Source organism: Saccopteryx leptura, chromosome 3, assembly GCF_036850995.1.
Source record: "Saccopteryx leptura isolate mSacLep1 chromosome 3, mSacLep1_pri_phased_curated, whole genome shotgun sequence".
NCBI lineage: Eukaryota > Metazoa > Chordata > Mammalia > Chiroptera > Emballonuridae > Saccopteryx > Saccopteryx leptura.
This window is the reverse complement of record NC_089505.1, coordinates 179,797,565-180,085,922: the sequence shown is the minus strand read 5'-3', so window position 1 is coordinate 180,085,922 and position 288,358 is coordinate 179,797,565. Positions and strand designations below refer to the sequence as shown.

Genomic DNA, 288,358 nt, shown 5'->3' with positions numbered 1-288,358 from the left:
TCATTTGTTGTAATTGGTTTGTTTAGGTTTTCTGATTCTTCCAGATTGATTTTTGGAAGATTCTATGATTCAAGAAATTTGTCCATTTCATCTAGGTTGTTTTTGGCGTACAGTTCTTCATAGTATTTTCTTACAATATTTTGTATTTCTGTTTTGTCAGTTGTTATCTCTCCACTCTCGTTTCTAATTTTATTTATTTGAGTCCTCTCTCTTTTTTTCTTGGTGAGTCTCGTTAAAGGTTCATCGATCTTGTTTACCTTTTCAAAGAACCAGCTCCTGGTTTCATTGATCCTCTGTGTTGTTTCTTTAGCCTCTATGTCATTTATTTCTGCTCTGATCTTTATTATTTCCTTCCTTCTACTAGCTCTGGGCTTTACTTGTTGTTCTTTTTCTAGTTCTTTTAGATGCAGGGTAAAGTTGTTTATTTGAGCTTTTTCTAGCTTCTTGATGTATGCCTGTAATGTTATAAACTTCCCTCTCAGGATGCTTTTGCTGTGTCCCATAAATTTTGAGTTGATATATGCTCATTATCATTTGTTTCTAGGAATTTTTTAATTTCTTCTTTGATCTCAATGTTAACCCATTCGTTATTTAATAACATGCTATTTAGTTTCCAAGTGTTTGAATGTTTTTCTTTTTCTATTGTGGTTGATTTCTATTAATAGTTTAATGCCACTGTGATCAGAGAAAGTGCTCGATATGATTTCAATCTTCTTAAATTTGTTGAGACCGCTCTTGTGCCCTAACATGTGGTCTATTCTAGAGAATGTACCATGAGCGCTTGAAAAGAATGTATATTCTGCTGTTTTAGGGTGAAAGGTTCTGAAGATATCTATTAAATCGAGTTGATCTAATATTTCCTTTAAGTCTGCTGTTTCTTTATTAATTTTCTTTCTTGAGGATCTATCTAATGATGTTAATGGGGTATTGAAATCCCCTACTATTATAGTATTGCTGTTGATCTTGCCCTTTAAGTCCATCAAAGTCTACTTTATATATTTAGGTGCTCCTATATTAGGTGCGTAGATATTTATAATGGTTATATCTTCCTTTTGGATTGCTCCCTTTGTCATTATGTGGTGACCTTTTTTATCTCTAACTATGGTCTTTGTTTTAAAGTCCATTTTGTCTGATATAAGTATTGCTACCCCAGCTTTTTTTTCATTTCCATTTGTGTGAAATATTTTTTTCCACCCTTTAATCTTCAGTCTGTGTGCATCTTTTGATTTAAGGTGTGTCTCTTGTAGACAGAATATGTATGGGTCCTGTTTTCTTATCCACGCAGCTACCCTATATCTCTTGATTGGATCATTTAATCCATTAACATTTAAGGTTATTACTGATATGTAATTGTTTATTGCCATTTTCTTTCTTTAAAACTGTATTTCTCTTTTGCTATATTTTTTTTTTCCTTTGATCTGTTTACAACAGGTCCCTTAGCATTTCTTGCAGCCTTGGTTTGGTTGCAGTGAATTCCTTGAGGTTTTTTTTGTCTGTAAAGCTTTTTATTTCTCCTTCAACTTTAAATGATAGTGTTGCTGGATAAAGTAGTCTTGGTTGTAGGTTTCTGTTCTGCATTACTTTGAATAGTTCTTGCCATTCCCATCTGGCCTCAAGTGTTTCTGTTGAGAAGTCAGAAGTCATCCTTATGGGGGCTCTTTGTAGATGATAGTCTTTTTTTCTCTAGCAGCTTTTAATATTTTCTCTTTATCATTTAGCTTTGGTATTTTAATTATGATGTGTCTTGGTGTTGGTTTTTTTGGGTTTCTCCTTAATGGAGTTCTCTGTGCTTCCTGAACATGTGAAATGTTTTCCTGCCTTAATTGGGGGAAATTTTCCACTATAATATGTTTGAACAAAGTTTCTATCCCTTGTTCTTTCTCTTCTTCTTCAGGAACCCCTATGATGCGGATGTTATTTCTCTTCATGTTGTCACAGAGCTCTCTTAGAGTTTCCTCAGACTTTTTGAGTCTCTTTTCTTTTTTCTGCTCTGCTTCCATGCCTTTATTTATCGTGTCCTCTAACTCACTGATTCGATTCTCTGCTTCATCTATCCTGCTTTTAATTCCTTCCATTGTATTCTTTATTTCAGATATTGTATTTGTCATTTCTGACTGATTCTTTTTTATTATTTCAATATACTTTTTTATATTTGTTATCACTTTATTTAGGTTTTTGTAATGGCCATCTATGGTTGTTCTAATATCTTTGAGCATCCTAACAATCATTATTTTAAACTCTGATTCTGGTAATTTGGTTATATCTGCTTCACTTAGGTCCTTTTCTGGGGATTTCTTTTGGTTTATTTGTGTTGTATTTCTCTGCCTCCGCATTTTCTCTTCACGGGAGTGGCTGTGATCACGCACTCAGGTGCACAAGCGTTGGTGGCCTTGGCCTTTGCCCTGTCCCCGTGTGTGACGTTATGCTCTGTCCTGAGGGCACTGGCAAGACCTTTGCTCAGCTGCGGGTCTCCGCCTGTTTCCAGGCTTTTGCCCTGCCCTTGCAGGAGGAGCCCACTTGAGGAACGGCTGCTAGCCTTGGCTCTACCGCCGGGCAGGACTGCGTACCTAAGCTCAGCTCAGTAGCGGAACTCAGCCTCTTCTGGGCTTTTGGCTCCACCCCCGCGGGAGGAACCGGCTACCAAGTCAGACCACAAGCCTGGGTTGCATGGGCGGGGCAAGGCTGTGCTCCTCTGCCCTTGCTCAGGGGCTGGTCTCCACCCTTTCCGGGGTTCCTGCCCTTCTCCCGCAGGCTGGATTACAGGCTGCCGGCAGCTGAGCTTGACCACTTTTGCATGCCCCCTTCTCCCCAGCTGGGCAAGATTGAGCTCACACCTGAGCCCAGTGGTGGCCAGCTGGCTTCCACCCCTGCCAGCAGAACCGTGCTTTTGTCTCCTGCTGCCGCCCTCCGGCACGCCCTCAGCCGCGTGGGTGGGGGCGTTATAGCTCGGACCCTAAGACTCACTACTGTAGACCCAAAAGCTCCCTCCTTTTATGGGACTCTGCTCTGAGTGCCACAGGGGTGCTTGTTTGGCTGCTCTCCTGCTTCCCTTTGCTGGTATTGCTGTTTCCGGGGGAAATATTCACTTCAGCTTTGGGGAGTAACTCATCCCAGGGGTTAGGGTGGCTATCTCCCAAAATGTTTCTCCCTGCGCCTTCTAGATTACACTCTCTTCCTGTTACTCTGGTCCTCTCCTCTCTCCCCCCATCCCCAGGAGCCCCAGGTGAGTGGTTGTGAGAGAGATGTTCTGCACGGCCCCTTTAAGAAGGATCCTGGGTCTGAGAAATCAGACTCTTTCTCACAAACAGTATCCTGAATTGTTTCCAGCTAAATACTGTCCTTACGCCTCTTCTGGGCTCTGGGGCTGCAGGCTGGGGCTTTGTTCCTGGGGCTCAGGACCCTTTCCCCTCTGCTAAACTCACTTCCCGCCACGCGTGTCTCTCCCTGCCACCGTTCACTCCGGGGAGCTGGGCAGCCCTCTCCGCGTTGCCACTTTTCCTACCAGTCTCGGTGTGGCTTCTTCAGTGTTCCTTGGTTGAAGAGTCCTCTTAGGTTAGTCCAAAGTTGGTTTTTCCAGATGATAGTTCATAAAATTAGTTTGTAATCCACTTTGGTTCTGGGAGGTAGATCTTGGTACATCCGCCTACTCCAGCGCCATCTTGTCTCTCTGTGTGTGTATTTTTTTAAATGGCAAAATGTGATTGGATGGGGTCAGATCATTCAATGGCAGATAATTAATAGTTGTTGAAGTTGCCATTTTGTTATTTTGTATCTGCTTAAATTTTTCTGTAATAAAAAGGTTTTATAAAAAGATAAAATTGATCAATAGTGTTAGCCATTAAGACATTAGCTACCTGTGTGGAAGAAGGAGGGAGAAGGTGTTTGTTGGGTCTTGAGCAAAGCAGGTTCTAGCCATTGGTTATACAAACTCTTCACTCTGTGATAATTCATTAAATTTACATGAATGATTTCTGCATATATTTCATCACACACATTTTACATCAATACATACTGAAATATTAGTATCTGCACAAAAATCTTAACTCAATATCTCAGAATAACAACAGCGTGTTTTGTTTTAAAGTGGCATCATTATAACTTTGGATTTTAATATTCCAAAGTATTTATTAATGGCCTAACCCTAGGGTGATCCCTAGGGTCTTTCAATTTTTGCCTCAGTTTGGTATAAGAATGGTTTTGATTTCTAATGATGCTATTTTTTTTCCAGAAAAGTCCTCCTCCCCCCCCCACACACAGATGCTCACCAAAGCCATAAGATCTAGCACAGTGCCTTTAGTAGTGTACTCAGTCCTGTGAAACTGGGTTGAGTCAGGACCAAAACAGGTAGTAGAGGTTTGTTTGTGCAAAAGCTAGTAGGGAATGCAGGTAAGACAGAAAGGCTACAACTCAGCAGTAAATGTCTTTACATTGACTTGACCATTTGCAACTAGTTCACCAAACGATGTTGGTTGAAAGCAATGGTTCTCAGTCTCACCACACACAAGAGCTATAAAGACACTGTTGCTTTTCTCCCTCTCCAGAGATTTGGATTTAATTGGTCTGTTGCAACTTGGCTTTGAGGAATTTAAACTGCCCTCACCCCAGGTGATTCTAAGGTGCAGCCAGTAGTAAAAACCACGGATTCAGGGCCAAGAGGTTCATTAGCTGCAAGTGATGTCCATGTGTGCTCTATGTGGGGGAGTGGGAGGGGTCGGTCTTAGAAAACTGCTCTGCTCTGTTAAAATCAAAGGACTACTTCAAGATCACTTAGAATTTGGCTAAATTGCAGCAAGAGAAAATGTCTTCCAGCTGATCTATCTATATGTTATTTGCTTTCAGACTAAGAAGTTTTTTCAGGCACAATAGTTTGATTTAGCCTGTGTTGAAAATCATAAATAGCCAACAAATAACAAAAAAAAAGGGGGATGAAAAGAATTTGCAACCTTGTTGAGTGCATTATTCATGTTTTCAAATTTCTCCTGTGATTAGAAATAAAAATTATATTGCTGGGGTCTTGATTTCTGAGACTCATCCCTCAGCTTTTTCCTAAATTATTCCAAGTCTTTCCAAGACACTCCAGCAGTCTTCTCGAGGAGATTATTCCCAATGATGAAGGGTACTAGATGGACTGAAATCTCAAAGGAATTCTGTTTTTATTTCAGAAGCATCTCCCCCCAGAACCTCACATGACCAAGGAAACTGCAGGAGGAGAGTGGGGGTGGGGGTGGGAGGCTTGAACCCAGGGGAAGTTGACACAGAGTCCCACCCCAACCACGTTGTAGCTGTGGGGCTTTGGGTAAGTTTCTTGGCTTACAACAGTAAACCTTGTCTGCAAGAAAAGGTGTCATGATTGCAGAGATAAGTCATTCTTCCCTGTATTCATACCCTTTGCAGCATGATGTTACAGCCACTCCCAATGAGAGGCAGAGCCTGTCCCTACACTCCTTGTGTCAGGGCTGGCCTCATTTGCTTTGGCCAAATAGAATGCAGGGAGTATGACATGTGTCAGTATTGGATTAACTAGGCTTACAATGTCTTAATTGTTTTGGGGGGGTTTTAGTGAAAGGAAGGGAGGCAGAGAGAACAACTCCCGCATGTACCCAGACTGGGATCCACCCAGCAAGCCCACTAGGGGGCGATGCTCTGCCCATCTGCCCTTGCTCCATTGCAACTAGAGCCATTTTTAGCACCTGAGGTGGAGGCCATGGAGTGGTCCTCAGAGCCCAGGGTCAACTTGCTCTAATTGAGCCATGGCTGCAGAAGGGAAGGAGAAGAGAAAGAGAGAGCAAGAGAGAAAGAGAAGTGAGAGGAGGAGAAGTGGAGAAGCAGATGGGCACTTCTCCTGTGTGTCCTGACCAAGAATCTACCCTGGGACATCCACATGCCCAGGGAACACTCTACCACTGAGATAACCAGCCAGGCCCTTGTCTTAATTGCTTTTGATGCTCTAGCTCTCTCTCCCTCTTCTTTTTTTTTTTTTTTCAGAACCCAGCCATCTCCATGAGAACAAGCTGAAGTCAGCCTGCTAGAGGATGAGATACCACAGGGAATAGAACCATGGTGCCTGGTCAACAGCCAGCTCAGCCCCAGAAGCAAAGGCCCCTCCCTAGTCATCCAGCAGCTAAACACATGCATGAAGGAGCCCAGCTGAGAACAGAAGAATGGCCCAGCTGAGCCAGCTAAAACTGTTCACCAGTTCAGTCATGAGCTAGATGAATACTGGGGTGGTTTGTTATGCAGCAATAGCTCATACATACACCCGCTGCAGACAGGATGCCAGGTTTCAATGATAATAATAAGTGGTTTGGCAAAGAGTAGGCCCTTTATAGATGCTGATTTTATTTTTTCCTCATTTAAAGTTGAATCTTTTGAGTTATACAGAAATACACACAGACATGTATGCATGTGATTGGTGCTTAAACTCACACAGGGGGAACAGACAATCTTTGGGACTTAAACTCAGATTGCAGGATAAGAAGTTCGTCTTTAATCTATTCCCTTCAAATCTGAGCTCTGGAGGTCAAGATTGTGGACAGATCTGAAGACACAGAGTTCTCTCCTTTTGGGGCCTCATCCTCCTTCCACTGCTGTCTGATCTCTGGAAAGGGGAGTGAATCCACTCCAGGAAGCAGTGGTCTACCTTTAGAAACTCCCCACATGCACTACTCTGTTCTCTCTCAGGGCACTGTCTCTCCCAACCTTGGGTCAGAGGAGAGATGTTGGGGTGTTTCTTAGCCCCCGGCAGAGAAAGGGGGGTAGGTAATTCACCTCCTTGAAGTCGGAGCCCTTAGACCTGCACTCACAGCTACTTTCCACGTGTTGGTACTGAGCATTTAAAATATGGCTGATCTGAATTATGAGGTACTAGAATTATAAAACAGAGTGAATTTCAGAATTTTCTATACACACACAAAAAAATACAAAATATCTTATTAATAATTTTATATTATGGCCCTGGCCGGTTGGCTCAGCGGTAGAGCGTCGGCCTGGCATGCGGGGGACCCGGGTTTGATTCCCGGCCAGGGCACATAGGAGAAGCGCCCATTTGCTTCTCCACCCCCACCCCCTCCTTCCTCTCTGTCTCTCTCTTCCCCTCCCACAGCCAAGGCTCCATTGGAGCAAAGATGGCCCGGACGCTGGGGATGGCTCCTTGGCCTCTGAGCCTACAGTCCTGAAAGGACATTTTAAAGGGGATCTTAAAAGTGATACTAAAGGCGTCTGTAAGGCCAGTAGCTGCGGCCATCATCACAGCCCACTGGCCCATGCAGGTTGGCATTTGAATCGGACAGACAGTAATGATACAACGGAGCCAAAAACTGGTGGGCCATTACCTTTAATCCTAGCTTGCACCGGTGGGCAAGTAAAAACACAGACTAGGCTCCAAAACCCACTCATTCAGTGTTCACAAAGCTACTGACTTATCTGAGTTTTCTAGAATCAAAGGTTTCTAGCTCACTAGTCTTATTCACCTCTGTTCCCCATCTCCTTCTCTCTGCACAAACTCTGCACAAACTGGCTTTTCCCTCAGCATTCTGCCATCTTGGCTGCTTCTCCTCTCCTCCACATGGCCTTTATCTGCTCTCCTCTCTGCTCTCTCCTCTAATGCTAATCTTGGGAACCGAGAGAGAGCAAGCTCCCGGTCTTCCCCACTTTATAGTGTAGAAATCCAAACCTTTAATCCAATATACAAACAAGGAAGTCTCTGATACAAAGTCATTTATCTGAGGCATAATGGGATTGCTCATGAGAGTGCACCACCCCACATCAAAAGGGGTGGGAAAGGCTTAGTCCTAAAACCAAGCCCCAGGCTACCAGGATCCTGCCTGCCCATGGCCCACCCCCAACACATATTAATATATAACCATGCCCATCCCAAGCAAGGGCAACTAATATCACCTGGGCGGCTTCCACATGGTCAGCACCATCTTTAACAAAGTGAGCATAATATATTTTATCTGCTCAACAGAGGGCATGGCCAGAAAAGTGGCTTTAAAAAGGCAAGTTCCTAATAGGTTCCCAGGTATTTAAGTTTTAGGCACCGAATTTAAGGTGTCTGGTATGCATTAATAAGCTTCTGCCCCGCCTCCTAGGTGGGCCTGCCCTGCTAGCCCCACCCCCAGATGGGAGGTGCCTCCACGAGGGAGGCGGGGCGGGCCGAGGCTGCGCCGAGGGGCGGCGGAGGCGGCAAGCTCAGGGAGTTCTGCGTGAGGGTGAGTATGGCCACCCTACGCGGGCTACGAGAGGTACCCCGGCATTTGCTAGTCTGCGAGAAATCCAACTTCGGCCACGACAAGTCACGCCACAGACATCTTGTGGAGACGCACTATCATAATTACAGGGTGAGTCGGGCCGCCTGGGCTCGCGGGCCGTTGAGACCCACGCTCTGGCGTTGCGGGGGGCGGGGGGTCCCTCGCCGGGTATCCTCGCCGGGTATGTTGGAAGATGTAGTCTCCTAAGCGCTGGGAACTGCAGGACTACAACTCCCAGGATGCGCCGGGCGCGGGTCGGGGTGCCCGGGCCTGTCCTAAAGCTGCTAGCCGGTGACTACAGTCCTATCCCCGGCCCAGGTTTAGTGCACTCTGAGGAGGGACTCTCGGGGGACAAGGCCGGGACTGGGGACTTAAGAGAGCATGGCAGCTGCGTAAGGCAGCCGCCGGCTGGCCTCGTACAACTCGCGACTGCCCCAAATCGAAGCCAGACTGCTTGCCGCCTCCTCCCCAGCACCTAATTCCTTCTCCCGTCCGCGTGTGGGTCTGCGGAGCACCGTGCCGAGTGCAGGCCCGGGGCACTGCTGGCTTCTCTACACTGCTATGGGAACTTTCTGCTGGGCGTGCTGCCCTCTGTGTCCTCCGGACACAGCGCGCTTCCAACTTGGAGAAATCCGCTGCGGCGGCGCTGCTAGCAAAGCAAGGCCATAGCGGGTTGGTAATTTTGTTGCTTCTTGAAAATGTCACCTCGTGGAATGACTTCGCAGTTGTGAAAAGTCGAGGCCTCGATGAGATTAATTATTGGTTTATCCAGGATTTCCTGAAAGGAGGGAAGAACAACCTAAATTCCCGGTCCCGTTGAATAAGGCCGTTTTAACCAACCCATTGAAGTGGCTCAGCCTCCAAAAAAATAATGGCTTAAGCCTTTAGCACTTTAGGTTGATCAAACTAATCTTGACTCAGGCCTGACTGGACGATTTCTCAACAAGTGGTGACCCCGATCCTCGGGAACAGACTGGGGTTCAAGCTTTGGGAGAGCGATTTTCAAGGTATGGAGTACTTGGGCAACACGTGAAACCGTTAGGTTTGACATCTCCACTTCTGATGGCAAGCTCACTGCTGACAGCAGGCGGGCATGTGTACCTTAACTCGCCAGGTCCACGCAGGATTTTCCTGTCCATGAAATAGAGATCTAGGACACTTCTGCTTCCACGTGACCAATTGCTAAATTGATTCTGAAAGGGTACGTTCCTTATGAGCTTGGTACAAGGATAAACAAATATAGAAATATTCAATTGACCTATATTCCCATAAAATGTAATTGGAGTAGTAAATGAAACAGGACATAAAACATATTTCTTATTTACAAAAGTTAAGATATTAACAAGACCTTTCCATTAAAGTGTTTTTTTCTTTTTGCTCATTCTCTCTGTGGTACTGTATGCTTGAATACAAAAATGAAAATTTTGAATTGTCAGATTTTTCTTTTTCTGGATTGGTAAGTTAGTTTATATAAGAATTTTGTAGAGCCTGACCAGGCGGTGACGCAGTGGATAAAGCGTCGGAATAAAGTGTCGGACTGGGATGCGGAAGACACAGGTTCGAGACCTCGAGGTCGCCGGCTTGAGTGTGGGCTCATCTGGTTTGAGCAAAAAGCTCACCAGCTTGGACCCAAGGTCGCTGGCTCAGGCAGGGGGTTGCTCGGTTTGCTGAAGGCCCACAGTCAAGGCAGTTATGAGAGAGCAATCAATGAATAACTAAGGTGTCGCAACCAAAAACTGATGATTGATGCTTCTCATCTCTCTCTGCCCCTCTCTCTGATTCTCTCTCTATCCCTGTAAAAAAAAAAAAAAGAATTTTGTAGAAATCTATGGAGAAATAGCAGCCTTCGTGATAATGTATCATTCCTAAAAACCTGAGTGTTGATCTACATGAAAATAAGACCTGTTCACATTACACATTCCAATAGGTTTCATTTCTGATTCCTGAATGTGGGATACTATCAAAAGAACTGAAAAACCTGGTCATGGAAACTGGACCCTATTACTTTGTGAAGAATTTACCTGTTTATGAGTTAATTACACACAAATTCATCAATACCTTTGTGAAGAAAGGTAAGGAAAACTATGTAGTGGCTATGAATGTGGCAAGACAAGAAGTGTGGTCAGATCACATCAGAATGCAAGGGTTTTCGTTTTACAGAGGGCCTGTGGAGACAGTCTGTTATCAAAGGCTGGCGACCCTCTTCCCTCTCAGAATTCTCATCCAGTTTCTCCTGCTCTCCTAAGGTGGTGGTTTTGGATGACACTTGTTCACAAGTGTTGGGTGGGGAATGTTGTAACAAAAGGGTATTCCTTGTAACAACGGTTAATGAAGAGGCAAGTCTTTTGGTCCATGTATTTAGACACAGTGCTGTTGGGTCTGTGGCTGCAAGAGCGCTGTGCTCCCAGTTTCCCCACAACAGCTGTCTCAGAAGATTGCTTTCCAGAGGCCCACACAGCAGCTGGCCACTGAGCCCTGTTCTCGCTGTGGTTTCATGCCTTCTGCTCAGATTTTATGACCCTTGCCTTCTTCTGCTCATTCCTGTTCATATCAAATGGGTTGATTGGTTTATTCCAATTGTTTCCTAGAAGCCACTTGTTTGAAACTATTTCAGAAAGTTTTTAGGGATCCCACCCTCACTATGTAAATAAGTTACTATACTCATAAGTAAGCCACTTACTTATCTTATTGTAGGACCCTTGTCCGTCCTCTCCAGTGGAGCTCTAAAGAATCCTAGTTACTTGGAGCTCCTCTCATTCTGCTGTTGCTGGGCTGCTTATGAAGCTGGATGTCTTGTCTTTGGTCTCATTTACATTATTCCTTTCATCTGTTTTGAAGCTTTGAATAGTGTGGACCCAAGCCATACTAGGCATTGTTACATATCTCATCCAATTTAAACCCTTGAAACAAATCTATGAAATGGGCCTATGATCCCCATTTTACAGGTGAGGAAATTGAGTCTGGGAGAGATTAGCAGCTTTATTAACATTATACAAGTTCCTGGTACATTTTGAATCTCAGCCTGGAACTCTGCCTTTCAGGTGTGTACACTTACCTAATATTCTACTTTGTGCCTCAATGCCAGCATCCGCTAAGACACACGTCCCATCTTTAGTCCTTTTTCTGCTTGATGGTAGTCACCTTGCACAAACAGGTCTCGGGCAGGGGATTAAACTAACTGTGCTTGGCCTTTCCTGTACTTCAGATTAGCATTGGCAGGTTTTAGGTTTACTGAGTGAGCTGGAGCAGTAATCTCAAAGATTTATTGTCATGTAAAAATAACCCACTAACTTTTTGCAGGTGTGATTTTTTTTCATAATGTCTCCTTTGGGCTCCCAATACAGGTTTGTGCTCTGCACTATCTTACAATACAAATATTGATGAAGATAATACTGCTGCTCTGCTGCCAAATGGTAAGAACACTACTTTTTTATTCTTTCTTTAATTAAAAAATAAATGCATACTGTTAAAAAAAATGTCTAATCATACAAATGTAGATGGGGTGAAGGCTCCCCTTTCATCCTCCTTCTTCCAAACTTACTTTACTTCTTAGAAGGAACTGTTGTTCAGGTTGTGTTCATTCTCCTACACATTTTCTGTGGGTTTATAAACACATGTAGAGGTGCCTTTTTTTTTTAACATAAATTGCATTCTGTTACAATGTTTCTCAATTTGTTTTTTCCCAAGCTGTATATCGTAGACATCTTTCCATATCAGTGCATGTAATTCTAACATACTATTTTTAATGTCTTGATGATTTTTCAGAGAAGAGGGATATAATAACCTGTTTATTCCTTCTTCGGTAGAAATTTAGATAATTTTCTAGTTTCACTATTATAAACAATATCCTTGTATGTGTAATGTATAAACAATGCCTTTGTATTATAAATAACATGTGTGTATGTCTAATATCCTTGTATTATAAATAAAATCCTTGTATGCAATTTATTGCACTGATACCTAACTGCTCAATTTGCCTTGCTTTCTTTTAGTCATAGAACATAAGTCATATTTTGACATCTCTTTTATGGAAATTATTTTATTTATAGGGAAATTAATTTTATCACTGGATAAAGACACTTATGAAGAGACTGGACTTCAAGGTCGTCCATCTCATTATTCTGGCAGAAGAGTAATGAAATTTGGTAAATATTGTGCTTGTCCGTCAGATTCTAACAAGGTAGTCATCTTCTCATGGCGGTTTAAATTTAAATGTTTGAATTGCCTCTGTTCTCTTTGTTCAGAAGAAATATGGGGTTGTCTTGTCCTTAAAGTTTCTGGCTCAAAGGGCTCTCAATTGGACCTCAGGGAGGATAAGATGATGCTGTTTGTCCTCAGCTGTAGGCCGCATCCTATAAAGATCTTGGAACTGCGATGGTCCATTAGGTATTATGTTTTGGGTCAAAAATTCAAATTACAGCCCTGGCCGGTTGGCTCAGTGGTAGAGCGTCGGCCTGGCATGCAGGAGTCCCGGGTTCAATTCCCAGCCAGGGCACACAGGAGAAGCACCCATCTGCTTCTCCACCCCTCCCCCTTTCCTCTCTGTCTCTCCCTTCCCCTCCCGCAGCCAAGGCTCCATTGGAGCAAAGTTGGCCTGGGCACTGAGGATGGCTCTGTGGCCTCTGCCTCAGGCGCTAGAATGGCTCTGATTGCGGCAGAGCGACACCCCAAGATGGGCAGAGCATCGCCCCCTGGTGGGCATGCCGGGTAGATCCCGGTCGGGCACATGCGGGAGTCTGTCTGACTGCCTCCCCGTTTCCAACTTCAGAAAAATACAAAAAAAAAAAAAGAAAAAAAATTCAAATTAATGAACCTAAGGTAAGAGTCGACAACTTCTTAATAATGAGCTTCCTTTGGGCTGCCTGCCTAGGTGGTGACAAGCAGAAATGCACTCACGAGTGAGGAGGTGTTGTTCTGCCAGCACTGTCTGGCGTGAGCAGCAGTAGCGAAGTTTGCCACATCCAAAGGTTGATTGGAGTTGACTCTGCCCTTGGTCTTTGACCTGGGAAATATATGAATTTTAAAACATCTGTTATTAGTTCCCAATGCTAGAAATGCCCATTAAAGGCAGAATTTTGATTGGTAAAATAAAGAGTGTAAGAAGAATAAAATAATTTTTACTATCCATAAAATTTCTAAAATTTGTGGGTTTTTTCATCTAATACTTTTCCCACCCAAGCTCTTTATATATGAATGAAATATTTATTCCTGTTTCCATTTTTTTAAAGTTATTTCCATTGATTTGATGGACTTATCCTGTAAGCCGCATTCTAAGAAGTATGAAAGAATATCTTGGTCCTTCAAAGAAAAGAAGCAATTGAAGTTTGATTTTCTTTTGGCTTGGCACCATCCAGGTAGAAAGAATAAATTATGAAATAATACTGTGATTTTTAAAATCTAATTGTTAATTAAAGTAATGGAGGATTGAGTGGTGATTCATCCCCTTGGTCAGGGATCTTCTGTACACGTACATGGAGACATTATTAAGGAAGCTGCTTTGGCGCCTCTCACATCCCAAAGAACCGTAGTCTGTGGTGCAGCCCCTGCCCCCCTTCTCCTGGGGTTGTGTGTAGATCCAGAGACCCTGAGAGTGGCCCCTGAGCAGCTAACCTTTCTATTCTCTTCTTCCCTCCTTCAGCTTATCTCAAATAGCCTTGGCTGTAGTGTTTTCAAATAATACCAGTTATAGTCATATAATACCAGTTATAGTTATATACATATATAATGCTTATTCATTATTGCATGATGATACTCAGGCATGCCATTAGAGATTAGATTAAATTTGTTGCACTTTTTAATTGATTAGAACAATCAATTTTATTCAGAATTTGAGGTCATTAAACATGTTAATCTACTGAGAATTGCCATGTGCCTTGCTCCTTTTAGAGGTGTATTTTTGGCCCATCACAGGATTATAATGAGTCAGAACATCACAGTTCTGATGTGTAGGACTCTGTTTTGGAAAACAGGAAAGCACATGGGTCCAGTTTAGAAACATGCCCATGTCTCTGGCCCTTGTGGGCAGTTTCGGGTTGCTGAGTGCCCCAGGTTGCTCATGTGAGCCTTAGGTCTGCTTCTCCTTCTACTTATGGTAGAGATACAAGAGGGCAGAGAGATGGACTGACATTTCAGCCACCTAAAGTCTTCGTTGAGGACCATCTATGCATTGGGTCCTGGAGAGTTCCCTGTTCCCAAGTTCCCAGTTATTTCAAGGAATTGTCAGGGACTATAGATAGTCTGTGATTTTGCCCTATTTGCAAGCTAAGAAGGTAGCCTGCACTGTCTCATGGATGCTGGCAGAAGACATGAGTCAGACACAAAGGACTCAGTTACTCACTGCAGTATCAGTGACCAGAGTATCAACATTTACACCAGTCCACCAAGTCCCACTTCCTACAGGGCAATACACAGTCAGCTAAGTCCCACTTCCTACAGGGCAATACACAGTCAGCTAAGTCCCACTTCCTACAGGGCAATACACAGTCAGCTAAGTCCCACTTCCTACAGGGCAATACACAGTCAGCTAAGTCCCACTTCCTACAGGGAGGTACACAGCAGGCCCAGTGGTGCTGGCACACCCATGTTGCAGGAAAGGAAACTGGAGCTTAAGGAATTCAAGTCTCTTACCCTAAGCAGTAAGCCTGCTGACCTGTGCCCTGGAGGGAGGGAGGAAGACATTGTTTCCATTAGACTGAGCAATATACAAGTCTGCCATTAGCTCTAGAGGGGCCACTATTCCTGTCATCAAGGCTGTTGGAAAATCCTGAGGATATTCTAGCTTATTGGGTTCAAAGACAAGCTTTAATTTGATTCTGTCATCATTTGGTTCCTCTTTTCTTTCTTTTATACAGATTGTGTAATCAAAAGAAAAATGTATGAACAGCTCAGCCGTAGAGCATCAGCCTGGCATGTAAAAGTCCCGGGTTCGATTCCCAGTCAGGATATACAGGAGAAGCAACCATCTGCTTCTCCACCCTTCCCCCTTCTCTTGCTCTCTCTCTTCTCCTGTAGCCATGTCTCGAAGGGTTCGAGCAAGTTGGCCCTGGGCACTGAGGATGGCTTCATGGCCTTCCCTCAGTCACTAAAGTAGCTCAGTTGCTGAGCAACAGAGCAGTGGCCCCAGATGGGCAGAGCATCTCCCTGTAAGAGTCTGACAGGTGGATCCCAGTCAGGGTGCATGCGGGAGTTTGTCGCCTCCCTGCCTCTCACTTAATTAAAAAAAAAAAAAAATGAGAGATTGTGCAAATATGTTCCTTTTTCTGTAGAATTCACTAATTTTATTTGTGCATAAGTAATGCTTTTGGTCTTATTTAAGTTGAAATTTTCTTATTACAGCAAATGATGAAACTCATTGGGGGTGAATCAAGATATGCTTTTCTGGGGAAAGTTTGAAAGAAGATGAATGTTTACAGAACTTTGGCACAAGGAACTGAATACAACATAAATGATTTTAATTTGAATACAGCTTTGCCCATCTTCCTTCCATCTTACTTAATCCCACCTGCTCTGTAACTCTCAGATGGGATGGGCAGTTTTAGGGATTCACAGAACTTATGCACAATATTCAAATGGCCTTATATGGTTTGTTTTAAGGTGTAGAAGAATCAGTGATGATGTCACACTTTTCCAGTTACGGAATCCAGGAGCATCAGCCAAAAATAGCAACGAGCACTGTGTCAGACCTGCAGTGCCCTGTGCTGCAGAGCAATGAGCTCAGGGGCCGGCCAGAGGCATCCTGCAGCGCCAGCGAGCTCCTCGACTGGCTGGGCGCCATCTTCAGTCCTGCTGAGCTGTGCGTGAACAGTGCCTGGGGCTTGGAGGGCTCCGGCCCGTGGTTTTAATAGGGGCTGAATACTTTGAAAGTGATCATGCAGTGGATATAAATGTGTTTTCTTTTTTTTTTGTGACAGAAATAATGAGCCTAATAATTTCATATCAACTTATTGCTGTCCTCAGCCAAGCACAGTGTTGGCGAAAGCTTATTTGTGTACAATCACCGGTTTCATACTTCCAGAGAAGATATGCCTCCTGTTGGAGCAGCTGTGGTATGGGCACGTATTGCCTTTTTCATCTTGCTTGTTTGTGCCAGCGTGACATTTTAGGAGCAGTGCTACTGTTTCAAATGTCAGCATCCTGTCACATACATTTCCCTTTTTCTCCCTTGCTTGGGCCCACAGTATAGTAACATCATCTTAAACAACATAATTATACTCCGTGATAGGAAACTCTTATCTCCACATACTTGTCCTTATGGAAGGACAGATATCAGAGCTTAACTGTGCTTCTTGAAAACAGCTGCTTGTTTTTCTTGTTCTGCTCCCAGCTCCCCACCCCTACCCCTGATCATTTGATGCAGTTGAAGTTATAATGTCACTTAGGAAAATAGCAATACTGTACGAAAGACGTCTGTTTTAAATATTAGAGTTCTGCAAAATGTCTTTCTTTTGAATGGGGTGTGCAAAACAGGAGTTAACCATCTCTGAGTCCAATTCATGTCTAAGATCAGTTCCAGCTCTAACATCCTGTGAGTCACGGCATTCGTAATATGCCAAGGATTGTATAAAGTAACATTAGTTTTTTCACTTTGAGAGATACTGTATAAATGAGTACTACATTATATCTAATGTTAAGAAACTCAATCCCACACAGAAAGGTCTACAAAGTAAGCAAAATGTGTTCTTGGTCTTCACTTTGAAAATGTCTTGAGATTGAAGTTTTGAGAGATTTGTTATTTAAACCAAGCATTCTTTTTACATTTATTAGTTTAGTACTTGATTTTCTTCAATAATAAGACTTAATTTTTATAATCTAATAAATTATCCTGTGGTGTCTCATTTAACAGAGACTGGAAACAGAACTGTTAAGACAGGGAGACTTTCCTTAGACATTTTGGGAGGGATTTTTATTCTTTGAATCTCCCATGATCTTCCACAATGGAGGCAGGAAAAGATGAAGTTTGTTTTGTGCATTTTATTTTGGTTAACCTTTACTGATTTTGTAATACACTGTCAGGCATTTAATTTGCATCTCCTAATTTTTATAAATAAAAATAAAGGTTAAGCTTCATTGGAACCTCAGAAATATCACTTAACCTAGATAAGTTAAAAAAAAAAAGTGAACATTTCTAATTCTTTCTGTTTGTTAAGAGTTATCTTTCTCTTTCAGTCACTATTTTGATGAACCAAAGTTAGCTCCTTGGGTCACGTTGACTGTTCAAGGCTTCTCAGACAGCCCTGTTTCATGGAGAGAAAATGAACACGGTTTTCACAAAGGAGGAGAACATTTATACAACTTTGTGATTTTTAATAATCAAGACTATTGGCTTCAGATGGCTGTTGGAGCAAATGATGACTGTCCACCATAAAAATACAAAATTTATAATCATGTTTGTCTATGTTTATGCTTCTGAGATTTTTTAATGGTGAAAGGACTGTGTGTTCATTCAGGCTTATGTGATGGGATGTTCTCAGATAAGCATCCATCAGCAATCTGCTCTGATGGATTGCTGGGGCCTGTCACCAGTGGCTAGATCACAGCTGATTTCTCCCTGTTGACATAAGCACAGCAGTATGAGTTACTCCATGGTAGAGTGAGCCACGACGAGGGGTTAAGGGAGCATCGGGTAAGGTGTGTACTCTAACTCAGGGACATTGTAAGGCTGGTGGTTGAGACCAGGCAGGTTCTCACTGAATTCAGGAAGACAATAGAGGAACTGCAGAGCTGGAAAGCATCAGGCCATTGCTGTTTATTGGAGGCTCATAAAGACAGGCGACCAAATAAACAATAAAAGGAAAGGAGCTGATAAACGAAAGAAAGTATGCTAGTCACAGTAAGGGCAAAGGAGCAAAGAAAACTACCCCTCCCAGTGGCAGGAGAGCGATCTGGGAGAATCACTGCCCAGGGAAGCACCCACAGCCTTACACAGACCACACACACTGGGCGCTGCTATGCACCCACACACCAATCAGGCAAAGAGCTTGCAGCCGGTAAACCCATGGGCAAGCCTAACACAGCTGTTTTCCCCACATCCCACCCCTTTGGGGTTGCTTCCCTCACAATCTACGTAACAGGTTTCTTCCACGATGGTCCCTGTGCAGGGAGTGAGGTACATTACATGAACAGAAACAGTACAGACTACAGAATTACAAAAACAAGCTGTGGGCGAAATGAGAGTGGTCCTCAGCACCAAGAGAGGCAAATCTTTCCCTTCTGGCAGAATCCAGGCCAGAGTTCTGTCTCACAGTAGCAGGTACCAGAGGCTGCCCCAGATGGGCATTCCAAACCTTATTGTCCTGCTCACCAGGATCTGCTGGTTCTGTGTGCAGCAGAATGGGAGAACTCATTATGGGCCATAGAGAAATTACAAAGAGCCCTTCATAATGCTGTCTCCCTAAGCACTCAAGGGATAATACACTTCTGCCTTAGATGGCCAGGTGCTGGTTGTCCGGTGAGTTAACTGAAGGTCCTCCTCTAGCCCCCTACCCCACAGTGCCAACAAGGCCACCCTAGTAGGTGGGGTTCCTGTACAGTCCAGGGCCATGTCCATTGAAGCTGTTGGCCTTTAAGGAGGACTGTTGGGGCAGGCAGGAGCACATAGCCCTGCTGTCTAAAGCCCAGCTTGAGCAAAGCGCCCTTGGTGCGTATCTGCAACTGGATGGGAGCAGTGCCCAATGCAGGAGGGCCTCCATTGGAGCTGCCTGCCCCCAATAAAGGTCTCTCATTCAAAGTCTGGAGTACTGTCCACAAGTGGCGTGTCCATCCAGTAAGGGAGCTAGAGCCCCCTTCCTGTCGCAGTCCCTGCTTTAAGAGTCCATTATACCGCTCGAGGATACCAACAGCCTGTGGGTGGTAGGGGACATGGTAATTCTAGTCTAACCCTAGGTCTTGAGCCCACTGCCTCATCACAGAAACTGTGAAATGGGTACCATTGTCACTTTCAAGAACCAGGAGCAGCCCATACTCAGCACTCAGGTGGTCCAGAACCTGTATGACCGCCCTTTGGTCTGGGTTACGGGCGGGGTAAGCAGCAAGCAGACTGGTGGCAGTATCTACACATGTGACTGCATACTGGTACCTGTCTGACTTTGGTAAGGGTCCATTGATGTCTATCTGCCATCGTGTCAGTGGAACATGACCCCTCTGGATCTGTCCAGGTGACACCAGTGGTCTCCGTGGGTGCTCCTTGGAACACACTGCACATTGATCACAAACTCCAGGGAGAAGTTTTCTCTGAGACAGGTAATCTTCCTTGTTGACCTGAAGGACAGCGAGGGGTGGGGGTGGCAGGAAGGTTTATTCATGGTTCATTCTTACTATAAATCTATCCTTTTGGGGTCTGAGAGCCCCTATTAGCACACCCACCTTGGTCAGGCCTCAGCTTTGCCTGCTATTCTATTGTCTCTGCCGAATCACAGGCTGTGAGAAGCAAAGGTCAGTTTGATATCTGGCAAATGTCATAAGAATGAAACATGGCATCAGTACCCTACTTCCATCTCTGGGTTTCTATTTCCTTTAAATGTTTAAAATGTACTTGGTCTTTGAGGACTGCTGCTCATTGATACATTGATATGCACTCCAGAAGTTGTAGTTGTTTTCTGCCACACAGCTGAAAAAAATATTCTTTCAATTTGTTCTTTAACAATATACAGTATTCAAATTTCTATCCTGACCCAGAAGCAGAAGAGTGAAGACACACAGTTAGGAAGCAGTAGGCACGAGATCAAGTCACAGGTCCACAAGCAGTGTGACCTCAGGAACTTGTTTATACCCTGCACCTGTGTCTTCACAGGACTGATGTGAGCACTAGAGGTAACACATGAAGCAGGGTTTCGGTCTGGTATGATATGAGGATATTTCTTACTGTTATGTGAAAAAGTTACAATCATGTCTATGGGGAAAACAGCTGTGTTAAGCTTGCTGGCAGGTTTGCCAGCTGCAAGCACTATGCCTGCCTGATGGGTGCATGGGTGCATAGCAGCGCCACATGTGTGTGGTCTATGTAAGGCTGTAGGTGCTTTCCCTGTGCACCAGTTCTCCCAGATCGCTCTCCCACCACTGTGAGGTGCAGTTTTCCTTGCTCCCTTGACCTTACTGTGAAAAGCAGATTTTTATTTGTTTACTAGCTTTTTTCTTTTTGTTGTTTATTTGCTCGCTTGTCTTTGTGGACCTCCAATAAACAGGTATGGCCCAACACTTTCTGGCTCCACAGTTTCTCTACTGCCTGCCTGAATTGAGTGAGAACCTGCCTGGCCTCAACCACCACCATTACATCTGGAATAGTGGGCAGGATTTGGAGCAGATCAGTATGGAGCTGCTGACACCCTTGAAGGGTGGGATAGAGGAGTGGTCACTATTCTCCAGTATATGGCTCCCTGTGACTGTCCTTTTGGGGGTAGTGGGCTGGGTGTTTCTTACAGCCTTGTGAGAGGAAACCAATAGCTCTGTGTGAGAGGCTGCCTGAGGTTGAGAGCTCCAGGTGAGCTGCAGACTGAGTAACAACAATACCATGAGCTTGAATGGTCACTGGAGAAAGAATTGCAGATATGAGAACTGCAGATCAGGCTGCAGGGTGAGGAGAGCTACAGTATGAGATGCAGGCTGAGCACCAACAGTGCCTGGAACTGGAACAATCTCTGATGAAGAAATTATGGGTTCATGAGTTGCAGCTTGCCTGGCAGCAACAGCTATTGGAGAAACAACTGCAAATTCAAGAGTTCGAGCCTCAGCTTCTGGCTGAGAGCCGGCAGCCACAAGAGCCAAAGTGAGCACAGAAGATGGAGCTGCATTTATGCCAGTGGAGTGGCTCTGTGTTGGTGGGAGCAGGTGTTTCCAACTTCTCCTTTTCTGAGGGGGATGCTTGTGCTGCAACTGCTGTCTGCAGACTCAGAGCCCAGCCAGTGGTCACCAAGAAGGTAAAAATAGGTAGCCAAGAGTCCCTCAGGGACAGGCACAACCTCCTCCCCAGACAGTGGAGCACTCTGTGATCCAGCCCTACACCCAGGCAGAGCTGATAGGTTTGGGGGTGCAATTCAGGAAAAAACCCACTGAGCCCCCGGCAGCCTGGTTACTGAGGTTGTGGGACATAAGGGCTGATAGCATCATGCTCTCCAGATCAGAGATGGAGAAATGGCCACCATTACCATACATGGTGCCATTCACAATCAGAAAAATGTAAACAAAAATAAAGATGCAGTATTAAATCATAACTGTGAAAATCAACCTGAGTGCATACTGTGCTGCTGGCATAATTTTATAGCCTCCTCCTTCTGCTGTCACAGTGAGCTCTAATGTGAGCATCCATTTAAGATGCTGTGAGATGCTAATCATCTCCAAGTGAACAGTTCATCTCTCCAGGAAATTTTGTATTGCAGTAAAGGGATCTATCATGGTTCCTGCATGTTTTTCACTGTGTTCAATGCAATGCCGTAAACCTTGAATAACAAACACCATGGGACCCATGGGACCCATACGAGTGCCACGAGTGATGCTGGAAGTGCTTGCAAGAAGCAGAGAAAAGTCATAACATTATAAGAAAGAATTGAATGACTTGATATGTACTGTAGGTTGAGGTCTGCAGCTGCAGTTGCTCGCCATTTCAAGGTAAATAAATCCAGCATAGGGATCACTGTTAAAAGAGAAAAGGAAAATCATGAAGCTGTTGTCTCAGCTATACTGGCAGGTGTGAAAACCTTGCACTTTCTGTGAAAAATTTTTTAATCTCGTATTGAAAATGCGGCTGCTATGTGGGTGCAGGATTGCTATGAGAAAGGCATACCTACAGGCTCTTGTATGATTCAAGAAAAAGTGAAGTCATTATATGACAACTTGAAGTGACAGGAAGATGAATGATCTAAAGCCAGAGAATTTAATGCCAGCAAAGAATGGTTTGACAATTCCAGCAGGTTTGACTTAAAAATATGACGATAACAGGAGAAGCAGCTTCTGCCAACTAAGAGGCAGGAGATAAATTCCTAAATGCTGTTAAGAAAATCAATGGACAGAAAGGTATCTACCTGAACATGTTTTTAATGCAGACAAAATATTTTGGGAAAAAAATATTACGAAAGTTATTTATCAGTAAGAGAAAGAAGCAAGCACCAGTATTTAAGGCAGGAAGAAACAGGCAAAGTCTACTGTTTGGTGCAAATGCAGTCAGGACCACCCTTACCTGTGTTGTAAAGCACTGGTCCCCCACCCCTGGGCCGCGGACCAGTACCAGTCTGTGGGCCATTTGGTACTGGTCCACAGAGAAAGAATAAATAACTTACATTATTTCCGTTTTATTTATATTTAAGTCTGAACAATGTTTTATTTTTTAAAAATGACCAGATTCCTTCTGTTACATTCGTCTAAGACTCACTCTTGATGCTTGTCTCGGTCACATGATACATTTATCCATCCCACCCTAAAGGCCAGTCCGTGAAAATATTTTCTGACATTAAACTGGTCCATGGCCCAAAAAAGGTTGGGGACTACTGTTGTAAAGTAACTGAATCCACAAATCTGCGGGTGTTCGTAGAGGCACGTAGTCCAAATAAGTTTTTGAAAAGTTTTATTTAAGGAGGAAATTTATTAAATATGCCAGCCACATATGGCTGACACGGCAACGGACCCAAATTGTGCAGCCCCCAAAACAGTTCAGGGGCTGTTTATATACTCCTAATTATACATGGGAAGGGAGAAAACCTGACATCCCAGCATAAGTTTATACCTTTTGTTTAGAGATACATACATTAACTGCATGCTTTCAGGAGGGGAGGGGTAGTTTCCATGGGAACAAATGCCTGTAAATCGTTCATCAGTATAAGAAAAGATTTTAATTTAATCTTTTTCTTCCTGGACCTGGCTAGCTACTCACCCCTCCTCCCATAGGTATGGGGGAAGGTCGGAGAATCCAAGTCTCCTTCCTCTTCTGCATTTACAACACAATGTCAGTGGACATCTTAGTTTTGATGCTAATCACACAAGCATAGAAATCACACTTACAAAATCTTTCTGCATGCCTAGCCCAAATTAATAAAATGTTCTTTAAACTTCCTAAAATATCAATATTAATTCTGTAGCTTTTGGCACTTTACAACACCTGTAAAGCTCCCAGCCCCTGAGCTGTGGACGGGAAAGGCAAACACCAGCTGCCAGTCTCAGTTGTACAACAAGAAGACCTTAATGAGAGCCCTTTTTCTGGACTGATTCCATTGATGCTTTGTCCCTGAAGTCAGGAAGTACCTTGCCTTTGAAAATTCTCTTGATATTGGACAATGCCCCTGACCACCCAGAACCCCATGAGTTCAACACTGATGGTGTCAAAGTGGTCTCCTTGCCCCAACCCCCGCCTGACATCTCTAACTCAGCCCTTAGACCAGGGGTCAAAAGGACCTTTAAGACTTACAGTTCTCTGTGGAAACAATTGTCCGTGCTATGAAAGAGAATACCAATAGAGAGAATACATGGAAATCCAGAAGGATTACACCAATGAAGATGCCATTATTATTACAGAAAAATTCGTTTAAGCCATCAAGCCTGAAACAATAAATTCCTGCTGGGGAAAACTGTTCAGATGTTGTACATGCCCTCACAGGATTTACAATTGAGCCAATCAAGAAAACTATGAAATATATTGTGGATATGACCAAAAACATTGGGGAGGGGTGAAGAATTTCAAGAGATGGATCTTGCAGAAATTCAAGAGCTAATAGACACTACAACTGAGGAATTAACAGAAGAAGACTTGATGGAGAAGAGTTCTTCCAAACCAGTGCTAGACAATGGGTAGAAGACGTAGGAGAAGCAGAGCCAGAAAACAGATTAATATTAGACCCTCTCTGCCTCAGCACCCCTGAAATAGCAAGCCAACTTCTTCTCTGCAGCCTGTGCTCTGTAATGACAGCAAGGATGAAGACCCTTGTGATGATACACTTCCACTGAATGAATAGTAAATACTCATCCTGCTTTACAGTTAATAAACATCTGTTGTGTGTGAGTGACTTCAGGTGAGAACCTAATAAGTGTACAGCAAGAACTATATGAGACATTTTTGTGTCATCATTATTATCACCTAAGTATTTATTGCATACTCGTGATATAGAATATTCATCATGTAGAACATTGTGCTCTTTTATAGAAGACTTTTATAGAAGTGGATAGCCTATCCTTATGTAGGCTTAAGTTGAGTGACACTCGGTGTAATAATGAGTCAGTTTTCTTACTGTTTTAAAACTTTGCATTCAAAGAATTATATTACCATACATAATGCTTCTCTCCCTCTCTCTTGCTCTCTCTTTTTGCCTCATAATTGGAGATACTGAATATCAACATATCATCACAGGTAAGCATTTTTTTTTAAAAAAAAGTAACAGTGTTTTCAATATGTATTATAAATACTGTATGCCATAAAAATTTTTATAATGACTTATTCATTAGTATATAGGCTAGATTAGTGGTCCCCAACCCCCGGGCCACGGACTGGTACCGGTCTGTGGGCCATTTGGTACCAGTCCACAGAGAAAGAATATATAACTTACATTATTTCCGTTTTATTTATATTTAAGTCTGAATGATGTTTTATTTTTTTAAAATGACCAGATTCCTTCTGTTACATCCGTCTAAGACTCATTCTTGATGCTTGTCTCAGTCACGTGATACATTTATCCGTCCCACTCTAAAGGCCGGTTCATGAAAATATTTTTTGACATTAAACCAGTCCGTGGCCCAAAAAAGGTTGGGGACCACTGGGTTAGACTACGTGAAAGTAACTTGTTGATTCTCATTATTAGTGTATAAATTGTTATACCTACAATAAACATGCATTTCTCTTTTACGTTGTCCTTTCATGTTTGATGTCTGCCGTGTTTTGTATCATGTAAGGTGATATTGATATAGGTACTGACACACAGGACTCACCTTGTACACAGATCCTATAATTTACGGTATCTATAAATACAGTACAGTTCTATAAATGTATTTTCTGTTATAGTTTTCTTAATATTTTCTTTAGCTTACTTTATTAAAAGGATACAATATGTAATACATATAACATACAAACTATGTCTTAATCAGATATTTATGTTATAAATAAGGCTTCCAGTGAACAATGGGTGATTAGTAGTTAAGTTTTGAGGGAGTCAAAAGTTACATATGATTTCTAGTTGCACAGGCGTTGGCATCTCTAACCCCCTTGTATTGTTGAGGGGTCCAGTGTACTTTCTAGAAATAATAATTTCCTTTTTTCTTTTCTTTTTTGGTAAATGCACTGTTTTTCTTTTTTTTTTAATTTTTTTATTATTATTAATTTTAATGCAGTGACATTGATAAATCAGGGTACATATGTTCAGAGAAAACATCTCCAGATTATTTTAACATTTGATTATTTGCATACCCCTCACCCAAAGTCAAATTGTCTTCCATCATCTTCAGTCTGGTTTTCTTTGTGCCCCTCCCTTCTCCCAACCCCATCTCTCTCCTTCCTCGCCCCCTACCCCCACCCCCCGTTACCATCACATTCTTGTCCATGTCTCTGAGTCTCATTTTTATGTCCCATCTATATATGGATTCATATAGTTCTTAGTTTTTTCTGATTTACTTATTTCACTCCGTATAATGTGATCAAGGTCCATCCATGTTATTGTAAATGATCCAATGTCATTATTTCTTATGGCTGAGTAGTATTCCATAGTATATATGTACCAAAGTTTTTTAATCCACTCATCCACTGACAGACACTTGGGCTATTTCCAGATCTTCGCTATTGTGAACAATGCTGCCATAAACATGGAGGTGCATTTCTCCTTTTGAAACAGTTCTATGGTGTTCTTGGAATATATTCCTAAAAGTGGGATAGCTGGGTCAAAAGGCAGTTCAATTTTTAATTGTTTGAGGAATCTCCATACTGTTTTCCACAGTGGCTGCACCAGTCTGCATTCCCACCAGCAGTGCAGGAGGGTTCCCTTTTCTCCACATCCTCGCCAGCACTTATTCTGTGTTGTTTTGTTGATGAGCGCCATTCTGACTGGTGTGAGGTGATATCTCATTGTGGTTTTAATTTGCGTTTCTCTAATGATTAGTGATGTTGAGCATTTTTTCATATGCCTATTGGCCATCTGTATGTCCTCTTTGGAGAAGTATCTATTCATTTCCTTTGCCCATTTTTGGATTGAATTGTTTGTCTTCCTGGTGTTGAGATTTACAAGTTCTTTATAAATTTTGGTTATTAACCCCTTATCAGATGTATTGTCAAATATGTTCTCCCACTGTGTAGTTTGTCTTTTTATTCTGTTCTTATTGTCTTTAGCTGTGCAAAAGCTTTTCAGTTTGATATAGTCCCATTTGTTAATCCTGTCTTTTATTTCACTTGCCTGTGGAGATAAATCAGCAAATATATTGCTGCGAGAGATGTTGGAGAGCTTACTGCCTATGTTTTCTTCTAAGATGCTTATGGTTTCATGGCTTACATTTAAGTCTTTTATCCATTTTGAGTTTATTTTTGTGAATGGTGTAAGTTGGTGGTCTAGTTTCATTTTTTGGCAGGTAGAAGTCCAATTTTCCCAATACCATTTATTAAAGAGGCTGTCTTTACACCACTGTATGCCCTTACCTCCTTTGTCAAATATCAGTTGTCCATAGAGTTGTGGGTTTATTTCTGGGTTCTCTGTTCTGTTCCATTGATCTATATGCCTGTTCTTATGCCAGTACCAGGCTGTTTTGAGTACAATGGCCGTGTAGTATAACTTCATATCTGGAAGTGTGATACCTCCCACTTTATTCTTCTTTTTTAAGATTGCTGAGAATATTCATGTTCTTTTTTGGCTCCATATAAATTTTTGGAATATGTGATCTATATCTTTAAAGTATGTCATTGATATTTTAATTGGTATTGCATTGAATTTATAAATTGCTTTGGGTAATATAGACATTTTAATGATGTTTATTCTTCCTAACCATGAACACAATATATGCTTCCACTTGTTTGTATCTTCCTTGATTTCTTTTATCAATGTTTTATAATTTTCTGAGTTACAGGTCTTTAGTCTCCTTGGTTAAATTTACTCCTAGGTACTTTATTTTTTTGGTTGTAATAATGAAGGGGATAGTTTTCTTAATTTCTCTTTCTGACTGTTCATTGTTGGTATATAAAAATGCCTCTGATTTTTGAGTATTAATTTTATATCCTGCCACTTTGCTGAATTCATTTATCAGGTCCAGTAGTTTTTTGACTGAGACTTTAGGGTTTTCTATATACAATATCATATCATCTGCAAATAATGATAGTTTTACTTCTTCTTTTCCAACTTGAATGCCTTTTATTTCTTCTTGTATTATTGCTATGGCTAGGACTTCCAGAACTATGTTGAATAAGAGTGGTGAAAGGGGTACCCCTGCCTTGTTCCTGATCTTAAGGGGATTGCTTTTATTTTTTGCCCATTGAGTATGATGTTGGCTGTGGGTTTCTCATAGATGGCTTTTATCATGTTGAGGTATGTTCCCTGTATTCCCATTTTGCTGAGAGTTTTGATCATGAATGGGTGCTGGATTTTATCAAATGCTTTTTCTGCATCTGTTGAAATTATTATGTGTTTTTTGTTCTCTCCTTTTTTTTTTTTTTTTTTTTTTTTTTACTAAGGAATAAAAATCTTTATTTAAACCAGATCTTATTGATTTTTTCTTTTTTTTCTTTTTTTTCTTTTTTATAATAATTTTATTTTTTTAATGGGGTGACATCAATAAATCAGGATACATATATTCAAAGATAACAAGTCCAGGTTATCTTGTCGTTCAATTATGTTGCATACCCACCACCCAAAGTCAGATTGTCCTCCGTCACCATCTATCTTGTTTTCTTTGTGCCCCTCCCCACCCCCTTTCCCTCTCCCATTCCCCCCTCCCCCCCGTAACCACCACACTCTTATCAATGTCTCTTAGTTTCACTATTATGTCCCACCTACGTATGGAATAATACAGTTCCTGGTTTTTTCTGATTTACTTATTTCGCTTCGTATCATGTTATCAAGATCCCACCATTTTGCTGTAAATGTTCCGATGTCATCATTTCTTATGGCTGAGTAGTATTCCATAGTGTATATGTGCCACATCTTCTTTATCCAGTCATCTATTGATGGGCTTTTTGGTTGTTTCCATGTCCTGGCCACTGTGAACAATGCTGCAATAAACATGGGGCTGCATGTGTCTTTATGTATCAATGTTTCTGAGTTTTTGGGATATATACACAGTAGAGGGATTGCTGGGTCATAAGGTAGTTCTATTTTCAGTTTTTTGAGGAACCACCATACTTTCTTCCATAATGGTTGTACTACTTTACATTCCCACCAACAGTGTATGAGGGTTTCTTTTTCTCCACAGTCTCTCCAACATTTGCTATTACCTGTCTTGCTAATAACAGCTAATCGAACAGGTGTGAGGTGGTATCTCATTGCCGTTTTGATTTGCATTTCTCTAATAGCTAAAGAAGATGAGCATCTTTTCATATATCTGTTGGCCATTTGTATTTCTTCCTGGGAGAAGTGTCTATTCATAGCCTCTTCCCATTTTTTTATTGGATTGTTTGTTTGTTTGTTGTTGAGTTTTATGAGTTCTTTGTATATTTTGGATATTAGGCCCTTATCTGAGCTGTTGTTTGAAACAAATATCAGTTCCCATTTAGTTGGCTTTCTGTTTATTTTGTTATCAGTTTCTCTTGCTGAGCAAAAACTTCTTAGTCTGATGTAGTCCCATTCATTAATTTTTGCCTTCACTTCTCTTGCCTGTGGAGTCAAATTCATAAAATGCTCTTTAAAACCCAGGTCCATGAGTTGAGTACCTATGTCTTCTTCTATGTACCTAATTGTTTCAGGTCTTATGTTTAGATCTTTGATCCATTTTGAGTTAATTTTTATACAGGGGGAGAGACTGTAGTCCAGTTTCATTCTTTTGCATGTGGCTTTCCAGTTTTCCCAGCACCATTTATTGAAGAGGCTTTCTTTTCTCCATTGTGTGTTGTTGGCCCCTTTATCAAAAATTATTTGACTATATATATGTGGTTTTATTTCTGGACTTTCTATTCTGTTCCATTGGTCTGATTGTCTATTTTTCTGCCAATACCATGCTGTTTTGATTGTCGTGGCCCTATAATATAGTTTGAAGTCAGGTATTGTAATGCCCCCAGCTTCATTCTTTTTCTTTAGGATTGCTTTGGCTATTCGGGGTTTTTTATAGTTCCATATAAATCTGATGATTTTTTGCTCTATTTCTTTAAAAAACGCCATTGGAAGTTTGATGGGAATTGCATTAAATTTGTATATTGCTTTGGGTAATATAGCCATCTTGATTATATTTATTCTTCCTAGCCAAGAACAAGGTATATTCTTCCATCTCATTATATCTTTTTCGATTTCCCTTAACAATGTTTTATAGTTTTCATTATATAAGTCCTTTACATTCTTTGTTATGTTTATTCCTAAGTATTTTATTTTTTTTGTTGCAATCGTGAAGGGGATTATTCTTTTGAGTTCCTTTTCAGTTGTTTCATTGTTGGCATATAGAAAGGCTATTGACTTCTGTATGTTAATTTTGTATCCTGCGACCTTACTGTATTGGCTTATTGTTTCTAGTAGTCTTTTTGTGGATTCTTTGGGGTTTTCGATGTATAGGATCATATCATCTGCAAAAAGTGATACCTTTACTTCTTCTTTTCCGATATGGATGCCTTTTATTTCTTTGTCTTGTCTGATTGCTCTGGCTAGAACCTCTAGTACCACATTAAACAAGAGTGGAGAGAGTGGACAACCCTGTCTTGTTCCTGATTTAAGGGGGAAAGCCTTCAGTTTAGTGCCATTTAATATGATGTTAGCTGATGGTTTATCATATATGGCCTTTATCATGTTGAGATATTTTCCTTCTATACCCATTTTGTTGAGAGTCTTAAACATAAAATTGTGTTCTATTTTATCGAAAGCCTTTTCTGCGTCTATTGATAAGATCATGTGGTTTTTGTTCTTTGTTTTGTTGATATGGTGTATTACGTTAACCGTTTTACGTATGTTGAACCATCCTTGAGATTCTGGGATGAATCCCACTTGATCATGATGTATTATTTTTTTAATATGTTGTTGTATTCGATTTGCTACTATTTTGTTTAGTATTTTAGCATCTGTATTCATTAGAGATATTGGTCTGTAGTTTTCTTTTTTTGTGCCATCCTTGCCTGGTTTTGGTATGAGGGTTATGTTGGCCTCATAAAATGTGTTTGGAAGTATTGCTTCTTCTTCAATTTTTTGGAAGACTTTGAGTAGAATAGGAACCAAGTCTTCTTTGAATGTTTGATAAAATTCGCTGGTATAGCCGTCAGGGCCTGGACTTTTATTTTTGGGGAGGTTTTTAATGGTTTTTTCTATTTCTTTTCTACTGATAGGTCTGTTTAGGCTTTCTTCTTCTTCTTGACTCAGTCTAGGAAGGTTGTATTGTTCTAGGAATTTTTCCATTTCTTCTAGGTTGTTGAATTTAGTGGCATAAAGTTTTTCATAGTATTCTACAATAATTCTTTGTATATCTACGGTGTCCGTGGTGATTTCTCCTCTTTCATTTTGGATTTTGTTTATATGAGTTCTTTCTCTTTTTCCTTGGTAAGTCTTGCCAAGGGTTTGTCAATTTTGTTGATCTTTTCAAAGAACCAGCTCCTTGTTCTTTTAATTTTTTCTACAGTTTTTCTGTTCTCTATTTCATTTATTTCTGCTCTGATTTTTATTATCTCCTTTCTTCGGCTGCTTTTGGGTTGTCTTTGTTCTTCTTTTTCTAGTTCTTTAAGGTGTGAAGTTAAGTGGTTCACTTGGGCTCTCTCTTGTTTGTTCATATAGGCCTGAAGTGATATGAACTTCCCTCTTATTACTGCTTTTGCTGCATCCCATAGATTCTGATATGTCTTATTGTCATTTTCATTTGTCTGTATATATCTTTTGATCTCTGCGCTTATTTCTTCTTTGACCCATTCATTTTTTAAAAGTATGTTGTTTAGCCTGACCAGGTGGTGGCGCAGTGGATAGAGCCTTGGACTGGGATGCAGAAGGACCCAGGTTCGAGACCCCAAGGTTGCCAGCTTGAGCGCGGGCTCATCTGGTTTGAGCAGAAGCCCACCAGCTTGAACCCAAGGTCACTGGTTCCAGCAAGGGGTTACTTAGTTTGCTGAAGACCCGCAGTCAAGGCACATATGAGAAAGCTATCAATGAACAACTAAGGTGTTGCAACGTGCAACGAAAAACTAATTGATGCTTCTCATCTCTCTCCGTTCCTGTCTGTCTGTCCCTGTCTATCACTCTCTCTGAAAAAAAAAAAAAAAAAAGTATGTTGTTTAGTTTCCACATTTTTTGTGGGATTTTTTTCCTCTTTTTTGCAGTTGAATTCTAGTTTCAAGGCTTTATGATCAGAAAATATGCTTGGTACAACTTCGATTTTTCTGAATTTGCTGATGTTGTTTTTGTGGCCCAACATATGGTCAATTCTTGAGAATGATCCATGTACACTAGAGAAAAATGTATACTCAGTCACTTTGGGATGAAATGTCCTGTAGATGTCTATCATATCCAGGTCCTCTAGTGTTCTGTATAAGGCCACTGTATCTTTGTTGATTCTCTGTTTGGATGACCGATCTAGAACCGTCAGCGGTGTATTGAGGTCTCCAAGTATGATTGTATTTTTGTCAGTTTTTGTTTTAAGGTCAATAAGTAGCTGTCTTATATATTTTGGTGCTCCTTGGTTTGGTGCATATATATTAAGAATTGTTATGTCTTCTTGATTCAGTGTCCCCTTAGCCATTATGAAATGGCCATTTTTGTCTCTGAGTACTTTTGCTGTCTTGTAGTCAGCTTTATCAGATATGAGTATTGCTCCGCCTGCTTTTTTTTGGATGTTATTTGCTTGGAGTATTGTTTTCCAGCCTTTCACTTTGAATTTGTTTTTATCCTTGTTACTTAGATGAGTTTCCTGTAGGCAGCATACAGTTGGATTTTCTTTTTTAATCCATTCTGCTACTCTGTGCCTTTTTATTGGTGAGTTTAATCCATTTACATTTAGTGTAATTATTGATACTTGTGAGTTCCCTATTGCCATTTTATATCTTGATTTCTGTTAGTTTTGTGTCTTGTTTGATCCTTCTCTTTCGTTTTTCTATCTTTTGTTTTTATTTGGTTGTATTCCATACATCTTTCCTCTGTTGCTATCTTTTTTATCTCATGTGCTTCTGTGGTGGTTTTTTCAATGGTGGTTACCTTTAAATAATAAAAAGGGTTCCTACCCTGTTCATTGTAGTGCACTATTTTGTGAGTACTTTTGCACTCCATTGTCCTTTGCTACTGTTAATCTCCATCCTCTCCACCTCTTTTTTGTTGTTGTTGTCACAGTTTAAATTTGGTTTTATTGTGTTCTTCTTGGAGCTTTGTGGCTTTGTTTTTTTTTTCTTCTTTGTATCTGATTGAAGAACCCCCTTTAGTAATTCCTGGAGTGGGGGTTTTCTGATGATAAATTCCCTCATCTTTTCTGTATCTGTGAATGTTTTCATTTCTCCTTCATATTTGAAGGATAGCTTCGATGGGTATAGTATTCGTGGCTGAAAGTTCCTCTCTTTCAGGACTTTAAATATTGGGGTCCACTCTCTTCTAGCTTGTAGAGGTTCTGCTGAGAAATATGATGATAATCTAATGGGCCTTCTTTTATATGTTGTATTCTTCTTTTCCCTGGCTGCCTTGAGAATTTTTTCTTTGCCATTGGTTTGTGCCAGTTTCATTATGATGTGCCTTGGAGTGGGTTTGTTGGGGTTAAGAAAACTCGGAGTTCTGTTTGCTTCATGAATTTGAGGCTTTAGTTCTTTCCACAGGCTTGGGAAGTTCTCATCTATTATTTGTTTGAGTATGTTCTCAATTCCATTTTCTCTCTCTTCTCCCTCTGATATACCTATTATTCTTATGTTATTCTTTTTGATGGAGTCAGATAATTCTTGTAGGGCTATCTCATTTTTTTTTAATTTTTGAGTCTCTTTCTTCTTCTCTCTGTTGTGCCTCAAGTTGCTTGTCTTCTATTTCACTAATCCTCTCTTCTATCTGGCCTGTTCTATTAGCTAAGCTTGTTACTTCGTTTTTCAGCTTGTGAATTGAGTTTTTCATCTCTGTTTGATTTGTTTTTATAGTTTCAATTTCCTTGGAAATATATTCTTTGTGTTCATTGAGTTGTTTTCTGAGCTCCCTAAATTGCCTTTCTGTGTTTTCTTGTATATCTCGGAGGATTTTTAGGATTTCTATCTTGAATTCTCTGTCATTTAGCTCCAAGGTTTCCAATATATTAAATTTTTTCTCCATAGATTTTTCCTCCTCTAGCTGTGTTACCTCTCTTTCTTTTGTATCCATGATATTCGATTTTCTCTTCCTTAATGGCATCTGAGGGTGGTTTTGTTGATAGTATTAATGAGATTTAATAAAGAATAAAAAGTTTTAAAAAATCGATAAAAGTTGTTTTTAAAAAAAATTAATAATGAAATAAAGAAAAATAAAATAAAATAAAAATTTAAAAAAAAGGAAATTATTCCCCCCCTCCTTTTTTCCTCTGCTCTCCTCTCCCCTCTTTCTTGAGAAAATCTTGTGGTGAACTCTGAATTACATTGTATTAAATAGAACAAACAATGCCTGTAATGGAGGGCCTGAATTGGGGAAAGGTAATAAAGGGGCAAAAAAAGAAAGAAAATTTAAAAAAAGTGTGTATGGACCCACAAAAAGGAAATAAGGAAAAAATTTGGGTCAAGATTAAAATGATTTGCTTTTAGGTGTTGGTTGACTAAGAGTTATGATGAGAGGAATAAGAGGGAAACAGGAAAATGGGGGGACAAATTAAAAAATTACTATTGTATTTAGTGGAACAAGAACTAGATAAAATGAAGAGCCAGGGATGGGAGCATTGCTAGTGAGTTAAAAAGGTGAAGTAAAACCCCCCCAAAATGCCACAAACATAAGTTTGAGGCCCAGATAAGATAATTTGTTCATTATTGAGGTTTGAATGAGAGGAGACGTAAAGGAGAAAGGAAGAAACTAATATAGAGGGAGAAAAGAAAGAGAGAGAGAGAGAGAAAAAAAAGAGGGAAGCACTAAAAGAAGAAAAAAGAAAAAAGAGGAGAGAGAGAGAGAGAGAGAGTTAAGGGTTTTGGAGTGTAACCCTCATAGAGAGAAAGGAAGAGGAAAGAAAAGATAAAGGGAGATATAACACTTATGGGTAGTGTAGTTCAAGGAGAGGAGAGAGTAAGACCGGCAGAGAGTTAAACGACCAAATTGGAGGAGGAAAAAAAAGATCAAGAATGAAGATAAGAGAAACAAACAAACAAATATAATAAAATGGGATAGGTTATAAAGTCTGCGATTATTATTGATTTTGAGAGGTTATCTTCTTGCTTTTTCTTTTCTCTCCCTCTTCCTGGTCGGTGACTCTACCCCGGGTTCTGCCCCTTTGGCACGCTCAGGTAGAGGTTTGCAGTTGATAAGTCTCTATGGCGATGTCATGTATTGTGCTTTAGTCTCGCTGGCAGTCGAGGCTCATTAGCTTTTATAGGCTCCGACAGTGAGAGAGTCCGTGTTCCTGGAGCCTTTCTCCTAGTCTTTCCTTCCTCAATTAGTAGCCTGATAATCCAGCTATGGGGTTGCTGCTGCCTCTGCCTGGATAGTAAGAGGCTCAAAGAGCTGGCAACTCCCCACTCTATTCCCACTCAGCACAGGGCTCTGGGTAAGGCTCAGTCAGCCAGAGCTGCTAGCAAAATCAGGCAGGGCTTCCACCCACTCAAAGACCTCTGGCTCTACCACTCTGTCCGGTAACACAGGCGGGCGCCCACTCCCGGGGCGCTTGGAGGAAACTCTCTCTCACTATCTGCTTGCGCAGACCAGGATATCAGGCCGGCAGTCTCACACTCTGAGTGAAACCTCCACCCGCACGGAAAAGTTCCAGCGTTGGAATTGGCTCTCGCTCTGTCCCCATACGCGGCTTTTTCTAGGCGCTGGGGCGGCCCGAGATTCCGCTTTTGGCCCACACAAAGGCCCCTGACTCTGCCCCTCTGTGGGATAACATGAGCGCACGCTGCCGAGGCACTCGGAGGAATCTCTCGCTCACTATCTGTGCACACAGACCAGGATATCTGGCCAGCTGCCTCACCCTCTGAGTGAAACCCCCACCCGCACAGAAAAGTTCCAGCATTGGAATTAGTTCTTGCTCCCTCCCCGTGCGTGGCTTTCCCAGGGCGCTGGGGCAGCCCGGAGATTCCGCTTTCGGACCACACAAAGGCCTCTCGTTCTGCCTCTCTATGGGATAACACAGGCGCCCACTCCCAGGGCTTTGGAAAGAATCTCTCGCCCACTATCTGTGCGCGCCGACCAGTAGATCAGGAAAAATGGCTGCCCCACTTGTCTTTCTTTGTGTGGGTTTGGCGCGAGTATTAGCTTGTATTGCCCGGGTTGCCACAGAAACAGTTTTTCCTCGGCTTGGATCTCCATGCCACAGCCTGGCTCGGCTGTTTGTGCCACGGCCTGGATCTATTCACCCCCTTTGCCTGCCTTAGTTTCTATATTCTCAGTTCTCATTGAAAGCCGCCCTGTTTAAGTTAGTGAGGAAGGTGGAGCATTTCTTACTCCCTATTTCCTTCGGGGTTTGGTTATATATATTTAGCCAATTTTTCGCTCGACCATACCTTCAGGTGTATTGCAAAACATCTGGAGGCTCCAAGGATAGGTTTTTCTGTTTCTGGTTGAAGATCTTGTTGAGTTTTGGGGGAGATTTATCGGTATCGCTTCCTACCCCGCCATTACTGTGACGTCATCTCTCCTGCTCTTTTATTCTTTAAAGCTGTATTCTTCTTTTGCTATATTCTTTTCCCACTTTGATCTGTTTACAATAGGCCCTTTAACATTTCCTGCAGCGTTGGATTGGTTGTAATGAATTCCTTGAGGTTTTTTTTGTCTGGGAAGCTTTTTATTTCTCCTTCAATTTTAAATGATAGCCTTGCCAGATAAAGTAGTCTTGGTTGTAGGTTCTTGTTCTGCATTACTTTGAATATTTCTTGCCATTTCCATCTGGCCTCAAGTGTTTCTGTTGAGAAGTCTGATGTCATCCTTATGAGAACTCCATTGTAGGTGATAGCCTTTTTTTCTCTGGCAGCTTTTAATATTTTCTCTTTATCGCTTAGCTTTGGTATTTTAATTATGATGTGTCTTGATGTAGGTTTCTTTGGGTTTCTCTTTAAAGGAGTTCTCTGTGCTTCTTGAACTTGTGAGAGTTTCTCCTGCATTAATTCAGGGAAGTTTTCAGCTATGATATGATTGAACAAAGTCTCTATCTCTTGTTCTTTCTCTTCTTCTTCAGGAACTTCATGATGCGGATGTTATTTCTCTTCATGTTGTCACAGAGCTCTCTAAGAGTTTCCTCAGACTTTTTGAGTCTCTTTCTTTTTTCTTTTCTGCTTTCATGCCTTCATTCAACTTGTCCTCCAACCTGCTGATTCGATCCTCAGCTCCATCCATCCTGTTTTTAATTTCTTCCATTGTGATCTTCATTTCTGATATTGTATTTGTCATCTCCAACTGATTCTTTTTTAATATTTTAATATTCTTTTTTATACTTGCTATTTCTTTATTTAGTGTTTGTAATGACCATCCATTGTTTTTCTAAGATCACTAAGCATCCTTACAATCATTATTTTGAACTCCTCATCCAGAAGTTTGGTAATTTTCATATCACTCAGTTTATTTCCTGGAGGTTTCTCTTGTGATTTCATTTGGATTGCACTTCTCTGTCTTCTCATTTTATGTCTGTGTTTGCATGTTATGTTTGTATAGCTGGTTGAGTCTAGGCTTGGTGTTGTCTGCCTCCAGTTTTCAATTGTGTTATTTCTAGGTCTTCTTGGGTTGGCATCAGCTATTATTTTTAATCCATTTTTGGATTTGTCTGCTTTGAAGTCTTGATTTTTTTGTTTTCTTAACAGGTGATAGTCTTGTTTACTGATCTCAGCAGGGAGCTTATTTGAAACTGTATCCAGGAAAGCGGTGGGTGTAACCTGAGACTCTGAAGGCCTCTTCTGCCAGTTTCTCTTCTGGGGGCAGGGTATTTTCTCAGCTTCAGTAGGGGGAGGTATATCTCAGATCTCCATGGAGACCTGAGTTACTGCCCCTCCTCTCCACTTCTTGTTTTCAGCTGTGTCTTGTCGTGCTGATTGGAGCTGGAGAGATGTCTGGAGATCTTTGACCTGGAAGCACTTTGTCTTTTGTTTTGTGGAAGGATCATCTCCTCCCCCAGCTATGACTGCCTCCAGCACTGGATGAGTCAGCTTCTCAGGTCGTCCCCTGCATTCCTCTGCCCTTCATCTTCTATCTCTCTCTCTCCCCCTTTTCCTTTTGGAAGACAAGCTGGCCCTTTCAACACATCTTGTTCCCTGGTCACCAGGCAAGTGACTGAGCAGTATTTTCTGCTCTTTTCCCTGGAGTGAGAGCCCCTTTGGGCTCTCAGCCTCACCCCCCCCCCCATTCCTGTAAGCAGGGGAGATTCAGGCACTCCCTGCCAGGTTTGTTGTGGCTTCTTTGCTCCTTGGTTTTTGAGAGCTGTTCTTATAGTCCAGAGTTGGTTTTACATGCTGATTGTTCCTAAATTAGTTTGTAATCCAGTTCGGTGGTATGAGCTGGGAGTCTGTGCGTCTGCCTACTCTGCTGCCATCTTCAGGTGGCAGTGATTATGGACAGGGAGTCTCGGCAGAAAGAACTGGGGGGAGGCTGGAGGCAGGGGACTTACCGCACCATGTGCCGAAGTGGGTGGAAAGTCGGAGATCCTGGTTCTTCCTCGAAAGGGAAGGGGAGAGGAGCAGCCCCAGTGGGCTTGAACTCCTCCCGGGTTTCAGCATCAAAAGTAAGGTATTTTTTCCCACCTAGGAAGAAGGAAGGGCATAGCCACGAAGTGTGAAATAGCAAAAGCTTTATTTAGTACAGTGCATCCTTCCCAATGAGATTCTCTGGTCTGGGGGAAACAGCATGAGGGAAATTTAAAGGGTCATTTAGGGTAGTCGAGGTAATATGATGTGGCAAAATTTCATTGACTGGCAGACAGTCGCTCTTTTCCAAAGGACTCTTGGGAAGTTTCTTTTGGTGTGCATGGTTTCAGCCAAAATTCCTGGGTCTGGTTCCTCACATGACCTTCCCCTATTGCCCACCAACCTTACAATATATATACACAATGAAATATTATTCATCCACAAAAAGGGAATCCTGCCATTTGTGACAACATTGATGGTCCTTGACAATATTATACTGAGATAAGGGAGAAAACAATGATTTCTCTTGTATGGGGAATCTTAAAAAAAATACAACAAAAACTCATAGGAACAAAGAACAGATTGTAGCTACCAGAGGAGGTGGTGTGAAGGGTGAGATAAATAGATAAATGTGGTCAAAAAGTACAAACTTCCAGTTATAAAGCTGAAACTTACTTACATTCTGGGGATGTAAGGTACAGCATGTGATTATATTAACAATACTATATTGTATATTTGAATGTCTCTAAGACAGTAGATCTTAAAAGTTCTCATCACAAGAAAAAAATAATCTGCGACTATGTAAGGTGATAGATGTTAACAAAACTTACTGTGGTAGTCATTTTGCAATATACAATGTGTCCGTAAAGTCATAGTGCACTTTTGACCGGTCACAGGAAAGCAACAAAAGATGATAGAAATGTGAAATCTGCACCAAATAAAAGGAAAACCGTCCCAGTTTCTGTAGGATGATGTGGCAGCATGTGCACATGCGCAGATAATGACATAACACCATGTATACAGCAGAGCAGCCCACGTCCATGCCAGTCGAGATGTGGATGGTACAGAGGAAAGTTCAGTGTGTTCTGTGGCTCACTAAATTTGAATCCATGACCAAAGTGCAATGTGAATAATGGCGCATTTATAACGAAGCACCATCACATAGGAATAACATTACTCGGTGGGATAAGCAGTTGAAGGAAACCGGCAGTTTGGTGGAGAAACCCCGTTCTGATAGGCCATCAGTCAGTGATGAGTCTGTAGAGGCTATACGGGATAGCTACCTAAGGAGCCCTAAAAAGTCTGTGCATAAGCCCACATCGAACTGCACTGAATAGGTATGAAACTGGGAGAGTTTTCCTTTTATTTGGTGCAGATTTCACATTCCTATCATCCTTTGTTGCTTTCCTGTGACCGGTTAAAAGTGTACCATGACTTTACGGACACACTGTATATATCATGTCAAATCATTATGTTGTACACCTTGAATTTATTAATGTTATATGTCAATTATAATTTATAAAACTGGGGGAAAAAAGAAATTCTTAATTTTATTATTATCCCATATATTGATCTTCCTTTTGGATGAGTTTTTTTTGTGTGTGTCCTGTTGAAGAAATCTTTACCTGTCACCTTAGGATCTGTTAAAATCTATACGTGCCTATTAAGTTCTACTTTTGTGACTTCTATTTTGTGCCAGAAATGAACTAAGTACTTTCACAGATGTTATTACCTATATTGTGCAAAAACGCTATCTTTATCATCATTTGCCCAAACTAGGACTTGATATGCTGGACAATTTCCATGGCTACCCAACATCTGAACATCTTCCTGAATTAAAAGAGTATGGGCTTGTGCCTGATCATGTGATGGTGCAGTGGATAGAACATCAGCTTTGGATGCTGAGGACCCAAGTTCGAAACCTTGAGATCCCCAGCACAAGCTCACCAACTTGAGCGCAGGGTTGCTTGCTTGAGTATGGGATCATAGACATGGTCACTGGCTTGAGCCCAAAGGTCACTGGCTTGAGCAAGGGGTCACTGACTCAGCTTGAGCCATTCAGTCAAGGCATGTATAAGAAACAATCAATGAATAACTAAAGTGCTGCAAAAAAGAATTCCTGTCTGTCTGTCCCAGTCTGTTCGTCTGTCTTTTTCTCTCGCTTAAAAAAAAAGCCTGGATGCAGCACTGAGGTTCCAGGTGGCCACCCAACCACCCCACCTGCCTCCCATAGGTGCAGGGTTCCCGTGAAGAAGATGTGATGTTCTCGGGGCAGACCCGAGTCAGGGACATAATTCTGCAGGCAGACTGCAGACAGGGAAGCATTCATTTACAGTATCATGGGCTCTGGTGGCTGCATGGGCTGGGAATGGAGCCAGTGGGGAGAGACCCAGAAAGAGATCCAGTCACTCCAAGCTTCCATCTCCATACCCCTCAGACAAAATCCAGAGAGCCCAAGCTTCCTTCCTCCCTGTAGTTCAGCAGAAAACAACAACAACAACAAAAACCCAGTCACTCCAGGTTTGCCTCCTCTCCTCTCCAAAGCCCACCGTGAATGCATTTTATCTTCTGTTCCCTTTTCACCCTGTCCCACCTTTAGTTCATTCAGTGTGTGGATCTTTTGGGTGTGCCTGCGAGCCCAGCTGGGATTCCTCTACTACATTATAGTTGTTCAATTTGTCAACATTTCAAAGGGAGAGATCAGGAGTATTTCTCACGCTGACATTACTCTGACAGAGCTTTTGTTTTCTATTGGGGATGTGGTGGCTGGAGGTTCTGTCCCATCTCTCAATGTAGATGTTGTGACAAAATATTGAGAGCTGGCTGCTTAATTCATGGATATTTTCTGTGTTCCTGGCCCTGGTGCTAAGTGCTCTTCTGGTATTATCTTACTTACCCTGTGTTTATTATTCATATTATTTTGTTCTTTTCTTGCTTATTTTGAATCAACTAAATATTTTTCCATTTTTCCCCTGTTAGTTTGGAGCAGTGATAGGCAAATTCATTGGTCAACAGAGCCAAATATCAACAGTACAATGATTGAAATTTCTTTTGAGAGCCAAATTTTTAAAACTTAAACTATATAGGTAGGTACATTCATTCTTTATTGGGGTAATGACTGGATGTGGTATTTTGTGAAAGAGCCACACTCAAGGGGCCAAAAAGCTGCATGTGGCTCATGAGCCAAAGTTTGCTGACTAGGGATTTAGAGAATATATATTCTTTTTAAAAAATCAAGATATAATTCAAATACAATAAAATTAAGTATTTTAAAGGATAATATTTAATGGTTTTTAATACATTCACAAGGTTGTGCAAAAATCCACTAATTCCAGAATTTTTATCAACCCAAACTCTGTGCTTGTTAGCAGTCACTCATCCCTCAACTCTCAGTACCTGGCAACTACTAATCTACTTCCTATGGATATATTCTGAACATTTCATACAAATGAAATCATACAATATGTGGCCTTTTTGTGTGTGTCTGGCTTTTCCACTTAGCATAATGTTTTCAAGGTTTAACCACATGGATCATAGTGTGTATCAATACTTCATTGCTTTCTTATTGACAAATAATATTCCATTATTTGGATATACTAAATTTTGTTTACCAATTTATCAGTTTGATGGACATTTTGGTTTTGTTCCCATCTTTTAACTATTATGAATAATAATGCTATGGCCCTGGTTGGTTGGTCAGTGGTAGAGCGTCGGCCTGGCATGCAGGAGTCCCAGGTTCGATTCCCAGCTAGGGCACACAGGAGAAGTGCCTATCTGCTTCTCCATCCCTCCCCCTCTTCTTCCTCTCTGTCTTTCTCTTCCTCTCCCGCAGCAAAGTTTGCCCGGGCGCTGAGGGTGGCTCCGTGGCCTCTGCCTCAGGTGCTAGAATGGCTCTGGTTGCAACAGAGCAATGTCTCAGATGGGCAGAGCATCGCCCCCTGGTGGGTGTGCTGAGTGGATCCCGGTCGGGCGCATGCGAGAGTCTGTCTGACTTCCTCCCCGTTTCCAACTTCAAAAAAATAATGCTATGAATATTTGTGTATAAGTATTTTTTTGAATATTTATTTTCCATTTTCTTGGGTATATAACTAGGAGTAGAATTTCTTGGATATTTGTTTAAGTTTTTTGGAATTACCAATCTGTTTTTCACAATGGCTGCACCAATTAACATTCTTATGTAAGAATGTAGGAAGATTTTGATTTTTCCATATGTTTGCCAACATTTGTTGTTTTCTGTATTTTCCATTATAATCATCCTGATGTTGTGAGTGGCATCTTGCTGTGGTTTTGATTTGCATTTTCCTAATGATTAATGATATTGAGCATCTTCTATGTGTTTTGTGTGTGTGTGTGTGTGTGTGTGTGTGTGTGTGTGTGAGAGAGAGAGAGAGAGAGAGAGAGAGAGAGAGAGAGAGAGAGACGAGGAGACAGAAAGGGAAATAGGAAGGGAGAGAGATGAGAAGCATCAGCTTGTTGCAGCCCCTAGTTGTTCATTGACTGCTTTCTCATATGTGCCTTGACCAAGGGGCTCAAGCTGAGCCAGTGACCCCTGGTTCAAGCCAACGACCTTGGGATTCAAGCCAGTGACCTTTGGGCTCAAGCCAGCGACCATGGGGTCATGTCTATAATCCCACACTCAAGCTCATGACCCCATGCTCAAGCTGGTGAGCCCACATTCAAGCCAGATGAGCTTGTGCTCAAGCCAGTGATCTCAGTGTTTCAAACCTGGGTCCTCAGCATCCTAGGCAGATACTCTTTCCACTGCACCACCTCCTGGCAGGCAACTTTTCTTTTTCTTTTTAATTGAGGAATAATTGATATATAACATATTAGTTTCAGGTTTACAAGATAATGATTCTATACAAATGCTCCTCCACTTATGATGGGGTTATGTTACTATTAATCCCTCTTAAAATGAACATATTAGAAGTAAAAAATTCATTTAATACTAGAGCTGATCATTAACAGTATGGTTTTGAATTGCATGGGTCCACTTGTATGTGGATTTTTTTTTTAAGTGAGAGGAGGAGAGATAGACAGACTCCCACATGTGCCCTGACTGGGATCCACCCAGCAAACCCCACCTAGGGCTGACACTGGAATCAACTGAGCTGTCCTCAGTGCTTGAGGCTGACCCTTGGACCAATTGAGCCACTGATTGTGGGAGTGGAACAGTTAGCGAAGAGGAAATGAGTGGGGAAGAGAAGCAGATGGTTGCTTTTCTTGTGTGCTCTGTCCGGGGATCGAACCTGGGATGTTCATATGCTGGGCCAATGCTTTATCCACTGAGTCAACAAGCCAGGGCCCAGATTTTTTCAATCAACATCTGAAAAAGCTTGCAGATGAACCATGTAGCCTAAAACAGACAACATAAACTTATAGTATCAATAAATATAGTACAGTATTGTAAATATATTTTCTCTTCCTTATAATTTTAACATTTATTTTATTGTAGGAGTACAATATATAATACATACACACAATATATGTGTTAATTGACTGTGTCAGGCTCCTCTGACACAGAGGAGTAGTAAAGTTTTGGAGTAGTAAAAAGTTATATGAAGATTAAATTTCATGTTGTTCAAGGGTCAACTGTACTCTACAGAGCATGAGTTTTTACCCCGGTGACTGTGTGGCTGACCAAACCTGCAGTTCTCTGCCACTGCCCAGCGTCACGAGAGCATACCATACACATATTGCTAGCTGTGGAAAAGATCAAAATTCAGAATTTAAGGTTCAAGTTCTACTGAATGCATTTTACTTTCACACCATCATAAAGTAAAAGAATTATAAGTCATACCATCATCGTAAGTCAGGGACTGTCTGTATTTGTATATATAGTGTGTCCATAAAGTCATGGTGCACTTTTGACCGGTCACAGGAAAGCAACAAAAGATGATAGAAATGTGAAATCTGCACCAAATAAACGAAAAACTTTCCCAGTTTCATACCTATTCAGTGCAGTTTGATGTGGGCTCATGCACAGATTTTTTAGGGCTCCTTAGGTAGCTATCCCATATAGCCTCTACAGACTTGTCACTGACTGATGGCCTACCAGAATGGGGTTTCTCTACCAAACTGCCGGTTTCCTTCAACTCCTTATCCCACCAAGTAATGTTATTCCTACGTGGTGGTGCTTCATTATAAACACGCCGATATTCACATTGCACTTTGGTCACGGATTCGAATTTAGTGAGCCACAGAACACACTGAACTTTCCTTTCCTCTGTACCATCCACATCTCGACTGGCATGGCTGTAGGCTGCTCCACAGTATACACGGTATTACGTCATCATCTGCGCATGCGCACATGCTGCCACATCATCCTACAGAAACTAGGAGGGTTTTCCTTTTATTTGGTGCAGATTTCACATTTCTATCATCTTTTGTTGCTTTCCTGTGACCAGTCAAGAGTGCACCATGACTTTACGGACACACTGTAGTATTGTGAAATGATCACACAATAAGTCTAATTAGAATCCATCACTACACAGTTACAATTTTTTTCTTGTGATGAGAACTTTTAAGATCTACTCTCAGCAACTTTCAAATATACAATATAGTATTACTTACTAACTCTAGTCACCATGCTGTACATTCCATTCCTATGATTTATTTTATAACTGGAAGTTTGTCTTCTTCCTGCCACCCCACCCCTCCCACCCACCCCCATTCTGCCCCTGACAACTACCAATTTATTCTCTGTATCTATGACCTTGGTGTTTTGTTTTTTTTGTATTTTTCCAAAGCTGGAAACGGGGCGAGACAGTCAGACAGACTCCCGCATGCGCCGGACCAGAATCCACCCAGCACGCCCACCAGGGGCGATGTTCTGCCCACCAGGGGGCGATGCTCTGCCCCTCCGGGGCGTCGCTCTGCTGCAACTAGAGCCACTCTAGCGCCTGGGGCAGCAGCCAAGGAGCCATCCCCAGCGCCCGGGCCATCTTTGCTCCAATGGAGCCTTGGCTGCGGGAGGAGAAGAGAGAGACAGGGGGGGGGGGTGGAGAAGCAGATGGGCGCTTCTCTTATGTGCCCTGGCGGCGAATCGAACCCAGGTCCCCCGCACACCAGGCCGACGCTCTACCGCTGAGCCAACTGGTCAGGGCCGTGTTTTGTTTTTTAATTCCACATACAAGTGAGACAAAATTTAGGTACAATTTACCTTCCTCCTCGGACTTAACTTGGCGTAATGCCCTCAAGGTTCATCCATGGGGCAAGTGGCAAGATTTTATTGTTTTCTTATGGCTGAATAATATCCCATTGTTTATATTGTTTTCTTTTCCAATTGCCCTGGCTATATAACCTCCAATACAATGTTGAATAGAGTGGCAAGAACAAACATCTTTGTCTTGTTTTTGATTTTAGGGAGAAAGCTTTCAATCATATCATTAAGTATGATGGTAGCTGTGGGTTTTTCATAGATGTCCTTTATCAAGCTGAGGAAATGCCTTTCTATTCCTAGTTTCTTAAGTGTGTGGATGCTGGATTTTCAAATGCAATTTTTTTCCCTGCACTTTATTGAGATAAACATGTGGTTTTATCCTTTATCAATATGGTGTATGTATTACATCGATTTTTGTATGTTGAACCAGATTTTCATTCCTGGGATAAACCCCACTTGGTTGTGGTAAGTTTTATTTTATTTTATTATTATTTTTGTGTGTGTGTATTTTTCTGAAGCTGGAAACAGGGAGAGACAGTCAGACAGACTCCTGCATGCGCCCGACAGGGGATCCACCCGGCACGCCCACCAGGGGCGACGCTCTGCCTACCAGGGGGCGATGCTCTGCCCCTCCGGGGCATTGCTCTGCCGCGACCAGAGCCACTCTAGCACCTGGGGCAGAGGCCAAGGAGCCATCCCCAGTGCCCGGGCCACCTTTTCTCCAATGGAGCCTTGGCTGCGGGAGGGGAAGAGAGAGACAGAGAGGAAGGAGGGGGGGGGGTGGAGAAGCAAATGGGCGCTTCTCCTATGTGCTCTGGCCAGGAATCGAACCCGGGTCCCCCACATGCCAGGCTGACGCTCTACCACTGAGCCAACTGGCCAGGGCCTATTTTATTTTAATTTTTTATTTATTCATTTTAGAGAGGAGAGGGAGAGACAGAGGGAGAGAGAGAGAGGAGAGACAGAGAGAGAGAAGGGGGGAGGAGCTGGAAACATCAACTCCCATATGTGCCTTGACCAGGCAAGCCCAGGGTTTCGAACCGGCGACCTCAGCATTTCCAGGTCTACGCTTTATCCACTGCGCCACCACAGGTCAGGCCAATGGTGTGTAAGTTTTAGATGGTGCCAAATTATTTTGTTGAGGATTTCTCTATTTATATTAATAAGGGGTATTGATTTACAGTTTTCTTGTAATGTCTTTGTGTGATTTTGGTAATAGGGTAATACTGGCCTTGTAGAACAGGTTAAAGTGTTACTTCTTTTTTGGGAAGCATTTGTGAAGGATTGGTGTTGATTTCTTTCTAAGCATTTGATAGAATTCATGTGTGAAGCAATCTGGTCCTGAACTTTTCTTTGTGGTAAGTTGATTACTGATTCAATTTCTTTACTTGTAGGTACATTCAGGGTTTCTACTTCTTCTTGAGTCAGTTTCAGTAGTTTGTGTCTGTCAAGGAATTATTTCATCTCATGTATTTTATCTAGTTGGCATACAATTGCTCATAATATTCTAATTCTTTTTATTTCTGTAGGGTTAGTAGTTAGTAGTAGTCTTCTCTCCTTTTACTCTATTTTAGTAATTTGAGTATCCTTTTTCCCCTGGTCAGTCTAGCAAATCTTTTCAAAGAACTTTTGATTTACTTGGTTTATTTCTGGTCTAATCTTTTCTTTCTTCCTTCTGCTTGCTGTGGGTTTAGTTTGCTCTCCTTTTTCTAGTTTCTTAAGCTAAAAGGCTAGCTTATTGACTTTTTTTTTTTACTTTTCTCCTTTTTAAAGATAGTTGTATTATTTTTTTCATTTTCATTCATTTCTAAATATTTTCTAATATCTTCTAAAGGTTTTCTCTTTACTGTTTAGGAATGTTTAATTTCTACATATTTTAAAGTTATCATTAATTTCTTTCCCTTACAGTTGAAGGACATATTTTGCATTTCAATCCTTTTGAATTCATTTAAACTTGTACTGCCTAACATATGGTCTATATTGGGAAATGTTCATGTGCACTTGAGAAGAGAGTATATTCTGCTATTGGGTGGAGGGTTCTATAGCTGTGTATTAGGTCTTCAGGTTTTATAATGTTCAAGTGTTCTATTTCCTTGTTGTCTAATGGTTTTCCCCAGAATGTTCCATACAGATGATATTTATTTCTCTGTTTTAGAATACAATGTATAATATAGGAAAATAGAATTGTTATTATTCATTAGCCTTTAGCTTTTATTCCTTACAAATGCCTCTATTAAGCAATTCACTAGTCACCAGGGACAATATAGCTCTAAAATAAAGTTAGTTTTGAAATACTGATTTTTTTTACCCCACTGAAAAAGTAACTTTTAAACCAATGTTCAAATTATCCAATGCTATTTTCACCAAAGCAGACGTTTGTGTCTTCAGAGACACTCAGAATATTTCCCATAGAACAGAAGAGTTTCTTGGAATATTGTTAGCCCTTCCCCTGGGCCAGTGAGGGTGTTTATTTCTAAAGAGTGGACTAGTCTGGCTCCTATAGATGCAGAAATAGTTGTAGACCATCAAAATCCTGTTAGGTCCAACCTCCACTTGAAAGAAGTCCTAAATCTTGAACTGACAAGCAGGCTTAAACCACTGACTTTGCCCAACTGCTGGACTTCCGCCCACAGAACCACAGGCCCATGGGAGACCAGAATAGACTGGACTTCCATGCCACCTTCCTGCCCATTCCCAGCCTTGGACACAGACAAGTCAAGCTACTTGCCCTGGCCAAATATCCTGGATACTTGTATCTCAGCATAGTTGTGATTTCATTGGTATCGTGTGCAGTCCCAAGCATTTTTCAAAGCAGTCCAGGTGACTAACGTTCAAGGTTTGACAACCATTGCTCTACACTTCCCAGTTTTTGCCTCAGTCTGATTTTGGTTAAGTGAAGCCATTGAGGAAGGCAGGCACACATAGCATGAAGCTGTATGATGGGGAAGTCACCTGGGGCCCTTCTGGTTGTTCCCTCATGTATAAACAGGTGTAATGTCACAGATCCTCTCCCACTCATCTGGGCTTTCCTACAGGGCCTCCGGTCCCTCAGGACTGTTTTCACCTACCCCAAGTTTCTCCTTTTGTAGAAGGGAGGGCTCCCCCAGCATAGTCTGGAAGACATTAGTGTGCCCTGTAGGACAGGAGTGGTATGGGCTGGGGAATGCTGGTTACAATATAGAAAGGTCAGTGAAGTCACCTGATAGGCTAGCTGGCCCAAGATTTGGGGGAAGCAGATGAGACTGAGCTCCCCAAGGGCTGTGACAGACAGTTGACAGTTGTGTCCTGGGCTGTCCCTCTTGTGTGTCACTATTTGGTAAGTACCAATTCAACTGCAACATGTTTTCCTTCCTCTGGAGAAGGTTTAACAGTTTGTTTATACTAGTGAACAGGTCATGTACAGATGGGTTGAAGCCTATGATGTGGCCAAAGGAGAGCTGGCCAAAGAGGGCTGGCCCTGGACCCTCTCGGCCCCTTTACCTGGAGACTCGGGGTAAATAAACCCAGGGTGAACCCTTCCTCACTTTTGACCAAGTAACAGGGGCCAAGAGGAACCACATGAGCAGCCCCAAGCCAGGTGCTCTTGCACTCTCTTTACATTGTGGGTATGGAGTTCTCTCAAATATCTACAAAGTTTGGGTTCCTTTGATTTCTTTTGTCTTCAGTAGTCTTCTTGCCAGGAATGTCAGAAACTAAGGCAGACTACCAAAAGACTTGACAGCTCTCATTTTGTAGAGTGATTATATATTAAACAAAATATATAGCACACATCAATAAATATTCTCTGAAAATTGAGTATCCTCAAAAAAATAAATCACACGAGTGAACAGTCTAGAATAGCACCTGGCGGTAACTGGTGTGTGACTGCTAGCCGCTGTTGCTATCACAGCTGAGGAATCAAGGCCAAGGTGATGGCCTGGCTGAAGCCCTCGTTGGGCAACTCCGAGGGCTGAGCAGTGTTTCAACCCAGGGGCTGGGAAGCACTAAGGGAGGGGACTTGATAAACAAAACTCAAGTTTTTTTGTACATATCCTTGTAACCTTTTAAAAGCAGACAATGGATGTTTTTGACATACTGTTCCATAACATGCCTCTCTTTCACCCAAGGTTTTAGAAATATTTCATTCCTTTTCCACAGCAGTGTGGTTGTGGTATAATTATTTAACACCAACCCTGTTGGTGAACATGTATGCTATTTCCAACTTTTCACTATTATGAACAATCCTGGGATGAATTGGTCCCTGGGCCCAGTGTTTCATACTTCAGGCTCTTATCTATAAAACATGAATGAAAACATCTCTGTTGTAGGTTTGGGTAGAGAAAGCACAGTAAGTTACAACTCTGTTCACAGATTAAAAACGCTCTTAAATTCTCTTGATACTGATTCAAAGATATATTGGGTTGGGGAATAAGTTCGTAGCGTTTTTATATTTTCTTTTATTTTACGATTTGTTTGCTGTTTGGCAAAGGGTAAGTATTCATTCGATAAAACTCTTTCTGCTCTACAAAACTATGTTAATTGTATTTTTGAGTTATTTAATTTTTTATTAGTTTTGAGGCTTAGAAATGGAATACCCAGGAGGCAAAAATCAACATTTTCGACACCTGCTCTTCTTTGCTTTTCATCGAGGTCAAAAAGCTGCCGAAGCAGCCCGGGATATTTGCGAAGTGTATGGAGAAGGTGTCATAGGCAAGTCTACAGCACGGAAATGGTTTGCAAAGTTCAAAAATGGCGACTTTGACGTCAATGACACGTGCTGCAGCGGAAGGCCTTCTGAATTCGATGAAGAACTGGGAAATGCTCGAAAAGAATGCCACGGTCAAGAAGGAGCTCTACATTGCCCAGCTACACCGTGTGAACGCAGCTATTCGACTGAAAAGACCTGATCGACATGGTCAAACCATACTCCTTCACGACAACGCCAGGCCCCATGTTGCACAAGTCGTCAAAGCCGCACTCCAAGAGCTCGAATGGGAGGTCCTTCAGCATCCGCCGTATTCTCCGGACCTTGCACTGACCGATTACCATCTTTTCCGCTCCCTGTCAAACCATATGAAAGGCGTTACCTTCGATAACAAAGAGGTCCTTAAAAACTGGCTCAACAACTTCTTTGACACCAGACCAGGCGATTTTTGGCGGAATGGCATCAACAAATTGGTCGAGAGGTGGGAAGAGGTTGTAAACAGCAATGGCGAATATATAATTGATTAACTTATTGATATAATTATTGTTTTTTGTTTAAATAAAAGTCTTCGGTAAAAACGCTACGAACTTATTCCCCAACCCAATAAATCACAGCAAGCTTGTATGTGATACTATATAATTCAAAATAGGCAGAACTGGGTAATATATATTAGAAATATGCTTCTTTGAGAGAGAAGCAACAGGACAAGTGACACAAAACTCAGAAAATGAAATCAGTAACCTGGAAAGGGTGGGAGACAGACTTGGGAGGACATTGGTCATAGGCTAGCTCCTCCCTAGGTGTAGTTTACACAGTGGTTCATTATTCTTTGTACTGTACCAGTGTTTTATGTCCACATGAGAATTTCACATAAAAAATTATACATTCCATAAAAACTTCACAAGTGAAGATCAGAAACATTTCAAATGTGTTAAGAAATATTAGTTTTATTTAACCAGTTTTCACAGCTGAATATTTATTCTATAAAAACTTTACAGATTGTACAGTTTATATATATTTCAAACTACTGAACGAAATAGGTCCCACAGATGCAAAAATATTGCACCAACCAATCCAAGGGAAAGGCAGGTTTACACACTGCACAGCTCTCCACACAGCCAGGAGGTGGTCGGTTCTAAGTATAAACTTCAAAACTGTACAAAAATAAGGTTTTGATTTTATTTCACTCTTCATACATTCAATATGATTGCAAGCTCAGAAGCCTAACTAATAATAGGCATCTGTAATCAAGAATCAGTCCCCACTCCTGAAAGGAATGCAAATGTCTATGTACACAGGTCACCCTCGGACACCAAGTTGTTCTCAGCATATTGTATAGACTTGAAAGCAGAGACCAAGAACATTACACATCGAATATAAGGTAGTTCTTTTTTTAAAAGGAGTTTCTGCATTTAATAGTGTGCCAAAAGAATTTTAACTTATTAAATAAAATATATTCTAAGTGAACCTAAAAAATATACTTTATAAACATAAAAATACTTTTTTTGGTGTAATATAGCAATCATATCTGCAAATAGAAAACCAAAATTGTGTATAAAGTAGTATTTCTCACCCAGCAACAAGAAGCATTGTAGTTATTTTTTCAAAGGATTGAAGAAACTATTTAAATCCTACTAAGACTAACTTATAACTTCGATATTCATACTTAAGCTATTCAGTGATTCACTGATACTGCAGAACAAACTTTCTTCTAGAGACTGGTTTCTTCATGTTAACTGGGTAAGAGCAGACACATAAAAAAGGAAAAACCAACTGATTTTTTTTCAGCATAAATCCTAAGTGTACTTATTTGGGGACATGCTCATCTGTGGATCTGTCATCAGAAATATCCTAAAAGATAAGTCTTGCTTTTAATTTAGATTTTCATCTGAGGTGTCTGTACCTTCTTGGAGACAAAAGCACATCTCAGATCTTTCTGTATCTCTATTTGGGGAGGGCTGGTGAGGCCTTCTAGTTACTTCTTTAAAATCTGTTCTATAAAGAAAAGAAACATTCCAAACTTTTCTGTCACCCTAAGCCAGCAGAACACACTTTTCTTCTTTTTTATACAGTACAAGCCAAAGATAACAAAAAGATCTTCAAAAAGTAGCCTAGAGGCTCCCCATACAGAAGTACTTTCATACTTCTGTGTATATTAAGTATAAAATAATGTTTGGACAAAGGAGTTTTGTAGTTATTTATTTTAAAGTTACAGTACTTAAAAACTCCTTGATAATAAATAGCCTGGATGTTTCAAGTCCTGCTTCCAAGTGTGAGCTGTGAGGATGGATTAGGGCACCTTGGAGCCCCACAGATGTCCTGCTCTACAATTCCAGTGTCATCAGCAGGCAGCCTGCCAATCAAAACTCATCTATCTTCCTCTGCAGGTATTTCAACATGGAGTCCATCCCTTGGGCGGAGCCCCAGATTTTCTTCAGCACCTCGCACTCCCTCTCGTTGGCCTGCTCCAGCTCTGTCTTCATGTTGCAGCGTACCAGGGTTTTGGACTCCTCGAGCACCTGGACCAAACGACATGTGAGCAGTCAGCAGGGTGTGTGCTTGGAAGCTCTGGCTCCCATTCATCCCCACGTTACCAAAGGCCATTATCAAACTTGAGTAATGACCTATTAAAAAAACTACCTGGCCCTGGCTGGTTGGCTCAGCGGTAGAGCATCGGCCTGGCGTGCAGGAGTCCCGGGTTCGATTCCCGGCCAGGGCACACAGGAGAAGCGCCTATCTGCTTCTCCACCCCTCCCCTTCTCCTTCCTCTCTGTCTCTCTCTTCCTCTCCCGCAGCCAAGACTCCATTGGAGCAAAGTTGGCCCGGGCGCTGAGGATGGCTCTGTGGCCTCTGCCTCAGGCACTAGAATGGCTCTGGTTGCAACAGAGCAACACCCCCTGGTGGGCATGATGGGTGGATCCTGGTCGGGTGCATGCGGGAGTCTGTGAGTCTGTCTGCCTTCCTGTTTCCAACTTCAGAAAAATACAAAAAAACCCAAACAGACAAAAACAAACAAACAAATAAAACTACCCGACATTTTCAACATCAGGTCTAATATATGTATAAAGTGTATTTAACACTAGATATCAAATTCTTAACTTCAAAATGGTTGTAAAACTATCTGGAAAAAGTGCTGCACTATCTACACGGTGACCCTTCCCCAACATCAAGACTGGCGTGGCCCCACGCTGCTGTGCTGCTCAATGAACTCTGAGAATGCCTACTGAGGGGGTTTTCTAACCAAAATTCAAGTTTTTAAAAAAGATTAAGGTTACTTTATCTTTAAACTTATTTATTGCTTTTAGAGGGGAGAAAAGGAGAGACAGAAACATCAGTTTGTTCCCGCATGTGCTCTGACCGGGGATCGTACCCACAACCTTGGTGTATTGGGTTGATGCCCTAAACAACTGAGCTATGTGGCCAGGGCCAGTATTTAATTTTAATAATGAGGGTTGCTCATATGTTTGGGATAGCTTAAAGCAGCAATTTTCAACTTTTTTTTCTTAAATCTCATAGCACACATAAACTACTAAAATTCTGTGGCACACTAAAAAATGTATCTTTTGTCAATTTGACAAAAAAGAAATAGCTATAATTTTGATTCTGTCATACTGAATGGCTATTGTACTGGCTGTTGTCATTTTTTTTATTTGATAATCAAATGGAAAAGAGGTCAGCTCCCCAGACTAAATAGGTATTTCGTATTTTTAAAATTCTTGTAGCACACCTGTTGAAATTTGCTGCTTTAGAGGGGAGTTTGGTCAGTTAATATATCAAATAACATTTAATCTTATAATTTGTCAAGAGCAACTTCATTAAATATTATTCAGCACATTTATTAAACAAAACTTAGGTCCACCACAGGGGAAAAAACCACAATTATCTGAAAGGGCTTTGAGAACAACTTGCATAAATGTTTTCTGCAGACTTTTATAGGGTCGTTTTTAAGTTACTAAACTTTCTTAAGCTTGCAGAGGGAGGCCAATGCATACAGATCTGAAGTAGCTCCATCCATTCTCTTCCCACCAGTGTTTCCCAGGAAGGCGCTGTGCGGGGGCAAATGTGGAGGACTCGGGAAACACTGTGAAATGTGTAGGCTCTCAGCAGAAAAAGGTCATGGGAAATAAAAACAAAGAGAAATAATTGACATACAACTGGATTGCACGAGGCCAGCTCCTTAATGCGGACCATGACTTCTTGGGTGAAGGTCCCAGGCCAGAACACCTGCGAGACCAGGCCCTTGCCGCACGCCTCCTGTGCTGTCAGCTTCCGGCCACTGAGCAACATTTCATTTGCCTGAAAGAAAGAAGGGGTGATACCCATGTAAAATTTAAAGAGGAGGTGCCCAGAGAAGACCCAACCCAAAATTCATCCCTTTAAATTCAAACCAAAGATAAGCGTTGGAATGTGTCAGTCTGTGGGGACTCCCAGCACAAGCCCCAGGGCTGCACCCACAGCGCACCATTCTAGCTGAGAATGGACCCGGCAACACACAATCAACTACATGAACGAATGATAGTAACATACCTACCAGTAACTACAGAAAGAATGTAAAAGGCTTGTTTCATGATGTAATATAAGATGAGACTAACTTAACCAAGAAATCTAAATTAGAGAAGACCTACTTGTTAATTTGAAATTATACTGGCATGTCCCTCTCCACCTGCCTCCTCCTCCCAATATGTAAACTCATTTAATTCATAAAACAGTTTCCTGGCAAACGGAAGCAGAAGCAAAGCTAGAAAACTTCTAGAAAACTTCCAATTTTAGGGACCTGAACCAGTCACAGAACGAGTACACAGTGTAAATGTAGAAACAACATTCTAAGGGCGGTGCTGCCTTGCTGGAGTAGAATTTAGGAGGCCACGTTTGATTGCCCTGGACAAAGGTCTCCACACAGTGTGCATGGATTCTCTATCAATCTAATGATAGGTTCACACATGCTGAAATAAAGGAAAAGGGGGAGAACATCGATCTGACAAAGAAACCTCACACTCTTCTAATGTGACAATTTTCTGTCTTCCATAGGTAACCCTTCTGATGTTTTCTGGTGGTCATGAAGAAGCTCTGAACTCAGTAAAACACACTTTTGGTCGGTGACTTTCTTTTCCAAAAGCAAAAATCATTGTTATAAAGAGGCCTTGATGTATTAAGTATATCTCTCAGTTGACAGTACGTGTACTTTCTGCAAATGCATCTAGACAGCTGCACATGAAATGCACGGCTTAGCCCACGCACAAGGGCTCGCAAAGCAAACGTCTAGCTGACTCACCACCCTTTCAACACAGACATGACAGAAAACGGCTGAAGAACAGGGTCTTCAGAAGGTCTCCAAGTTCTCAACACTTACAACTCACTTTAATTCCAAAGTGGAGCCTGATATTTGAGTAAGTCTTAGACAAAGCCATGAGTGTCAGAAGAGTTTGGAGATGTTCTACAACACCCTGAACAGCCACTTCTCAGTAAAAAGGTCTAAATAAACAATGGATTTAAAAATTTGATTTAACCTTTTTAAATTAGCTGTTAAGACAGTTCTTTTTAATAAAGGGACAGAGAGAGGGATAGATAGGGATGGAGAGAGATGAGAAGCATCAATCATCAGTTTTTCGTTGTGACACCTTAGTTGTTCATTGATTGCTTTCTCATGTGCCTTGACCAGGGGCCTTCAGCAGACTGAGCAACCCCTTGCTCGAGCCAGCGACCTTGGGCCCAAGCTGGCGAGCTTTCTGCTCAAACCAGATGAGCCCGCGCTCAAGCTGGTGACCTCGGGGTCTCGAAACTGGGTCTTTCGCATTCCATTCCAACGCTCTATCCACTGCACCACCGCCTGGTCAGGCTTTTTTTTTTTTTTTTTTTACTATTTTTTAAAATTTATTTTTAATTTATTGGAATGACATGGTTGGACAGGTTTCAAGTATACAACTCAAAATAACACCATTTATGCATGCATCGTACATGCCACCACGGTCTGTGCCAAGCAGAGTCTCTTTCAACCCCCATTCCCCAACTTGCCCTGCCCTCCCCCTACCCCAAATGGCCCCTTTCCTTGGGCTATTGCAACCCCCTGTATATGATTTTTGGCTAACCACTTTACCTTCTTTTATACAGTCCCCTCTCATCTGCCCTCCCTTCTGACAGCTATCCATCTGTTCCATGTGTCCATGCCTGTTTTGCTCATCAGCTGACTGTGTTCATTAGATTCCATATATAAGTGAAATCAGTGTATTTGTCTTTCTCTGCCTGGCTTACTTCACTTAGCACAATAGTCTCCTGGAGATTATGCTAAGACAGTTCTTCTAAAGGCAGATCCAAATGCAATGGGAAAGGGTAACAGGAGTTCCTGATAGAAATTTGGTGGGCAGGGCGCTATGGACAGAATTTTCACTTCCTTGTTCACTTTCTTTTACTCTCAATATACAGTAAAGACAACACTACAACTAAATCAAATCATTTAGATTAAGTGTGAAGTATGTTCTCAAGATCAGCCTTAACTTAGCTTGGGTAGTGAATATGAGTCCGCCGCCCCAAGTGCACGTCGGGAGCGGGGAGTGAAGAACAAGCCTCCCTCAGGTTTCCTCTCCTGCACCTCCATGGGCCTCTCTGCTCTCCCAGTCACTTCTTCCAATGTTATCTTTTTGCCATCTGGAGGTCAGCCTGACCACTACTCTATTCTCTCCTGTCTTTCACTTCCTTTTCTTGATTCTCCCAGGCCTGGTGCCAGTCAACTGCGCCGACAGCAAGTCAGGACAATCCTCTCCTCCAGTCAGCGAGCTGTCCTTGCCACCCATCTGCCTTTCAGAACTGGACTGACTCCATATTGGCTGCCACTGGAGATTCTTCTCTGCTCAGTTTTCTATTTCCAAGCTGGTTAGATGTGTAGGACATTCTGAATTTACCCAAAAGTATGAACGATGGGACTAACTCAATGTTGTTAAAGCTTTCTCATGGTTTAAAATACAGTTATCAGGTAAAACCATTAGGAAAAATTCCCTTGCTAGTAAGATCAGTAGGATTAAATATACTCAAGTTGAATGGGTATGTTCTCATACACTCAATTTCCAGCAGTTTTAAAATGAGAAGTTTCTAACTTCTACTCAAATAACAGATTTGCAAAGATAAGGTCATTGGGAAATTTATTAGATTTCCTTTTCTTTCAAGATGGCCAACTGAACAAGAAACTAAAGGGACCACCCACAAAAATACCCAATGCGGTCAAAACTGTCCAACTGTTTTATAAAAGTTATAGTATAACTATGCAGGGTGGAGGAGGGTATAGGGGGGAGATAAATGGTGATGAAAAGACTTGACATGGGGTGGTGAACACACAATAAGGTGTACAGAGATGTGGAGTAGAATTGTGTAGCTGGTCTGGAATCTATAATTTTGTTAAGTGTCACCCCAATACATTTAAAAAAGAAAATTATAAATGACCAAAAACGGTACCAGAAGATAAAAATATCAAATTTTAGAAGTTAAAATTTGATCAACCAATGATCTTATAAAAAGAAAAACTACAAAGATAAATGATAAATGCAGAAGGGGTGTTCAGTCAAAAAGATCACAGTAGGAGTGTGGTGAAGCATCTAACTAGCCTTGGGGGAGGGGTGGGGAAGCTTCAAATCTCAAGGCGGCAGCTAGCTGCTCTCCACTTACTCCCGCTGACTTGTCTCTAAGCTCCCCAGAGGACAGCTCTCCACTGTGAACTCAGGACAAGGATGTCAGGAGCGAGGGCTTACAAACCGGAGTCTGTGTTTGTCAGCTTTGTGCTCCCCTCAATGGAGGCTCCTTCAGCCATCAGTCACAGTGTCTAACACTTCCCTGAGTGCAAAGGCTCAGAGTCAGTCTTTGAGACAGGACTGCAACTTTGCAGGGTCTGCCTCTGAGCAGACAGACATGCTGCATGTTCACTAGGCTCAAGGAGAACTCACCTGTAGAAGATTATCCTCCTAAACTAACGTATAGCTTGACTACAGCTTGGCTCCAAGATCTCAGTCCCTGCAGTAGACACAAGAAAAAGATAGCTTTCCCAGCTTGTTTGACCTGCTTGCTATTTTTATCCTGATAACACGATCACTTTAGCTTATCGCCCTGCAGAGTTTTGCTCATAGCAAGTGGGGAAAACCAAACTTGTTTTAGTCTTGCATTAGGCTACGGAAACTCATACTAAATGCTTATGAAAGGAATTTCATCATTTGGGCAGTCACTTTCAACAAGAGTTGTCACAATACAACTCACCTCAATGTTTTTATTCATGTTTCATATAGAGGCTTCAGTCAGATACTCTAACCAAAAAGTGCAGAATTTACATTTAGGCTCTTTGTTCCAGCTTTAGAGCAGACTTCCTCAAGAGGGACATTACAGACAGTCCGGCCCGATAAAGGCACGTCAGTGTGGATGATGTCTTGTGAGTTGTAGGATGTTAGCAGCACCCTGGCATCTCTCACTAGCATCGCCTCTGCTGGGACACTGAGTCTCTAGACATTGCCACATGCCCCCTGGGGTGGAGGATGGGGCAAATCTCCCTGGTTAAGAATTACTGCTCAAATGGCACCAGGATTTCACAAGAAACAAAAAGTGATGATTTTTCAAGACTTGTCCACTGGGCTCAGAGATGAGTGAAGAGTAGGCACTCATTTTGTATTATCTTTAAGCTACTTATGGATCTTCTGAGCACAGCGAACTCTAGGACCACCACCCTTTGGTAGTGTTTGGCCCAAAGGCTCCACTTCCAAACTGCCTTTGCCCAAATGTGTTTAAATGTTGAGACTGTTTAATCCTTCCCCCATCTGCCCTTCTTGAATATACGCATCAAGATCACAAATCTACTAGATCATCCAGTGAGCGGACAGGATCCATTATGTCAATCTCTTTACAGCAATTCAAAATGAGCGGGAAATGATTTTACTGATGATCATGAGTAAAATTACTTAGAGAATAGGTAGTAACTGTTAGTAAACAACCTATTTTACAGTAATAACTTAAACTTAAAGTAATTTTCCTGACAATGACTCTTTACTACCAGACTCAGGTACTGTTAGGTGGATGCCGTGCAGTAGAAATGACAAGACAGATAACCTGGACATGTCCACACTTCACCTGAAATAAATGGAGACACAGGTGACATGAACAGACATGTCACCCAGACCCCAGCCCAAGTCATACTTGCTGCCCAGCCTCCAGGCAGCCTCACTCACAAGGCAGGCAGGCCCTTCTGGGCACTGCTGCACCCAGTGGCTGAGTGTGGGCCAGGCACGGAAAACATGTGCTGCCACAGATGCTCCAGAGCCCCCTTCCTCACCCTCCACAGCTCAGCTAAACCTTCGTCAGCACTGTGCCACAGCTCGCCCTCGCCCTCGCCCAGTCCTGCTTCCTCTTGGCCCCACCACAGTGTATGATACCTAATCCATGTCCTGTTTGTCATATTCCCCCAGACCTTTGCTTCTCTAGACATCACTTGTGCCAAGCGGGAGTGGAAGCAGTGGTGAAAGGCTTTACTGAGCACTAGCTCGCTGGCAGAGACCTTCCTGGACTTGGAGGAACACCCACAGAACCCGCACAGGTGAGGGTCCAAGAGCTACAATTATCACAGGTGATGGGATAGTAACTGGCTAGATAAGTGTGGACGACACAAGCAGGACTCCCAGGTAGCAAGATGGCAGAGGAAGATGAGACCTGCACCCAGGCCTAGGACTTATTAGGCAGATAGATGGTCAAACTCTGGACAAGACTGACCACTCACACAGAAGCTCTGTTTGGCTGTGAGGGAAGGGGGGGGAACTTGGTATGGGGACTTCTGGGTGGATGCCCCCAAACTCTGAACCCCAGATTCCTCTGATCCTTCATAAATGGCCCACTTATCCCAATTAAGGACAAGTGTTGCCCCAACAGCTTGAAGACAATGCAGAAATCTCTCCACAAGACAGCATCACTTCCCTAACACCCTGCCCATCTCCTCTCTTGGCTATTAAGCCTTCCCCAAAAGAGCGGCCTGACACAGCTGGAAAGTGCTGGTGGAGCTGGGAGAAGACAAGGGACTGAATTCTAAGGGCTCTTGACTAGGTGGCAAACCAGGGTTGGACAGGTCAGTTCACTAATCTGGATGTGCTCCTGAACTACAAGACTTAACATGCTGGCAAGTGCCCTCCTCCCCCGATATGCTGTGGTCTTGCTACTGAAATGGCATCAGGAAGCATGGAGACTGTGATGATGGTCCAGGCTGAATGAATCTGTAATGCCAGAACTGCTGTGTCAACAGGGCAGAAGGTGGGACAAGATGCCACGAAGAGCTTATGTCAGAGAGAGGATTAGGTCAGGTCCCTGGAGCTCTGGAGCAAGGCTGTGCCTTCTAGCAGATAAGTGCATGCCTTTTTAAGACATAATTCTGATGTGCTCACTGGGCCCTGGGAGACAGAACACCTGGCTGTGTGACACCAAGTGAAATGTCCATCACAAGCTGCATTCTATCAGGCCCATCATAAGGGTCAGACAGGGCCAGCGGCAGAAGCACAGCTGGGATCAAGCACAAACACCAGAGAGCACAGGTGAGATGCCTAAGCAGGTGGCCCAGACCCACAAGTCACCCACACTGCTGCCCAGGGCTCTGCCTCAGTTAACAGCTATGGCTGAATGGGAAACTTTCTATGAACCAGCTTGGTTTATGGGAGGCTGGCTCAAAAGCACATGGGAGGGAAATGCTCTGAAATGGGACTGTGCCTGGTCATCTACCTGGTGTAGGAGATGTTGATCAGGGTTAGACTCCAGAGTGACCAGGGCAGTACAATGGTCTGGCTAAGTTGGTCAGGGGCTTGGAAAATTGGGGACACAGGGATCTGGGGAATAGGCATATGGATGCATGGCTAAGAAAGTGTGTAGACTGCTGTGTCATGTCGATGTCCCCCAAAGAGGACCTGCCACAAAACAACAACAACAACAACAACAAAAAACCCCCCACTAAATATGAAAGGCAACCCGGGCCAGTATTGGCTGCTGGCCAACCCAGTGCTGGAGCTGCACATGAAGCCTCGCAGCAGTGGACACCAGTGCCAAGCCACCCGCCTGTCGAGCACAGGCTGACTGTCTTCACAGGAGCAGACACTAAATACGCTGGGTTTGGGTTTGCTTTCCTGCCGCCAGTCCTCAGGCAGCCTCACCCTGAGGCTCATGGGAGTGTCTGGACCACTGACATGGGATGCCACAGGGCACAGTTCCAGACTAGAATGGCACTGGCAGAACGGGACTGGGTCTACGACTGCGGGTCCTCTGGAAAGTCCCCTTCAATCTACAGGAGCTGTGAGCCTGACAGATCACTGTCTTCCTGTTCATAATACACAGCGTGCAAAGGCCCTGACACTATTCCATGTCTGCAACATGAAGGTCACCCAGGCCTGGGAGAGAAGTGGTGGAAGCAGGCGTGGCCAAACCTATGACCCCTCCCAATGATCTATGGAGTGATCTGTGCTTCTTCTCCTTACATCTCTGGCTCTGCTGGTCCCAGAGGGGGCACACTTTGCCAGCAGACACAATAAGGTCCTAGCGAACTTGAAGTTATGATCACTGCCTGAGCACTTGCTGTCTGAGCCCAGGGCTAGCAGGCAAGGGGGGGAGGTGTAAGGAACCCTAGGACCCACTAGGAATCTCTCAGTCCTCTCCTGCCAACGGGCTGAGCAGGGCACAATGACCAAACCTCAGGGCTCCTAGGGACCAGGATCCTACCTACCACTAGGCCAGTCACTGGGGCCAGCACAGTTGGTGAGGGGGGTGGTCTAAAACAGGAAGGGAGATCTGAAGGTGAGGGAGGGCTGAGACACTCTCTTCTTTTACATTTATTTTAAACTTTCTGTTCTGGGAGTAATTTTAGTTACTAAAGATTACAAAAGCAGTACAAACAGTTCCTGTCAACCCATCACCGAGCTCTCCCTGAACATGAACATCTTACATGACATTTTAGTCATCAAAACCATGAAATTTCCATTGATATAATATTCTTGACGAAACTATAAACTCTGCACAGATGCTGCAATCTTCCCACTGCTGTCCTTTCTCTGACCCAGGGTCCCCGGAAGCCCCCTGCATTGAGCTTTCGGGTCCCCCAGTCTTTGGCGAGTTCTCTGACCATGGCACTGTATAAGGACCATGCACAGTCTGTAGACTGTGCCTCACCCCGGGCCTGTGTGGTACTCCCAGATGGAGGTGCTGCACATCTTGCAGGACTCCAGCAGAGACACTGTGTCATTCAAAAGGGCAGCACATGAGGCAGACCATGAGGTGTTATTTCTGGTGAATTTTAATTGCTCAGTAAAGGGGTGCCTGCCAAGCTTCTCCAGTTGAAAATTACTATTTTTTCCACCATAAGTAATGACAGGATGCAAATATCCTTTTTCTCATTGTACTTTCATCCACAAATTTTAACATCCAGGTGGTTCTTGCCTGCAACAGTTACCACCGTCTAATCCTCCTCCTCAAAGTCTTTCCCAGGAAGGGAGGCCTTTGGAACCTGGAGGAGCTGCCCCTGAACTGTAAGAAGATGCAGATCCAAAGAGATGATAAGGGGTGGACCGTTGTGCACACAGGAATGTGCTATTCAGATCCATCACCAGGGAGCTCTTGCTGCCCGGCTGCTGGCAGTGCCACCAGCAGAAAGCACCCATGCATGGGCAAAGTGCTCTTCCCAACAGCCCATGCTCAGGGGTAATGGACAGAAAGGGTTCAGCCGTTTCGGTCTATTGTCGACAGCTACAGCCAGGCCACGTATGCCCCAGAGCTCCCATGGGGTGGCCAAAGCTTTGCTGAGCCTGCCTCACAGCTCGACTTCTACCCCTGTCCAGCTCTATTTCCTCCCTGACCCTTCAAACTGGTATTGGCTACCTAAGTTTTCCTACATGCCAAACGCCATTTCAGTACCTGCTTTTGGAGACACTACAGAAATACCTCAGAGTTGTTGTTGGTTTGGTTCCAGACCACAGCAATAAAGTGAATATTGCAATAAAGCGATTCCTATGAATTTTTTGGTTTCCCAGTGCACATAAGTTATGTTTACACTATACTGTAGTCTGTTATGTGTGCAATACCATCTATCTAACAAAAATATATACATACCCTAATTTAAAAATACTTTATTACTAAAAAAAAAAAAGCTACCATCTGAGCCTTCAGCAAGTCACTTTTTGCTGGTCGAGGGTCTTGCCTCAGTGTTGACGGCTGCTGACTGAGCAGGGCAGAGACTGATTAAGGCTGGGTGGTGGTGGCGGCAATGTCTTAAAATATGACAAGAATGACATTTGCCACACTGACTCTTCTTTTCATGGACAAATCCATTTCTCTAGAGCATGCAATGTTATCTGATAGCATTTTACCTATAGTAGATCCTCTTTCAAAACTGAAGTCAGTGCTCTCAAATCCTGCCAAGTGATTTATCAACCAAGTTCCTGTGATATTCTAAATCCTTTGTTGTCATTTCAACAATCTTCACAGCATCTTCACCAGCACTGGATTTCATCTCAAGAAACCACTTCCTTTGCTCATCTATGAGAAGCAACTCCTTGTCTGTTAGTTTCATCCTGAGATTGCAGCAAGTCAGTCATGTCTGCAGGTTCCACTTCTAATTGTGTGGCTACTGCCACAACTGCAGTCCCTTCTTCCACTAAAGTCTTGAGCCCTTCAAAGTCATCCATGAGGGTCGGAATCAACTCCTGATAACGTTGATATTTTCACCCCTTCCCGTGAATCATGACTGATCATACTGGCATCTAGAATAATGAATCCTTTTCAGAAGGCTTTCAATTTAATTTTGTATGGCAGCTACAGCCTTACAGAATGTATTTCTTAAACAGTAAGACTTGAAAACAAAAATTATACCTTGGTCCATGGCTGCAGAGGGATTGTTGTGTTAGCAGGTAAAACAACATTAATCTCATGGTACATCTTCATCAGAGCTCTTGGCTGACTAGGTACACTGTCAATGAGCAGTAATATTTTGAAAGTAATCTTATTTTTCTGATCAGTATGTCTCAACACTGGGCTTGAAAATTGAGCACTGGCTTCAACTTAAAGTAACCAACTACATTAGCACTAACATGAGAGTAAGCCTGTTCTTTGAAGCCAGGCATTGACTTGTCTCTAGCAGGAGAGCCCTAGATGGCATCTTCCTCTGATATCAGGCTGCTTCATCTACAGTGCAATCTGTGGTGTAGTGTAGCCAACTACTTAGTTAACTTAACCAGCTCGTAATAACTTGCTGTAGCTTCTACATCAATACTTGATGCTTCACCTTGTACTAACTTATATGTTGTGGAGACAGCTTCTTTCCTTAGACCTTGCGAACCAACCTCTTTAAACTTGTTTTTCTGCAGCTTTCTCACCTCTCTCAGCCTCCGCACACTGAGAAGAGTTAGGGCCTTGCTCTGGATTAGGCTTAGGCTTAAAGAATGTTATGGCTGGTTTGATCTTTTATCCAGACTACTCTATATTGCTTATTTATCAGCAATAAGGCTGTTTTGCTTTTTTTTATTATTCATATATTCACTGGAGTACACTTGTAGTTTCTTCCTAGAACTGTTCCTTTGCATTTACAACTTGGCTAACTGGTACAAGAGGCCTAGCTTTTGGCCCGTCTCATCATTCAACACGCCTTCCTTGTTAAGCTTAATCATTTCTAGCTTCTGACTTAAAGTGAGACCCGTGTGAGTGTGACTCTTCCTTTCTCTTAGAAGTGTAGCTTTAAGGTTATTAGGTAAAAAAGATATTCCGACTGCCATCTCGATTGTATGCGTTACAAACTGGGTATTTACTAATAATGAATATCAGTTAATTATGCAGAGATATATAGATTCCTCACTGAATGAGGTCCTTCTCCAGGAAGTGATATAAAACAGTGTCAATAAATGTTCTATGAACCAATATGAAAATCTTCTATGATTTCATTAATTAATACAAGTTAATGAACAAGAACTGAATTATAAATGTGTCTGGTGAAAAGTCCCCACAGAATGACACCCTGTATATATTTAGGAAACCAACAATGAAACTAGATTTCTTCATGAAGTTTTCTAGAATTATTTTTTAAAAAGAGGTACTCACAGATGCTCCTCCCATAATCTTGGGAAACATAACGGTGGAACAGCCATCTGGACTCTGTCCGAAGGTAGTATAGGGTGTTTGAAACCAAGCTTTTTCATTGGCCCAAACCACATCACAAAGAGGCAATATGGATGCTCCTAATCCAATGGCAGGGCCATTTACTGCTACAATAATAGGCTTCTTAAACTGAATGAAAGTATTCACGAAGTTTCTAAAATGAAAAGTAAATGGGGAATTACTCAAAATATCACGTATTTGAGCAACAAAAAAATCCACTATTATAGACTTCCATTTGCCAAGATGTAAACTGTGGAAATGATTATGAGTTGAGATTTGTTCAAAGCTTTCTCTCTGAAGTTGTAAACCATGGATATTTATTGTGTGTTATCAGGCTTAATGATACCCTGGTTGCCACACTAGAAGCGGCTGTTGCTACAGGACTTAGGTGAAGATTACAGGAAGTATACAGCCATAGGTTGTTCTTATATTTGCAATGGCTCATGGGCTCTATGACCAGTATGTCTTTTCCCTCAGCCTTCCTTCCCTTTAACACATAAAGGAGCCCAATAAACATCATGAACTTTAGATCAGTAGTCCCCCACCCCTGGGCTGCAGACTGGTTGGTACCAGTCCGTGGGCCATTTGGTACTGGTCCACAGAGAAAGAATAAGTAACTTATATTATTTCCGTTTTACTTATATTTAAGTCTGAACAATGTTTTATTTTTAAAAAATGACCAGATTCCCTCTGTTACATCCGTCTAAGACTCACTCTTGACGCTTGTCTTGGTCACGTGATACATTTATCCGTCCCACCCTAAAGGCCGGTCCATGAAAATATTTTCTGACATTAAACTGGTCCATGGCCCAAAAAAGGTTGGAGACCACTGCCTGAGATGACCAACTTAGAAGCTCTCTGAGAGAAAACCTGGCATAGGGCACACTATTAACATTGCCCTGTGTTAAGTAAAGACTAGAGGACTGAGGTCAGGGACCACAGGGTCGGGATCCAGACTTGGTATGAGATTTCAGACACCTTACTGATTATTTGGAAATAAAAGATATTTCCTGAATCTATAAAAAAGTAGAATAAATGCCTTGAGGGATATAGAGACAAGAAGTTTACAGGCTGGTTTAAAATATAAGTTCCAAACAAGAAAAACAAAAAGAGCAGACACTGTGTGCTGTAGAATATAATTGCAGGAGGATTTCAGAGAGACTGGGTCAGGGCAGCCTTCACAATGGATGTGGATTTTTACAAAACCTTGCCAAGGCTATTTTTAGATTTGATTTAGGATCAGGCTGGAAGTGTAGGCTGTTTTTCAATTCAGGGTAGGCTGGCCTGACACCATGCTGGGAATGTGCGTCTTCTATCCACCGCTAGACTCTCATTTTATGCTCAGAGATTGCTTGTTATCCTCTAACACAGTGAAGAAAAGGAGAAAATACACACCAAAATAAATACCAGATAATTCCTTTAATGCAGCCTGAGTTCTAGGTCAGATCACAGAACTCTAAATTCTAAATCTGACCTCTGTATCTTTGGTACTAAAAATAACAACCTGGGTGTTCTCTAACATTCAGCAATTTAAAAGCTAGAGCAACCTGTTCAGATTATCTCTAAAAATCATGACTGGGCATCTTAGATAGTGCCTACCCACCAACTGCCATATATATTTTGGAGGACGGCAGGTTGGAAGAGGTGTGTGTGTGTGTGTGTGTGTGTGTGTGTGTGTGTGTGTGTGTAAGTAACAGGGGAAAGGAGGTAATGCAGAACTTAGAAGCCTGCAAGCCTGACTCCAGGAACAATCCTCAAAGGTGCCCCAGTCACAGTCCTCAGCCTGGCCCTCAAGGTCCCCCCCAAGGTTTTCTAAATCTGTACACTGAGTGAAAATAAACTCATTGGAATGAAAGAGTTGCACTAAGAGCCTGAGGCACTGGTAGAAAGATCACAATGAGTTTTAATGCTATGAAAAGAGCCAGACAACTTTTAAATAGGTCCTTGAAATAACTTTTAAATAGGTCCTTGTCTATACAAGCTACACAAGGATACTTCAGTTATACCAGCTTTGGAGGATTTGGTGTAAGTACACATGATGGAAATATATTGTCTATGCTTAGTTACAAGGTAATTGATGAATTTATCTCTGATACAAGGCAGACATTTTCAAAATATGTCTCTCCACTTTCATGTACTTCTTATGAACAACTGGAAACTATGGATGGGATGGCAGATTAACACAATAAAAAGAAAATGATCAAAATGGTGTAATGATAAATTCTATACAGTAATGGTAAAAGGAATGAGTTACTCCATGAACTGTATATGAATTAGCCAGCACCCTCTGGAGCTAAGACTGTCTTCCCTTTCAGAGAACACAACCTGGCCATGCTGCAGTGTGAGCTCTAAGAGCCAGGGGTAGCACGGTCCACGAGAAACTGGCTTTGTTTTAAAACAAACACACACAAAACTTTATAAAAATGCTTCTCTGTCTAGTATACACCCCCCAGAGTCACAAATGCTCAGTTAGTGGTGCTGCATATCAAGCTGCCCCACTCCCAGATGGGGAGGTGGTGGCTACCTTCAGGCCTGGGGATGAAGCTCACAGAGCTTAGCATTCAAGGAGAACATGTCCTCCCCCTGCTTTTGCAAGTTATTTTAAAAGTTAAGATCAAAACATATGTATGTTCAAATGTGCTCAATGCATACTAAATTTAAAATTCAGTTTCCTTTGAATTATCTTAAAATTCAGGCTGCTGTGCCAGGTATAGCAGGGAAGGAAAGAGATTATATCTGCCACAAATAAAGTTTTAAAAGACTTATAATTAAACAAAATCAAAATTCTGACTATTTGTTTGAAGAACATTTACTACCTTCACAGACATCACCAAAAGTTAGAAAATCATATTAAAGCAATACCCTACCAATTGTTTGAGACAAATGAGGCAACTAGAATCTGAAGTTTTAATAGCTCACTGTCCTGTCTCAGCTGAGCTCTCCCTTCATTTTGATCTTTCAGACTAGGACTGAGTGAGGAGAGGAGAGGTGAGGGTCTAGGGGCATGTTTACTTGCTAGCCTTGCTCTTTCTCAGCTCCCCTTCTGTCTTACTCCATGGCGTTAGAAAACGCTTCCCTTCTAGGGAGAGAAGGCTCCTAGTCTTTCAGTTCCCCAAGACTTCAAAAGCATAACATTATATAAACTGATTCATAATAATTTTGTCATTAATGTGCTGAATATTTTTATTACAATTTATTTGCAAACTGGTTATCACCAACAATTCTGATAACAGAATTAGTGGCAAAAGATTCCCAACAAAGCTTATGTTTAAATCTAATCTAATTTCTTTCTTTTGTAAGCTTGAAACAATGACATTCTTTGCCCCAGTTTAAAAAAAATCAAGACAAGATACTACAGAAACAAAAAAATATACACAGCAATAGCTTTGTCAATCTTACACATATGAAACAATTTAAATGCAAATGAGCAAGAGTGAAAAGTAAATCTGATGTAACTAATTATTTTTAGGATTCTGCCAGAGTACATTAACAAAAATATATTCATTTAAAGAAGAACCAAGTGTTGCTAAAGCAGGATTTGGTTTTTTCTTAGAATACTAATTCAGTTTTTGTGGAGAGTGAGGAAAGTTAGGAGAAAATAATGGGAGTGGGCAGCTGATAAAAATAGACATTTAAAATTACCTGGAAGTTCAACAAATAAGATCTCCATCTATCTTTCCTCTGCTCTAATTCCAACAATACAAGCCGTAGTCATTGTTGAGGGCAACTCAACACTGGAGGACAGGACTAGCGCGAGGCACCGAGATTTAGTGCCGCTCTGGGAAACACCTGCAGGGTGAAGTGCGCCAGGGCTGAAAAGGCACTGACTGCCAAAGTCCACTTTCTCATCAGTACTGTGTCAAGTTCTCTTCAAATCAATCAGTACTGTGTAAAGTCAGTGAGCTCTTACAGAAAATACACAGCAGCCATCTGAAGCAAAATGTTTTGTACCAGACAAATAAAAACTATATTTACGTAGCTCATCCTGAAAAAATGGAATGGACTTAATAATTAGGAATATCTACAAGTTGTCTCAGAGGTACCAACAATCTGTCAAGGTTCATGTGCATGGTCAAGCAGTTTAATTTCAAACTGAACAAGATGGTCTCATCAAGCATTCTACAAGTTTGAAATTATTTTGGAGACTAGAAATAATACTTAAAACAGGGGTCCCCAAACTTTTTACACAGGGGGCCAGTTCACTGTCCCTCAGACCGTTGGAGGGCCGGACTATAAAAAAAACTATGAACAAATCTCTGTGCACACTGCACATATCTTATTTTAAAGTAAAAAAACAAAACGGGAACAAATACAATATTTAAAATAAAGAACAAGTAAATTTAAATCAACAAACTGACTAGTATTTCAATGGGAACTATGGGCCTGCTTTTGGCTAATGAGATGGTCAATGTGCTCCTCTCACTGACCACCAATGAAAGAGGTGCTCCTTCTGGAAGTGCGGCGGGGGCGGATAAATGGCTTCAGGGGGCTGCAGTTTGGGGACCTCTGACTAAAAATGAAATTATAAAATTTCCAACTATTATTGGGAAAAAAACCCCAAAACAAAACTACTGTATGATTGACAATACATGTTTACATAGTATGAGAAAACATTATTTTTGAAAATTAGAAATGTTATAAAAGACCAAAGCAATGACCAAGGTGTGGAGATCTGTCAGATGCTACTACCCCCAAGTCCAGACCCACCAAAACAGAAAAAAGCACCTCCACCAATCCTGACTGGCATGTCTGAACAGTTTAGGGGACCACCAGGCTGTGTCCCCAGGGTTATTTCCTTAGGGTTTCAGCTACCTGGAGTCCAAATAATTACCAAAGAGGCTCAACTTCAACTCTCCAAATACCTAGGGATTTTGGATAAGATCTAACAAACTTTATTGCCATTTTGCAAAGCCTGTGACTAAAAGTTTTCATCTTTCTATAAACTACAGAGGGTCCTTAAGGGCCACTTATAAATATCTTAGGAAGGTGTATAGGGAAGCACAATGGTCTTTCTGGTTGGTGACTGGGTTCACTCATTTTAAATAAAACTAATCTCTGAAAAATTAGATGCTTTATGTTATATATATAGTGATTAGCATGAGAAGTGAGGGATATAAACAAATATGTATTTGGAAAGGCTCATAGTAGAATTAAGTGGTTCTAAGAAGAGCTTTTTCAACTGTTAAGATAAAAACCCCAAAACAAAGAAAATGGAAAGGAGTCATATGGTTAAATAAAGAAAAGTGAGTTGCAAAACAACATGGTATAATTCCATTTATTTAACAGAACTAAAAATAAAGCTTTATTATTTTTGTGTGTGCATGAAATACATTTTTTTTTTTTAGAGACAGAGAGAGAGATCCGGATAGACAGGGACAGACTGGAGCGCAAAGAGATGAGAGGCATCAATCATTAGTTTTTCGTTGTGACACCTTAGTCCAGGGGTCAGAAAACCATGGCTCACGAGCCAGATGTGGCTTTTTTGATGGCTGCACCTGGCTCGCAGACAAATCTTTAATTAAAAAAATAATGTTAAAAATATAAAACATTTTCATGTATTACAATCCATTCATTTCCTATCACTCATGCTCATGATTGCGGGTGGCTGAAGCCAAATAACAGCTGTCCTCCGGGACAATACCAAATTTTTATTGGATAATGCGTATCATACATGGGTCGTTGTATGGCTCTCATGGAATTACATTTTAAAATATGTGGTGCTCATGGCTCTCTCAGCCAAAAAGGTTCTCGACCCCTGCCTTAGTTGTTCATTGATTGCTTTCTCATATGTGGTTTGACCGTGGGGCTACAGCAGACCGAGTAACCCCTTGCTCGAGCCAGCGACCTTGGGTCCAAGCTGGTGAACTTTGCTCAAACCAGATGAGCCCGCGCTCAGGCTGGTGACCTTGAGGTCTTGAACCTGGGTCCTCCACATCCCAGTCTGACGCTCTATCCACTGCGCCACTGCCTGGTCAGGCTGGAATACACATTTGAAAATGTTTAGAAAAAGGTTGGGGAAGACATATCAATGAACTGTGGTAGGGGGTAAAAAGAGGGAATTAATTTTATTCTATGTTATATAGTTGCATCTCAAGTTGAAACTCATGATGAATTTAAACAAGAATGTGTACTGCTTATACTAAAAAAGTCTTTTCATGTGATGTTATGAAACTGACTCATCATAATTCCTAGCCAATTTATTTTACAGTCAGGCAAATCGTAAATTATGCGAAAGAGAATACATCTTTATTTAAGGGGTGAAGACAGAACACATTCATACTACAAATGATGTGGCTGATAAGCTAATGTATACTCTAATCATTAAACTTTCCCTGAGCACTTCACTGGGTTGGACTCAGCCTTGAAATCAGTTCTTTGCTCAAAGCAAGTAGTAATTCATGCCAGGCTCACAGGAAAGACAGATGAGTTAATTAATTTTACTACTTGTGTTTCTCAAGGGAAGGAGATGTACATTTCATTCATAAGGCATGATAAAGCCTGTTCCATCAGCCACTGGTGCACTAAAAGCAAAATACTCAAACCAATGTTTTAAAAATGCCATTTGTGCATACCTGATAGCTTCTGCCATTTTAGTGCTTTCTCTTTTTCTGTCATCTGTTAAGCGCCGTATAAAATAAATGAAGTCGAGACCGCAGCAGAAGACGCTGCCCACTGCGCTGAGCAGCACGAGTTTGCTGTCGTCGGCAGCAGCCGTGCTCAGGGCGCTCTGGACTTCTTTCATCACCTGAAAGTCACCAAAGTTAAAGTGGCAAAGAGTATTTTTGATACAGAATCCTAACAGCATTTCATTATGGAATAATCTGAATCTGCAGAAAGTGCATTTACAGCCTAGTACTGTTACCTATATCTACCCACAATTTAAAATAATTCACAAATTTCTTATTTCTGTAACCAGAGAATGGAAATGCTGAGAAGAGTATAATTATTAATTATGAATAGTGTATAATTAGAAAGATGTGTGAATCTAAGTTACCTTAATATTCTAGTTATTGTGGCTCTCAGTAGACAGTTACTCATCTATCCACGTGGTTTTACTATACTTTGGACAGCAGGTGGCACATTCAACCAGTTGAAAGAAACTAGTTCAGTTCCCTGGGGTTTTGTTGTTATTGAATACCACCAGCCTGTCCCAGTTGAGACAGAAATTCTACCCGTTTGATGCATAAGTGCATATGTGCAAGTATATGAACATGGGGAGCACAAAACCATCTGAAATTATCTCTCTCTGAAGCATTTACACATAAACAATGAAGGGGCTTGTGTAGTCTAAAAATGGACTGGGAACTAGCCCCAAACTGGTTTGTCAGTGACCATGGCCAATATACAAACTTGATGTAGTTTGGTTCTCTTGTTAGGGTAAAAAAATTGACCTAGCTGCTTGGAAGTGGAAAACAATCAGACTAGAACTTAAAATTTTAAGTAAGGTACAATGCAGGTTCAAATACTATTGATTTTAGATGAATCAAGGAATTAGTTTTTGAACCTTTGCAAGCACTAGTTTCCCTTGATCCTTGAATGCTAACTTGACCATGTACCACTACTAGTGATGAACAAGTGTTGAAATTACTGTAGCTGTTAAGTTCCACTATTACGCTGAAGACTGACTGGGAATGATGGTAAAATATTCTGAAGGGGCTGGGATCTAGGGTATATTAATCTTGTTCAAACAAAGAGCCTTCTGAGAATCTGATGATAGCTGAAGAAAAGCTTGTGCACACACACACATTCTGCATGTTGACTTCAGGGAGGCCAGAATCCCCTGGAGGCCCTATGTGCCCCCAGGTTAAGAGCTCACCACCTGAAGGCACAATCACCATCTCCTCCATTCAGGAGGAACTCTGATTCCTGTCACAGTCCAAACCCCTGAGAATGAAGACAGACACTACACTCACACTCTGTCCCAACTTCACTTCAGTCATAAGCATTATGAGGACCAAGACTGCCACACTTCACCTCTACTTCCTACCTCCCAGTGGTTACTGTGAAGCGGACCGGAAGGAGAGTTAGAAAAAGCACAAAGAGCACCAATTTGGCAGAACAGGCCTGGAAAACACCGCTGGGAGAAACAGGATGCACGCATCGGTCCAGGGAACATTTCTCACCTCTGGATTTAGTGAGTTATTTTCTGATGATTTTGTTGATAACAAGATGTGGGTGAAGCCATCCTGCTTTCTGACGACAATATCTCTGTATCTGTAGGCACTTTCTGTTTGCCTCACACTGAAACGCAACCGCTTGTCAAAAGGCTGGTCTCTTCTGTCGTCAAGAAATTTCCTTTTCCCAGCTGTCACTCCTGTAACAGATGTCTGTATGCTGGTTGTTCCATTGGCTGTTAATGCGTCCATAAATGGAGATGTACCTGCCAAGAGTTTGAAATCACAGCGGTCTGTGATGTCTTGCTACCAATTTTACTCCCCAGTGTCCTTTGAATTAGGTAAAAAATGTTCCCTACAAATCAGGAATTAATGTTCTAAAGCAAGAACATCAAAAATCAGAAAACTTATTTTACTTTTAAAGGCATTTGTTTTCCATTAAAGTCTGACAAGGAAATAACCCGCTTGCTTATTCTGCCTAAAAACTAAAGATGGAAAGGTAAAAGGTACTTGCTGAAAAGAAGCTACAAAACTTGAGAATTTTGAAGAATGGAATTACAAGAAAATGAGTCTTATGAAGAGTACGTATTCTAGTCCTGAGAAGTTGAAAGAAAAAAGAAAATATCTATTAAAGCTGAGGTTATCTGCCATTTCCTGTTCTGAATGCAAGACCAACTAGTCCAGACACATGATGCAACCATACATTTCTGAGGGGGCAACCCTACCAAGTGGTGCCATGCCCACCACTGCAGACCATCAGCCCCTAGAGGGGTATTTGGAATACTCAGGAGTTTCTTCTTCTGATGCCCTGGGATGTGATGACTTACGATGTCTGTCCACAGGTCTACCATGATGTCTGTACATTTTCAAATGACTTTTAAATAGCTAAAAACAGCTCTTTCCTGCCACAAAAAAATGTCCTGCTAATGTTTCCTCCTGTGTCAGCTCAACATCAAACCTGGTTGCTGTTTTTCAATCTGTCTTAAAGATATGGTCTCCTGAATTTAATACTTATTATGATAAAGTTAAGAGTGTGTTTTTTTTGTACTTTTCCAAAGTTAGATCCACCCCGGCATGCCCACCAGGGGGCGATGCTCTGCCCATGTGGGGTGTTCCTCTGTGTCTGCTGGAGCCATTCTAGCGCCTGAGGCAGAGGCCATGGAGCCATCCTCAGCACCCGGGCCAACTTTGCTCCAATGGAGCCTTGGCTGTGGGAGGGGAAGAGAGAGATAGAGAGAAAGGAGAAGAGGAAGGGTGGAGAAGCAGATGAGAGCTTCTCCTGTGTGCCTGACTGGGAATCGAACCTGAGACTTCCACATGCTGGACCGACGCTCTACTGCTGAGCCAACCAGCCAGGGCAAGAGTTTTATTTAATACTTTCCTAGGGTTACTAACAAATGTCAGGGTTAAGAACTCGAGTATTAGGTTAAATAATTATCCTCCTATTTATATGAATGGTCTACATATTATCTAACCTGGTAACAAGTATACAGAGCAGAGGAAGAAAAGGAAAGAAACATAAGAAAACCCGATCAAGTTTATTAATAAAATTAGCAATGTAGTTCTCTGAGTGGAAGACCACAATAAAATATAAGCTGGAAACATTTCCTCCAAAGTGAAAGAAAATAAGCCAAGACCACCAGAGAAGACTCACAAAGGGACATTTAGAGAAGTCAAATAATCTTACTTTCATTCAATTGACAGAAATTCTTTGGAGTTTTTAAAAACCAACTCAATTATTTTGAAAAATTGGAAGAGATTATAATACATGTATATGGTTCGAGAATCTAAAAATATAGAAAAGTATTTGTTGAAAGGCCTCCCAACCTCTTCCCTCTCCCAGAGGGCGCCATCTGTCCAGGACCCTCTACCTTCTAGTTAGCCACTGTATCTGGTTTCCTGGTAGGCTTCGAGTGTATTCGTGTATTGTGGACCCCAAGAAAAAAAGATTAATTTGATGTGAACCATGAGAAGGAATTTATCTGCTGTGATGGACTCCCCATGGTCAACTGAGGATCCAAGTTTTATAAATAATGAATCTAGCAGCCATTTGCTAACAGGGGCTCCTCATGTACCTACCCTGTATATACTGGGACGATCTTCAGCCTGAACTGTCAGCTTCCACACTACACCCTGCTTGTATAGGCTATCTGAGTCAACCACTGCAGGGAAGCCCTGGATTCTCCATTCTACTCAACAGACTGAGATCTTCCTTGTCCAATGAGAACTGAAGAGTAAATCTGCATTTACATTTATAACTACCAATCAGAACTATATGAATTTGGGAACATAGTTTACTTAAAATTGGACCAATTGGGAACCTGGGTGGGAACTTTCTAGATAAAAGGCGGCCTCCTGTCTCTCTCAGCGGAGTGAACTTTTAGTTTGTGCTGGCTGTATTTCCCATTTGCCCTTGTTTCACCTGAAAAAAGGTCTCCCTTTTTCTAAACCTCTTAGGGAATTTTGGTTTTCAGTGTATATAAACAAATAAGAATATAAATATTTTTTACCCCCCATTTATTAATTTTTTATTATTTTAATTTTTCTGAAGTGAGAAGCAGGGTGGCAGAGAGACGGACTCCTGCATGCGCCCAACAGGGATCCATCTACCTGGCAAGCCCACCAGGGGGTGATGCTCTGCCCATCTGGGCCGTTGCTCCATTGCAACCGGATCCATTCTAGCGCCTGAGGTGGAGGCTATGGAGCCATTCTCAGCATCCAGGCCAACTCTGCTCCAATGGAGCCTTAGCTGCAGGAGGGACGAGAAAGATAAAGAAGGGGGAGGAAGGGTGGAGAAGCAGATGGGCGCTTCTCTTATGTGCCCTGTCCAGGAACTGAACCTGGGACTTAGACACATCGGCCGATGCTCTACCATTGAGCCAACCAGCAAAGGCCTCACCCCCTCCCTTTAAAAAACACAAATGCAGTGTTCCAGACACAGTATTTTGTTATATCTAGATTTTATTCATTTCATGTATCTTGGAAGTTGCTATTAGGTCCTAGTTTCCTTATCCTTTTCTAAAGCTGCACAGCAAGCAGTCCACTGAATAAATGTTTTAGAATTCAACTGATGAATCCACATGACAATAAGCACTAATATTCAATAATTTTTTGATATTAAACAATGCTGTGATACATAACCTTGGCTTATGTCATTCCCATGCTGGCAAATCTATAGTATGTGTTTCTAGTTTCGGATTACCTCCCTTACCCCGCCTGCAATCTGCCCTTCTTCTCAGCACTACCCTCAACTCTCATGTCCATCACAGCCTGACCTGGACTATACTACTTGCTGTCTCTGCTTTCCCCTCTGTCCATCTTTCCTCAACCTTCTCCAATTTGGAGCTAGACTTGACAGGACCAAATGACTTCTTGAGTACAGAGAAATGGATCATGGATGATTATAAACCATTGAGCTTAGGTGCCCAGGACACAGATGATGCCCATAGAAGAGTCTGGTGTAACTGGGGAAGGATGACAGGGAGAGAAACTTGATTTTTACCCATGGTTATTATTCAGGTGAAGATGCTACTAGGCCCAAAAGAGGGGGTCATGAGAAGTCTGAGTTGAAGATAGGTACTTGGGAATTGGTGCTCAGAAATGATGGTTGAACTGAGAGTAGGAACAGCAAAGAGAAAAGTGAGGAAGAAGAGTGCTGGGGAGAGCTATGTGTAGGGCTAGCAGGCAACAGAGAAGCAGGAAGACAACAGCAGGCTTCCTAAAAGGAAGGAGACAATGCCATGGCAACTGGATGTGTCAACAGTAGCATGTACCACAGAGAAGTAAAGGAGAATGGGAGAAGAGGTAACTGGAGTAGGAAGTACAGAGGGAAGAGGGGAAATTAGAACTCATTAATAAACTCGGGCAAGCTGTTTCACTACACTGCTAGGGATAAAAGCCAGACTATAGGATTTAAGAAAGACACACAACAGTTGTTAAATAAAAACATAAATGTTGCCTGACCAGGCGGTGGTGCAGTGGGTAGAGCATTGGACTGGGATGCAGAGGACCCAGGTTCAAGACCCCGAGGTCACCAGCTTGAGCACAGGCTCATCTGGTTTGAGCAAAAGCTCACCAGCTTGGACCCAAGGTCGCTGGCTCAAGCAAGGGTTTACTCTGTTTGCTGAAGGCCCGCAGTCAAGGCAAATATGAGAGCAATCAATGAACAACTAAGGTGTTGCAACGAAAAACTGATGATTGATGCTTCTCATCTCTCTCCGTTCCTGTCTGTCTATCCCTATCTATCCCTCTCTCTGTCCCTGTTTTTTTTTTTAAAAAAAAAGTCTTAAAAAAAACCCATAAATGTTCAAGTCAAAGATTTGTTAAAATGTTATTTTAAGGAACAGAGAAATGCAATTGCAGGTAAGTGGATACTGATTTTTAGGTGATGGCTGACAATAATAATTTCCCTGATTAAAAGGGATCACATCAGGAATAATCTTGCGCAGATGCAAGCTGGTAGGCCTTATGACTTAGGGGTGAAGGATAATGTGACAAAGGTGAAATGAGTGGACAGAGGCTGGAGGCTCTGGCCTTCTTGCGAAGAGGGGATTTTTGCAGACTACACATGCCAGTGAGCAACTGCATGTTGTTCGGGTCATTTAGAGTTACTAACCAGAACTGTATCAAAGCGCAAAAGAATGATCCCAGCAACACAGGGGCAGGGTTGCCTTTTACCATGACAAAGCCCACTAGCTTTGGATAAGCCCCTTCCACCTCCAAACTGTTGGTGTTTCTCAGTGTCATTTCTTTTCCTATTTAACCCTTTGAGTAGTGAAATTTTTTCATGCTCACTGACCCTTGGGAGTTTTTTTTCCTTAAAAAAAAAAAAAAATTAGTTCCAGTTCCAGTTTTACTAACTTTAAAATCATGTTTGTTTGATAACCAATTATGGAAACAAGGACATACAATTTGCCTTTTTTTAATGTTGCCTTATACATTTTAAAAATGAACATTTTTGTATGATTGTACTCTGGAACAGGGGTCCCCAAACTTTTTACACAGAGGGCCATTTCACTGTCCCTCAGACCATTGGAGGGCCACCACATACAGCGCTCCTCTCACTGACCACCAATGAAAGAGGTGGCCCTTCCGGAAGTGCGGTGGGGGGGGCCGGATAAATGGCCTCAGGGGGCCTCATGCGGCCCGCGGGCCATAGTTTGGGGATGCCTGCTCTGGAGGGTCAGGAAGCACGAGGATGTACATGAACATTCGTACTATTCAAATGGTTAAAAAAACACACACATTCCTTAACTCTTCAATAAGTTTTCCTGGTGGCTTCCTTCCATGAAAGCAGGATTTCTAGGCTACCAGGTCTATGTAACCTTTATATGCGAGTCAGAAACAGCCCAACATTTTCTTTGAGGCACTAGATCCTATGGTGCTATCCATGGTTCTGCAAATTTATAATTGGATTCGTGCCAGCTCTGACTGTTGAACCTGGCCTTCGTCTCCTTGTTAAAACTATAATGGAACCCTGTGCCATTATCGGTCCCCACTGATTTCAGATGCAGTGATCTTGTCACACCCCTCAAAAAATGAGTCTTAGAATCTTCTGTTGTCCACATATAGGGCCATGTAATATCTAGCTGTGGTCTACCTTAATAGAGAAGTGGTCACTGCAGGACTGAGTCTTGGAATCAGACTGCCAACATTGAGCTAGGTCCTGATCCCTACCCCTTACCTACACCATTTATGCCCTTTGACCTCACTCATGACAATCCAGCCATGGTGTCCTACTATTCAGCTTTGTGCTCACCTTAGGGCCTTTGTTGCTCTCCCCTCCACCTAAAATGTCCTTGCTCTAGAGTACCAAATAGCTGGTTGATCCTGCTCATCTGGATGGCAGGTCCAATGTCAACTCAGGGAAGCTTTCTTGAACCACCTCATCTAATGTGGGCCCTTCTCCAACACCCTTTCACATTGCCTGTGTGTTTTCTGTAGCACTCCTCACCAAAGTTATTTTTCTTTTTTTTGGTATTTTTCTGAAGCTGGAAACGGGGAGAGACAGTCAGACTCCCGCATGCGCCGGACCGGAATCCACCCGGCACGCCCACCAGGGGCGACGCTCTGCCCACCAGGGGGCGATGCTCTGCCCCTCTGGGGCGTCGCTCTGCTGCGACCAGAGCCACTCTAGCGCCTGGGGCAGAGGCCAAGGAGCCATCCCCAGCGCCCGGGCCATCTTTGCTCCAATGGAGCCTTGGCTGCGGGAGGGGAAGAGAGAGACAGAGAGGAAGGGGGGGGGGTGGAGAAGCAAATGGGCGCTTCTCCTATGTGCCCTGGCTGGGAATTGAACCCAGGTCCCCCGCACGCCAGGCCGACGCTCTACCGCTGAGCCAACTGGCCAGGGCCCCAAAGTTATTTTTCTCAATTGGTTTTTATTTACAGTATACACTGTCATACTCCACACAGCTCCATGAAACTTGAATCCCTGTCTGTCTCATTCACTAATGTATCCCTAGTACCTAGAACATGCAGCATTTACTGAACGAAAGGGACCATAAAGTCCCTTTAGTCCAGCTCCCTCCACTTAGAGATGAGAAGGTAAGTGTCCTGATGAACATCACACAGCTGATTACTTCATGCCAATCTGGGGACAGTAAGTGCTGCATGATGGAGAGAATCAGGGGGAAATGTCCTCCACAATTTAAACTATGAGAATTTAGTGTGACCCACCAGACCAACAGCTCCAATGAAAACATAGAAGTAAAGGTCTCAGTGAACTGACAGTTCCTTCAGGATTTGAATTCAGACTACTATGGCTTCCTAGGATTTACTGGCATAAAACTCAGCTAGACGAAAAAAGAGAACAAAAAAACCCAAACCATTTTGGTGTTTCTCCTAATAAATGGTTTTCTTTTAACATGCTTGAGAGCAAGAAAAGACACCCTCAAATGTATTGTTGTTAACCTGTTAAAATTCACTGCTTTAAAAGTATGTCTCTCTAAAAATGAAACATACCTTCTGCTTCCAACCACATTAGGGAAACAGTATCTGACCTCCTAATTTGTCAGTGAGAATTAAAAAACTGAACAACACCCACAAACAACCATTTCAGATACTGGGTAACAGTCAGTGCAGGACCGTGCTCCCACAGTGAAGGGGAAAAAAGTGAACCCAACAATCCACTGGCTTTCTGCCTAGAGGCCATTTCCACACTGCAGGTATAAGAAGGGGAACCCAGGAACAGCCAGCAAAAATGCAGAACTGAAAACACAGACTAGAAGTGAGAAGGCCTAAGAGGTTACAATATGTGGGACAGAATATTAAAAAGAAGGGAGCTACACTGAAAGTTGCAGAAGTTCCAAAGGATCTACTTGGGTTGAACATCAATCTGAGCTCAGGGATAAAATTCTTAAGGCTCGGCAGAAAAGAATTACCTATAAACTGAATAACTGCTAGAGTTCACAAAGCCTGGGAGCCCTCACCAATCAAGGTGTAAAGACTTCATTGAATTCCCAGGCCACTGGATAGAGACCCAGAACAGGTACTAGCTAGATTATAAAGGACACTCTAGCCTGACCAGTAATTGCTCAGTGGATAGAGCATCGATCTAGGATGCTGAGGACACAGGTTCAAAACCCTGAGGATGCTGGCTTGAGCAAGTAGTCACTGGCTCACCTGAAGCCCCTCATGTCAAGGCAGCACATATGAGAAGCAATCAATACAAAACTGAAGTGCCACAGCTATGACTTAATGCTTCTCACCTCTCTCCCTTCCTGTATGTCTCTCTCTCAAAAAATAAAATAAAATACCCCCCCACAAAAATACAAAGACAAAACCCTAAAAATAAGATGAAAGATTTACAGAAAATTATATTTCCACAACTGACTATAAATGACCTTAATGTGCTCAAGGATTTAAAGGACAACATGAACATATCAAGAATTGAAGATTAGCCTGACCATGTGGTGGCACAGTGGATAGAGCGTCAAACTGGGATGCAGAGGACCCAGGTTCGAGACCCCAAGGTCGCCAGCTTGAGCGTGGGCTCATCTGGCTTGAGCAAAGAGCTCACCAGCTTGGACCCAAGGTCGCTAGCTTGAGCAAGGGGTTACTCGGTCTGCTGAAGGCCCATAGTCAAGGCACATATGAGAAAGCAATCAACGAACAACTAACGAGTCGCAACGAAAAACTAATGATTGATACTTCTCATCTCTCTCCATTCCTGTCTGTCTGTCCCTATCTATCCCTCTCTCTGACTCTCTCTCTGTCTCAAAAAAAAAAAAAAAAAATCAATCAAGAATTGAAGATTAGAAATGAATACTGAGAGGCATGGTAACATGAGAGATTTCCTTGGGTCTCTGTCCTTGAAATTTCAACAATTTGAATAGCTGTAACTCAAGGAACCCCAGCTTGGTGCATAGGCATGTCTAAGACATCTATGCATTGAAGCAACTAAAGGTGGACAATCCTACAAGAGTGAACAACAGGAGTACTGGATGAGTGCAGGGACCTAGGCAGGGGATACAGCACTGGGACACTGCCACGGTTGTCCCACTGTCAGCATTCCTGACAGGCAGTCCCCCAATCTTCCAGAACTTGCCTCCCTTCACCCTTGGAAGTGGACTGCAGAGTGTATCAGCCACATACCTGAGAACTGACACCACAGAAACAGTTTCCCCTGAGTAATGGGGGTATTCTGGGTCTGGTCCCCTACTGGAGTGCAGGGGAGACCACATGGAAACCAAAGGTGCCATTACTGGGAGGAAAAACAAAGCCAGATTCCCTAAGCCCACCCCACACCCAGCATCACAGCAGGTCAACATGTGGATTTCAGAGCTAAAACTTGTGATTCAGCACCACCTACTGGAAAATATTAGAAACACCTCTTGGTAGTAATCTGCTAGAAAAAAGTCACTCATACAGATGACCTAGACAGTGGTAGTCAACCTGGTCCCTACCACCCACTAGTGGGCTTTCCAGCTTTCATGGTGGGCGGTAGCAGAGCAACCAAAATATAAATAAAAAAGATAGATTAAGTGTGTGTGTGTGTGTGTGTGTGTGTGTGTGTGTATATATATATGTAAAGTTGTTTTATATTTATTCTGCCAAACTTAGCAAAAATCCGACATAACTTGGTAAGTAATTATTATTATGTGCTTTAACTTGGTGTAACTGCTTTATAAATTTTATAAAGTAAAGTTACTTCCCTACTTTACAAATCACCATTACTGTGGAACCTGTGGGCAGTTAGAAAATTTTACTACTAACAGAGATACAAAAGTGGGCAGTAGGTATAAAAAGGTTGACTACCCCTGACCTAGACAGCGAAGGAGTCCATCAAATTACCATGAATAATGAAGGGAGAGACAGTTCAGAAAGAAAATAAAAAATTTCCAGAAAGCAAATTTAAACACATGAAAAATTAAACACTTGACAGAGAATTCAAGATTGCAGTTCTGAAAATACTCAACAAGATGGAAAAAAACACAGACAGGCAATTTAATGCAATCAGAAAACAAATTAAAGAACAAAACAAGTATTTAACACAGAGAGTGAAATTTTAAAAAGAACCAAACAAATCAAAAGAGATCAAGAATGAACTAGTGGCCTGAGCAGGCGGTGGTGCAGTTGGACTGCAACGCGGAGGACCCAGGTTCGAAACCCAAGGTTGCTGGCTTGAGCAAGGGGTCACTCACTATGCTGTAGCCCCCTAGTCAAGCCATACATGAGAAAGCAATCAATGAACAACTGAGGTGCCACAACAAAGAATCGATGCTTCGCATCTCTCTGACTACAAGACAGAAGAGATTGGAACCAACTATTCAAATTACTGAAAGAGAGAAATTACCATCTGAGAATATATCCAGCAAAGCTTATCCATTAAGTACGAAGGAGAAATAAAGACTTTCCCAGACCTACAGAAGGAATTTATCACCAGAAGACCCACATTGCAGGAAATAATGCCATGAAGTTACTTCACCTGAAACAAAGAAGGTCACAAACCTCCAAGTAAGATCTCCAACAAATTTACAGCATAAACCAGAATAATTTGTGACAACATAAAAGGGGAGGAGAATTAGCAAAGGAGAATGGAGAGCAAAAGACAAAGGACTACTGTATATACAAAACTTTCTCAATAACCTAATGTTAACTATCTGCAAAAAACAAAAATGAGAAAATAGCTTAAAAAATGAGGAAAGTATGGAATATCACCAAACAAAAACAACACTCAGAAACACAAAGAAAAACAACCAAAGGAAGCACAGAGCTATCAGAAAACAAAAGATAAAAATGGCTCTAGGAAATCCTCATGCATCAATTATCCTAAATGGCCTGACTAGGTGGTGGCGCAGTGGATAGAGCGTCAGACTGGGATGCGGATGACCCAGGTCGGTGACCCCACGGTCGCCAGCTTGAATGCAGGCTCATCTGGTTTGAGCAAGGCTCACCAGCTTGAGCTCAAGGTCGCTGGCTCGAGCAAGGGGTCACTCAGTCTGCTGTAGTCCCCTGCTCAAGGCACATATGAGAAAGCAATCAATGAACAACTAAGGTGTTACAATGAAGAATTAATTGATGCTTCTCATCTCTCTTCCTTCCTGTTTGTCCTTATCTATCCTGTCTCCAAAAAAAAAAAAAAAATTATCATAAATGTAAATGGACTGAATCACCAATAAAGAGGCACAGTGTATACCTACTCAAAGAACAAAAACCCAACCTCATATTGCCTCCTTAAGACACACTGAAGCTGCACAGACAAATTTAAGACTAAAAGTAAAAGGGTGGAAAAGAATCTGTAAGCAAATAACATCCACAGAAAAGTAGGTATAGCCATACTTATATCGGACAAAACAGATTTCAAACAGAGGTAACAAGAGACATAGATGGACATTTTATGATAGAGAGGAAACAACATCAAGAAAAGAAAACACTTTCTTAATACATATGCACCCAGATTACAAAATGGCGATGGAGTAGGCAGATGTTCCAACTACCACCTCCCAGGACCAAATTGGAGTTACAACTAAGTTTAAGAACAATCACCTTGAAAAACCAACTCTGAACTAAATGAAGAGTAGTCCATAACCAAGGAGTCACAGAAGAAACCACACAGATTGCTAGGAAGGGCCGAGATGTGAAAAGGGCTGGTCCACACCCAGGAGAGAGCAGCAGCTGAGGGTTCAGAGGGACTCTCAAAGCGGGGAAATTCACTCTGAGAGGTGAGGGTCCTAAGCCCCAGGCCAGGTGCCCCAGCTTAAAGCCCCATGGCCTAGCAGAGGTGCCCACATAGCATTTGCTGGTGAAAAGAACCTAGGTTTCTGTCTGCAAGAAAGAGATGGGAACTCTCAGAGACGCAGGTTGCATCTTCAAGGACCCATGCAGAAAATCTCATTCATAGCCACTCACTGGGGGCTCCAGAGGGAGGGCTGAGAGGACTAGAGTCATGTGAGGAGAGTACAAAGCTGGTGGCCCAGGGAGAGACACCATGGAAAAAGCCACTAGAACCCCTGTGCTGAGTCATTCTACAATACCTCAGTCACCATCTTTCTAGGTGGAGCAGCCCCTCTGTGCAGCATCAACTTGGGGGAAAGCAACTGCCCCTACCTCAGGACTCTGTCCTGGCCCACCCTATGGAGACAGGGCTGTTCTGAGAAGTAAGACAGGAAATGGGTGTGTCAGTGACTAGGTTTTCTGGTGTTGAGGCTGGAATTTTACCCCACACTCTCCCAAGAATATGACTGGTGCTCTATCTCATGGGAGATTCAGTAGAAACTGTCTGGACCACGAGCATACCACATTTTTGGGTTTCAGAGGCCATAACCCACTGAGGTCTGTGAAAAGAGTCAGAACAGACCGACAACTGGAGCCATGGGGTGGGAGCCACAACCACCACCCTTTCTAATCCCTGATACCCCAGGCCCTAGATTCTACCAGAGGTTTTTTTCATCGGCTGAGCCCAACAATGAATCAGCAGACAGAGGCTGAAGGAGGCCACCTCAGGGGACGTTGGGCCTTTAGCTGACCTTCCCTCACATCCAGTGTGGGTAAAGGCCAGCCTAGGAATGCAACTTGGTATCTCCATATGAACCTGGGCCCAGCAGAGGCAGCCACAAACACTGGTTTGCTTGTACTTCCAAGAAGGTTGCTGAGGGCCAGTCACAGGCAGTGTCTCCCACTGAGCTGCGCCAGGTTTCTGCCAGGGAGGACCAGGGCTGGCATATCCAGTGGCCAGTTGCAGAGAGGTCCAGGACTGAAAGAAGGTCTTGTCAGACACCCGCCCAGCTAAGGCCAGTTCTGCTTTCCGTGGTCAGCACCTGCACAGTGGCTCGAATGCACACTGGACTGGGTGGAGTTTAAAAGTCAGTCAGCCACGTCCCGCTGCGCTAGGTTCCTTCCACTGTGGGAAGGGAGAGAGTCTTGGAGCATGAACATTCAAGGTGTTGGTTCCCTGGAGCCTATTGTTGGGAATGGTTGGGGGGCTTAGCCGCTTTCTGAGGGGGCACAGTCAACCCCAGGGGAGGACTCTCTTTGGTCTTCACCCTGAAACCAGGGGCTCCTCAGCTGGAAGAACTTCTGCAGAGGGGAGTGTTGACACCACCCAATCTGATCTTGCTGCTCACTTTGCTGGGGGGAATAGATCAGGCATATCCAGCAGTGTCTGAGGGATCAGGCTCTGGTGTAGGGGCCACTTTCCCTGGACTTAGCTCCTGACCAACAGACCCTTGAAGTAGGGGGTCCCACTAATGTCATCTCAACCTCAGCTGTCCTACCCCACCAAGTCTGCAACCTGTAGAGGGGTTGGTCGGGTGCTAGTTTGAGCCCACACAGCTGTAAAAAGAGACAAATCTTACAGAGCTTGGGCCCTTTTATGGAGCTGCTGTCATCTCTAAGCAGGAGGAAGCTGATCCTCATAAACAGGTTGGCCCCTCCCACACTACCCAGGCACAGAAAATGCAGATACAAACAGCAAACAGAGCCGGAGCTTCAGACAGGTAGTCCACAGTGGGTTATAAACAAGAGCTGGTGCCAAGTCATACCCAAACCCAGGCCAAGAGGACCCAGAACCAACACAACCAGTAGTGCGTGGGAGACCACACAAATACTAGACACAGCTAGCTGCATAAGTGACATGCTCAAAGAAAGAGCCCAGCAGGGACCACATACTGTGGAGAATAAATACGGTCAATAGGACAAACACTACATAGTGTCTAATACACATGATTAAGCTTGATTCTTAAGAGTCAGCTGGCCTGAAGGGATAATACCACCCACAAATGGGCCAACAGCACTCAAGACTCATATGCAACAATAGGGTAAAAATAACCCTCAAGAAGCATTCCCAGATCAAGGAACCCAGGCAGCCTGGAGGTGAGTATCACTGAGCCCATCATCCTCATCTAGAAACCACAACAAATTTGAAAGAGAGAGCTTCCTAATATATAGACAAAACAGGCAAAGAAATATGACCCAAATGAATCAAAAAGAAAAATCCCCAAAGAAAGAACTAAATAAAATGGAAGTAACCAAATTACCAGATGCAGTTTAAAATAATGAATGCTCAGGGATCTTAGAGTAAGAATGAATGATCACAACAAGAACTTAAACAACATTAAAAAGGACATTGAAATCATAAAAAAGAACCAGTCAGAAATGATAAATACAACACCTGAAATGAAGACTGCACTAGAAGGAATCAAAAGCAGGCTAGATGAAGCAGAGAATCGAATCAGCAATTTAGAGGACAAGATAAATGTAAGTGGACCAGTGAATAAAAAAGCTGTGGTACATATACACAATGGAATACTATGTGGCTGTGAAAAAGAAAAGGAAATCTTACCTTTTGCGACAGCATGGATGGACCTGGAGATTATCATGCTAAGTAAAATAAGCCAAGTAGAGAAAGACAAATGTCATATGATCTCACTATTATGTGGAATCTAATGAACACAAACTGAGGAACAGAACAGAAACAGAGGCAGGGTCACAAGAAACAGATGTACAGCTGTCAGCAGGAAGGGAAATGAGGGGACGGGATCAAAGAAGGAGAAAGATTAGCCACATTATTGATATGTAACACACAGATACAGATAACAGGGTAGTAAGTCCCAAAGGGAAAGGGTGGATGGTGGTGGCAGGAGAGGACGCAAAGGGGGTACAGTGGGAATAGAAAGAGACTTTGCATAGAGGGGTATGATGCAGGGAGTTGGATGTGTAATATTGAGTGGAACACTTGAAACCATTTTGCATGATAAATTAAAAGTAAATAAATAAATAAAATACATATGCATCCAATCAGGAAGCACCAAAAAATACATAAAACTATGAACAGAACTAAAGAGAGAGAGAACCATTGACAAAAACACATAGTTGGGCACCTTAATACTCCATTGAAAACTCTAGAGAGAGCATCAAAACAGAAAGTCAATAAAGAAATAGCCTTAAATGACACATTAGACCAAATGGGCATAATTGACATATACAAAGCCTTTCATCCCAGAACATCAGATTATACATTCTTCTTCAGTACACACGGAACATTCTCAAGAATAGACCATATGCTGGGCCACAAAACTAACTTCAACAAATTCAAGATTGAAATTATACCAAGCATATTCTCTGACCATTATGCTTTAAAGTTAGAAATAAACTGAAAAATGGAAGTTAAGAAACTCACAAAAATGTGGAAATTAAAAACACATTTCTAAAAATTGACTTGGTCAAAGAAGAAATAAAAGCAGAGGTGATAAGATATACAGAGCCTGACAAAGTGGTGGCACAGTGGATCAATCTGGGATGCTAAACCCAAGTTTGAAGTCCCAAGGTAGCCAGCTTGAGCATGGGCTCATCCCGCTTGAGTGTGGGATCACAGACATGACCCCATGGTGGCTGGTGTGAGCCCAAGGGTCACTGGTATATCTGGAGCCCCACGATCAAGGCACATATGAGAAAGCAACCAATGAACAACTAAAGTGCCGCAACTATGAGTTAAAGCTTCTCACCTCTCTTCCTTTCCTTCCTGTGTTTGTCTTTCACCAAAAAAAAAAAAAAAAAAAGTACACACACACACACACACACACACACACACACAAGTGAGTATGACAATAGAACATATCAAAACTTCTGCAATGTAGCAAAAGCAGTACTAAAAGGGAAGTTTGTATCATTACAGGCCTATCTCAAGAAACAAGAGAAATCTCAATTAAACAACCTAACATTATATCTTCAAGAACTAAAAAAAAAAGAACAAAAGCAACCAAAGTCAGCAGCAAAAAGAGTAATAAAAATTAAAGGAGAATTAAATAAAATAGAGAACAAAAAAGACTATACAAAAAAAAATTAATGCAATAAAGAGCTGGTTCTTGAAAAAGATTAATGAAATTGACAAACCCCTGGCTAGACTCAATAAGGCCACGATGGTGAACCTATGACACGCGTAGCCATTTTTGATGACACGTGACCGCATGTGGCTGCATACCAGAGAAATATGGGGCTGCATGTCGAGAAGGACATTTCATCCTTGGCTCCTGCATGGCCAGGTGCAGTAGCCGAGGATAAAACATTTGCTGTAGTGTAGACACTCTGTGCCGGAGGTCTGTAGGCCAAAACAACAAAACTCTGGCACAGAGCGTCTAGTTCTGGGACTTGTTAGGCTGTAAGGCAGCGGTTCTCAACCTGTGGGTCGCGAACCCGGCAGGGTCGCCTAAAGCCATCAGAAAATACATAATGCATATCAGGTATTTACATTCCGAATCATAACTGTAGCAAAATTACAGTTATGAAGTAGCCACCAAAATTATTTTTTGGTTTGGGGTCACCGCAACATGAGGAACTATATTGCGGGGTCACGGCATTAGAAAGGTTGAGAACCACTGCTGTAAGGGGATCTTTGACCTCACTTCTGGCAGGTGGAGCAGGGAGCAGTGGAATGCCGCGGGGGGATGCATCTCTGGGGGCCCTGAACCATCAAAACTCTCTCAAAAAAATAAATAAAAGTATAGGACCAGAGAGCTTTATTAGTGAATTCTACCAACCAAAGCAGAATTCATACCAATCCTTCTAACTCTCCCAAAAAACTGAAGAAGAGGCGATACTTACTAAAACATTTTATATGACCAACATTAACTGCAATACCAAAACCTGGGAAGGATAATGCAAAAAAAGAAAACTGTAGATCAATATCACCGATAACACTGATGTAAAAATCATAAACAAAATATTAGCAAATTGAATACAATAATTAAAAAAATACACAAGGATGGTTCAACACACACAAATTGTTCCTTGTAATACAGCACATCAACAAAACAAAATACAGCCTTACCTGTGATGGTGCAGTGGATAAAGCGTAGACATGGAATGCTGAGTTCATTGGTTAGAAACCCTGGGCTTGCCTGATCAAGGCACATATGAGAAGCAAGTATGAGTGTATGCTTCCTGCTCCTCCCCTGCTTCTCTCTCTCACTCTCTCTCAAATCAATAAAATCTTTTTTAAAAGCCCCCAAAACAAAAAAACCCCAAAGGCCAAAAATCATACAACCCTATCAGCAGATGCACAGAAGGCATTTGATAAAACACAATATCTATCTATGATTAAAACACTTAAAATAGGTAGACAGAAAGTACCTCATCATAATAAAGGCCATATATGAAGAATACCCTCAGCCAATATCATGCTCAATGGTGAAAAACTGAAAGCTTTCCTTCTAAAATCAAGAAGACAAGGATGCCCACCCTTCTCCACTCTTATTCAACAAAATTCTTGAAGTCCTAGTTAAAGCAATCAGACAAGAGAAACAAATAAGTGGAAAAGTAGAAGTGTCACTTTTTACAGAAAACATGTTTTTTATGTAAGAAACCCCAAAGACTCCACTGAAAAACTATTAGAAACAATAAACAAATACAGTTAAGTGGCAGGATATAAAATTAATATACAAAAATTCTGCTTTCCTATATAGTAAAATCAAAACTTCAGAAAAAGAAATGAAAATTCCTTTTACAATTGCAACGAAAAGAATACAATACCTAGGAATAAACTTAACAGAGGAAGTAAAGGACTTAAGATACTGAAAACTACAAAGCATTATTAAAAGAGATCGAAAAGACACAATGAAATGAAAAGATATTCCGTGGTCATGGGCTGTAAGAATCAACAGTTAAAATGACCATATTATGAAAAGCAATATACAGATTTAACAACACAATCCCTATCAAAATCCCAATGTCATTAAAAAAAAAAAAAGCCTTAGCTAGTGGCACAGTGGGTAGAATGTCGTCCTGGAGCCACTGCCTTGACCCTGAGGTAGATGGTTTGAGTCCCAGTCAGGGCATGTATGAGAAGCAATCAATGGCGTACACAATTAAGAGAAACAATGAATTGACGCTTCTCCCCACCTCCCCATTGTACACCTTCCTCTCTCTCTCTATAAAAAAAAAAAAATCAGATTTGTACAAAACACCAAAAGACCCCAAATAGCAAAAGCAGTCCTGAGAAAAAAGAACAAAGCCAGATGTATCACACTATATGATTTTAAATTACATTACAATAAGTAAGAGTATGGTATTGTTAGATAAACGGACACAAAACTAATGAAACAGAACTGAGAACCCAGTAATAAAATTACATGTATATGGGCAAATACACTGCTCATAAAAGGGGATATTTCAAAATGAATATGAAGCATTGAAATATCCCCTAATTTTTGTGAGCAGTATAATTTTTGATGAAGGAGCCAAAAACATACAATGGAGAAAAGAAAGACTCTTCAATAAATGGTGCTGGGAAAACTGAAATGCCACACATAAAAGAATGAAACTAGACTAGTTTATCCCCATGTATAAAAATTAATTCAAAATGAATTGAAGACCTAAAATTAAGACCTGAAACAAGTTATACAGAAGAAAACATAGGCACTAAACTTACGCACCTTAGTCACGGAGAACATTTTATAAATTTGACCCAAAGGCAAGGGAAGTAAATGCAAAAATAAATGAATGGGACTATATCAAACTAAAAAGTTTCTGCACAGCAAACAAAACAAAACATAAAGAAACCTGACAAAAAACCGAAAAGGTAACCAACTTAATGGGAGAAGATATTTGTAAACAACGGTTCCAACAAGGGGTTAATATCCAAAATGCTATATAACGAACTCATACATCACCAAACAATCCAATTAAAAATGGGCAGAAGACCTGAACAGATATCTTTCCCAAGACATACAAATGGCCAACAGATACAGAAAAAAGAGGTTTCATTTCACTATCTAGTAGGGACATGCAAATTAAAACAACAATAAGATACGACCTCACACCTGTTAGATTGAAAGGTAATAAAAGTGTTGGAGAGCTTGTGGAGATAAAGGAAATCCCATTTACTGCTTCTGAAAATGTAAACTGATACAGCTACTGTGGAAAACAGTAAGGTGGTTTCTCAAAAAATTAAGAATAGTTATTACAATTAGACTCAGAAATTCCTCTACCAGGTATCTACTCAAAAAAACTGATTTCTTTGCAGAGAGATGATGTACTCCTTTGTTCACTGCTGAATTACTCATGTTGGCCAAGAAATGGAGACAAGTGTCCCTTGATAGAGGATTAGATAAAGATGTGGTACCGCCTGACCAGGTGGTGGCGCAGTGGATAGAGCGTTGGACCGGGACACAGAGAAACCAAGTTCGAAACCCCAAGGTCACTGGCTTGAGCACAGGCTCATCTGGTTTAAGCACAGCTCACCAGCTTGAACCCAAGGTTGCTGGCTTGAGCAAGGGGTTAGTCTGCTGTAGCCCCCAGTCAAGGCACATATATGAGCAAGCAATCAATGAACAACAAACGTGCCACCAACACTAAGTTGATGTTTCTCATCTCTCTTCCTTCTTGTCTGTCCCTCTGTCTCTGTCACAGAAGGAAAAAAAAGATGTGGTACATATATTGCATGCAATACACTGCTCACAAAAATTAGGAGATATTTTATTGCTTCATATTAATTTTGAAGTATCCCCTAAATTTTGTGAGCAGTATACTGCTCAGCCATAAGAAAAGATGAGCCTGACCAGGCAGTGGCGCAGTGGATAGAGCACTGGACTGGGGTGTGGAAGACCCAGGTTCGAGACCCCAAGGTTGCCAGCTTGAGTGCGGGCTCATCTGGTTTGAGCAAAAAAGCTCACCAGCTTGGACCCAAGGTTGCTGGCTTGAGCAAGGGGTTACTTGGTCTGCTGTAGCCCCATGTCAATGCACATATGAGAAAACAATCAATGAACAACTAAAGTGCCACAACAAAGAATTGACGCTTCTCATCTCTCTCTGTTCCTGTCTGTCTGTCCTTACCTATCACTCTCTGTCAAAAAATAAATAAAAGATGAAATTCTGTTATTTGTGGCAACATGGATAGACCTTTAGAATATTATGCTAATCGAAATAAATCAGAGAAAGCTAAGAACGGTATGATTTTGGTCATATGTGGGATATAAAACTGAAACTCATAGACATACACAATAGTATGGTGGTTACCAGAGGGAAGAGGGTATGGGAGTGGTGAGGGATAAAGGGGGCCAAATATAGTCACAGAAGTTGGTTTGACTTTGGGTGATGGGCACAAAATACAATATACAAATCATGTATCATAGAAATGTACACTTGAAACCTATATGATCGCATTAACCAGTATCACCTCAATAAATTTAATTAAAAAAATAAAAATTTCATTGGCTATGCTTAACAGGTTGAATATGACAGAAGAAAAGATCAAAGAACTTGAAGACATCTATAGACTCTATCCCAAATGAAGCACAGGGTGAAAAAAGGAAAACAGAACATACAATGAGTGAAGTCCAAGTGCTCTGTGGGATAATACCATGCAGTCTAGCATATGTCTCATTTGAGTCTGAGAAAAGGTGTGAGTTTCTGTGTAAAAAATATCTGTAGAACTTAATGCCTGAAAGTTTTCCATATTTGTTGAAAACTAGAAGCCCACATACCCATGAAGCTTAGCAAATACCAATCAGAACAAACACACACACAAAAAAGAAAATACGGCACATCGCAATCTGTTGACAGCTAGTGATTAAAAGAAAATCTTCAAAGAAAAGAGAAAAAAAAGACATAAAGATACAACATAAGAACTGTACAAGGCCTTGGCAGGTTGGCTCAGTGGTAGAGCATCGGCCTGGCGTGCAGAAGTCCCGGGTTCGATTCCCGGCCAGGGCACACAGGAGAAGCGCCCATCTGCTTCTCCACCCCTCCCCCTCTCCTTCCTCTCTGTCTCTCTCTTCCCCTCCCACAGCCGAGGCTCCATTGGAGCAAAGATGGCCCGGGCGCTGGGGATGGCTCCTTGGCCTCTGCCCCAGGCGCTAGAGTGGCTCTGGTCACAACAGAGCAATGCCACGGAGGGGCAGAGCATCGCCCCCTGGTGGGCGTGCTGGGTGGATCCCGGTCGGGCGCATGCGGGAGTCTGTCTGACTGTCTCTCCCCATTTCCAGCTTCAGAAAAATACAAAAAAAAAAAAAAAGAACTATACAAGTTATCTTCGAAAGTATATATATAACAGAAGAAAAAGGGCACCTTTAAAGAGCATGAAGGAAGTCAACTTAGACATATAGTCTAAATTAATATCCTTCAAAAACAAAGAAGTAAAACGTTTCCAGACAGAAGCTGAGAAAATTTGTAGCCTGCAGATCTATACTACAGAAATGTTAAAGGAAGTTCTTCAGGCAAAATGATATCAGACAAAAGCTTGGATATATATTTAACAGAATAAAGTGTACCAGAATTGGTAACTAGGGGTAAAAATGAACTTGCACAGACTGCACATGAAGCTTAATTAAAAGTGGAAAGTAGTAACTGATGGGCATAATATCTCTCTCTCTCACACACACACACACACTTTCCTCTGCTTTCATACCAACCTAACAAAAATGAATAAAACCTATTTTGTATACTCTATGCAAATACCTTAGAATATCTTCAAGAAATTGACTACTTTTTGGAAAATCATGAATTTTTAAGACTGATCTCTGACACAGCAGAAACAAGAGAAAAATTAGTATGGGAAGATAAAATGAGTTATGAAAGAATTACCTCTGCAACCACTTTGGGAGTAGGCAAGGTAAGGAAAAGCTGATGATGAAATCACCATCTGCACTGAAGAAAGAAGGACACTACCAAATTCTTTTATACTCTGATGTCAGAAGTTGACATCAAAACAAATCCACACATTTCTACTTATTATCCATGCCATCACAATCATATTTTATTAACACCAAATATTGTGAAGTTACCTTTCTAAAATTTAATTCTAATTCACTTTCTAATCACCCTCTCAGTGGTTAAGATTTGGTTGGAAGACAAGCTAAGAAATTTCTTCCATCATAAAACTATTAGAAACAATAAACCAACACAGTCAAGTCACAGGATACAAAATCAATATACCAAAGTCCATTGCTTTTCTATATGCCAACGATGAAATTTCAATAACTGAACTAAAAAACCCCCAAAACCAAACCAATTTGTTTTACAATTGCAACAACAACAAAATAAATAAAATACCTGGGAATAAACTTAAAAGGATATGAAGGACCTATATACTGAAAACTATAAAACATTAGGGAAAGAAATTGAAAAAGACAATGAAATGAAAAAATATTCCATGTTCATGAACTAGAATAATCAACACAGTTAAAATGGTCACATTACCCAAAGCAATATACAAATTTAATGCAATTCCCACCAAAATCCCAGTCATTTTCTAAAGAAATAGAACAAAAAATTACCAGGTTTGTATGGAAACATAAAAAACTCCAACTAGCCAAAGCAATCCTAAGGAAAAAGAATGAAGCCAGAGGTTATCACACTACCTGACTTCAAACTATGCTATCGAGTCACAATAAAACAGCATAGTATTGTCAGAAAAACAGACACATAGACCAACGGAACAGAATTGAGAGCTCAGAAATAAAACCACATACATATGGACTGATCATCTTCAACTAGGGAGCCAAAACCACACAATGGAAAAAAGAAAGCCTCTTAAAAAATGGTGCTGGAAAAATTGGAAAGCCACATGCAAAAGAATGAAACTTGACTATAGTTTGTCTCCTTGCACAAAAATTAATTGAAAATGGATCAAAGAACTAAATACAAGATCTGAAACTATAAATTATATAGAAGAAAACATAGGTACTAAACTCATGGACCTTGGCTGTAGAGAACAATTTATGAACTTGACCCCAACAGCATGGAAAGTAAAGGCAAAAATAAATGAATGGGACTGTATCAAATTAAAAAGCTTCTGCACAGCAAAGAAACTGACAACAAAACAAACAAGCAGCCAACTAAATGGGAGATAATATTTGCAAACAAGAGCTCCGATAAGGGGTTAAAACTGTATCTAAAATATACAAAGAACTCACAAACCTCAGCAACAAACAAGCAAACAATCCAATTACAGACACTTCTCCCAAGACATAGAGATGGCCAACATATATATGAAAAGATGCTCATCTTCACTAGCTATTCAAGAAATGCAAATCAAAACTACAATGAGATAACACCTCACACCTGTAAGATTGGCTATAATCAACAAGACAGGTAATAACAAGTGTAGAGGAGGCTGTTGAGAAAAAAGAACCCTCCCTCACTGCTGGTGGGAAGCAAATTAGTACAACAACCATTATTGAAGAAAGTATGGTGGTTTCTCAAAAAATTAAGAATAGAACTACCATATGACCCAGCAATCCTTCTGCTGGGTATCTACCCCCAAAACTAAAAAATATTGGCATGTAAAGATAGATGCAGCCCCATGTTCATCGCAGCATTATTCACAGTGGCCAAGACATGGAAACAACCAAAGTGTCCCTTGATAAAAGATTGGATAAAGAAGCTGTGGTACATATATACAGTGGAATACTACTCAGCCATAAGGAATGATGACATAGTGACAATTATGACAATATGGATGGCCCTTGAGAACATTATACTGAGTGAAATAAGTAAATCAGAAAAAGCTAAGAACTGTATGATTTCACACATAGGTGGGATATAAAACAGACTCATGGACACAGATAAAAGTGAAGTGGTTACAAGGGGAAAGGGGACTGGGGAGAGGTAGGGGGAAGGGTATAAAGAGGGACATATATAAGGTGACAGAAAATGATTTGATGTTGGGTGATGGGTAGACAATGTAATCAACAGTACAAATGCTATAGAAATGTTTACCTGAAACCTATGAATTTTTTTTAATTTTTAAAAATTTATTCATTTTAGAGAGGAGAGAGAGAGAGAGAGAGAGAGAGAGAAAGGGGGAGGAGCAGGGAGCATCAACTCCCATATGTGCCTTGACATACAAGTGCAGGGTTTCAAGCCGTTGACCTCAGCGCTCCAGGTCAACGCTTTATCCACTGTGCCACCACATCAGGCCGAAACCTATGTTTTCTTATTGATCAATGTCACCCTGTTAAATTTAATTTCCTAAATAAAAAAATTTTTTGAAAAGAATAATAAGTGAAATACACCTTACTAGCCCCTCCCCCCCACTAGTTATATAGTATTATACAGCTACATTAAGGGCACGGTTCTGGTACAAGGAAAATGACCAACTAGACTAAAAATACAGTTCCTACAATGACAATATATGCTTTACAAAGCAACAGAAGTCAGTATGGACCAATCATTCAGTAAGTGTAATGAACACTTGGTACTTAATTTTCTTTAAAAAAAAAAAAAAAAGTCTATTGAAGTGTTTACTTAATACCTCATATAAAACACAGTGACAAACACACAAAGGATGTGCACAAAAAAACCCATACTATGAAATTAACACCGAAAGAGGAAAAACTAATCTCAAGTAAAAATGAAACAATGCTTTCTACCTTTAGATTAGGAAAACTTTAAATATGGCAATTAGGCAATTAAGTCTGGGCTGGTAAAGAACATATAAAGTGGTATATTTCTAGAGAGCAATTTTGTAAGATGTGTCAACTTCTGCCACTTTCAAAATTCTACAAAAGGAAATCATGTGAGGACATTTTCACATACAAAAGGTATTAAAATTAACTTATTAAAATGGGAAAATTGTAAAAAGCCCTAAATTTAATAAGGAAATGGTAAAGAACTTATGATGTATATCCAACACATGCATATTAAGCTGCCATTATTGTGATGTTTATGAAGATTTTAAAAATACAGGTCAGCAATTGCAGTATACAGCTGCCATTTACACCCTATGTCACAGAGACCAAGCTCCCCACACAGCACATCTGAAACGTGGGCAGTATAAATCTTATTCCCAAACTTGTGTTTCCTGGGAAATATTTTTAAACAAGATTTATCGGTATTTCTCTGAGTATGTTTCAGCTTAGGATTGTTTAATCAAAAGTTGGTAAATTTAGTAAGCAGTATGAGTCTCAACTTCAAAAAAAGTTCAAAACTGGTTAACCATTTTGGATATTCATGGCCATTACTTTCTTCAGCTTAAAGTCAGGGAGCAACCACTGTAGTTTCTACAGAATTATTAAACGTCCTTTATAAAGTTTGACATTCTAAAATATTGCTATCCACATCTGTTGAATCTAATCCCATTTAACTATACAAAGTCCACCATTTTATTTAGATTATATAATCCGCAAATTGAATGCATGAAAAATTTTCAAACGAACAAGTAAAAGTGGGCTTTGAACATCAGTATCCCATTTCCACAACATGTTAAATGAAGTCTTTATAAACAATTATTAGTCTCTTTGCTCCAACTCCTTCAATTAGTTTCCTGTCCATAGGGATTTCTGAGTTCAAGGTCATGTATGTTCATTCTTAGCTGTCTTCAAAGATATTAAAATATTGTCAGCGCAGCTACAACGTTTTGTTTCAACAGGTTTGATATATTAGGAACAATGTGAGCACACTGCAAATTTCATCTGTGTTTATTCCTGACTTTGGAGAAGCCGGTGAGAACCACTATTAGATGGATCTAGCTGGGCAAGAATACACAAAACCCTCACCTCCAACAGCTGCCCCATCCACATCAAGTGCAAAGCTTTCCATCTGATTTCCGGTTCCACTTCCATCACACTTTGCAATAACCCAAGAGCAGACCTTCCAACATCCACTTTCTCCAGCAAACTGCAGGAGTTCTTCAAGATAAAGTGCCACATTTATTATAGTTTTTTTTATGTTTTTCTTAGTCATTTAACATGCCACATTGTGCTACCATTTTTACTAGGGTCCTATCTTATTTTTATTTTATTTTATTTTATTTTTTCATTTTAGAAAGGAGAGAGAGAGAGAGAAGGGGAGAGAAGCAGGAAGCATCAACTCCCATACTGTCTTATTTTTAAATGTGCCAATAACAAAATTTTTTAATGCTGGGCCCCTACTCCATTTCCCTCATAAGCTCTGTTGGTTTTTAGAGCACGATTTTGCATTGTGTGATGATTTTTAGGAATGTGTGTGCTGCACTGTAGCAGAACTGGCTGTAAGTTTTCTTTGCGTTGCTCAAGTCATTCTTTCTCCAATTCAAGAACGATTTATTCAGTCACATTTTAGACCTGGCCCTAAAAATAAAACCATCTAAATACATATACCAGCCAGCAACTACTCAATGGGAAATTATGGAAATGTTACAAGCAAGCTCCACATCCTCAAAGCACTTTATTTTTAATCAGCCAAATCCTTCCAGTAGGAACTTCTCATGTCACCCAAACCGCACTGAAAAATGCCTGAACACTGCTGTCCCACCTCAAACTGTGGAGATAAGGAACCAGGAATAGAGTGGGTTTCCAAAGCAAAGAACCCCAAGGCTTCTTGAAACTGAATGAAGATTCTTCAAAAGGAAAAGAGCCAAGCAAATATGTTTGTGCTTCAAGGCGCTTAAGTGGGTTCTCTTTTCTTGTTTCGACAGCCATAACAGTTGTCCAATGTCAGTCTAGATTAGGTCTTTTTTCTTCTAGTCATTTTGATATGGCTACCCTACACCTAGTATAATCATCAACTCTTTGTCTAGAGGTAGGTGGGTGAGTGCTGTGTTATTTCTCTCTATTCTACACATGCGTATTTTTCAAGCTCTGGGATACAAAAATCAATTTGGAGAATACCAATCATTATTAAAAGAGAACAGGAGAAACCAGACACCATCGCATATCAGCATCCTTGTCCATCAGATAAAATGAATCTCTTACTGTCGGTTGCATTGGAGAAGTCTGAAAACAGCTTTGGGCCACTGAATACCTGTACATGCAGTGCCCATCGTGTCAAGCTTGAGCTTTGCTTCTGGGTATGACCTACAGATGGGGCTTCCCTGGTAGCTCCAACCTGGACTCAGTATTCCCCTGTTGAACCCTCTAAGCATTCACCACACTGAGCTGTAAAGAGCTGACTCCCCCGAGGAGGGCACCTGTGTGCCTGGATCCCAGCACAGCGTCTTGGTCACAGTCCTCTGGGAATCATATCTTCCCCTCACAGCAACAGTGAGAACAGATGCATTAGGTGCATTATCACTGCCAGGCAGACATATCCGACTGACCCTACCTTAGCCCTGTTTTTGCACTGTTCTAGCAATTTGCCTGATTTTCTCAGTCACTTTTCTACATCTTGACTGCTTAATCATCCACAGTTTCTCTAGTTCTAGTTTTGCAACTGCACACTGACCATGGCCACCTCTATGGCCACAATAGCTTTCCTCACACCTTTTATTCAAGTACTTTAACCTATAAAACTAGAACCCCCAAACCCAACTTAAGCCAAAACTTATCAGGTTAATAGTTAAGATTTTCCCCACACTGGGTCTCTTTTGTGTTTGAGACCATCTCCTAAGAATTAACTAGGCACTCTGCTTCAGGTTACAGCCATGACCATTTGCATCCCAGCTACCTAACATGAGCTAGAGCCACACCAAGTCTGGGTGTGGGGCTCTTGACACAGTATTAGCACTCAGAAAAAAATACTCCAACTACTCACTCTTTAAAGAGAAAAAAGGACACCAAGGAATGGAGGCTGCATAAAAGCTATTTTGTCCATGAAGCATACAAATAGTACATTGAAACAACTAAGTAACTGATGAATGCTAGAAAATACTAAAGGCAGATGAATAGAAAATTATGAAATGAGTTAGATAAAAATGTGAGAGCACACAGAATTAAAAAGCATTTTGCAAAACAGTAAAAAAAGAACATAAATTGTGGTTTATTCAATTAAAATTATTCTAATAATTAATTTTTCAGAGAACCAATGTAAAAATATTAAGTAGAAAAGAGCAATAGTATTTCATTTTTTTTAAACTTTAGGTTAAAAGAGAAGGTAATGAGACTATGTAACTTTAAATAAACTTTAAATTATAATTTCCTAAATTATATGTAAGACCAACTTTAACCAGAGACTTATAAACCAAGAGCTACACAGTAATGTAATGTTTGATATGTGAAGTATAACGTTCAGTGGCTAAGTGCTATCTATGGCAGGGGTTCTCAACTTGACTGCACAATAAAATCATTAGGCAGCTTTGTACAAAATGCTTCTTGGGCCACATCCCCAGCTACCTGGGAATTCTGGAACTGTAGCACAAGCACCTTTCCCATGATTCTGATGTACATTAAAAGCTGAAAACTACTGCTCTAGGGTAAACAGGTTTGGTATCTTTCACTGATGCAGCATACTTGTTTTAAACAGGATATTCAGAGTAATTCAAAGAAAAAAAGCTTAAGTCAGAAAACTGAGATTAGATTAGCAGTAACATTTCCTCCACATCAGAGGGTCATTTTAGTTCAAGTATATAATTAAAACAGCTAAATAAGTCTGATCTGTCGTGGTGCAGTGAATAAATCCTCAGCCTGGAATGCTGAGGTTGCCAGTCTGGAACCCTTGGCTGGCCTCGTAGAGGCATATACAGGAAGCAACTATGAGCTGATGCTTCCTGCTCTCCTCCCCTTTTTTCTCTCTCCTCTCTCTAAAATGAATAAATAAAATCTTTAAAAAAAATTTTAAACAGCTAAATAAGGCAATGAAAAAAGAAAAATGATACTTATACAGAGAACACTGGAAAAAACACAGGGAGATTCTAAATCAGATGAAGAAGATTAGAAATATAGAGAAACTTGAAATATCAGATATTCTACATAGTTGCTTTTCTTAAATAACAAATTTAGAAGTGAATCAAAGGAGACAGGGAAACTCAGGACTTGGGAACCAGCAATGGGTGTTAGTCATACTACTTTTTTCTTTATAAAACAGCACTCAAAATGTTGCCTGACCAGGTGGTGGCGCAGTGGATAGTGTTGATCTGGTATGTGTGGTCCCAGGTTCAAATCCCTAAGGTTGCCAGCTTGAGTGCGGGATTATAGACATGACCCCATAATCGCGGGCTTGAGCAGGGGGTTACAATTTTTCAGTTAATACCATTCAGGACAGTAAAAATTTCCACATTCTTTTTTTTTTATAAATAAATTTTTATTTTAATGGGGTGACATCAATAAATCAGGGTACATACATTCAAAGAAAACATTTCCAGGTTATCCTGTCATTTAGTTCTGTTGCATACCCATCACCCAAAGAGAGATCGTCCTCCGTCACCTTCCATCCAGTTTTCTTTGTACCCCTCCCCTTCCCCCTCTCCCTTCTCCCCTCCCCCAAGTCCCCCGTAACCACCCCAGTAACCACCCCACGCCTGTCCATGTCTCTTAGTCTCATTTTTATGTCCCACCAATGTATGGATTCCTGCAGTTCTTGTTTTTTTTTCTGATTCACTTCACTCCGCATAACGTTATCAAGATTCCACCATTCTGCTGTTAAGTGATCCGATGTCATCATTTCTTCTAGCTGAATAGTATACCATGGTGTATATATGCCCCATCTTTATCCAGTCTTCTATTTTTTTTTACAGTGATTAAAAGCCTTTAAGCAAACTCTTGGACAATACAGCAAGAATCCATAAAAGAGTAGTGTCCTTAACATGTTCAACCAAGTCCAAGTTGGCCCCATCACCATGCCAAATTCCTGAAAAATGCAACCCAATCACAGTTCAGTCTGTTAGGAGCTGTCACAGAGAGCAGGAGTCCAGGAAAAGTCCACATCCAGGGAAAGTCCTCATGGCACTGGAATTGTCACCATTCTATACTTTGCAGCTCATGTCCAAGTCCCAATGACTGCTGCTTCTAGCTGGTAATGATTCAGATAGACTGGAAAAGCCATTTGCAGCATGTGTGGGCATGGAGCTTCTGTTCTCTGCCTGGAGAGATGAGACCAGGTTGGCTTTTCCCTGGAGCTCTGTGACTGTGGCGTGGTAAAGAGAACCTTGGGATACACTAAGCTGCGTGGCAAAGGTAGATGCATAATAGAAGTTGGCAAAAGGGGGAAAGAGAGCTCTAAATTAGGAGTAGGTCCCAGTCTGAAATATGAGTGAGGCATTGAGGTAGGAGGGATAAAGGAAACACTACATATTAAGCAAAGCAGCAGAAAATAGGACTATCAACACCCACAACAGAGATCTTTGAGGGAAGAATAAAAAACCTGACTATTCAGGCAAAACATAGTTAAGTGGCCCTTGTGCAAATGAGATCAGTTTACCTGCTTCTTGGAAGAAATACCCTAGGCTCGTCCACAGTGTCGTAGATGGGGCTGAGGGTCCTGGGCACCTTCAGTCTTCAGTGGCAAACCCCAGCATTCTGGGCAAGGTTAGGTCATAGGTGGCTGGAGCAGGGCTGGAAGAGACTGAACCCTCCCTTAGAGGAGCGAGGGGGAAGCCTATCTTCCAGTGTCCCTGTTTCCTCACAGCAGAGGCATGTAAGCCTGGCAGGCTTTAGCTCAATGACCTTCCTTTCCACTATTGAAGCAGGACCCAGATGGCATCCTATGAGACCCCTTTGGGGCGTTGGAGCCTTTAAGGGTGTATCCTAAAAGCAAGTAGTTCCCCTGATCTCTATTGGGCTTTTTTTGCCTCTAGGTATCTTAAAAGCCATGCTCAGAAGATCTCGCTGAGGGGTTTGAGGATCCCCATCCGCCTATATAAATCTTTTCCATATATCTGGAGCTATTTGGAAAAAGACAAAACAGTGTTATTAGCTGGATCTAATAAAGAAGGTAGTAGTTTTTGCAGGCGCAAAAGATTTGGTGTCTCCTGTTCATCAGCATTCAAAAGAAATGTAATTTTTTTTTTAAGTAAGAAGCATGATATGGTAGACCTGTAGGAGTTCCAGGATATGACTACCCCCTTTTAAATTTTTTTTAAAATTGAACTTAAAATGTTTGCTGAGTACACTTTAATAATACTTTAACTTTAAAGATTGTAAGCATGACAAAATACAGTAAATGCTTTTGCTCCATATGCAGGAGCATTTTCAGTTTAGCCAGTTTAGGAAATCCAATAATAGAACAATGCATACAGACAATGAACTATAACATGCTTAGCAGCCTCTCCTGTTCTGACAGAGGTTACTATAGATCCGGAATATGTATCCACTGTAATGTGGACATACGACTGTTTGCCAAATGCAGGTATATGAGTAACATCCACCTTCCAAAGTTGTCCTGGTAGGGGTCCTTGAGGGTTAACTCCAAATGAAGGGGCAGTATAGGACCCCTTGGACAGGTTTTCTCAATCTGCTGTGCTGCTTCCTGAGAAAGTTAAAACTGTTTACACCGGGCTGCAGCGTTCTGGTGATGAATAGTATGAGACTGACTTCCTCGGTCTGTCATGGTTGCTCCATATAATTTTCTTTTGGGTAGCTTGATCAACAAGGGAATTCCTAGGTCCTGGCCGGTTGCCTAAGTGGTAGAGCATTGGCCTGGTGTGCAGGATTCCCGGGTTTGATTCCCAGTCAGAGCACACAGAAGAAGCGCCCATCTACTTCTCCACGCCTCCCCTTCTCCGTCCTCTCTGTCTCTCTCTTCCTCTCCCGCAGCCAAGGCTCAACCAGAGCAAAGCCACCCCGGGCACTAAGGATGGCCCCATGGCCTCTGCCTCAGGCGCTAGAATGGCTCTGGTTGCAACAGAGCAACACCCCTGATGGGCAGAGCACTCCCCCCACCCCCCGTAGGCATGCCAGGCGGATCCTGGTCAGGCGCATGTGGGAGTCTGTCTGACTGCCTCCCCATTTCCATCTTCAGAAAAATACAAAAAATAAATAAATAAAAGAAAAAATACAACAACAACAAAAAGGGCATTCGCTTGTGCTAAAGCTCCAGGGAGCATGGAGTGAGCTTGAGTATGTCCTATGAAACATGGAGCTCTATGTTGACATATAAGTCTTTGAAGAAGGAGGAACTGCTGAAATAGTTCATCAGCATTTGTCCCTAAGACAGCAGTCTTTATAGTGGAAACACCATAAGTAAATATTTGCTGTCTGTCTATAGATTAAGGGGGGAATATGGCAAATGCTGAAAAACCATGATCTTTGTGGCCCTCCCCTCCCCCAACCCCCTCCCCCTCCTCCCCTCCCCCTGTAACCCCAACACTGTTTTCCATGTCTCTGAGTCTCATCTTTATGTCCCACCTATGTATGGAATCATATAGTTCTTAGTTTTTTCAGATTTACTTCTTTTGCTCAGTATAATGTTATCAAGCCACATCCATGTTGTTGTAAAAGATCCTATGTCATCATTTCTTATGGCTGAGTAGTATTCCATAGTATATATATACCAAGGCTTTTTAATCCACTCGTCCTCTGATGGACACTTGGGCAGTTTCCAGATCTATGCTATTGTGAACAATGCTGCCATAAACATGGGGGTGCATTTCTTCTTCTCAAACAGTGCTATGGTGTTCTTGGGGTATATTCCTAACAATGGTATAGCTGGGTCAAAAGGCAGTTCGATTTTTAATTGTTTGAGGAATCTCCATACTGTTTTCCACAGTGGCTGCACCAGTCTGCATTCCCACCAGCACTGCAGGAGGGTTCCCTTTTCTCCACATCCTCGCCAGCACTTATTCTGTGTTGTTTTATTGATGAGCGCCATTCTGACTGGTGTGAGGTGATATCTCATTGTGGTTTTAATTTGCATTTCTCTAATCATTAGTGATGTTGAACATTTTTTCATATGCCTACTGGCCATCTATGTGTCCTCTTTGGAGAAGTGTCTATTCATTTCTTTTGCGCATTTTTGGATTGGATTGTTTGTCTTCCTGGTATTAAGTTTTACAAGTTCTTTATAAATTTTGGTTATTAACCCTTTATCAGATGCAATGTCAAATATATTCGCCCATTGTGTAGTTTGTCTTTTTACTCTGTTCTTATTGTCTTTGGCTGTGCAAAAGCTTTTTAGTTTGATATAGTCCCATTTGTTTATCCTTTTATTTCACTTGCCTGAGGAGACAAATCAGCAAATATATTGCTGCGAGAGATGTCAGGGAGCTTACTGCCTATGTTTTCTTCTAAGATGCTTATGGTTTCACGGCTTACATTTAAGTCTTTTATCCATTTTGAGTTTATTTTTGTAAGTGGTGTAAGTTGGTGGTCTAGTTTCATTTTTTTGCAGGTAGCTGTCCAATTTTTCCAACACCATTTGTTGAAGAGGCTGTCTTTACTCCATTGTATTTCCTTACCTCCTTTGTCAAATATCAGTTGTCCATAATGCTGTGGGTTTATTTCTGGGTTCTCTGTTCTGTTCCATTGATCTATGTGCCTGTTCTTATGCCAGTACCATGCTGTTTTGAGTACAATGGCCTTATAATATAACTTGATATCCGGAAGTGTGATCCCTCCCACTTTATTCTTCCCTTTCAAGATTGCTGAGCCTATTCGTGTTCTCTTTTGGTTCCATATAAATTTTTGGAATATGTGTTCTATATCTTTGAAGTAAGTCATTGGTATTTTAATCGGTATTGCATTGAATTTATAAATTGCTTTGGGTAATATAGACATTTTAATGATGTTTATTCTTCCTAACCATGAGCACGGTATATGCCTCCACTTATTCGTATCTTCCCTGATTTCTTTTATCAATGTTTTATAATTTTCCTAGTACAAGTATTTAATCTCCTTGGTTAGATTTATTCCTAGGTACTTTATTTTCTTGGTTGCAATGGTAAAGGGGCTTGATTCCTTGATTTCTCTGACAATTCATTATTAGTGTATAAAAATGCCTCTGATTTCTGAGTATTGATTTTATATCCTGTCACCTTGCCAAATTCATTTATCAGGTCTAGTAGTTTTTTGACTGAGACTTTAGGGTTTTCTATATACAATATCATGTCATCTGCAAATAATGATAGTTTTACTTCTTCTTTTCCAATTCGGATGCCTTTTATTTCTTTTTCTTGTCTGACTGCTGTGGCTAGGACTTCCAGAACTATGTTGAATAAGAGTGGTGAAAGGGGGCACCCCTGCCTTGTTCCTGATCTTAAGGCGATTACTTTTAATTTTTGCCCATTGAGTATGATGTTGGCTGTGGGTTTGTCATAGATGGCCTTTATCATGTTGAGGTATGATCCCTGTATTCCTACTTTGCTGAGAGTTTTGATCATGAATGGGTGCTGGACTTTATCAAATGCTTTTTCTGCATCGATTGAGATCATCATGTGGTTTTTCTCCTTTCTTTTGTTTATATAATGAATCACATTGATTGATTTGCGAATATTGTACCAGCCTTGCCTCCCAAGAATAAATCCCACTTGATCATGGTATATGATTTTTTTCATATATTGCTGGATCCGGTTTGCTAATATTTTGTTGAGGATTTTTGCATCTAAGTTCATCAGGGATATTGGCCTATAATTTTCTTTTTTTGTGTTGTCTTTGCCTGGTTTTGGAATCAGAATTATGCTCGCCTCATAAAAGGAGTTTGGAAGTCTTCCTCTTGAATTTTTTGAAATAGCTTGAGAAGGATAGGAGTTAGTTCTTTGAATAGTTGGTAGAATTCACTTGTGAAGCCATCAGGCCCAGGACTTTTCTTTATGGGAGTTTTTTGATAGCTGTTTCAATTTCATTTGTTGTAATTGGTCTGTTTAGGTTTTCTGATTCTTCCAGATTTATTTTTGGAAGATTATATGATTCAAGGAATTTGTCCATTTCATCTAGGTTGTCTAGTTTTATGGCGTATAGTTCTTCATAGTATTTTCTTACAATATTTTGTATTTCTGTTGTGTCAGTTGTTATTTCTCCACTCTTGTTTCTAATTTTATTTATTTGAGTCCTCTCTCTTTTTTTGTGGGTGAGTCTCGTTAAAGGTTCATCGATCTTGTTTACCTTTTCAAAGAACCAGCTCCTGGTTTCATTGATCCTCTGTATTGTTTCTTTAGCCTCTATGTCATTTATTTCTGCTCTGATCTTTATTATTTCCTTCCTTCTACTAGCTCTGGGCTTTACCTGCTGTTCTTTTTCTAGTTCTTTTAGATGCAGGGTAAAGTTGTTTATTTGAGCTTTTTCTAGTTTCTTGAGGTAGACCTGTAATGCTATAAACTTCCCTCTCAGGACTGCTTTTGCTGTGTCCCATAAATTTTGAGTTGATGTATGCTCATTATCATTTGTTTCTAGGAATTTTTTAATTTCTAATTTGATCTCAATTTTAACCCATTTGTTATTTAATAACGTGCTATTTAGTTTCCAAGTGTTTGAATGTTTTTCAATTTTTCTATTGCGGTTGATTTCTAGTTTAATGCCATTATGATCAGAGAAAGTGCTCAATATGATTTCAGTCTTCTTTAATTTGTTGAGACCGCTTTTGTGCCCTAACATGTGGTCTATTCTAGAGAATGTACCATGAGCGCTTGAAAAGAATGTATATTCTGCTGTTTTAGGGTGAAAGGTTCTGAAGATATCTATTAAATCGAGTTGATCTAGTATTTCCTTTAAGTCTGCCGTTTCTTTGTTAATTTTCTTTCTTGAGGATCTATTGGGCTGGGGAATAAGTTCGTAGCGTTTTTATATTTTCTTTTATTTTACAACGATTTGTTTGCTGTTTGGCAAAGGGTAAGTATTCATTCGATAAAACTCTTTCTGCTCTACAAAACTATGTTAATTGTATTTTTGAGTTATTTAATTTTTTATTAGTTTTGAGGCTTAGAAATGGAATACCCAGGAGGCAAAAATCAACATTTTTGACACCTGCTCTTCTTTGCTTTTCATCGAGGTCAAAAAGCTGCCGAAGCAGCCTGGGACATTTGCAACGTGTATGGAGAAGGTGTCATAGGCGAGTCTACAGCACGGAAATGGTTTGCAAAGTTCAAAAATGGCGACTTTGACGTCGATGACACGTGCCGCAGCGGAAGGCCTTCTGAATTCGATGAAGAACTGGGAAATGCTCGAAAAGAATGCCACGGTCAACAAGGAGCTCTACATTGCCCAGCTACACCACGTGAACGCAGCTATTCGACTGAAAAGACCTGATCGACATGGTCAAACCATACTCCTTCACGACAACGCCAGGCCCCATGTTGCACAAGTCGTCAAAGCCGCACTCCAAGAGCTCGAATGGGAGGTCCTTCAGCATCCACCCTATTCTCCGGACCTTGCACCGACCGATTACCATCTTTTCCGCTCCCTGTCAAACCATATGAAGGGCGTTACCTTCGATAACAAAGAGGTCCTTAAAAACTAGCTCAACAACTTCTTTGACACCAGACCAGGCGATTTTTGGTGGAACGGCATTAACAAATTGGTGGAGAGGTGGGAAGAGGTTGTAAACAGCAATGGCGAATATATAATTGATTAACTTATTGATATAATTATTGTTTTTTGTTTAAATAAAAGTCTTTGTTAAAAAAGCTACGAACTTATTTCCCAACCCAATATCTAATGATGTTAATGGGGTATTGAAATCCCCTATTATTATAGTATTGCTGTTGATCTCGCCCTTTCAGTCCATCAAAGTCTGCTTTATATATTTAGATGATCCTATATTAGGTGCGTAGATATTTATAATGGTTATATCTTCCTTTTGGATTGCTCCCTTTATCATTATGTAGTAACCTTCTTTATCTCTAACTATGGTCTTTGTTTTAAAGTCCATTTTGTCTGATATAAGTATTGCTACCCCAGCTTTTTTTTCATTTCCATTTGTGTGAAATATTTTTTTCCATCCTTTAATCTTCAGTCTGTGTGCATCTTTTTTTTTTTTTTTTTCCCCTGAAGCTGGAAACGGGGAGAGACAGTCAGACAGACTCCCGCATGCGCCCGACCGGGATCCACCCGGCACGCCCACCAGGGGCGACGCTCTGCCCACCAGGGGGCGATGCTCTGCCCCTCTGGGGCGTCGCTCTGCTGCGACCAGAGCCACTCTAGCGCCTGGGGCAGAGGCCAAGGAGCCATCCCCAGCTCCCGGGCCATCTTTGCTCCAATGGAGCCTTGGCTGCGGGAGGGGAAGAGAGAGACAGAGAGGAAGGAGAGGGTGGGGGTGGAGAAGCAAATGGGCGCTTCTCCTATGTGTCCTGGCCGGGAATCGAACCCGGATCCCCCGCACGCCAGGCTGACGCTCTACCGCTGAGCCAACCGGCCAGGGCCCAGTCTGTGTGCATCTTTTGATTTAAGGTGTGTCTCTTGTAGACAGCATATGTATGGGTCCTGTTTTCTTATCCACGCAGCTACCCTATGTCTCTTGATCGGATCATTTAATCCATTAACATTGAAGGTTATTACTGATATGTAATTGTTTATTGCCATTTTTTTTCTTTAAAACTGTATTCCTCTTTTGCTATATTCTTTTTTTCCTTTGCTCTGTTTACAATAGGTCCCATAGCATTTCTTGCAGCCTTGGTTTGGTTGCAGTGAATTCCTTGAGTTTTTTTTTTGTCTGTAAAGCTTTTTATTTCTCTTTCAATTTTAAAGGATAGCGTTGCTGGATAAAGTAGTCTTGGTTGTAGGTTCCTGTTTTGCATTACTTTGAATAGTTCTTGCCATTCCCTTCTGGCCTCAAGTGTTTCTGTTGAGAAGTCAGAAGTCATCCTTATGGGGGCTCCTTTGTAGGTGATAGTCTTTTTTTCTCTAGCAGCTTTTAATATTTTCTCTTTATCATTTAGCTTTGGTATTTTAATTATGATGTGTCTTGGTGTTGGTTTCTTTGGGTTTCTCCTTAATGGAGTTCTCTGTGCTTCCTGAACATGTGAAATGTTTTCCTGCCTTAATTGGGGGAAGTTTTCCGCTATAATATGTTTGAACAAAGTCTCTATCCCTTGTTCTTTCTCTTCTTCTTCAGGAACCCCTATGATGCCGATGTTATTTCTCTTCATGTTGTCACAGAGCTCTCTTAAGAGTTTCCTCAGACTTTTTGAGTCTCTATTCTTTTTTCTGCTCTGCTTCCGTGCCTTTATTTATCGTGTCCTCTAACTCACTGATTCGATTCTCTGCTTCATCCATCCTGCTTTTAATTCCTTCCATTGTATTCTTTATTTCAGATATTGTATTTGTCATTTCTGACTGATTCTTTTTTATTATTTCAATGTCCCTTTTTATATTTATTATCTCTTTATTTAGGTTTTTGTAATGGCCCTCTATGGTTGTTCTAATATCTTTGAGCATCCTAATAATCATTATTTTAAACTATGCATCTGGCAATTTGGTTATATCTGATTCACTTAGGTCCTTTTCTGGGGATTTCTGTTGGTTTGTGATGTATTTCTGTGCCTCCGCATTTTCTCTTCACGGGAGTGGCTGTGATCATGTGCTCGGGTGCACAAGCGTTGGTGGCCTTGGCCTTTGCCTCGCCCCTATGTGTGATGTTATGCTCGGTCCTGAGGGCACTGGCGAGCACCTTTGCTCAGCTGTGGGTCTCTGCCTGTTTCCGGGCTTTTGCCCTGCCCTTGCAGGAGGAGCGCACTTGAGAACGGCTGCTAGCCTTGGCTCTACCACCGGGCAGGACTGAGTGCCCAAGCTCAGCTCAGTAGCGGAATTCAGCCTCTTCTGGGCTTTTGGCTCAACCCCCGCGGGAGGAGCCGGCTACCAAGTCAGACTGCAAGCCTGGGTTGCACGGGCGGGGCAAGGCTGTGCTCCTTTGCCCTTGCTCAGGGACTGGTCTTCACCCTTTCCGGGGTTCCTGCCCTTCCCCCGCAGGCTGGATTACAGGCTGCCGGCAGCTGAGCTTGACCGCTTTTGCACGCCCCCTTCTCCCCAGCCGGGCAAGATTGAGCTCACACCTGAGCCCAGTGGTGGCCAGCTGGCTTCCACCCCTGCCAGCAGAACCGCGCTTTTGTTTCCCGCTGCCGCCCGCCATCCGGCGCACCCTCAGCCACGTGGGTGGGTGCGTTGCAGCTCGGACCCTAAGACTTACTAGTGTAGACCCAAAAGCTCTCTCCTTCTATGCGACTCTGCTCTGAATGCTGCAGGGAAGCTTGTTTGCCTGCTCTCCTGCTTCCCTTTGCTGGTATTGCTGTTTCCAGTGGAAATATTCACTTCAGCTTTGGGGAGTGACTCGTCCCAGGGGTTAGGGTGGCTATCTCCCAAAATGTTTCTCCCTGTGCCTCCTAGATTACACTCTCTTCCTGTTTCTCTGGTCCTCTCCTCTCTCCCCCCGTCCCCAGGAGCCCTGGGTGAGTGGTTGTGAGAGAGATGTTCTGCGCGGTCCCTTTAAGAAGGATCCTGGGTCTGAAAAATCAGATTCTTTCTCACAAACAGTATCCTGAATTGTTTCCAGCCAAATACTGTCCTTACGCCTCTTCTGGGCTCTGGGGCTGCAGGCTGGGGCTTTGTTCCTGGGGCTCAGGACCCTTTCCCCTCTGCTAAACTCACTTCCCGCCACGCGAGTCTCTCCCTGCTGCCGTTCGCTCCGAGGAGCTAGGCAGCCCTCTCCACGTTTCCGCTTTTCCTACCAGTCTCGGTGTGGCTTCTTCAGTGTTCCTTGGTTGAAGAGTCCTCTTAGTTTAGTCCAGAGTTGGTTTTTCCAGATGACAGTTCATAAAATTAGTTTGTAATCCACTTTGCTTCTGGGAGGTAGATGTTGGTACGTCCGTCTACTCCAGCGCCATCTTGTCTCTCAAAATTTCCACATTCTGATTAATCTTCTTCCCTCAGAACAAACTTTCCATTCATTGACACTTTTCCTTTTTTATTAATTCTCTAAACGCCAAGAGGGGAACTCCAAGTGATCAAAGACACAAAGGCAAAAGGGTGGCCTGCCGTCCATTGATTCACTGGCATTCATAGGGCATAGTCTGAATCTCAAGAAATCTCCATTTTACACCATAACAACCCAAGGTCCAAAGTGCCTAACTGCCTTGCCTGCGGTTACTAAGTGGTGAGGGGCACATGCTCAGATCATACCCAGGTCCACCAGATGCACAAATGCTCTCTCCATCACATGCAGTTGCCTGCTGCAGCAATAAAGACACAGACACATGAAAAGCTAAACAGTGGCAGGACCTGTGGTGGCACAGTGGATAAAGTATTGACCTAGAACCCTGAGGTTGCCAGTTCAAAACTCTAGGCTTGCCCAGTCAAGGTACATACAGGAGTTGATGCTTCCTGCTCCTCCCTTCCTCTTCTTTCCTCTCTAAAATGAATAGTCTTGCCTGTCCAGGTAGTGGCGCAGTGGATAGAGTGTTGGACTGGGATGCAGAGGACCCAGGTTCGAGACCCTGAGGTCGCCAACTTGAGCGCAGGCTCAGCTGGTTTGAGCAAAGCTCACCAGCTTGGACCCAAGGTTGCTGGCTCGAGCAAGGGGTTACTTGGTCTGCTGAAGGCCCACAGTCAAGGCACATATAAGAAAGCAATAAATGAACAACTAAGGTGTTGCAAGCACAATGAAAATCTAATGATTGAGTCTTCTCATCTCTCTGTTCCTGTCTGTCCCTGTCTATCCCTCTGACTCTCTGTCTCTGCAAAAAAACCCAAAAAACAGAAATCTTTAAAATGAATAGTCTTAAAACAAAAAAAGCTAAAGAGCAAAAGGGTAAATAATGTGAAAATGTGATTAGTGATAAGAAACGTTTTCAAGAAGGTTAGGACATTTCCAGGTAATGTTTAAGGTTTCAGAGAGTTAGATTTTAACAGGCTTTTAAGTATTCTCGCATGTAGATAGAAGGTGCTCAATAAATGTGAAGATAATTGGTTAAAAACAGAGTATGCATATTAAGGTTCTATGCCATTAGCAAAAAAAAAGGAGATGGCTAGATATATATTTAGGGTACCCTAATGAAGGTTTATTATCTTAAAAGGACAAGATGGCTTGACTAGGCAGTGGCACAGTGGGTAGAGCATTGGACTGGGGATGCAGAGGACCCAGGTCCAAAACCCCGAGGTCGCTGGCTTGAGCAAGGGGTCACTTGGTGTGCTGTAGGCCCCCAGTCAAGGCACATATGAGAAAGCAATCAATGAATAACTAAGGTGCTGCAGTGAAGAACTGATGCTTCTTATCTCTATCCCTTTGTGTCTGTCTGTCCCTATCTGTCCTTCTCTCTCTCTCTATCAAACCCACCCCACCCAAAAAAAAAAAAAAAACAGGATGGAAAAGAACCATCTGAAGCCAGCCTTTTAAGGGTTATACTAAGTTAAAAATAAACTGTTAAAAAGAAGTATGGACTTAATGCTGGGGCAATGAAGAAAGGGAATCAACAGCCCACCTAACTGTCGTTAACAACTAAAAAAAATCAGCCTAAGAATAGAAATCATCTTCTAGGGACCAGAATATGTGTACTAAGCCATTGAAAAAAAAAAAAAAAGAAAAAGAATAATTAAGAGCTGTTATAACTCCCAAAACATATCTAATCACTATTACATTCTATGAGCACCAGAGTCTTCATTATGTCTGTCATTATTTCGGGGGAAAGGGCAGAGGCTAATAACCTAGGCAGAGATGAGTTAGCACATAAGTTTGGGGAAAAATACTCTATGTGCATATGCAAATGCTTCTTCACTGTGCTTAAACCCATTTTCAAGTTCTATACTTGTATCTATCCATCTTAAAGCTGTAACTTATATAATCTACTAACTTTGCCTACAACAGGATAGATGGCCACCATTTTTCAGAAGATGTTCAGGGATGTGTATTAGCATGATTATTAAAAACAAACCACATGTGCAATTTAAAAACTGAAACATAACTTGATTAATAAGCTGGCTCTGACATTTCTCTTTAGCCACTCTTGCTTTCATACCTAGTACTAGCTAGCTACATGGGTGAGGGCAGAAGTGGGGGTGGGGATGGGGGGTTAAGGGGCAGGAGTCAGCTTTGTCATGCAAGGCTCTTTTCTTGCTGCACTCTCAACTGCTGACAGGCGCACTGCGCCCATGAGGCCTGAAAGTAGTGTCCTATCTTCAGAGGACCTCTGTGGACTCTGTCCTTCAGAAAATTATAGTCCAGTGGCATCAGGTCCTTTTGGCCTCCGAGTTCATTTAGTTTGTCTACAAGCCACACTGACTCTCTTTAGGGCTAGTGCAGATACCAACACCAGACCGCACGTGAAACCCTATCCCTTGCCACCTGAAAATCCCCCTCACCACCCTTCCTGTCATATAGAAACTCTTATTTAAACAAACCTCTGAACTGTAGGAACATTACCACCTCATAATTCCTACAACTAAGCTAGGCATAAGAAGGAATATTCTAATGCCTCGGAAACAGCTAAGTTGTAATTTTATATTTATTTTGCAAAAGTTCTAAATATAACATTAGTGAACAGAATTTGAAACCCTTCTAACAATTTTTAAGTTTACAGTTCAGTGGCATTAAGACATTCAAATTGTTGTACAAACATCACCACTTTCCATCTCCAGAACTCTTCATCTTCCCAAATGGAAATTCTGAACCCATTAAACAAGAACTCTCCATTCTTCTAGCAACCATAATTCTACTTTTTGTGTCTATGAATTTAACTATTTTAGACATCTCATATAAGTGAAATCATATAATATTTTCCATTTTGTGACTAGCTTGTTTCACTCAGAATAAGATCTTCAATGTTCATTCATGATGGAGCATGTTAGAAAGTCATTCTTTTCTAAGGCTGAATAATATTCTATTTATCTACACACCATTTTGTTAATCTATTCATCCATCAATAACATTTGAGTTGTTACAAATCAAATTGTGACTAACAGCTTTTATAAATAATGCTGCTATAAAAATAAGTGTAGAAATATTTGAGTCCCTACTTTTAATTCTTTGTACCCAGAAGTGGAATTGGTAATTTTACATATTATGTAAAAATATCCATATCTGTTGATAAAGAAGTGAAACATATGGTAATTCGGTTTTTAATTTTTTGAAGTTAAGGTTAATATTTTCCTAAATTAGCTAGAATGTGTTTAATTAGTAATATTAATCAAGAACAAGAAGTAATATTAATCTCAGAGAAGATCCAAACCATGAACTGGACTATAACTACTTTTACTTGCTATATTTATTTGGTTTCCCTGGGCTAGGGAAGCAGAGACAAGGATGTAAAATTTTTTAAATGTTAGAAAGGGGTTTAAATAATCGAAGATAAACTGCACAAGGATCATAGCCAATTCTGAGGCTCTTAGTCCAGAGACAAACTCTAGTAAAACACATTATTTGTTCCTTTTTTTTATGGACAGAAATAGCTCTCTTTTTGCCCGTCTTGAAGTTTCCATGTACACATATAGCTCACTGGCTTCTCTGAAGGTAGGATCCAGGCCTAGTTAAGCTTGTGCTTCTGATTCTGACCACTAGCCTTGCTTTTAAAGACAGTTTGGCAGCAGAAGAATAAAAAGAATTTGAAGATATTTGTTCTTTGGAACAAAAACACTTCAATTAGCAAAGTCACTGTAAACTATGCAAACATCTGTAATCAGTTCAGGGTACAAGTAGAGATGATCAACTCTCCTTGTCCATGTTTTAGTTTTGTGGTATAAAGATCAGTACTATACAGCATTATAATAAGCAAAGAATCGGTCTTAATCTTCATTTTGAGTTGTCCTGAGCTCCTCAGAGAGCATTAATCCCTAAAGAGATTCAGATTTCTAAATCTAGAAAAGCAACCAAGTCCTTAGTTGACCAAAGGAAATTTAAGCTTCCATCTTTATTCAATTCTTCAACATATAGAGCAACAATGCAGTTACAAAGCTCTTAGCAACCAACAATTTAATTTTTTTAATTTACTCATTTTTAGAGAGGAGAGAGAGAGGGCGAGAGAGAGAGAGAGAGAGAGAGAGAAAGAGAGAGAGAGAGAGAGGAGAGAGAGACAGAGAGAGAGAGAGAAGGGGGAGGAGCTGGAAGCATCAACTCCCATATGTGCCTTGACCAGGCAAGCCCAGGGTTTCGAACCGGCGACCTCAGTATTTCCAGGTCGACGCTTTATCCACTGCGCCACCACAGGTCAGGCCAGCAACCAACACTTTAGAATCAAGAACACTGACGAAACGGAAATCCTTAAAAGTGAAGTGTATTATTTAAAGAGGCAAATGGAAAACTTGATTCATGCATGATCAATCTTTAATTACAGATGTAAATTCAAGCTATTAAGTTTAGTTTTACTTATGACAAAGTAAAACAAAAGAAAAATTACTAGCAATATAAATTCTATCACTCTAAATAAGCATATCTGCATAAGTTCCTAAAGTAAATCCAATAACAGGCAATACTTTAGTATATTTTATTTCCTCATTATTAGCTTTAAGATATTACTTTTTAAAAGCTTCTCTCCAAAGTTTTTCACTTTTGAGAGAAAAAAATTTAAGACCTACACATTACCATGTCACCATAAAGCACCAGAAAAAGCTAACAGAAAATAATCAAACACACCTACCTCTTTAGTGCTGAGAATAAAGAAGGATTAACAAGAAGAACAAATAAAAATATAAGGATAGCAATAACTACTTACATGGTATAATTCCCCAATGGTGGAATCTTATTTATCATATGAACAAAAATTTTATGTCCTGCAAAAATGATTCTAGGTTATTTTACATAGCATTGAATTCTTTCAATACTTCTCCTTCACAATGTTTATCCTTTAAGAACCAACCAATTTCTGCAACTATTGCTTTAGTAAGGTAATTAATTATAATCTATTCCTTAAAAAAAAATTTTTTTTTAAAGTGAGAGTAGGGGAGATAAGATTCCCTCAGGTGCCCAGACCAGGATCCACCTGGCAACCCCTTCTGGGGCCGATGCACTCAAACCAATCGAGCCATGGTTACAGGGGTGGGGGTGTAGAGAAGCAAATGGCCACTTCTCCCATTTGCCCTGACTGGGAAACAAAGCTGGGACATCCACATGCTGGACTGACTCTCTACCACTGAGCAAACTGGCCAGGGCCTACACGTTGTCTTAATTATACCTTCCTTCTGTAACTGGCTTCTCTGTACCCGGCAAACATTAGGGTGGGGAGGACAGCAACCAGTCATATCAGTGTCACCAGCTGGACCCAGATATTATTTGGCATACACTATGCAGTGTGCTTAATCAAAGTGAAGGAAGAAAACAAAGTATAAAGGTAAATGGTCATTAAACAGTGCATTTGCTCAAAGATGAGCACCTCCTCTGGGCAGGAAGACAGAGAAACCATGTAGTTGGCCTTGAGGGCACTTATCCTGGAAGAAAGATAAGAACATTATCAATCAGAAGCCACCATTTAACAAACCCAAGCAGGTAGTTGTTGCTACCTTTCAGGTGCTCAAGACAGAAGAGTGAATAAATACAAGTGGCGCCTGACCTGCAACTTATGTAAATAAACAAACTGGGTGTACAATTAGAACTGTGGATAAATGCTAGAAAGTCAGAGAACAAAAATGGTCTATTTTAGATGATGAGGAAAGGAATGTGAGAAAAGATCAAGGAAGGCTGTGGAGGAAGTATTACTGGGCTGAGGCCAGAAGGATAAGGAATTAACCAGATAAAAAAACAGAAGTACAAGTGCAAATCCCTGAGGAAGATGAGAACTTGGTAAATTCTAGGACCTGGAGAGGACCCAGTGCAGTTGAAGCAGAGTAGGCAATGAAGGGACAGCCTACAAGGTCTGCAGACCACAAGACAAAATTTGAAGTTTATTCTCAAGTAAATGAGGAAGCCAAGAAAGAGACTTAAGACTTAAATACATGAAATACATCTACAAAAAAAAACAAAGAAAAAAAACTTCTGGTGGCTAAATGAAAAACAGATTGAAAAAAGACAATAAAGACATTGGTTGCTGGGCTAATGGTAGCCATGGGAAGCAGATGGACACATGGACACTTGGGTGTAGAATGAACAGGCTTAGTACAGACTGTATGGTGAGGTATGAGGGAGAGGGCAGGCATGGACAATCCGTGCCTTTGGTTTTAGTTACTAAACAAATGAAGGTAGCACTTAAAGAGATGGGAAAGACTGGAATGCCCCGTTCCCCATGCCAGGATGAACATAATTAAACTTGGTGTTTACAATTCTCACAAAGAAATTACTTAAAAAAGTTTATTACGATTCTAAGATTGCAAAAAAGTAGGCGGATATTCCAAAAGGCACCTCCCAGGACCAAATTGGAGTTACAACTAAATTTAATAATCATCCTGAAAACCAGATTCAGACTAAATGAAGAGGAGCTCATAACCAAGGATCACAGAAGCCACGCCAAGAGTTAGGAAGGATGGAGATGTGAAAAGGGCTGCCCTGCACCCAAGAGTAAGCAGTGGCGGAGGGACGGGAGGGATTCTCACTGTAGGGAGGTTCGCCCTGAGAGGGAATGGTCCTAAGCCCCAGCCCCAGCCTAGAGCCCCAGAGAGTAGAAGAGGCACCCACACTGCATTTGGCAGTAAAAAGAGCCCAGGGCTGTGACTGCAAGAAGATGGAGCTCGCAGAGATGTAGGCTCTGGTGGAGGGAGGACTGAGAGGATCAGAGTCACATGAGGAGAGTGTGCAAGTCATTGCTGGCCCAGAGAGAGGCACTGTGGGGGACAGCCACCAGAACCCCTGTGCTGAGTCATTCTCCAATACTGCAGTCACCACCTTTATTGGGTCTATAGAGGAGCCTCTCTATGCGACATCAGCCTGGGGAGGGCAACTGCTTCTCCTTGGGAATCTCTCCTGCCCCACCCTATGGAGACTGGGCAGCAGGAAGCAGGGTGGAGGTCTGTGACTCAGTTTTCTGGAACTGAGGCTGGAACTTTACCCCACACTCCCGAGAGTATGACCAGTGCTTCTGCTTCACGAGAGATTCAGTAGAAACTGCCTGGACTGCAGGTAGACTAAATATTTAGGTTTCAGAGGCCACACCCTATTAAGGTCTATATATTTACAGTGGTCGGCAAACTGAGGCTCACAAGCCACATGCGGCTCTTTGGCCTCTTGAGTGTGGCTCTTCCACAAAATACCATGTGCGGGCGCTGCCTTGATGAGAAATGTACTTACCTATATAGTTTAAGTTAAAAAAAATTTCAATTGTTGTACTGTTAATATTTGGCTCTGTTGACTAATGAGTTTGCCGACCAAAAGTGGGGGCGGGGGGCAGGCTCAGGGTGGGAGACACACCCACCATCCTTCCTAATCCCTGAATTGCCCCAGGCCCTAGACCAGGAGTCCCCAAACTGCGGCCTCCTGAGGCCGTTTATCCAGCCCCCGCTGCACTTCCGGAAGGGGCACCTCTTTCATTGGTGGTCAGTGAGAGTACTGTATGTGGCAGTGACACAAAGCGCGGTGTTGCTCATGTACAGTACTACTTCCAGTGATGTGGGATGCACACATCACGGCTCTGGAAGCGCGTCATATCACTTGTTATGGCTAACAGTGACAAATATGGAACTAGGCAGTGACCATCTCATTAGCCAAAAGCAGGCCCATAGTTCCCATTGAAATACTAGTCAGTTCGTTGATTTAAATTTACTTGTTCTTTATCTTTATTATATGCGGCTTAAGTGTCTGTTTGTCGCCGATAGCTTATTGGTTGCTTGCGTAACTGTACTAGCCAATGGGGTGAAGTTGCCACGGCTGAACACAAATTGAGCGGGTCAGGGGGAAGGTGAACATTTGTTTGCATTGGCAATCATCTGTTTTACATAAAAACTACGTCTTAATGTAATTTCTTTTAAGAATGCCTCCTAGAAAATACAGCACTGAAGAGGAGAGAAAAGGAGCTAAAGCTGCACAAAAACGGCATTCTCGACAAAAAGATACCACTGAGCAAGAAAGACAAGACTTGCTTCAGTTGCAAAGCAAATGCATCTTTCTAGGCAAAATGAGACTGATGAGCATAGAGAAACAAGGCTTGCCTCAGATGCAAGACAAAAAAAGCCTGTCTCGACAAAATGAGTCCCTTGAACAAAGGCAGGAGAGAAATGCAAAAAAACGACAGAGTAATGCTGACCGAAACGCAAAAAGGATTAAAACAGTTTCAAATGGAGAAACTTTAATTTTTGAGCATTCCTCTGGTGACATGAATATTAAATGTGAACACTGTCAGTCCTTAAACTTCAAGTTAGAAACTAATCGATTTGACCATGGCAAGATGTTGCAAGTACGGAAACACTGTAAAAAATGATGGAAAGATCTACACAAGAAATGTTGTGTACAAAGAGATCTTTGACATGTGAATTAACATTTTATTATTTAAATCATTTTTATTTATTGGCTAGCGGTGGCTCTTAAGAAATGTACCACCAGTGGTTTCCTTCATTGCACTCTACTTTAAACAATTAAGCAAGTAGAAGGGGGAAACCCCATGGGGCACTAAGCAAAGGGCGTCCTCGCCGCCTGCCCTGGGTAATTCAGTTTGAATTAGCAGACACCTTTGCACAAATCATTTTAATTACAATTTATAATATCTAGAACAGCGGTCATTTCATATGACCGCTGGGCTTTCTAGTTTTAAATATTGTATTTGTTCCTGTTTTGTTTTTTTACTTTAAAATAAGATATGTGCAGTGTGTACAGGAATTTGTTCATAGTTTTTTTATAGTCTGGCCCTCCAATGATCTGAGGGACAGTGAACTGGCCCCCTGTGTAAAAAGTTTGGGGACCCCTTGCCCTAGACTCTATCAGAGTTTTTTCAGTGGCTGAACCCAGCAAGCAGTGAGCAAACAAGAGATTTCATAAGGCAAGACTCAGGGAACCTTGGTCCTTTGGCTGACTTTCCCCCAGGCCCAGTATGGGTAAAAGCTGGCCTATGTCTCAGGCTTGGTGTTTCCCTATGCGCCTGGGCCCAGCAGAGGCAGCCACAAACTGTAGTTTGCTTGTAGCTCTAAGAAGGTTGCTGAGGGCAGTCATGGGCAACGTGTTGTACTGGTCTGTGCCGGGTTCTTTCCAAAGAGGGCCAGGGCTGGCACATCCAGTGGCCAGTTACAGAAAACATCGGTTCAGTACCTAATGACCCTTGCTACAGGTGTGTCCTAACGAAGGGCACATGGGACACCGGGCCCAGGTGAAGTGAGTTCCGCTCTCTGTGGTTAGTGGCTCATGCACACACACTGCAAGTGGAAGTTAAATGTCAGCTGGCCTGGGTCCTGGAATCCTGCCCCGCTGCGCTAGGTTCCTTCCATAGGTGGAAGAGAGAGAGGCTTGGAGCATGAACATTCAAGGTGTGGTCCCTGGAGCCTACTGTTAGAAATGGTTCAGGGGCTTAGACACTTTCTGAGGGGGTACTATCAACCCAAGGGAAGACTCGGTCTTCCTCCCTGAGACCAGGGGCTCCCCAGCTGGAAAAACTTCTGGAGAAGGGACTGTAGACACCATCCAATCTAAACCTGCTGCTCACCTCATTGGGGAAAAATAGACTTGGAGTATCCAGCAGTGTCTGAGGGATCAGGCTCTGGAGTAAGGGCCACTTTCCCTGGACTTAGCTCCTGACCAAGAGACCCCCGAAGTAGGGCGCCCACTAACATTGTCATCCCAACCTCAACTGTTCTAACCCACCAGGCTTGTAACCTGTAGGGGAGTTGGTGGGATGAGGCCAGTCTGAGCTTACACTATAGTCTTTCTACAGAAGACTGTGGGAAGACGAGACATCCAGAAGAGAAGGTGGAGACCTGAACAGTGGAGGCAAATCTTACACAGCTTGGGCCCTTTTATGGAGTTTCTGTAATCTCCAAGCAGGAGGAAGCTGATCCTCATAAACAGGTTGGCCTCTCCCACACTACCCAGGCACAGAAAACACAGACACAAACAGCAAACAGAGCAGAAGCTCCAGACATGTAACCCACAGCGGGTTACAAACAATGGCTGATACCAACCCATACCCAAACCCCGCCCAAGAGGACCCAGAACCAACACAACCACTAGTGAGTGGCACACAGTGCCAACACTAGACTCAGCTAGCTACACCAGCAGCATGTCCAAAGGAGGAGTCCAGCAGGCACCAATAAATACGCCCCATAGGACAGACATGCAGTGTCTAACACAATGAAGCTTGACATTTAGAGCCAGCCAGCCTGAAGCAAAAGCTACCCAAAGGACCAACTGCATTCAAGATTCACGTACAATAGGAGGGTAAATATAACCCTCAAGAAGCATTCCTAGAGCAGGGAACTCAGGCAGCCTGGAGGTATCATTGAGTGCAATTCCTCCTAAAGAGCCAAAATGAATTTGGGAGTCAGAGGAGAGATACCTAATACACAGACAAAATGGGCAAAGAAATATGACCCAAATGAATCGATGAAAGAAATCCCCAGAAAAAGAACTAAATGAAATGAAAGTAACTGAACAACCAGACATAAGAGTTTAAAATAATGGTTATTAGGATGCTCAAGGATCTTAGAATAAGAATAGATAATCAGAGTGGGAATTTCATAAGCATTAAAAAGAAACCAAGACATTAGAGAAATGGTAGCATTAAGAGATACTCCTAATCTCTCTCCTTGAAATGTCAACAAATTCAACTATACAAAGAGAGCATGTGAAATATACACACACAAGATAAGGGTATGATTAGGTGAGAAGGCAGGCTGAAGATAGAACCCACTCGAGGATAAAAAACAGAGGATGGAGTTTTTCTCTTTTTTCACTGACCTGAGAAAGGGAGGCACTTTTAGTGTGGGTCTTGTTTCCATGCCAAGAGAAGTGGAGAGACAGAGAGGCAGAGGGGAAGAAGCTGAATTGGGGCAGGCTCGCAACCAGAAGCAGGAACCCTGCCAGTTCCTCCCGTCTGCTTGCATCGCCAGGCTCCATTTGTAATCGCAGGCACTGGATGGGCACATAGCCTGCTGCACGCTCCCATTTGGCACATGAATAGCCCATGGAGATCAGCCTGCAGGACACTGAGTCATGCTGTATCAGCCTGCACAGAATGACACGAGGCACACCTGATCTGCAATCTGCACCCAACCCAACCCGCTACCAAAGCTGGGTCACCGGTTCGTGGCATGCAGCCTCTGTCCTGTCCAGGATGGTACTTTGAGCGGTACTGGAGGAAGGACCTGGCTGTGTCTCCCCCAGCCTCCTAAGTCCTGCATCGCTCCCCTTGCTGTGAGAACAGTGGGGATAGCGGATCCCCCACAGATGCATCTCTGGACCGTTTTCTCCTATGAGAAGCAGAGGTTCTAGTTGTTTGATCACTTGCTTTGTTGGGACATGGGGAGAGGCACCTGGAGACCTCAGATTGCCATTACTAAAGCCATAAAATTACAAAGCCCCACCTACCAATGCTACCACAGCCCTGCCTACATCATTATGATAGCCACGCCTCAGCAGAACTCTGCCCAAGAACCTCACAGAGGCAAAACTTGTAGTATAGTGCCTCCTGCAAGAAAAAGATAAAAGTTACCTCTCAAAACTGGAAAGTACATTTTTTTTTTGCTTTTTCTCCTTTCCTTTTTCTTCTTTCTTTTTCCCATTTGAACTTCATTATCATGTTATATTTTTTATTCTTGTTTTTTGTGAGGGTTTCATTTCTGATACTTTCTTTTACCTTTTTTCTCTCTTCCTTTTTCTTCTTTTTCTTCCTTCCTTCCTTTTCATCTGAATATCATTTTTTGTCAAATTATTATATTGTGGACTGATACTTTTTGGGGGGCGTTTTTTTTCTTACTTCATTTTTCTTTTTCATTTTTCCTCAGTTCCTGCTCCTTGTTCTCTGTAATTATGTTCTACTTATTATTATATATAGAATTTCCATTTTTTCATTATATTTTTTTCTTTAGGTTATCTCTTGTTAGTTTTATTAACAACAACACTCTCAAATGCCATCAAGGAAAGAGAATTCAAATATCATGGATACACAAGACAGAGTTATAGATCAGAGAGATGATAAAAAATCTCCTGAAAAAAAATATCTCAATTACACGGAAAACGTGGAGCTAAATGAAAAAGAATTCAAAATTAAAGTTCTAAAATTACTCAATGACATACAAGAAAAACAATGAAAGGCAATTTGGAGAGCTCAAAAAACAATGTAATGAACAAAAAGAGAACTTCATCAAAAAAACAAAAACTATAAAAAAAAAACCAAAAAGAGATGAAAAAAACTCAATACATAAACTGAAAAAATGAGGTAACAAGCTTAGCTAATAGAACAGGCCAGATAGAGGAGAGAATCAGTGACACTGAGGACAGGTAACTAGAGATACTACAGAGAGAAGAAGAGACTCCCAAATTTAAAAAAATTAGAAAGCCCTACAAAAATTCTCTGACTCCATCAGAAAGAGCAATATAAGAATAATGGTATATCAGAAAAAGAGGAGAGGGAAAAAGAATGGAGAACATATTCAAACAACCAATAAGAACTTCCCAAGCCTGTGTAGTTAGACCCTCGAATACAAGAAGCAAACAGAACACCGAGTTACTTTGACCCAAACAGACCTACTCCAAGGCACATCATAATGATATTATCACAAATTAATGACAAAACGTCCTCAAGGCAGCTAGAAAAAGAAGAATATGACATATAAAAGGAAGGACTATTATCAGATTTCTCAGCAGAAACTCTACAAGCAAGAAGAGAGCAGACCCTAACATTTAAAGTACTGAAAGAGAGGAACTACCAGCCAAGAATATAATATCCATCAAAGCTATCCTTCAAATATGAAGGGGAAATGAAAACATTTACAGACATAGAGAAGCTGAGGGAATTTATCACCAGAAAACCCTCACTGCAGGAAATACTAAAGGTGGTTATCCGACCAGATACAAAGAACAAAACAAAACTACAAGCAGAAGCACCAAGACCACAATAAAAATAAGGATAACCAGTGACAACAATAACATAAAATGAGAGAGGACAAAGATCAGTAGTAGCAAAGGAAGATGGAGTGCAGCAGAACTCATGATAATGGACTCTAATGAATATCAAAATTTTTCTTTTAATAACCTAATGGTAACCACAACTGAAAATGCCACTACTAAAACACATAGCTTAAAAAAAAGAAACAGAGCAAAGTAGGGAATACCACCAAACAAAAACAAATGACATAAAAACAAAAAAGAAGAACCAAACAAGACACAGAGCTATCAGAAAGCAATATATAAAATAGCAATAGAAAACCCTCAAGTGTCAATAATAACATTAAATGTAAATGGACTGAACTCACCAGTAAAGAGACACAGAGTAGCAGACTGGATCAAAAACTGAAACCCAACTGTATGCTTCCTTTAAGAGATACATGAAAGCTATAAGGATAAAAATAGATTCAGTATGAAAGGTTGGAAAACGATTCTCCAAGCAAATAATATCCAAAGAAAATCAGGTGTAGTCATACTCATATCTGACAATGCTAACTACAAGACAAAAAAGGTAACCAGAGAAAAAGATGGTCAATGCATAATGACAAAGGGGACATTGTATCAAGAAGACATAACACTTCTTAATATATATGCACCAAACCAGGGAGCACCAAAATATACTGCTCACAAAAAATTAGGCGATGTTTTATAGCTTCATATTCATTTTGAAAACATCCCCTAATTTTTGTGAGCAGTATATATAAGAAATCTACTAACATCTAAAAATATAAAACAACAAAAATATAATCGTATTTGGAAATCTCAATATACCACTGATGGTTCAAGATCATTCATCCAAACAGAAAATCAATAAAGAAATATCGGCCTCAAATGACACACTAGAAACAAATTGATATAATAGACAACTACAGGACATTTCATCCAAGAACATCAGAGTACACATTTTCCTCCAGTGTATGTAGAACATTCTCATAGTATAGACCATATGTTGGGCTACAAAACTAACATCAACAAATTCAGAAAGATTGAAATGATACCAAGCATATTCTCTGACCATAAGGCTTTGAAATTAGAATTCAACAGCAAAAAAAAAAAGTAAACAAATTTACAAAAATGTAGAAATTAAACAACATACTTCTAGAAAATTACTGGGTCAAAGAAAAAATAAAAGCAGAGATCAAAAGATATATACAGACAAATGAAAATATATCAGAATCTATGGGATGCAGCAAAAGCAGTAATAAGAGGGAAGTTCATATCATTACAGGCTTATCAAAAAACAAGAAAGAGACCAAGTAAACAACTTAACATTACATCTTAAGAAATTAGAAAAAGAAGAACAAAGGCAACCCAAAACAAGCAGAAGAAAAAAAAATAATAAAAATTAGAGCAGAAATAAATGAAATAAAGAACAAAAAAACTAGAGAAACAAATCAACACAATAAAAAGCTGGCTCTTTGAAAAGATCAAAAAAAAATTGACAAACCCCTGGCAACACTAAAAAAAAAAAAGAGAGAAAGGACTCATACAATATAAACAACATCCAAAATGAAAGAGGAGAAATGATCAGATATCAGAGACATACAAAGCATCATTGAAGAATACTATGAAAAACTATATGCTACCAAATTCAGTAACTAGAAGAAATGGATAAATTCCTAAAAACTATACAATCTTCCTAGACTAAATCACGAAGATGTGGAAAAAAATAGACCCATAGCAGAGAGGAAATAGAAAACAACCACAAAAAACCTCCCCCAAATTAAGTCAGGGGCCATACAGCTACACTAGTGAATTCTACCAAACATTCAAAGAAGATTTGGTTCTTATCCTTCTCAAGGTCTTCCAAAATATTGAGGAAGAAGCAATATTCTCTTACACATTTTATGAAGTCAACATAACCCTCATAACAAAACCTGACAAGGACAATACAAAAAAAAATTACAGACAAATATCTCTAATGAATATGGATGCAAATATCCTAAAACAAAATACTAGCAAATAGAATACATCATTAAAAAAATAATATATCACTCCTGACCAGGTGGTGGCACAGTGTATAAAGCGTCAGACTGAGATGGGAAGGACCTAGGTTTGAAACTCTGAGGTCACCAGCTTACGCACGAGCTCATCTGCTTTGAGTAAGGTTCACCAGCTTGGGTCCAAGGTCACTTAGTCTGCTGTAGCCCCCGGTCAAGGCACACATAAGAAAGCAATCAATGAACAACTAAGGTGCTGCAATGAAGAACTGATGCTTCACATCTCTCTCTCTCTTCATGTCTGTCTGTCCTTATCTGTCCCTCTCTCTTTCTCTGTCACACACACACAAAAAATCACGATTAAGTGTGATTCATTCCAGAAGCCAAGGATGGTTCAACATATGCGAAACGATCAACGTAATACATTATATCAACAAAACAAGAACAAAAACCATATGATCCTATCAGTAGATGCAGAAAAGGCATTCGATAAAATACAACATCCTTTTATGTTTAAAACACTTTATAAAATGGATATAGACGGAAAATACCCAACATAATAAAGGCCATATATGACAAACCATCAGCTAACATCATACTAAATGGTAAAAAAAATAAAAACTTTTCCTCTAAAATCAAGGACAAAACAAGGCTGTCCACTCTCTCCACTCCTATTAAACACAGTGCTGGAAGTTCTAGCCAGAGCAATCAGATAGACAAGAGAAAGAAATAAAAGGCATTCATATCGGGAAAGAAGTAAAGATTTTATTTTTGACACATGACATGATCCTTTATATAGAAAACCAAAAGACTCCAGAGAAAGACTATTAGAAACAATAAACCAATACAGTAAGGTTACAGGATACAAAATTAACATACAGAAATCTATTGCTTTCATATACGCCAACAATGACACTTCTGAAAATGAACTAAAAAACATAATTCCTTTTACAGTTGAATCAAAAACAAAACAAAACAAAATACTTAGAAATAAACATAACAAAGAATGTAAACTATCTACATACTGAAAATTACAAAGCATTATTAAAGGAAATCAAAAAAGACAATTGGAAGACAAGATGGCACTGGAGTACGAGGACGTACCAACATCGACCTCCCAGAACCAAAGTGGATTACAAACTAATTTTAAGAACTATCATCTGGAAAAACCAATTTTGAACTAAACTAAGAGGACTATTCAACCAAGGAACACTGAAGAAGCCACACTGAGACTGGTAGGAAAAGCGGAAATGCGGAGAGGGCTGCCCAGCTCCACGAAGCGAACGGCAGGTGGGAGAGACTAGTGTGGCGGGAAGTGAGTTTAGCGGAGAGGGGAGAGTCCTGAGCCCCAGGAACAAAGCCCCAGCCCCAGAGGCTAGAAGAAGCATATGGAGAGTATTTAGCTGGAAACAAGTCAGGATACTGTTTGTGAGAAAGAGACTGATTTCTCAACCCAGGATTCTTCTTAAAGGGACCACGCAGAACACCTCTCTAACAACCACTCACCCGGGGCTCTGGGGGACGGGCAAAGACGCAAGTGCCAGTGTAGCAGGAAGAGAGTGTAATCTAGGAGGCACAGGGAGAAACATTTTGGGAGACAGCAACCATAACCCCTGGGACAAGTCACTCCCCAAATCTGAAGTGAATATTTCCCCTGGAAACAGCAATACCAGCAAAGGAAAGCAGGACACCAGCCAAACAAGATCTCCCGTGGCACTCAGTGCAGAGTTGCTTAGAACTAGGGAGCTTTCGGGACTACAGTAGTGAGTGTTAGGGTCTGAGCTGGAGCGCCCACACCCCACACGGCTGAAGGCTTGCCGGAGGGCAGGCGGTGGTGGGACGCGCGGATCTGTCGGCAAGGGCGGAAGCCAGCTGGCCTCCACTGGACCCAGGTGTGAGCTCAGTCTTGCCAGGATGGGGAGGAGGGGGTGTGCAAAAGTGGTCAAGCCCAGCTGCGAGCAGCCTGTAATCAAGCCTGCGGTAGAAGGGGGGGGAACCCCGGAAGGGGTGGAGACCAGCCCTTGAGCAAGGGCGCAGGAGCACAGCCTTGCCCTGACCGTGGAACCGAGGCTTATGGCTTGACTTGGGAGCTAGCTCCTCCCACGGGGGTGGAGCCAAAAACCCAGAACAGGCAGAGTCCCACTAGTGAGCGTGGGCATGCAGTCCACCTGGTCTGTGGAGCCAAGGCTTGCAGCCGTCCCACGAGTGGGCTTCTCCTGCAAGGGCGGGGCGAAAGCCTGGAAACAGGCAAAGACCCGCAGCTGAGCAAAGGTGCTCGACACTGCACCCACGGGGGCTGGGCAAAGGCCAAGGCCACCAAGGCTTGTACACCCGAGGACGTGATCACAGCCACTCCTGAGAAAGAGAGGCGGAAACCACAACAACAGCCAGAGTGGGCAGGCAATGACAACACCCATACCCAAACGCCCAAGGCAGCAACAGCAGAGGGTGTGGCGGGCCTGCAGACAGACCATACTAGGGAACAGAGGCCACACCCAGTGGACTCCAGTGGGCAAAACCTTCCTTTACACAGAGAAAAAGAGAAGGCAGAGAAATACAACACAAATGAATCAAGAGAAATCCCCAGAAAAGGTCATAAATGAATCAGATACAAACTAACTACCAGACGTAGAGTTTAAAATAACAATTGTTAGGATGCTCAAAGATATTAGAACAACAATAGATGGTCATTACAAACACCTAATAATCCTGATACCAAAACCAGGCAAAGACAACATAAAGAAAAAAACTATAGGCCAATATCTCTGATGAATTTAGAAGCTAAAATCCTCAACAAAATATTAGCAAACCGGATCCAGCAATATATGAGAAAAAAATCATACACCATGATCAAGTGGGATTCATTCTAGGGAGGCAAGGCTGGTATAATATTCGCAAATCACTCAAAGTGATTCATCACATAAACAAAAGGAAGGAGAAAAACCACATGATAATTTCAATAGATGCAGAAAAAGCATTTGATAAAATCCAGCACCCATTCATGATCAAAACTCTCAGCAAAGTGGAAATACAGGGAACATACCTCAACATGATAAAGGCCATCTATGACAAACCCATAGCCAACATCAGACTCAACGGGCAAAAATTAAAAGCAATACCCTTAAGATGGGAACAAGGCAGGGGTGCCCCCTTTCACAACACTTATTCAACATAGTTCTGGAAGTCCTAGCCACAGCAATCAGACAAGAAAAAGGAATAAAAGGCATTCAAGTTGGAAAAGAAGAAGTAAAACTATCCTTATTTGCAGATGATGTGATATTGTATATAGAAAACCCTAAAGTCGCAGTCAAAAAACTACTAGATCTGATAAATTCAGCAAGGTAGCAGGATAAAAAATTAATACTCAGAAATCAGAGGCATTGTTATACGCCAACAATGAACAGTCACAAGGAGAAATTAAGGAAACAATCCCCTTCACTATTACAACCAAAATGATAAAGTACCTAGAAATAAATTTAACCAGGGAGATTAAAGACTTGTACTCAAAAAATTATAAAATATTGATAAAAGAAATGAGGGAAGACACAAACAAGTGGAAGCCTATACCACGCTCATGGTTAGGAATAATAAACATCATTAAAATGTCTTTATTACCCAAAGAAATTTATACATTCAATGCAAAACCGATTAAAATACCAATGACTTACTACAAAGATATAGAACACATATTCCAAAAATGTATACAGAACCAAAAGAGAACACGAATAGACTCAGCAATGTTGAAAAGGAAGATTAAAGTGGCAGGTATCACACTTCCGGATACCAAATTATACTACAAAACCATTGTATTCAAAACAGGCTGGTACTGGCATAAGAACAGTCATATAGATCAGTGGAACAGAGCTGAGAACCCAGAAATAAACCCACACTTTTATGGACAACTGATATTTGACAAAGGAAGTAAGAGCATACATTGGAGTAAAGACAGCCTCCTCAACAAATGGTGCTGGGAAAATTGGACAGCTACCTGCAAAAAAAATGAAACTAGACTACCAACTTACACCACTCAGAAAAATAAACTCAAAATGGATAAAAAACTTAATCGTAAGCCGTAAAACCATAAGCATCTTAGAAGAAAACATAGGCAGTAAGCTCTCTGACATCTCTCACAGTAATATATTTGCTGATTTTTCTCCATAGGCTAGTGAAATAAAAGACAGGATAAACAAATGGGACATTATCAAAGTAAAAAGTTTCTGCACAGCTAAAGACAATAAGAACAGAATAAAAAGACAAACTACACAATGGGAGAATATATTTGACAATGCATCTGATAAGGGATTAATAACCAAAATTTATAAAGAACTTGTAAAACCTAATACCAGGAAGACAAACAATCCAATCCAAAAATGGGCAAAAGAAATGAATAGACACTTCTCCAAAGAGGACATACAGATGGCCAACAGGCATATGAAAAAATTCTCAACATCACTAATGATTAGAGAAATGCAAATTAAAACCACAATGAGATATCACCTCACACCAGTCAGAATGGTGATCATCAACAAAACAACACAGAATAAGTGCTGGCGAGGATGTGGAGAAAAGGGAACCCTCCTGCAGTGCTGGTGGGAATGCAGACTGGTGCAGCCTCTGTGGAAAACAGTATGGAGATTCCTCAAACAATTAAAAATCGAACTGCCTTTTGACCCAGCTATCCCACTTTTAGGAATATAACGCAAGAACACCATAGCACTGTTTGAAAAGAAGAAATTCACCCCCATGTTTATGGCAGCATTGTTCACAATAGGGAAGATCTGGAAACAGCCCAAGTGTCCGTCAGTGGACGAGTGGATTAAAAAGCTTTGGTACATATATACTATGCAATACTACTCAGCCATAAGAAATGATGACATCGGATCATTTACAACAATATGGATGAATCTTGATAATATTATACTGAGCGAAATAAGGAAATCAGAAAAAACTAAAAAATATATGATTCCATACATAGGTGGGACATAAAAATGAGTTTCAGAGACAAGGACAAGAGTGTGGGGGTTACAGGGTGAGGGGGAGGAGAGGGAGGGCATTGAGGGAGGGGAGGGACATAAAGAAAAACAGAAAGTGACAAAAGACAATTGGACTTTGGGCGATGGGAATGCAGCATAATCAAATGTCAAAATAACCTAGAGTTGTTTTCTCTGAACATATGTACCCTGATTTACCAACGTCACCCGATTAAAATTAATAATAAAAAAAGAATTTGTTTGACGGCCAATTCAGGCAGTTAGAAGAATAGTATCAATATAAGGATGCTAATTCTGCTTCTCAGGCCACATCCTGCAAAAGGGGCCCCAAGAAAATTGGTGATTTGGCTCCTCTAATTTCGCCAATTGGATTTAAAAAAACACCCTGAAATGGAACTAAGAATTCATGGGCATAAATTTAAAGGGCTTTTAGATACTGGAACTAATGTATCTGTTATTGCTAAGCTACATTGGCCTCCTTCCTGGCCCACTCATGCAGCAGCCATAGAATTACAAGGTATAGGGAAGAGTAAATCCCCTCAACAAAGTTCTAGTTTTTTATATTGGGAAGATTAAAAAGGTAATTCTGGATTTTTTTAAGCCTTATGTGCTCCCTGGATGGCCAGTTAATTTGTGTGGTAGAGATGTTTTGAAAAATATGGGAGCGTTGCTTGTCAGTCCTAATGGTCTAGTCAGTACTCAGATGCTTGATTGGGGATTTTTGCCCACTAAGGGACTAGGGAAAGAACAGCGAGGAATTCTCACCCCCATAGAAGTGGCACCTAATACCAGAAGGTGTGGAGTAGGATATCAAAATTTAGCATAGGGCCCTTGGTAGCTCCTGCTACCCCAATAATGCATTGTGCAGACCCAATTACTTGGAAATCAGAAAATCCTGTATGGGTAGACCAATCGCCCCTTCCTCAGGAGAAACTTAGGGCAGCTGCTCAATTGGTACAAGAGCAGCTACAGCTTGGGCACATTGAACCATCTAATAGCCCATGGAATACACTTCCATATTTTGATCTTGTCGCCTTGTGGATTATCAAGGGGCACAGGCAACCCTTACAGCTAATAGGTTTTGAGCCTCAAAATTATTGTTGTTCCTTTTTTCAAAGGATCAACAACAATGGCTCTGGAAAACTTCCCATTGAATGGCAAATCACTTTTGCAAATCAATGGACAACTTTATACTGAAACAGTCAACTTAAAATCAGCTCAAAGACTAGAATTATATGCCATTATCATGGCTTTTCAGCATTTGCCATATTCCTCCTTTAATCTATATACAGACAGCAAATATTTACTTATGGTTGTTTTCACTATAAAGACTGCTGTCTTAGGGACAACTGCTGATGAACTATTTCAGGAGTTCTCCCTCTTCGAAGACTTGTATGTCAACACAGAGCTCCATGTTTTATAGAACATACTCTAGCTCACTCCATGCTCCCTGGAGCTTTAGCACAAGGGAATGCCGTTGTTGATCAAGCTACCCAAAAGAAAATTATTTAGAGCAACCATGACATATCGAGCAATTCAGTCTCATACTATTCATCACCAGAATGCTGCAGCCCTGTGTAAACAGTTTCAACTTTCTCGGGAAGCAGCATGGCAGATTGGTAAATCTTGTCCAAGGGGTCCTATACTACAGTCTGTCCCTTCATTTGGAGTTAACCCTCAAGGACTCCTACCAGGACAACTTTGGCCAATGGATGTTACTCATTTACCTTCATTTGGCAAACAGTCCTATGTCCACGTTACAGTGGATACCTATTCTGGATTTATAGTAACCTCTGTCAGAACAGGAGAGGCTGCTAAGCATGTTATACCTCATTGTCTGTATGCATTTTTCTATTATTGGATTGCCTAAACTGGCTAAACTGAAAATGCTCCTGCATATGTAGCAAAAGCATTTACTGTATTTTGTCAAGCTTTTGAATTATGGGTATTTCTTACAATCGTTAAAGTCAAGGTATTATTAAAGTGTACCCAGCAAATATTTTAAGGTCAATTTAGAAAAATGTAAAAGGGGGGGGGAGTCATATCCTGGAACTCCTACAAATCTACCATATCATGCTTTTTACTTTAAATATTTTAAATTTCTTTTGAATGCTTGTGAACAGAAGACGCCAAATCTTTTTCTCCGGCAAACTTCTACCTTCTTTTATTTGATCCACCTAATAACACTGTTTTGTCTTTTTCCAAATAGCTCCAGATATACAGAAAAGGTTTATATAGGTGGATGGGGACCCTCAAACCCCTCAGCAAGATCTTCTGAGTATGGCTTTTAAGGTACCAGGAGGCAGAAAAAGCCTAATGGAGATCAGGTGAACTACCAGCTTTTAGGATACGCCCTTAAAGGCTCCAACACCCCAAAGGGGTCTCATAGTGATTCCATCTGGATCCTGCTTCAATAGTGAATAGGAAGGTCATTGAGCTAAAAACTGCCAAGCGTATATGCCTTTGCTGTGAGGAAAAAGGGACACTGGAAGGTAGGCTTCCTCCTCACTCCTCTAAGGGAGGGTTCAGTCTCTTCCAGCCCTGCTCCAGCCACCTATGACCTAACCTTGCCCAGAATGCTGGGGTTTGCCACTGAAGGCTAAAGGTACCCAGGGCCATCGGCCCCATCTACGACACTGTGAAAGAGCCTAGAATATTTCTTCCAAGAAGCAGGTAAACTGATCTCACTTGCACAAGGGCCACTTAACTATGTCTTGCCTGAATAGTCAGGTTTTTTATTCTTCCCTCGAAGATCTCTGTTGTGGGTTTTGATAGTCCTATTTTCTGCTCCTTTGTTTAATATATAGTGTTTCCTTTATTCCTCCTCCTCAATGCCCCACTCATATTTCAGGATGGGACCTATTCCTAATTTAGATCTCTCTTTCCCCCTTTTGCCAACTTCTATTATGAATCTACCTTTGCCACACAGCTTAGTGTATCCCAAGGTTCTCTTTACCACGCCACAGTCGCAGAGCTCCAGGGAAAAGCAACCTGGTCTCATCTCTCCAGGCAGAGGAGAACAGAAGCTCCATCTCCATACATGCTGCAGATGGCTTTTCCAGTCTACCTGAATCATTACCAGCTAGAAGCAGCGGTCATTGGGACTTGGACATGAGCTGCAAAGTATAGAATTGTGACAATAATTCCAGTGCCATGTGGACTTTTCCTGGACTCCTGCTCCTTGTGACAGCTCCTAACGGACTGAACTGGGGTTCGGTTGCATTTGCAGGGATTTGGAATGGTGTTGGTGCCAATTTGGACTTGGGGTGAACATGTTAAGGACACTACTCTTTTATGGATTCTTGCTGTATTGGCCAAGAGTTTGCTTAAAGGCCTTAATCATTGTAAAAAAAAAATAGAAGACTGGATAAAGAAGATGTGGCACATATACACTATGGCATACTACTCAGCCATAAGAAATGATGACATCGGATCATTTACAACAAAATGATGGGATCTTGATAACATTATATGGAGTGAAATAAGGAAATCAGAAAAAAACAAGAACTGCAGGATTCCATACATTGGTGTGACATAAAAACGAGACCAAGATACATGGACAAGAGTGTGGTGGTAATGGGGGGGGGGGAGTGGGGGAAGGGGAGGGGCACAAAGAAAACTAGATAGAAGGTGATGGAGGACAGTTTGACTTTGGGTGATGGGTATGCAACACAATTGAATGACAATATAACCTGGACATTTTTTCTTTGAATATATGTACCCTGATTTACTGATGTCACCCCATTAAAATTAATAAAAATCTATTTATTAAAAAAAAGAAAAGACAATGAAATGGAAAAATATCCCATGTACTTGGATAGAAAGAAGAAATATAGTTAACATGTCCATATTACTCAAAGCAATATACAAATTTAATGCAATTCCCATCAAAATTCCAATGTCATTTCTTAAATAAATAGAAAAAAAATCTATTTTTCCATACAAATCAGGTTTGTATGGAACCATAAAAAACCCAAATAACCAAAGTAATCCTGAGAAAGAGAAAATAATGAAGCTGGAGGCATTACAGTAACTGACTTCAAATTATACTACAGAGCCACGATAATCAAAACAGCATGGTATTCACAGAAAACTAGACACACAGACTAATGGAACAGAACCGAGACCCTAGAAATAAAACCACATATATACGGGCAAATCATCTTGATAAAGGGGCCTAAAACACACAATGGAGAAAAGAAAGCTTCTTCAATAAATGGTGCTGGGAAAATTGGAAAGCCACATGCGAAAGAATGAAACTTGACTACAGTTTGTCCCCTTGCACAAACATTAATTTAAAATCAATCAAAGACCTAAATATAAGACCTGAAACAATAAGTTACATAGAAGAAAAGATAGGCACTAAACTCAGAGACCTTGACTGTAGAGAACATTTTATGAATTTGACCCCAAAAGCAAGGGAAGTAAAGGCAAATATAAATAAATGGGACTATATCAAACTAAAAAGCCTCTGCACAGCAAGAGAAACTGACAACAAAACAAACAGCCAACTAAATGGGAGATGATATTTGCAAACAACAGCTCAGATAAGGGGTTAATATACAAAATATATAAAAAATTCACAAAACTCAGCAATAAACAAACAAGCAATCCAATAAAAATATGGGGAGAGGATATGAACAGACGCCTCTCCCAAGAAGAAATACAAATGGCCAACAGATATGTGAAAAGACGCTTGTCTTCACTAGTTTTTAGAGAAATGCAAATCAAAACTACAATAAGATACCACCTCACACCTGTTAGATTAGCTATACTGCTCATAAAAATTAGGAGATATTACAAAATTAATAAAAAGCAATAAAATATTCCTCAATTTCTGTGAGCAGTTTATCAACAAGACAGGTAATATGTGTTGGAGAGGCTGTGGAGAAAAAGGAACCCTCATTCACTGTTGGTGGGAATGTAAATTAGTACAACCACTATAGAAGATGGTGGTTCCTATAAGAGTTAAAATAGAACTACCATATGGTCCAGCAATCCCTGTACTGAGTATATACTCCCAAAACCAAAAAACATTGGTACATAAAGATACATGCACCCCCACGTTCATCACAGCATTATTCACCGTGGCTAAGGCATGGAAACAGCCAAAGTGCCCTTCAATAGAGGATTGGATAAAGAAGATGTGGTACATATATATAATGGAATACTACTCAGCCGTAAGAAATGATGACATAGGATCATTTACAACAACATGGATGGACCTTCACAACAGTATACTGAGTAAAATAAGAAAATCAGAAAAGGTAAACAAGATTGACGAACCTTTAATCAGACTCATCCAGAAAAAAGAAAGAATCCAAATAAATAAAATTAAAAATAAAAATGGAGTAACAACTGACACTACAGAAATACAACGGATTGTAAGAAAATATTATAAAGAAGTATATGCCAAAAAATCAGACAACCTGGGTGAAACAAATTATAATTCCTAGAAACACAGTCTTCTAAAATTGAATCTGGAAGAATCAGAAAACCTGAGCAGACTGATTACAGTAACTAAAATGGAAACAGATTATCAAGTAACTGCATTCCCTGCAAACAAAACTCCTGGATTGAATGGCTACAAAGGCAAATTTTACCAAACATAAAGAAGAACTAACACCTTTCCTTTCTCAAGCTATTACAAAAAATTCAAGAGGAGGGAAGACTTCCAAGCTTATTTTACAAGATGCCTTATCCTAATATCGAAACCATGTAAAGAAATGCAAATTAAAACCACAATGAGATACCCTCACACCTGTCAGAATGGTTCTCATTAACAAATCAACAAACAAATGCTGTTGAGGGTGTGGAGAAAAGGGAACCCCCCTGCACTGCTGATGGGAATGCAGACTTGTGCAGCCACTGTGGAAAACAGTATGGCATTTCCTCAAAAAATTAAAAATGGAACTGCCTTTTGACCCAGCTATCCCACTTTAAGGAATATATCCTAAGAATCCCAAAACACTGATTCAAAAGAAGATACGCACCCCTATGTTCATTGCAGCATTATTTGCAAGAGTCAAGATCTGAAAACAGCCAGTGTCCATCACCAGATGAGTGGATAAAAAAGTTGTGGTACACTTACACAATGGAATACTATGTAGCTGTGAAAAAGATGGGAATCTTAACTTTTGCAATAGTTATGATTCAGAATGTAAATACCTGATATGCATTATGTATTTTCCGATGGCTTTAGGAGACCAAAACAAGCCATTTTGTGGCAAAATTACAGTTATGAAGTAGCCACCAAAATTATTTTTTGGTTTGGGGTCACCGCACCATGAGGAACTGTATTGCGGGGTCACGGCATTAGAAAGGTTGAGAACCACTGATCTAGACAGACACAGAATGTGAGTACATATCTTGAAAGGTGACTGCCTAAATTAAGCATCACAGCATTAAAGATGTACAGCATATTTCTATGTGGATGGTTAGAGGATTTACAGTGGGTCAAAATGTCAAAGGACAACATGTTCAGAATTAAAGTTTCATTCTTTAATGGATGGAGGGAAGAAAATAAGGAAAGACTGTGGTAAGCACAGGCATTGCCTTTTAAATAGTACATTTGATCCTTAAAACAGCACAAGTTTGAAGTGCACAGGTCCACTTATATGTGGATTTTTTTTCTTTACAGTAAATATGTATGGTAATCTGTATGTATTTTTCCACTGTGATTTTTAACATTTCTTCTAGTTAATTTACATATAAATACAAAATATGTGTTAATCAACTGTAGTAAGGCTTCCAGTCAACAGGAAGCTATTAGTAGGTAAGTTTATAGGGAGTCAAAGTTATATATGGGTTTTTCACTGTGTGGGGGCCAGATCCCTAACCCCTCTGTGTTGTTCCAGGGTCAACTATGCTTAAGAGTAGAAGGTTTTATGCCTAAGAAAGCAGACCCAGCAATCTTTGAGAATGAAGGCCAGCTGATCCACCACTCTAGGGCATGCCATTCACAAGCCACTACCAGGAAGAGAGAAGCCTCTAAACGTCAAATTTGTGCTGCACTGAATCATGGCAAAAGACAATAGTAAAACACTGCCCCAGGGGCTCTGATTGTATATTGCCACTGAACAGCTTAAACTGCAAAGCTAAAAGGTTAAGCATATTAGACTGAAATTAACTACCTCCTAAAGCAAATGTCTAAACATCTAGCTTTAGTCTAGGTTAGTGTTTTTCAAACTACAGTTCAAGGACATACTATCACAAGTTTATGAGGTAGACAAATTTTAAATCCTATGCTTTTACTCTTTTGATCGTCTACAAGGATTGATGTCATGCCATGCAGCTTTCCGGCCCCTTTTTCATCAGGTTTAATCAGGCTATTGCCAAGGATCACCTTCAACTGTGATTCTAAACCCACCATCCAAGACAAGCACTGAGGAGGGACCACATCCATCTCTACCATTGGGCCTGGTATTGATGATGTGCAGCCAGGACCAAGGACCACAGGGAATTCTTAATACAATGATTTTCCAACTGAGGAGGAAGTATTTTTTCAAGGCTACTCCAAGTGATTGGCCTTTAGAGGGATACACACTCCATGCACATTGAAGAATGATGGCCCATGAGCCCCATGACAGTAAGTGAGGATTTCATGTCTTTTCATTTATGGTCACCTAGCAGGATAGCAGGGAACACAGCGCTAAGAAGAGCCAAACCACAAAACTGACTATTCACCTTACAAAGATACTTTGGCTTAAGATGAGAATCACACGCTAAAACACAAAGGATCAAGACAGAACTTTCAGTTTATTGCATCATTTTATAGATAAGGCCAAAAGCCCCTCAAATGTCAAGCTAGACATGGACCTCAGCACAACAGACTCAAAATAAAAAGCAAAATCATAAAGCCACAATTTGCAATATAATACTAATAAAAACAGTAATTTTAAAATCCAGTTTTGAGATCTAAAACCACTTCAAAGCTGTATTAGAGCCAAACAAGCTCCAACAGTGAACTTTCAGTTCTTCCACAAATCAAAGAAAGATGCTAAACTACTGAGATTTTTTTCTGCATTTTTCAACAGTTCCCTTGTTTTCCATAGCAGAACATCTTGGTGACATCCTGTCCCACTGGTTATCCAGTTTAGGGGTCACCCATCTGATTTATAAGCCTCAGTTTCTAACGTGGACAGTTAATGTGTGCAACTCTGAAGATTACGGCAAAGTGTCACCCTCGGTGGTCACAGGATTACACAGATGACAATCAAGAAAAGTGTATAACTTGCTCATTAAATGCATATTAGAAAATCCTTTATGTAAAGTGAGTTACTTTGTAAGTGGAAAATTTACTGGTGCAATCACTTCTCCCCAAATGAAACAAAACGAAGATCAAGTAGAGATCATTCTTATACCACTCCTCGTCTGTTATAAAGCTGTAGAAATTGTGTTCTATCAAATGAGATTTATCTGAAAATCAGAAGCACAGAAGTCAATCTTGTGATAGGAAAAGGGAGAATGTTTTCCACTCTCCCTTTAAAGTATATAAAATAGTTTGAATACCAGGAATCAGAAATACTGTATCCAAAATAATCCTCTGTAGAAGATGTTCCATGTTCCAAGGCTGGTGTGGGAAGTATGGCCCTGTCCCTGCTCCTATAGCTTTACATTTGTATTGCTGCAAGAATGGACAAAAAGAGGAGGTGATGCTAAGGGCACTATCCCAGCTCTGGCAACACAGGAATTAAACAGCATCGTCTTCTGTAATCATGTTGATAACATTCATATTATGTTTTCAAAGTATTCCTACAGTACCAAATGTCATATAACTTTTAAAGGTTATGCCAAGTATAAAAAATAGCTACTAAGCTTTGCTGAAAGTGTCATCCAAAGAAAATGCTACAATTATTAATTCTAATATGCAACACATAATTTAAAACTGAATGAAAAATAACCTCCATTCAGTCATAAAAGTCACAGCACACACCCATACATCCACACATCCATGTGACAAAACAGTTTCACTTACTGGATAAAAATGCAAAACTTAATTAAAATAGTGGGTACAACTCCTTATTTAGCATATCATGTTACTATTTAAGATTTAATTAGAAACAAGTTTTATTGTTTGTTTAAGACTTGAACCACTGGAGATACAGGGATTCTCACAATTACACCTAACACTAGAAACTAGAGACAAAAGGTCTTCATTGTAAAGTGTCCAGCACTTAAACAGCCAGCACTATGGAAGGGCGGGCGTCTAGACATGAAATGTGGTTCATATCTCTACATCCTTTAACCCAGACAGAGCCCACAGCTTCATTGGTTTAATTCTCAGAAACAAATGACTTCCCTCTTTTCTACTTCAAAATGATTCAGTCGTTCATCATTTCCAGATTGCTTCAAAATATCTCCTCCCAGTACTAGGCGTGGTGCTACAGAAAAGGCACTAAAAAACTCTCTCCTTGGTGACAGAACACATTTTTCAAAATCAGCTGAGCAGTTCAGAAGATAATCCAAGTTTGTCATACATGAGGAGAGACAAACTCTCACATGCACACCATATCCCAAGTACTCAGACCTGTAACCAACCCTGACATGTGGGACACTGAGCTGCCAAAGACCAGTGACCAAATAAGGCAGTTTGTTAGGTCAATAAGGGCTCACCAGGGGTTTTAATTTTTTTTTTAAGTGAGAGGAGGGGATATAGTGAGACAGATTCCCACATGCGCCCCTACTGGGATCCATCTGTCAGCCCGTCTGGGGCCGATGCTTGAATCAACCAAACCATACTCATTGCCTGATGCAGACACCCTTGGACCAACCAAGTTATCCTTAGTGCCTGGGACCAACACTGGGACCAACTGAGCCACTGGCTGCGAAAGAGAAGAGTAAAGGGGGAAAGAAGAGGGGGAGAAGCAGATGATTGCTCCTCATGTGTGCCCTGACCAGAAATTGAACCTGGGATGTCTGTACCCCAGGCTGATGCTCTATCCACTGACCAAACTGGCCAGGGCCCTTTAATATTTTTAATCAAGTCTTGAGGAGGTTGGAGAGTATAGGACCCAATATACATACTCATGTTAGTACAGGTGGTCACCAGGTTACAAAAGAGATAGGTTCTGTAGGTTTGCTCTTAAGCTCTTCAGTTGATTACTAATAGCCCTTATGAATGTGTATGTAAGTTGGAACAGGTACATTTACCTAATAAGTATAACTTAGATGTCTGTCTTAACATAGTATATTTATTACCTTTCTGTGCATATAAATAATTAAACATTCTCAAATACAACCTTAAACAATCCTGGATGATGCAGATGATGATGGACTTGTTGGAGAGGATGGGATTGGTGTTAGAGTCAGGATTTGATTCTGCTTCTGGAGTCAGTTTCTTGAAGAAGTCACCAAGGGAGGTTTGTGCAGAACTTTTCTTCTTCTTATCATAATGAATGGCCTTTGGTAACAATACAGCAAACTTGGGTAAATCTCTCTGTATCAGGATCTTGCTCCTCTAACTTTGACATTCCTACTTCAATGAGACAAAAAGCATCAGCTAATTCTTTTGTAGAAAACTTTCTCGGTTCTGGAGTTTATAGGTCCCTGTTTCCTTCCCTAAATACTATTATATGCTGCTCTAGTTCCATAAGGTCTTCACTGGTTAGTTAGTTCTTTGCCCTGGGTGTTGAGGAACTCTATGATATCATTTTCACTGATGTCTAACTTCAGTTGATTACTAATAGCCCTTATGGATGTTTATAAGTCAGGGACTTACTGTATCCTAATTATTTAACCCCAGCTTTCAGTAAGACTGTTACACACAACCATTTTTACAATCATGCTAATGGGTTTACTATTTACTTGCCCAATTTTTACTTTTGAAATTCAGGTAATGCTGGAGATAGGGTAGAGAGAGAAGGAGAGGGCTGCATCTTGGGCCCACAAGGGCAGTGGTTAACTTCTTAAAGCTGTAAATGACACTGAGGTACAGCCGAAGACACAAGGACTGAGGAGATCTGCTAGTGATTAAATACAGTATCTCTATTTCATTGTGTCGTATTTGTGACAATTATTTCTCAGCACAGAGGTTGGGAGTGGGGGTTACATACAATATACAACTACATTCCAAGTTGCTAATATGGATTTAAGTACAATCTGCAGTTGTAAGATGATGTACAGTCATTTAAAACGTTTTTCTCCTGACAGCATACTCCCACCCCTTGCCACCCATACTTAAATGAAAGTTAAACTGCAGGTGGAAATTAGAGTTGACTAGGATTGAAATAACTGGGTAAAAAAGAGGTTATTTTAAGGTATTCTGAGAACCTAGAACGCTTCCATTTTTAAAAAAGTTTAAGCACAAACAACTCCTTAATAACGAAGCAGAAAGGGTAGACCAGATGTTATCGTAAATAAACCTGATTATAAAGTGGCACCTTCCCAAGAGGAGATGGCGTGATAGCATTGTAAATTAAAGAATGAGTAACAAATCCATTTGCCTCGAAGAGCAAATATATAGTTCAGGGGAAAAGAAATGCTTTGGAAGTTAAGATTTAAATTGTTTTCTTAAAATGCCTTGGCAGATCCTATTAGGTTCCAGATTGAGGGGCAATTATATTAGATCTTCATCACTAGGGAAGATGATTATTTACTTTATAAGGGTGATCATTTTCTATAGTTTTATCTTATTAGATGTCATCATTTCAGCAGGAATAGGTCTGCACAAGAATTAGATTATAGTCTCCTTATCAATAGTTAGGTATACTACTCTTGCCTTAAGGAATGTTGCCTGTATAGCCCCGGGGCTGAACCTTCAATACCATGGTGAGTATGGTGTGGCTCCATCCATTCTGGATCACCTCACTCTGCCAACTACAATGCCATTCAAGTAGATCTGTATAGTAAGAAACAAGGGCACTTGCATGAACACCTGTCCTACCAGGCTATAAGCTCCTAGAAGTCAGGAGCTGCATTTTATTGAGCTCTGAATTTCCAGCATCCAGCAGAGAGCCTGGCACACAGTAAATGTTCACCAAATGTATGATAAAGCAGCATGGAACTTTCAGAAATTTCCCTGTGCAAAGGTGGATGTCAGTGTGCGGCACAGAACATTCAAGTCAGAAACTAAACTTGGTGTTTAAAACATGTCTTAAAACAAGAGGAGAAACTGTTTCAGGAAGTTAGAAGTTACCAAAGATTGTTAATCAGGAGCCAGCATCTGTGCCTTAATCCAAGTCAAATGAATCAAGCACAGCCGACTTCAGGTGCAGAGGCCAAAGCCATGGACAGTGGGAGAGGTGAGGTGAGCCAAAGACACCACTAGAACCAGACTCCTCTGGAAAAAGTAAATGGAAGCCATCTTCTCCCCTTAGTGTCCAGTAATGGCAAGCAACTGTGCACATTTTATAGTCTGACAAGTGCTTCTATCACTGGACTTGTTTGTTGAGGTTGAATGAATTCTTCACAAGATTTTGCCCAGATAAAACAATACTATATTAATTTTCAATGCAATGGTAATTATGAAAAGTCATGCTAATATAAACCATGAAAAGAAGAAAATGCTTTTACTCACTCCACAATTTGGGGCCACCTACCATGGGGCAGGTCGTAGAAAAACTAGGATCAAAGTCTTGGGACTTATTATCAAGAAGTTCCCTATACACTGGGGATACAGCAGTAAAGAGGGCCATGTCAACTCCACTTAAAAGGATGTGTGCATGTACAGAAGGGGCCTGGGAACAGGAGTATAGCCTGCTGACTTGAGTGATTTGGAAGAAAGCCCCTAAATGCTTAGGGGTGTATGTGGGGGGTGAGACAGCTGGAACCCCAAGTAGGTAGACCCCAACCCTAGCTGCTTCTCTCATAGTGTTCCCTAGATGGCCCATGCACCACATAAATATCCTCCTGTGTATGGGTGCCACGGCAAGCAGTCTTAGGAACTGTGCCACTTAAGGGATGGCAGAAAAACAGCCACAAAGGCTGTTGAAAAGCAACCACCTTAGTGCCATCTTCTTAGAAACCTGTGCATTATGAGAACCAAGTGGAGGAAGCAAATAAGTAGGTGGAACCACAAAAGAAAGATGAGGCCAAGGTCCAAGTACACTGTTAGTTGGTGCACTCGCAGAAGCCACAGGAGCAAAAAAGGGAAAGCCAGTGGCCAGGGACACTGATACTAATGGTTGGACTGTATGCCTAGAAGTTATCTAGAATTTCTCAATGGGATCTAATAAATCTACTGCCATGTGAATGCTGTGACCACCTGTGAAAGACCCATCTTGCTTGTACAAAAAGTGAAAAGTCACTTTTGGTCCTTTGCCCTGGACCAGTGACATTCTGGACTAGTTCGGTTCTCAGTTATGGCTGAAGGTAACATGTATACAATGAATCAAATCTTATGCTGTCTTAGCTTAAGAAAAATAAAGGAAACTGCCAGAGGTGAAAGAAAACTGTAAAAGATGAACAAAGAATAGTAGTGTTCTAAAAACAAGCATTTAAAAACAAAGATGAAATAAGAAGTGTTGGTGAGGAGGTGGACACATTGGAACCCTTATACACTGTTGGTGGGAATATAAAATGGTGAAGCTACTACTGAAAACAGAATTGAGGTTCCTCAAAAAATTAACCATAGAACTATTTGATCCAGCAATTCTACTCCTATTACTTATCCAAAAGCATTCAAAGCAGGATCTCAAAGAGATATTTATACACCCATATTCATAAGAGGTGGAGGCAATACAAATGTCCATCAAAAGATAAGTGAATAAAGGAAATGTGATATATATATCATGAAATACATATCATGCAGTCTTAAAAAGGAAACCCTGTCACAGGCTACAACATAAATGAACCCCAAAGACATTATGCTAAGTGAAATAAGCCAGACACAAAAGGAAAATACTGTGTAACTCTACTCATATAAGATACCTAAAGTAATCAAAATCCCAGAAACAAAGTAGAATGGTGGTTCTCAGGGCTTTGGGTGGGGGGAGGGCATCAGTGCTTATAAGAAGTACAGTGTGTCAGTTTTGTAAAATGAGAAGTTCTAGAAAGCAGTTGCACAACAAAGTAAATGTGTTTAACCTTCTGAACTATAAAATGGTGTTTAAATGGTAAACTTAATACCACAATTAAAAATAAAAACAAAACATAGTGAATCATAATAAATGTGGCTGGAAGTGACCTATTCTGATGAAGACTGAAGCACCAGATTTAGTACCTGGGCGGTGACCAGTGGCCAAGGTACTGAATGCCTGTACAGTGATATATGACAGGAACCAGACTGAAGAGTGAGTGGGAAAGGAAAAGAGCAAGCAACTATGAACCATATTCTCTAGAAATTCATCTTGAAAGTGAAAATCAAGGTGAAATCAAATTTTTAAAGAGTAAAACCCTGTGGAAAAATGGCTAATGAATTCTCGTCTCTCCACTTCTTTCAGCCTGGCATTCTTTAGCAGTACTAGTTGTGCTGGCTGGCAACAGATGGATGTAATGAAGCTAGCACAACACAGGGACACGATAAACACTACTAGGGTTAGAGATGAGGTGTCAGCGATTGACTGAGAAGCCCTAGTCTTTGAGGAATGCTGAAAGAGGACCATGAGGCTGGTCAATCAGACAGTGACAAGGAGGGAGTAAATCAGAAAAGCCCCAACAAGGAAGGACCTCCATCTGAGTGAGCTTGGAAGTGGCTGCTTTTTACTCCCACAAGGGAGTCTTGAAGCACTGCTGGATGAGTACCTAGGTAGGCCAGAGGCTGTTGGAGGAGGAACAGACCTGTGGATCAGGTTTCTGAGTTCAGTCAGGGCAGGAAGGTGAATGGGAAATCCTCTATCAGGAGGTTGAGAATGTTGGAGAATTTGATGAAGACACCACTATAAATCCTACAGGTGTATTGCCGAGTTATGGAGCAGATAAGAAGGGGGAGAAAGCCAGACCAACTGGGAAAAATTACAGGAAAAGGCTTCAGAGGCCGTAGCTTGGGGGTAACGATAAGGAAACGCACAGAATCACACATTGAAGTTCTTTCCATCATTTGGAGATGGACAGTGGCCAAACAATGAAAAGGCTCTACTCTGGTAACACTGGATAAGGGGCCTTAGTTATCTATATAAAGTTGCCTCCTGGATACTGTCACACAGCAAAATCATTCACTGACATGTTAAGAAGATTTTCTGCATCATTAACCTACAGATGTTTTCTTCAGTTTTCTAGCTTAAAGAATTACATATCATCATTCCAAAACATGCCAAGGCTCTTGCTTCCCTGGCCATTTCTCCCAACTACCCCACAAATCTTGTTTCTTTTTCACTTCCTTTTTGTAGACAACACCAATAATGAAAGTAAAAGTAACAGTAAAAAAAATTCCTCCAGCAACTCACTCATGTTAACTGAACACAAATTATACATAAACAACTGGGAGACAACGTAGAAGACTCTAAAGATTATTTTTAAAATGCCACAGTGCTTTCCCATTTTACAATTTAAAGTCTCAGCATCTGTTCCGGATCTTTCTCTGTATCTTTCTTACCAGGATTTACTTTCTCAGATTCCTCTGGGGAATCAGCTCTTTTCCCTTCAGTCCAATTGTCCAAGTCACACAAAACAAAAGAACCTCGGATAATCTGACTCCTTAGTGTCTTCCTTCCAGAAGTTTCTGATAATCAGAGGTTTTAAACAGCCTTTCTTCATTTTTAATTAAAAATGTGAATGACTTGAAGACAAGCGCCTCCATCTTCACTTCAGTGTTGTTTGAAATAGCCAAGATCTGAAAACAGCCCAAGCTTCCCTCAGTGAACAAGTAGATAAAAAAAAGCTGTGGTACATATACACAATGGAATACAACACAGCTGAGAAAAAGACTGGACCCTTAATGTTTGTAACAGCATAGATGGGCCTGGAGATTACTATGCTATGTGAAATAAGTCAGGTAGAGAAAGATAAATATCATACAAAATCACTTATACGTGGTATCTAATGAACAAAGTGAACTGAGGCATGAAACAGAAATAGAAACAGGGTCACAGGGAACAGACAGCTGTCACAAGGAAGGGGAAGAGGAGACTGGATCAAAGGTGAAGGGATTAGCCAAAAACATATGCACATAACAAATATATACAGACAACAAGGTAGCAACAGCTATAGGGAAAGGTAGGGTGAAGGTAGGGGGAGAGAGGGCAAAGGGAAAATAGGGGTGGAAAGAGATTTTGCATGGGAATGGGTGGTACATGATGCAGTGTGTAGAGGGTTTTATATTGAGTGGGACACTTGAAACCATGTCAACATAACAAATTAAAAACAAAAAAACTTTTAAAAATGTGACTAACCTAGAAAAGCACCAAACTCAGATTCAAAAATAGAAAGTAAAAAAACAAGTTCAGTCTATGGTAAGCAACAGGCACAAGCATGGTGAGAATGAAGATTAAGTCTAGTTTGAAAGGACTACCCAAAAGCTGAAACATGACATTAATTGCAAATTCTTACTATTCAAACTATGAATATATATAATACTCATGATATTCTGTAACTTAGAAAAGCAGTTACTATATTTCAAATGTACTCAAAACTTTGTTTCAAAACTGTTAAAAGCAGTGGCCATTTCCATTTTTGTTAATAGCCCAGGATTTCCCTTGGGGAACGAGAATTTGTATGAAGTTGATCTCAACCCTTGAAACTTTGGGGAAAGAAAAAAACTGTTTTCTTCCTGGTTTGCTAAGAGGTTAGGATACCTGCTAGAATTTGCTTCTATGTGGGAAGGAGTTGCTAGAATAAAGCACAGAGCCAAGAAGTAGAGAGCCAACTGATACCATTTTTGATAGGTTTTCTTTTTTTACAGAGTCAGAGAGAGAGAGAGTCAGAGAAAGGGATAGATAGAAACAGACAGGAACAGAGAGAGATGAGAAGCATCAATCATCAGTTTTTTGTTGCGACACCTTAGTTGTTCATTGATTGCTTTCTCTTATGTGCCTTGACCGCAGGCCTTCAGCAGACCGAGTAACCCCTTGCTCGACCAGCGACCTTGGGTCCAAGCTGGTGAGCTTTGCTCAAACCAGATGAGCCCGTGCTCAAGCTAGCGACCACGGGGTCTCGAAAACCTGGGTCCTCTACATCCCAGTCCGACGCTCTATCCACTGTGCCACTGCCTGGTCAGGCTTGATAGGCTTTTTAAGTCAATTAGAGTTAAGGTTCCCTCACTTGAGACAGGATAAAAGTCTCAACTAATATAGCACTATTAATACTGTGAATTACGCTTCTAAAAATTCCCCTGTAACCAATGTAACACTGAATAACTAAATAGAAGTCCTCTTCTCCCACCAACTCTGCTGAGTTGCTTTTATCACAAATCATGTTCTTTCATCTTACTCATTAACATACATTCTCTGGAAGAGGAAGAAGAATGTTAGAGGAACTTGAGACAAAACAAAGGCAACAGAACAGCACCTGGGAACTCAGACTGGATGGAAATCATATATCTATGGTGTACTGCTCTCATCTAAAATTATAGGATGTCATTAGAGGAATATTCTAAAAGACCAGTAACCTGCTGTAGATTATAGTAATAAAAATAAGAATACAGAAACAAACAATTTTTCACAGGTGTCCATCCCTGAACAACAGGCAGCAACCAGAGCAAACATTTCTTTGTATGTTATAGAGAGACAGAGACAGAGAGAGAAGGACAGAGACATACAGATAGGAAGGGAGAGAGATGAGAAGCATCAATTCTTTGTTGCGGCTCCTTAGTTGTTCACTGATTGCTTTCTCATATGTGCCTTGACCGGTGGGCTACAGCAGAGCAAGTGACCCCTTGCTCAAGCCAGCGACCCAGCACTCAACTTGGTGAGCCTGCCCATGCTTAAGTAGGATGAGCCCGCACTGAAGACAGCAACCATGGGGTTTCGAACCAGGGTCCTCAGCATCCCAAGTGCAATGCTCTATCCACTGTGTCATGACCAGGTCAAGCAGAGCACACATTTTTTAAAAAAAGGATTTTCACTTGAATATATGATTTCCTTTCTTCTGCCCTTGTACCAGTCAGTTATAAGGTTTAAGAGGAGGAAGAACTAAAGTCAGAGAGTTCTCTCTTTTCATATATGACCTAAGGAATCCGTATTTCTTTTAAATTACAAAACTGTATGTTACCATATTTCCCCATGTATAAGGCGCACCCCCCCCCCCAAACTGTGGACTAAAAACTGGGTGCGTCTTATACAGTGGTTATAGATTTTTTTTTTATTTCTATTTCCTGCTTTTTTGCGCTTGTTTTTCTGATCATTGTTGAAGACAGTGATTCATCATCAGACACATATGAGGACAAGCTAATAAATGGGAGTTTGGACAGTGATAAAAAGTTGTATGAATTTTATGATAAATAAAACTTGAATCCAAGAACACAACTGAAAATTGGAGGCAGACAACACCAACCCTAGACTCAACAAGCTCTACAAACACACCCAAACATACAGACATAATGGGGAGATAGAAAAGTACAATCCAAATGAATCAACAAGAAAAACCTCCAGAAAATGAACTGAGTGATATGGAAATAACCAAACTACCGGATGCAAAGTTTAAAATAATGATTATTAGAAGGCTAAAGATCTTAGAACAACAATGGATGGACACACTGAGCACATAAATAAAGAAATAACAAGCATCGAAAAGGACATTGAAATAATAAAGAACCAGTCAGAAATGATAAATACAATAGCAGAAAAGAAGACTACACTGGAAGCAATTAAAAGCAGGCTGGATGAAGCAGAGGATCGAATCAGCGATTTAGAAGAGAAGATAAACAAAAACACAGACATGGAGCAGCAAAAAGAAAAGAGGCTGAAGAAATCTGAGGAAACTCTAAGAGAGCTCGAGAAACAACATCTGCATCATAGGGGTTCCTAAAGAAGAAAAGAAAGAACAAGGGATAGAGACCTTGTTCAATGAAATCACAGCTGAAAACTTCCCTAAATTGATGCAGGAAAAAGTCACACAAGTTCAAGAAGCACAGAGAACTGCATTAAAGAGAAATCCAATGAAATCCACACCAAGACACATCATAATTAAAATACCAAATCTAAGAGATAAAGAGTAAATATTAAAAGCTTCTAGAGAAAAAAAGGTTATCACCTACAAAGGAGCCCTCATAAAGGTAATAATATCTGACTTCTCAACAGAAACACTTGAGGACGGAAGAGAATGGCAAGAAATATTCAAAGTAATGCAGAACAAGAGCCTACAACCCAGAATTCTTTATCCAGCAAGGGTATCATTTAAAACTGAAGGAGAAATATAAAGCTTCCCAGACAAAAAAAAAAAACCCTCAAGGAATTCATTACAACCAAACCAATGCTGCAAGAAATGTTAAGGAGCCTGCTGTAAACAGAACAAAAAGGGAAAAGAATAGAGTCAAAGAGGAATAAAGCTTTAAAGAATAAAATGGCAATGAACAACTACATATCAATAATAACCTTATATGTAAATGGATTAAATGATCCAATCAAAAGACACAGGGTAGCTGCACAAATAAGAAAACAGAACCCATACATATGCTGTCTAAAAGAGACACACCTCAAAACAAAAGATACTCATAGACTGAAACTAAAATGATGGAAAAAAATATTTCATGCAAATGGAAATGAAAACAAAGCTGGGCAGCAATACTCATATCAGACAAAATGGACTTTATAAAACAAAGACTATAGTTAGAGATAAAGAAGGTCACTACATAATGATAAAGGGAGCAATCCAACAGGGAGATATAAACATTATAAATATCTATGCACCTAATATAAGAGCACCTAAATATATAAAGCAGACATTGATGGATATAAAGGGCGAGATCAACAGCAATACTATAATAGTAAGGGATTTCAATACCTCGCTAACATCACTAGATAGATCCTCAAGAAAGAAAATTAACAAAGAAACAGCAGACTTAAAGGATACACTAGATCAACTGGAATTTATAGATATCTTCCGAACCTTTTACCCTAAAGCAGAAGAATATATCATACATTCTTTTCAAGTGCTCATGGTACATTCTCTAGGATAGACCACATGTTAGGGCACAAAAGCGGTCTCAACAAATTTAAGAAGATTGAAATCCTATCAAGCAAACTTTCTCTGATCACAATGGCATGAAACTGGAAATCAACTAAAACAGAAAAACTAAAGACTTCTCAAACACATGGATACTAAATAGCATATTAAATAATAAATGGATTAATAATGAGATCAAAGAAGAAATAAAATTCCTAGAAACGAATGATAATGAGCATACAATAACTCAAAATTTAAGGGACATAGCAAAAGCAGTACTGAGAAGGAAGTTCATAGCACTACAGGCATACTTTAAGAAGCTAGAAAAAGCTCAAATAAACAACCATGTATCTAAAAGAACTAGAAAAAGAACGGCAAGTAAAGCCCAGAGGAAGTAGAAAGAAGGAAATAATAAAGATCAGAGTGGAAATAAATGACATAGAAGCTAAAGAAACAATACAGAGGATCAATGAAACCAAGAGCTGGTTCTTTAAAAGGGTAAACAAGATTGATGAACCTTTAACCAGACTGACCAATAAAAAAAGAGAGAGGACTCAAATAAGTAAAATTAGAAATGAGAGTAGAGAAATAACCGACACAACTGAAATACAAAATATTGTAAAAAAAATACTATGAAGAACTGTATGCCAAAAAATTAGACAACCTAGGTGAAATGGACTAATTCCTTGAAAAATATAATCTTTCAAAAATTAATCTGGAAGAAGCAGAAAACCTAAACAGACCGATTACAACAAATGAGATCGAAACAGTTATCAAAAAACTCTCAACAAACAAAACTGCTGGGCTGATGGCTTCACAGGAAAATTCTACCAAATATTCAAAGAAGAACTCCTATCCTTCTCAAGCTATTTCAAAAAATTCAAGAGGAAGAAAGACTTCCAAGCTCCTTTTATGAGGCAAGCATAATTCTGATTCCAAAACCAGGCAAAGAGAACACAAAGAAAGAAAATTATAGGCCAATATCCTTGATGAACTTAGATGCAAAAATCCTCAACAAAATATTAGCAAACCGGATCCAGCAATACAGGAAAAAAATCATACATCATAGTCAAGTGGGATTTATTCAGAGGAGGAAGAATGGTACAATATTCATAAATCAATCAATGTGATTCATCACATAAACAAAAGAACAAAAACCACATGATAATTTCAATACATGCAGAAAAAGCATTTGATAAAATTCATCACCCATTCATGATCAAAACTCTCAGCAAAGTGGGAATACAGGGAACATACCTCAACATGATAAAGACCATCTATGACAAACCCACAGCCAACATCATAATCAATGGACAAAAATTAAAAGCAATCCCCTTAAGATGAGGAACAAGGCAGGGGTGCCCCCTTTCATCACTCTTATTCAACACAGTCCTGGAAGTCCTAGCCACAGCAATCAGACAACAAGAAGAAATAAAAGGCATCCAATTTGAAAAATAAGAAGTAAAACTATCAGTATTTGCAGATGATATGATATTGTACATAGAAAACCTAAAGTCTCAGTCAAAAAACTACCTAACATGATAAATGAATTCAGCAAAGTGGCAGGGTATAAAATCAATACACAGAAATCAGAGACATTTTTATACACCAGCAATGAACTGTGAGAAAGAGAAATTAAGGAAACAATCCCCTTCACTATTGCAACAACAACAACAACAACAAAAAACAGTACCTAGGAATAAATTTAACCAAGGAGATTAAAGACTTGTACTTGGAAAATTACAAAACATTGATAAGAGAAATCAAGCAAGTGGAAGCATATATCACGCTCATGGTTAGGAAGAATAAACTTCATCAAAATGTCTATACTATCCAATGCAATTTATAAATTCAATGCAATACCAATTAAAATACCAATGACATATTTCAAAGATATAGAACACATATACCAAAAAATTTATACGGAACCAATAAAGAACACAAATAGCCTCAGTAATCTTGAAAAAAAAAAAAAGAATAAAGTGGGACGTATTACACTTCCTGATATCAAGTTATACTACAAGGCCACTGTATTCGAAACAGCTTGTTACTGGCATAAGAACAGGCATATAGATCAATGTACAGAACAAAGAACCCAGAAATAAACCCACACCTTTATGGACAACTGGTATTTGACAAAGGAGGTAAGAGCATACAATGGAGTAAAGACAGTCTCTTTAACAAATGGTGTTGGGAAAATTGGACAGCTACCTGCAAAAAAGTGAAACTAGACTACCAACTTATACCATTCACAAAAATAAACTCAAAATAGATAAAAGACTTAAATGTAAGTCGTGAAACCATAAGCATCTTAGAAGAAAACATAGGCAGTAAGCTCACCAACATCTCTCACAGCAACTCCACGGGCGAGTGAAATAAAAGACAGGATAAACAAATGGCACTATATCAAACTAAAAAGGTTTGTACAGCTAAAGACAATATGAACGGAATAAAAAGACAAACCACACAATGGGAGAACATATTCGACAATACGTCTGACAAAGGGTTAATAACCAAAATTTATAAAGAACTTGTAAAACTCAACACCACAAAGACAAACAATCCAATCCTAAAATGGGCACAAGAAATGAACAGACATTTCTCCAAAGAGGACATACAGATGGCCAATAGAGAGATGAAAAAATATTCAACATCACTAATCATTAGAGCAAGGGTCCCCAAACTTTTTACACAGGGGGTCAATTCACTGTCCCTCAGACCCTTTTGAGGGCCGCCACATACAATGCTCCTCTCACTGACCACCAATGAGAGAGTTGCCCTTTCTGGAAGTGCGTCGGGAGCTGGATAAATGGCCTCAGGGGGCCGCATTAGAGGAATGCAAATTAAAACCACAATGAGATACCACCTCACACCAGTCAGAATGGCGCTCATTAACAAAATAGCACAGGATAGGTGGTGGTGAGGATGTGGAGAAAAGGGAACCCTCCTGCACTGCTGGTGGGAATGCAGACTGGTGCAGCCACTGTGGAAAACAGTATGGAGATTCCTCAAACAATTAAAAATAGATCTGCCTTTTGACCCAGCTATACCACTTTTAGAAATATATCCCAAGAACACCATATCACTGACTGAAAAAAAGAAATGCACCCCCATGTTTATGGCAGCATTGTTCACAATAGGGAAGATCTTGAAACAGCCCAAGAGTCCGTCAATGAACAAGTGGATTAAAAAGCAGTGGTACATGTATACAATTGAATACTATGGGGCCATGTAAAGAAGGAAACATTCATTACCTTTTGCAACAACATGGATGGACCTGGAAACTATTATGTTTAATGAAATAAGCCAGGCAGAGAAAGAAAAATATCATATGACCTCGCTCATTTGAGGAATCCAAGGAACAATGAGAACTGAGGAACAGAATTGAGACAGATGAGGGATCAAAGGGAGCAGAGGAAAAGAGGACAGAGGGAAAGGGGATGATAGGATGGGATAAACCTGTAGGGAAGGGTGGAGGGCACTGTAGGGAGGGGGGCAAGGGACATGTTGTAGGAAATAAGGGGGCAGGGGGATGCATTCGGGGCAACACTAGAATCTATATAAACAAAATATAAAATAAAGGAACTCTTAAAATTAAAAAAACACAGAACTTGAGTTCAATAACTTTATGTAATATATATATATATTTTTCAAATTTTGAGCACCAAACTTAAGGCACATCTTATACATGGGAGCATCTTATACCTAGGGAAATATGGTAATAAAATACACTTTGGTATGGTCAAGACTAAGCAAGAACCACAAAGTTATGCAAATTAATTTGAGGTGTTCTCATTAAACTCTTATAAATCCCTTAAGACAGAAATCAGATGCCCTATTACTTCTGACTTCTGGTATAAAATTCAGTTCTTCGGTGGGGGCCAGGATGACAAAGTGTCAGTGACGTTTTCTAAAATGCTCCCTTTAAAGTTTGCACACCACAGCTCACACATGAAGATTTAATGTGGTCCCTGACTAATGATGACATGTACATTCTCAAGTCTTCATATTTGGAAAAAGTTACCCACCTCCCAAAATAAGCAAGGGATATATAAAGGGAATTAACAGAAAACTAAATGCAAACAGACAAATATAGGCTGTGAAAATAAAATTTCAATGTTTAAAATTAACTTTTTGCTACCTTCTCATCTGACAGACATTTAAAAGTTGATTAAGAATAGGTAAACAGGCCCTGGCCGGTTGTCTCAGTGGTAGTGTTGGTCTGTTTTGTGGATGTCCCAGGTTCAATTTGCTATCAGGGCACACTGGAAAAGCGCCTATCTGCTTCTCCAACCTTCCTCCTCTACCTTCTCTTTTTCTATCTCTCTCTCCCCCTCCCGCAGCCTTGGCTTAGTTGAAGTCAGTTGGCCCGGGGCGCTGAGGATAGCTCCATGGGCTCGGGTTTCAAGCAATGGAGCAACGATCCAAGATGGGCAGAGAGCATCACCTCATAGGGGGCTTTCTTGGTGGATCTTGGTGGGGGTGTATGCATGAGTCTGTCTGCCTCCCTGTTTCTCACTTAAATAAAAAAATGCCCATTTACGGGCACTCACAATCTTACAGCCAACCACACTGGAGACGATATTCACAAACAACAACTCTGATATGAGGTTAATATCCAAAATATATAAAGAATGCACAAAACTCAACAACAAATAAGCAAACAATCCAATTAAAAAATGGGGAGAACCTGAACAGAGTTCTCTCATTAAAACATATGAACAAACAGGTATTTGAAAAGATGCTCATCTTCGCTATTAGAGAAATATAAATCAGAAATACAGTGAGATACCATCCCATACCTGTTAGACTGGCCAGTTGCTTCAGCAGTAGAGTGTTTGCCAGTGTGTAGACATCCCAGGTTTGATTCCCAGTCAGGGCACACAGGAGAAGTGCCCATCTGCTTTTCCACCCTTCCCCCTCTCCTTCCTCTCTATTTCTCTCTTCCCCTCCTGCAGCTAAGGCTCCACAGAAGCAAAGTTGGCACAGATGCTGAGGATGGCTCCACCGCCTCTGCCTCAGGTGCTAGAATGGCAATGGTTGTGACCGAGCAAGGCCCAGATTGGGCAGAGGCCCCTAGTGGGCATGCTGGGTGGATCCTGGTCGGGCGCATAGGGGAGTCTGTCTCTCCGCCTCCCCACTTCTCACTTCAGGGAAAAAAAAATGAAATTGTTAGCCTGATCAGGTGGGGGCGCAGTGGACAGAGCATCAAACTGGGACGCAGAGGACACAGGTTCAAAACCCTGAGGTCGCTGGCTTGAGCACAAGCTCATCAGCTTTAGCGCAGGGTCGCTGGCTTGAGCGTGGACTCATAAATATGACTTCCATGGTCTCTGGTTTGAGTCCAAAGGTCTCTGGCTTGAAGCCCAAGGTCACTGGCTTGAGCAAGGGGTCACTCGCTCCACTGTAGCCCCCTGGTCAAGGCACATATGAGAAAGCAATCAATAAACAACTAAGGTGCTGCAATAAAGAATTGATGCTTCTCAGCTCTCTCCCTTCCTGTCTGTCTGTCCCTATCTGTCCCTCTGTCTCTCTCAAAAAAAAAAAAAAAACCAACAAAAAAAGTGAAATTGTTACCAGAGAGAAGATAGGGGGAAGGGAGTAAAGAGGGACAAATAGACAGTGACAGAACATGATGTGACTGTGGGTGACGGGCACACAGCACAAAAAACAGTTCAAATGCTATAGCAATGTTTACCTGAAACCTATGTACTCTTATTAATCAATGCCACCCCCTTAAATTTAATTTCTGGATAAAATAAAACAAACAAACAGAGTACAGATTTGACCCTTGGACACCTATGCAGCTAGAAACCCATGTCTAACTTTGGACCCCCCTCCCCAAAATTGACTATAGCCTAGTGTCAAACGAAAGTCTGAGCAATAACATAAACAGTTGACTAACACATATTTTGTATGTTATATGTATTGTGTACTGTATTCTTACAATAAAGCTAAAGAAAAGAAACGGTTATGAAATCACAAAATAAACACACATTTACAGTATTGTACTGTATTTATAGATGCCATACATTTATGTTATGTTTACAAGATGAATCATCTGCTGACACCTTCATCAATGTTGTCTTCTATGATACAAAACACTGTAGATATAATATGTATTACTAACACTAAGCATCAAAAGTGAGAAGATGTGAAAAATAAATTCATATTTACTTACAGGTTATAGTGCTTCGTATACTGATAAAGCAATAACAATATGATTGTTTTAAAGTAGTAAGGAAATCTCAAAATAAAATACCAGTAAATTTATTTTAAAAATCCACATGTAAATGGACCCACACAGTCCCATCCCACGTTGTTCAAAGGTCACCTGTATTCATTTACGGATCTACAATGGTGTTTCTCACCTACTAGATACACCCAGACACAGGCCCCTTGAGGGAATGTGGGTATTCAGGCAGGTGGAACCAAGTCACTAATTTGTTGGGATGCCTGGGGCCATTTATTAGCATCTTAGTGACAGGACCAGAGATGCAGGGACGTGTCCAAGCCCAAATGCCAAAGCGCCCACTGCTGAGAAACACTGACACTAAATCACTGATAGATATTTGTGTGTATATAAAAATATACCCAAAAAGTATCATAAAAATTTAAACAAAAGCCCCTAAATTGTAGAACATAAGTATGAGGCCAATGACAAATTTAACAGAATGCATGTTTATCCAATTTGTAGAGAAAAAAAACTGTTAGGAGGAGAAGGTGGGGCTTGGGTGGGATTACTTTTTTTTGAGATGTTTTAATTATTTAGTAATGTTTTCCTGACATTCATTCTTTTGTAATTATTGAAATATTCATTAAAAACAATACAAATGCTGCCAGACCAGTGGTGGAGCAATGGATGAAGTGTCGACCTAGGGCACCGAGGTGAGGTCCCAGGTTCAAAACCCCAAGGTTGCTGGAGTGAGCACAGGCTTACCAGCTTGAGTGCAGGGTCACTGGCTTGAACAAGAGATCACAGACATGACGCCATGGTTGCTGGCTTGAGCTCAAAGGTCGCAGTCTTGAAGCCCAAGGTCACTCACTGGCTTGAACAAGGGGTCACTAGCTCATCTAGAGCCCCCTGTTCAAGGCATGTATGAGAAGCAATCAACAAACAACTAAAGTGCCTGACCTGGTGGTGGCGCAGTGGATAGCGAGTCAGACTGGGACACAGAGAATCCAGGTTTGAAACCCTGAGGTCGCAGGCTTGAGTACGGGCTCACCGGCTTGAGCTCGGGATCCTAGACATGACCCCATGGTGACTGGCTTGAGCCCAAACTCACTGGCTTGAGCAAGGGGTTACTCGCTCTACTGTAGCAACCCCCCCCCCCCCATTGAGGCACATATGAAAAAGCAATCAATGAATAAATAACTAAGGTGCCACAATGAAGAATTGATGCTTTTCGCATCTCTCCCTTCCTGACTGTCTGTCTCTCTTGCTAAAAGAAAACAAAAACCAACCCTCTCACAAAAAAACCGATAGGAATGCCTAGAGACAATTTAAAATCAAGATACATTAAAGCCAAACAATCTCAATACAGAACAGGAACAAAACACACCTAACTATAAGAATCTAAAATATACTGTAACAAAAAAATTTAACAGTGTATTTGTATTAATTTCCCAGATTACTCTATAAAACTACAAACTTACACAACACAGTATATAGATGGGATGACAGTTTTTAAACTTGGTGAGCTCCAGAGCCAACCAGAGGATTTGTAAACAGCCTGCTGGACCCAACCTGAGATTTCAGTACAGGTAGGTGTGAGTGGAGTCCAGAAATGTGCATTTCTGACAGGTCCCAGATGCTTCTGACACTACTGGTTGGGCACTGTGTGATAGGAAAAAAAAGTTTGCAAGAGCTCTAAAGTGGCTCAATGGGTCAACACTATTCTGAGTCCTAACCATCCCTGAACAGACCATAACACCTTCGAAATACAGAAGAAATCTCCTCCAAATAAGCACAGTACAGAGCTCGGCAGACAGGCAAGGGCTCAATAGAGCCCACAAAGTTTCCTTCTTCTGGGACATGATTATTAAGGACTGGCTAGTTTTAGCCTGACCAGGCGGTGGCGCAGTGGGTAGAGCATCGAACTGGGACGCGGAGGACCCAGGTTCAAAAACCCTGAGGTTGCCAGCTTGAGCGCAGGTTCATCTGGTTTGCGCAAAGCTGACCATCTTGAGCCCAAGGTTGCTGGCTTAAGCAAGGGGTTAATCCAGGGGTCCCCAAAATTTTTACACAGGGGGCCAGTTCACTGCCCCTCAGACTGTTTGAGGGCCGGACTATAAAAAAAAACTATGAACAAATCCCTATGCACACTGCACACATCTTATTTTAAAGTAAAAAAACAAAATGGGAACAAATACAATATTTAAAATGAAGAACAAGTAAATTTAAATCAACAAACTGACCAGTATTTCAATGGGAACTATGTTCCTCTCACTGACCACCAATCAAAGAGGTGCTCCTTCTGGAAGTGCGGTGGGGGCCGAATAAATGGCCTTAGGGCGCCGCATGTGGCCCGTGGCCCGTAGTTTGGGGACCCCTGGGTTACTCGGTCTGCTGAAGGCCCGTGGTCAAGGCACATATGAGAAAGCAATCAATGAACAACTAAAGTGCTGCAACAAAAAATTGATGCTTCTCATCTGTCTGTCCCTATCTAACCCTCTTTCTCTTGGAAAAAGAAAAAAAGAACTGGCTGGCTTTATTCCCTAAGCTTCTTAGGCCAGTTGCACTTATCATATTTAATTCATCTTTTTAGATAATACAGATGATTATAAAAAGGCAAGTTTTAATGAGAATTATGTCTAATACTTTGGAAAGGCTCTTAAGATTAAAAGCCATTGCCAAAACAGAAGTGGAAAATGGGAAGAATTAATAATTCTAGAACTGTGCTCTCAGATTTTTAAGTATCATTTTTAAGAAATCCAAAGCAGAATTAGCAGATGATGCAATATGCTGTGCTTCACATAAAACTGAACTCCAATCAGTGATCCATACTTTAAGAAAAGGGCTGGACTCTTCAAACAAGTGGCAAATGAAAGCACCCCTTTTTAAAGGCCTTGGCTCTTCCTCAATGACTGGTGAATACCAGCACATTTGTAAGCTTTAATTAAAACAAACATTCTTGGGGGGACCAACTCATTAAGAGGAGGCTACGCAGGATAAGAGTATATTCTCTGTTGGGCTCTGTGCCTAAAACTATACTAGACTCTAAAGCACTCTTGTTACAGTAATATAATGTTACAGTAATTAAATATATAGAAATATAGAAAAATATAGAAGATATATAGAAATAAGTTAGGATACAATATTTAAAACCATTAAGGCAAATAATAAGGCTATCCCCTCAGGGTGGGAACTAATCTAGTGTGTACAGATGATATGATAGGCAAGAATATGCCTTTTGCGCAGGGCCCAGCTAGTGTGTGTGTGAAATCATATAGATAAAAAGAGCTCCCTGGGAGTAACTACCAACAAGTGGCTTGATGTGATAATACCATAGATTAACACCTGTTAGAAGGAGTATGCCAGAAAAGGGTGCTAAAGTCCAGGGCCCCCCAGGTGCAGTTTGTCGTCTAGACTCCAACATTGAACGTGGACTGTCTCCATGCTGCTCTGACCAAGAACAGCCGAGAGAAGCACACCGACAGGTCCCCATTAAGCTGCAACCAGGCACGCCATTGGATTTGTTAGTAATAAACTGCCTGTGTGATTGTTGCAACCAAGTTGTGTGTCGGTTGTGTCTTCCTTCCAGTGGCGACTGGTTTCGGGACTGATAAGTAGAATTCTCATAGCTACCTCAAGAGTAGTCTCAAGAGGCTGTCAGCCCTGCTGGTAAGCAAGAGTGTCTCACTGAGCTGGGAAGTCGAACTGACGTAGAGCTCGGGCTCTAATGGGACAACTCTCTGTTTCGAGAACCACTAAGCTCACTTCAAAAAGGAACAAAGGAACAATTTTGTCTGGGCTATCTATTAAATGCTTAGGAAAGGGGTGTAGAAGGTTGTCCATTTGTTTTCCTCAAAGGTTTATTCCACTTTGGTTCAAGCTGAGCTTCTGTAAACTTTCTTTTTGTAAACAGGTTTGCTCCTTGTGAGATAAAACATGTAGAAGCTTCTAGCATGGGACATGTTATACAGGAGGTGCCAACAAATGTTTTTTGGTTTCAAATTGAAATCTTTTTTAATCAAGCCCACATACACACAGTTACACAGCACAGCTTCAGATGTTCTCTTTTCTAGTGGGCAATTCCTGTTGTGGTCCAGCTGGACACCTTACTGCCTCTGGGCACTAGTCCCCTGATTTCTTAACACTGTTTCAGGTGAAGTTCCAACTTCAGCACCTAAATGATAAATGGCAGAGGGGGCCACAGACCTCTGCCCAGAGGAAGTCTGATGATATGGCACTTCAGCTTCCAATATAATCAGAGAGGGGAAACAGATCATGACCCATATTCTTATTGAGAGGAATCCACACTCTAGCTCCTCAGAAGGAGCTAAGTTTCCCTGAATAGTTTTTCCTGGAGCTTCTTTCCACTGACAGACTCATGGGATGGAAAGCAGATGGTCACATGTGGTGGGTTTAAGGTACTTCCTCAATCATTTTCCTTTTAAATCCACTGGTTTTGATTTAATATCCAACAGCTAACATTATGGGAAAACACTAGTAAGGTGTAGACCTCGTTTTTATTTTAAGGATTACTTATAGCATTTTCTTAAATGTTATATTTGTTGCCTGACCAGGCGGTGGCGCAATGGATAGAGTGTCAGACTGGGATGTGGAGGACCCACGTTTGAAACCCTGAGGCTGCCAGCTTGAGCTCAAGGTCGCTGGCTTGAGCAAGGGGTCACTCGGTCTCCTGTAAACCCCCAGTCAAGGCACATATGAAAAAGCAATCAATGAACAACTAAAGTGTCACAACAAGAATTGATGCAGCTCTTCTCTCTCCCTTCCTGTCTGTCTGTCTGTCTGTCTGTCTCTCTCTCTCTCTCTCTCTCTCTCACACACACACACACACACACACACACACACACACACACACACACACGTTGTATTTGTTGAATGGTGTTGAATTACATATTTGAATTCGTAAAAGAACAAAGTAAGATAATCCAGTTTTTAAAGCAATTGTTTAAAGAGGGCAGCTCCTGTGCTTTGTGGCCACGGTGCTGTAACTATAGGCTGTAAGGTAAGTTACCAGCCAGGAGAAACAAGAGTAGAAAATGAAAAACAACATTTAAAACCTGCTAAATACTTCTCAGAATTTAAAAAGAGGATCATCCTGCTTGCTATAGTAGAAAAATACAAGGATATGCTGGAATATAAGAAAAAGAAAGGCCTAACTATTGCCCTCAAGCAATGTACCTGGGAGCACTTGCCCATAAATACCGTCACTGGAAAACAGCTGAAAAGAGCTGGAAAAATAAGCCTTGGAACAAAAAAAAATTATGTCCCATGAAAGGTGAGAGAAAGTACAATGGAATGTCAGCCCACTTCTGAGTGCCCACATCCCTTCTGAGTACCCACGGCCCCAGAAGGGAGAAGATGGCCAGCATACAGCCTGAGCAGCTCTAAGGGCTGCAGACCCCTCCTAAAGAATAGCCCGAAGACCACTGCGATACTGCCTGCAGTCCAAGGTATGGCTTGCATGTTCTCAATAGGTACCTATTCAGTGTTTGATTTTTAAAATCCTTAACTCTAAGTGACTTTATTAAAAAAGAACAAAAAACTTTCATATCAAACTTGACTTTCCCAATTCAAAATCTCTGCATTACATAGGACATTCACATTTATAGTACATAAAAACAAATGCTGTTTATATCTTCATACTCTCTCTTGGAGAAAGCTATCTTATCTTTATTATTACTTAAGAATAAGGAAAACTAAAGGGCTACATTAATATAATTTTCATTAATAAAGTACCTTAATTATATATCTCAACCTATATCAAATATATTAGAGTTGTTTGAAGATTTAAAGTAAAAATATAAAAGAAATTATTTCTTTTGTACGATTAAGTAATTCAAAGAACAGTAGAAGATTGCTGTGCCACCTAGGTTTTAAATTTTCTCATATTTCTGAGTAAAGCAATATATTCATCATTTAAATCTTGGTTTAATACTTAAAAACAGTTAAAAAATTAAATACACATGTTTATTTTGTAAAAGTAATTGTGTGTTAAAATTCTCCAGAAACATTTACTCTTTGGTTAAGATATTTAGCCTGACCAGGTGGTGGCGCAGTGGATAAAGCGTCGGACTGGGATGCGGAAGACCCAGGTTCGAGACCCTGAACTCGCCAGCTTGAGCACGGGCTCATCTGGTTTGAGCAAAGGCTCACCAGCTTGGACCCGAGGTCACTGGCTTGAGCAGGGGGTTACTTGGTCTGCTGAAGGCCCGCGGTCAAGGCACATATGAGAAAGTAATCAATGAACAACTAAGATGTCGCAACACGCAACAAAAAACTGATGATTGATGCTTCTCATCTCTCCATTCCTGTCTGTCCCTATCTATCCCTCTCTCTGTCTCTGAAAAAAAAAAAAAGATATTTAAATATCTGTTGTATTTGGTGGCTACAATATCCCTCACACACATGATTGATTCATATTTTAAATAAATGGTTCATTTTGCAATGATGCCAAGATTATCTCCTTCAATTAGTTTTTGAAAAATTAGTTTTCTTATGTAGCTCTAAAATTAATATGAAAAGTAAAACCAAACAACTGCTCTAAAAATGAGTGTAGACCAACAACCTAACACTGTTTCAGTACTGTATGTCTTCATTCAGTAAAGCTACACCCTGAGAACCAGTAAAAGGTTTTCTGGAATGTTCCCATGCTCCTGGCCCACACACCTTGCCATTTCAGTAGCGTTTTTCCCTCCCATTTAGTGTGAACCAGTGATAGGGCTACAAAGACTCATTACCATCCTTGTTTTTAGAGAGCACGTTGTCTTTAGTGTCTGGAATCATACCCTCCACAATCATATGCCGAGCACCTACTATGTGCAGGCACCAGTATGGACATAAGATTTAATCCTGGCAAAACAAAATCCCCTCTTGGAGCTTATACTCCAACAGAGGGAACAACAAAAGCAACTTTCTACAAAGTGGAAGGGTGAAGGAAAGGCAAGTGGTCAAAATGTCTAAGACACCACTTGTTTGTACCATCAGAATGGACACTCCAACTGCAGGTTCCTGGCAGTGGAGGTGCTGGTTCTTTTCTTTCTTAATACACAAATCTGATTTAAATGATGGCCACCGGGATGTCATTCACCACTGTCCTAAAAACTTTCCTGAGTGGCTTCTATGCATCCTCTTGTGTAAGTGGCGAGTATATAGGACTCAAGACCAGGAGAGAAAGGCCATCATGAGGGCACTGGAAACAGTTATTTACTCAAACACCAAATACTGTACCTAACTCCACAGAACAAGGTAAAATAATTTAAGATATTATGCTTACATATCCCTTGTGGTTTTAACCAAAGGCACTGTGAAGGACATTTACATTTTTTGAAATAGGAAGAGTAGTAAACAAGGAAGTCACCAGCCCTTTATTTAAATAGAAGCCAGTCCCCTTCCCATATACAAAACTGAAGGCTTTTGCTGAGGACCACCAACCCTCCTACATAAGTGTCGTAAAGAAAGATTGTGGAAAACTTAAGGGTCAAAAAAGTTTGGAAAGTTGTGTCCCACCCCAAATGAAAGGTAGGTCCATACAACTTTGGTGGACAATCAAAGGGAACCACACCTTTTCTAAAGCAGTAGTTTTCAACTTCTTTACACTTGGGGACCGGTGAAATTAGGAGAATTATTTCAGGGACCACTAAGGCAGAAAGCACTCTGAGCATAATCGAATTTGACTAAGATCATTGGGTCTATAATCTTCACACGACACTGGGGTGGTTAACTCTTTCATGGACCAGCACAAAATTTGTGGCAGACCAGTCTGTGGACTAGCAGTTGAAAAACACTGTTCTTAAGCCTTTTTTGTCCTCTTGCACTCTACTCCCAAAAATACTGCCGGAGGACTGTGACTTCCTAGAGCAGAGGTTGGCAAACATAATTCTGTAGAGTCAGACTGTCAAACTGTTCAACCCTATCCCTATGGCTGGAAAGCAGCCATAAACTGTAAATGAACAAATGCCCATGACTGTTGTAATAAAACTTTGTTTATGAAGACAAATCTGAATTTCTTATATTTTCATGTATCATAAAATATAATTCCACTTATTTTTTTTCAAAAATTATAAAAGGTACAAACCATTCTTAGCATAAATGCCCTACAAAAACAAGTGGTGCAGCGGTTTGGCTCACAGGCTGTAGTTTTCCACCCTTGCCTCAGAGAGCGAGCACAGGCCCAGGCCTTGTGTGTAACACTGAAGCCTAGCACAGGCCTGGACCTAAATAATCACTAAAGAAGTAATGTGTCTTTGTCTAGTGGAGGCAGTGAGCAAAGCTGAGAAAAACACAGGGGGGACTCAACTCTCTATGTAGAATAGAGCACGCTATTAGATGATTTCTAGTCTTTTCTCCCTCTGAACCCCTATGGTCCTCCATTTACAATAAGGTAAGAGAAAACTATATCCATGAGCAGATCCACAATATGGAAAGTCAACTCTGTAAATGACCTCACACAAGTTCCTTCACACAGCTGAACGTAAAACTTTTGGAGTAGGGAAGGGGGGCATGATACGGGTAAAGAGGGTATCTAAAAATCACTAGCAAGATGGCAATTTACTGTGCAAAGGGCTTATTTCAGCTTCCCGCTTCACTGCTACAAAAGGGCCTGAACCAAAACTTGTTGGATGCACCACAGCAAGATGGTTAGAATAATGTCTTAGCTGAATATTTCTCTTTAGAGGAAAACAGCTTCCAAACAAATTAGGATTGTTTCATTTTACACGATCTACTAAGTGTTGGTTAAGGGAGGTAACACTTTTGGTAAGGAGAAAACTACAATCTGCAACATAGAAGGCAAGGAGAGCATATGAGATAAAAGGACACAAGAACCACTGAACCTAGAACTGGAAAATAGTTCAGAGTTGATGAGGTAAATGAAGAGCAGGGAAGGTGTGATGCTCCTGGCAGAGAGGCCTCAGTGGGGATGGCAGGAGTACTGACTTGGAGAGACAGAACGAGAAAGGTAGGCAACGGATGAGTAGAGACACCTAGGAACACATCTGCTGAGGCAATGGTACCATACCATCAGATTGGAAACTGGGGTACCCCTTCCTATTCAAGAATGGATGGGAGCTCTCAAAAGGCAGGATGCAGGAAGAGCAATCAGAAAACTATGGCAGGTAAGAACTCACTAGGGCCTGTGTAAGGGAGGGCAAGTGGGGCTTATTATCAGAGAAACACTTAATGGAATCTATACAAATTGGTGGCTAGACAGCTGTGGGAAAGTGGAGGAAAGGAAGCTGCCTATGCTAATTCCCAGGTATGCTGTCTTAGGAGATGGGGAGGCCATGGTACAATCAAGGCTGCAGAATCCAGAAGCAGGGGTAAAATAAAACAGAAAATACCACTCACATTGAACCAACTCCTACTTTGAAAAAAGGACAATGGGATCTAAACAGCTGACTACTTACAGAAAAACTAATACAAGTCCCTAATGCTCTATAAGGTAATCCCTTACTGAAAGGCATTTGTTTATTTAAATGGGTTAGTACAATAAGAAGCATGACCTCTAATCAGTACTAATTCACTTACATTCTTAACACAAGACTTAGTGCCTAAGATGTATAAAGGTAGGTGGCTTTGGAATAAAACTTCCTATAAGAAAAGTACCAGCATTTACCTACTTAGAGTGAGACGTTGTTTAAAGGAAGTCAACATGGCGGTAGTTTGTGGGCAGCAAATTAAATAGAACTCGCCAGTGCTGACTCTGAGAGAATCACAATTCAAGAAAGAAGCTGGCAAAATCTCTCACAGGTTATAGTAGACATCTGCTACAAACAGAGCAGATTCCCAGCTGTCCAGAGGACAAAGGCATAAGGAAGGAGCACCTACACACCTTTGAGTTAATAGTCTCTGGCCGTTGACAGAGATGATGCCCACTGAGCTGCTCACCTGGACACTCACCTTTCCCGTTAATGGCTAATCCCGTGGCCATGGCTGCAGTCACGGGGCCAGACACCTGAGGCACTAGTGGGTGTATTCGGGGCCTGCTCCCCATTCTAGCTCGCTCTGCACCAGGGCCCAGTAAAGCTCCAACTGGCTTTTCGGCTGCCACTTCTGGTGCCACAGTGTCCTCCTGACCCTGCTCAACGGAGTCCAGTTTCTCAGGGCTCTCACTCTGGAAGCCGTCCACTGTGGTCCTGCTCTTAATAGGACTCTTAGGCACAAGTATCTTTATACCTGATTTTGCTAGGTCCATATTCTTCCGGTTTGAGAGAGATGGAGTTGTGTTTTTCCTGAACTTTTGACTGGCAGCAAATAACTGACTGTTTTTGGACTCGTGGTCCTTGCCAATCACCAGTGATTTAGGAGTAGTCTTAGAAAAGTTGCTGTTGGTGGACCTGGAAATCTGTTTCCTAGCATTGTTGGGAGAGGTCCTATTTGTTCTGGTTAATGTGCTTTCTTTCTGCTTTTCAGTGTGGCGTCTGTTAAAATCATGAATGTATTCCTCACAGTTCACAAGATGCTGCTCTGGTTCCCAAGTGTCATCGTCACTGTCATAGCCTTTCCACCGGACCAAATATTCTGTCTTCCCTTTCTTGTTTTTCCTTTTGTCAACGATCCTTTCAACCTGTTTATAAAAGGAAAAAAGAAAAAGTATAAATATAATATCTAAAAAATACAAGCTTAATAACAAAATATAAAAAATACTAAAAACCACAATAAACAATAACAATCTTCTCTTCTCTGAGTCAAATCATCAGAAAATAGAAAAGTAACAAAACAGTTATTTCTGTAATTTCCATGAAATTAAGCCAAATAAATGCTAAAATTTTAAGCTCAGATTATATAAATGTGCATTACGTAGCATACTTTTTTGTGATTCAAAAAGAGGGTTTATTTTTAACTCTTAAACCCAACCATGTGAACTGGTTTTCACAGTCATAACTAGAACAATACTAGTTCCTCCATAGCCTTTTGCCTGGTCATCCATAAATTACTACCAGCAGGCATTCAAGCAATAAATTGGCTGTGGTAAATGCAAAAACATATGAAGGGCTTCTGAGGTATGGAACTGGCTCACCAAGGAAACATGGATGGTATTCCAAGTATCCTTTAGAAGCGTTCGTTTAAAATTTAAAAGGTCAACAGAAAATATAATGCTTTCCTGGTAATAAAATAATCTAGAATGGTTAGGTTATTTATCTTCAAATCTTGGTTTTAACTAATTTTATGCTAATATTTTAAAGGAAGATGCTGTTAATCTTTTATTTTAATGATCAATATATCCCATATCAAATTTATGAATTCACACTTTTCCATAAAACATTGTAACTGTGACAAATTCTATTACCTAATATACTGAATACTGAGGGAAGAGTCAACCTAAGAGCCATCTTCTATGACTCACATAAAAAAAAAAGTGTATTGGACATAATGTCCCCCATGTTATTGGAGAACTATTTAGAGTCTCTTGTTACCTCTCCAGTTAACATAAAACCACTGGCCTGCTTTCCCAATGGCAGCATGTGCCTCCACGCCTTTTAAGTAGAGGACTACAGTCATACAGCTCTTTAATTCAAGATACAAGGGACTAAGCCCATCAATTATCATCAACAACAATAAACTCTGGCAGTTATAGGTTAGGTCAGATGACATAATGGTATCTTTAGTTCCAAAACAACAGAAGCTAACTTAGTAAAACTATATAGACACTTAGAGAATGAGAGAATACCCCACTCCATCATTTCCACTACTCTCAAAAAAAACCTCCAAAACAAACAAAAAAAAAAACCTCAAAACTTTTCAATATATTTACATGGGACATAGAGAATTAGAGCCCTTAATTATAGAAAAGTCTAAAATTAAATCACATCATTGTTCCTATTCAAAAAGAATTAACGGTAAATAAAAGTCTTTTTCAGCAGACAGCAGATTTCAATACCTAATAGATCTCCAGTCTATAAGTAATGTCATATCTGCATATGTGAGGTAACATAGTCCATAATATAACATGGGAAGCTTTGAAAGTACAATAATTGCCCCCTCCCCCCATGCACACACTCCTCTGCTTGTGAAGAGCTATATATATATATATATAAGGGTGAAAGTATTTCAACTGAAGTAAAAGATATACTTCTGGGAAATTCCATGCAAACCAATTACATGGCTGAAATAATTTAAAGTTTTAAATATAAGAGGTAAAAATATTGTCTCAAGATAAAACTATGCTTAGTACTAGTTTTCTTTCTCAATCAATTTCCATTCCAGAAACATGAAGTACAGTAAAACAGAACACCCCATTTTCCTTTCTTCCATTTCCTTACAGGTGAAGCAGGGGCTGATGAAACAGAATGAGTGTCTCTGCTGACACCTCTTGAAACTGCACGAGCCAGTCCCCACACTGGTCCTGCCACACTCTCAGGAAACCTAAAGGTGGGATGGAACCAGCTCAGCAGCTAGGGTGGGGGCATGTGCTATGTTTCCTATGTGCTCAGTGGTCAGACTTTGTTTAGGCATGAAAGAAGGCAATGACAGGGGAAATATTAGATCAGGGCTTGGCAAATACCACATAAAGGGCCACATAAGTCATGCAGTCTGCCAGCCACTCAACTCTGTCACTGTAGCACAGAAGTAGCCACAGACAACACATATGTGAAGTGGCATTAAAAAAACAAACTATTTATGGACACTAAAATTAAATTTTTGTAATTTTCATGTGTCATAAAATATTATACTTTTGATTTTTTTCAACTATTTGAAACGACTACAGGCCTCTGATGTCAATTTCAGACTAAACTGTGGACATGGACCGCTCCCCACCCATTCTTCCTCCTCTGAAAGCTTACATGTAAAGTCCTGCTGATTCCTAGTGTGAGTGGCTAAAATAATCTCCCTCAAAAAAGGTATCACCCAAATTCAACAAAATGTTTTACTGACACATTATGCTTAAAATTATTTCCTAAAATTATAGTGGTGAGGGAGGAATACCACACGACAGATACATAAATAAATCTTTTTTCTGGTTCTTAGTACCTTCTTGAGTTCTCCCTCTTCCCACCAATATAATTTTCTGAAAAACAGTATCAAAGAACTGTCACTCTCAAAATCTATATGCAGCTATCTGCTTCCAGTTACAGAACTTCAACACAAAGAATTTTATACAAAACTCTTTGTAGAAGTATAGAATTGCAGATAATTTCTACTAAGCCTTTTAAAACCAAAACAAAATGAAGAACAGCATAAAAATCTCATCCATATTACCTAAGTACGGTTTTGCATTGTTACCCATAATCATATGTGGAGTAACACTCTGGCAAATCCAAATCACAACCGCCTTCTTTAATTACCAGTGACATAGTAAACTAACTAAAGTTCATTTTATTAGAATTTCCTTCTACAACTCAATCTAAAAAAAACAAAATGTGAAACAAGTAAAACCAGGCTTTCCTTAATATTATGAAGTCCTCTGATGATTTGCAAAGCAGTGAAATTAATCAATAAGGATCATTCCAAACACTGAACCCATTTTACCTACCTCAGAGCACAGTCGTGTATCTCTCCAGGCCCAGGAATGTGCTGAAATGTGCTACAGGGTTGCAGAAGACAGAAAGAAAAGGATAGACAAAAATCCACGGAGAAACCCAAACTGGTTAAAGAGCTCAGTAAGAGAAGGCAGCAAGAGTCATTCTGTCATTGTTGCAGTTAAAATAGCAAATAGCCTGAGAAATAACACCAGGGCAAAACATGTAAATATATTGGCTTACGAGAAAAGACCAAAGTTGCAAAACAATCACTGCAGAAAAAAAATTGTCACATTGTATCATCATCAATAACTGTGTCAACAGTTACACTGGTTGCGAATACTTGCTCAGATTCCTCCCAGAACAGTGGAAGTAGGCTGCCAGGATAACTCTGAAACCCTAAGCAATGATGAAAGTCAATTTTTTCAGGTTTGGGTCTTACAACAATGGACAGATATGGAACAAAAGAGCATCACTATGAAAAAATTAAATAAAAACCCTGCTTGTATCCAAGAATTCTGGTGGACTTTAGAAAAGTAGTAAAAGCTTTTTAGGTGAGGAAGATCTGTTTTTCACCTATAAAGAACAGGAAGAGTTGCCTTAACTACTAAGAACAGTTGTTAACTAATAAGAAAACAAGCAGATAGTTCTACTGCAAGAACTAGATAAATATTATAAACATAATTATTTGACAGCACTAGAAAGAAACCAAATCATAAAAGCCCTGGCCGGATGCCTTGGTTAGTTAGTTTAGAGAATCGTTCTGATACACAAACACCGTGGGTTTGATCCCTGGTCAGGGCACATACAGGAACAGAACACAATGTTTCTGTCTCTCTCTCTCTAAAATCAATCAATAAAATTTTTTTTTAAAAGAAAAAGAAACCAAAAGCCCCAAACCAAGGAAATTGGACCCTTAAAATAAGGGAACCCAATGACTTCTGTGCTTCCTAATCTGCTACAGGTAGAATGCTGGTAGAATTTAGACAGAAAGTAGAATCTTCCAGGCTTTAGTGTCAAAGGGCAGAGTCAGGAGTTCACAGAGTGGCTAGAAATCTAAGGAGATCACGGACAGAAGGGCCCAAAACAACATATCAACCCCTTTAAGTCTTCAGCAGACTCTTAAATTACACCAGGCCAGCAGAAAAAAATTGTTGGTAAGTTGGGGGCACCCAAAACCACCCCCAAGTTTGATGACTCACTAGGATTCGCAGGACTCAGCAAACAGTCCCACTCACAGCTATGATTTACTACAGTGGAAGAATATTAAGCAAAAGAAGCAAAGGGATAATTCACATGGGATCAAGTCCGGGGGAACCAACTGCAAGCTTACATGGGTTTTCTCTTAATGGAAAAACACAGAATGTGCTTCACTCCTCTGGCAACAAGTTGTCACAACACATGCAAAGTGTTATCTACCACTGAAGCTCATTAGAGACTCAGCATCAAGGATTTTTACTGGGGGCTGGTCACATAGGCACCCTTTGTCTAGCATGTATCAAAATTTCAGATTCTCAGAAGGAAAGCAGATATTTAGCACAAAGCATAGCAATAACCACCTCAGTCAAATTTTAAAAAACCAATGCGAAGAAAACACACAGCAGCCAGTGAAAAGAGGATAGGAGGAGGAGATATTACATATAGGACCACAATGATAAAGGCCAGGAGAAAGCCACTGAAGGACAAACTGCCAACTCAGACTTCTATCAAAAAATATGCTTAGAAAGTCAAGGTAGAGTTCCATTTCTGGGATGGCAGTAAAAGGAGCTCTATAGACACACTTCCCAACCAAACAAGCAAAGCTGGTGAGATTATTTTTTAAGAAGTTAAAACTAAAGTCTTTGAAAATTGTTAACAGCAAAGAAAGTTTCTGACTTTTGAGCTCTGACCCACTTCCTTCTTTCCCCACCTTCCAGTTCAGAGTGACAGCAGCTCTCTCGTGGTGGGCAGAGCCAAGAATCAGGCTCTCTCCCCTCAGCTTCCAATCAAGGCTTTTATATCTCACTGAGAGACAGGCCAACACCCTTCTCTCTCTCCCACTCAAACTGGAAGAGGCAAACTCCCTGATGCATATGGCAGAGAGGTCAGGGGCTCCTTTCCTCAACCCAGTCCCTACTCATAAGGAAGCTCTAACCCAGGGGTGACAGGGCAAAAATACTGGGGCTTTGACTGCTCCTGCCCAAGTCACTCATTGGAGAGATTCAATGTTGGGAGAGACAAGCTGAGAAGACCAAAAGCTACCATCTACCTGGCACCCAGACTACTGGTTCAGAGATTTTGCCTGGGGGAGAGATTACCCCTAAGAAAAGAGATGTGACTTTGAGATAATGTGGGGAAGTTTAAGTCTAAGGTTGTTCTTGAAAATGATAATTTAGAGGAACAAGTTAAACCATCGCTCACCTAGTTCACCAGGAGGACCCAGGCAAAGAGACAGCTAAGATGAGCCTTCCTGGGGTAAGAACAGATCTCAGTATGGTCTCAAAAAACTACCCCTGCCTAAATTTAATTGGATCAGACTTCTGAGCAATAGATGCACCAGGGGCCGTCAAAAACAATAGTGATCAACCAGTAATTAGTAGAGTCTAAAGGGCTGCATGCAATACCAAATAAAGCCAGCCGCTTAGGGATGAGGGAAAGAATCAGAAAGCCCTACTCAAACCACTGTCATCCAAGGGCAACTGTGTGCTCCCCAAAGCAGGGTTCTCTTAAGAGTCACATCAGGCTTCACAAAGTAGGAGAAAGAGACCGCTAAAGTAGTCTAAGACACACAAACTAACAAGCAAGCAAATTAACAACAAAAATAAATTCAGTATCTAGAGCATATAACATATAATCTAAAATGTTTAGTTTAAAAAAATTCTAAGACATGAAAACAGAAACAAACGACCCCATACCCAGGGGGTACAAAACAGGCAACAGAAACTTTATGAGAGGGAGAGCTACTGGGTATAACAAAGCCGACAAACAGTTAAAAAAAAGAAAAAGAATTATAATATCATGATTATATGCCAATAATTTAGATAACTTAGATGAATGGACAAATTACAAAATGGACACAAACTACTTACTGAAACTCATTCAAGAAAATCTAAATAGCTCTATAAGAAATTAAAAGATTAACCTTGTAATAAAAAACTTTCTACAAAGAAAAGCAAATGACTTCACTGGTGAAATTACATCAAGTTTTTAAAGAAAAATTGACACTAATACTTTATAAATTCTTCCAATAATTAGAAGAGAGAATACGTCACAACTCATTCTATGAGGCCAGAATTAAATTGATACTAAAACCAAGACATAAGAAAAGAAAGCTAGAGATCAGTATTTTTTATGAATAGGGACATAGAAACCCTCAACAAAATACTAGCAAGTTGAATGTAGCAACATATAAAAACGATCATGACCAAGAAGGATTTGTCCCAGAAATGCAAGGTGGTTTAACATCTGAAAATCAATTAATGTAATATACTACATTAAAAAAGGGGGGAGCCCTGGCCGGTTGGCTCAGAGGTAGAGCATCGGCCTGGCGTGCAGAAGTCCCGGGTTCAATTCCCGGCCAGGGCACACAGGAGAAGCGCCCATCTGCTTCTCCACCCCTCCCCCTCTCCTTCCTCTCTGTCTCTCTCTTCCCCTCCCGCAGCCCAGGCTCCATTGGAGCAAAGATGGCCCGGGCGCTGGGGATGGCTCCTTGGCCTCTGCCCCAGGCGCTAGAGTGGCTGTGGTCGCAACAGAGCGACGCCCTGGAGGGGCAGAGCATCGCCCCCTGGTGGGCGTGCCGGGTGGATCCCGGTCGGGCGCATGCGGGAGTCTGTCTGACTGTCTCTCCCTGTTTCCAGCTTCAGAAAAATACAAAAAAGGGGGGGAGGTGATCACATATCTCAATAGATACAAAAAGAGCAATTAAATATTCAAGAAACTAGAAATAGAGGGAACTCCCTCAACCTGATAAATGGACATCTAGAAAAAACACACATTTACATCATACTCAATGGTGCAAGAGTGAATGCCCTCAAATCAGAAACAAGACTCTTTTCACTTCAATGCAACATTGTATTAAGATCTACCTGGGTAATTAGGTGAGAAAACAAACACACAAACAAATAAAAAGGCATCCAAACTGAAAAGAAGAAGTAAACTTGTCTCTATTTGCAGACGACACAATCAATATAGAACAATGTTAAGGAGTCTAATAAAAAGTATTAAACAAGTGCAATAACATTACAGGCCACAAAAATCAATATACAAAAAGAATTGCATACAGTAGTAATTGCATACAGTAGTATACTGAAATCAACTGCATACAGTAGCTGATCAAAACAAACATGAAATTATTTATTATAGCATTAAAAGGAAAAAATATTTAGAAATAAATTTAACAAAAGAGGTCCTATACTTTTATACAGAAACATCCAACTATGAAACACTGCTGAAAGAAATTAAAGACCTAATTAAAATGGAAAGATACTGCATAATCACAGATCAGGAGATTTAATGTTGCTAATATTATATTTCCCAACTGATCTATATATTCAATGCAATCTCTACTAAAATTCCAGCTGATCTTTTTTGGTAGATATTGGCATACTAATCCCTAAAGTCCATATGAAACTGCAAGGGACTCAGAATATCCCTTTCAAAAGGAAGAAATGCAGTCTTAAAAAAGAAAAATCCAAGTTGCAGAACTCAAATTTCTAGATTTCAAAACTTCTAAAACTTCAATAATCAAAACAGTGTAAAACTAGCATAAAGACAGATATAAAAACCAAAAGAATACAACAGAAAGCTTAAATATAAAGCCTTATTATATATAGGGTTCAAATGATTCCTTATAAGGGTGTCAGACATTCAACAGCAGAATTGTTTTTTCAACAAATGATGCTGATAACTAGATATTCACATGCAAAAGAATCAAGTTGCTCTCTTACCTCACATCATACACAAAATTCAACTCAAATGGCTCAAAGATCTGTAAGTAAGAGTTAAACGATAAAACTCTTTTAAGTGGATTAGGAAATGGGTTTTTTAGGTATTACACCAAATGCAAAAGTAACAAAAAAATTAAATGGACATCAAAATTTTAAAAATGTGTTCTATAACTACTACCTAGACAACCCACAGAACAGGGGGAAAATTGTGAATTATATTTGATAAGAGATTTTTACTGAGAATAGAAAAAGGCTTACAATAATAAAAAGATAAGCAAGTGATCTGAATAGGTATTTCCCCCAAGATGATATACAAATGGCCAATAAGAACATGAAAAGCTTCTCAACAGCATGAGCCATGAGGGAAACACATACCACAACAACAGTGAGATACCACTTCATACCCTCTAGGATGGCTATAATAAAATAGGTAAGTGTTGGCAAGTATGACAAGGAACTGGAACCCTCATATGCGGCTGTGGGAATGTAAAATAAAAACAGTCTGGCAGATCCAACAACAGTTAAATATACTGTAGTTAGATATATGACCCAGCAATTTCATTTTTAGGTATCTACACAAGAGAAAGAAAACCTCTGCTCCCATCTAAACTCATATACGTGTAAAGGTTTATAGCAGCATTATCCATAATAGTAAAAAGGTAGAAATAACCCACTAGTCCATTAACTGATGAATGGATTAAAATTTTATCTATGTCCACATGAGTATAACTCAGCCATGAAAAGAAATGAAGTACTGACACATACTACTACAACACAGATGAATCTTGATAACTATGCTAAAAGAAGCCAGTCACAAAAAAACCTGTAGGTAGAGCGCAGAGCGCATTCCTAGAAGCTGTGGCTGATGCAATTGCTGTGAGAACACTCCTGCACCTGAAACGCTCCTAGGCACACCCAGGAGGGAGCTCGCCCACTATAAGGAAGTGACTCAGCACCAACCATGCAGCTCCCTGATCTTTTCAGCCACTGGCTATGAAGGACACGCTATAACACCTATAGGCTGAACCTGTGTATACAAGCTAGCTTGCTTCCTGAATAAAGTGGATCTGCATCACTAAACCTGGTCCCCAGAGTCGGGTCTCTGCGTCTATCTCACAAAGCCAGATGGCTTTCAACATTAAGTGTTTGATTTGACTTTTTCTCTTGCTCTGGGGCAGGTACAAAAGAATGCATTAGTAACTGCACGAACTCTGTCTTGACCCACAAGAAAGAAATCCAGAGCAATGGCATCATCCATAAAACCCTAGCCAGTGAGCTAGGGCTGACCTGAATATCTTCTAGAGCCGAGGTATTTTCATAACTTCAGAGAAAGTAAGGGACAAAGTTCCTACCACCTTTTCTATGGCTCTCATATGTATACACAACTGCAAAACATATATATGGTAAGGCAATTATCACTCTAAAAACTTGCCCAAAGAAATTGAGATTTGTCTCATTTTGGAAAGATTGACACAGTCTTATGAGGGCTATTATCAGTGTTTGTCAACCACCAGTCCACAGACTGGTCTGCCAGAAATTTTGTGCCTGTCCATGAAAGAGCTAACCACCCTGATGCTGTATGAAAATTACAGATCCAATCAATGATCTTAGTCAAATTCACTTATGTTCAGGGTGATTTCTGCCTTAGTGGTCCCTGAAATAATTCTATTTCAACATTCCCCAACCACTGGACCATATGGCCAGTGGATTGTTATTCCTTAAACATTTTAAGGTCTTTGATGATCATACTTAAGGGGCAAGCCACCACGTTTGTGGGACAAAGACATGTTAATATCTGGTTTTCATGCAAGTACAATCCAACTGGTGCCCATGTTGGTCCAGGAAAGTGTTGTTTACATCAACTACTGGGATTCCCTTAAGTGGGCCCTCTATCATGGGGGCACAGATTGATAGTGTCAACAACACAGTTTTCTAGCTGGCTGCAGAGCTTAAGATCTACAGCTCAGTTCAAGTAACTGCCTTGTCCTTGTTTCTGGAGAGACAACCTTCTTACACCATATATGAGAATAAACTTAAAATGGATTAAAGACTTAACTATAAGACTAGAAACCATGCATGACCAGGCGATGGCACAGTGGAGAGAGCAACAAACTGGGACGCGGAGGACCCAGGTTTGAAACCTTGAGGTTGCCGGCTTGAGCACAGGGTCGCTGCTTGAGCGTGGAATCATAGATATGACACCAGGTTGCTGGCTTGAGAAAGGGGGTCACTCGCTCTGCTGCAGCCTCCCAGTCAAGCAAGGCACATATGAGAAAGCAATCACTGAACAACCGAGGTGCCGCAATGAAGAATTGATGCTTCTCATCTCTCTCCCCTCCTGTCTGTCCCTATCTGTCCCTCTCTTTGACTCTCCTCTCTCTGTCTCTGTCCAAAAAAAACAAAAAAAAAAACAAAAAAAAAAAACCCTAGAAACCATAAAACTCCTAAAGGAGAAAATATGCAGTAAACTCTGAGACATTTCTCTTAGTAATATTTTTTTCTGCTATATCTCCCCTGGGAAGGAAAACAAGAGGAAAAACAAACAAATGGGACAATATCAAACTCAAGTGTTTATAGCAAAAGAAACCATCACAAAACAAAGACAACCATTGGAAGAAGCGATTTTCCAGTGATGCATCCCATATCCAAATTTATAAAGAACTGATAAAACTCAACAGTAGAAACAAACAAACAAAAACAATCCAATTAAAAAACAGGCCAAGAACCTATGAATAGAAACTTCTCCAAAGAGAACACACAAATAGCTAATGGACATACAATATAAAAATGCTTAAGGTCACTAATCATCAGAGAAATGTCAATTAAAACCACCACTAGGTATCAGCTCACACCTGTCAGAATGGCTATCATCAATAAATCAACTAACAAGTGCTGGCCAGGGTGTGGAGAATGGATGGTGGGAATACAGACTGTTATACTGTGGAAAGTAATATGAAGTTACCTCAAAAAATTAAAAACAGATGTGTCTGTTGAGGTGGCTTAGTGATAAGTCTGGTCCTGCGGCATCCACGGCGTACATTGCGAGGAAGAAACTAAGGCTGGAGAAAAGTCACTAGAGGAGATTGCACAGTGAGTAGCAGGTGGAGCAGTGAGGATTCCAAGCCCAGCAGCCCTGCTTCAGCCTGTGGTCTTAATCCCTGCTGCTTTACCTCCAGAGGAAGCAAGTCTCAGGGACTAACAGAACAGCATGTGAGGACTGATTTATGAGCAGGAACAAACCAGAAGGAGTACAGCTGGGTGCTATAGCATGAACCCCCCCCCCCCCCCCCCGCAAAAGCTATAGCCATGAAAAAAAGATTCTGTGAAAAAAATCTTTGTGAGGCTCTGAAGCCCAAAGCCACCGATGAGGAGATAAGGGAGTACTTGGACAAGTTTGGTGAGAAATGGAAGGAGAGAAACTCTGTAGACACGTGCCTGCAAGGTGAGTGTCACTGCTTCCAGCCACAGAAAAGATGCTAACATGTTGGCCTGCCTTACAATCATATTCTCAAAGTGTGGGACAAGAAGAACGTTCTTCTTTGATTTGGAAATATACTGAGGATGAGAATGGAAAAAAGGATTACAGAACAACAGGAGTTTATGTGCCATTTCTCCAAGCCTGTTTGATGGTCTTTGAAGAGGCCAGAGAGAGTCTGGAAAAGGGTGAATAGACTGCACCTGAGCACTTCAATATTACGTAGAGGTTGAGACAAAACTCATACAGCAGATAAGTGACTCATTTTTTGGAAATAAGACTGCTTCCATACTAAAAAAAAAAATGGCAACAGAAAAGGGCAGCCTGGCCTGATCTCTGGTGGCACAGTGGATAAAGCATCGACCTGGAATGCTGAGCTCACTGGTTCAAAACCCCATCTTGCCCAGTCAAGGCACATATGGGAAGCAACTACTACAAGTTGATGCTTCCTGCTTCTCCCCCCTCTTTCTCCCTCTCTCTTCTATCTAAAAATCAATAAAAAAAATTAAAAATACAATTACTTTATGACCAAATGATTCCACTTCTGGGAATATATACAAAGAAACCTGAAACACTAATTTGAAAGAATATATGCACCTCTATGTTCACTGCAGGTTATTCACAATAGCCAAGATTTGGAAGCAGCCCAAGTGCCCAACAGTAGATGAATGGATTTTTAAAAAGCTGTAGAATACTACTTAACCATGAAAAAAAAATCCTCCCTTTTGCAACAGCATAAATGGACCTGGAGAGTATTATGCTAAGTGAAATAAGCCAGACAGAGAAAGACAAGTACCATACAAAATGAACTAACAAGCAAAAAAATAAATAAAAATAATATAATCATCTCAATAGATGCAAAAAGGGCATTTGACAAAATTTAACATCTTTCATGATAAAAATTCTCAACAAAGTGGATATAGAAGAAACATATCTCAACATAATAAAGGCTATATATGTTAACTCACATCACTTATTACAAAAAAACCCACAAATAACCCAATTAAAAATGGGCAAAGAACTTGAGCGGGCATTTCCCCAAAGAGAACATTCACATAGCTACAGACATATGGAAAGATGCTCAACATCGTCACTAATCACCAGGGAAATGTAAATCAAAACATCAATGAGAGCCCTGGCCAGGTAGTTCAGTTGACTGGACTGTTGTCCTGATATGGCAAAGTTGTGGGTACAATCCCTGGTCAGGGAACATACAACAATCAACCAAGGTGTCTGACCAGTGGTGGCACAGTTGATAGAGCATCAACCTGGGATAATGAGGTCTCAGGTTTGAAACCCCAAGGTTGCCGGCTTGAGTGTAGGCTCACCAGTTTGAGTATGGAATAATCGACATGATCCCATGGTCCCTGGCTTGAGCAAGGAGTCACTGGTTTGTCTGGAGCCTGCACTGCCCCTGCCCCATCAAGGCATATATGAGAAGCAATCGGTGAACAACTAAAGGGACACAACTACAAGTTGATGTTTCTCATCTCTCTCCCTCTCGCAAAAACATCAACCAAGGAATGCACGAATAAATGAAACAAACTGATGTTTCTCCCTCTTAAAATCAAGTAAAAACTATATCAATGAGATATCACCTCACACTCGTCAGAACGGTTATTATAAATAAGACAACAAAGAGCATGCGATGGTGAAATGTGGAGAAAGGGAACAACCTTCATCTGCTGTTGGTGGGACTGTAAACTAGCACAGCCACTAAGGAAAACAATGATGGAGACTACTCAAAAGATTAAATTTAGAGCTGCCATACAACCCAGCAATTCCACTTCTGGGTATTTATCCAAAGAAATAAAAAACACTAATTTGAAAATATATATGCATCCTTATATTCACTGCAGTATTACTAGTAAGAGCCAAGATATGGAAGCAACATACACATCCATCATAAGTTATGTATGAACAAAGAAAATATACACATGTACATACATAGACACACACATATAAAATAGAATATTCATCAATAAAACAGGATAAAATCTTGACAGTTGTGACAACATAGCTGGGCCTAGAAGGTACTATGCTAAGTAAAATAAGTCAGAGAAAGACAAATACTGTATTATTTCACTTGTATGTAGAATCTAAAAGAAAAAAATGAATAAACAAAATAAGATAGAAACAAATGACACTGAAAACAAGTGAATGGCTGCCAAAAGGGAGGGGTGAGAGATGAAAAATTTAAAAATAAATAAAAATTTAATAATGACAACTTAAACTAGCCATATTAATAAATGTAAGTAAATAAGCCTAAACCAACAGAGTATAAAATATAATAGTTGACAGAATTCTGTATTATTACATATTCATCAATATAATCTTGAAGCAGGTTAGAACTAAGGGATAGGAATTTTCAATGGCCATGATTTCCAAAGTGCTAAATGATTTAAGTTAACTTTCTTATTCATTTTAGAAGGGGGAAGGAGAGAGAGAGAGAGAGAGAGAGAGAGAGAGAGAGGGAGAGAGGGAGAGAGGGAGAGAGGGAGAGAGGGAGAGAGGGAGAGAGGGAGAGAGGGAGAGAGGGAGAGAGGGAGAGAGGGAGAGAGGGAGAGAGGGAGAGAGAGAGAAAGAGAGAAGGAGGTAGGAGCAGGAAGCATCAACTCTCGTATGTGCCTTGACCCGGCAAGCCCGGGGTTTCGAACTGGCCATCTCAGAGTTCCAGGTCCACACTTTATCCACTGCGCCACCACAGGTCAGGCTTGGTAAGTTAACTTTCTAAACAAAAAGCAAAGGAGAAGTGCTATGATTTAGATTAATAGCAACTGTGAATTTCTGTTATCTTCTTACACGGATGAAATGAGACTGAGAAATATATATACATACATATATATATCTCAATTAAATGATTATTTTCACCAATAGTCAAATTAATCATTATCCATTTTTGCTTATGTGATTTACACAAGTAAAAATGTATTGAAACCTTTTAAAGGATAAGCCATTTAGAAATTTTCTTTGGCATTTTGTTCTGAATAAGAGTAGGATGGTATCTGGTACTAATGAAACCACTTGCTTCTTGCATACTTGACAAACAAATCACAAACTGAAAACAACTCTATACATACATTGTATAAACAAGGGTGATTCTGAACTTTTCCTGCAAAGCTGTTCAACTGGAAAAAAAACCTATAAAAACATAGTTCATAACAAATGTATTATCCTTAAGATACATAAAAATAAAATAAATTACTTGTTATTTTTCACTGACAGCACAAACCAAAAATGCTAAATAGAGAGCTCAAAGAAATAATAAAGAAATTCCTGTTCTGAATCAGAATGCTTGCTACTATGCTTTACTGTCTGGCTTTATTAAATTGATCGAAAAAAAGATAAAACTGTTCAGGAACTGAAAGATAAACTAGAATTTCTAAGTTTGAAAATATTCTATCTAGTTCTATTTTCATAACAAAACAGTAAAGGTAGAAACTGTACTACTATTGGCAAGTCTCCTCATGTTTTCAACTATAAAAACCTTGCAAAAATATTCACTTTCAAACCTAAATGTTTGATTAAAAGAAGTCAAACCTAAATGCCAAGAACGCCAAAAGTGCATTAAATAAGTTATATACCAGGCACATAATCATTCAGTAAAAGTAACATTTGTGACAGATTATACTGATACAGTTTGATAAAAATCTTTCTCATAAATTAAATAAGCTGACTCATGGAGAGGGTACCTTGGTGTTGAAAACCTCTGCTCAGTCCTGCTAGCAGGAATGAATACATTCACCAGAGGGATAAAACCCACTCTGGGGTGAAATGCAGCAAAGCTGTTACACAACCCAGAAAAGTCTATTATAACATGAATACACTTGCATACACATACTCTGATCTATTACAAACAAATGAACCATTTAGGAACCAGAATATAACTGCTTTGGCCAGAAAGCAAAAATCTTAACTCCTGCAGAGTTCCCAAGTGATGTTTACAGAGAATCCATTTTTGCAGTATCACACACAAACGTAGGCTCCCGGCACTATCTGTCATAATGCCAATGAGGAACACTAGGGGTCAGTGCAAAAAGGTAACAGAAACTTTTCATCATAATATGAATATTAAGACAGCAGGAGTTACACCAGGGGTGCCAAGTAGTTTTTGAGAGAGAGCACCCCTTTACAATACATCCAAAGAGCCTCTTAAAGGAGACGAATTAGGGTGGAGAGAACACTAACAAATATAATTTTAGCACAAACCCCCAGCAAACTAGAGACTATCATGGAAGCGGAAGCAGATACTTGCAGACTAAGTCTGACAAACTAGCTTTGAAATCTGTAAGTAAGAGTTCTGATCTCAAGACCTTGAGAGTCTGGCTGGGGGTCCCTGAACCAGACAGTAATCCTATTGAATAAAATCCAGTTCTGCTCATCAGTCAATAAACCAATTCTACCAATGTATATGGAGTCCCTACAACATATTATAGGCTTCTGCTTTTGCTGAGACTATTATTTTGGGAGTTACATTCAAGTGAAAGGAGTCAGACAAAGTGAACGTGGAATATAATTAATATATACAATTGGTAAGAGAAAAACCACAGGAAGAGGATAGGGTAGTGACAAAAAGACTGCTCAGGAGATGAGCTATGTGGATACATAGAAGGACATTTAGCCAGAGAGAATAACTGTCACAAACCGTAAAAGGCAGGAGTGTGCCTGGAGTGTGCATGAGGAATAGCAAGAAGGCCAGGGAGGTTCAAGTGGAGTTAATAGGGAAAGAATGGAAAAGACTCGGTCAGGATAGTAGTGGGGCAAGGGAAGGTGGAGATTATTTAGTTTCTTGTAGCCATACTGTATTTGAGTTGTGCTCTCAATAACATGGAAGGCACAGAAAAGTTCTGGGCAGAAGAATGATAAGTTTTACATTTCAGAAATATGACTCTAGCTACTTCATGGAATTAAAAAGAACAACTGACAGAGTGGTGATGTGTATAGATGGTGGAATCTATTTTAAAGGAGTACTAACAAGATTTCCTGATAGACTGAATACAAGATATAAGAGAAAACACACAATGAAGACTAACCAAAATATTTGGCCTGATACTTGGAAAGATAGAGTTCATATATATGGGATGTAAGAAGATAAAAAAGTTCATTATTAAACATATTAAGAGATATGACTCAAACATCTGGAATGTGGACTAAAGATAGAAATTTGAAATCTGTAAGCATTAGAAATCATTAAATCCATAAGATCACGAAGGGAATTAAGCAAGGACAAAGAAAGGAGTCTAAAGATGACCCCAAGATCAACATTTAGAAAATAGAATGAACAGGAGAATCCAGCAGAGAATATAGAGAAACAGCAGGGAGTGATGTTGAATGGGAACAAAGAAAGTGATATCTCAGAAGACAAGTGTTTTAAAGGGAAGATCAGTCAATCATGTCTAATGATCTTAACAGATCAAGTTAGAAGAGTGGTACTTAGGCTATGGAGGAAAGAAAAGGCTGACAATCAGTTTTACTGAAAAGACAACTATAAAACTTGATAAAGATATCAAAAACAACTATACTGCTCACAAAAATTAGGAGACATTTCAAAATAAATGATGCTATAAAATATCCCCTAATTTTTATGAGCAGTATATTTCAAGGTTCTGAAAACCCAACAAAGGCACCAAAAAAGGCAAATATATAGATTGAGAGGCATAGATTCATTTAGAAGCAACTGCTGAACTTTGGGTAATAACAGTGGAAGTTGGCAGCCTTGCCATCTGGGGCTATTTTCCACCACAGCTGACAGCATGGTAGTTTCTACCACTGTGGAACTGACCTTTAAAGCCTTCAGCTTAGCTGTCAACAGGACTAACTGGATTTAAAAGCAAATGGCTGAAAACCCATGCCAGAATGAAGATACAGGCAGAAACTGAGGGAGCTAGCATAGAGTAAGACCTGGGGCAGCCCTGTCTTAGCTCTCAATGCACTCCCAACCCAAACACAAATCCAATGCAGAGAGTACAAGTCTTATAGACTTCAAGGTGTTTGACTACAACCTTGGACCAAAACGTGGCTCACAATAAAATATTCAGACACAAGAGGGATTCTAGAAAGTCAGGTCAAAATATAAAGAACTAGGGTGGAGGAATATGGGCAGAGAAATCACTGGCTACACAGTGCAGGGGTGACATCAAGACAAGTGACTTAACTCCCCAAAGAAGAAACTCAGAAAAAAATCAAAATTGTGAAACACACGTAAAACACCAATAAAGTATGTTTCATACTCAGAAATAAAAATAATGAAAAATTTCTCTAAGTTTACCCAAAACTTGGATTTGGACTTCAAGTCAATTATTAGACATATTTTTAAAACTGGGAGGAGAGAAACCATGTTTAAAGAATGAAAGGAAAGAATAATGACAAGGAATCAAAGAGAAAATACAAAATATACTGTCAAGCCTGACCAGGCTGTAGCGCAGTGGATAGAGCGTCTGACTGGGATGCAGAGGTCCCAGGTTCGAGACCCCGAGGTCACCAGCTTGAACCCAAGGTCGCTGGCTCCAGCAAGGGGTTACTCGGTCTGCTGAAGGCCCGTGGTCAAGGCACATATGAGAAAGCAATCAATGAACAACTAAGGTGTTGCAACGCGCAATGAAAAACTAATGATTGATGCTTCTCATCTCTCTCCGTCCCTGTCTATCCCTCTCTCTGACTCACTCTCTCTGTAAAAAATAAATTAAAAAAATAAAAAAATACTTCCTAAATAATGTTTTAAGAAAAAAAATATATATATATACTGTCAAAATAAACAATTTTATTTTTTGAGGGGAAGGGAAGGAAAGAGAGAGAGAGATAAGAAGCATCAACTCGTAGTTGTGTCGCTTGAGTTGTTCACTGATTGCTTCTCATATGTGCCTTGACCAAGGGAGGAAGGCAGGGGATGCTCCAGCTGGGCCAGTGACCCCCTTCCTGCTCAAGCCAGCGACTACAGGATCATGTTAATGAGCCCACGCTCAAGCCTACAATCTTGGGGTTTGAACCTGGGACCTCAGCATCCCAGGTTGACGCTCTATCCACTGCGCCACTACCAGTCAGGCTAAACAAAAATTTCTAAATGTAAAAAATACAGTAACTGAAATGAAAAATTCACTAGGTGGGCCTGTGGATTTGAGATAAGAGAAAAATCAGTAAATTTTTGAGAGATAATAGACTTTATCTAAACTGAAGAACAGAGAAAAAAACATTGGGGGGGGGGGAACAGAAAAAAGTATTTTAATAAATGGTTAAAAATATTCCAAATATGATCAAAAGCAATTTACAGATTCAAGAAGCTCAACAACGCTTAATATAAATGCAAGGAGTTCCTAAGTTAGAAATACAATAATTAAACCATTAGGCTAAAAGACGAGAAAATCTTGAAACTATTGTAGTAGGGAAAATAACAAGTTAGCATGGAAAGGGAAACAACAATCAAGGGTGGGCTTTTCATCAGAAACAACGAAAAGCAGGGGAAATCACATATTCAAAGTATCAAAAAGAAACCAACAAATAATTCTATATACAGCTAAACTATCATTCAAAATGAAGGCAAAATAAAAACGTTTCCAAATAAACAATACTGAGAAAATCTATTGATAGCAGAACTGCCTAACAAAAAGTACTGAAGAAAGCCCCGCAGGTTAAAGGTAAGACTCCAGACAGTAATCCCAAAAAACAGAAAGGAAGAGCACTGTAAACAGTAAATATGTGGTACATATAAGACTGTTTGTTTCTTTTTTCTACTCAGTTTCTTTAAATAAAACAAGACTGTACAAAGCAAAAATTACAACGGTGTAAACACCTAACCCACTAGATATATATGACTATAGAGCAGTGGTCCCCAACCTCTGGGCTGCGGACCGGTACCGGTCCATGGGCCATTTGGTACCGCTGCACAGAGAAAGAATAACTTACATTATTTCCGTTTTATTTATTTTTAAGTCTGAACGATGATTTTTTTAAAAAATGACCAGATTCCCTCTGTTACATCCGTCTAAGACTCACTCTTGACGCTTGTCTCAGTCACGTGATACATTTATCCGTCCCACCCTAAAGGCCGGCCCATGAAACTATTTTCTGACATTAAACCAGTCCATGGCCCAAAAAAGGTTGGGGACCACTGCTATAGAGCACAAAGAAAGGGAAATAAAATAAAGACATATTGGAGTAATAGTGATATACTGATGGGAATTAAAGTACTTTTAACCTAAAGCAGACTGTGGTAAACTAAAATGCATGTTATAATCTTTAGAAAATAATTAAAACATATAGTTCTAAAAATCATAGAAGTTAACATGGGACAGGCAAAAAAATGTTTCACATAAGAGAAATTATAAAAAGACAAAAACAATGAGATAAACAGAAAATTAGGTAAAAGACAAACTAAACACAACTTTATCAGTAATTACATTATATGAAAGAACTAAACTCTTGTACCAAAGAGCAGAAATTGTTAAACCAGATTTTAAAAAGCAACGATATTCTATCTACAAGAGATCCATTTTAGATTCCAAGATAAAAATAAGAATAAAAGAATACAAAAAAGACAGCATACCCATAAAAACCTTGAGTGATTATATATTCATATTAGACAAAACAGACTTACACAAGAAATATTATTTAACACAGAATGGAATATTTATTTCATAATAAAAGGGTCAATGCTTTGAGGACGAAATAATAACTATGAATTTAAAAAGAAATTTTTTTTAATTGAGAGGTGGCAAGGCAGAGAGATAGACTCTGGCATGCACCCTGACCAGGATCCACCTGGTTAGCCCCGTACCAAGCAATGTTCTGCCCATCTGGCACCACTGCTCTACTGCTTGACAACCAAGGTAATGCCATGGTGCCATCCTCAGCACCAGGGGCCAACTTGCTCAAACCATTTGAGTCATGGCTATAAGAGAGGGGAGAGAGGGGAAGGGATGGAGAAGCAGATGATCACTTCTTCTGTGTGCCCTAATCAGGAACTGGACCCAGGACTTCCACACACTGGGCGACACTCTATCACTGAGCCAACCAGCCAGGGCGATAACTGTGAATTTATGTGTATACCTGAGTCTCAAAATATATAAAGCAAAAACTGACAGAAATGAAAGGAGAAATACAACTTTACATTTATAGCTGGAGATTTCAATATCCTATTATCATCTAAAAAAAACAAAAAATTAACACTGATATAAAATACAGCCCTATCAACCAACTCTGCCTATCTGACATTTAGAGAACAACACTCCATCCTGTTCAAAACATTTACAAAACATTTACTAAAATGTACTGCTCACAAACATTAGGGGATATTTATCGCTTCATATTCATTTTGAAATATCCCCCTAATGTTTGTGAACAGTATGGATCATATTCTAGGCCATAAAACAAATTTCAATAAATTTGAAAGGACTCGAGACATTCAAGGAGATTCTTACCTAGACACATAATAGTCAGAACAATTGAAAGCTAAAGATAAAGAAACGCTTGTTCACTGACCATAAGGAATTAAATTAGAAATCAACAATTTGGAAATTTTCCAAAATTTGACATCAAGTACACTTCTAATAACCTCTCATTGGTCAAAGAAAAAAGCACATGGGAAATCAGTACTTGGAATAAAATAAAATTGAAACATATCAAAACTTATGGAATACAACCAATACAGTACTTATAGGATTTTTTTAAATCTCTAAGAATCTATAAGGAAAAAATGTTTTAAAAAAAATCAATACTCTAAGCTTCCCACTTTGGGAATCAAGAACAGAAGACCAAATAAAGCCCAAAGCAAGCAGAAGGTAGCAAATAATAAAGATCCAAGCAAAAAATCAATGTAACAGCAAAACAAGGACCCAGAAAAACCAGTATTGAAAAGATCAAATCTACTAAACCTTTAACTATACTGACCCAAAAAAGCAGAACATAAATTACCAGTATTAGAAATGAAAAGAGGCAACATCACTAACTGGCAGAAATTCAAAGGACTACTATTACGAACAACTTTATGCCAACATATTAGGCAACTTAGATGAAATGGAGGAATTCCTAGGAAAAAGATGAAATAGAGGAATTCCTAGAAAAACATAAATCATCACAACTGACTCGAAAAGAAAACAGAGTATCTGCACAGTTACACAAGTAAATAAATATAGTAATTTGAAGTCTACCCACAAAAAAAAAAAAAAAAAAAAAAAAAAGCACAGGCTCATATGGCTTCACTTATAAATCGTTTAAAATACTGTAAAGAGAAAAATAACAATCCTATACAAACATTGTCAGAAAACAGTAAAGACTACTTCCCAACGCATAAAACCAGAATTACCCTGTTGGTAAAGCAAAAACACCCCCGAGTAAAGCCAAAGACATCATAAAACCCAAACTAAGTAACAAAAAACTCCTACAGAACAACAGTATTTCTCATAAGCATAGATACAAATCCCAAACCAAATTCACCAAAATATAAACAGGACTGCACACCACATTCTAGCAAATATGCAAGGTCAGTTTCACACATGAATATCAACTAATGCAATACACCATACTAATGGAATATAGGACAAAGCCTGTGAATGAAAAAGGGGCTATCTAAATCTGATAAGCTCAGTGACTGACTGAAAGTACCTCAGAGAAGGTGATCTGATTATAAATTCCTAACTGGGAAAGTCATGATAGGTAGTCAAGTCCACGGCCTAGAACTTTCTTAGTAAAAGGTTTATCTTTGCCTTAATTAAGCAAGTACTGTCTATTGTTCTTATGAATTTAGGTTAACAAACTGTTAAAATTCCACAGTAATCCTGTTTTCCAGATCCCTGGAAGGTGTAACCACCTTCAAAGGAGCACATTATCTTACTGCAGGTATACCATCCCCATTCACTATAAATGTTAAAAATTAAGTATCCTGTACCCACCAAGATAAAAAAGTATGTATCACTCCATTTTTCTCTTTATTCAATCACAGAGATTTCTCCTCCTTGCCCTGTCCTGTTTCTTTAATCTATCACCAATGGATTTCATGAAACCTTGCTTACATTCTCTCCTTTGATTTCAAATTCATAAAAAGAACTACCAAACACATTTTCTAGAGCAGGCGTCCCCAAACTATGGCCCGCGGGCCACATGCGGCCCCCTGAGGCCATTTATCCGCCCCCGCCGCACTTCCGGAAGGGGCACCTCTTTCATTGGTCAGTGAAAGGAGCACTGTATGTGGTGGCCCTCCAATGGTCTGAGGAACAGTGAACTGGCCCCCTGTGTAAAAAGTTTGGGGACCCCTGTTCTAGAGTGTTTTGCAACCAACAGTCCAAGGACCAGTGCCAGTCTGCTCTATAATCTTCATACAACATCAGGGTTGTTAACTCCTTTGCAGACTGGCACAAAATTTTAGGTGGCCCAGTCCAGCGGTTACAAATCACTGCTCTAGAGCATTTTCTCAATCATTGAGGGCCTGCTTCCTGACATTTCTGCAGTTTGGCTCAAATAAACTCTTATTAAATTTTCTAAAGGTCAACAAGCTTCATGATCATCTCAACAGCTACAGATAAACATCTGACAAATACAACTTTATGATAAAAAAATCTAGACATATGAAGAAACTTCCTCAACTTGACAGGAAAATCTACAAAACAGTTAATGTGACAGACTGATGATAATCCCTTAAATACCTAGAAATGAGATGTCCTTTCTTAGCACTCCTATTGCCCATCATACTGTAGGTTCTATTAACTACAAAAAGACAAACAAATATAGACTAGAAAGAAAAAAGTGAAACTGTCTTTATTTGCAGATAATTTGATCCAATATGCAGGAAAAAACTTAGGAATCTACAAAATAACTATGCAAATTAATAAGAAAATAAGTTTAGTTAAGGTTGAAGGATATAAGACAAACATATAAAAGTCAATTGCATTTCTATATACTAACAATAGATGATCCAAAAATGAAAGAAAGCAATCCCATTCAAAATATCAAAAATGATAACTTAGCAATCAATTTAATGAAAGAAGTTCCAGATTGGCCCTGGCCGGTTGGCTCAGTGGTAAAGCATCAAACCAGCATGTGGAAGTCCTGAGTTCGATCCCTGACCAGGGCACACAGGAGAAGCGCCCATCTGCTTCTCCACCCTCCCCTCTCTCCTCTCTGTCTCTCTCTTCCCCTCTCACAGCCAATGCTCCATTAGAGCAAAGTTGGCCCAGGTGCTGAGGATGGCGCCATGGCCGCTGTTGCAATGAAGCAACAGACAAGATGGGCAGAGCATCGCCCCCTGGTGGACCAGATGGGCAGAGCATCGCCCCATAGGCAAGCCAGGTGGTTCCCGATCGGGCACATGCAAAAGCCTGTCTCTCTGCCTCTCACTTCAGAAAAATAAGGGGGGGGGGGGAGGGGAGGGAGGGGAGGGGAGGAAAGGAAGGAAAGGAAGGAAAGGAAGGAAAGGAAGGAAAGGAAGGAAAGGAAGGAAAGGAAGGAAGGAAGGAAGGAAGGAAGGAAGGAAGGAAAGGAAGGAAAGGAAGGAAGGAAGGAAGGAAGGAAGGAAGGAAGGAAGGAAGGAGTTCCAGATTTTTCACAACTGAAAACTTCAAAACAGCCTGACCAGGCGGTGGCGCAGTGGATGGAGCATCAGACTGTGACGCAGGAGACCCAGGTTTGAAACCCCGATGTCGCTGGTTTGAGGACAGGGTCACTGGCTTGAGCATGGGTTCATGGACATGACCCCATGGATGCTGGCTTGAAGCCCAAAGTCTCTGGCTTGAGCAAGGGGTCCCTTTTTCTGCTATAGCCCCCCAGCTAAGGCACATATGAGAAAGCAGTCAAGGAACAACTAAAGTGCTGCAATGAAGAATTAATTGATCCTTCTCATCTCTCTCCCTTCCCTTGTCTGTCTGTCTGTCTGTCTGTCTCTCTCTCTCTCTCTCTCTGTCACGAAAAAGAAAGAAAACTTCAAAACATTACTGAAAGATCTAAATAAACAGGGCCTATGGGCTTTCACTTGAGGGAGCTGCATAGATCTAGTGTGGTGGGTCCTACTGTGCACAGTAGTAGAGACACCCAATACTGTGGGTATGTCTTCACAGATGGAAGCAGGGAGAGGATGGAGTTTAAGGCTGAGGATTACAGGGATATAAAAGAATCTCAAATGTTTTGTGCACATATACAATAAAGTATGAGATCATGATGTTGCTTGACATTTGTGACTAGTCCTTAACTGCAAGGTTACTGATTCTGGATAAATAAGCCACAGGGTTTGTGTCCTTGAAACATTTCTTCAGATTCTTTGTTTCCAGTTGTCTTCTCTTAGACCAGATCCACAGGTAACATTCTGGAGCAGGATACCACTCTAAAGCAGTACTAACAGAGTTGCTCAGAAGGTAAGCATTAACCATACAAGTCCAGTCTGGCAATAAAACTGGAAAATAGCACAGTTTGATTTTATAAAATCAGCATATTGACACAGGTCTGATTTGTCCATGCATCAGCTTCAAATTCTCTCTTCGAGTTTAAGTAATCTGATATAATTTTGCTTTATTATTTTGCTCACCTACAGGATTAAAATCATCCTAAAACTGGACTCTTGTTCTAAAAAATGACTGAATATGTTCTCTATGAGACCAAAGAAAATTTATGTATTTTTATTTTTGTTTATATCCAGAAGCAAGCAGTTCCTGGCTGTGAGTCCTGCCTTTACTATCATCACCCCCTTAGCTCTGGTATTAATGTACTGGTGTAACATTGCAGTTGCAAAGAGATATATACTCTAGTGTTTGCCTTTGTGGGGGGGGGGGCAGACAGACAGGAAGGGAGATGAGAACCATCAATTCTTCATTGAGGCACCTTAGTTGTTCATTGATTGCTTTCTCCTATGTGCCTTGACGGGGGGCGGGGGGGGGGGGGAGTCCAGGCATGCCAGTGACCCATTGCTCAAGCCAGCAACCTCGGGGTTTCAAACCTGGATCCTCAGTGTCCTGGGCCAATGCTCTATCTACTGCACCACCACCTCCTTAGGCCAGTGCTTGCTTTTTAAAAATGTCTTAAAAGTGTCTATTTTCTAAGAAGTTATTTCCTATCAGATAGCTTTCCCTTGCTTCACCTGAAAGCAGTTTTCACTAGCCTTCCAAAAAAAGAGGTGTCTACAATCTGACTGTCTACCTAGTGATCAACCTGAATATTCTGTCATACCTGATTCAGGTATTTTTAAATGAAAAAAACCAAACAAACAGTAGAACACAATTGATACTGAGCACCCTCCATAATCCCATCTCCTATTCACTCTTTCAGGTAACCACTATTCCAAGTCTGATGTTTATCAGTTTCATATGTCTTTGAAAAAGTGTACTACTTATGCTTGTATATCTATTAACATACAAAATTGACCCTTGAACAACATAGGTTTGAACTGTTTGGGTCCACTTAAATGCAGATTTTTACCCCCCAGTAAATACCTGTACTGTTTCCCAACCACAGTTGGGAGTCAACAGATATGAAGAGCCAAATATATGCATTGATCTATGTGATTTTATAGAGGAGGCTAAAGCATCTGAGAATTTTGGTATTGGTGGGGAGGGGGGTCAGAGCCCCTCACCCCCATCTTATTCAAGAATCAACTAGACAATCATTTTACATGGTTTCAAATTCTGTAATTTTTACCATTTTCAATGTTTCTGAAACCAATCCATATTCATAAATGTAGATCTAGTTCATTCAGTATAAAGGTTGTACAATATTCCACAGTAAATAAAACATTCACTGATTTATTCATTCTTATGCTGATGGTCATTGAGTTGCTTCCAATTTTTCTCTAATACAAAGTATAATTCAACAAATAGCCTGACCTGTGGTGGCACAGTGGATAAAGCGTCGACCTGGAAATGCTGAGGTTGCCGGTTCGAAACCCTGGGCTAGCCTGGTCAAGGCACATATGGGAGTTGATGATTCTAGCTCCTCCCCCTTCTCTCTCTCTGTCTCTCCTCTCTCTCTCTCTCCTCTCTAAAAAATGAATAAATAAAAATAAAAATAAATAAAAAAAAAAACAAATAAACTTGTTGACAACTCTATGCACATGACTACTTCATATACATCTAGAAGAAAAAATGCTGAATCAGACGGTTCAAGCACCTACAACTTAACTAAATATCAAATTGTTGCCTAAAGTGGTTATCCATTCTCACACTCCCTTCAGCAGTAATTTCTTCACATTCTTATCAACAAACTAATATTTTTGAGTCTAACTGGTATAAAATAGCAACTTGTTGTCTTTAAAACTCCTCGATAACTGGTGAAAACAGAATTCTTTTAAAATACGTATTTCAAGCCCTGGCCTGAAAGCTCAGTTAGTTAGAGCATCATCCCAATATGACAAGGCTGTGGGTTCAATTTCCACTCAGGGTACATACAACGAATGCATAAATAAGTGGTACAACAAATCAGTGTCTCTCTCTCCTTTCTATTCTTCTCTAAGATCAATAAAAAATAAATGAAATAAAATCAATTTTTTTTTTTTTACCTGTTTCAGTTTTCTTTTCTGTGAACCGGTTTATATCATTTGCCATTCTGTGAATTACCTATTTCAATTTGTGTAAGTTGAGCTTTGTAAGTATTTTGTTTTACTTGGGCTAAATTGTTTCTTTTTTATGATTTTTAGTTCTGATATCATGCTTTTAAAAAAAATCATTCCCTTCCCCAAATCTTTTCTTTTTTTTTAATAATTTACTGATTTTAGAGAGAAAGGAAGAAAGAAACAGAAACATCAATCTGTTTCTGCGTGTGCCCTCAACAGGGATCGAACCGGCAATCCTTATGCATTGGGACAATGCTCTAAACAACTGTGTTATATGGCCAGGGCGCCTTCCCCAAATCTTAAAGATTGTTGTTAATACACAGGGAAATAATTTCTGTACAGCTGTTAAGACAGAAAATCTAATTTTGTTTCTTTCTCAGATGGATAATTAAATATCCTAGCACTGTTGGCCTGGCATGCAGGGGTCCCGGGTTTGATTCCCGGCCAGGGCACACAGGAGAGGCGCCCATCTGCTTCTCCATCCCTCCCCCTCTCCTTCCTCTCTGTCTCTCTCTTCCCCTCCCGCAGCCGAGGCTCCATTGGAGCAGAGATGGTCCGGGCACTGGGGATGGCTCCTTGGCCTCTGCCTCAGGCGCTAGAGTGGCTCTGGTCGCGACAGAGCGACCCCCGGAGGGGCAGAGCATCACCCCCTGGTGGGCGTGCCGGGTGGATTAATAAAAAATAAATATCCTAGCACTATTACCTAAAGAGCCCTCCTTTCAGTTATCTACATATGAATCACTTCTATGTTCTACTTGTTCCCAACATCAATAACACACTCTCTATAATGGCTTTATAATAAACACTTGGATAAATTAAGTCATTCCACCTTGTTCTATTTAAAAACATTCTTGGCTACTCCTAGCAAAGTGTTCTCCGATGAGTTAAAAAAAAATCAACTTGTGTCATACATACTTGTGTCTAAAGGGGGGAGGGACAGCAAAAACAACAAGAATAAGCAGCATACTTTTGGATTTTTATGGAAACAATTCCAAATTTATACTTGGCAGAAATGAACATTATAGTAATAAGCCTTCCCATCCATAAACATGGAACTCTCCATTTATTTGGTTCTCTTCCATTTCCTTCAATAAAACTTTATAATTCCATAAATTTTTGCATATTTTGACTTGTAAGTATGTTTTTATTGTTGCTACTGTAAATTTTTAATAATATATTCAAATAGGTACTGATATAGAAACATAGCTGATTATCTGCTTATGTTGTATAGAACCTTACTAACCTCTTAAGATCTAAAAATTTGTAGTTCCTATGCAATTTTATCTGTGCAGAGGAAAGCTTTGTTTTTCACTTTCCAGCATATACCTTCTGTTCCCAATTTTAAAAAGAATACTTCTAACATTGCATTATTATGTTTAGAGTAAGTTCAGTACATAAGCTTTTATCGTTAATTTCTTAAGGGTTTTTAATCAAGAAACAATAGTAAATTTTAAGTCTTTAACTTACTGAGATGTTTGTATTAATGTTGTAGATTACATTTTCATGTGTTGAATGACCTTTTGCATTCCTTAATATATCTATTTTGGTCATAACCTCTTTTTATTAATACACTGAATTTTTTGTTCATGTTTTTGTGTCTATGTTCAAAGATATAACACCTTAATCCATCATTCAACCTTAACATCACTAAAAGTGGGACAATCAGAAATCACGTGCCTCCTGATGATGTAAACTGAAGGACATAATACTATCTCTTAAGTATTCTTGCAAAAACTGACTAAACTGAATCTAACAAGCCTCTACATCTAGTACAATCGTGTCAATCCTGTGCTGCTTAACAATGGGGCTATGTTGAGAAATATGCCACAAGGCGATTCTGTCACTGTGTGCACATCACAGAGAGCACTTACACAAAACTATATCATACAGCCTACTACACACCCAGGCTATATGGTATGGTCTATTGCTCCCAGGTTACAAACCTGTTCAACATGTTACTGTGAAAAACAACACCAGATTAAATCAAGCACAGCAGAAAATAATGTATCATAAACATGAGGAAGCTGAGGCCTCTGTTGCCATAACAGCATACTGCTTTACAGAAAACTTTTTTTATAAGTAGAGAGAGCACATTCTAAAATAATGACAAATAGTAAACACACAAACTAATAACAGAGTCATTATCCGTTACCAAATATTATGTACTGTACATAACTGTATGTACTGCATACAATTTTATGTACTATACTTTTATATGACAGCAGTGCAGATTTAAACCCACATCACCAAAAACATGTTAGTAATGTGTTATATTATGACAGCTATGATGGCTACAGCATCCATAGGCAATAGGAAATTTTCAGTTCCACTATAATATTATGGAACCACTGTCATATATGTAGTCCATTGGTGACTGAAGCATCGTTATGTAGCACGACTACAATTATCAATTTGCAGTAAACACAAGGGATAGAAAAACAAGTTAAATGATACAATGATATTCTCAGTGAGACCAAACTTGGACAATTTTATAAAACAAATGACCTGGTTCCATGTTTTTACTGTACCTTTCCTACGTTTAGCTATGTTTAGATACATAGTCCATTGTGTCACAATTGCCTAGAGCAGTAGTAGGCAAACTCATTCGTCAACAGAGCCAAATTCCACAGTACGATTGAAATTTCTTTTCAGAGCCAAATTTTTTAAACTTAAACCATATAGGCAGGTACATTCCTTATTGAGGTAGTGCGTGCACGAAGTATTTTGTGGAAGAGCCACACTCAAGGGGCCAAAGAGCCACATGTGGCTCACCAGCCGCGGTTTGCCAACCACTGGCCTAGAGCAGGGATCCCCAAATTTTTTACACAGGGGGCCAGTTCACTGTCCCTCAGACCGTTGGAGGGCTGGACTATAAAAAAAAACTATGAACAAATCCCTATGCACACTGCACATATCTCATTTTAAAGTAAAAAAACAAAACGGGAACAAATACAATATTTAAAACAAAGAACAAGTAAATTTAAATCAACAAACTGACCAGTATTTCAATGGGAACTATGCTCCTCTCACTGACCACCAGTAAAAGAGGTACCCCTTCCAGAAGTGCGGCAGGAGCCAGATAAATGGCCTCAGGGGGCCGCATGTGGGCCGGGCGGTAGTTTGGGGACTCCTGGCCTTGAGTATTCAGTACCATAACATGCTGTACAGATTTGTAGCCTACAGGCAACAGAATGTGCCATATAGCCTAGATGTATAGTTAGTTGGTTTTACCATCTAGGTTTGGGTGAGAGCACTCCATAATGTTCCCACAACAATGCCATCACCCCCATCATTAAGCAATGCATGACTGCATATAAAATTTAAATCCATTTCTTTGAACTTTTGGTAGAACACATGAGTGAATTCTCTTGCCCTGGTACCAGGATTGGGTATGGGTCTAGACTGTTAACTGATTTGATTTCTTTAATGGTTACCTATTCTTCTTGAGCCAATCTAGGTAAGTTATATATTTTCTAGGAAACTATATTATAAAGTGGAAAAAAAAAGTTAAGATAGGGAATATATAAAATGAAGTCGCTTCGACCAAGCTGCTAAAATTATTAATATTATGAGTGCATGAGGAAAGACTCCATTCTTGTTCTAACTAGCCTGGGAACTTAAAACTTTTTTTGAACTTTTCAATGCTGCACCAATGCCTAGATATACATTTGAAGCTACAGATAACCTTCAGACTACCCCTGAAAAACTCACATACATATCTATCTGACTCCATTATCCAGACTGCTTGACATCTGACCGATAACCACCCTGGACCAATCAATCCTGGGGCTAAAAATGCAGGACTGATTATTTTCAAGAATATACTTTTTACTATAAAAACTTTTAAATTTTCATTCTTTTTTTGAACAATACTGGGTTTTTGCCTTGCTGTGTGTTCCCAGTTTCCAAACTCCAAGACCCCTGAATAAATTTTATCATTTATTTCTAGCTAAAGCTCTAGAGTCCTTTTGAGTTCATTGACAAAAGTAATACAGCATCTCACACTTTGGCACACAACTGCCTGTAGTTTTCTTACTTTTAAAATATATACTTATTGTACCTACAGATATGGTCTCCTACTTCTCATTCCTACTGCAATTTATTTCAATTATCTTTCTCATTCTTTATAAATTCTGTCAAATTTTGTCTTTTCATAACTTTTGGGCTTACATCCTTGTTTTGGGGGTAATTTTCTATTCTTCATTCCTTTTTCTTCCAAATTTTCAAAAAGCACAAAATTAGAAATTCTGTTAAAATAGCTAATATTTGCTGTTTGTGGCTCACTGTGTACACAGCCTTTGGATATGTCTCTTCTATTTTAAAAGGCAGGGTTTTTTTTATGTTCCCTAGCTCAAACAAAAATCTAGCTATGTAAATCTTTTAACCTTTCTGATTTCTCTCTGCTCAATCTACTAGTTACATATAGAGGACTCCTTTAACAATTCCCACTGTAGATCTGAAGTTAGATCAGCTTTGTCTTTACATTTTAAAGCTATGTTACCTAAGGCAAAAAAAGTTTAAACTTTTATTTTTTACCATTATATAGTGAGCATGTTTGTTCCTTTTTTGTCTTAAAATGATGTATTACCCACTGACAATCTCAGCCTTTTTATTTACTGTGATTATAAATATTTGTATTGATATTTTGACCCCATGTCATTCTATGTACCCTTCTATTGTTTTTTCCGTCTTCTTTCCTATAATTTGGTATTTTTAGCGGTTACCATTAGAGCTTTAACATGCTTATGTTTTATAAAATCTAAAGTTACTTCATCCCCCTCAAAAAAATAAAAGGCAGGAGAAAACATCACTCTTGATTACTTATATTCTTATTGTTGTTACAAATTTCAGTGTACCTACTTTACTATGACCAAAATTAGCATTATTATTATTACTGTTATACAACTAATGTGTGTTTACCCTGCTATTTCCAATTTCTTTGCTGTCCAATCACCTTTCATATTTCATGCTTTTCAGGGTTCAATTTCTTCTTTTTAAAGAACACCTTTTGATGATCCTTTTAGCAAGCATCTACCAGTGATAAAATTTTCAGTATTTGTTTGTCTGAGAGTGCCCATTTCATTTCTTGAATGGTATTTTGCATTAGTAAAGTAGTGTAGACTGGAAGCTATTTTCTTAGCTGCATCTTCTGGCTTCAGTGATCACTGTCCAAGTCTATAGTTACGGAACTGTTGGTTCTTCACAGGTAATGTCTTTCTTTGTGTCTGCATTCAAGATCTTCTATTTTGCCTCTGGTGTACTACAGTTTATTCTATCTAGGTTTGATTTAATTTTGCTTAGGTTTTAGTGTGCTTCAATTTCAGGACTTAAAAAAAAATCAATAATGGTATCTTGTTAGTCATTATCTTTTCCAATAGTGTTCTCCACCCCTCTGCTCTCTTCTGAAACACATATCTGACTTGGATTGACCTTCTCTGACGTAAGGCCTTGAAGCCCATGAGACAAAAAAGTGGGATCCGAGTTTATCCCAACATCAACATTAAAAACCAAGTCAGTTTGAGATTAAATTCTGCACTGAATATTTAAATATTTTAATAGCTTATAAATATTTGCAAAAATGTCATTGTTCTCCTGACTAATTAGATGTCTTGACACAAAATGACTTTCTGGGGAATAACCCTTCATAACCTCACACTTAATGAGAATTATCATTTTGTAACAGGAAGGGGTTGCATCAAAGCCTGGATCCTCTGTAGAAGAATACCACTAACTGTAAACAGCAATACCTAGTTGGTTGCTACTTCCTTTGGGAGGAATTCTTTATGAGACTAAAACTGATTTTTCTAATCCAAAAATGATAAGGAATCACTTGACTCTCAATAAAGTAGTCCACCTGAGAAACTTCCATGCTCAAATCAATAGATACTGAATAATTAAGAAGAACTCCCGGGTCTTCAGCACCAAAGTAAACCTGAGTCACCAAAGATAATCTCAAGATTACTGCAACAAACTTCTCTTTGAAGGTATAAATCAGTGGTTCTCAACCTTGCTAATGTCGTGACCCCGCAATACAGTTCCTCATGTTGCGGTGACCCCAAACCAAGAAATAATTTTGGTGGCTACTTCATAACTGTAATTTTGCTACAGTTATGATTCGGAATGTGAATACCTAATATGCATTATGTATTTTCCGATGGCTTTAGGCGACCCCGCTGGGGTCGCGACCCACAGGTTGAGAACCGCTGGTATAAATAATGAAATGGTTTAGGAATTATAAACTAAGAATGAGGCAATTAAATGACTGTCCTGAAGTGAAAACTGTACAGTTAAGCACACTACCTGAGAGAAGTCATTCAAATGCATTAACTGGCCTGGCCCCATGAAGAGAGAGTTTTGAAATCTTTATTTATTAGATCATGTTTGCAGCTTTAAGCTGATTTAGTTGTAGAAGGTACTGTTTTAACGGATATAATACTTATTATTTACTGTGAGTTTTACATTTACTGTATTTCCCCATGTAAAAGACACTCCCATGTATAAGACGTACCTTAATTTTGGGGCCTGGAATTTAAAAAAAATGTATTACATAAAGTTACTGAACACAAGTTGTATTCATCATAAAATTCATGCAACTCCTCATTACTGTCAAAACTCCCATAGCTTGTCCTCATCTGTGTCTGATGACAAATCACTATCTTTATATATTGCCTCATCCTTGGTTCCATCTATGGCATTTGAAATGCAACACTTTTTTTTTTTTTTTTTTTTTTTTTTTTTGTATTTTTCTGAAGCTGGAAACGGGGAGAGACAGTCAGACAGACTCCCGCATGCGCCCAACCAGGATCCACCTGGCACGCCCACCAGGGGGCGATGCTCTGCCCCTCCGGGGCGTCGCTCTGCCACGACCAGAGCCACTCTAGCGCCTGGGGCAGCGGCCAAGGAGCCATCCCCAGCGCCCGGGCCATCTTTGCTCCAATGGAGCCTTGGCTGCGGGAGGGGAAGAGAGAGACAGAGAGGAAGGAGGGGGGGTGGAGAAGCAAATGGGCGCTTCTCCTATGTGCCCTGGCCGGGAATCGAACCCGGGTCCCCCGCATGCCAGGCCGACGCTCTACCGCTGAGCCAACCGGCCAGGGCCAAAATGCAACACTTCTTAAAGGACTTGACAATGATCTCAATCTTGATATTATCCCAGGATCTTTTCACCCAGGTACAAACTTCTCCTATAGTTGGTTTCTTCACTCTTCCTGCTGGTGTCAAATTGTCCCCAGAAGACTTCATTCATCTCTCATGGCAACTTTGAAGGGTAATGCTGACATCAAGTAGTTGGAGCTGGGATGTCAAGCCTCCAGGTATGACGGCAAGTTTTGTTTTTTGCTTTGCAGTAATCTTCATTATGGTTTTTGCTATGTGTGACCTGAACTGATCAAGCACCAGTTTGCATAAGAGGTCACCTGGTCTCCTTCTTCAAACTTTCTCAAACCTGATCTTCATCCCATCGTGATCCATCCAACTACTGTCATGAATGTGGACAATCACTCCTTGAGGAATGTCTTCTTTTGGCATTGTTTTGAGTTTGAAAATCAGCATAGGCGACAGCCTGGTTCCACTGGCACAACAAGCTAGAACAGTGGTTCTCAACCTTTCTAATGCCGTGACCCCGCAATACAGTTCCTCATGTTGCGGTGACCCCAAACCAAAAAATAATTTTGGTGGCTACTTCATAACTGTAATTTTGCTATGGTATTCGGAATGTAAATACTTGATATGCATTATGTATTTTCCAATGGCTTTAGGTGACCCCGTCGGGTTCGCGACCCACAGGTTGAGAACCGCTAAGCTAGAACAACTGTATAATGACTCTTTTCACGTCCACTTGTCTTCACAGTTACAGTTTTCACCCCCTTCTCATCAACAGTTCTGTTACTTGGGACATCAAATTGAAGGGGAACTTCGTCCAAATTTGCAATCTGTCTCAACTCAAACTGATTTATCTTCTTCTGACACTGAATGACAAAACTAAATTCATAGCTCATAGCTTTCAGGCATCCTTTGGGCAAGTCTGGTGCATGTACACATGCTTAGTCCATTCCGTTTCATGAACCTGAAGCACCACTTGTGTCTTCCTTTGAAATCAGTAACTTCCTTTTCATCAGCAATTCTTGTTGCCTCATGCTGAACCATCTTGTGGACACAGGAATTCCAACTGCTCTTTGCTCTTCAATCCCTATCTTCAATTCCCTCTCTAAATCAGGCCATTTTGCTGACTTGCCTCTCATGGCCTTCTGCCATGGTGTTTTCAGTAGGGTTTCCTCTTCCCGTAGCCAGTCTCAGATTGATTTCTCAGTTGGAGGAGGACCAAACTTATGTTCAGCAGCACGATTTCCATTCACTTTTGCAAACTGATTCACTTTTAATTTGAATTCAGCACTGTACGAAAATCTTTTCCGAGCCATTTCTGGGCAGAACGTGGGCAAAACATAACCTACCATAATATACCAGTAACAGTGCAAAACAATGAGCACAAAGACGACAAGCGTGAAAAAGCGGGAAATACAAGTAAAAAAACAACAACCTACAACCACTGTGTAAGACACACCCAGTTTTTAGACCCCAAATTTTTCAAAAAGGGAGTTGTCTTATATGAGGAAATACGGTATATGGTTGAAGTAAAAATAATCAGGACAAGCTGAGCTGGTGTCTTGGTCATGGGCATAAGGCATAATTCAAACTCACAGTACCTCTCAACCCTCTACAACTTAACACTAAACATTTAACATTTCTTTCAAAGCTAATATAGGTACAGACTATACCAGAGGATCAGAGGTAATTATAGGAAAGAGGTACTTGTTACTTTCTACTCTATATTGTTTTGTTTGTTTAATATGAGTTAAAAACAAAACAGACCCGGCACACACATAGATCTGCATGGTCCCTCAAGGAGGGAGATGCAACACTCTGGCAGTTACTTTTGTTTCTGGTTTCTGGGGTTCTCTTACTTTCTGTGACTTTAATAGAGGACACTTTGTGCTGGCCGCTGCATTTCAAGGAGATGATTAAGATAACTCAACTAGACTCATGCACTTTGTAACCCAGGTGCTTAAAACTTTGTTGAGTGGAGTAAAACTGCTTGGGAACAAGTAAGTAACAGGGAACTACCCTGTACTGAGCATATTTAAAGAGACAGATTTAAAACAGCACAAAGGCAACAAACAACTCAATGTACAGTTTTCAAGGGCATCAGAAAACACACCTTAACTATATACTTTCTTTAAAGAGCAATTCCATAAAATAAATACCTTCAACATAATACAGAAATAGCTTTACTAATGAAAGCATATTCTTGGACACTATATTACACAAAGCATGGACTATGTCTTAAAATGTAGGTTTACACGTCCTACTATGCACGTCTCTTCCTACTTGAGAAAATGTGAGCCATGATGGTCTGGCCCTCTTGGTCCCCAAAAGAATCTGATGCAGGGAAGTGGAGTTCAAATATAGCCAAAGTCTGGGCAACAGCCCCAACTCAGTCATATAGGTGATGAAAAAACCAGTTAGGGATGGGTGACACACCAACCTTCAATAAGGATTTCTGGGGCTAGCCACTAGCCTGGCCCTGAGATGACTACATCAGGCCCACACCACTTGGTATCTTAGGCCTGGGTGAACGTCCTGTGTGCGTGTGCCTGTGCGTGTGTGTGTGTGTGTGTGTGTGGGGGGGGGGTTGTTAAGCAAAGCATCACTGTGTAAGTCATAAGATACAAAAAAAAAATAAGTATGTATTTCCATCATATTTTACAAACAGCATTACATTTTCTATTGAGGTTTATGCTTTCATTGTTTATATTTTCAGGTCCTCTGCGTCAGAGAAATAAATAACTGCTGTTAAAGAATTAATTCCACTCTCTAAACTATTTTGATTATTGGTAGCAAGCTTAAACTGGAAACTTATCATTCATAAGCTAACACCTGCATGTTACAGTATCATGAGCCATTAACATAAGGTCCAACATAGTTGTTGGGGCAAATGAAGAGAGGGAGGTGTATGGTTGAAAAAAATAGCAATAGTAATCATGTATTACACATGTGTAATAAAGCTGTAGTTCAAAAGAAAAAACAGGAAGTGTAAACTTATTATTAAGGTTATTATAAATTTTATTTGTGCCTACAAAGTCTTATTATTGGTCTGGCCCTCAGAGAGTCATTCATAACTTTAGTTTGCTACCTGCACTTACAGTGCAAAGTGTTGAGAGGAACAGGAGCAAGGAGACTAAAGGGATAGCACTAGCAAACAGCCTTATATTCAGCAAAAGCTCAACTTAAAATTTTAAAAGCCCTCTAAAAACTTTTAAAAGCTCTCTAAAAAAAAAAAATCTCCTAAATAAGGCAGAGTCCCTAAAAATGCATAGAAATGCAAGTTTCCAGGAAGTAGCACCAATCAAAATAATCTAATTATCTAATAAGATCCACAGTAACAAAGTCCTTTCATGTAACAGTCACAGATAAGGCAGCCACCACTAAAATCAATCCTCCCTAACAGTGAGAATGAATGTAGGAAAGGAGCAGGAAAAACAGACTGAAGACTCACAGTGGCTCTGCCAGGGGACCATGGCAGGTACATAGTCCTACCGATGCGTTCATCTGTAAAGTGAAGGCAACCAACTGGAAAGACTGAGAAAGCTACATGAAGTCCATCCTTCAAAGAGTAATGCACCCAGAACCTCCACAAGTCTGTAAGTAACCCAAGGTGACTTATCATCATACAAATGTCTGCAAATAGAACAGAACACAGTTCAAAGAATTGAGCTCACATTTGCAATAAAATTGCCCTGTCTGTTGCTACAGTCCACAAAACACACCTTCAATTACGTGACTTCTACTGTGTGACTCAATGAGAATGTCACAAAATAGAACTCATTACAGAAAAAACAAGACAATAACCATCCACCAAACCAAAGCAAAACCTTACCATAAACCACACTTAAAAAAATAACGTCAGTAAAATATGTACAAATATACTGTAACTTCTCGTACTATTTTGAAAATACTCTGACAAATGAATCACTTAGTGAATAAACAGAATGATGTAAGGACATAGCAAGTAATTGGCATTTAACGTACTATTTGGTTGGCAAGAAAGTATTTTCAGTTGTCACACAGAGAGTGTTGTAATTGTTTTGAAGGACTTCTGTCAGGTTTTATGATTTTTTTCCTTTTGACATTTGATATCAGTCACATTTAGGTTACTTTAGAAGCAAGTTGTGCATAATTTTGTTTGTAGCTGTTAGTTTAGGGTCAATTTTTACATGGAGAGCAGAAACAAACATTTTCGGCATATTTTACTTTTTTATATCCGTAAAGGAAAGAAAGCTGCTGAGGCTCACAAAAAGATATGTGAGGTTTATGGTGTTGATTGCATAACAGAACGCACGTATCAGAACTGGTATAAAAAATTCTGTTCTGGAGATTTTTCACTCAAAGATGACCAACGTTCTGGTCTACCTACTAAAGTTGATGATGACCAAATCAAAGCCATAACTGAAGAGAATCGTCATATAACTGTTCGAGACATTGCAGGGAGGTTAAATGTATCACACACAACAACTGAAAATCACTTAAAATGTCTTGGACTCACTAAGAAGCTCGATATTTGGGTTCCGCGTGAACTGAAAGAAATTCACTTAACACCACGAATCAATATTTGCGATATGCACCTCAAGTACAATGAAACCGACCCTTTTTTGAAAAGAATCATCACTGGTGATGAAAAATGGGTCATCTACAGGTTTGAAAACAATCATGGTCCAAGCGTGATGAACCAGCACAAACCACATCTAAAGCTGAACTGCATCAAAAAAAGGACAGGACTACAAAGGTGTTGTGTATTTTGAGCTGCTTCCAAGAAACCAGATGACCAAGTCAGATGTTTACTGTCAACAACTAATGAAACTGGATGAAGCGATCAAAGAAAAACAGCCAGAATTGGCAAATTACAAAGGAATTGTAATGCCTTTGTAATTGTGTTCCACCATGATAACACAAAGCCTCACACATCTTCAGTAACTCGTGGGAAATCATTGAAGCTTGGTTGGTAAGTGATTTTGCAGCTCCCATACAGCCCTGACCTAGCACCATCTGATTACCATTTATTTTGAAGTTTGCAAAACTCTTTTGAGTGGCAAAACTTTCACAAAATCACACTTGGTTCAGTTTTTTGCTGATAAGGACCAAAATTTCTGTGTGTGGAATCATGAAGCTGCAAGAAAGATGGCAAAAAGTCATTGAACAAAATGGAAAGTATGTAATTGACTAGCTGTACCCAGCCATGCATTGCTGTGGTTCAGTCTGGTTAAATGGAAAAAAAAGAAAAGAGAAAGTGCACATTTCTAATATGTTTAATTTCACAATACTTGTGGGTATACAATACTTTTTGTTATTCCATTATCTGTGCAGATATAGAGATGGTCTGGTTTGCCAACTCTAGAACATGCAACATAATTGTCCATGTGAGAAGCAATCTGAGAAGCAATCTATAGCTAAACCTCACAATTCTAAAGATTGGCCCTAAGCTTTGTTGATGGTGATTGAAAATGCCAATCAAATTGGGAATTGCAATCTCTTAAATTGAAATGGCATATCTGTTGGAATCATAGGAATGCAAGGAATGAGGACATCTTCACCTTTGAAAGATCCTGTCAAGATTGTTGCTCTACGACATTGCTCATTAATTTTTTTTTTACTGCAAGCCCCGTGCCATTGCAAAGCTTTGGCTGGTTGATATTTCGCAACATAATTGGCACGCCAATTCTGCACTGCAGTACATGCGGTGGCATCCCTGGCAGATCGAATGAATTCAAAAATTCTGTTGGATAATTAACTGCTTCATCTGCTTTCACAACAGTGTTGACGGGCGTGTATGTGACTGCCTCACTTTGAATGTTAGACTGAATAATATTGTTAAGTTCGTAGACGTCTTTTCCTTGGCCACAAGAATAGCTCGTTCACTCAGCCAATCATGATTCTTATAATTGGTTTGAATATTGGGAAATACTTTTTCAACCAATTCTTCTTCTGATGTCACTAAATTGCAGAAGTTATAAGGCAATGAAATTTGTCCTGAGGTCAGATCAACTGGCACCTTTCCGTGCCCAATTTCCAGCAATTGATGTGAGAATATCTCAGCTGATCATTTTGCAGCTGGACACGCACATTTGTAGTTAATTTTAACATCTTTACGTGTCGCCACAAAGTAGAGTATTTCAGGCAAGTGTTAATTTCAGCTGCTGGTGTCGATCGAGGAATTACAGGTAACGTTTGCCTGAAATTTCCTGCAAGCAATATGAATGTGTTCCCAAATGGTCTGATGTTTCCACGCAAATCTTGCAATGATCGATCAAGAGCCTCGAGTGATTTTTTTGTGTGCCATTGTGCGTTCATCCCAAACAATAAGTTTGCATTTCTGCAATACTTTTCCCATGCCGGATGCTTTGGAAATGTTGCATGTGGGAGTGTCAATGAATTGCATGTTCAATGGCAATTTCAAAGCGGAATGAGCAGTTCTTCCAGACGACAAAGAGCTAAGGCTATGTCATTTTGGGATCAAATTACTGCCAGAATCAATCTAATTAGGAACCTTTTACCAGTTCCTCCTGGCACATGTAAGAAGATTTCTCCAACCCCGTTATTGAGAGTTTGCATTATTTGATCGTAAATGCCTTTTTGCTCAAGCGTTAGCTTAGGAATATTTGATTGCACATACGACAAAAGATCACCCGTGTTGTAATTTTGTTCACAAGGCAATTCTACATCACGGAAGCAGCAGCAGATCAATTCGGTTATGGTATTCCCAACTGATGGAGAACTTTGTTTGCGATTTCTAAGCACAAATCTTCAATCATTATCAACGCTTCGTTGTAGATTTCTGCCGTGAAATCTATGTTCATATTTGAATTTTCTTTGTGTATTCGATGGAAAATATCTTCAGCCATGTGCGATTTATATTTCTCCCATAACACTGAAGTGGAATCATAAAATATTTAGTATAGCGTGTTGCTTTTACGTCCAACAGATGGTGCTGTTTTTTTAAAAAAGGCATGTTTTTACCTGTCACAGATGTGATATCTATATAATAGTAAGTATATAAAAACGCACGTATTCGAATGCAACGTCTCAAAATTTCAAAGCAATCAGTGAAGAACTTTCGGAGAGCTAAGATTTTGAACAAATGAACATTTACATGTTTATTTATATAGTTTATTCTTTATATAAAAAAATGTTTTATTTCACACTACAAAACCGAAATTACTTTCTTGGCAACCCAATATTAATATGGGTAGGTCAAGTACTTATTTGGCAACCACCATTTTAAGTTCTTTACATATGTTAACACATTTAATTCTTGCAAAACGCTATGTGATAAATCATATCTATCATACCCTTTTTACAGAGAAGGAAATGACGCTGTCCTAGTTCAAACCTAGGCAGTCTAATTACAGAGTTCTCTCTACCGTCATGCTGATGATCTTAAATATTAAGTCTATATACAGATATTCAAAGAATTTCAACATATTCCTGATTTAAAAAAAGGAGGGGGCAGGCCTGAGCAGTGGTGGCACAATGAACTTCAACCTGGATGCATAGGTCCTAGGTTTGAAACCCTGAGGTCACCAGCTTGAACAGAGGCTCATCCAGCTTGAACCCCCTCCCCCACCCTCATTAAGGCACATATGAGATGCAACTAAAAGTGACTCAACTACAAGTTGGTGCTTCTCTCTCTTTCTCTCTCTTCCTATCTTTCTTTCTTGCTTAAAAAAGAAAAAGGGCAGGTCACAGAAAGACATGTATGATGTGTATGGGAAATTCCACAGACAGAGGACAACCAAGCCTGATGTTCACCCCACCAGGTTCTACTTAACCTTGGCAGGCTGCTTCTGCTCCACAGCTGGGTAGCCAGGTAACATTAGTACTTATCCTCAGAGGGTTGCTGTGAGCAGTAACTGATGTGTACAGGTGTGAAACATTTCAGTGCCTGCCACCTAGTGAGAATTTGTTAGCCATTTTGCATATGAATAAGGAGATAATTGGGAAGAACAATCAATAAAACAAACAGTTCCAGTCTGACCCTTAAGTTTTATATCAGTTTCCCCACCCTTGGCGTAACTTACTTCACTGTTTGCGTTTTTTATATGTTTTTCTAAATTCAAAAATCAAAGCTATTTTTATTTGAGGGAAGGAAGGAGAGCTAAATCTTACTCTGTATACAGGAGTCAGAAAAGAAAGTAAATAAATTATGCTCCTGGTTGGAATTTTTGCATTAAAAATAAAATACAATTTGGAAGGACATGGGAAACAGTGAAGGATGCCTTGAGCCAGTGTCAATGGGACAAGCCAACTCATGAAGCTGACAAATCTTTAGATTGAAAGAATACAAATCTGCACCTTTAAATCATGCTATTTTACGAGAGAGGTGGGCTTTCTTCTAAACAGGCATGATGAGAAGTATCAACAAAAGCAAACTGAATTTCTTCAGAAAAAGTTCAAGGAAAAGCAACAAACATTAGAATCGCTGTAAAGTGAGATGAAAGGCTTGAAAGCCAACTCAAAAGGACTTTTTGAGAAGCAAAGAAAACAGTTTCTTGAATCTAATGACAGATTTTATTAAAATAGATAAAAACAAATCAATAAAAAAGTAAAAAAACTGTGAATTCCCCAAGACTTACTAATCTTTCAGAATTTTTCCTAAACATGCTATCCTAGTTTAAAGGGACTTCAAGGGCCAACAAAAGCAAAGACTGGAGAGTTAACAGAAAAAGTGGAGTCTGTTAAAAGACTACTCAACCCATTTTTTAGGAATCTTTAAATCGTCCAGCCGAGGGGTAGTCAACCTTTTTAAACCTACCGCCCACTTTTGTATCTCTGTTAGTAGTAAAATTTTCTAACCGCCCACCGGTTCTACAGTAATGGTGATTTATAAAGTAGGGAAGTAACTTTATAAAATTTATAAAGCATATAAAAAGGCATATAATAATAATTACTTACCAAGTACTTTATGTTGGATTTTCGCTAAGTTTGGCAGAAGAAATCTTTATAAAACAACTTACTATAGTTAAATCTATCTTTTTATTTATACTTTGGTTGCTCCGCTACCTCCCACCATGAAAGCTGGAACGCCCACTAGTGGGCTGTAGGGACCAGTTTGACTACCACTGGTAGCTCCAAGTAGAGAAGTCATCCCTTAGAGTAACATTAATAGCAGCTTTTAAATTACATATTTAGTCTCACATATGGGAAACTATTTTACACATACAAATTTTTTTCACGATAAATTTGGATACTTCTTAAGACATTGGGAGAAAGACTTTTTTCAGTACAAAATTTCATTTCTCAAGTTCTAGAGACAAATGGTGGTGATAGCTGCACAATGTAAATGTACTTAATGTCACTCAACTGTCCACATAAAAATGGTAAGAATGGGCCTGACCAGGTGGTAGCACAGTGGATGGAGTGTCGGACTGGGATGCGGAAGGACCCAGGTTCGAGACCCCGAGGTCGCCAGCTTGAGCGCGGGCTCATCTGGCTTGAGCAAAGAGCTCACCAGCTTAGACCCAAGGTCGCTGGCTCCAGCAGGGGGTTACTCGGTCTGCTGAAGGCCCGCAGTCGGGGCACATGTGAGAGAGCAATCAATGAACAACTAAGAAGTCGCAACGCACAACGAGAAACTGATGATTGATGCTTCTCATCTCTCTCCGTTCCTGTCTGTCTGTCCCTGTCTATCTCTGCCTCTGTAAAAAAAAAAAAAAAAAAAAGGTAAGAATGGAAAATTTTGTGATTTATATTTTTTTCCATAATTAAAAAAATTTTTTTCTGCCTGACCAGGTGGTGGCTCAGTGGACAAAGCATCAGACTGGAATGCAGAGAATCTGAGTTTAAAACCCTAAGGTTGCTGGCTTGAGCATGGGCTCACTGGGCTTAAACATGGGGTCACTGGTTTGAGCACGGGATCATAAACACAACCCCATAATCGCTGGCTTGAGCAAGGAATCCCTTGCTCAGCTGTAGCACCGCCACCTCTCCCTTTCCCCTCCCTCAAAGCACATATGAGAATGCAATCAATGAACAACTAAGGAGCTGCAGTGAAGAACTGATGCTTCTCGTCTCTCTCCCTTCCTGCCTGTCTGTCCCTATCTGTCCCTCTATCTCTGTCACATATACAAAAAAATGTTATAAAAAAAGGTCATATACTACTAATAACTACATACAATTTTGCTGAGAGTGGGAGAAAAGGTGCTTTACTGTTTTCATTTTTCCCTCAACTCACTAGACTTCTGGGTGTTTGAGAAAGGAAGCAGTAATTTAGCCCTACATTAAATCAAATATAACTGACAGGAACAACAAAAAAAAATTATCTATACCTGTAAAAAAGATTGGGGTTAGCTCTGGCTGGCTAGCTCAGCAGCAGAGTGTCAGCCCAATGTGTGGAAGTCCCAGGTTCAATTCCTGGCCAGGGTACACAGTAGAAGCAGCCATTGTCTTCACCCTTGCTCCTCTACTTTCTCTCTATCTATCTCTTCCCCTCCCGCAGCCAAGGCTCCATTAGGGCAAAGTTGGCCCGGACGCTGAGGATGGCTCCAGGGCCTCTGCCTCAGGTGCTAGAATGGCTCCAGTTGCAGTGGAGCAACAGCCCAGGTGGGCAGAGCATTGCCCCCTAGCAAGCATGCCGGCAGGATCCCAGTCGGGCGCATGTGGGAGTCTCTCTGCCACCCGGCTTCTTACTTCAGAAAAATACAAAAAAAAAAAAAAAAAAAGATTGGGGTTTTGCTTTTAAAGTTTAATGTGGAAATGTCTGAAAATTATATGTTTAAAGATCCAAATATCTTCCTGACCTTTCTAATCAAGTATAAAAGGCATATTAAATTTTCATCTGCCCCAAACTGAGCTCCTGATGCCCTATCCCCAACCAACCTCATCTGCATGCAGCCTTCTCCATCCCAGTTAGTTCCCAACTCCATTCCCAACTCCTTTTCTTGTTGGTTCCATCTTTAGCTTTTTCCTTTCTCTCTCACACATGCACCCAATCTTTCCAGAATCCAAATACCTCTCAATGTTCCCACAGCCATCATCCCGGTCCATGTCACCAACTGTCTCCCTGCTTCTGCCCTTAACACTCTCAGGTTACCCATCTTTGAGCTCTTCAATTTTGCCCCTCATGACTCTCCCAACATCAAGTGGCCTCACAGCTCCTCCCACTCTTCAGTCCCTTTCTCACTCAGGGCCTTTGCACCTTCTGTTGGTTCCCCCTCTAAAGTCTATCTGATGGCTAACTCCCTAACTTCCTTCAGGTTTTCACTCAGTCACTTTCTCAACAAGGTTAATATGTAAGCTAGTCTACCTAAAATTTCAAACTTCCTATCCCCCTTCTCCACATCATTTTTTTCTCCTTTGCATTTAACACAATCTGACATAGTACATATATTAGTTTATAATCTTGTTTGTTGCCTATCTCCTCTACTAAGGCAAGAATTTTATATTCTTCATAGCTATGTTTTATATGTTTGTGATGCTCTTATATGTTTGTGAACACAAAAGGATGCATGCTCATGAATAAGTGAGATTCTTACAATCTATGTGAATAAGGTGGTTCAGGTCTTAGTACTCTTAATCTGCCAGAAATTAAATTGTAACTCTTTCCTTATAACTGTCCAAGGTAAGCATTTAGCCAGGCCCAACCTGTCCTTAGCAACAGTTGAACAGTGTGCATAAAAACTATGTCTGAACAGGAGACACTTCAATACTGAGCCTGACCATAATAAGGCAAGGGTTCTAAAACTTGGCAGAGTTGTATTTTTCTACTCGCAGGTCAAGACTCATTAGTGTGTTATAAATTTAATTCCACTGATGAAATGAACCAGAACATAGTATGTTGCATGCATACAGCAGGGTTAATATGTTCTTTGACACTTAGTTTTATATTCTTAAATATATGCATAGTAGGATGTAATGTAGAATATATTTCTAACTGTGAGTTAAATTCAAAAATTATTTTGAGAAAAACAGTCCAGAAATAACTTTCAGAGGGTTTGTGACTTTCCTGGCCCTTCCTTCAAGGAAGAGAAAAAGCTATGTGGAAAAATTCTGGGGTGCACATGTGTAATTTTCTAGGTAGAGAGTCCATGGCTTTTTGGCCGATATCAAAAGGGATCCGTGGCTTAACTAGATTAGAAACTACTGATATGAGGATATCAGTACAGAAGAATCAAGGGCTCTCACTGTCACTTTCTTGAGACTCCATTGTGGGTCAACAATTTATATAAACCATCCTTCAATCTACCTTTTAGTTGATCTAAAATCCTAAGCTAATTATCTATGAAAAAATTATTTTATTTTATTTAATACTAAACCAGCCTTGTCTGTGCACAGACTAGGTCTAGAATTCCAGCATTTAGTAAATAAGCTCGCATTTATCCATGTATTTAAAGATTGCAACCGGATCTTGCCAAATTCCAACCTTAGCCTTACTCTGTACTCTGTACAAGAGTTTTGATGACAATTATCAGGGGTGGCCTGTCCTCTCTTTAATCTTAACTAGCTCTTAAAACAAGTGACCAAGAGTATCAAACAAAAAAGCATAGAGGTATTTCAGGCACACCTCCTGGCTATATACATACCCTGAAGGGTGCAGATTTTGGGGGGTTATAGATTCTTGAAACTGAGTCCTCCTTGGGCTTCCACTAATACAGTGGTCCCCAACCCCCAGGGCCGCGAACCGGTACTGGTCCACAGAGAAAGAATAAATAACTTACATTATTTCCGTTTTATTTATATTTAAGTCTGAACGATGTTTTATTTTTTAAAAATGACCAGATTCCCTCTGTTACATCCGTCTAAGACTCACTCTTGACACTTGTCTCAGTCACGTGATACATTTATCCGTTCCACCCTAAAGGCTGGTCCGTGAAAATATTTTCTGACATTAAACGGATCCATGGCCCAGAAAAAGGTTGGGGACCACTGCACTAATAGATTAGAGCTTACATTTTAAGTATATAAATGCTAAATGGGGCAAGATTTCACCTGTCAGTCCTGGAACCACTTTTCCACTCACAAAGGGCCGTAAGACTGCCTGGCGTTCCAGGTGGCTTAACATCTCACCATTTGAGAATACTTACCATATTATAAGACTTACCACATTTAATCTTTCTCTAAAAACACTTCTCAAATGAGACCACACATCCTAAGCCATGTGAGGACACAATGAAAAGATATCTATGAACCAGGAAAAGAGCTCTGACCAGATGCCAAATCTGCTTAGAGTCACCAAATCAGCTGATGCTTTGAACTTGGACTTTCCAGCCTCCAGAACTGTGAAAAATAAATGTTTTTTGTTCACAAACCAGTAAACAAACGAACATATGGAGGTCCCAGTTGATTAAGGGCCCAAGTCACTTCATCAAACAAAATGACTCAATAGGGGCCTACAGGGTGCACAGTTCTTTGTACTGGGAAGAACCTTCATTGTAAAACTGTGAGGCAACGTAGAGCAAAATGCACTACCTCACATAAATAGGATGACATAAACGGGGAACGCTGAGTTTTTAAAAAATTTGGAATAATGGGGAAACATGTCCTGAAGAAGATAAGCCCTGAGCTATGCTGTGCAAGACAACTATCACTTGAATTAAATAAGAATTCAAGAGACAGTTCCGGGAGGAGGAGAAATGATCTGCTTAAATGTAAATCAGGTCTTACATGCTGAGCACTGGTGCTGGGAGTTAACACCTTATTCACTGTTTGGAAGAACTGAGCTACAGAGATGGGTAAAGCATAGCTCTGCCCTCCAGTGACCTCCTAGAGGGGGCCATGCACACACAGTGGGCTGCAACCCAGGGGACACTTCAGGGAGGCACACCAAGAGTAGGAATAACTTACACAAAGAATCAGGAAAACACATTTTCAGGAGATGCCCATCTGTGCTGACTTTTTAGAAAATTAAAATAAAAGTGGAGGAGGAAGGATTCCAAGAAGACAAGGTATGCAAAGGTACAGGAGTGAGCAACAAACAGGGACTCTTGGAACTGCAAGCCGCACAGTTCTGTACCTACAGATGTTGTGTGGAAAGGCATTGCCATTCCCAGCAATGGCTCAGGGAACAAACCTTTAAGTGTCGGTGTGCCATGTACCTCTCTGAGTTTCGGTGTATACATTCTATAGAAGAAAATAAAATTACTCAAACTCAGGCAGTGGTGGTTTGAAGTGTGAATGTGGTAGTACCTGATATATTTAAGTGTTCAGTAAAGTTATCTATAATTAATATTCCTGTCAATTACATAAGAAAATATTGGGAGAGTCTGACCCAGCCCATTGTGCCAAAGGCAAGTAAGAACTCAAAGACTAATAACAAGGGTGTATAGGACAAATGTCAAAAGGGAAAAAAAAAGAACCCACAAGAAAGAATTCCCACTGGCTAAACACTGGGCAATCCAAACAACAAAAAGACTGTACTGGAATCACTGAGTAAAATCAAAATCCCACAATGATACACCCACAAAATATTTAACAGCCTCACTTATCATTAATGAAAGTAACTTTTATATCAAATTTAAACTCTGTAACTTGGTAAAAAGAACTAAGCCCTGCCTTTCTAGAGAGAACTGTACTTCACCCAAGCTGATGAAAGAGAGATCTACTTTTCAAAATAACTCCACCTACTAAATATAGAAGAAATGAGAGACTTACAAAATTTTATATTCTAACATCCACTAAGATTTTAGCAAGGACCATAAGCGATGTTAAGTTCACAGGTTGAAACATTAATGGAAAAGGGATTTCCTCCTGGAGTTACATGTTGTCCCTCCATGTTATCTACTAAGATCAGACAGGAATATACCCCTTCACAGTGGAGACACCACTAGCCAAGCCACAAACTGGGCACAACCAGTGGGACAACCTGCCACTGGGGGCCTACTGAAAGAATGAGAGACAGTACACAGCAGCTAAACATTAATTCAAACTTCCAATTTCCAGGAAGTGCAAGGGGTAGAAAAATGTTACGAAGTACCACCCGGAAACAATTAGATAAGTGCAGAATGTAAGATAATAAGAAACTGGACTTGGTTGCTTCAAAAAGTAAAGGTAGAAATAAAAGTAGGGAGACTGTTCTAGAAAAGGTATAAAATAGCACAATGTGTTCATTAGTATCATTATCATTACAGCTTAAGTCTAACTTCATTTCAACCGCTGGCTGGCAGTACCAGATCATCTCCTAAATTTGACTGTTAATCTCTCTTCATTAAATATGAAGAACGATGACTCCCTGCTTCTATTGAAGCAAGGCTGAGAAAGCCTGAATATATGCACAGCCACATTCTTAGGCCTGTCAATATCAGGGACTGCCCAGAAGAATTTTTAACAAGAGGCAGGTGGATGCAATGCATCCCTAAAGGCAGTGAACAGTTAAGCAGGAATTATTGCTCAGTTGAGGGGTGAGGGGAATGGGTAGGGTGTGTGTGTATGTACACATACACAAAATGACCTCTGTGTTTCTAATTTCTCAAAGACCCCTTAAATCTTGTCTGCCACAGTGAAGATAATGCAAAGGCTCCCTCCTAACCCACAGGGAGAACGAAACTTTTCCAAGAGCAGAGACTCTCCAATATGGTCGAGTGCTCATGCTTCTAGCAGGCGTCCCCAAACCATGGCCCGCGGGCCGCATGTGGCCCCCTGAGGCCATTTATCCCCCCCCCCCCTGCACTCCCAGAAGGGGCACCTCTTTCATTGGTGGTCAGTGAGAGGAGCACTGTATGTGGCGGCTCTCCATCGGTCTGAGGGACAGTGAACTGGCTCCCTGTGTAAAAGTTTGGGGACCTCTGTAGGGTTAAGTCTTTAACATGGATCACCTCATTTCAGTCCCATAATTCTCTTATATCCGTTTTATAGATAAAAAAACTAAAGGTACCAAGAAGATGAGTGACTTGCTCAAGCCTAGGAAATTAGAAACAGAGCTCTTAGGTGGGGTGCAAATTACTTTCTAATACATATGATGCCCTCTTGTTATGAAAGTGAGTCACCCTGTAAGAACTATGTCCACCTTTCTAACTAAATGTTGTCATTGTCATCTACATAGTTACTCCCAAAATAAAATACCCAGATTTTGCTTGAGTCAGTAAGTTCTCAGTGCTTGCTGCCCAAAACCTTTAGCCATAAGACTAAATCACAAATTCTAGTCAGTCAGCCTTAACTAGCCATAGATCCAAGTACTCAGTTAAGACTAGTCATTATGACAATGCTTGATAACTACTATTTTTCTTGTTGTAGGCAAAAGATTTTCTTTATTAATCATGATTTTCCACTTGTTAGTTCAATAAAAGTCTGTATTGCTCAGCAATACAAATTACTTTTTTTTTCAAATAATGTTTTAACTCCTGAAAATTTTTATTAAGTATCCAAATTATTTGTATTCCTCCCTCTCCATGCTTTGAAAGAAGCAATAAAATATCCCCTAATTTTTGTGAGAAGTATATTTATCGCATATTCCAGTTAGCATTTCATATACTTAGCTAAATTCTAGTGTGTGGTTTTCACAATCTGTTTTCAATGATCAAATGACATTTTATTTCTATATCCTGATCTATACTGTCATCACAAAATTTATTATATTCCATGTTCTGACTGAAAACTGTAAGAGCCCTAGACAGATAGCTTGGTTGGTTAGAGCATCATCCCTAAAAGCCAAGGTTGCTGGTTCAATCCCCAGTCAAGGCACTTAATAGAAACAGATCAATGTTTCTGTCCGTCTGTCTCTCCCTTCTTCTCTCTAAAATCAACGAATAAATTTTAAAAAGAAAAAGAAAACTACTACAAATTTAAAGCTAAAATAGAATTTTTATAAGGAAAGGCACTCCACTAATACTTCTGAAATTGATACTTATAAAACAAATTATTTTAAGTGGTCCTAAAGCCATTAATGGGAAAATAAATCATACTTCAATTCCTCATCATACAATATTTACTAAAATATAAACTTTTCTACTGAAATACTGTATAAACTTTTCTGGTTAACTGGCAAAAAGTCATCAAACTGAACTTTTAAATAAAATATAACATAGAGCAATTGTGACAGGTACTAAACCCTTTGTCTCTTCAACTATAATAGAATAAGATAAGAGATTTTTTGTCTATTTAAAACCTAGCTATATCCCTCGTGGCTAGTGCACAGACATTCAATATGGCTAGTGCCTAGACATTCAGTAAAATATCTGCTGGATTAAAAAGAATGACTCGTGATAATTGCACTTACCTTGTAGTGTAATTGTGAAGTTTCAATAAGCTAATATTTAAAAAAAGGTTAACTTTCATTATATGCATTATTTATAAGGCCTTTCTACTAATAATATTCCTTTTAACCACACAATCCTATGCAGTAAATTGAACATGTATTGTTTTAACCAATTTATTCATGAGAACACTTTGTGTTTCCAGACTTACATGACTGACCTGAAGTCACTTAACCAAATTACTCTATATAATGGCAGAGCAGGGACCATCCTTTTTTGTGCCCATCTACCCAGTCCTATGCCCTTTTCCCTGATTTTCTTTCCTCTTGAACTTTTTTCACCATCTCCCCTCAAACCCCCCACCATGTTTACTCCTTGATTTTTACTTGATGAGTCTCCATATGAGCTTCACAAGGGCAGGGAGTTCATTTGTTTTGTTCCATGCTGCAATCTCTTGAACTTTTAAGTGTCTGACACATAGCAGATTCAAAATACAGGAGAAAGCAAAAGTAGGTTTATAGTTGTGAATACACAAAAGTTTATTCTTGTATTGTTATTTATTAACTATTGTATTACTTTCCATATTACAACTATAAACCTACTTCTGCCCAACCGTGTAAATAGGCTTTATCTCACTGTTTAAATTTTGGGAGAGGGACTTTGTTCTGGCATGACCAATTTTACCACTTGGTGAAATTTTATATTAAAAATTAAAAATAAATTAAATGGACAAAGTTTTTGAACAGTGAGGTTTATATTCAAAGGCAGTAAGTTGAGGGAAAGAAATGAGAACACTTAAGAAATAACATTTTTAAATGGCTGGCCCAAATTTGTAAGTAACATACCATGCAGACAAAACAAGATTTTTAAGAATCTTTGGGGGGGGGAGGGGGGGACTACTTAAATCATACTGCTCAGTAATAATCTTTCTAGAGCTTCTGTTTATAATCCTGTTACCCTATAAAAGCAATTGTACTTGGCAGATAATCACTAATGTATGCTTCTACCAGACTCACTTTGCCAAAAATCAGTATTATCTGTTTTAGTAACTGGCCTATCACTCTTTTTTTTTTAATTTTTTTTTAATTTTTATTTTATTTTTTATTTATTTACAGGGACAGAGAGAGAGAGTCAGAGAGAGGGATAGATAAGGACAGACAGACAGGAACGGAGAGAGATGAGAAGCATCAATCATCAGTTTTTCGTTGCAACACCTTAGTTGTTCATTGATTGCTTTCTCATATGTGCCTTGACCGTGGGCCTTCAGCAGACCGAGTAACCCCTTGCTTGAGCCAGCGACCTTGGGTCTAAGCTGGTGAGCATTTTTTATTTTGCTCAAGCCAGATGAGCCCATGCTCAAGCTGGCGACCTCGGGGTCTCAAACCTGGGTCCTTGGCATCCCAGTCCAACAAACTATCTACTGCGCCACCACCTGGTCAGGCTCACTCCATGTTTTTAACAAGCTTCAATACCATTACAAAGCTCCCCATTCCATAAAATGGTGCTTTAGACAACTGTTGATGTTAAGAAACAATAATACTTAACTAGGGAAATCTAAAAGATTAGGGAATAAAGCAAAAAGAGTTTTATTTAGATGTCCCAAAATAAACCAGGACATTTATGTAGACATTTCTAAGGTAAATATAATTAAATCTAAAATTTGATCAATAAAAAGAACTCACACAAATTAATGACAATGGGGACCTAATATATATATTAAAGTACTATTTCCTTAATCTTTGCTGTTATACAAGAAATGTTTAGAAAAATTAGTTAAATATTATTAATAAAGCAAATAATAAGGCCCCTTGCCTCAATCCCCTGCATAAAAGAGCTGGCCAAACTGTCATCCATAGAACTGAGACTTAAGGGTGTTCCTGACAACACTTACTTTGCACATTCTAAAAATAAAAGACTAAAATACTAAGCATCAGAAAACTATAGCCACAAAACTAAAACTGTCCTGTGCTATTATTCTCCAGAAAAAAATTCCTCTCCCGATCTAAATATTTACCTTCTCATTGGACTGAATGAAAAATTCAGGTAGGATACTTAAGATGAAGATTGTTCTAAACAAGAAGGTATGTGTTGTTCTCAAATGCTGGCTTATTTATGCGTTTGTCAAAAAGAGAGCTTTTGCCTGACCAGGCGGTGGCGCAGTGGATAGAGCGTCGGACTGGGATGCAGAAGACCCAGGTTCAAGACCACAAGGTCGCCAGCTTGAGCGCGGGCTCATCTGGTTTGACCAAAAGCTCACCAGCTTGAGCCCAAGGTCACTGGGTCGAGCAAGGGGTTACTCGGTCTGCTAAAGGCCCGCAGATAAGGCACATATGAGAAGGCAATCAATGAACAACTAAGGTGTCTCAACGCGCAATGAAAAACTAATGATTGATGCTTCTCACTTCTCCGTTCCTGTCTATCCCTCTTTCTGACTCTCTCTGTCTCTAAAATAAATAAATAAATAAATAAATAAATAAATAAATAAATATTTTAAAAAATTTAAAAAAAGAGAGAAAGAGCTTTTTGCAGCAGAACAGTCTCCACCGGAAGACACAGAGATAACAGAGCTTTGTGAAGATCCAGACTGTCAAGACCATCACCCTCAAGGCTGAGCCTAGTGACACCACTCTGAATGACAAAGATAAAATCTAAGACGAGGGCACCCTGCGTGTTTGATTCTTTGTGGGAAAAGAGCTGGAGGATGAATGGTTCCAGTCTCTCAAACTACAATACTCAGAAAGAGTCCATCCTGCACTTGGTGCTTCATCTGTGGAGTGGCATCACTAACGCCTCCCTCCGCCAGCTCACCCGGCAGTACAATTGCAACATGATGATCTGCGGCAAGCCCGCCAGCACCCCTACACTGTCAACTGCCACAAGAAGAAGTGTGGCCACACCAACCACCTGTGCCCCAAAAAGAAGTAAGGCTCCTCCCCCAATCACCTTCTCACTTCCAGTCTGGTGGCCTTCTGCCTGAACCCCATGGCCCTGAGGTGGCCTCAATCAAGTTTCCCTCTCACTGACTAGAACAGTAAAACAAACAAAAAATATTTTCAAAACTCTAACAGGAGGCATAAATCTGACTCTAGATTCTCATAACTGATTTCAAACTGGTTGTTTAGGAAAGATCATAGGTTAATTCTGACTATTTCAGCGTTTTCACAAAACTCTCCAATTTCTTCCAAAATCTGCCATAGAAAAAAAGTTAAAGCATCACAAATCAATATACTATGCTCAAACTTTACTAAAAAGTTCATTGAGTTACTAAACAAATATTGAATGCCTACTATTTGTCAGACACTGTTCTAGAGACCTTGGGTTATATCACACAATGGACCCACCTATCACCACCACCCTCATGCTCAGCCATTAACATACTGTCTAGCTACTTTCAGGATATGGTTTTAAATATTTACTATGTGGCCCTTTACAGAAAATGGTTGCTGAATTCTGCCTTAGAAGATTAAACATTTGATAGTATTGTAGATAAGACTGTAAAAGTTTAGTGTAGAATATTATTTGTTTTTGTGATTTTAATAAGAAGAGATTTTCAAATATACACATTGACAAATTTCTGACATGAGGAGCATCTACCAATTGATGTTTACTGCTCCTCCCTACATCATTCTCTCTCTCTCTTTCCTCTCTCTCAAAACAATAAAAAATAAAATCTTTTAAAAATATCCAGGTAGCACTTTGATTATAAAGGAATACACGAATTTAGATTTAAGAATGCTCAAACTCTCAATACACATTTTGTGCAGGTGTGGGGGAAGCATTCCTAATTCAGAGATCTACACAGAATATGGCATTTACACAGCCCTCGTGTTAATTCTCAGAACAGATGCATGAACTTAAGGGCACAAAGGGAGTCATGAGGGTTAGGGGGGCAGAACCAAAAACAAAAACCAGGGTCCTCAAGCCTGTTTCAGACACCTGCAAAAGACTGACACCGAAGTTAATGATTCTTAAACCCTTGATCTTACTGCTAAAAGACTCTAGAAGAGTGGGCTTTTATCCCAATTTAGAGATTTTACTAAAGAATATAACTACTTTTTTCCTCCTAAAAAAGAAATTATGTTGATAAAGTTTTCCAGATAAAGTACGATAAGCAGAATATGGTTAGGAAAACAAGGCACCAATAAGACTCGTTTTGCTAATGAAGATAAATTATGTCTCTAGATCAGTGAACTCTTAGAACTTTAATGAACACAAGAACTTTAATGAACACATCTTCAATCCTAGAGTTACACTGGAGAAAGAAGTAACACCTCACTTCCCACACAACCCCCGAAGGCAAAGGATTGCAGTCTACAGCTACACATTGTCCATAAATTACACATGAACATGGAGGTCAGTCTCAAGTGTAAGAGGCTTCAAGTATTTCCTAAGAACAATGAGCTTTCTCAGAGAGGTTATTACTATCATTTATACTCTCTACTCCCATTCTTGGTGTTTTCTACTTTAAATTTAATAGTACTATTAATATCCAAGGATATAAATGTTGAGAAAATGTAATTTTAGCAGTAGCCATAAAACAATTACCAATACTGAAAAAAACATTTTAATATAATTTTTTTTTCAAAATTCCTTTATAGGAATGTTGTGTCCCAATAAATGGGGACTACACAGATAAATTCACCTAAGTTTGATTTAGCAAACCAGTCCAAAACAGATCATAGTACACACAGAAATTTAAACTTCTGGTAAACTGGAATGATGAGTCAAAAGTAATGCTGATAATACTGCCTAATTGATTATGAGATTTAGAACATCAAGGCACACAATTAAAAAATAAATTTCGGATAAATTTAAAGGTTTAAAATAATAAAAAATACAAACTTTACATTTGGGGATAGACTGGTTAAATTCAAATTACATGGAGAAAAACCAATGAACCTGCCCACATGTTAAAAAGTAGAACTCAGACAAATAAAAAGCACACAAGTATAAAGAAAATAAACTGAGAAAATTTATTTGCTGCAACAGGTTAACATCCTTAATACAGAGTTATCAGAAAGTAATATTTAAAAATCTAACTATAATGCTCACAAAAATTAGAGGATATTTTATCGCTTCATATTCATTTTGAAAATATCCCCTAATTTTTGTGAGCAGTATATAAAAGTAATAAAAATTTCAAAATCACTTGGCATCTAGTGCTCTAAGAAATGACAATAAAAAGGTAACACTTCTATCAAGTGATTTAAGTTTTATGTGAAGCTGCTGGTATGTCCAATGCTGGTAAATGATATACTACTGGTTATGGCCTCTCAAGTGAAATTTTTATTACTGGTGGGAGTGAATAGGTGGTTCCAGTAAAAATCTAAAATGTTCAGGACTTCTGACCCAGTAACTTCACTGTATTTAAAATAAATCCTCTGGGGGAGGGGGTGCAATCAGAAGTGGGTTACAGTATTATTATAACTGTGTAATTGTAATTAAATATCTTTAGAAAAAGAGCACACAGTTCCATGCATGAGTATTAGAAAGGCTCTACTTAAAATAAGGCAGTTCCCAAATGTTCCTATTATTATGTTCCATAACTCATGTGACATACTGTTTTGCATTTCTAACAATTACAAAAAAAAGTAATAAAATAATACGCCTATAAGAATTAAGTAAATTTCGGCCTAGCGTGCGGAGGACCCGGGTTCGATTCCCGGCCAGGGCACACAGGAGAAGCGCCCATTTGCTTCTCCACCCCTCCGCCGCGCTTTCCTCTCTGTCTCTCTCTTCCCCTCCCGCAGCCAAGGCTCCATTGGAGCAAAGATGGCCCGGGCGCTGGGGATGGCTCTGTGGCCTATGCCTCAGGCGCTAGAGTGGCTCTGGTCGCAACATGGCGACGCCCAGGATGGGCAGAGCATCGCCCCCTGGTGGGCAGAGCGTCGCCCCTGGTGGGCGTGCCGGGTGGATCCCAGTCGGGCGCATGCGGGAGTCTGTCTGACTGTCTCTCCCTGTTTCCAAGCTTCAGAAAAATGAAAAAAGAAAAAAAAAAAAAAAAAAAAAAAAAAGAATTAAGTAAATTTGAAACACTATGACAAGGAAGATATAAAATATTTGTTGGTTACATTTATAAAAGTATTTTAATGGCATGAGGATATGCTCCTATTTGTAAAAAGCATGACACCGTCCCTGGCCGGTTGGCTCAGCAGTAGTGTCAGCCCAGGGTGTGGAAGTCCCAGGTTTGATACTTGGTCAGGACTCACAAGGGAAACAACCATCTGTTTCTCTACCCCTTTCCCTTTTCTCTCTCTCTCTCTCTCTCTCTCTCTCTCTCTCTCTCTCTCTTCCCCTCCCACAACCAAGGCTCAAAAGGTTATAGAGCCATTTGGCCCCAGGCACTGAGGCAGTGCTGAAACAACATGGAGCAACACCTCAGATGGGCAGAGCATCACCCCCTTAGTGGCTTACAGGTGGATCCCAGTCAGGGTGCAAGCAAAAGTCTGTCTCCCGGCCTCCTTGCCTCCCCACCTCTCACTTAAAAAAAAAAAGCAAGACACTGTGCTAAATATGGATGTATGCAAACTGAGTGTGTGCATGAAGACTGCAACTGTGGTTGGTCCTAAAATCTATACTGTACACAATCTACACTGTCTCTACAAAAATACGTAGTTGTTGGCTTATTACCGTTTCCTTATTAGTCATGTGATTACTGAGAAATGAAGGCATAACTGCTTCTTCTATAACAATATTTACACAAAACAAAACGATATCTAGCACATGAAAAATAAAAGTAAATTCTGGGTTAAGTATTAATTTCTCAGAGATCTTTATATTTTGGTGTTTGTGAATTGTAAAACACAAGCCCTTTACTACTTACAAAATTTTGTTTAAATTTAACACTTAACTTTCTTTAAAATTTAGTCTTAGGTAAAACCAGAACCTGAATTAGTATTTTTAAAATAGTATTTTTAAAATACCAGGAATGAAAACAATAGTCACAGAACTTGTGTAATTGGTAAACTGGTGGTTTGGGAAAATCTGTAATAAACACGTACATTAAAAATGAAAAACAATAAACTCATTCATCTTAAAAAGTTAGAAAATAAAAAGAAATATAAAAGTAGAAAAAGGTAGAATAACTGTAGTAAAAGTTGTATTAGTTTTTTAAAGTCTAAGTTTTACTTAAATATAAACTTATTATTTTTTATTGTAGCAAAATATATATACAACACAAACTTTGCCATTTTAACCATTCTTAAGTGTACAGTTCAGTGGCATTTCATATCTTCTTAATGTTGTGCAACCATCACCACTATCTTATCCCAAAACATTTTTATCACACCAGGAGGAAACCCTCGGCCCATTAAGCAGTCATTCCTCATTTCCCCATCTCATGGCAATCACTAATCTGCTTTCTGTCTTGATGTATTTGGTTATTTTTCATACTTCATATAAACAGAATCATACACTATATGGCCTTTTCTATCTGAGATTTTTTTTTTAACTTGCCATGGTATTTTTAAGGTTTATTTATGTTGCATGTTGGTAGAATTTCATTCCTTTTTATGCCTGAATAATATTCCCTGGTATGTATATATAGGACCTTCTGTTTATTCATATGTTGATGGGCACTTGGATTGTTTTCACCAGGATTGCATTTTCAAACAGAAAATTCAGTTAAGTGTTGGGACAACTGGTTGTTTTCATACAAAAAAAAAAAAAATTTAAGTTCACTCTCTTATGTTACAAAACCGTAAACAATAATATTCTCTATAAAATAAACTCAGTAAAACTATAAAAATACTAGAAAAAAATATAAGATGGTGTTTAAGAACTTTGTTTAATCAAGACACACAAGCCAGTAGTCATAAAGAAAAAGACAGCAATCAAAATCAAAAGGTATATTTTTAAAAGTTGTAACAGGTAGCAGACTAAAATAAGTAAGTAAATAAACAAAGCCCTCAACATAGAACTACTATTTTTAGCATGAAGAATACCTACTGATTGACAAGAATATTAAAATGAGCATGCCTTGGGGAAAAAAAAAATGACCCTCCCCCCAAAAAAGAGAATTTTAAATTCTATTATTAAGACAACCATACACCAATTTTTGTCCATTAAATTAGCAAAACTTAGAGGCTGATAATAACCAGTGCTGGTACACAGGAAAACACATTCAATTTGAATGTGAACAAAGAGACTATCTGGAAGACTAGTGGCACACAAAAATTTTAAATGTTTTAAACGTTTTGAACCCAGTTGTCCATTTGAAAAACTGTAAATAATCTAAATTTTCAACCAAGATATGGCTAAATTATAGTACACCCTTACCAAAGAATAACTATAAAATGATATAGTATACCCTTACTAAAGAAAAAAAATCAACAAAAAATGGCTAAATATGCTTAATAAGGAATAAAATCATAATGCTCTTAAAACAGATACGTACCATGTGACCATGTAACCATACACAAAACATACTAAATTCTATAAAAAGTCACATAGCTGCATTTACATGAACTTCTACTGACTGTTTTTAAAAATCTTATCTGTACCATACATACATATACACACACACATACATATACTCACATATTTGTGCATGCATGCTCTGAAAAGTTTAGGTAGAGAATGAGAAAAAAAGATGTTCCCTTTTCCCATCTGTAAATATTTGTTATGACTAGTATATAAGCATGTACTATCAAAACTTGAGTTCCTACTGACAGGCTTAAAACTCTGATTTTGTGACTGAGAAGAGGGCAAACTAACTGACAGTCACAAATAGGAAAGATTAGGAAGGTTGTGAACTATGGGACTGAGAGATCCGTTAGGCTGGCTCTTAAGACTTCACCATAACTGACAACAAGTTTACACGAATACCACATGGCAGTTCTGTAAAATCTATTTTCAATCCTAAATTTGTCTTTAAACTCTACTCTTAAAATAAATAGTACCTCTTCACATTATCTGAAGTAGAACTTCCTCGAATTAAAAGTTCCTTTGAGGCCCTGGCAGGTAGGCTCCGTGGATAGAGCATTGGCCAGGCATATGGATGTCCTGGGTTTGATTCCCAGTCAGGGAAGCAACCATATACTTTTCTCCACCTCCTTCTCCCCCTTCACCTCCCACAGACAGTGGCTCAACTGGTTCAAGCATCCGCGGAGGCATGTGAGCCTCAGGTGCTAAAAAATAGGCTGGCTGATTCCAGCATCAGCTGGGGGGGGGGGGGGGGGGTGTTGCCAGGTGGATCCCAGCCGGGGTGCATTTGTGAGTTTGTCTCACTATCTCCCCTACTCTCATTTGGAAAAAAGAGAAAGAAAAAAGCTCCTTTGATTTCTTCTTTGGTTAGCTTTTTATTCATACGCAACAGGTCAGTAAACTTTCTGTTCAGTTTTATTTTGTAACAGGTTCAAGCCATTTATTTAAAGGTTCTTCATGTTTTCAACTCAAATAATTGACTAAATATAAAAAGTCGTTTACACAAAGTTTAAAAAAATTTATCATGCCATCATTTTCGGGAAATGTTTTGTTTCCAAAAGTTTGCTAAGAATGATTTGAACTAAATGTGGAAATGAAAATAATTTGAATGCTACAAAGACCTGACAAAAGTTAATGCTAATGGTAATTAGAAATAAAACAACACCAACAATTCCATTTAGGAGTCTGAAACAGAAACTTTAAGGTAAATTCCACTAAAATTCCCAGTTGCTAGGTTTTTATAACAAGTGATTCCAAAACCAAATCAGAACAGCACAAAGATAAAAAATGTGTGGGTCAATTTTACTTGCAAAAAATATATAAACTTCCTAAACAAATAATTTAGTAAACTGAACCCATCAATGGCAAAAAAATTACAGTGATCAAGGAATTGTGTGTCCCAAGAATATCAGGATAATTCAGTATCAGACAACCTATCACTACCATCAGATAGAGGAGAAACTTAATATCAATGTATGCTGGAAAAACATACCATTAAATTAAAACCCATTCATAGTTTTTTAAAGTAATGAAAGATGCTGCACCTATGGTTGTATAGTGGATTTAGCGTCAACCTGGGACACTGAGATCCCAGGTTCAAAACCCCAAGGTTCCCGGCTTGAGTAAGCATCATCCTGCTTAATTTAAGCGCAGGCTTACCAACTTGAGCGAGGGATTATCAAAATGATCCCATGATTGCTAACCTGAGCAAGGGGTCACTAGTTTAGCTTGAGGACTTCCCAGCCTCATCAAGGCATGAATGAGAAGCAGGCAATGAACTAAAAAGTGATATAACTATGAGTTGATGCTTCTTATCTCCTTTCTTGTCTGTCTCTCACTAAAAAAATAAAATGAAAGATCTCTCAGCCAAAAAATTTGGATGAAGACTATCTACTACAAAATATTTTTAGAAACTATCCTATTTTAATGGCTAAATATCAGAAGCACTCCCAGTAAGTGAAGAAAATAACGTTGCCTGTCTGTCATGCTATTCTTCCACAAGGTCCTGAAAGTTCTCAGCCTAAATTCAATGAAAAATAAAACTGATATATAAATACTAAAAAAAAAATGAAAAAACCATGATTAATTAGAAGGCATATATATGATAGCCTACTCAGAAAATCCTAGAGATCTAGCTGGTAATTAAAATTGTTAGTGTCCAACAAAAGAATCAGGTACAAGATTAATTTTTTTTAAAAGTGATTTTCCTATACACTGACAAGCAACTAAAAATATCAATGTTCTTTCAAGTCCCATTCATAAAAGCTACAAAAATCACCTAAAAATAAACCTAACAGAAAATAAAACAATACACATCGCAGACATATATAAATGTATACATGTATAACCAACTATGAAGTTTTACTGAAGTACTTAAGCCTGAAATAAATTAAGAAATAATATGTATCAGAAGATTCAACCTCTCACCCAATTTAATCTAGAAATGCAATACAATCCCCTAACATGAAAACCCCAACAGAATTTTTCACACATCTGGACAAGCTGACTCTAAATTTCCCATAGACATTAAATTGGGCAACTTGATATGAAAACATATAAAGCTGCAGTAACTAAAAGCATTATAAAAAAATATGCAAAATGGCCTGACCAGGTGGTGGTACAATGGATAGAGTGTCAGTCTGAGATGCAGAGGACCCAGGTTCTGGGCCCCAAGCTCACTAGCTTGAGCGCAGGGTCGCTGGCTTGAGCTTGGAATCATAGACATGACCCCATGGTTGCTGGCTTGAGCCCAAAGGTCACTGGCTTGAGCAAGGGGTCACTCACTCTGCTGTAGCCCCCACTCCCTGTCAAGGCACATATTAGAAGGCAATCAATGAACAACTAATGAGCCACAGGGAAGAATTGATGCTTCTCATCTCTCTCCCTTCCTGTCTGTCCTTATCTGTCCCTCTCTGTCTCACACACACACACACACACACACACACACACACACACACACACACACACACTCACAATGCAAATGATCATTCAAAGAGAGTTAAATTGATAAAGCCACTGTAGGACAATTTAACAGGGTCCTTAAATTAAAAATGTTCACCCATTCCATCTACGTAGTTATTTCACTGATGCATGTATACAACATATGCCCTGGAGAGTTCAATCCAATACTGGATGTATCAAAAACCAAAAAGCTGCAACAACCTTAATGTCCTTCAATGAGAAATGACCTCATTTAAAACAGTGGTTATCAGCCTGACCAGGCGGTGGCAGAGTGGATAGAGTGTCGGACTGGGATGCGGAGGATCCAGGTTCAAATCTCCGAGGTCATCAGCTTGTGCGCGGGCTCATCTAGTTTGAGCAAGGCTCACTAGCGTGAGCCCAAGGTTGTTGGCTTGAGCAAGGGGTCACTTGGTCTGCTGTAGCCCCCCAGTGAAGGCACATTAGACAGCAATCAATGAACAACTAAGGTGCCACAACAAAGAATTGATGCTTCTCATCTCCCTTCCTGTCTCTGTCCCTATCTGTCCCTCTTTCTGTCCCTGTCTCTCAAAAATAAATAAATAAATAAAACAGTGGTTTTCAACCTTTTTACACTTTGGGACCAGTAAAAATAGAATTATTTCAGGGACCACTAAGGCAGAAATCACCTGAGCATAAGTGAATTCAACTAAGATCATTCGGTCTATAATCTTCATACATCAAGTGGTTAACTCTTTCGTGGATGGGCATGAAATTTCTAGGGGACTAATAGTTGGAAAACTCTGATTTAAACAGTATAGAAGGGGAGTTAGGAAGCAGAGAAGAAATAAATTAAACAGGCCAACCACACAACAACATGGATAGGTCTTTAGAAGTCTCCAGGGCATCTCATTGATAGAAAAAAGTTACAGCATTAGACCATTTGTGTATATTGTAAACACACTAGAAGCATTTTCTACTCTCATGTATACAAAATCACGTGAGCTAAGTATACTATTAAAATGCAGACTTCTGGGTTCAATATGTGTGTGGTGATGTCTGAGATTCTGTATTTCTAACCATTTCTAAAAGATCTGCAGATGTGGGTCCATGAACCATACTGAGTGCAGCAAGGGTGCGCAGATGAGATGGAAGGCTCTAAAAGAGGTTCATGAAGTGGTCAAGGGATGGGACGGGGGTAAACAACAGAAGTGAAATCATGACATGAGTAGGAGTAAAAAGGGGCTTCAGCTTTATTATTATTTTCATTTATTTTACAGGAATAATGTATTTACGGTATAAATAAAAGCTAGTTTTAAAATACCCACATAGACCGCCTTAGCGTGGTATAATTATTGAATTCTAGGAATCTCATAGTGGTTAAGTACACAGAGAGGGTCATAAAAGTTGGCCAGCTCTGCTCCGCAAATAATACTTAGTAATTGGCCAGAAAAGAACAGCAACTGAGGGAAATTAATTGATTAACTGGTGGTGACAATCCATCACTACATCACTATTCTATTCTATTTTAATTCAAATTTTTAAAGTTTAAAAATGTTATTAAAAATAACCTCTATTTCTAACTGAAGTAATATCTTTACAACATAACTCAGCAGTTTATTATATGGCCAACAATGCTTCATCTCTGCCATAATAATCTTGCTTATTAATCCTTCCACAGGAAATCCTTACTAAAGAATGAATAAGCATTAGAAATGTCCCTTCTATAATGACAACTATTAAAAAGTCTCCAGGCCTGGTCCCTGCAAGTGAGGAGACCTCAAGCTTAATCTTTTTTACAAGCTAGTATTATAAATTGGATCCCCCCATTTTAACCTGACATGAGATGATATGTGCTGACTAACTCATTTCACTATTTTTTGAAGAAGCTGCTTGCAATAATTTAATGCACAGGAATGACCACTTAACACTGGGGGTTGTAAATTTTATTATATATATATTGGGACAAAAAAAAATATTTTGGTGGAAATTGAATTATAAAATCATAACTTAATTAAGGGAAAAAATCTCAAGTCTAATGGTGAATCCTTCCAAACAGACATAATGATTATGAAATATAAACTCTGATGTAGTTAACTGTAGGTAGTACTAATCACATAATCACAGAGTCATTAAATACTGTGATAATCAAATGTTTAAAAGCAGCACCTCTGAAAAGGCAGAATTTCCTTCTTAAAATAAACTCATACTAGTTGAAAAATCATTTGGGAACTGACACCTGAGCTCAGTAATAAGAGGAGATGTTAGAAGTATACTGCAAAAAAAATAAAATAAATTTAAAAAAAAACAAGTATACTGCAAACAAGGAGCAGAAAAAAGTGAGCAATTGTTTAGAGAATGGTGTTTTAACTGGGATGATATCCTGCAGCCAAGAGGGCCAAAAACAAGCCATAATTAAAGTCAAAAGACAAAGTGGGTGATAAACAAAAGGCTGATATCCCTACCATATTAAACATAAAACTCTTAAAAATTTAAAAACATAGAACCAAAATCTTTGAAAAATACATCAACAGGCAATTCACACAATTATATAAAAACATGTCACTAAAAAATGAAAATGCCAAACGTGAAAAATTGAAATTCATTATTTGAGAAATTTCAAGTTAAAAACACTGATATAACACCTATCAAATTAGGGGAAAAGTATGACATTACATTCTGCTGGTGAGGCTGTGAAGATACATTACTCACACATCGTAACACTGGGAATGTAAACTGGAGACAACCTTTAGAGAGTTTTGCAACAGCTAACAAAATACATCAACTCTTAACTTTTGACCCAGCAATCCCACAATAGGAATCAATACTAAAGACATGTATAAAAACTACCCATGCATAAAGTTATTCACTGCAGCACTGTTTATAACTGCGAAATACTGAAAACATTCTAAATACCACACATAGGGGAGTAGTTGAATAAACTACTGTGCATCCACACATTAGAGGTCATATGTAGTTATTGTTTGATCATCTCCATGAACTCATTTGGAGTGATTTCCATGATTTACTGACTACTAAGTGAAAAAACCAAAGCACAAAAGAATATCAATAACATACTACTCTTCTTTTAAGAAAGAAGAGAATATAAGAAAATATACATGGCCCTGATGATTTGTACAAAAGATATACATGAAGGAACCAGAAAGTAGAGAGACTGGTCACTCACAGAGGGTGGATAGAAAAGGAGTGGACAGCATGGCAGACCAGGAATGGGATGATAGGAGTAAGGAGGAATGGACACTCCCAAGTATACATTTTTGTACAGCTCCCATGTAATGGTTCACTTCCTGCCAAAATAAAGAATTACAATCAAGTGGAATGTGGGGGAGCCCAAAATGGAACACAATCTGTAATAAATGAAGTAACTATTCCAAGAGGAAAAGTAACTTTGGAACACAGTATTTTTACTAGGACACTGTAAATCTAAAGACAATAAAGAACTCTAAACAAAATCTAGACTCCAGAGCATCAATTTTCAACCTTTTTCATCTCATGACACCCATAAATTAATTACTAAAATTCTGCAACCGGCCAAAAAATGTATTATGTTTTTGGCCAATCTGTCAAAAAAAGAAAAGGTATAATTTTGATTCATTCACATCAGACGGCTACTGTTATGTTGGCTATTGCCTTTTTTTATTTGACAATCTAAGGAAAAGAGGTCAGTGCCCCTGACCTCTTATGCACTACTTTAGAGTTTCGGAGGCAGCCAAGTTTCCCTATAAAGTGTCAGTAAGTATTTTCAGTTTTGCAGGCCACATGGCGTGTCACAGCTCCTTGATCCTGCCATTGTAATAGAGAACCTCAGACAATATGTAAACAAAATGGCAGGCTGTGTTCCAATAAAACTTTATTTTAAAAAACAGAAAATGGGCTGAATTTGGCCCACTGACACTTGATCTAGTTCCTCATAGGGTTCCAGTTAACAATTCTGAAATAACTTTTATGTACATACTAGAGTTGAGTAAATGCATTATAGATTGTGAGAATGAGGTTTCTTACCATTGGAAAAGGAAGTTACAAATAAAGAAGGAAGGACAGAATGAATATGATGTTGGATTGTAAACAGAGGCTATCATAATATAAACTTTTGTGTTTTGCATACATCACAGATAAACTCATAAAACTGTATAGGTTTGTGTGAGCAAGTATACAAACATATATATATTTTTTCATAGCTCTGTCCCCTAGGAAGGTTCAGAAGCAGTGATACCTCAGTAGTAACAAGCATACCTTCTTCTTAGACCTGGATTTCTAAATGCCACATTCCAATAAAACTTATAAACAAGGCTTTTCTGGGGAAATGACTTATTTCGCTTCAAGGAAAATGCAAGATGAATCCTGAGCACCAGTGTTTGCTGAAAATAAGGAAGTGCTCAAAAAGATAGGGGGAAAGATGCATGACGGACGGACCTAGGAGCCGAACTTAGGAGCCAAACTAAGAGCTTCCAGTGGCCAAAATTTGAACAATCTGATTAACAAAAATAAGTATTAGATTACACTGGGGAACAAAATTTTTGTTGCATCCACAAAACCACTTCTTCTTACCTAATTCAAGTGTGCTGATCTCAAATCTGACAGTTTTTCTCTGTAAGCTACAGGGTTTTTTTGCAATTCAAGATTTTAGGTATTCATCTTATTGTAAAAATTTTCAACATTTAGTTTAACATAATGAAGTAGGTTGTCTTCTTGGGCATCATCTTTGTGAAAATATAATAATTTATATAAATATAATGCAGTAAATACACTAATACACTTAAAGATATGATTGCATTAGAATGTCTACAATTTTGAAATAGAACATATTAAAACACTTATTTTAATCATAAAATCTGCACAAAACTTATTTAAATACTATTCAGGCAAAAATTTGCATTTGTAGCTCTTGCGTTTGTGTACTTGTTGAGGACAATCTCATTTGATGCTCCAGCAGTAGTCTGCTCATCACTAACAGCTCCAAGATTTTTGGGAAACTTATCAAGGTGACTGTTCAGGAAGTGAATCTTAACACTCATGTTACATCCAATGTCGTGGAAAGCCAACAGCATCCTTTGAACCAGAAGTTCATAGTTTTCTGCTTTCTTGTTGCCAAGGAAGTTCTTTGTAACTGCCACAAAAGACTGCCATGCTGCTTTCTTCTCCTTCTTCATCTTCCGGCAAATTCTTCATCACGTATTGAGTGTATTCGATGAAAAGCAGGAAAAGCAGAAATAATATGTTGAGAGCATTCACTTTCTCTATTCAAAGCCTGAACAAACTGCTTCATTAAGCCAAGTTTGATGTGAAGTGGGGGGGAAATGATCCTGTCTTGATTAACTACAGGTTCATTCACAATATTTTGCATCCCTACTTCCAGAGCTTCAAGTTTCAGCCACTCCTTCTGTGTCCAGTGTTTCTCCCAAGCTCCGCTGTTCCACAAACACAGAAAGCAAGAATACTTCATGAAACCTCTCTGTTGTCCTAGCAGGAAATTTACCATTTTAAGATCCACACAAATTATCCAGTTATGCTTCTCATACTTGAGAAAGTTGAGGATAATTTTTATATCATTATAATCTTCTCGTAGATGAGCTGAATAACCAATTGGAACCGCTGCATAAACATTACTGTTGTGTAGGAGAACACATTTCAGACTCTGTTTAGAGCCGTCAAGAAACAGCCACCATTCTGTTGGACTGTAAGTGGTAACACCTAGCTGGCTGAGAAGACTACTGATATCATGACAGTAAACAAAGTGTCTTCGGAAAAAAAGTCCACAAATATTTGTTCATGCATCCTGAAATGGGATACTTAAGCTGACCGATGAAGTACATTCTTTTCTTGAAGGGTGGAGGCTAATAACTCAGCTGCTTTCTTCGATAGGCCCAAATCTCTTACTAAGTCATTCAATTCAGGTTGGCTAAACTGCTGAGGGGTTAATGACTGCTTGGCATCAGAAGAAGACCCTTCAGATTCTACAACCATTTCCTCATGCATCTTATCAAAATACACTTGATCACCATGTTCACTTTTTTCGTCCTTAGAAGAAATAAAACCATTGAAAACTGGAACTGGGAGTGTCTCAGAGTGTGGGATAGGTCGTATTGCTGAAGGAATATTAGAATATGCGATCATATGCCCTTTTTTCTTGCCGATGCTCTTTGTATGGATCAGACAGAAATAACAGTCACTGCTGTGGTCCTTAGGTTCACACCAAACCATGGGAGCACGAAAAGGCATTCCTTTGTGTTTTTCTTTTGTCCAGTCACAGAGCATTCCTCACAATTATGACACACAATATGAGGAGCCCAATTCTTGTCTTGATCACCAAGGGGAACTTGAAAATAGGCAATATATGCATGTGTCACAAATGATGAAATATTGCACCTTTGACATTGAAGTGTGTAACAGCCACATATATAACAGAAGGTGTCAGGACTATTCTTACATTTGCGCCTACTTGAAGAAGCCATGATTCAATCTTAAAACAAAATAAGAGGGTGTTTTTATCAGATAATAATTTTTTACATTTAAAAACAACTATAATTATTTAAAAGGAATGTTTGTAAAGCATTAATTGCCTTGTGGTTATGTTCAATCCAAGAGTTGTTGCGCCCTTTAACTCCAATTTAAAAACCAATGCATGCTATTAACTGTAACAAAAGAAAATTAAAATTGCATAAAAACTAGAGCATGCACCAAAAAACGAATTTCAGATTTGGAATCAGCGATGCAGAACTATATAGAAACAGTTATGCAACAGAAAATGAAAAAAACAATTGTTCCCCAGTGTTCATAGGGTTTTAGAAATCTGTGATTCTGGAAAGACATAAATAATTGAATGAATGACTATATAAGGGGAGAAGTGACTTTTTATTACAGAAAAACTACAGTTAATAAATTACAAAGAAAGAAGCAAAGGAAATAGAAAAATCACCATTAAGTAAACATCACAAAAATTACTACTAAAGACAAGACTTATCAATGGAATGTTAATGTTACTGGGCAAAAGTTCAAAATGAGTATATTTGCATAATCCCAAATATATCTTCCTCAAGATATATATTAATTACAAAGTTAAAAATAGTAACTTTACAGTGGAGAAAGCTGACACACACCACTTAACCAATTGATCAAGGTCAACATCACCAGCATTAAGACATACCCCCTCCTGGTGTGATGCATTGAGAAGATTAGGGAATAAATTGTACCCTCCCCTGAGCCCCAATTCATATGTTGAAGTCCTAAATCCTTGTAACCTCAGAAAGTAACTGTAGACAAACTTTAAAGAGGTGATTAAGTTAATAAGAGTTTGTTGGGGTGGATCCTAATGCAATCTGACTGAGTGTTCTTATAAACAGAGAAATTTGAACACATAAAAAAGGACACGTGCACAGAGAAAAGACTATGTAAGGACATAGAGAAAAGGTGGCCATCTGCAAGCCAAGAACAGGGGCCTCAGAAAGAAACCAAACCTGCCAACAACACCTTGATCTCGGACCTCCAGCCTCCAGAACTGTGAGGAAATAAATGCCTGTCGTTTAAGCCACCATCTGTGGTACTTTGTTATGGCAGCCCTAGCACACTAATACAAAGGACACATCACTTCTATGGAATCCTTGCCAAAAAACTGTACTCATCTAAATGTATATCACGTAAAAACACAAAAAACTTGAATATAGAGACTCTCTACAAAATAACTTACAAATACTCTTCAAAAGTGTCAAGGTCATAAAAGGAAAGACAAAGGAACTGTCACAGATCATGAAAGACTTCAGAAATTTGACAACCAAGCAGAAAAATGACATTAATGGGAAAACTGGGAAATTCTAAATCAAGTCCGTAGTTGTCCCAGTGTTAATTTCCTGGTTTTGGTAACTGTACTATGAGAGATGCTAAAATTTAAAGAACTGGGTGAAGGATAAACAAGAATTCTTCGCTATTTTGCAACTTATCTTTGTCCAAAATTACTCCAAAAGTTTTTAAATTTTTTGAGAGCCATTAAGATATTTTGGTAGGAAAATGCTAAAAACAATTTTAAATCAAAAGATCACTCTGGGAGCAATGTGAAAGTGGTATTAATTAACTGTCAGTTCCATACCATCTTTCTTTTATCTGTTTTGTGATACTGGAGTTGGGTACCACACACATTCCTCCTCTGCCTGCTAAATTAGTATTAGGCTTTTACCAACAGAGGGTGTTGGAGAGAGTGCCCCATTCTCTTCCTTCCTCCTGATGTGTTTTTCCTGATGGCAACAGTGGGTCAGCATTCTTGGTAGGTCACCTGCACCCACTCTTCAAAGGTAAGGATCAGCACTGCGTTGGTTGCCCCACATCTAAGTTCTTTCTTTATCCTTCCTCTTTACCAGGAGTGGTCTCTGCTTTCTGCAGTTGTTGCTTAGCCCACTCTTATAATTAAACAACTTGTTATAAAATCATTCCCCCTTAAGTTAATAGAGTGGCTTCTGACTCCTGACTGAACTCTGCCTGATATAAGCCCTAGTAGCACCTTCCTAGCTGTTTATACCAATTAGTCCTTTTTTCTTTAACCATATATCGTTTTCCTATGGGGACAGAATATAGCTCCTCATTGCCAAGATAGCTAGATTAACATGATTTATCATACTTGATTTTAGAAGTTTATAAAGCAAAGCAATATTTACTCATTTGTTTTTTTTTAAATGCTAATTCACTCAGTGACAGCATTAATAGTTTTTCATGTTTTGAGGTAGAAATTGCTTTGTATGCATTATTCCCTTTCAAAAGCATCTTCTAATCTAGTCTAATTATTTTTGTCTAGTTTGAAAATTTGATTCAAACATTTATTCTAGATAAAACCATTACTAACTATGGGGCAACTAATAACTATTTCTCCCTCCTATCACACTGAAAACAAATAGAACTAAACTTTATGTGCAATATGTCAAATGTGTAGAAACTAACTCCAGAAAAGAGTCAAGGAAAATATCTGTAATGTCTCTTTTCTAAAAGGAAACATAACAGCCTGACCTGTGGTGGTGCCGTAGTTCAAGTATCAATGTGGAATGCTGAGGTCTCCAGTTCGAAACCCCAGGCTTGCCTAGTCAAGGCACAGATGAGAATCAACTACTATATGAGTTGATGCTGCCTGCTCCTTTCTCCCAGCCCTGTCTCTCTCTCCCTCTCTCTCTCAAGAAATCAATAAAACCTTAATAAAAATCCTAAATTTCAAAAACATAAGGAAACAAAACAAAAAAGAAAACAGTGAGAATACAGGGTAACCTGGAACATACATATAAAGGGATAGAAATATAACAAATATTTATGCTAAATGGGCCAAAAGTTCTACAAAATCTTCCCATTTTATGTTTTCATTTGAGTGAACTAAAAAAAAATCAATTATTAAGTCTAATTCCTCTTAAAGATTCTTGCCACTGAAAACCATTTTCTCAAAGAACTAAGAATTTCTACAACTAGTATGAAACAGAGAGAATGTATCTAAAGGAGCTTCAAAATATTTTGCCTTTTAACAGCCACTAGTATGTTAGTCAAGTCTGAAAAAGAGGGCTAGAAAAAGATCAGAGGGAAAGAGATGGGTAGGTTCTGCTAAGATAATCATGGGAGAAAACATTTTAATTTTACTAAAAATGTTATAAACAAGTCAAAAAGCTTGAGCCATTCTTTCCTACTGGTAGAGAAGGACAAGGTATTAGGGATCAGAAGAACTGCGTTTTCTCTGGCTCTCAGAATACTGACCGGAGCAGCATAACAAGGGTGACAAAGGTCTTTGGAGATCTGAATTATAAGTCTATTTCACTACTTTATCAACATATTTCTTCAACTCTGAGAGAAGGTGATTAACACCTGCCTTACAGTGATGTAAGGAACATGAGTTAAGCTCCTAGTCTTGCACACAGTCATAATTCAATACTTAACTTCTTAGTCTCAGTTACAGTATCCTTGTATGTAAAACAGGAAGAAGGCAGATTAGGCAAGATTACTGCCAAGGACATTTCTTGTTATAATATTCCATGAAATGTGGGGAGTGATCTGTGTTTCCCTGGGTCTAATAACATGCTTGCTATACTTTTTCTGTCCCTTTTATCTATACTAGTTTAGTCTCTAAGTGACTAAAAACCCAAGCTTCAAAAAAAATAATAATGGACCTTACATTAGGTTCTTAAGGAGAAGACAGCAAACTCTTAAATATGCACAGTATATAGAGTGTCAAACTAGGACGCAGAGGACCCAGGTTCAAAACCCTGAAGTCGCCGGCTTGAGCACAGGCTCAACTGGTTTGACCAGCCTGAGCACCAGGTCACTGGCCTGAGCATGGGATCACCGACATGACCCCATGGTCACTTGAGCAAGAGGTCACTCACTCTGCTGTAGCCCCCCATCAAGGCACGTAGGAGAAAGAAATCAATGAACAACTAAGGAGCTGCAAGGAAGAACTGATGCTTCTCATCCCCCTCCCCTCCTGTCTATCTGTTCCCATCTGTCCTTCTGTCTGTCACAAAAAAAAATGGCATTTTAAAAATCAGAAAAGTTAAGTGCAGAGCATAAGTAATGAGACAGACAAGTCATAAAAAGAAGAAATGAGTTGACAAAAATAAATGAAGTTTTCATTTTCATCAATATGGTAGACATGGTAGACAAAATATCTTAACCTGTACTTCTAGCACAATAAACATACATACACAGAACTAGTTTAAGATATTTTTAAAATACTTTTTATAGTGCATTCATTACTCTTAAATTGGCAAGAAGGGAAATCTTTAAAGATATAAAGATGAAAATCTAAAAATCAAGGTAAACAAAATCTGAAGCCAGAATATATCCTAAAGACACCTACTAGTGATTGGTGATCTAGAGGTCAGGATATAAAAGCTTGTGTGAGGTAGGAAATTAGATTAAAGACGCACATAGACTAGGTAAGAGTCCAGGCTATACTCTCAAGTAGAGTGGTCCCTCATCTATCGCAGGGGTTAGGTTCCAGAACCCCCCCACCCCCCGCAATAGGTGAAAATCCGCAAAGTAGCGACCTTATATTTATTTTATTACTTATATATATTTCAAGGCTTTATAACCCTCCCGACACTCTTACAAACCTTTCCCGCACTTTCATTAACATTTTCCACACTTATTTTTCTTATTTTACTGTAAAAATAATTAAAATAATAAATATATAGGCCCTGGCCCATTGGCTCAGTGGTAGAGCATTGGCCTGGCATGTGGAAGTCCCAGGTTCGATTCCCAGCCAGAGCACACAGAAGAGGCGCCCATCTGCTTCTCCACCCTTCCCCTTCTCCTTTCTCTCTCTCTCTCTCTTCCCCTCCCACAGCCAAGGCTCCACTGGAGCAAAGTTGGCCCGGGCGCTGAGGATGGCTCCATGGCTTCCGCCTCAGTGCTGGAACTGCTCTGGTTGCAATGGAGCAACGGCCCAGATGAGCAGAGCATTGCCTCCTAGTGGGCATGCTGGGTGGATCCTGGTCCAGCACATGCAGAGACTGTCCCTCTGCCTCCCCGCTTCTCACTTCAGAAAAATACCAAAAAATAAAACAATTAAAAAAATAAAATACCTATATACCGTAAAATCCCACGATATAGCAAAAAAATTCGCAATGCAAAATTAGATATATACAATTTTAAAATCTGCGATACAGTAAAACCATAAAAAGTGAACTGCAATATGGCAAGGGACAACTGTAAACCTGTAACTAGGGAAGAGAGTAAGGAAACGTCTACTTCATCAATTCTGGTTACAGGAGGAAGCTGCTGAGAAAATGAAAAGAGAATTCTCACCCACATTACAGCCTTCAAAGCAGTATGAGAGAAGACCATTGCTTCATCTGAAGACTAGAGGAACTATGGATGAATGAGGACAGCAAGAGGTTTCCAATCTCCCCAATTCCCCAATAAAAAACAAAAAAGAAACTAGGTACTATCAAAATCACAAACAGCCCTGGCCAGTTTGCTCATTGGGTAAAGTGTCAGCCCAGCATATGGACATCCTGGGTTCTATTCCCGGTCAGGGCACACCTAAAAAATGACCATCTGCCTCTCCTCCCCTCCTGGTCTCCCTTCTCTCCCTCTCCAGCCTCTTGCAGCCAGCAGCTCAACTGGTTCAAGCGTAGGCCCCAAGTGCTGAGGATAGCTAAGTTGATTCAAGCATCAGCCCAAGACGGAGGTTGCCAGGTGGATCTTGGTCAAGACGCATGCAGAGGTCTATTTGCCCTCCTCTCTTAAAAAAAATAAAATAAAAAAAGAAAGAAAACATGAAATACTATTGAGAAGGGACAAATCACCAAAAGCTACAAGACTCAGCCCCGGCCGGTTGGCTCAGTGGTAGAGCGTCGGCCTGGCGTGCAGGAGTCCTAGGTTCAATTCCCGGCCAGGGCACACAGGAGAAGCACCCAGCTGCCTCTCCACCCCACCCCCTCTCCTTCCTCTCTGTCTCTCTCTTCCCCTCCCGCAGCCAAGGCTCCATTGGAGCAAAGTTTGCCCGGGCGCTGAGGATGGCTCTGTGGCCTCTGCCTCAGGCGCTGGAATGGCTCTGATTGCGGCAGAGCGACTCCCCAAGATGGGCAGAGCATCGCCCCCTGGTGGGCATGCGGGAGTCTGTCTGACTGCCTCCCCGTTTCCAACTTCAGGAAGAAAAAAAAAAAAAAAAAGCTACAAGACTCAGATATACCAGGATTGGTCTGGTGGATGGAAACAGGAGAACCCTAAAATTATGAACAGGTACTCACTAAAAAACTGGAAAAGTCAATGTGAGAACAGCAGCCAAAAGGAGAAAAAGGTTTTGCACACTCGATTCATAGGTGAATATGAAGAATCCAAAGTAAGATCTGAAAGGGCTGGAGCTACCTCCTTAAGTGCCCTTGAAACCAACCAAGCTAAAGCTCCCTTCTACTAAGGAAAACTGCTCGAAATAGAATACAAACTGAGCTGGATAGAAGCAATTGAAGGAGGTGGACAAATGAAAGTGGAAGGGTAAGTACGGGAGAGCAGAACTAGATCACAGAAAGTACTAGGACATGATTTCAAATATGACAGAAAAGGGAGAGATCTGGAGTTATGACTTTAGAAAACCTCTCCTGACCCATCCCTGCCCTAAAGTGCTAAGATACTAATTTCAAATAAAAATGAACAATAGAAAAAGGATGGAAGTTGGATTTTGAACAACTGTATTACAAGAATAAAAGGATGATGAATAGAATAACTCTATAAGCAGTAAGAGCACAACAGAAAGACTTACTCATGAAACAGATAATTATATCCTTATATTTCAGAACAAACTAAATCAATTCTCTGTAATGGCAAGGAAAGTGAAGAGATCACATGAAAACCCCCAGTCAACATTTATGAAAAGTGAATTTAAGAAAAATACCTAAAGACAGTCTTTACAAAACCAGGGAAAGGAGTAAATCTCAAAAACTACAACCTTAAAGGGGAGGTGGTGGTAAAAATTCTGAATACATCACCTTCTTGGCTTCAGGGTAGTATACAGCCCTCAAAGTATGGGTAGAAAAACGGTAGCAGAAACAGCCAGCTTAAAGTGCCAGGTATTCGAGTTCAGAGTTGGGAAAGCAAGTAGAAACTCAGAGCTTTCTGACAGAAGACGTAAACTGTTAAGAGTGACAAATTCAGAGTATAAAATGTCAAAATCCCCTGCTGACAGCTGAACTACATATGCTCAGAGGAAACCACAAGAAGCATGGGAAAAAGCAGTTTAAGAACATGAAAGAAATCTTCTGAAAGAGTAACATGAAGCCATTCTGTGAATTTGATATTCTTTCCCAGCTCTGTCCAGTTAGGGTCCCAGAGAGCTTGAAATGTCAGAGTAGAGTCCAAAGTAGCTATAACTCAGGAAAATCCTCAAAAGAAAACCACAGAGTATAAGTCCATTATCACCCAGAACCTTAGCCAAATTCCAACTCTTACAGGCACAGGGGAGATCCACAGGGCACCAGAATAAAGAAACATCAGTGGAAAAACAAGAATAGAATAGGGATGTTGTTACTTATCGCAGGGGGAAAAAAGTTTAGTTTGACTCCAAGCAATTTAACTGCTTGCAACAATAAAAACAAAAACAATAATCCTCAGAAGAACATGAGTTTCAGTCACTACATATAAAATTTTCAACTTTTTTGAAACAACAGTGAAGTATAATCTCTATGCAAGTAAAAAGTTAATTAACAGAAAATGACTATGAGTCAGCTTGGCGTCAAGTCGTAAGTATGTTGAATGTAACAGACTTCAAAGCAGCTACCATAAGTATTTCAAAGAATTTGAAAAATATGTTTAAGGAACTGAAGAAAAATACAGTCTCAATGAGTAAACAGATAAGACAATGTGAACAAATGAGTAAACCATTTACTAAAATGAACTCTCTAGACCAGGGGTCTCAACCCGCCGAACAATGTTGTACTGATTTTTTTTTGTTTTCAACTGCAGTGAGAAAAGTGTTGCGTAACAGTTGCCTTTTGTAGACCTAGTGCGGCCCGCCGAACCGCTGTGATCTTGCTCTGCGGCCCACATGCTGAGTTGAGTTTGAGACCCCTGCTCTAGACTGACTGGCTAAACCATAGACTGTTGCTTTCTTCTTCATCTGTAATAAACTTGAATACAGAAGAATTGAAGGAAAGAAAAAAACATAAGAGATGGACAAAAAATGAGTAGAATACATTGAGACATGTTAGAAAGAAAGAACACTAATTGGAATCCAAGAGAGAAAAGAGAAATATTTTCTGAAGACCCCACATCTGAAAAACCACCCCCAAAGCTCAATGTGCTTTAGCACAAAATAAAGACAAAATTAAGACACATCTTAGTCATACTACTGGTAAGCCACAGTTAACCCTTTGAGTAGTACAAATGTTCATGTATGTCCTCAGGCCTCCTGACCATTCAGAGTACGAATGTAACAAAAATTTTTATTTTAAAAATGTGTAAGACAACATTTTAAAAAAGGTAAATGTATGTTGTTCTTGCTTCCATAAATTGGTTATCAAACAAACATGATTTTAAGTTAGTAAAACTGAAACTGGAATTAATTTTATTTTTTGAACCAAAACTCACTCCCAGCGAGAATAAAAACTACCCACTACTCAAAGGGTTAAAGAAAATCTTAAAAGCAGCAAAAGAAAAACTGCATGTTAAATACACAAAAGCAATGACAAAAATTACACTGATTTCTCATTAGAAACTATGGAAAGTCTGAAGACACTGAAACCACATCCTTGAACTGTTAAAGAAGAGTAAAAAACCTTGTCAACCAAAAATTCCACTATCCAGCAAAACTATCATTTAAAAATATAGGTAAAATAAGAAAATTTTCAATAAAAAACAATTTATCACCAGCAGATATCTAATACAATAAATGCTAAATAAAGTTTTCTACGCCAAATGAAAATTACACCAAATGGCAACTTGGATGTACAGAATTTTAAAAAAGCAAACAAAAAAACAGGAATGGTAATTATGTGCTAATATATCATATATACACAGAGAATAAGGGGGAGGGGGGAATGGAAATATACTCTTGTTTCCTATCAAAGTATATAAACCTAATACATATAAAAATGGAAATATATTCTTGAAAAAATGCTAATGCTATGTTTTCCTTGGGGTAATTCAATATTCATGCTAAGTAAAGTGTGATGAAACTAAAATACATCTTCTAATCCCTAGAGATCAACCCCTACCACCACTACCAACCCCAAAAAGCCAAGTAATACAGCTAAAAAAACAACAAAAAACGTTAACATTTTCTGACTAACCTAAAAATCAAGAGAAGAAATAAAAACCTCGTCCTAAAAAAGGCTCAAAATGACAGACCTAAATACAACCATATCAATAATTATTTCAAGTGTAAAAGGACTAAATATTCTAATCAAAAGGAGAAATTCTGAAGACTTAACATCTGAAAAATCCCCCAGGACGTCAACATCATAGAGGAGTGAGGACAAGTTAGGAAACAAAAGTTCCCCTGCTAAACACACAAACACATCTGAGAGATCCACACACTGAAACATCTGAAGGTGGGTGTATTGCAGTGAGCAAGGAAGGTGGGACTGGAGGTGGGGATCTGACACAGAGACAGACTGCAGATGCAGTGTGGCACGTGCCCTGGCCCCAGCTGTAATTGTTATAGGGGAGTCAGGCTGCAGACTTCACATAGTGGACTAGACAGTAGGAAGGACAGAAGCAGCCTGTGTAGCCAGCACCCACTGTGAATAAACCTGGTGAATGGACAGAGACGCAGAATGGTATGGCAAACATGGCCTACTGGTTGCCAATATTAGCACAGGGTAAAGCCACAGATTCGTCAAAAGACCTTCTGTCACCTCTCATCCATTCATCACAGCAAAACCCAGTAAGATGCCGTGGCAGTAGAGATGCCTTGGACTGCACAGCATGGATGGCGATTCTGGTTTCAAGGCAGCACCAGGAACTTGCAGGCCTGGAGCCCCATCACCCACCATATCCTACCATGGAGATGGTACCCAGAGACCAAGACAACCTAGACACAAAGGAGACACCCACTACCTCAGGGAATAAGGAGCATTTTCCATGGCTGAGATGACACCACCCCACCAAGATCCCAGAGGTGCCAGTAAGGCAGTAAGAGCAAACAAAACCTTATGCTACTGTATCACCTCCTAGAAAACAAAAGAAAGCCTGATAAATTAAGAGCAAAATAGTTCTTTAAAAAAGAAAAGTGTTCACTACCTCAAATGTCCAGGAAGAGAAACAACCCATTAAGTATCACAAATAAACAAGGTAAGAAAGTAATTCAGAAATATAATGAAACCTCTCCAGAAATCAAACTCAAAGACATGGAAGACTGTGGTTTCAATGACAACAGAATTCAAGATTGCAGTTATGAAAAAAAAAAAACCTCAAGAAAAACTCAGAAGATACAAGGAAATTCAGAAAGAGTTCAATAAGCTCAAGAATAAAATCAACAAACAAAAGGAGTACATTATAAAAGATACTGAAATCAGAAAAAAAGAACCAAACAAAATCTGGAGCTGAATAACTCAATAAATGGCATGAAGAACATATTAGAGATCATTTGAAACAAAGCAGACTACATGGAAAGGAAAATTAGTAGTGAGCTCCAAGATGAAAATCTAGAAATGATTAAAATGAAAGAGAGAGAACTGAGAGTTTAAAATAAGAAATGGAAGAACTCTACAAGAATTATTTGACTCCATTTTAAAAAGCAACATAAGAATACTAGATATACTAGAAGAGAAAGAGATGGGAACAGAGAGCATATTCACACAAATAATTAATGAAAACTTCCCAAACCTATTGAAAGAGCTGGATCTTATATTCAAGAAAACAGAGCCTGACCAGGCAGTGACACAGTGGATAGATAGAGCATCAACCTGAGACCCTAAAGACTCAGGTTTGAAATCCCGAGGTCACCGACATGAGCGTGGGCTCATTCAAAAGGAGTGCAGGCATAACAGCTTGAGTGCAGGGTCATCAGCTTGAGCATGGGATCACAGACATGACCCCATGATTGCTGGCTTGAGTCCAAGATCACTGCCTTCAGCAAGGGGTCGTTGGCTCAACTGAAGCCCCCTGGACAAGGCAAGTATGAGAAAGCAATCAATGAACAACTAACGTGCTGCAACTATGAGTTAATGCTTCTCATCTCTCTCCTTTCCTGTCTCCCACTACAAAAAGAAAAAGAAAAAAAAATAGAACACCAAATTATCTCAATGCAAAAATACCTTCTTTGAAACACATTATATTAACACTGTCGAAAATGAATGCCAAAGCAAAAATTCTTAAGGCAGCTAGGGGTGTGGGGGGAGTAATTTATAAAGGAAATGCCATTAGATTATATTCAGATAATTCAGTAGAAACCTTACAAGCCAAAGAGAGTGAAATATTCAAAATATTTGGGGAGGGGGGGGGACCGCACCATCCAAAAATAATATAAAAATAATATATCCTGCAAAGTTATCGTTTAGATAGAAAGGCATTCCCAGACAAACAAAATCTGTAGAAATTTACCACAAGACTTCAATTATAAGAAATATTAAAAGGGCTCTTTTACCTGAAATAAAATGACAAATGTACACAAAATTTGAGTAAGATGACAGACAGAAGCAGGAAACTGCAACAGTATTTCAGACTATGTCATTAAACACTTAATTATAACACTAATTATAAAAATTAAAGGGGGGGAGTGTTTTTAAAAGACTATAACTTGCAATTTGGAAACAAAAGCACAGCATAAAAAGGGATACGTGACAGCAAAAACATAAAAGAGGAGGAGGAAAAGGACTGAACTTGCACAGGTGAATGAAGACAATATGCAATTAGAAAAAGAAAATATTATATGTATAAAACTTTTTTTTACATAAACCTAACAGTAACCACAAAAGAAAACAAAATCTAGAGCTGACACATTTAAAAAAAACAAAACCTGAAAAAAAATCATAGAAAACCACCAAAAAAATAAAAAAACTATCTCTTACTCTCTATATATGTATCAGATAGAAACACAGGAAAGAAACAAACAATGGAAATACAGTCACAAGAAAATAAAAAGATAAAATGGCTGTAGTAAGTCTCCATATATAAATAACCACACTAAATGTAAATGGACTGAACTCACCAATCAAAAGGCAAAAAGTAGCAGATGGATTAAAAAAAAAAAACAAAAAATCAACTATATGTTGCTTTCAGGAAACCCATCTCAGCAACAATAACAAACATAGGCTCAAAGTGAAGAGATACAAGATTATACTCCCAGCAAATGGCATCCAGAGAAAGCTGGTGTAGCAGTACTTACATCAGACATAATAGGTTTCAAGATAAAAAAGGTAACAAGAAACAAACATAGGCATTTTATAATAATTAAGGGGATAATTAATCAAGAAGACACACACTTATCAATAGATATGCACCCAACCTGGGAGCACCAAAATATATAAAGCAATTACTAACCAACATAAAGAGAGAAAATGATTGAATATAATTACAGTAGGGGACATGAATACCCCAATGACAATAAAGAATAGAAAAAAAACAAAAAGCCAAGGAACTATCAACCTTAAATGATAGTTTAGAAAAAAATCAATACTTATAGAACTTTCCATCCCAACACAACAAAAGACATTATTCTCCAGTACTCATGGAACATTCTATAGGACACACCATATGCTGAGGCATAAAACTAGTTTCAATAAATTTAAGAAGACTGAAATCATAACAAGCATCTTTTCAAACCACAAAAAAATGAAACAAAATTAACTACAAAAAGCAGGGGGGGGAAACGTGGAGATTAAAGAACATGCTACTGAACAAATTATTGAGTTAAAGAAGAAACAAAAGAAGATTCAAAAGATAAATAGACAAATAAAACATAACATTAAAATTTTAAGGATGTAGCAAAAGCAATAAAAAGAGCAAAGTTACAGTATTACAGGCCTACCTCAAGAAACAAGAAAAATCTCAAAGAAAAAAATCAAACATTACACTTTATGATCTAGTGCTACATCTTAAAAAACTAGAAAAGGATGAATAAAAACCAATGTCAATAGAAGGAAATAAAAATTAAAGCAGAAATAAACTAAAAAAGACAATAGAAAAAAATGTATCAAAGAGTTCTAAAAGGTAAACAAAATTGACAAACATCTATCTAGACTAAGAGAAAAGACTCAAACAAAATTAGAAATCAAAGAGAAAAAGTTACAATAGATATACAAAAGATTGTAGAATACCATGAAAGGCTTTATGTCACCAAATTCAATAACCTAAAAGAAATGTACAAATTCTTATAAATATACAACTTTCCTACACTGAAACATGAACAATTAAAAACCTTACTTATCACTAGTAAGGAATTGCAACAGTAATCAAAATACTCCCCAAAAAACAAATGTCCAGGACAAGATGACTCACTGATGAATGCTACCAAACATTCAAGAAATGTTCTTCTCAAGTTCTTCCCCAAAATTTAAGAGGGAATACCTGCTAACTCATGTTACTAGGCCAACATTACTCTGATACCAAAATGAGGCAAAGACAACACAATAAAAAATAAAAACATTACAGGCCAGTATCTCTGATGAACACAGATGCTAAAATCGTAAAGAAAATACTAGCAAATCAAACACAACAATACATTAAATACATCAGAATTGAGTTCATTCCAGGGATGCCAGATGGTTCAATATAGGCAAATCAATCAATGTGATACATGCATTAATAAAAGATAAGTTATATGATGTCAACAGATGCAGAAAAAACATTTGACAAGACACAACATCCATTTATGAGAAAAGACACTCAATAAAATAGGTATAGAAGAAAGGTGTCTCAACATAATAAAGACCATATATGACAAACCCTCAGCTAATATCATACACAACAATGAAACACTGAAAGCTTTTCCTCTAAGATCTGGAACAAGACAAGGATAACCACTCTTGCCACTGTTATTAAACACAGAACTGGAAGTCCTAGTCTGAGCAATCAGGCAAGAAAAAGAAATGAAGGCATTCAAATTTGGAATGAAGACAAAACTGTCACTGTTTGCAGATGGCATGACTCTATAAGCAGAAAATGCTAATGACTTCACCAAAAGAATAAAAAACAACAAGTACAGGAAAGATGCACAATACAAAATTAATATACAAATATCCTTATGTTCCTACCTATTTACAAACAATAAAATAATTAGAAAAAAAGAAATGAAGAAAACCTCATTTACAACTGCAACAACAAATATCTAGGAATAAAATAAAATGAAGGGCCTGTATACTGAAAACTTTAAGACATTATTGAAAACAAATTTAAAGGTATTCCACATTCATGAACTGAAAGAACTATTATTAAAATGACCATATTGCCTAAAGCAACATACAGATATAATACAATCTCCATTAATACCACAAGGACATTTATCACAGAAAAAGAATAAAAGTCCTCAAATTTGTATATAAGCACGTAAGAACACCACATAGCCAAAGTGATCTGGAGGGGGGAAAAAAAGTCAAAGGCATCACACTCCCTGACCTCAAACTACAAAGCTACAATAAACAAAACTGTATGGTATCAATAGAGAAACAGACACACAAACCAATGGAACAGAACTGACAGCCCTAATAAACCCACATATATCATATATATAAGGTCTACCGGAAAGTTGTCCGTTTCTATCACAAGTTTCAACACGTAAGCACATGTTTATTTGGCGCATGTGTGCCTCTCTATTTTCATCACTTAATGTATACATGCTGACGTAGCAAATTAACTAAAACAAAGTTGATTCACGTTCGTCTTATGTGTGAAGCCATAGTGTACCCATGGCTACTGATAAAGTTCATTTACGTCACTGTAATTTTTACAAATTTCAACAAGGAAGAAATGCTACAGAAGCATGTCCGTCGCATCCACCATATTCCCCGGACTTATCACCCTCCGACTATCACTTGTTTTTGTCCTTACAAAATTTTTTGAAGGGCAAAAAATTCAAAAATGAAGAAGAAGATATCAAACAAGCACTGGTTCAATTTTTCACATCAAAAGATAAAACATTTTTCAAAAATGGGATATACAAATTGCCCTCACGCTGGCAAGAAATCATTGATAATAATGGCAATTATATTATTTAATAAAGTTTATTGACGATAAGAAAAAATTGTATTTTGTTTTATTCCAAAAACGGACAGAACTTTCCGATAGACCTTATATATATGAGCAACTAATTTTTGACTAGGAGCCAAAAACATACAACAGAGAAAAGAAACCTTTAATAAATGGTGAGGGAAAACTGGAAAGCCACATGGAAAGGAATTAAATTAGACTGCTATTTGACACCACAGAGAATAACTTAAAGAATTAAAGAACTAAAAACGATTAAAGAATTGAATATAACCTGAAACAATAAAATGTACATTAGCAAACATAAGCACTAAACATATGAATGTTGGTCTCAGAGGGGTTTTTGTGAACTTGACCCCCAAAACAAGGAAAAAGCAAAAATAAGTAAATGAGACCCATCGAACTAAAAAGCTTGTGCATAGAAAAAAAAAAATTAGCAAAACAAAATGGCAACCAGAAAACAATGAAAAGTCAGAACCACTTTAAATCTAGCTCAGTAGAATTCCTATAACTAGGATTTAAAGAAGCCAAATCGAGACTGGCAGGAGGGGCAGAGACACAAAACTGGCTGGTCTCACACCCACATATGGCATATAAAAATGGAGATCTCAGCTGCAGAAGTCTCCCCTGAGAAGCAAGGGGTTCCAGTACCACACCAGGCCAACCCCAGGTTGCAGTGCCAGGAAGAGAAGTACCCATAACTTCTGGCTGTAAAAACTAGTGGGGATTGTGGCTGAGTGACATGGAGAGCTGCAGGAGTTGCAAGCAGTTCCTCTTAAATAAGGTGACCAATCGTCCTCCTTTAGGGAGGACAGTCCTTTTGTAAGTTCCATCCTCCCTCGAAAAGTGTCCTCCTACATGTCCTCCCTTTTGATATTGGAAGTCTAATCTGTAAATGTCCATATTCGATCGATGCAGTCAATCCATTGCGCGTGATGTGACATATTTGTATTTGACAGGCCAATTCGTCAAGGATCAGTGCTGCAAGACGTGATTATGAGACGCATGTGCTCTGCACGGGAGACCTTGAGAGAGTGCACGATATACCAAGCATGCAAATGGCTTTGTATTACTTCTTACTGAAATACAACACGGCACATATGACATTGTAGACTCACAATTATTTTTCTCTGTGAATATTCAATCATAGACAGGTAAGCACAATTCACGTTTTAATTCATTATCTATTAATAATTTCCAAATACGTATAATTTTCTTTCTACAAGTATTTTCTCAAAATTCGAGTTTTAAAGTGGAAATCTAACCTCAAACCATATGTATTAATAATGCATTTTGATTAATTGCATAAAAGACATTTTTTAATTAGAAAATAAATACACCTGAATATCACTCCAAATTACTGGTTTTATTTGATATTTAGTTTTACTAAATGCGTACTTTTTTCTTACAATTATTATTCAAAATTAATAGGCATGTAAGCATAATTACAATATAAAATATTATAAATGTTTTTATTATGCATTTATCATATTATAGCAGGGGTCTCAAACTCGCGGCGGCCCGCCGAACAATTTTGTGCGGCCCGCAGACTAATCCACGAAGTTCAAAATATTTTGGATAAAATTAAGTAAGCCTAGGGGCCTACTTGTATTTTTCATTTCTCTAGCATCCTAGCTAGATATTAGCTTAGTTAACAGCAGTTGTGATGCGAACTACAGTTTCTGGTCTTTTTGTGACACAAAAGTGTTGCGTAACAGTTGCCTTTTGTAGACCTAGTGCGGCCCGCCGAACGGCTGTGATCTTGCTCTGCGGCCCACATGCTGAGTTGAGTTTGAGACTCCTGTATTATAGTGTATTATTGATGCAATGAATAAAATGTTTCTTGTATTTACAATATTGTTTTCTTCCATTTATTTTTGTCCTCCTTTTCATTGTAAAATAGTTGGTCACCTTATCTTAAAGGACCCACACATCAACTTCCTCTGACTGAGCTTCAGTGTGGAGACAGCAGCCTGAAAGGTACCTGGGACATACAGGGAGGAACTGAAGTGTCTGGCATCAAGAAGAGAACTAAGGAGTTGGCGGGGGCAGCTTTCTCCCCCCAGACAAGTGCTGGCACAGGCCTCTGTTCCTTTGATGAAACCTCCCCTCAGAACCAGCAGGCACAGGCAACTGCCATATCTGAGTCATCATTTACCCAGCTATCACTGTTGGCCCCAGCCTGGTGATTCCCTAAGACTCATCCCACCCAATCTGCAGGCCCACTCAAGACATTTCCAGTGCCTTTTCCATAAATATGCCCTGTCCTGGCTCATTCTTCAGTCTTTTCTAAAATCTCTCAAACAAGCAGCATCTGGCCTCAGCTTGCCCCATACCTCTCACTAAGTGGCTCCAGGCTGGGTGGGCACTAAAGAGCAACTGGCTGTGGATGGCAGCTTGGCCTATTCTGGGCACCTCCAAGTCCAGTACAAGTAGAAGAAACTGCAGCTCAAGCTGGATGGCCCTAGGCAGAACACAGGGAGTGGCTGACCTTGGCCTGCACCTCCCAGAAGACCCCAAAACTAGTGCAACTGGTGGACAGCTTCAAACCACGTCAAAACATCACTCAACCATTGCCACAGCAAAACAGTGAAGAGGCAAATAGAGTGGGCACCAGAGTCCTGCTGAAGTAAGTCATGCTCCATAAGGAGGCCCCTACCTAGCTGGTCCTCCAGGATGGTCTCATCCAGTCCTTGCAGTGTATTGGCCTGGGGATAAATCCCTCCAACTGTCGTGCCAACAACAATCAAGGCTCAACTACACCAGGAGAGTGCACACAGCCCACACAAGAGTGAGGGGACTGGAGTACCCAGCTTGGGTAATCAGGGAGGCTGTGCCACTGAACCCGACAGGACACTTAATACATTAGGCTACTCTATCAATGAGAAGAAATAACAGCCCTACCCAAGAAGGCGGCAAACTAGGTACAAGTTACACTCACCTCCTCAAAGGAAACAACTGGAATAAAACTAAAGATCAATCATCCTGAATAACCTTATTCCCAAGAATTCAGAAGCCACATTGAGACTAGTAGGAAGGGATGGAGAAGCAAAAAGGGCTTGCCCCCTCCTACAGGCTCTGGCTAAGCTTCTGAAGGGCTTCTCAGCTCAAGAGGGGTTCTTCCTGAAAAGTGTAGGGCCTAAATCCCAAGCTGGACCCATCAGCCCAGAGCACCAGAGCCTGGAAAAGGCACCCACATAACATTAGGCTGTGAAAAGCAATGAGGTTTCTGTCCACCAGGGAGAGACGACTGAAGAAAAATCTCTTAAAGGGCTAATTCACAAAATTTCTCTCACAGCCACTCATACCGGGCTCCCATGGAGAAAGGGTGGAGTGACCTAGAGTAGCATTAGAATCTGGAGTCTGCGGCTCTGGGGAGACAGCTTAAGGGACAACCACTAAAATCTCTGTGCTGAGTCATTCTCCAGTACTGCAGCCGCCATCTTTCTTGGGTGGAACACTCCCCACTGTGTGGCATCAGCCTGGGGTTGGAAAGCAATTGCCCCACCCTCTGGACTCCCTCTCATCATACCCTGTGGAGCTTAGGCCCTGCTGAGGAGAAAGTTACCTTGGCCAGGGTGTAGAGTTCTGCACAGACTCAGGGTGTCAGTAACTCAGCTGTCTGGCTTTGAGGCAGGGGCCATAACCCCACTTTTCTGTAACCTGGCTGGCACCTCCCTCTCACAGCTTCCAGGAGACCCTAATACATAAAAACAAACACACCAAGGCCACCAGAATGAGGTGACAAAACCAAATGAAGGAACAGAACAAAAGTCCAGAAAAAGAGCTAAACAAAACAGGCGACAAGCAATCTACTAGAGATAAAGAATTCAAAACATTGGTTATAAGGATGTCAGTGAACTTGGGGAAGAGTAGTTTAATTCAGAACTTCAACAGCATAAACAAAAAACATGTACATATGAGATTTTTTTAAAAAAATCCATTAATACATAATTCATTATGTATAAAAATTCATTAGTACATAATTTTTTTAAAAAAATTCATTAATAAAGGGGTACTTCATATTGAAGGGCATAATTGATAAATACCTAAGTTTCATATATACATATACATAGAACCCTGAACCAAACTGAACTCTAATCCCAAAACAAAATCTTTTACAAGATCACAAAAGGAAACTTTCACCAATGTCAAGGATTCTCAAAGACCATTCTCTGACCGTGATTAAATTCAATTACAAAATAAATAGCAAAGACAAAGATTTTCACCTAAAAATATTTAAGTATTCAAAAAATATCCCTGTGGCTGTACTTTTTTTATAGTTTTTGGCTTTTAAAACATAGTATATATCCTAAACTAAAAAACAAAACAATATGCTTTATTTTTTTTTAGTTGAATTTATTAAGACACAGGTTTCAAGTATGCAACTCAATACACCACACCACACCCACACAGCACAGCAGTCCCAACGCACCAAGCAAAACCATTTTCATCCCATCCCCACCCCACTGCCCACCTCCACCTACCCCCACCCCCACCCATGTGTTTTTTGCTTAATCCCTTCACCCTCTATTATCCAATTCTCCAATTCTGATCTCCCCCCCACCTGCCCCCAGCTATCAGTCTGCCCCAGGTCCCCATGTCTCTTTTTCTATTTTGTTCATCAGTTTAATTTGCTCATTGGACCTCACATATAAGTGATATAAGTGAGACCATATAGTATTTGTCTTTCTTTGACTGGCTTATTTCAACACATGACTATGTTTTAAATGCACAAAAAGAAATCTAAAGATATTTAAGATTAAAAAAATATGTAAAATGTGGCTAAAGCTGTACTTATAATTTTACAGCCTTCATTAAAGAACAAGAGGAGCCTAGTGTTCAACTCAGTAAGTTAGAAAAAGAACCAGATAACCCGGAGGCAGAGAAAACAAAGAGCCAACAATAAGGAAGTAGAAGACAAAGATACAAAAGAATCTATATATGAGTAAGAGAACAGACCTGCAGAGAAAATGAGTACGTAAAACACGAGACACATTAAAGGCATATCATCACAGATACAATATAGATTTATAAAAACCATAAGCACATAGTATTCTAAAAAACCTTAGGATATTACTGACTTAAACAATGGGAAACACTACTAAATCAACAAGAGCTAGCTAGTTCTTTAATGAATAATCAAATAGCTCCTCCTCTCCTACCTGAAGAGGCAACAAAGGCTCAGATGATTTTATAGGCAAGTAAGACACAATGTTAAAAAAAATAGGAAATCTAAAGATGTGGCAAACTGTTTAAGACTAGGAAAAAAAATACCATTAGTTACTTCTTCAAATGATTATTATAACACTAATTATAAGACTTGAAGAATGCACATAAAATACACTATACCTAAGTTCAATTTATCCCAAAAATGCAAGGAGGGCCCAACATCAGAAAAGACACATTTAAAAATTAAAAGGGCTCTGGCTAGATATTTCAGTCTGTTAGAGGACTGTCCCAATACACCAGGGTTGCAGGTTCAGGGCACATACTCTCTCTTATCTCTAAAATCAATAAAAAAGTTTAATAAGGGAGAGGGGATAAAACGACATTCTAATAAACAAAAAAAATATTCAGTACAATTCAATAATGTCCCACTGGTTGGCTCAACGGTAGAGTGCCAGCCCAGCGTGTGGAAGTCCCTGGTTCGATTCCTGGCCAGGGCACACAGGAGAAGCGCCCATCTGTTTCTCCACCCTTCCCCCTCTCCTTCCTCTCTATCTCTCTCTTCCCCTCCCACCGCCCCAGCTCCACTGGAGCAAAAGTCAGCTGGGCACTGAGGATGGCTCCATAGCCTCAGCTTCAGACACTAGAATGGCTCCAGGCGCAACAAAACAATGCCCCAGATGGGCAGAGCATCGCCCCCTGGTGGGCATCCTGGGTGGATCCTGGTCGGGAGCATGCGGGAGTCGGCCTGACTGCCTCCCTGCTTCTAGCTTAGGAAAAATAAAAAAAAATGTGCCCTGGCCGGTTGGCTCAGTGGTAGAGCGTCGGCCTGGCGTGCAGAAGTCCCGAGTTCGATTCCCGGCCAGGGTACACAGGAGAAGCGCCCATCTGCTTCTCCACCCCTCCCCCTCTCCTTCCTCTCTGTCTCTCTCTTCCCCTCCGGCAGCTGAGGCTCCATTGGAGCAAAGATGGCCCGGAAGCTGGGGATGGCTCCTTGGAGCAAAGATGGCCCGGAAGCTGGGGATGGCTCCTTGGCCTCTGCCCCGGGTGCTAGTGGCTCTGGTCTCGGCAGAGCGACGCCCCGGAGGGGCAGAGCATCGCCCCCTGGTGGGCAGAGCGTCGCCCCTGGTGGGCGTGCCGGATGGATCCCGGTCGGGAGCATGCGGGAGTCTGTCTGTCTCTCCTCGTTTCTAGCTTCAGAAAAATACAAAAAAAAAAAAAAGTCTCACAATTTTAAAATTCCTCACAAGCCAAATAAGAGAGAACTTCACCCCAATATTTAAAGTATATAACAAATATCTACAGCTTTTACTCAATAGTAAAATTTTACAGAACTTTTTTTATGAGAAATAAAACAAGAATGTTCATTGCTATAACTCATATTCAATATTATACTGGATGGTCCCAGCCAATGCAATAAAAGGGAAAGAAATAACAGGTAGCCTGACCGGGCAGTGACACCATAGATAAGAATGTTGGCCTGAGACGCAGAGGACCGAGGTCTAAAACCCCGAGGATTGCTGGCTTAAGCATGGGATCAAAGACATGACCCCATGGTCATTGGCTTGAGTCCAAAAGGTCACTGCCTTGAGCAAAGGGTCGCTGGCTCTGCTGGAGCACCCCCGCCCCTCCTCCGCCTGTAATGGCACATATGAGAAAGCAATGAACAACAAAAATGCCACACAAAGAATTAATGCTTCTCACCTCCCTCCCTTCCTGTCTGTCTGTCCTTATCTGTCCCCCCACTCTCTTGCATAAAAAAAAAGAAAAAATAGGTATGAGTTGGAGAAAAAAATAGTAATTATCCGTATTTGCACAAGATATAATTGTCTACGTGTAAATGTAAAAGAATCTACAAATTTTCAAATAAGACAGTTCAACAAGGTTGTATTAACCAACTAAAAAATGTAACTTAAGCATTGTCCAGATAGCTCAGTTGGGCATTGCTCTGATACTCCAAGGTTGCAGGTTCAATCCCCAGTCAGAGTACATACAACAATCAACCAGTGAATGCATAAGTAAGTGGAACAAATCAATGTTTCTCTCTTGCTTTCTCTCTCTCTCCCCCTAGTCCTCTCTTACTCAAATTAAAAGTTTTAAAAAGAAACACAATAAGCAACTAATTTTAAAAAAGAAAATATAACTATAAAGAGATGCCATTAACAAGAGTAAACCAAAAACTACATGTCTAAGTATAAATCTACAACAGGTAGGGCAAAATCTCCAGAAAGTTCGTAACAAGACATTACTGAAGGACTAAAAAAAAAAAGGCCGAGAGAGGGAGACAGAGACAAAGAGCGGGAGAGACCTGAGTAAGGGAACATTTGTCCCAACCCATGATCTTGGATCAAATTCCCTCTTGCCAATTTAACTTCGGTAAATCATTCCAGATACAGCTGTTCCACCTTCTCCTGATTAATATCTCCTTCCAATAGCTCTTGCCCACCATCACACAATATGCTGTAATTTCTTATATCTTAAAGCAAACAAACCCTGGAGCCTACATCATCATCCTGGTTCCTTTTCACAGCACTGGTCTCAACAGTTGCCTATAATGATCACCTCCACTTCTTTTCCCATTCTTTCATGAGCCTGTACAAGGTTCTAGTCCCCTGAACTCCACCAAAACAGCTGCCAAATGCCCTCTGTGCTGCCAAATCTAAGACAATTCTTAGTCCTCAGCAATAGCCCCAGAACACAGTGGATCATTCTTTCTTCTTAAAAATTTCTTCACCTGGCTTCCAGGGCACCACCATCTTGTCTGTCATATTTTCCCACCCACATCTCCTCTCAGTCTCCTTTACAGAATCTTTACCTCCTCCAAGCTCTAAAAATGCTATCAAGATTCAATCTTCAATCTTTTGTCTATCTAACACTAACTCTCCCCATGATTCCATTCTCTCATGGCTTTAAAAACCATGTATATATTGATACCTTCCAAAATTATCTCTGTCCTAAGCATATGCCCTAAAGTCTACACATATAGCCTATTGCTGCTTGATTGGTGTTGGTGCAGTGGACAGAGCATGGATCTGGGACATTCAAGTCCCAGGTTTGAAACCTCAAGGTTGCCAGATTGAGTGCGGGCTCACCCGGCTTGAGTACAGGATCACAGACATGACCCCATCCATGGCTGTTGGCTTCAGCAAAGGGTCACTGACTCAGCTGGAGTACCCCCACCCTTCGTCAAGGCACGTATGAGAAGCAATCAATGAAAAACTAAAGTGCCTCAACTACAAGTTGATGCTTCTCATCTCTCTACCTTCCCATCTCTCTGTCTGTCTGTCTCTCTCTTTCTCTCTCTCTCTCACACACACACACACACACACACACACAAACCATATGATTTGCTGCTGCTCAACACCTCCACTAGATGTCTAAAAGACATCTCAAGCTTAACCTGTCTAAAATTCAACCCCTATTTATCCATCTACCAGCCCCCCACAATAAAACTGAAGCTGCCTCTTAAGCAGTTAATACCTGGCTAAATAAATGGTAAATTCATTTTTCCAATTAATTACTCAACCTTAAAACTTTGGACTCTTTCCATTGCTTCTCATTCCCTTACAACCAATATCCAATCCATGAGTAAGTCCTGCTCAGCTCTACATTTAAAGTATACCCAAATGCAATCAGTACTCACTACCTCTAACACACTGTCAACCAGGTTTCAAACTACCATCATCTTATGTCAGCCTCCCAGTCTCCTGGTTCTGCTCCTGGTCCTGCTACCATTTATTCTCCAGCATAACTTAAAAAACTTTTTAAATTTGATTACATGATTACAATGGCTTCCCATCATACTAAAAATAAAACTCAAAGTATTTAGCATACATACATCAAGCCTACATGGACCCAACTGCTACCCTGATCTTCTCTGCCATTCTCTCCCTTGATCTCCTGACACGCTGGCCCCTACCCTGTTTCCCTGAAAATAAGACACCCCCCAATTTTTTTCAAGCTTAGAAATATAAGGCCTCCCCTGAAAATAAGACCTAGCGCGTCTTTAGGAGCAAAAGTTAACATAAGACACTGTCTTATTTTCGGGGAAACAGGGTAGCTGCTGCTCAAACTAGCCAAGAAGAGCCAACCTCAGAAGGAATTCCCTTGCTTTCAAGTTCCAAATGTCATCTATCTGATAGATTCTATCAGGCTTTCTCTGACAATTCACATTAAAAAATAACACAAAACCTAAGCTACTAGCTGTATACAAATTAATCTGCTGCCACCACAAGAAAATAAGCTCCTTTGGACAGGTACTTTTATCTCTTAGGTGTCCTGCTGTATCTCGGGTGCCACCATTTCTTGTGTAAATCAACAAGTTGATACCAATGTGTAAGTGGAAAAGCACACCACCAAGAACAGCTAAGAAAATTTTCAGCCAAATATCTGGCAGGGCAAATTTCTAAAACTTATTATAAACAGTGTGCTGTGATCAAGGCAAACACCAACAGATAACAAACACCAACACCAATAGATGAAACTGAACCACACATAAATGAAAACTTCATACATGGCAGAGCTGGCAAATACATATGTGGGGGAAGGACAGACTATTTAATAAATGGTGTAAACAAATGATCCACATTTATAAAAGAAATCAGCAAAGAGACCCACTTCAAGACATCATAATTAAAACAGCAAAGGGGAGGGGGAATCAAGTAAATAAATAAATAAATCTGATCCCAACTTCATACCATACACAAAAACAAAGTATACTCATATTACAGGATGACCGCACTGTAAGGCGTGAAACTTTTAGATGAAAGAAGACAATAATCTTGGAGTAGGTAGGGATTCCCGAAACATAAAACAAAATGAGAAAAACTACCACTTCAAAAAGCAAAATTTTGTCATTTTCGCAGATGAGCATGTAGCTCCAGTTTAACAAGTCTGAAGTTATGGGCGTCAGCCCCCAAAATTCACAGATAACTTTGAACTCCCCCAAAGTTAACTACAGTCGTACAGTCGGCCCTTCACACTCACAGATTCAACCAACCCGAGATGGAAAACAGTATTTTCCAGCTGGGAACGCGGAAATATTCTTCGATACTCAGCTGGACGAATCCGCCTTTATGAAACCCGGAAATCCACAAAGCCTACTGCATTTGTCAGGGGAAAAACAAAAGCCCGCAAAATGCAAAACTCCTGTTCTCACATCACCTATATATTACAGATTTTTTAAATTCTAATGAGGAATGAAGATACAAGTCACCAATACAGGACGTTCAGTTGAGAAGCCAAAATGGAGCCGAAGAAGGAAGAAAGTGAAGTCACCGTGGCTGCGGAAAACCCTGGTGTCTAGGTGCAGGCTGGGATCGTTATGAAGGTGGTATCACGATCACGAGACTGGGGCTGAGATCTATGTGTCCTACGTGACCTACGTGGCCCATGTGACCTACGTGGCCTGCGTGACCTACGTGGCCTACGTGTGCTATTGAAGCTGGAGATACTGGCTGCGGGCCCCAGCTTAAAGGCCATGCATACCGTTGCTTGTCAACTCGCTGCATGGGTGGGGCTTATTGGGGGAAAAAGAAAAAAATGAAGACACGCCACAGATGAGAAGATATTTGCAAGCCATTCAACAAAGAACTCCAACAAATCAATAAGAAAACAGCAAAAGAAAAATGGACCAATAAAATAAAAAAGATTTTTAAATAAAATTTTACAATACCTTCACATTAACTTCCATCTGTCTTCTGTTAAATAGCACATATATACTTCTATTTTTATGAACTGTTATCTATATACATCTATTCTTCTGTCTGTAATGTATAGAGATTTCTGAAATGATGATCGTCTGTGGTTTGTGGTGGTTAATCTTGGGTTTTAGAGATTGGATATTTGTTTCGTTTTTTATTTCCACCCACTTTACTCAATGAACACATTCACACACACAGGCCCTTTACATACAACTCACGAGTAAGGTGAAGAGATTACATAAATTCAGGAAATTCAAAGACCAGACTGCCAAATGAACGTCATCTGGTTCAAACAGAGCCAGACCACTAAAGTCCAAGCTCTTATTTTAAAGAGGCTGCTGACAACACAAAAATTTCTCAGAACTTTCTCCTCTTTTAGGATTACCCTCAGACAGAGTTTTTAAAATATCTTCCGGCCCTGGCCGGTTGGCTCAGCGATAGAGCGTCCGCCTGGCGTGCGGGGGACCCGGGTTCGATTTCCGGCCAGGGCACATAGGAGAAGCGCCCATTTGCTTCTCCACCCCCTCCCTTCCTCTCTGTCTCTCTCTTCCCCTCCCGCAGCCCCTCCCGCAGCCAAGGCTCCACTGGAGCAAAGATGGCTCGGGCGCTGGGGATGGCTCCTTGGCCTCTGCCCCAGGCGCTAGAGTGGCTCTGGTCGCAGCAGAGCGTCGCCCCTCGTGGGCGTGCCGGGTGGATCCCGGTGGGGCGCATGCGGGAGTCTGTCTGTCTCTCCCTGTTTCCAGCTTCAGAAAAATACAAAAAAATATATATATATCTTCCATGGTGCCAAATATTCACTCCCTATGGGAGAAATGAATTTTGGAATAAACTAATGTAATTCAGAACTGTAAATCCAGTGAGTAATGTTTCAAATCCAATGTGGTTTCTCACGCACAAAATGAAGCGTCCTAATAAAGAAACCTATCACTAGGCCCCAGGTTTGTTTCCCCCGCATCTCACTGATTCTCAAAATTCCTCGTTTCCTCACACTAAATCTATTTGACCCTATGGAACCAGTTATACAATGAATAAAGCTATTGGTGATAATTAAAAAAAAGTCACACGGTGATTTACTTGACAGTATTTTCTTGGTTCTTAAGTTAACGCTTGCGCCTGACCAAGGGGTGGCACAGTGGATAGACAGCGTCAGATGTGACGCGGAGGAACCAGGTTCGAAATCCGAAGTTGCTGGCTTAAATGCGGGGTCACTGGCTTGAGGTCAGGATCATAAGACATGACTCACTGTCGCTGGCTTGAAGCCCTAGGTCACTGGCTTGAGCGAGGGGTCACTTGCTTTGCTGTAGCCTCGCCCGCCTCCCCTTCAAGGTACATATGACACATATGTGAAAGCAATCAATGAACAACTAAGGAGACTAAGGAGCTGCAACAAAAAATTGATGCTTCTCATCTCTCTCCCTTCCTGCCTGTCTGTCCCTATCTGTCCCCCTCTCTCTCTCTCTGTCACACACAAAAAAAAGTTAATGCTTGCCACTGTACATGAGTCTCTAATGTAACAGGGCATGTTTCTTCCTTTAATGTATTCTTCAAACATGTTACTTTATTTTTTTAAAAGCCTAATAAATGTCAAATCATCATTATTCATATTCATCGTATTTGAGAAACTTTCCAATTCTCTTTCAAGTAAACACTTGCTTATTTTCTTTGGATAAAATTTTGGACAAATAGAACCTCTGATCTTTTCTGTTTTCATCAATGTTTTGTGCTTTATTATAGATACAGTACCTGCTTGACTTAAAATCTTTGAAAACAGTCAGAAATTGCTACCCATGATGATGTATTAAGTTAATTCTCTTTGCAAATTTGCTTCATCTTATACTAGTGTTATTCATTTTCTACCCTTATAATCAGTCACCTATTTTTTTTTTTTAACAGAGACAGAGAAAGAGTCAGAGAGAGGGATAGATAGGGACAGACAGACAGGAACAGAGAGAAATGAGAAGCATCAATCATCAGTTTTTCATTGCAACACCTTAGTTGTTCACTGATTGCTTTCTCATACGTGCCTTGACCGCGGGCCTACAGCAGATCGAGTAACCCCTTGCTCGAGCCAGTGACCTTGGGTCCAAGCTGGTGAGCTCTGCTCAAACCAGATGAACCCACGCTCAAGGTGGCGACTTCAGGGTCTCGAACCTGGGTCCTCTGCATCCCAGTACAATGCCTATCCACTGCGCCACCGCTTGGTCAGGTTCAGTCACCCATTTTTAGGTCCACACAAAAGATTCCAATGCTGTTGTGCACAGGAAACTTACTATCTTTGAAATTACAGGCATTTAATTGAGTCTTCCTATTCTGCTTCCATAAGCTACATTAGAAAATGTCATTGTTTTGGTCACATCTGCTCTATGTTCTGCTCAATAACCCCAACTATGGTGACCATGGAAGACAAGAAGATTCGAATACTGTATATTGATTAGTATACTGTATATCTTTTATAATGGAACTACTATCATCTGTTAACTTATGCTACACAGTTTGAGGTTTAAGAAACCTTTGTAACATTAATCCTCTTAGCAAGAAAAATGAGGGGGTTTTTTGAGTTAAGGCATTAATGCAGTCAGCCCACTATCTCTGCAGGTTCACATCCACAGACTCAACCGCAGATGGAAAATATTTTTTAAAAGGTTACACTTGCTGCCCTGGCCAGACAGCTCAGTTGGTTAGAGCTTCATCCTGAAGCACAGAGATTGCTGGTTCGATTCCCGGTCAGGCCACATACAAGAACAGATCAATGTTCCTGTCCCTCTCTTTCTTTCCCTTCTTCTCTCTCTAAAATCAATAAAATAAACATTTAAATAAATAAATAAAGTTACACTGCTGCTGATGTGTACTATGTAATTAGGTGTTTACAATGGTTGCTGGGTGCATCTGTACTGAATATGTAGACTTTTTTACTTGTCATTCCCTAAACAGTACAGTATAGCAATTATTTACATAGCACTTACACTGTACCTTTAAGTATACCAGAGGATATGCACAGGTTTATGCAAATATATGCCATTTTATGTAAGGGACTTGGGCATCCCTGAATTTTGTTATCAGTTAAGGGGTCCTGGAATCAATCCCCCACGAATACCCAGGGACAACTGTATGTGTCTTATAAGACTTATAGAACAATAACATCTCTTAACACCTTAAAATAAATTCTAAACTACAAAGTAAACCAACCCTAAACCCTGAACTCGGAATTTTTATATAGTATGCAAAAGGTCACCTACATATACTTAAATATAGTATTAATCATATTATTAATAATTGCTCATTAAAATTTATTTAAAAGATTTTAAGTGAAGCAATCCTCACTTTTAAAAGGTTTCATCAGTATTAACTATATACTGTAAACTCTTTTCAATAAATCTTTCAAATACCACTTTTAACAAACATAAATCATAAGGATATTTACTAAAGAGCTTCTTGTCAATATACATACAAAATAGATAATAAGGAAGGAAAAGTAAATCTTTCTAGATGTTTGCTCCTTCATATCATTATTGATATCTTACACAAAAGACACAAGCAAAAACCTGACTGGGTGACATGTCCTCCTTGATAATAATGTAAGCAGAAAGGAGAAATCCATTTTCTACTAAGAACAAAGGGAAATGGGGACACGGAGAGGCAAATACAAGACTAACTAAGTTTACTTTAAAAGTTGATTTTAGAAAGATATAAGGATTCTATTGTTCACCTGGTTTTCCTATAAACAGGAAACTAAACTTTCTAAATACAATAGTTCAATTCCATATTCTATGATGAAGTGCAGCAGGGGTAGGGCTCTAAAATGGGGTGAAATGAGAAAAGTGACAGAGAAAGCAAGTACGTGGATAAGATAGCAACCCACTCAATCTCACTGACCCAGAGTTAGAAATGGGTCAGTGAAAATGAAGAAAACAAAAGAAAGGAATTAGACAATTATTGACAAGTCTTTGTTCAATAATTGATCCTACAACAATTTCAAGGTCAGGAGCTTCAAAAGTTAGTGACTGGCTTAATAGCCAGTGCACATGGCTGTTAAGCCCTTCTTTCTACTTAGGTAGTAGCTGCATTAGTTTTCATCACTAGAGTAGCCTGGACTGGGGAACCAGAAATGTAGCTGGCCCAGCAACAAAGCCTGGTGGGCCCGCTGACTGTGTGCACAACCAGGTCTATCCCCTGGATCTTTCCCCTTCTTGGGATTCTACCAGGGAAAGTAGCACAATTGAAAACCAAAAGAGTTTCTGAAGAAGCAGTACCTACTGCTTTGCTATTCCTGTAACAAAAGTGAGAGCAAGCCATCATTTCTGTTCAGCCGCCACAGGGTTTCAGAGAGTACAAGAGCTCTAAAACTGACCTCACATCACCTGCAGGAGGAATTTCCACCCCATTTAATGGAGGACGTGGCAGACATCCCTCCTCCCAAGGCAGCAGAGCAGATAACATCAGTGGTGGTCCTAACAAGCAGATGCACCCTGGTAGGTCAGCAGATGATTCCAAAGAAACTCAGTCACACTTCTGAGTGGTGGAAAGTGCTGGTAAAAGCACAAGGAAGAATGGAAATTTCCATCTTACTTTTAGTTCCCACCCCAACCACCCAGCAAAGTCAGGGACTCAGGAATACAGCGAAGCACTCCAATCTTGCCTACACAGAGGAGAAACTAGAGTTCTGACCCACCTTCAGGGCGTAGGTCACATTAAAGTCCTTATTTGCTCCAATGTTTCCTTCTCAAACTCTAAGGAGAAACACAATTCTTTAAGGAGAGACTTGTTCCGCTTCAGAAAAAACTTTTTAAGTACATAGGTCCCCAAACCCCAAAGCAGGTTCCTCCCTCTACTGCAATAAAATTCAGCTAAGACAAGAATACTAAGATTTTCATTTTCCTTTTAGTGGATTATGCCTGTAAGATAACTTGAATTCTAGAACAATCTTCCCTTGCCCTCACCTCCCACCACATGGTTTTGGTCTTTTTCCTCCTTGGGCCTCTTCTTTACAAACGTGGGAGTGTGGCATTGCTGTAAAGCTGCCCACTCATGACCACAAGCTGTTTTCTGTTGATTTTTATCAGGTTCCTGGATAAGCTGAACGTGTCTGGTCTTAACACTCAACTTCCTCTTGCCAAAGTGTGCACACATCTATCTCATTTCCACAATCTTGTAAACTAATTCTACATAATCATTACAATTTCATCATTTTTTGAGCAGTCCCACACACAAGCTACTTATAAAGGATTGTTTCCCCTAGGAATACACTTTCAGACAGGTATCTATCAATTTAATCAACACATTCTCAAAAAGCTCGTTTATAAACTGAAGTCAGTGGTAAATGACGATGGTGTATAAAATAAATCTGGAGGAAGTTTTACTCATATGCATACTCAGAAGGAAGAGCACCATAAATTATATTCTAGATAGCACACCCCCTCAAACACACACCGCTCTCCACCCTTAAAAATGACAAAATAATCACTTACCACTTTTAGCTCAAAAGCTCAGCTGCATACAAGAGGGAAATTAAGAGGACTAATCAAGTTAGAGGACTAATACTGGGAAACCTGTTGTGCTGACAGAGAATTGGCTCAACTCCACCTCCAGTATCTGAGGTATAGGACAGTAGGATATCCTGTGGATTGCACTGGATATCCTACTGTCCTGTGGATTGCACAAAAGCATGTAAGCAAACAGGCCTTCATTCCAACAGGGAACCTACAAATGCTCCCATGACTGACTCCAAGGAACAACACAATTGCTCTTTTAAGTACAGAATCAGACTCGAAATAAAAACATCTAGTACACCTTCTCTTGAACACTCAAATTGACTTTAAATAGAAAATAAATGTATTTTAACTTCAATGGTTAAAGACAAATTATTGAAACAATTTTTTTAATTTTTGATTAATCAATTCAAATATTCTCATTTACACATCACCAAATAAGTTACCATTTCCTTTACCTAGCTTCTCATAGAAGATAACACAGTAAGTCTCTGTTCTTCAACCAGTATACATATATAGTAGGAGATGAAGGACTGTATCAAGACACTAATTCATGGCTCATCTTATTGAAGTTATCAACCTGACCCACAAAGTTAATTGGTAAGTACTTTTAAAACATTTAACATCAAACCAAAAAATAATTTATGGCATATATTAACTTCACAAAGACTTTAGGATAATACAAGAATTCAAAAAACAGGCCAGGCTTGCAGTCCCCTTTTCACCTCTATTTCTTTATGAGGACACTTGCTCTCTTTCTTCTTCTGTTAGTAACAATTGGGTGAAAACTCTGGAAAGCATACCATAAAAATAAATTTAGTTTTGCCTAACCTGTGATGCTGCAGTGAATAAAGCGTCAACCTGGAACGCGGAGGTCACCGGTTCGGAACCCCAAGCTTGCCTAGTCAAGGCACATATGAGAAGCAACTACTACAAAAGATGATGCTTCCTACTTCTACCCTCACCTCTTTCTCTCTCTCCTCTCTCTCTAAAAAAATCAATAAATAAAATCTTTTAAAAAATAAATAAAATAAATTTAGTTTTGTCACATACCATAACTTTTTAAAAAGTACTTTTGATGGATCTTTTTAACATGCACCTTTTCTTTTTGTAAACAGGCTCTTCAGATGCTCTGTGAGGCTCAAGAATCCCTGAGATCCATAATCCATGGTACTCACCAGCTACCCCCTCATCTCAGCTCAATCAAAAGCACACTGATTCAAGTCAACTCACTTGCCTTTGGCAGTTCCTTTTCCCGTACCAAATATCTGTTTCTAACATGCTAAGGAAGCCAGTTAAATCCAAGCATATCATGACTATATAATAAAGGTAAACAGTCTCCAAGAGAGACCCAGAACTGTTCAAATGTTCAAAGTGTACAATCCAAGAAAAATTTGTCTTTGTTCTCACATATTCTAAATACCTGAGGCTTCCAGATCAGTTCCATACTAAAATAAGAAATGCTAATGTAACTAACTCTGTCATGCCCTAAAATCCTAAAAGATAAACAACTGATGAAACATGGGTATATTTTAACCAAAGACATTCATGATGTATAATCGACATCGTTGGACTTCATCAACAAATGCTAGGGAACTACTGACCTCTTGAAAACTTCACATGGCAGAGCCCATTATAAATGGAAATAAGGCAAAAAGTAAAGATATTTCCTAAGTATATTGTGGCTAACTTCTCCAACTAGAAAATAATATTTATTGTTAGACACACACACCCCCACTCACACACACACACACTTTTCACCAATAGCTAAACATAAATACCGTGACCAATATTTCAAATACTCTTTCTTGGAACACAATTTTCCTCCAAAATTATTTGTATCAAATTCAGAAATAATTTTCTCCAAAACACCACATAGACTCTATAATAAAGTCATAGAGTTTTCCAAACAAAATAGTTAAATATATATGGTATAATTTCAAACAATGTAACACAAGTCACTATAACATTTGTATGTTAGCTAAAAGATAGCAGTTATTGACTGCTCATCACATTCATGCCCTCAAGTAAGGCACTGCATTAACCAAAAAATAGACATGCAGCCAACCATTCCAGAGGGAAATATACATATTATTTAATACCTACATAAAATGCATAAGCAGTGCAAATTAATATTAATAATGAAAAACAAAAAATAAATTAGTCACATAGAATTCGAAGGGGTGGAACCTGACCAGGTGATGGTTCAGTGGATAGAGCATCAGACTGGGATGCAGAGGACCCAGGTTTGAAACCATGAGGTTAACGGCTTGAGCACAGGCTCATCTGGCATAAGTGTGGGCTCATCTGGCTTGAGCACCGGGTCGCTGGCTTGAGCGTAGGATCACAGACATGACCCCATGGTCACTGACTTGAATCCAAAGGTCGCTGGCTAGAGCAAGTGGTCACTGGTTTGGCTATAGTCCCCTCTCCCCCCAGTCAAGGTACATATAAGAAAGCAATCAATGAACTAAGGTGCTGCAACGAAGAATTGATGCTTCTCATCTCTCTCCCTGACTGCCTGTTTGTCCCTATCTGTCCCCCTCTCTGTCTGTCAAAAAAAAGAATTTGAAGGGGTTGATTACTGCCAGTAGTAACTCTGATGAGGTCCTGAATAAGGACTGACACTGAGGCTGTCAAATAGTTGAGGGATCCACCACGTACTGGAAAAATAGCAATGCAATGGTATAGAGGGATGAATGCACTGCGTAGATGTGAACAAAGAAGGCCAATAACTATGACTTTAGAAGCTCAGACCAATCAACAGGCTAACAAAGGGAAGGTATGCTTATACAGGGTGGGCCAAAAGTAGGTTTACAGTTGTCCAAATGATAAATAATACAGTAATTAATAATACAGGAATAAATTGTTTCATGTACTCACAACCTACTTTTGTCCCACCCCTATATACTAAAATAGGCAAAACAAAGGTGAACATTTTGCTTCAAAAACATTAGTTTTATAACTATTATATCCATTTCCATAAACAGTTCCCCTGAAATCTATTTTATTTGCATTTTCATTATCTCTAGGTAAATTTTAAGGGTTGGCTCAAACCTTTGATCCTATTCATGACACTACAAATTCCAAATAAATAAGGTCTCTGTATTCTGGCAAAAAAAGCACAAACATGTTCCAAGGGGACTATCACTACAAAATAACTAGATTTTCATAGGATATAAAATTTTAATAGTTTAGTGGGCTTGCAGGAAACAAGGAAAATATCCAAATGCCCAGTAACTCCTCCATCCCAACTATAAAGAATGATTCAATCATAAGAGCAAACACCAAAGATGAACAAAGCAACCCACATATTGGGATGGGAAGCAGGCAGAATGTTTAGAAGTAAAAATATATTTGTTGAAATTAAAAACTCAACAGATGAGGTAAATAGCAGATTAGACACGGCTCATTAGTGAACCAGAAGTTATGTCCGAGGAAATACCCAGAATGCAAACAAAACAAAAACAAGGAGATAGAAATGAGAGGGTAAGTGATACAGATAGAAGAAGATCTAATAAATGACAACTTGGAATTCCAGGAGACTAGAACAGAGCAGCAGTATTTGATAAAAGGGCCAATAACTTTTTAGAACTAATGAGGCACATATCTATAAAGGAAGTACAACATATACAAGCTTATTAATAAAGTAATAATGTCCACAAATGTAAAACTAGAGAACACCAAAGTCAAAGTGAGAATCTCAAAAGCAACCAGAGAAAGAAGACACACCTCCTGCAAAGTAACTAATCAAGACTGACAACAACCTCCTTGAGAATTATGGGGAAGCCAGAAGACAATGGAATAGTATCTTCACTGCTGAAAGAAATAACCAATTAACTAGTTTTATTTGTAAGCAATTCTATTTTTCAAAAATAAGAGCAAAATATAATTCCAGATAATCAAAAAACTAGACTTTCCCAGCCATAACCTTTCACTAAAGAAATCTCTAAAAGGATTGATGAAAGGGGTAAAAATCATCCCAGAAGAAAGTTCTATAATATGACTGATAATCAAAGAAACTGATAAAGGTAAATCTGTACAAATGTTGTCTCCATGGAATAATGTTCTATTTTGTAAGGTTTTTTCATGGACAATAATAAACATTGGAAGATAATAGCATCTAAGTTTATGGGTGGATTAGAGTTAAAGGATTTTAAGGTCCTTGTACTGTCAGAAGTGGTGCCCAAATAATGAATAACTTGAGACTTTTATGTATGTAAAATTTCAAGAACAGCCATTTAGAGACTGGAAATAGCATAAAACTTCCAAACCCAATCAGTGAGGTTTTAATATGGTTTTACTCTGGGCTCTGGCTGAAGCACAGCTGAGTTTGAGGGGAAAAGAACAGCAAAGAGTTAAGTGTAGCTCAACAGTGGCAAGAACAATTCTAATACTTGTTTTGGGCCACAGATCCCTTTGAGAAACAGATAAAAGTTGTTAGTCCTCTCCCCCAGAAAAATGCTCACATGTACATGTACAAATTTTTGTACAAACAAACACAAGACCTTTCCCAGTCTCCCCAGAGAAAATGAAGCCCGAAGGCCGTGGTCCAATTAAAAAGCTGAAGTTATATTTGTGTGGGAGTATAATTAGAAGTTCTCCCCATCCTAGAGTTAAAACCTCATATGAAATGTAAAAGGAGCAGCACAGGGCATCATGTTTCATGAAGGAGGAACCTGGAGATAAGGAGTCAAGAACAGAGTCATCCCTATAATTCACTCTTTTATTAAAATGTACTTAAATTACACAACTACTACCATATTTGAACTGTGGAAAATAATGAGCAGGAAAAAAATTATTAGTTTTAAAGATTGTAAGCACTGCCTGACCTGTGGTGGCCTGGGATGCTGAGGTCAACGGTTTGAAACTCTGGGCTTGTCTGGTCAAGGCACATATGGGAAGCAACTACTATAAGTTGCTTCCTGCTCCTTCCACTCCCATTTCTCTCTCCTCTTTCTAAAAATCAATAAAGAAAACCTTAAAAAGTAAATAAGTAAAATAAAGATCATAAGCACCAATCTTACAACTGATGGACAAGCATGCCATACACTGAATATAGAAAACAAAAATTACAAAACACCTAACCTATTGTGTTTAATACTCCGTGAAATGACTCAATTAAGAACTGACAATGGTCAAAGAGTCTACAAAAAAGACTCATCAGTCTGGTGTACCTAGAGCACCTCTTCTGCAAAGGCAAATTCCAATCCCTCCAGACCTCAATTTGTAGCTTCAGTGTGAGAAATAGAGACTGTTGCAATCCAGAAGCTCCTAAATCTACCTGCATTCCAGAATGAAGCTTATCGGAACATAGATTCCTGTCTCCATCCAAACACTGAAAACTACAATCTCAAGGTCTGATCCAAGAGTCTGTATTTTAAAAGAGCCCCAGACAATACGGTTGTACCTGCAAACACACACAATATAAAACTATTACTCCTTATCACAAAAATTTGACTCAGATTGGCTTTGTGCATCACAGATATTCAAAACTGTGATTCAGAACGCTGCAAACCAAGTATTTCCTATATATGATACTATGAAAACATGTTCAATGGTTAAAATCATTATAGAGCATAAGGAAAAATTCAATGATTCTTAAATATCATAGCAGGAACAGAAAAAGACTTATTCTACTATTCAAGAATTGAAAGCAAATTCAAAGCAAAAACACAGGAGATCTCTCCACTCCCACTGTTTAGACAAATGAATAAATAATATTGACAACAGATCACACATAAGATAGTGTGTTAATTTTCAAAAGACACACATATTTGAATTTATTGTCCCTCAATCAACTTCCGAGGTTAAATAATCTCTTCCTTTTCTATTTTGGTGATGTCAATCTTCTAAGAGCCAGTTACACTACATACAACAGATGCTGGTTTATCTTAACCAACATCCATAGAAGGTCTCCAGATCTTTGTGACTTCCATTTGAACTACATGTGCAGATTTGATTTAGAACTTTGCTTTTGGTTAATGTACACAAAATCCTTTTGGTACACAGGAAAAATGAGCAATCTTATCCCAAAGTAAGGAGATTCAAAACACTTCCTTCTTCCCCAAATCTTGATTATTCCAAACTAATTAACTTTAAGACATTTGTATAAGCCAGATACAATTTCATTCTTAAACACTTACTTCCATTTTTGATTGACTGAAACGTGTATGTGTTGGATAAATATTTTCTCAAAAGGCCAAGATTAGATCACTGAGATCTTGCTGGAATTTAAATTACCTATTACAGTAGTTCTCAAGGGAAAACCCCATATACACTGAGAAAAAAGGAATTAAGATATACAAATAAGGAGAATGCTTCTTCCATGTTATTACACGCTCATTTCCATATTCAGTCCACATCTTGAAGGGAAGAGTTGAACCCAAAATTGATGGCTCTAAATCTAGAGCTGGGATTGGGGCAGAAGGTCTTTCAATCTTCCACACTTCACTCCCTCCACATGCCCCAACCTCAGAGTAAACCTCAGTTCCAGAACAGATCATCTAAACAGAGGTCAACAAAACTAAGACATGAAGGCCAATCCAGCCCACTGATGGTTTTTGTAGAACCCATGGACCAAAAATGGTTTTTACATTTTTAAGTGATGTTTTTTAAAAAGAATATTTCATGACAAAAAAATCATATGAAATTCAAATTTTACTGTCCATAAACAGTTTTATTGGAACTCAGTACTCATTCATTTAGGTATTGTTAATGGTTGCAGAATTGAGTAGTTACAACAAAGACAGCATGGCCTGCAAGGCCTAAACCATTAACTATCTGGCCCTTTACATAAAATTTGTGGACCCCTTGCAGGGAGTAAATCTATTGTATTCTACAACTAATAGTAGCTATTCCAATTCTAGAAGGATTGACAAGCTAACGTTCCACCCCATCTTGTCTAGGCTCTAATCCCTCTTTTTTTTTTTTTTATTCACAAGGCATAATTACAATAATCATTTAAACATTTACTAAGGACCTATTACCATTTACCAGGCACCATCCTAAGTGTTGGAGATCTCTTTTCTTTTTGGGTGAGAAGACAAAGGCTTAGCAATCAGATAACTAACTTGCCAAAGTTCACATAGCTATTTACTACAGATCCCTGCCTTTACCATAACATATTACTTCATAAAGCAAGACTCTGAACTTTCTCTTTGGTCAATATACCCCTTTAGAATTGTGGAGTCTGAGGCCAAACATCAAACTTCTATTTCAATGTAGGAAAAACTGGACAAAACTAGGCAACTAACATCTCATGACTAGCTACTAAAGTACCTTAGTGTTCTCCCCAGCCTTGTCAAACTGCTTCTCAGCCTGTCCTGTAGTGTTCATTTACAAGTGCATATGATTTCTGCCTTACAAATACTGCCTTGATTTAAAAATATTCAACTCTGTATCTTTAGAAAACAAAACAATGCCTCAGGAATGCGTGTTAGATCAGTTAAATTAATAACCCTCACTTACGAAGTGTTCACTACAGGAATTGTGGGCCATGTTTTACGTATTTTTTCTAAATTTAAACTTCACAGCTCTGTGTGATAAGAATTGATCCCAACTTTACAGATGAGGACACTACGCCTTCAATGTTATTTTACCCAAGGTGACACGGTCAGGATTCAACAACTATGTTCTCTGAGTCCAAAACCAGACTCTCAACCACTATGCAGAACTTTCAAAAACCAACTTTCACTCATAATAGTCACAGTGTTGACTCAAGTAAAGGAGAACTTACAAAACCTACCTGAAAGATACTGTCCACCACATTATTTACTATCATCTCAACTATACTCCTGTAACTTTTTTTCAAAACTCAAACAGAAAACCCAGATCAAAAATTCAATTGTGCAGTGTTATCATTCTTTTGCAATGTACTTCTTTCTTCCCTAATAGATGCTTTTGGAGGTTATGAACCATTCTCATACCTCTCTCTCTCCCCATGAAACCTCCATGACAGGTATTCAATAAACATGCTGAATGAACAAAACTTTGTACAAAATTTGACTTACAAATGAATTCTGCCAGGAAAGTAGTGAGCAGAAACTACAGAAGCAGCAAAGAAAGAACTAAATATAATTTCTTATATACTAGTAGTAAAGGTATTGTTTTCTGGATCATCTTTATGTATGTGAGATACAATTTATGTATAAGGTGTTGCCCTCACCAAAACACTATTGGCATTTAGTTAAATGATTAAGTATTTATAATCACAAAAATGAAAAGTAAATACTCAAGCCTGAACTATTAAAGAATAATCTAATGGAGAAACCAAAACCCCTCACATCCTCATACTGTGTTCTTTTCCCAACTCTAGGTATTGATCTGCAAGACCTTCTTCACTTTGGCCTCTACTTCTGGACCTTCCCTATACACACTTTCCTTCCTAGCAGAGAAACTGCTTGAGAACAATGTTTTCCCCCTTTACATATCCAAATGATCCAAGATAGTATCTTGAATACAGCAGGGCACTGCTACTGTATAAAATGGTTGGCTAGAAAGGAACATTTTAAGTGCCAGCTAAGATACACAGACCATTAACAATTTAAGTGAGGGGGTGGGGGCAACAACCTTACCATTAATTCACAGAAGGCAGCCTCCTCCTAAGAACTTTCGCAAATACTTGATTTTTAAAAAACAAAAAGTTGTTAGAAAGCTATCACTGTTGACAACAGAGCTCCATTCTGTGCCAACAGCAATATGCCCACAAAACAAGACATCTCAGAGGGCTCACCTGGTACGTACTTAAGGGTTCAAAAGGGCCAAGTGGCTCTACTTGTTACAGATGCTTACTTAAGTCTCTACACACTCAGGTCCCTAAACACATCATAAAGGTGACTCCAGAGAGTATCCAAAAGTTTTAAGCCCCTTATGATGATATATATTCAGAAGAATCACTTCTTATCCAAAAGAACAGAAGCCTTCCAAGCTTCTGTACTCCCAGGAAGTCAACTTTTGAATTATGTCAGGAAGTTACAAATAAAATATGTTTGAAGATCTAGATTGATAACTCCAAAACTTGAAGCTGGCTAAACCACTTTCCATAATATTGTTCTGATTGTGCCCCTACTTACTTTCAACGCCGCCGCGCAAATGAATGATGGTGTATCAGCGTTAAATTTTAATTTCCTGACTCTGGCCACAATGCTAACCTAATTAAAGCATGTGGTCAACGTTTAGCATTTTCAGTGCGATATTTTACATCGCTTTGGCTAGCAGCAGGGTCGAGAAACAGTTGTACTCTTCCTCTTGCTCCCTGCCCTCCGCCAAAGCCATAGGCAAAACCCTCTCCAAAATGCTTTATTAAATGGACAGGAAAAACACCCTGCACCGCCCACAGACCCCACCAAGCGGTACTGGGGGCTTCACACCAATTACCCTCGCCAAGAACACTTCCTTCGGGCTCAGTCTGAGCAAGTCACTCGTGCAAGCGCTACTTCCCCACGGCCCCACGGCCCCACGGGCGGGACCCCCCCCCCCCCCCGCCAGGAGCCCTACAACTCTGGGGAGGCTCCCCCGCCCGACGGGCCCCGGAGAAGCGTGGCTAGAACTCCCCCCTGGAACACATTTCCCGTCCAGCAAACTGCCGCCACGCAAGGGGAGGGGGCAAAGCCGGGCCGTCGGACTGGACACGGCTAGGGCCAGGCAGGGGCGGCGCGGAGCTGCGGGGCAAGGGCGGCCCTGGCCCGAGGGTCCGGGAGGGGGAGGGGAGGTACCTCGTACAGCTCCTCAGAAGCCATGGTGGGCAGTGGAGTTGTGGACAGCCGGGAGGGGCAGGGTTGGGCCGAGGCGCCGCCTCCCCGGGCGGCCGACACTTTGTTTCAGTTGGGTCCCCTGCGTGGCCTGCGCTTCCTGCTCCCGCTCCCGGGTCCGGGAGCTCAGCGCGGAGGAGCCTCTCACACTCACTGCCAAAGCGGGCCAGCGGCCTCGGCGGGGTTGTGCGCAGGAGCAGCTGCGCAACGCGCCCTCGGCGCCCCGCGCTCACTCCCCAGCAGGCCGGCTGAGGCTTGGACACATCGCGCCCGCCGCGGGGCCAGACCGGGCAGGGGCGGGCGCAGCGGTAGCACACGGCGGCGCGGCTGGCTCCGTGGCTCCCCCTCTCCGGTGTAGGGCAAAAATCTCCCTACTTGAGACCAAAAATAAATATATAAATAAAATTAAAAAAAACCTGCCCCAGCTACTGAGCATGCTCAGTGCAGCCACCGGGCCAGCGGAGCTGTACTCCCGTGTTCCGGGTTTTCCGACCGCCCGAGCTAGAGAGGCGGGGAGGCCAGAGGGGCGGGGCGCCGGAGGAGAGCAGTGGGCTTAGCTCCTGGCCGAGGTGGGCGGGCGGCATCGGGGAGCAAGCCGGCAGGAAGGGGTGGGGCCTGCGGGAAGTGGGCGGGGTCGCGGAGACATGGGCGGAGCAGCGAGGGCGGTGGGCGGGGCTCTGGCTTCCCCAAGTACCCTCACGTACGTGGGGCTCGCATGGGCGCGCGGCCCGCCAGCCCGCCTCGACGTGGGTGCTGAGTGCCAAGGCCCGGTGCCCACTGAGGAAGTCATCTGCGGGCCCCAAGTTGAGCAAGAGACCGTGGGAGTCGAGCCGACCCGTGTCTGGAATCTACTTTCTCGACGGCAGCGGCCAAGCCGACACTGAGCTCCAGCTCGGTCCCCCCACCGCGGGTCCCCCGTCCTGGGCCAGGCCAGTCCGCAAAGGCCTGCGGCGTGGCCAGGTGGAACCCCCTTACCCCCGCCCTACCACGTGCCTGCCTCCCCCGCGGCAGCCACCAAGACCCGGAGCACGTGCCCTGCCGTGTGCTCCAGTGCGCTCCGGGCACGCTCGCTGGGCTGCAGGCCGGAGGTGGGAGCCGGGGGCGGGAGACCCGCGCAGGCTAGGGCGGCGCGAGGGCGCGGCTGCCTCCACTGTTGCCCGCAGCTTCCCCCACTCCAGACATCCCAGTTCCTCTTGGAGCTTCCACCTCCTCCAAAGGGGAGCTGTAAAGAGGGGGGAATCTGGACTCCAAGGAGGTCTGGGTTCTTGAGGTAGGAAATTGTCAATGGTGGTCCTCTTTGGGGGAACAGTGTGGACAACTACACGTCAGGCTCTTTCAGTCCAAACATTGATGAGCCGGTCCTCTCTCCAGGGGAAATGGGCCAAGTGGGGGACGAGCCCCCATAGCTATCTTCCAGGACACACCTGCCGGGAGACTGGACGTTTCTCCATACGTGCGGAATGAAGAAGGGGATTCCTGGCCCGACTCTACCAAACCCCCGGCAGCTCCAAAGTTTCCCGCTGAATTCAGCGGAACTTCTCCACAGGGCACTGCAGAGACAGTTTTACACATTTTCTCCCATCCCCTGCACCTGGAAACCACGATCAAATCCTGAATTTCTCCCAACACTTTCCTGCCACCAGATTCCTGGTGCTCTACCTAGCTCTAATTCCTGAACAACCTCCTAGTCACCAGACTCCTCTCACCAGTTTTTTCCCCTAGAACCCCATTCTATTGTGCCCGAATACTATACAGTTTAACAACCACAAGGCTTTTCACAGACCTGGCGAGTTTCCTGCCCTCACCATGCCCAAGAACGAGCACACTGCTTTTCCTTAAATCATTTCAAATCCAATCACCATTATCTTCCTGCAATACCCTTTGCCTTGGATGCCCCCTTCCAACCTTAAACTCCAGTTCCTACGTCTCCTCAAAAAGTCGCCTTCTGACTTCCAGGACGAGGTTAGTTACTCCCTCTCCAGCAGCTCCTTAAGTACTCAGGCTGCTCCATTGCAGCACTAATCTAAATGTGTTTTAAATGTATTTGTCCATTCTTGTCTCCCACTTCTAACCATTTCAATGCTATGACCTCCCAGATCTCATCTTCAGTTGCCTCTCCAGCCCTTGGCATCATTCTCTACATACAAAAGGAGTTTTTGTTCAGTAAATTGGAATTCCAGTGTTCAACATAAAGCCCAATGTAACGCACATCCAATTCCCATTATCAAATGCCTCAACAACATAATCACAAATTAATGTCCCCACCTTCTTTGTCAAGACTCTCTCAAGTCTTACCTCTTTCCCTGATGGCTCAGCCAATTCTTTCTTCGTTCTCCAAAGACTAGCGCATCTATTCTCTCATTTAATTTCATTATTTGTTGCAGTTGATTATTGTCTCTAAAGGCACATGAACTCATCAACATAAGCTGTAAACTCTGTGAAGACAAGGACTAGGACTTTATCTGCCAAGTCTCAAAACAATTAGTGCACACCACACACACACACACACACACAGTGCTCAAATACTTGCAGAAGATGGTTAAAAATCACACAAATGTAAGTTTAAAAAAAAAAGGATCCTCAATCTAAAATGAACAGACACATCTCACATATAAACCTGCACACAATGATAGACTGATATAAAAATAAACATTTATTACTTTTCTGGTGACCATAATAAGTGCAGAATTTGTTAAGTAGTCACAAGTTGCTCCACTATGTGCTTAATGGGCTGTAATGTGAAATATATTGTCTCTAAAGTCTCCAATATTACTACTGTTTCCAAGAGAAGGGAGGAAGAAACAAGGGTAGAAAGACATCTACAATAATCATACTTATTAAGCTAGTACATTTGAGATATATACAATCCTAGGGTAAATTGACTTTCCCACTTGTGGAAAAACAGGGGTGGGAGAGGAAATTACAGCCTTAAAAAGTTAACACCTAAAAGTCAGTTTACATGGACCTGGCTTATTATGCTATGATTATTCGTTAACATTAAAAAAATGTCCACAGGGTAAAGGTTACCTCGTAACAAAACAGGAGTAAACTATCCTCCTAAACTGAACTCACACTACTTCTCTCCTTCAGCAATTAGTTGGCTTACATCTTAATTAAGAACACTGACCGAGGAGACTGGTACTAAGGTCCCAACTAGTGACTAAGATATATTGATCAAGTCTTCAACTGTCCACTTTGTTCCTCTCATCTGCCCTTGACCTGAAATACCCACTGGTTTATTGAATGCCATTTTGCTTTTGTATATATTTTACCTAATTAGTTCAATTTGTCTTACTTTTAAGCAAATTTTGCTTTCTTCCCTCACTTTTTTATATAAACATTTTATGATTGCTCATAACAGAAGTAAATATGTCCAAGACTACTTAATGGCTTTGAAGTTATACCACCGTTTATGAAATAGTGAAGTATTGCAGTAGTTACCATAACCACATGTGTGGGTGCTGTGAAAACACTTCTTTAGTAAATTGAGAATAAAAGTGAAATCACATCCCCTAAACACATTAAGCTAGATATCTGCATTGTACCAAAAATACATGAAACACAACCGTATATACTAGTACTATATATGAATCTTAAAGATTATCGAAGTAGTCAACAAGCAAGATGATGAACACATGCACTTAAAATACTACACACCTACAAGCAATAGCTTCAACTCTTACCTGATGTGAGCCAGCAGTGGAGACCAACAGAAACCAGTTGACTCCTTTTCCAAGTTCATCTGAATAATTAGTAATTGACAATCAGTACCACTCAAGATATGACTTTTCAAATCAGGAATCCAAGTTATTTCCAACTTGGCAGAAGAATGGACTAATTTCTTAAATTAGTTCTCCCCCTACCCCATTCAACAGCCCAACCAATGACTTCTTCCATTCTCCCAAGAATGTGTGTTTCATCTGCATGTGAATTCAAGGCCCCGGAAGGGAAGTGGGGGATGGGAGCGTTAAGACAAAAAGAGACAAAATCTAACAACTACTATCAGAGCTAAAGATATTTTGAGGTTGAAAGTCTGTGGCAAAGCGGCTGATAGTGATTTTCTTTATCAATTTTGCACCCTAAGAGCATAATCTATTTTGGCTACCTTCTCCAAAACCCCAAATTTAACTGCAGTTTTTATTAAGAAGTGACCCAGAGAAATTAAATACCATTCTTGTCATAGAGTATCCACTCCACAAAACTCAGAGGAATTCATGTCTCAATCACCTACTCAAAAGAAACTAAGAAAATGTCAAGCCTGCCTGAGTAGGCAGTGGCACAATGAATAGGGTGTCAGACTGGGACTCAGAGGTCTCAGGTTTGAAACCCCGAGGTCACCAGCTTGAGTGTGGGCTCACCAGCTTGAGCGTGGAGTTTCTAGCTTGCAGAAGCATGTATCAGGGCTTGATTTTTTAATCACTAGTATTGTCTAGTGCATAAGTCCTAGACTTGTGGTCCTAAGATGGGTAACAGTATATTCATTTTATAACTTCTTAGAAGTACAAATTCTCTACTCACTATCCACATACTGGCATATAGCAATCTGTTTAACAAGTCTTCCATGTAATTCTGATGCATGCTGAAGGTTGAGAAGCACTGGTTTAGAAGTTTCTTTTGTTTCTTTGTTGTTTTTAAATCAAGCTACAGATTTAAAACCATTAGTGAATCTTTAGATTATTTTTTTAGATCCTGTCTTGCATTTTTTAAATGAGACAGGATGGAATGGATAGAATGGGATAGACTTGGAAAAATATCAGTGTGCAGACATCACTAAGGTGACTATTCTTTCTATTATACACACACATGTATTTATACATGGATATACATACTCAAAAATGAATATACACACATACATACATGTGTATATTATGTAAAATATATTGTTATAATGTAAAATATATTTCTTACATTGTCATTGAAATAAAAAATTTTGAAAGTCGTTGTGAAATGAATAACAAACCTCTGCAAAGTTGGATTGCTATTTATAAATGAATGGTATTGCCCAAGTTCTCTAAAACCATTTACTTAAATGTTTTAATAATCCCTTTTTTGTGCTACAAAAGTATATAATTTCTCTATAAATACTATAAAGACCGGGTTTCTTTGTGAATTATCATATATTCTAGAATAATATATTTTGAACTAATCAAGATTTATAGTATATATTTTACACCTTTCTTTCCAAAGATGGTGGAAGCATTTCCAGAATATCCCTAACAAATTGCAAAGTGAATGCAATTTTCTTTGGACAGTAGCAATGTTAACACACAGACAACATGCCCACATGCACACACTTATCCTGTGCTGGGAACTGTTATAAACACTTTACAAATACTAATCTCTTGAATTCAACAAGCACCAAATAAAAATTATAGCTAACATTTACCAAAAAAACCCCTAAGTAAGCACATCCATCATAAATCACCTTTTGAAATAGGCACAACTGTTATCTCCATTCTTAGTAAGTGAGGGAACAAAATTTCACATTCAGATACAGGTAACTCTATAGCCTGAGCTTTGAACCATTATGTTATAGTCAGTTGTTCACCCTGGAAATATTTCTTGACCACTTTTTGTATGCCAGGCCCCTTGCTAACCAATGTATATACAATACATACAATCATCCCTTCTCCCAGGCAGTTAATAAGCTATTGGAATAAATATACATTAAATTATCAGGAAAGAAATCTTAATTATAGGTCAATACAAATGGGCAAGCCTGAGCAGGTGGTGGTGCAGTGGATAGAGCATCAGACTGGGATGCAGAGGACCTAGTTTCAAAACCCCAAGTTTGCCTGCTTGAGTGCAGGCTCAGTAGCTTGAGTGCTCGGTTGCTGGCATGACCCCATGGTTGCTGGCTTGAGACCAAAGGTCACTGGCATGATCAAGAGGTCACTCGCTCTGCTGTAGCCCCCCCCCCCAAGGCACATATGAGAAAGCAATCAATGAACAACTAAGGTGCCACAATGAAGAATTGATGCTTCTCATCTCTTTCCCTTCCTGCCTTCTGACCTATTTGTCCCTCTCACTGTCTCTCTCTGTTTCTGTCACACACACACACACACACACACACACACACACACACACACACACACAGAATTGCAAGAAGCTGTGAGCTCACATGACCTGGAAGTAAGTCTGTTTTGCTGCTTCCCCCTAAACAGTGTCCATCACCCCATGGACACTCTAGACATGCTGAGGCATAGCAAAGCAGAATCATTGAAAAATTATTTTCAAATAATTTGATACCTTAAAAAGAAGCATCTAAATAGTCATTATGGGAGAGATCAACATTTTGACTTCCATGCAATTGCTTTACAATTTAGCATTTAAAATAAAAAAAAAATATTGCCTGACCAGGCGGTGGCACAGTGGATAGAGCATCGAACTGGGATGCAGAGGACCCAGGTTCGAGACCCCGAGGTCACCAGCTTGAGCGTGGGCTCATCTGGTTTGAGCAAAGCTCACCAGTTTGGACCCAATGTCACTGGCTTGAGCAAGGGGTTACTCAGTCTGCTGTAGCCCCACGGTCAAGGCACATATGAGAGAGCAATCAATGAACAACTAAGGTGTCACAACAAAAAACTAATGATTGATGCTTCTCATCTCTCTCCGTTCATGTCTGTCTGTCCTTATCTATCCCTCTCTCTGACTCTCTCTCTGTCTCTGTAAAAAAAATAAAATAAAATAAAATAAAATAAATATTAAACATTAAAAATGACATAAAGAATAAAGCAAGAAAAATGTATATACCTACTCCCCAGCTAAGGGTAATATTTTCATATCAAGACAATACTTGGCAGACTCTTGAATACTTTATGGAAGGTAGGGAGTATACCATATTCTGTTCAGTATTTAGGGCTTATTTAGTTTTTGTTCTCTAATAAACAATTTTATAATGAATTTAGATTTACTAAAAAATTACAAAGAGAATATAGAGGTTTCCTATATCCCACACAGCCTTCCCTTATCATTGACATCCCACATTAGTATTGTTCATTTGTCACAGTTAACGACCAATATTGATACATTATTATGTATCAACCTGGCAATTAATAGATATATGAGGTTCATAAGTCGTATATATTAGGCATGTTTAAGTCTAATGAATGTAACACATGTGTGCTCAGTATAAGAATATACAAAATAGAAATCCTTTATTGTTATTCAGTTAGGAGACCTTATTTATTGGATATGTTAGAATGACTGGTAATTAGTATATCAAATACCTTAAATGGCTTCTTTTAAATTACTAAGGGATGTATGTGTTAAAGTATAGTAAGAACTTGTTTAATTGAAGCCAAAGTAACCAAAAAAATCCCTCTCAGATTGTTTTGGGGGCCTTATTCATTGGAATTATGGGAATATATTAAAAGATCACCTAAGTGAGAGCAGTTTCAGAGCTCTCTCTTAGAGAGAGAGATAATTCTGATAATTCTCTTTATATAGTACAGGAATTATCTATAATCACTTGTATTGAGGAGAGAGCAAAGACAGAGTATGAAAGCTCATAGTGATAAAAAGGGAAGTAGTCAGGTGTGCACTGCTCAAAGGTTTTTGGCAGGGGGAAGCCAGAAATTGGCTAAGTAGAAGCAGGGCATATCATGTTATTGGTTTGGAAGCATATTTGGCTTTTTCTAGTTGTTCTTGTATTGGAAGTGGAGGGCATAGGGATCTGGTAGTTCAAATTCTGACAATTCTAGAACAATTGATGTTCTAGAAAACATGGTTGGTTCTTGGATCATTTGTTTGAAAAGTTGTTTCTTATTTTATCTCAGTATTTTTAATATTTTATTTTTTGATTTTCATTGTTTCCATTCAGAAATCTGCTATATTTTTGTTTCTCTGAAGGTACTGTGTTCTCTTGCTATTTTTAAATTTTTTCTCTGTCTTTTGTTTTCAGAAGTTTTACTATTATGTATGGTTTGTTTGTGTACTTATCCTGCCTGGGTTCATAGGACTCATTGATTCTATTTATTTATAACTTTGACCAGTTTGGGAAATTTTCTCAACAATTCTCTCCCATACACACACACACACACACACACACACACACACACACACACACATACGTTTATTTATTTATTTTTGAAGAACAGAGAATTTTATTATTACTGTGCTGAACTAAAATGTTATAATCTATTGGTCTTATAGTAACAAGCTGAGAAAATAATTTCTTCCTTTTTTGCATCTTAAATATGGATCAAAATTTATTTTTCAAAATTTATTACTCAATATCTGTTAATATTGCCACCATGTGCTGACCTGTGGTGGCGCAGTGGATAAAGCATCGACCTGGAAATGCTGAGGTCGCCGGTTCGAAACCCTGGGCTTGCCTGGTCAAGGCACATATGGGAGTTGATGCTTCCAGCTCCTCCCTCCTTCTCTCTCTCCCTCTCTCCTCTCTCTCTCTCTCTCTCTCTCTCTCTCTCTCTCTGTCTCTCCCTCTCCTCTCTAAAATGAATAAATAAAAATAAAATAAAATACATTTAAAAAAAAAAAAATATTGCCACCATGTCAGTCTCTTCTTTTCTGCTTGAGATCCCATGAACATATGTTAAAGCATTTCACTGTAGTACTACCTGTCTTGTTATCTTTTCTGATTTTTCTATTTTGTTTATCCACTTCATTCTAGGTACTTGATTCTGACTTATCTTTTAGTTTACTAATTCTCTCTTCAGTTAAGTCTGATCTGCTCATACACATTTTTATTGTTGTGTTTTTGGTTTTTTTGGTTGTTGGGGTTTTTTGTGTGTGTGACAGAGACAGAGAGAGTCGGAGAGAGGGACAGATAGGGACAGACAGACAGGAAGGGAGAGAGATGAGAAGCATCAATTCTTTGTTTCAGCACCTTAGTTGTTCATTGATTGCTTTCTCATATGTGCCTTGGCGGGGGGGGGGGGGGGGGGCTACAGCAGACCGAGTGACCCCTTACTCAAGCCAGCAACCTTGAACTCAAGCTGGTGAGCCTTGCTCACACCAGATGAGCCCGTGCTCAAGGTAGTGATCTTGGGGTCTCGAACTTGGGTCCTCCACGTCCCATTCCAATGCTCTATCAACTGCGCCACTGCCTGGTCAGGCATTGTTGTGTTCTTTAATCCAGCCTAACCATTTGATTTATTAGTTTCTTTTTCTTGGTTGACATCCTCAAACTTGTTTGATTTTCTTAATATTTTTTACCTTAATGTAAGATATTTTTCCCCTCCGAGAAGGAAGGAAGGGGCCGGAGCCACAAAGTGTGGAATAGTAAAAGGCTTTATTGAGTACAGAGCGTGCATCCTGCCCCGCAAGGTTCCCTGGCCCCGAGGAAAGATGGAGGCCAGGGAAGTCGCAAGGGGTGACCCGTGTGGGAGATATTTAAAGGGTCCCTAGGGTGGTCGAGCTAATATGGCGTGGTGAAATCTCACTGGCTGGAAGACAGTCGCTTTTTTCCAAAGTGTTCCTGGGAAGTTTCTTTTGGCCCACTTGGTTGTGGGCGGTCCTAGCCAAAGTTCCCAGGCCTGACCTTTCCCTATTAT

General features: G+C 40.1%; 2 protein-coding genes across 14 annotated transcripts; one reads left to right on the top strand and one right to left on the bottom strand.

Annotated features, from left to right (window-relative positions):
* Positions 1–8,161: 8,161 nt before the first annotated feature.
* Positions 8,162–17,633, top strand: RPP40 (ribonuclease P/MRP subunit p40). 7 transcript variants are annotated; one of them, XM_066376956.1, is made up of 10 exons: positions 8,203–8,339; positions 9,171–9,256; positions 9,364–9,450; positions 10,177–10,321; positions 11,594–11,662; positions 12,299–12,394; positions 13,478–13,603; positions 15,843–16,041; positions 16,160–16,300; positions 17,415–17,633. In XM_066376956.1, exons 4-10 carry the CDS (start codon positions 10,234–10,236, stop codon positions 17,611–17,613), a joined length of 918 nt encoding a protein of 305 aa, XP_066233053.1. In that variant the 5' UTR covers positions 8,203–8,339; positions 9,171–9,256; positions 9,364–9,450; positions 10,177–10,233; the 3' UTR covers positions 17,614–17,633. The 7 variants fall into 7 exon arrangements, with proteins under 7 accessions (XP_066233048.1, XP_066233047.1, XP_066233053.1 ...); XM_066376957.1 differs by having other exon boundaries at positions 9,337–9,450; XM_066376954.1 differs by lacking the exon at positions 9,364–9,450.
* Positions 17,634–51,506: 33,873 nt separating this feature from the next.
* Positions 51,507–279,313, bottom strand: CDYL (chromodomain Y like). 7 transcript variants are annotated; one of them, XM_066376943.1, is made up of 7 exons: positions 278,805–279,313; positions 168,049–168,727; positions 73,151–73,407; positions 71,600–71,772; positions 64,971–65,181; positions 54,048–54,191; positions 51,507–52,414 (listed from the first exon to the last, which is right to left on the bottom strand). In XM_066376943.1, the coding sequence occupies exons 1-7, from the start codon at positions 278,826–278,828 to the stop codon at positions 52,256–52,258; spliced, it is 1,647 nt and encodes a 548-aa protein (XP_066233040.1). In that variant the 5' UTR covers positions 278,829–279,313; the 3' UTR covers positions 51,507–52,255. The 7 variants fall into 7 exon arrangements, with proteins under 7 accessions (XP_066233040.1, XP_066233039.1, XP_066233042.1 ...); XM_066376942.1 differs by lacking the exon at positions 278,805–279,313 and adding an exon at positions 206,090–206,137; XM_066376945.1 differs by lacking the exon at positions 278,805–279,313 and adding an exon at positions 206,090–206,137 and having other exon boundaries at positions 168,061–168,727.
* Positions 279,314–288,358: the final 9,045 nt, after the last annotated feature.

Excerpts from the sequence above, each read along its gene's own strand:
- RPP40 (XM_066376950.1), top strand. The coding sequence starts at position 8,217 with ATGGCCACCCTACGCGGGCTACGAGAGGTACCCCGGCATTTGCTAGTC. Across the intron at positions 10,322-11,593 it reads CAATACCTTTGTGAAGAAAG|GTTTGTGCTCTGCACTATCT; the intron begins GTAAGGAAAACT and ends CTCCCAATACAG. Across the intron at positions 12,395-13,477 it reads CAGAAGAGTAATGAAATTTG|TTATTTCCATTGATTTGATG; the intron begins GTAAATATTGTG and ends ATTTTTTTAAAG.
- CDYL (XM_066376942.1), bottom strand. The coding sequence starts at position 206,122 with ATGTACCTGCCATGGTCCCCTGGCAGAGCCACT. Across the intron at positions 73,408-168,048 it reads CGGGAAAGGTGAGTGTCCAG|GTACATCTCCATTTATGGAC; the intron begins GTGAGCAGCTCA and ends AACTCTTGGCAG. Across the intron at positions 65,182-71,599 it reads AAAATGGCAGAAGCTATCAG|AAACTTCGTGAATACTTTCA; the intron begins GTATGCACAAAT and ends TTTTCATTTTAG.